Source organism: Spermophilus citellus (assembly GCF_964194105.1).
Source record: "Spermophilus citellus genome assembly, chromosome: 6".
Classification (NCBI taxonomy): domain Eukaryota; kingdom Metazoa; phylum Chordata; class Mammalia; order Rodentia; family Sciuridae; genus Spermophilus; species Spermophilus citellus.
The window spans coordinates 113,058,992-113,266,674 of NC_138187.1; the positions used below are offsets into that span (position 1 = coordinate 113,058,992).

At 38.1% G+C, this 207,683-nt stretch overlaps 2 protein-coding genes, 2 long non-coding RNA genes and 1 pseudogene across 7 annotated transcripts; 1 reads left to right on the forward strand and 4 right to left on the reverse strand.

Moving 5' to 3' along the window:
- Positions 1–3,499: 3,499 nt before the first annotated feature.
- Positions 3,500–8,298, reverse strand: LOC308651513. Its single transcript, XR_014022571.1, has 3 exons — positions 8,153–8,298; positions 6,214–6,368; positions 3,500–5,733 (listed from the first exon to the last, which is right to left on the reverse strand). It is a non-coding gene; the product is annotated as an uncharacterized lncRNA (long non-coding RNA).
- Positions 8,299–24,296: 15,998 nt separating this feature from the next.
- On the reverse strand, positions 24,297–135,080 carry LOC308651512. The gene is made up of 3 exons (XR_014022570.1): positions 134,530–135,080; positions 45,091–45,225; positions 24,297–24,400 (listed from the first exon to the last, which is right to left on the reverse strand). It is a non-coding gene; the product is annotated as an uncharacterized lncRNA (long non-coding RNA).
- A 12-nt stretch (positions 135,081–135,092) lies between these two features.
- On the forward strand, positions 135,093–179,789 carry WDR26 (WD repeat domain 26). 2 transcript variants are annotated; one of them, XM_081298655.1, is made up of 14 exons: positions 135,093–135,989; positions 137,890–137,989; positions 138,090–138,194; positions 144,123–144,259; positions 148,305–148,402; positions 149,581–149,737; positions 155,793–155,931; positions 161,407–161,547; positions 163,997–164,116; positions 166,868–167,013; positions 167,403–167,481; positions 167,747–167,876; positions 172,349–172,534; positions 175,316–179,789. In XM_081298655.1, exons 1-14 carry the CDS (start codon positions 135,568–135,570, stop codon positions 175,339–175,341), a joined length of 1,986 nt encoding a protein of 661 aa, XP_081154781.1. In that variant the 5' UTR covers positions 135,093–135,567; the 3' UTR covers positions 175,342–179,789. The 2 variants fall into 2 exon arrangements, with proteins under 2 accessions (XP_081154781.1, XP_081154780.1); XM_081298654.1 differs by having other exon boundaries at positions 135,423–135,989; positions 138,090–138,146.
- Positions 179,790–187,731: 7,942 nt separating this feature from the next.
- LOC308651288 (high mobility group protein B1-like) lies at positions 187,732–188,314 on the reverse strand (annotated as a pseudogene). The gene has a single exon. The product of its transcript is annotated as a high mobility group protein B1-like (transcript).
- A 3,079-nt stretch (positions 188,315–191,393) lies between these two features.
- On the reverse strand, positions 191,394–207,367 carry CNIH4 (cornichon family member 4; the record flags this gene model as incomplete). 2 transcript variants are annotated; one of them, XM_081299005.1, is made up of 5 exons in its annotated part: positions 207,226–207,367; positions 204,947–205,015; positions 200,691–200,803; positions 198,389–198,529; positions 191,394–194,104 (listed from the first exon to the last, which is right to left on the reverse strand). In XM_081299005.1, exons 1-5 carry the CDS (start codon positions 207,292–207,294, stop codon positions 194,077–194,079), a joined length of 420 nt encoding a protein of 139 aa, XP_081155131.1. In that variant the 5' UTR covers positions 207,295–207,367. The 2 variants fall into 2 exon arrangements, with proteins under 2 accessions (XP_081155131.1, XP_081155132.1); XM_081299006.1 differs by lacking the exon at positions 191,394–194,104 and having other exon boundaries at positions 198,389–198,482.
- Between the last annotated feature and the right edge of the window lie 316 nt (positions 207,368–207,683).

The following is a 207,683-nucleotide window of genomic DNA, read 5'->3' on the forward strand; positions in this document are numbered from 1 at the left end:
TAAGAAGAACTTGAGTTTCAGATAAGTCAATCCAGGAAAAAAGGAGCAATGCCCTAAAAGATGATTGATGAATTCTGGTGGAACTACATCACGGTTTGGAATAGAACCTTGCACAGAAAGGCACTAGATAAAAAACTTGTTGCTTGATTCTAATGCTGACATGCTAATTGCCCTGTGAATCCAATGACTTTAGTATTGAAAGGGAAGTTATAGAGCTAGCCTTACAACTAACCAGTGGCAAAACTAGAATTAGATATGAACATTCCTAATTCAGGGCTCTTTCTATTAAATCTCAGAGTTGATGCCTGTCTGGACACACCTCCAGTTTAGAAGGTGCCTTTCAGCTGGCATGGAGAAACAGTACCATGTCGAGGAACTGTTGACCTTGGTGGTCAACAGATCTGCATTTAATTGTCTCTGGGCTTAGAAAATATGAAGCTTCTGGTTTAAAAATTAAGAATGATTTAAGACAGCAACAGTAGAGCATTAAACCAAGATGAGGTTCTTTGGAGCATAAGACCCTGGGCAACTGTACAAATCGCACACTGGTGAATCCAGCCCTTCTCTGGATTATACCCCTTATCACTTTCACCTTTACATTTACATAATGTATAAATTCAGTTTGACAAATCTGCAGCCACCTTGAGTCATAACCAACCTGATCAACCCCTGAGTTGCCCTGATCAGTTTTCCCGGCATAGTTTCCCAGCACACTATAAATAGTAGTATGTGGAAACTTACAACTGGACCCAGGCACCAGGAACGTGCCTGACACTTTGACATTAACTTGAGATAAACTAGGTATATTCTAACTTGGATGATATCACTTTTGTCCTGAACACTTTATAAACTCCTTTCTGACCAAATTGTGGGGATCCACTTGGTCTTGCTACTGCCCATGACCATGCTTCCATCAGTAATTTCTCCAATAACCTGCCCTGGGTGCAATCCTGGATCTGTTCACCTCTTTGCTTGGGTCTCACAGTACTGTGGAGCTGGTTCTTATACCCTAGGACCAGGTCATTCCAGAACACATAAGTATTTCTTCCAGTATAAATTGCCCTTAAAAGAAAATTGAGAAAATATAGAAATGAAGAAGATCAAACAAATAGCAGTTAGCCATTCTCAGAAACAAAACAGTGGTTTTTATTTCTAGCTTCATTTTTTTTTTTTTTGCTTTATACATACATACAGTCCTTTATTTTCATTGTTGTAATCATACCACATAAAATTTCATGACACCTAAACAATAAGACAGTATCAAAGGAAAATTCAATAATTCAAGTAATTTGAGCTGGTCTTTTGTTCTGGTGGTTTTCTGTATCTGTTGCTTATTTATTTATTTATTTTTTTGCTTGTTTTTGAGACAGGGTTTTGCGATGTTGCCCAGGCTGGCCTTGAATTTGTGATCCTCCTGCCTCAGCCTCTCCAGTAGCTGGGATTACAGGCACATGCCACTGCACCCAGATTTCCTCCTTTATACATAGTTTAGTTTTTGTTTTCTAATTTTTCCTACCCATGTATAGTTAACACCTCAGTTTATTCCAAGTGAAGGCCAATAAAGTGTTTCCCATACAATGAAAAACTTGGTTCACCATGAAGTTTCTTTCAACAGTATCCCATTTCTTTCTTTGCCTTATACTCCTGTCCCATCTCCAGCCTTGGGCATCTCAGGGAAATGATCAGTGCGTGAAGAGGAATGAGTTTGAATTTCTGGGAAGCTTAGTTACCCAGGCTGTGAGCCTCCTCCTGGCCCATCACTGGCCCATTATGCCCATAGGAACATCTAACCAGACACTTCCTTTAATATAGAATTTGAGTGTCTCTATATCTGGCATTTTCTCCATAAATGAACTCTTGAGTTTCTCAATGTCCATAGGGCATATTCGATTCATCCCTTGCTTCCCAGCTAGGTCTTATCAGAAAGCCAGAAAGCTTCCCCAGTCTCCAGGTGAACTCCAGCTCGCAGAGTTCTCCATCCTGCCACCCCCAGGATCCCCAACCTGTATTCACACACCCCCTTGAATCCCAACCAGAAAAGAACACTGCCCAGGCTGAGCCATGTGCCCTAAGATCTTTGTTTTCCTCTCATGGGTGTTTGGATGTTTGGAATATCCTAAGAATCAAGGTTTTTTAAAGTTACTTTATTTATAAAAATTTAAAAGACATAAAACACTCACTTATTATCTGATTCAACAGTGGCTAGCATTTTGCCATACATGCTTCCTGGTTGTCCTGAAATTGTATTTTACAGCTGGTTTGTTCAAACTAGGATCTAAAGATTTTTTTCTCCTCACTCCGCATACCCTGGACACTTTAACCCTTTTCTTGTATATAATTTATGCAACAATAACTATTTAAAAAGTTGTGTGCCTGCCATTGCCAGCTCTGTGTCGAGCACAGTGACTTTATTCACTGGTAGCCAATGTCTGTTGCCCTCTGTGCCCTCGTATGTGCAAGTTGGCTCTGGCTGGCTTCGGACAGTGTTTCCTTGTTTGTCACACATTCACGTGTGAAGCTATGAATTGCAAATTTATGTGTGTTGTATAAATCGCCTCTTTATTTTCTTTAAAATAATTTAAATCTAACTTTGAGTCACATTCTGGCTTGACTGGTAAGGAACTTAGTATCCACCTTCACTGGGGCTCCCCACAAGATTGCAAAGCTGCTGGGGGGCTTACATAACACTAAAGCTTAGGGCAGCTCCTGTCTTTGTTCATGGATTCACGCTGGAGCCTGCTGAGACATCCTGCTAGACTGGTCCTTAGTCCTTTCCCCTCTGATTCGCTCTCTACTAGCTGGAAAGCCTGGGAGTCCCAGTGCCTTGGCTCTGGCCTCCCACACAGCCATACTTCTCAGGTCTTGCCTCTTCCTCAGATTGCTGGCATGCAGTAATGTATGAGTCCCTTCTTCTCCAGGACCTCAACCTTGGCTTCTTTCTAGCCTGCAAGAAATTGCCTCCTGCTTCCCTCTGGCTGTTGGCAAAAGCATTCTCTCTTCTCTCCCATTCCTCCCCCAAAAGGACATCTCCCAGGATCTCTACTAGAAGATAAATCTTTCCTCAAACCAGAAAGAACCTTTGTCTTCAAAGATCTTTTACTTTTTACCTTATAATTTATTCAGCCAATATTCATTAGTGCAGCAGCAGTGACTCTTATAATGTTAAAAGATTTCTGTTCTGATTGGTGAAGAGTAGAATGGCTATAGCAGTAGGCAGTAAAGTCAATTAATAATTAAATTCTAAATTAAACTCATTCATTCAGGTTAATCATATAGGATGCCACAAAGACCATTGATAAATGGACTTCCTATATGTTTATTTATCACAAGGCACTTCATAATGTATGACACTTTTATCACTATACTGAATTCACATGGTTGCCACTGATTCTGAATAGTTGCTACTTTAGTTGTATTGTTCATACACTATAATTCTTATGTAAGTATAGTGTTTCAATATTTACAAATTTATCAATAAAACATTAAAACAAACTCAGAATAAAGAGATAACCAATAGTGGATACATTTATTAATTTTCCATTAAATTTCATATACCTCAAGTATCTGAGTCTACAGAGAACAAGCAGTGATATTAAAAATAAACTGCAGCCTAAAGGATCTTCAGTGACCGGAACACCTTTCACACTACAAGAAATTTACAAAATAATACAATACTTTTTATTTCTATAATAATAATTTTATTATTTTAACAAAAATATGCCACCAGTGCTACTTTGGAGATAAATGGTACTCAGAGTTCATCATTAAAAGACTTCATGAGAAACTAGAATATGTTACCCACCCCAAAATATGAAGAATTTCTGAGCTGAAGGCAATTAAGAACCAGATACAGGAAAGTTCTCTTCCCTTCCTCTAACTGCTTAAAATCAGTGTCATGGTTTAGATATTAGGTGTCCCCCAAGAATCTCATGTGTGAGACAATGCAAGAATGTTCAGGAGTGAACTGATTACAACATAAGAGCTGTAACCTAAACTAATGTGGATTGACTGGATAGCAATCATAGGCAGGTAGTGCCCTGTGGCTGAAGAAGGTCATTGGAGTGTGCCTTTGGGGTTTATATTTTGTGCCTGGTGAGCAGAGCTCCCTCTCTGCTTCCTGGCTGTCAAGTCCTGGGCTGCTTTCCTCTGCCTTGCCCTTCGGCCATGAAGTTCTGCCTTCTGCTCAGGCCCCGAGCAATGGAGATAGCTGACCAGGCACTAAACCTCTGAAACCATGAGCCAAAATAAACTTTTCCTCCTGTAAGATTTTCTTGTTGGGTATTTTGGTCACAGTGATATAAAGCTGACTAAAACAATCAGGACATAGATTTACGAAGATAAAAGCCTACCTCCTCTTCTACCAGGGGAAACAAAGATTAGCCACAGGAGACAATTTTGGACCTGTATTGGCTTACAGATGGTACCAGAGGAATCAACTAGCCTTTATTAACTAGCCTTTATCGGCCATTATTTGCCATCCCTCAAGTTGCCACCCCTAGAGATTCAAAGTACTTTTCCTTTTTTTATCACTTTTCTAAAAATTAACTGTTTTTTTATGAAAGATTATATTCATATATACATATACATTTACATGTATATGCAAAAATTCAAAGCCACCTATTTTAGAACTATGCATTGTCTAAGTATCTTCCATGTATATATTAAATACACATGTTAACAAAATTCTGCTTTTCTCTTGTAAATCTGTCTTTTATGATAGGGGTCCCTTCCAACTAAAAACTTGAAGTTTGAAAAAAATATTCTTCCCCTACAACTTACGTATTCATCAGAATGGCAGTGACATTCTGTCAAAAATCATGGTTTGATTTTTTAAAATTGTAATTATCCATCAAAAGATTAACAAAAGCAATCAGAAGATCAGTTTTTTATAATAATGCATTTGAAAAAATAAAATCTAGATTTGTTTTTAATAAAACAATTGAAAATATTAAGAAAGAATCCTTATAAATGTTAAAACTATCCAGTGCTTAAATATAGTCGAGCATTTTCAAACATGAAATATTCAATAGCCTTTTAAAAATAATTATATCTATATGAGCATACACTGTGTTCCAAATTTATGGTCCCACTTGTTGGAAAACATATATCTTCTAAAATGAGAAAGCAACTTATTTGACAAGTTATAAATCGAGACAGTAAAATATTCATCTTCTATGAAACTGTTTCATATAAGGCATTTTAATAATTCATTTAAAATGAGAAATTTTAAATTTTTTTGAATCTTGTGGTGTTAAAACGAATAATATCTAAAATAATGTACTAGACTTTATTGTGAATATTTGAGAAAAAATAGCATCAGTGAGAAGTATGTTCATGGAAACCTTTGGTTCAGACTGTGCTGGTATCTCTATGCTAGAGAGAAAGTCTGGCATTTCAGCTAAAATTTTGGAAACACTTCTGAATATTTTTAATTTATCACTAAGTCACTGTATTTAATTACCCCTAGATGATGTAATGAAGAATGTTAACCCAATAACTCACTCTGTTTTTTTCCTTCATAAGTTTTATATTTACTAAGGTGTTAGTGTTCCCAGGCTGCCATAATAAAATACCACAAATAGAGTGGCTTAAGCAACATAAATTTATCTTCTCATGGGTCTGAAGGCTGAAAGTCCAATACCAAGGAATTGGACAATTTTGCTTGTGGTAAGCACCCTCTCCTGGCACGTAGACAACTGCCTTCTCCATGTCTTCAATTGACCTTCTGCGCACCTGTGGAGAGAAAAAGAGACCTCTAGTGTCTTTTTCTCTTCTTATATAGTAACAGTCCTATCAGATGAAAAGTCCACCCTTAGGAACCCTCTAAACCTCTATTATATCATTATAAGCCCTTCCTCCAAATACAGTTACATTGGGGTTAGGTATTCAACATATGGATGGGAGGGACACACAATTCAGTCCACAAAACTACAATAAGTGAAATAAACAGAATTAAGTAATATCTCTGATGATCTAGGAATTGAAATTAAAAATTTAAAGAATATTTGAACACCAATGGACAACCTATGCTTTAATGCAAAGAAAATTTTAAATTTTTATATTCACTTTATCATAACTTGTAAAATAGGAGTAAACATTTGGAATTTTTTTAAAAAAGTAGAGAATTAAACTGAATAAAAGTTAATCAATAAAAAATAAAAATTAACCTTCATAAAGATTAATAAATAAAAATTAATAAAATGTTCTACTCACCTTTCTGTCACTATTACATAATACTTGATTTTAATCAACTTGTAAGGATGGAAGATTTATTTTGGCTCACAGTTTCAGTTTAGGTCCATGATCACTATTGCTTTGGGCCTGTAGCATCACAGTACAGCATGGTAGGAGCATGTAGCAGAGGAGGCCTAGAAGGCAATAGCAGTCAGAAAGCCATAAGAGAGACAAGAAAGGACCAGGATTCCAATATCCCCTTCAAGAATTCACAATCCCCATGACTTCCTTCCACTAGGCTCCACCTAAATGCCAGTATCTCCCAATGGCACCACAGGCTGGCAACCAAGCTAGTCTTTTTTTTTTTTTTTTTTGAAGACTAAATTTTTTTAAATTTTTTTCATGTCTTCATACATGTACTTTGATAGTAATGATCACCACATTTCACTATCATTAATTACCCCATGCCCCCTCCCTTCCCCTCCAACCCCTCTGGCCTATCTAGAGTTTGTTTATTCCTCCCATGCTCCTGCTCCCTACCCCACTATGAATCATCAGCCTTATATTAAAGAAAACATTCGGCATTTGGTTTTTTGGGATAGGCTAACTTCACTTAGCATTATCTTCTCTAACTCCATCCATTTACCTGCAAATGCCATGATTTTATTCTCTTTTATTGCTGAGTAATATTCCATTGTGTATATAAGCCACATCTTTTTTATCCATTCATCTATTGAAGGGCATCTAGGTTGGTTCCACAGTTTAGCTATTGTGAATTGTGCTGCTATAAACAGTGATGTGGCTGCTAAACACCAAAAAAAGAAATAAACCAATCAATAAATGGGCCAAGGACCTGAAGAGATAGTTCTCAGAAGATGATGTACAATAAATCAACAAATACATGAAAAAATGTTCATAATCACTAGCAATTAGAGAAATGCAAATTAAAACCACTCTAAGATTTCATCTCACTTTAGTCAGAATGGCAACTATTATGCATACAAACAACAATAAGTTTTGGCGAAGATGTGGGGAAAAAAAAGGTACACTCATACATTGCTGATGGAACTGCAAATTGGTGCAGCCAATATGAAAGCAGTATGGAGATTTCTTGGAGAATTGGGAGTGGACCCACCATTTGACCCAGCTGTCCCTCTCCTTGGTTTATACCCAAAGGACTTAAAAACAGCATACTACAGGGACACAGCCACATCAATGTTTATAGTAGCACAATTCACAATAGCTAAACTATGGAGCCAAGCTAGCCTTTTTTCACATGAACTTTTACACATGGAAATTTGGGGGAAATTCAAGATCCAAATTATAACAAGTGGTATCTATACTTTACAAGAAATTTGTCTGTTAAACCAATAATTTAATTCAACAAAATAACTAAGTATATAAGTACAAATAAAAGAGAGTATAGAAGCAAAGAAATATATTCTACTTGAAACAAGAAAAATTATAAATTGTAAGAAAGTTATTAGAATATCTAAGTTCTATAAATTCTTAAATTATGATCAAATAAATGTATATAAATGTATAATCTCTAAATATAATTATGATAATTTAAATGATAAATTATTAAATGATCTAAAAATACATAAAAAGCATAATGAATTTTTAAGTTGTTTCTATTTATTAAATGCTTTCAGCTGAACCAGAAGCTGTTTACAAATCTCCATAGATTTATTAAATATTGTGTTCCAGCCCCCAACTGTCCCAGTCATGCCTCCAAACTGTCACACATGTGAGGAAGGCCACACTGGCCCTGTTAGCAGGACAGAGGCAAATGCTCAGCTAATCCCAGCCCACAGCTCAGAATCACTACCAAATGAAGGATGGCTATTGTTTTTTAACAACCAAGCTTAGGGCTTGTTTGTTATGCAGAAATAGGCAACCTTAAAAGTTCTTTAATCAATAAGTGATCTTTTATTTGATACCTTTTGTGTTAGCTTTTCGTCACTATGACAAATACCTGTTAAAACCAGCTTAAAGGACGAAAAAATTATTTGAGCTCATGGTTTCATGGATTTCAGTCCATAGTCAGCTAGTTCCATTGCTTAGGTGCCGCAGAACATCATGGCAGAAGGGCATGGCTGAGGAAAACTGGTCACCTCATGGCAGTTGGGAAACAGAAAGAGAGAAAGGAAATGGACAAGGACAAGATATAGTCCCCAAGAGCAACCCCTCACTGACCTACTGCCTCCAGTCATGCCCCACCTGCAAACAGTTTCCATCACCTCCCAGTAATCCATTCAGCTATCAATAGATTAATCCCTGGATGAAGTCAGCACCCTAAGGATCAAATCACTTCCCAAAGGATCCAATCACTTCCCAAAGGGTCCAATCACTTCCCAAAAGACCCATCTCTGAACATTGCTGCAGTGGGGACAATACCTCTAAAACATGAGCCTTTGGGGGACCCTTCATATTTAAACCATAAGACCTTTGTTGGCTTATATTTTTGTATTCCATATATTTTGATGTTTTAACAACACCTTTATGTCCAGGGAGAGACTACCCTTCCTGGCACTAGCCAATCCTGAAGATAGTACAGGGTAGCAAACAGCATACCTTTGATATACAGACTAACCAGAGCACAGCCATCTCCTCTCTGTCCTGAATGCCCTTGAGGCAAAATCCTACCTTCTAAATCATCATGGAGCCAGGTACCAGGCAACTAGAGGCCACCAGTTATTATTTAAATTAGCCAGTTCTAAATTCTTCAAATTGCCCTACCTTGCCTTTCCTATGGGAGCCCCAATAAAGACCCAGACTCTCCCTTTCTCCTGCCCCTTCTGCCTCCTTACCTATACTGGTACTTGCTCATGTGGCCCTGCATGCCATGGCTCCTGTTCCTTGCACCTGTGAGTATAATAAACTTTGTTTTCCTGACCCCCTACTGGGTGGTTGCACCTGACTCATTGAGGACAGAACTCTTCTGGAAATGAGGCAGACACTCTTGCTCTTCCAGGTTGGGTAAGATGTGCCTCCAGATCCGGTACCTCCACTTGCTCTAATCCCACACCTTCCTGAGCCTCTTCACATAGCAGAGGCACCCAGGCTCTGGAGACGGGGTCAGGGGGCTATGTCTAGGAAGGACACCTGGGCCAGGCCTGGGCTTTAGGGGTCACTTGTCCTCGTGCTTTGGAGTACTCACTTACCACCCTGATTAGTTTTATTATATTAAAATATACAAAATAAAGTTTACCATTACTGTTGTAGGGACAGACGAGGCAGGGCACCAAAGATAGCAGGAAACAGTTTTATTTGGCTGCAGCCAGGTTTAGAGGGCACAGCTTTTGCTGTAATCAATTAATCCCCTGAACCCCGAATTCAGGTAGTTTCAGAACTTTATACCCAGCATGTAAGGGGAGGGGCTCAGAAGTTCACAGTCTGCAGAAGTTCACATAAAGCAGCTTTTTCTTTCACTTTTCTGGGTAAGTTAACCCTTCAAGGATAACATCTGAGAAGGGGAGAGCTTCTTCTCCCCTTTCTTTCCTCCTCCTGCCAGCTATTACCATGGAGCCTAAATGGTAACTTCTCTTATCTTAAAAATGTAGACATCTCTGTGAAGCTCCAGCTCAAGGCCACAGGCCTTGTTAAAGAATTTTTTTAAATCGCATTTTGCATTTGCAAACACACTTCTACAAACTACTATACTGGATAAATGTTTGTGAAAACTAGTAAAGGAGCATTCAGCACCTGGAGTGCTGATTTCTTCCAGGACAGTGGCCAAGTAAAATAGAGCAACAGGAAAATAGGAAGTTTAACTACATTGAACTTTTTTGTAGAAACTCTTTTGCTTACAGTCTAAAAATCAATTATGGTGAAGATTTCTGGAGAAGCTTAGTTGAGATTTTCTTTGTGGAGGAGGGAGTGCCACTACATTACAACCATTTTTAAGAGTTCTGTTCCTGAAGTGTCCTCCAAAGGCTCACTTGTGTTAAAGATTTGGTCACTGCTGGGAAGTCTTGGGTTCTTTAGGAGTGATGCCTACTGGCAGGAAGTTAGGTCACTGGGCGGTATGCCCTTGAAGGAGGCCCTGGGATCCTGGCCCCTTTCTCTCTCTTTCTCTGCTCCCTGGCTGCCATGAGGTGAACAGCTTTGCTCCACCACGCCCTGTGCCAGCTCGGTCAGTGCACACAGGATGGACAGGAACTGCAAATGAAGAAGCCACACTTTTGTCAAAGAAGTGATGGAATGGAGCATGAGTTGGGAATGACGATTTCAGAGTATCCTCATGTCTAGGAAGATGGATTAATGGAATGCAGTGGTGTGTTTGCATTCCCCACTCTTCTAAATGTCATCTTCCCTAAACACTGCCTTCCAGTGGAAATCAAGTGATTTTCCTATTATTGGCACCACTAAACAGGCACTAAACAGATAGCAAACAATGAGCTTTTGTTACAAATACTCCATTTAGTTTGGGGCCCTGGTTCCTCCCATACCTGGAGATGGGTGGTCTATTTTAACAATACTGCTTAAGAGGCAGCTGCCTCATCAGGGGAAACTGGCTTAGAAATGGCACAGCTTGAGTGGGAGGGCCTTAATGGTTCATGCTGGAGATGTGGAAGCCCACACCCTTCCAACTTCATGTCTAACATTGACTTCAGTATGTTCTGAGAGTCCCTTCTCCTCTCACTGATTTCTGTCCTCTTTGTCTTCTACTCCTCTGTGCTCTACCAAAATCTCAGCTTTTAAAAGATCTGAGACACTTAATTATTCTTATTGTCTCATTTCATATAAAAGATGCCTGAAACTGTTGTAAAGATCAGAGTGAGCACATATAGGCACAGACACAAACACACACATGAACAGGAAATGAAAGAAGCTTTCACAGTGGGATAAAAACAAGTCCTGGAAGTCTCTTCTGAATGAGCACGGGATGTCATCATGACCCTACCAGCTAATGACAGCTTATATGCCTATGTGTTCCATGAAAGTAGTTTATAAATAGTCGCTATTAATAATCAATGTGGATTGCTTCCTGGGTGCCAGATCCTGTGCAAACACTTACTATCTCCATTAATTCTCACATTCTGACATATTGGTATTATCATTCCCATTGTACCAGTGAGGAAACTGAGACTGAGAGAATCTTATGGCACTTGCCACAAGGTCACACAGCAAATAGCAGTGTTGGCTACGATTCATGCTCAAATCTATGTGATTCTATAGCCTGAAGTCTAATCCTCTCTCTATATACCCCAGAGGAGAAGGCCCAGAGTTGCTGCCTCTCTGGAAAGTTATAGAAGCTTAAGCCCCTGAGAATAAAAATGGGCTTTTATAGTATAATTTCTAAGATCTATAAAACCAGAAGTTCTCCAGCTGGGACCTCTGTGTCTTGTTGTGCATGGCAAGGTGTAGCAAAAGACAGCTGGGAGAATGACCCCAAACACATGTAGAGATCATTCAAGCTGCCCCTACCATCACAGGTCCACAATGCTGAGTCTTAAGGGCAGGAAGGTTTCAAGAGAGTGTATCTCAGGAGTCCTCACACCCTCAGGCCTGTATCACCTAAGGTATCTGCAGCCTGCATTCCAGTGTAGCACCATTCAGCCACCCCACCCACTGCTCAAGCAAGGCCAGGTGCTACCCCAGCTGACACTGTAGAAGACACAAACCATAAAACTTAGGTTCATGCATGTGGAGCTAGTTATGTAAGGCACAGACCCCATGAGCTATGGAAAAATGCTTACCTCCACCTAGTTTTCAAAAAATGTGTCAGACAGTCTGAGGTCCAGGCAGAAACCTACAGCAGGTGTGGAGTCAGAATAGAGAGTCCTCATAAGGGCAATGCCTAGTGGAGTCATGGGAATGGAGTCACCCACAATGCCTAGAACTGCAGAGCTACCAGCATGCAACACCAGCCTAGGAGAGCTGCAGACAAGATGCTCCAACACAGAAGAGCCGCTGAGAGCTGAGTCCAGCAAAGCCATGGGAAGTTTACATCTGGAAGGCAGGACATGGAGGCAGAGAAGATTATTCTCAAGACTTGGACTTTAGTATTGATTAGCCTGTTGGGTTTTGAACTTGTATGGGGCCTGTGACTCTTTTTTTATTTCCTTTTTCTCCCTTGGGAATGGAAATGTCTATCTTATGCCTGTTCCACCATTGTATTTTGAAAGAAGATAAGTTGTCTAGAAATTTGCCTCAGAAATTTAAAAAAAAAAGCCTCAGAATGAATTGTACCTTAAGTCTCATTTGCATGATGTTTCGATAATACTTTTGACTTTTACTTTAAAGTTGATGCTGGAATGAATAAGACTTTCAGGGAACATTAGGGTGGAATGAATGTATTTTACATGAGGGAAGAACATGACTTTTGGACCCAAGGGCAGTACTGCACTGACATTTAGAAGTATTCTGATTAAGTGGTGATTCTCAAACCTCTAAGCAAAACAGTAAGGTCCCCACTGGCAAGCCTGCACTTGGGAGGAACTGGAAAGAACCCTCAACCCATACCTCCATCCTCACCACTCTCAGCTCCCTTCTCACTTCTCAATCTCTTCTCCAGCTTGAGGTAAGTGACAGAGAGACTCAAAGAACACTCAAAGGGCCAAGAGTCCTTTCTTTGGGACTGGGCAGTTATATGAGTGTGTTCACCTTGCCAAAACTTGAATGTGGGGCAGAAATACTACTTTAAGCCACAAGACAGCCATCAGAGATAAAAGTGGCCAAATGTCGGCAAACAATTTATACAAACAGCAACCCTGATCAAACCCCCTAGGAGTCACTTGGAAAGAGGCTGCAGCCTACAGCTCCCCCAGAACAAATAAGTTTTGCCTGTGCATACAAAGGGATGTGACCTTCATTTAACCCCAGATATTCCATGTCACCTGAAAAGAGAAAACCATTATTTTGATTCAGAATGTATACTTATAATGATGGTGACTGATAATGCCTATTTCTATAACATGCTATAACTTCAAAGTGCTTCCACATCCATGGGGTCAGACTTGGACAGAAAGTGATTGGAGATGTTGTGAATTTAATGACATTTTGTGGCAGGGCTTGAGCCTCTGCCCCTGAGAATTACTCAGCTGCCCTAACATCCTGGCACAGGTGAGGCAGAAGCAGATCCAAACTTAGAAAATCGACTGGTGTGTTTTGGGTTTTCTTAAAAGCCATAATTGTGCTCACTTGGCCACTTTCCTCTCCACAGCTCAGGCTCATTAATCAATTCTCACAAGGATGTGGGAAGTTGATAGATATTATGATCCTCAGTAAAATAGCTCCAAAGTAAAAGAAATGGGTCAGGGATCAGTCAGTGGCTTGGCCCAAGGCTTAATGCTAAATCACCTTCAGAACTAGGAAATCATCTTCAAAGAACGGAACTTGGAGAGCCCCCAAGGTAGGTTCCAAAGCATGAGAGGCTGATCACCAAAACCCAAAGTCTTTTTTTTTTTAACTCCTAGAATCAGCACCATCCAGTCAGAGAGAAGAAATAAGTAAGTGTTGCCTAGTGCTGCCAACAAATGAAAAAAGTGCAAAAATCTAGCTAATTACTCAGGACATGTTGGCAGACACCTCTGCCTGTCAAATTCCTGGTTGTCTGAATGGTTATTTACATCTGAATTAATTTATACTGTGTGAGTTTTAAATAACTTTTTTTTAAGTAGAAATAAAGATCATAGCAGGAACTAATCTCTTTCTGAAAACTTCCTCCTCTTCTCCCCTCATTTATTCAGACATAGAAGACTCTGACACAGGGCCATGACTCTTATGGTTGGAAAGATTCTAACTTGGAATTCTTCTTACCCAGAATCATATTTAGAGCCACTGACTTATTCCAAGCTCCCTGACCCTGAGTCTGCTCCCCAGACTCACATTCCTGCGGAGCATGTGTCTGAGACGAAAGACCCTATGAAAATCCTGACACTCTATAAAACTTGAAAAAGATGTTGATAAAAAATAAAAGGAAATATTATTTATACATTTTTAATTTTTCATTTATTCAACAAATATTCAATGAGACTTTATCCTATATTTCAGGATAGCCCCATTAGGTCTTGGGGACACAGATATCTGAAGATGTGTCCAAAAGTGCATGAGGTCCTCTCAACTCACAGGGAGCCAACAGTTCAGGAAAAGAAACATAAGGAAACCCCAACACAATATGTAAAATATTAAGGAATGGGTGGGATTAGAGTTGGCATTTATGTCTTAAAATTCAAATAGGCAAGAACTATAGCTATATTTTCTATATCTATTCTCATCTTGCACTCAGTTCCTAGTGAAAACACACACACACACACACCACAAATCTTCAAGTTTTCAATAAAAAATAACTCAGGCTTTCTAAATTGGAACCACTTCTTTTAGGTAAATAGTCATTTTCTGAGTTCACATTTCTCATTAGGTTTGTTTCCTCTTTCCAAAGGAGCTCTGGCTACACACCTGCTTCCTCCCAGATGGTGCCTGGGTGCAGGGGGAACTTCCTATCCTGAAGGCATTAAGCATGAACTGTGTACTCCACCCAAATGAAGTATTTCTGGTCTGGTCTACAGACTGATGTCCTGTCACAGGGTCTGCTGATGTGTGGCTGATCTCCCTCTGTGTCTGGAACACTAGGTTGGCCCCTAGGGTTGAAGCCTTGGGTCCCTGGCCCCCCTCAGTATCCTCCCTTGTCTAGATCATCTGCTCCTTCAGCATATCTGCATTCCCATTCAGGCCATACATAATCAAATTCCTATTGGTAGCATATGGACACAGGCCACCAGAAGCATGGTCCAAAGTGACAGCATAGCCACCTATTCCCACATTGCTTCCATTTGCTTGGTCTGCTGGACAAAGTACCACGTACCAGGAAGCCTCAGATGACATTTATTCTCTCATAGTTTTAGAGACTAGAAGTCTTTAAGTGTCAGCAGGGCCATGCTCCTGCCAAAATCTCCAGGGAGGACCCTTCCTGGCCTCTTCCCATTTCTAGTAGCTCTTGGTATTCTTTCATTCAGGGAAGCATCACTCCAATTCTGCCTCCATCTACACATGGTCTTCTTTCCATTTCTTTTAGGTAAATCGTCACTCATTTTACAAGTTCACACTTCTCATTAGGTCTGCTTCCTCTTTTCAAAGGAGCTCTGGCCATATACCTGTTTCCTCCCCAGATGGTGCCTGGGTACAGGGGGAACTTCCTATCCTGACGGCATCAAGCATGAACTCTGTGCTCCATACACTGTCCCCTGGACACAAGTAAGGTATTTCTGATTTTGTCTGGAGACTCATGTCTCTCCTCTTCTTATGATGATACTAGTCATTGGATTTAGGGCCCACCCCAAATGCAGATGAAAGCAAATTTGGGGAAGGGGGTCTATTTATCCCAATACACACACCATGCTGTCACAACAGTCATGCCAAATCTTTTCTAAGAGGCTCACAGACTCCAGGAGAAGCAGAGAACTTACCCTAAACTTTCCAGAGACCCAGACCATCTGGTTGTTACTGAATCCTCTTCAGGGGTTCTGATTCCACCAGGAGAACAGATCATGCCCATGAAAACTTCACTATATATTCCATTTCTCCCCCAGCACTGGGGGAGGGTGGCTTCTCTTTTTCCTGAGTTCTCTCTACACTCACAGCAAACATTTTATAATCTGCAAAGGCCCAGCTTGGCTCTCATTATTTAAGATCTGAGTCTCTTGATAGCCCTTTTCTCTTTCAACAGAGTCTGCTTTCAAGACTAATGCTTGGTTATGGATTTTTTAAAACTAATCTAATTTGAAGTTTAAAAGTGAACCATGATTCCTCTGTCCTACACTATTCCTACCATCCCTGGAGCCACTGATTCATATGTTTGCAGCTACTGGACAACCAGGAACTGGGGACTTTCAGGAATGAAAGAAAAGGCCCACACCAACCCAGGCAGGACCCAGGCTCACATTAAACCCAGGTCCACCCCTCTACCCATGGGGCAGACACCCACCAAAACCTACTCTCTGGCACAGGACCACCTCTTCTGACCAGTAGAATATCACAAGAGGTCGAGCCTAGTGGCCCAGATCCACACACACTGGCCTGTGCGGGACCCAGGCTGACAGTGGGCCCAGATCCACCTCTCCACCAACAGGCACCTGCCAGAGCCTAGCCTCCAGCACAGGATCACCTCTTCCGACCAGCAGACTACCACAGGAGCCCAGGCCCCACCCAGATCTGACCACACTAACTTGCACAGAACCCAGGTCCAGGGTAGGTGGAGTTCACCCTTCCCCCACCTGGGAGCCTAAGCCTAACCCACTTCCTTCTTGGACCCTACAGTCATCACCATAGCCTTCCCCACATAGTAGCCCCGAACTTTTTGACAATAGACAGAGCCTAGAAGAAGTTGCTTCTCAGAGCAGGCATCCCAAAGAGAGTGTGAGGCCCACCCTTTCAGCTCCATCTCTGTAAGACATTGCTTCCATCTTGGGGCATCTTAACTATTATCTCGAGTTACCTCAGCTATTGCTGCCACCCCCTTTAGATGCAGTAGCATACATTGAGGGACATCAGCAGGATCTGGAAGCCCAACATCAAGGTGAGGTACAGACAATCTGCACAGGTACTACAGGAATATAGGGAAGAAACTGTAATATCTCAGATCCACACTGCAAGAAAGGAAGACACATAGACAACATGAAAAAGCAAAGGAGGAAAGTGCCCCAAACAAACCAGGACACTATAATAACAGAACCCATGGACAGTGAAGTTGATGAAATGTCAGAGAAGGAGTTCAGAAAGTTCATAATTAAAATAATCTGTGAATTAAAGAATGACCTAAATGAGCAAATACAGGCAAAAATTGATCACTCCAACAAAGAGATAAGAGAGCAAAAACAGGTAGCAAAAGATTACTTCAAGAGATAAACACTGAAAAAAAAAACCAGTCAGAAGTCCTTGAAATGAAGGATACAATAAATCAAATAAAAAACTCAATAGAAAGCATACCAACAGACTAGATTACTTGGAAGAAAGAACGTCAGATAATGAAGACAAAGTATACAATCTGGAAAATAAAGTTGATCACACAGTGAAGAAAGTTAGAAACCATAAACAAAACATCCAAGAATTATGGGACAGCATCAAAAGACCAAATCTAAGAGTTATTGGGTAGAGGAAGGCACAGAATTTCAAACCAAAGGAATGCACAATCTCTTCAATAAGATAATATCAGAAAATTTCCCAAGCATGAAGAACAAGTTGGAAAACCAAATTCAAGAGGCTTATCAGATACCAAATGCATAAAATTATAATAGATCTACACAAAGGCACATTATAATAAAAATGCCTAGCATACAGAATAAGGATAGAATTGTAAAAGCCGCTAGAGAGAGGAATCAGATCACATATAGGGAGAAACCAATTCATATCTCAGCAGATTTTTCAACCCAGACCCTCAAAGCCAGGAGATCGTGGAACAACATATACCAAGCTCTGAAAGAAAATGGATGCCAACCAAGAATCTTATATCCAACAAAATTAAGCTTTAAATTTGATGATGAAATGAAAACCTTCCATGATAAACAAAAGTTAAAAGAATTTACAACCAGAAAGCCTCCATTACAGAACATCCTCAGCAAATATTCCATGAAGAGGAAATGAAAAACAATGATGAAAATCAGCAGAAGGAGGTATTACACTGCCGCAGTCTGGCTGGGCACAAAATCACAAGCCACTCACAACCTTGTAGATTCAAACAGCAATTCTTTATTCCCGAACTCACACCGGCACTCTACACACACGTTCTCGGGAAAATCCACACTTCCACTGGGCTCTGTATCCCAAAATACTCTCTGAATCCTGCGGGAACTCAAGGAGCAGGCGTGCCTGAGGCAGCAGGATACGCCCTATTCCCAGCAGGATACACCTTAAACCTGGAACCACCCTAAACCCAAAGAGCGCCCTAAACCCTGATCTGCCCTAAACCCGGATCCGCCCTGGTCCTTGGGCAAGGTCACCTTATATGCAATGTCACTGCAAATGACCTGGGTCATGCCATGCGTCATTCCTACTTGGCAATGGCTCTCAGCATTACACTAAAGGAAAATCTAATTAAAAGAGAAACCAAGTCACGTTAAATACCAAAAATAAACAAAAAATGGCTGGGAATACAAATTATGTCTCAATAATAACCCTGAATGTTAATGGCCTAAACTCACCAATCAAAAGAAATAGTCTAGTAGATTGGATTTAAAAAAAAAGACCCAATAATATGCTGCCTCTAAGAGACTCGTCTCATAGGGAAAGACATCCACAGACTGAAGGTGAAAGGTTGGGAAAAATCATACCACTCACATGGACTGCAGAAGCAAGCAGGGGTTTCCATATCATATCAAATATCAAATAAAAGTAGACTTCAAACTAAAGTCAATCAAAAAGGATAAAGAAGTACACTACATACAGCTCAAGGGAATTATACACCAACAAGACTTAATAATTATAAATTTATATGCCCCAAACAATGGATCATCTATGTTCATCAAACTCTTCTCAAGTTCAAGAGTCAAATAGACCACAACACAATAATTTTGGGTGACTTTAACACACCTCTTTCATCTCTAGATAGATCTTCCAAACAAAAGCTGAACAAAGAAATTATAGAACTAATTAATACAATCAATAACTTAGACTTAACTGACATATACAGAATGTTTCATCCTTCAACAAGAGAATACACTATCTTCTCAGCAGCACATGGATCCTTCTCTAAAATAGACCATATACTATGCCACAAAGCAACTCTTAGCAAATATAAAAAAAGTAAAGATACTACCCTGCATTCTATCAGATCATAATGGAATGAAATTAGAAATCAATGATAAAATGAGAAATAAAATCCACTCCAATACCTGGAGACTAAAAATATACTACTGAATGAACAATGGGTTGCAGAAGACATTAAGGAAGCGATTAAAAAAATTTTAGAGGTGAATGAGAACACAGATACAACATATCGAAATCTCTGGGACATTATGAAGGCAGTAAGTACCAAAAGGAAAGTTCATTGCATGGAGTTCATTCCTTAAAAGAAGAAAAAGTCAACAAATAAATGACTTAACATTATATCTCAAAGCCCTAGAAAAAGAAGAACAAATCAAAACCAAAAGCAGTAAAAGACAGAAATAATTAAATATCAATATAATTGATATTATTAATATCAATAATTAAATGATTAAAATCAGAGATGAAATCAATAAAATTGAAACAAAAGAAACAATTGAAAAAATTGACAGAATGAAAAGATGGTTCTTTGAAAAAAATAAATAAAATTGATAGAACCTTAGCCATGCTAATGAAGAGGAGAGAAAACTCAAATTACTAACATACGTGATGAAAAGGGAAATATCACAACAGACACTACAGAAATACAAAAGATAATAAGAAATTATTTTGAAAACTTGTACTCCAATAATATAGAAAATATCAAAGGCATCGACAAATTTCTAGAGTCATATAATTTGCCCAAATTGAATCAGGATGACATACACAATTTAATCAGATCAATTTCAAGTGTTAAAATAGAAGATGCCATCAAAAGTCTACCAACAAAGAAAAGCCCAAGACCAGATGGATACACAGCCAAGTTCTACAAAACCTTTATAGAAGAACTAATACCAATACTCTTCAGTTTATTTCAGGAAATAGAAAAAGAGAAAGCACTTCCAAACTCATTCTACGAGGCCAATATCACTCTGATTCCAAAACCGAGAAAAGACACATAAAAAAAGAAAACTTCAGACCAATATCTCTAATGAACATAGATGCAAAAATTCTCAATAAAATTCTGGCAAATCTAATACAAAAACATATCAAAAAGATCGTGCTCCATGATCAAGTGGGATTCATCCCAGGGATGCAAGATTGGTTCAACATATGTCAATCAATAAATGTAATTCATCACATCAATAGACTCAAATATAACAATTATATGATCATCTCAATAGATGCAGAAAAAGCATTTGACAAAATACAGCACCCCTTTATGATCAAAACACTAAAAAATTAGAAATAACAGGAACATATCTCAATATATCATAAAGGCTATCTATGCTAAGTCCTAGGCCAACATCATTCTAAATGGAGAAAAATTGAAGGCATTCCTTCTAAAAACTGGAACAAGACAGGGATGCCTTCTTTCACCACTTCTTTCTTGAAGCACTGGCCAGAGCAATTAGACAGATGAAAGAAATTAAAGGGATACACATAGGAAAAGAAGAACTCAAATTGGCACAATTTGCTGATGATATGATTCTATACCTAGAAGACCCTAAAAATTCCACCAGAAAACCTCTAGAACTAGTAAATGAATTCAGCAAAGTAGCAGGATATAAAATCAACACCCATAAACCAAAGACATTTCTGTATATCAGTGACAAATCCTCAGAAAGGGAAATGAGGAAAACTACCCCATTTACAATAACCTCAAAAAAATAAAATAAAATACCTGGGAATCAACTTAACAAAAGAGGTGAAAGACCTATATAATGAAAATTACAGAACTTTAAAGAAAGAAGTCAAAGTACACCTTAGAAGATGAAAAAATCTACCTTGCTTATGGATAGGCAGAATTAATATTATCAAAATGACCATACTTCCAAAAGCACTATATAGATTTAATGCAATTCCAATCAAAATCCCAATGACATTCCTCATAGAAATAGAAAAAGCAATCATGAAATTCATCTGAAAAAATAAGAGACCCAGAATAGCTAAAGCAATCCTTAGCAGTAAGAGTAAAGCAGGTGGCATCACTATACCAGACCTTAAACTATACTATAGAGCAATAGTAACAAAAAAAGCATGGTATTGGCACCAAAACAGATTGGTAGACTAAAGGTACAGAATAAAGGACACAGAGACTAACCCACATAATTACAGTTATCTTATATTAGACAAAGGTGCCAAAATCATTCATTGGAGAAAAAATAGCCTCTTCAACAAATGGTGTTTGGAAAACTGGAAATCCATATGCAACAAAATGAAATTAAACCCTTATCTCTCACCATGCACAAAACTCAGCTCAAAATGTATCAAGGACTTAGGAATAAAACCAGAGGCTCTGCGTCTAATAGAAGAAAAAGTAGACCCTAATCATCATGGAGTAGGCCCCAATTTCCTTAATAAGACTCCTTTGGGGGCTGGGGTTGTGGCTCAGTGGTAGAGTGCTTGCCTAGCATGCATGAGGCACTGGGTTTGATCCTCAGCACCACATAAATGTAAAATAAAGATATTGTGTCCACCTAAAACTTAAGAATAAATATCTTTTAAAAAAAGACTCCTTTGGCATAAGAATAAAATCAAGAATCAATAAATGGGATGGACTCAAACTAAAAAAGTTTCCTCTCAGCAAAAGAAACAATCTGTGAGGTGAATAGAGAGCCTACATCTTGGGAGCAAATCTTTACCCTTCATACATTAGATAGAGCACTAATCTCTAGGTTATAAAAAGAACTCAAAAATCTAAGCACCAAAAAAACAAATAACCCAATCAATAAACGGACCAAGGACCTGAATGTACATTTCTCAAAAGATGATATACAATCAATCAACAAATATATGAAAAAGTGTTCATAATCACTAGCAATCAGAGAAATGCAAATCCAAACCACTCTAATATTTCTTCTCACTCCAGTCAGAATGGCAGCTATTATGAACACAAACAACAATAAGTGTTTGCAAGGATGTGGGGGAAAAGATACACTCATACAATGCTGGTGGAACTGCAAATTGATGCAGCCAATATGGAAAGCAATTTGGAGATTTCTTGGAAAATTGGGAATGGAATCACCATTTGACCTAACTATCCCTCTCCTCGCTCTATACCCAAAGGACTTAAAAACAACATACTACAGGGACACAACCACATCAGTGTTTATAGCAGCATAATTCACAATAGCTAAACTGTGGAAACAAGCTAGATGCCCTTCATTGGATGAATGGATTTTTAAAAATGTGGCATATATACACAACGGAATATACTCAGCAATGAAAGAGAATAAAATCATGGCATTTGCAGGTTAATGGATGCAGTTGGAGAAGATAATGCTAAGTGAAGTTAGCCAATCCCAAAAAATCAAATGCCAAATGTTTTCTCTGATATAAGGAGACCAATTCATAGTGGGGTAGGGAGAGGGAGCATGGGAGGAATAGACAAACTCTATATAGGGCAGAGAGGTTGGAGGGGAAGACAGAGGATATGGGGTTAGAAATGATGGTGGAATGTGAAGGTCATTACTATCCAAAGTACATGTATGAAAACATGAATTGGTGTGAATATACTTTGTATACAACCAGAGATATGAAAAATTGTGCTATATATGTGTAATAAAATTGTAATGCATTCCACTATCATACATAAATTAAAAATTAATTTTAAAAAAAAGAATGAAAGAAAAGTGTCATGGTTTAACATTACCAGTATACTCCCTGGCACATCAGCTGTGAGGTCTATGGAAGCATGTACGTGGTACATGTGGTCCTCTGAAGGGGCTGTGTCCTATCTTTAGTCACATCATGCCTGGCTGATGTGGAGATGTAATTGTATAATTTCCTTATATACTATGTTGAATGACTATGGGTGTCTAGAAAGCTTCATGCTAGAGATCTTGGAAAATAAGTGTGCAGGATTTTGATCAAGGGAAGTAGGCTGGAAAGGCTATAAGTAAAGGGCAAAGACTGGAGGTGCCAAAGAGATTGGCATCTCAGAACTGGTGAATCCTGCATGACTGGGATAGTGGGAGAAGCAGCTCCCACTATGGAAAGGTAAGCTGGGGCAATCACTGATGTGCTTGGGTGACATGCTGCAGAGGTGGGTTTTCAATGGGAAAGAAATGGAGAGAGGCCATACAGGCTGGAAATAGAATGTGTTTGGAGAGTCATTCATATGAAATTCATGTTTTATTAATCTGTAACCCAGGGGAAACCAGCATGCCTGGGGTACTCTTCCCGGTCCTTTGGAGACTGATGTCAGCAGATGTAACTGTATCATTTCCATTCTTAAATATGCCCTCTTGTTCCTATCCTCATGGACTTCAAACTGGGCCAATTCACTGTGGCATTTTTGAGATTCCCATGTTTTTACTTATACTAAGCCTAGGGGAAATGCCATACAGTCAACTAGGCCACAAACTAGGAACAGTTCAAAGAAACAAACTATTTCACAAACAAGAAATGCTTCATTTTTTTTCAAAATGGTTAAAGCGAATCAAAATGCTGAATCATGAGGCCGAAAAAAAAATATATCAAATGACAGACACATTTGTTCATCAAATTTCAAGTTTTGCTATCCTGATAACTGCAAATGTGGATAATTTTGCCAGTCTTTGTTCCATGACAAAAAGAATCAGCTTCCCAAAAAGGAAGGTTTTATATCAGCACTTTTTCTCTGCCTTTGAATGAAGCATTGTCTATTCCAGCAAAAAGGATTTGTGATGGAACCAGTTTTTCTTCCTGGTCCCCCAAACAAAGACCTAAATCCACTTTGTTAAAAATCAAGAAATACCTTTCTATCTTAAATACCATCAGGCATCATATTATCTCTAAGTGTCCCATTATTCTACAGATGTTCAAAGACAAATCAGACCTGCATTGTTTATGAGTATTGTGCACCTCTATGCAATAAAACTTGAGGATTTTTTTTCTAATGTCTTTATATATTATAGCTTTCTTTCAAAGAGGAGAATTGAACAAAAATGAAACTGGAAAATTATAATAGAATAGCTTTTATGACATTACTAACTGGTAATATCTGAAATAATAATGTATGAAAAGATCCTTTTTAAAAATTATCTACAAAGTTCTCAAAGAACTGTGTAGTCAGTGGAATTTTTTCCTGGAAAAGTTTTGTAAATGAGGCTGATGCAATTGTGAGTAAGTTGGGGAACCCAGCAAGTATGGTCTGAAATCATCAGAAATTTCCAACAATGAATTGAACAGTTGATAGTTGAAGTTCAACCCACTGACCCTGGTATGCAATTCAGATTTTATCCCTCGTTATTCCATAAATCAGCCAAAATGCACTTTCTAGCTGATATTTCCACCCTTGATCTGGGACTCATGCCATCCCCTCACCTCATATTCCCACAAAAGCATACATCCATCAATTGCTCCTTGGCACACACTCCCAATATTTTGAAACTCATGTCAAGTCTTGCCTTCATAAAGCCTTCTGCAGTCACTGGTAATTCTGTCCAATGCTAGAATGGTCTCTCCATCCTCTGAGTTCTTACAGCACTTTGTGTCCCTGCAAAAGGTAAGTAAATAATATGAAAGGCCAGTGGAGGGCTCAAGGAACCCAGCCTCAAGTGATCCAGAGCAATTTATTTAAAGTGGACTGTTTTAAAAACACAAGTGAGTTTTAAATTCTCCTTAATCTATTTATGGAGACCACCAGTGGCCCAGCACATAGTATGTACCCCAGCTACATATCAGCTGGAGTCACATAGCTGATCAACAGAGAAGGTTCAATAAAGATATCCGAAATAATAACTAAACGTGAATAAAGTCAAATTCTTCTCCCACTATTGCTAAGAAAAGTTTAGGTGCATGGTGCCTCTAACCCTCTAAGCTTGTAGACCTGACCATCTCAGAATGAGATTCAGTCTCCTTAGAAGTCATATGGAACACTTCTGATTCTTGAGGCTGTCATTTGGAGTCCCCTATCCTGACCTCAACAGGTTTCCCAAAATCTTTTTTTCAGACACATACTCCCACTCTTCAAGAGGAATTCAGGTGAATTCCACCTCATTACATATTTCCATACGAAGGAAATTCTGTGATGATTTAACCAGGTGAGATGTGTTCATTATTTTAGATTAAAAATTAGTTGGTTGTTACCTCATGGAGTAATAAATACATCTTCTGCTCTTATCTACCTTTGTGTAACCTGCTTGACACAGATAAACCCTATGAAATAAAAAGCCAGTCACATCTGTCTCTACACATAATAAGAAAGTGTTTCCTCTAAAACTTTGTTAACATATGAACAAGCTTTAAGTCCTGACTATGTGTGGCTACCTCTGAATTATAAATAGCAGTAAAAAGAAAGAAATAAACCCAGGAACTGGGGAAACATAAGAGAAGATAGCTGGAAGAAACATCAAGAGAAGACAGGATGTCTCAAGCCCTCAGCATATCAAAGCCAAACAGCTGAATTGTGTGTTAACTTTGTGAATGAAAAAGCAAAGATCATTTGGAGGAAAACCACTTTCCCCAGTCCCACAGCCCTTCTCCCCAATTTATTTCATCATTACTCATTCCTATATGGTGCATGCCCACCTGTCTTCTCTGTGGATAAATGTTTAATGTTGATACCTCACATGCTCAGTTTGATTTCAGAGGTGTGAAAAAACATCCAGGACATGCACTCCAGCTTCCTCTTCTCAGGTGCCCAGAGTCCTCCTCATCCTATTGTAATTTGGACACGAGCAGTCTGTCTCTCAAATTCTAAGCTTATTATGAGTGACTTAAATGTCATTCCTGAAAATCCTTAGCAAAGCAGATGAGTTAAAAATGACCTTAACAAATCATCTTCCAAGAAAAGAAAAATGATGCCTGTCACCTTTAAAAAGGCAACTAGTCAATAACAAATAATGAGCACATAAGAATGACAATTCTTTTTTCCCACATGACACTAACTATATGCAGTAGCACAGTTTTCAAAAGAGTAGTACAATTTACTTTAGTACAGTTTACTTTTCTTAAAGGAAACATGGAGCTCTTCACATTGGAGCAATCAGTAATTTGTTATGTATTATTTGTACCAGTCAGTCAAGATGCACAGATTAACTAGAAGATAATAAAGACCTGTGAAATTGGGACAGAAAAGTAAAGGGTTTTGAAAAGAAGGGCTGAAGGGAGTAGAACTGGAGTGATGATTTCTGATCCTTTCCCTACAATGCCTTTTTAAAATAAACTTTAGTATTAAGAACTATGTAATGTTTTGAGCAACCAACAATAAAATAATTTTAAAAAAATAAAATAAAAATAAAATAAAATAAACTTTAGGGTTCTAGTTAATGATGGCAGCTTAAAGACACTCAGCCTTTGTTATCTTGGTGAATCCCACAAAAACCATAAAGAGAACAGGACAAAAACAGAAGCAACATGGTAAGAGAAACTGTAAAGCAGATGGATGAGCAGATGGATAATTGACTTATAAACCCTAAGAGAGAGAGAGAGAGAAGGTGTGGCTCAGTGGGAGAGCACTAGCCTAACATGTATGAAGTCCTAGGTTCAATCCCCAACTCTGAAGAGGAAAAAAAGAAACATTCCAAACCAGCTCCAGGTACCTTTGGGAGTGGGTGAATGTGGGGTGACAGAAAGGCTATTTAAGATGCAGTTAAGCTTTATTCTGACCAAGAGTAGGGATGACATATTGAAAACATGAGCAGAGCATGCAGGTTTCCGGAAGGTTTCCGGACAGATTCTGAGACCTTCCCTACCTCCTCTGCTACCCCAGGCCTATTTCTACTCATTTCCTAGACACTGTCCAGACTTTTTTCCTCTAGACAGGACACTACAGGCATCTTCCCTATAGAATTCTGGTCCCAGTGAAAAATACCCTAAAAATACTTATGTCAAAAGAAATGCTCCAGCCAGATCACTCTAATTAGGCCCACATTTGACAGGCCTCACCCAGCCATTGACTTTGAAGCAAACCCACTCACAAATATACACAAAGGGCCTAGGATGGGGCATTAAAGAAGAACTTCTAAGACGAAAGAGAGAGGCCAAAACAAATAAGCAGAAAACAGCAACCTAGAGGAGACAGAGCTTATGAAAAGAGAAAAAGGAATTTAAAAACAAAAAAAACACCCTATGTTCTTAGAAATTAAAAGTATGATGACAAAATTGAAATCCCAAGGGTAAGAAGTTAATAGTGTAGAACTTTTTCAGAAATAGAGCCAAAGCAAAGAGATAGAAAACTGGCAAAGGAAAAAAGATATGAAAACAAAAACAGAACCCTTCAGGAAGTCTAATATCTGAACAAAAGGATTTTGAATAAACCGTTCGTTGTTCTCTACTCAATATATGGAAAAGAAGAAATCAGCCAAGAACTCATTGAGATTTCCCAGGGTGAAAGAAAAGAATTTCCAGACTGAAAGGCCCACTGAGATCCCAGGACAACAGATGAAAAGAGGAATATATACTGTGGAATTTTACACAATTAGGAATAAGAAAAAATTCTACAAGCTTTCAGAAAAAGAAAAAAGAGAGTAACCAAGTTTCAACAAAAGTATAAAGAATCAGAAAGACTTTGTGTTTCTCAATAGCAACCCTGGAAATGATGCAGGTAAAATGTTTTTCAATCCGAACTTTATACAGTCAAATTACAATTTAGTGTGTGTGTAGAATAAAGCATTTTTAGACACATAAGATCTCAAAACACTTCCTGTGCTTTCTCAGGAAGGTATGAGATATTAGAAGATGTGCCCCACCAAAGTGTGAGAATCAACAAAGAAAAAGACATTGAATCCAGGAAATGGGTAATCAAACCCAGAAGAGAGGCAAAGGGAATTTCTGGGATGATAGTGAAGGAGGCCCTTACAATAGTTGTTATTGTTTGGATCTAGAATGTTCCCCAAAGGTTCATGTGTTAAAGAATTGGTCCCCATGGTGGCACTATTGGGAGGTGGTGGTATTTTTAAGAAGTGAGGTCTAGAATAGAAGACACAGAGACAAACCCACATAAATATAGTTATCTGATACTAGACAAAGATGCCAAAAATATATGTTGGGGGGAAAAACAACCTTTTTAACAAATGGTGCTGTGAAAACTGGAAATCCTATGTAGAAGAATGAAATTTAATCCCTATCTTTTACCCTGTACAAAAGTCAACTCGAGGGGCTGGGGTTGTGGCTCAGTGGTAGAACCCACCATGTGTTCCATCCTCAGCACCACATAAAAATAAAGAAATAAAATAAAGACCCACTGGCCACTAAAAATATATATTTAAAAAAAAAAGTCAACTTGAAGCAGATCAAAGACCTAGGAATGAGACTAGAAACCCATAAAACTGCTACAAGAAAATGTGGGCCCAACCCTCAAATATGTTAGCACAGGAACTGAATTCTTAAGAAGACTCCTAACACACAAGAAATAAAATTAAAAATCAATAAGTGGATGGCATCAAATTAAAATTCTTCTGCACAGCAAAAGACATAAGAGCTTAAGAGAGAGCCAACAGAATGGGAGATAATATTTGCCACCTGGTACTCACATAGGGCATTTATATCCAGAATATACAAAGAACTGTAAAAACTTCACACCAAAAATACAAATAACTCAATCAATAAATGGACAAAGGAACTAAACAGACACTTCTTAAAAAAAGAAATACAGGGCTGGGGATGTGGCTCAAGCAGTAGCGTGCTTGCCTGGCGTTCGCGGGCTGCTGGGTTCAATCCTCAACACCACATAAAAAAATACAATAAAGATATTGTGTCCACCTAAAACTAAAAAATAAATATTTAAAAAAAAGAAGAAATACAAATGGCCAACAAATATATTTTAAAAATGTTCAATATTTCCAGCAATTAGGGTAATGCAAATTAAAACCACATCTCATTCCAGTAAGAATGGCAATTATCAAAAATACAAATAACAATAAATGTTGGTGAGAATGTGGGGAAACAGGCACACCATACATTGCTGGTAGGACTGCAAATTCCTAAAGAAGAAAAAAAGTAAACTGTAAATGGATTGAAGAGGGATCAGTGAAATTGGAGGGAGGGAAGCAGTGGATGGGAATGGGAGGAATTGCTGAGTACTGAATTAGAGTAGATTGGATTCCATGCTTTTGTGATTATGTCAAGGTATATCCTGATATTGTATCCTAACAAGAAGAAGAAGAAGATGATGATGAGGAGGAGAAGGAGGAGGAGGAGGAGGGAGGAGGAGGAAGAGGAGGAGGAGGAAGGAGAAGAGGTCTAGTATGAGGTTTTTAGGTCACTGTGGGGGTGTGCCCTTGAAGGGGAAGGTGGGACCCCAGCCTCTTTCTCTTCTCTCTTTTTTCACATCCCAGCCATGAGGTGAGCAGTTCTGCTCCTCCATGCACTCCTACCAGACTAGAGGCACAAAGGCAATGGGGTCTACTCAATGAAGGATTGGAATCTCTAAAACTATGAATTAAGTAAATCTTTTTATAAATTGATTATATCAGGTATTGCTTACAATAATGGAAAGTTGACTAAACACAATGAATGGCTTATAATCATCCCAGTGTGGAACAGGTCATGAGATTCTAGAATCAGGAAAACAATCAATTTGGTTGTCTTAAGCATTTAGGTACTAAGCAGATTTATACACTAGGAACAGGTTGGGGAAATGTTGATTAAAAAAAAAAACTAAACAAAACAACCAAATAGAAAAAGTAAATAAAGTAATCATAGTATACTACATGGTTTGGTTGTGAATAGCATTATTTAAGTCTTAAGAATGCAAAAACTGAATATTGATATAATCAAGTGTTAGAGGTAATATGTAAATAAAACTAAATTCCTCTCTTCCTTAGTGGAAAATATGCAGATTATTTCTAACACCAAAACATCAATAAAGATAAGCATGCTGTTTAGAGATATGGAGGTAACTAACAAAAGATTTTAATAAATTTACTTGCAAACAGCAGGAAATGTGGAGAAGTTGGGAGTGAAAGGAAAACCCCTATCAAATTTTTCATTCTTACTATTGATTCCTTAAACTATGTCCATATTTAATTTTGTTTTTACAAAACTATTTTTTTAAATAAAAAGGAATGTTATGAATACCTCCCTGTGTATTTACTTGTACTGAAAAATAATTTAATAAAAGCTTTTATCAATAATACATTTTAAAATACCCTTGAACTTCATTAATCAGAGTGGCATTTATATACCATGAAAAAATAGATTACCATGTAAGCACAAAACATGTAATGATTCATTCACAGATGGTGCTTAGTGCATGTTTAAATTTGCTTACCCCACAGGCTTTAATAGTTAAAACTTAACCTCACTAAGCCTCAGTTTCCCATATATGGTGTCAAGAGTAGGCATGGTTGTTCATTTTCTCTTTGGGTTCCAAGATTTCCAGCTATTTTTTAAAATTTTTTTTAGTTGTAGGTAGACCCAATATCTTTATTTTATTTGTTTGTTTTTAATGTAATGCTGAGAATCGAACCTGGTGCCTTGCATGTGTTCAGCAAGCGCTCTACCACTAAGCCACAACCTCAGCCCAAGATCCATCTTTTTAATAAAGTCCCTTTTATATGTGCTGGTCTGACTAGGTGTCTAACATACCCTAATGAAAACAGGTATACTACACAAAGGTGCACAGTTGCACAATTGGTAAATAATAGACAAGATTTAAAACTAGTCCAAGGACATTCCATTTTGCTTTAAACAGATCCTTATAATTTTGCCTCAGCAACTCTTAATAACTTAATATATTAAAATAGCTCTGTCTTTAGGAATGCCTTGTCTCATCAACTATAAGATAATCTTACTTTGACAGTGAAGCTATTTAATAGATTTGGATTTGCAAAGCCTATAGGTGAAATGTTACTTATTGTCTAGTGACTGAAAGAAGCAGTTCCTTTGGTTATGGCCACAGGGACCCACCAAACTGGGTTTTCCCCAACCATGAATACCCAAAGAGACTAAACTAGCACATGGTCTTAGTATACATGCTTTTAATAAACAAAAATACCATTAAAATATCCCAAAATAAATGAACCAAACATATATTTCTCAAAAGAACACAAGTAGCCAATGAACATAAGAAAAAAATTTTTCATTGTATTTAGCAATTAGGAAATGGAAGTCAAAACTACTGAGATTTCATCTCAAACCATCAGAATGGCAGTCAACATGAATAAAACACTAATAAATAATGAAGAGGATTTTGGGGGAAAGGATCATTTTTAGATTCTTGGTGGGGTTGAAAATTAGTATTACCACTATGGAAATCTGTATGGAGATTCTTCAAAACACTAGGAATAGAACCATCATTTGACCTAGCTATACCATTTCTCAGTATTTAGCCCAAAGAATTGAAGTTATCATACCATAGAAATACATAAATATTCATGTTTATAGCAGCCCAACTGAAATAGCCAAATGATGGAACCAATCTAAGTGTCTGTTAATGAATGAATGGATAAAAAAAACAATATATATATATATATATATATATATATACACACACACATACATACATACATACACACACACACACACACACACATACACACAATGGAGTTTTAATAAGCCAAAAAGAAGAATGAAGTTATGTCATTTACAGGAAAATGGATGGAACTTGAGAGCATTATTGTTATGGTTTAGATATGAAGTGACCTCAAAAGTTCATATGTGAGGCAATACAGGAATGTTCCAAGGTGAAATAATCAGAGTATAAGAGTCATAACTTAATCCAGTAGATTAATCCATTTGATGGGTTGATAATTTGACTGGATTAGTGGGTGGTAACTGTAAGCAGGTAGGGAGTGGCTGGAGGAAGTAGGTCCCTGGCTTCTTGTACTCAAACTCTCTCTGCTTCCTGGCTGTCATGAATTGGGCAGCTTCCCTCTGCCAGGCCTTTCCACCATGATGTTTTGCCTCACCTCAGGTCCAGAGCTATGGAGTTGGTCAATCACAGACTGAATCTCTGAAACTATGAGGCAAGATAAACTTTTCCTCCTCAAAGTTGTTCTTGTCAGATCTTTTGGTCACAGCTACAAAGAGCTAGCACAATTATGTTAAGCAAAATAAGCCAAACTTAGAAAGTCAAGGGTCATATGTTTTCTCTCATTTGTGGAAGCTAGAGAGAAAATGGGAAAGAAAGGGGGAAAGGATATCTCATGAAAATCAAAGGGAGACCAGTGGAGTAGAGATAAGGGACCAGAGAGAAAGAAGAGGGGAGAGAAAGAGGAATAATACTAATATTATTAGGGAATAATACTGATTTGATTATATTGTTATATGCTGAGGGCCATTACCAAGTAGGAATGACGCATTCGAAATTTCCTTGCCAGCGTACCCCATGTTAAATGACTTGCCTTGGAATTTCGCTGTTGACATTGCATGTAAGGTGACCTTGCTCAAGGAAGGCGGATCTGGGTTTAGAGCTGATCAGGTTTGAGGAAGTATCCCAGTCCTTGGGTTTAGGGCGTTCCCAGTTTAAGACCTTGGATTTTAGGGAAGTTCGATGTTGAGGATTATTGCTGCTGGAAATAGGGCGTTCCTGCTACCTGAGCTCCCGTTGAGTTCTCGTGAGATTCAGAGAGCATTTTTGGGAAAAAAGCCTCGTGGAGTAGGTGAATTGGGTGGCAGCAGAACTGGGATTGCCCCAGAACGTGTGTGGAGGCCGGTGTGAGTTCGGGAATAAAGAATTGCTGTTTGAATCTACAAAGCTGTGTGGTGGCTCGTGATTCTGTGCCCAGCCGAGACTGCGGCAGTTATATTGTTTGCATGTATGAATATGTGACAAAGAATTCCACTATTATGGATAACTATAATGCATTAGTATAAAATACGGAAAACAAACATTGTTAAATAAATCAGAAGCACCAGCAAAAGCTATTATTGTATACATGCATATGTGTTTGCAGGGAAGAAAAAAATTCCAACTATACTGGTAAACTTTCTTCAATTTCTTGGGTTTTGTGTCTGTAATATTTGCAACTTTCTAAACTCTTTGAATAAAGAAAAACAAGTAACTTCTGCCCAAGAGCAGGAGGGAACACATATAAGAATGATTATCTAAGCCCTAACTGTAATTGTTTTTAAAAATGGAAGCAAGCAGCTGGGTGTGGTGGCACATGCCTGTAATCCCAGTGACTCAGGAGGCTGAAGCAGGAGGATTGCAAGTTCAAAGCCAGCCTCAGCAATAGAAAGAAGCTAAGCAATGCAGTGAGATCCTGTCTCTAAATAAAATACAAAATAGGGTTAGGGATGTAGCTCATTGGTTGAGTACTCCTGAGTTCAATCCCTGGTATCCCCCCCAAAAAAAAAAATGGAACCAAGCAAATGTCCATCCATGTCAGAATGAATAAATAAACACACTGCAGGATATTCACACAATCTAATACCATATGATAATGAAAATGAATTAGAGTGATACATAATAGTGTGGATGAATCTCAGGTTCAAATATTTGAGTGAAAAATGCAAGTTGCAGAAAACTCAAACAGTATGATTTCATTTGCATACAGTCCAAAGCCATGCAAAACCCAGCAATGTATTGTTTTTAGAATATAGGAAACAGGGATTCCACCTCTTGGGTCCCCTTCTTCCTCCAGGAGAAGTCTTTTCTGCTGTCCTTTAATAAACTTCTAATTTCTACTCTGAAAAAAAAAAAGAATATAGGAAACAATGGAAAGATACTTTAGAAAGGAAGTGAACAATAAATGGAAAATTCAGGAGAAAGGCTATATATAAGAAGAGAAGAAAATGGACTCCAGAAAGAAACAAGGGACCCAAAGGTAATGCTAAATGCAGGTGTTCCCTCCAACAGAATTCTTCACACATCACATATATTTTATGAATATTCTTTATGAATACCTAATCAAAACAATTAAATGAGACAATGACTAAGTAAAACACTCAAATTGGTGGCTGGCATATATTAGGTGCCTATTCTTCTAATTCTTGCTTCACTATAAATATTTTTAAACAAATCTGAACAATAGTAAATAGTGGTTTTCTTTCAACTCCAACAATTGCTGGCAGGTTGAAGAATGCCACAGGATTGGATTCCAAGTCTGTTCAAAGTGAAGAACTTCCAAGGCCCCTCTACTCCTGGTTCCCAAACTTACAATACCCATCAAGGTCATTTATACCAATTCAGCTAAAAATAGACATCTGGAGGTGTTTTGTTCTTTCCTCCCTCTTGATTTCTACCTCTATGGTTCCCTTTTTGAATGGAAAATAATCCTTCTGTGAAAACCATGAGAGAAGCCAAAGTCCTATGCTGGAAGAAATAAAAATCAAGGAACAATGGAGACCTGCAAAGTAGTATACTCTGTCCACTTTGGGTGTCCTGCATCACTACCTGATATATAACAGGCAGAAAAGGAGTAAAGATAATGATTTGCTCAAACTGCTCTTGGAATATATTCTGGCCCTAATATTATAAAGCCCTAATATTATAAAACAACTGTTACACAAAAGAGCCCCAAACCAAGGAGAGTTGGAGGCAATGTTGACATTTTAGTAATGGAGGCTCTGACATTGGTCTTCTGTCTCCAGTTTTGCTTTTTCTCTTTCCATAACCATGAAGCGGCTTGGAAAACAAACAAACAAACATACAAGGTTTTATTATTTCATCCAAACAGACTTCAGAGAAGTGGCATCCAGACAATTGAATTTTTAAGCTAATTAAAATGGTGGGGAAGGAAAAAAACAAAACAAAACAGAAAGACAGGCAAAGATAGTTTTTGCTGGCTTTGGAAGGTAGTAACAAGAGAGAAGAGAAAAGGAAAATGAGCTCACCCGACCTTTGCAGTGTGGAAGAGGCAAATGATAAGTAACAGGGTCCACTCATTGCTCAATCATTAAGCATCTACTGTGTGCCAGGCTCTGTGCTAGGGAAAACAAACATAGTCCCTGTCTCTGTGGAGAATACTGCTGAGCAGGGAAAAGCAAGAAGCAAATTGGTACTACCTCATGTGAGGAGGAAGCAGGGTCTGCCGGGGCAGCACACAACCCCCAGGCCGGCAGTGTTCAGAAAAGTCTTCCCAGAGAGGTAACATCTAGTCCCAAACTCTAAAGAGAGGTAAGAATTAGCCTGATTCTGCCAGCTGAGGCAGGGGAATATGATGTAGGGGCAGAAAGTCCCAATCTAAAGAATGGCAGATTTGGAGGCTCATTAAACAGGAAGACATCTAGTTCAGAAGGCCTGGACAAAGAATGAAAGGAGCGCAATTGGTGCCAGGTTCATGTGCTCCATAGTTTAAGTTCTACAAGACAAATCCAGAAAACGCACAGCCTTCCACCTTCAGAGCCCAATTCAGAATTCATCCACCCCATCTGTGTTTCCCATAGTGCTTTGCACTCTTGCATAATTCAGCTGCAGATATCACAAGGGCTAGAAGGTCTGGTTATGACAGGACAGAGATTCAAGGTACACAGACAATAAAAACAAACCACAATTGCAAGATTTTTTTACAAGAAAAAAAAATCAGAGACAGACATACCCACACACTCAGATCTACTATTCTTACAAACTCCTCCATTACTTTAAGAGGGGCCCCAAGCATTGCAAAATCTATTTTGGGAAACAATGACCTGTTTTATTGCCTACTTGTTATTGAGAAAAGCTTTGATGAAGTGAATCAGCTAGGCTTTTTAGATTTCCATATCTCCTCACAAAGAGCATTAGACTTGTTTATAATAAGAGACTTCTGAAGAGGACTAAGAGAGGTGGCCAATATCTGCTTCCTACTTATTTAGTCCTGCACTATCCCACCTTCTCATGGAAGCTCTCTGGCCCTTTAAGCCAGAATGTGTCAGGAGCCAACTGAGCTATATCTGTCCAGGTACTATTATACATTTGTTTCAACCATAATTATACCTTCTTGCAGACAGAACCAGTCTGCAGTTTGCAAAGCAGGGCAATCTCATCCAGACACATGGGCCCGGCAGCTGGCAGGGTTCAGTGAGGTGGCTCTACCATCTGGTACTTAGAAGAAAGGCCCTGAGGCTCACACAGCCCCAACTCTTAAGCCCCAGACTTCATCAAAGCAAAGCAAGTAAGTTACACCTCCATCCAATTCTGTTCAGCCCCTCTAGTCACATGGATTCATTTTGTGACTTCTCATTCTCTTCAAATTAGCCCTTGATACTCATTTTGGCCTGATATCATCAGGATAAAAATGCCAGGTTGTCAAGGGGAGGGACTGAGAGTGGGAAGCAAAGAAAATCCATAGTATGATTTGTCTTAAGGTCTCCACAAGTCCTGGTGTCAGCCTTAACTGCTCTGTCCAGAGGCAACATTGCTAGAAATAACAATGGATTATTTTCCAAAATAATAATAATAATAATAATAATAATAATAATGTCAAGGCTAAAGCTAAATCATTCTCTACTTTTGTCATCTTAAAAAAAAAAGCATTGCTATAATTTAGATCTGGAATGTGCCCCCAAAGGCTCATGTGTTAAAGGCTTAGTCTCCAGTTTGGTGCTATTTGAAGGTGGAAGAACCTGTAGGCTATGTGGCCTAATCTCACATCTTTAAGAATGGTAGTCATCAAGAATATAAACAATAATAAATGCTGGAGAAATGTGGAGGAAAAGGAACACTTTAAAACTGTTGATGGAGGGGGGATAATAGAGGATAGGAAAGACAGCAGAATACAACAGACACTAGAATGGCAATGTGTAAATCAATGGAAGTGTAAATGATGTGATTCAGCAATCTGTATACGGGGTAAAAATGGGAGTTCATAACCCACTTGAATCAAACTGTGAAATATGATATATCAAGAACTATGTAATGTTTTGAACGACCAACAATAAAAAAAAAAAAAAAACTATTGATGGGACTGTAAATTAGTACAACCACTATGGAAATCTGTATGGAGGTTCCATACAGAACCATCACATGATCCAGCTATACAATTCTTCAGTATGTATCCTAAAGAATTAAAGTCATAGGGGAGTGGGGGAGGGGAGGGGCATGGGATAGGTAAGATGGTGAAATGAGACGTACATGTATGATTGCACAAATAATGCAACTCTACATCCTGTACAACCAGAGAAATGCAAACTTGTACCACATTTGTGTACAATAAAACAAAATGCATTCTGCTGTCATATATAACTAATTTAAATTTTTTTTTAAGTTAATATATAAAAAAAAGAATTAAAATCATGCTAGGTGCAATGGCGCACACCTGTAATCCCAGTGGTTCAGGAGGATCCTCGAATTCAAAGCCTGCCTTGGCAATGGTGAGGCACTAAGCAATTCAGTGAGCTCCTGTCTCTAAATAAAATACAAAATAGGGCTGGATGTGGCTCAGTGGTCAAGTGCCCCTGAGTTCAATCCCCAGTATTCTGCCCGCCCCCCCAAAAAAGAAAAGAAAATTAAAGTCATCATACTATAGTGGGTACATGTATATCCATGTTCACAGAAGCACACTTCACAATAGCCAAACTATAGAACCAGTCTGTCCATCAATGAATGAATGGATAAAGAAAATGTGATATATATATACACAATGGAGTTTTATTCAGCCATTAAAAAATGAAATTTAGTCATTTGCAGGAAAATAGATGGAACTTGAGACCATTATGTTAAGTGAGATAAGCCAAACTGAGAAGGTCAAGGGTCATATTCTTCTCTCATATGTAGAATCTAGGGGGGATAAAAGGAAAAGAAAGGTGGAAGGAATCTCATGAAAATCAAAGAGACCAGTAGAGTAGATGAAAGGCACTAGGGGGAGAGAGAAGGGGAGGGAAAGGGAAAATACTGAGGAATGATATTGAGCAAATTAGATTGCTATATTGTGTGCATATACAAATATGTAGCCACTAATCCCACCATTTTATGCACAACTACAATGCACCAATAAGAAATGTGGAGAAAAAACAAAGAAGTGGGTCCTAAAGGGAGGTTTCAGGTCACTGGGAGCATGCCCTCAAAGGGGATTGTGGGACTCTGGCCTTTTCCTTTTCTTTTGTGAACAGCTTTAATCTACCTCATATTCTCCAGCATGATGTTCTGCCTCACCACAGGCCCAAAAGCAATGGGACCAACCCACCATGGACTGAAACCTCCCAAACTGGCAACCAAAATAAAACTTTCTTCTTTATAAGTTGATTCAGATAATTGCTACAGTATTGGAAAGCTGAGTAATACGGATGTATTCTAAACTAATAGTGATTATTTCTCCTATCACTATATGCTAACAATGCCTAGCACATTAATTACTGGCACCTGTGCCTGCTTGTTTAGAAAAGGAAGTTCCAAGAAATCAAGACCTAGAAGCACAGGCCTGAATTATCCAGTATAGGACACATCTCAATGTATCCCTGCTCAATCAGATGCCTAATCATATGTAAGTGTGACTCACATATGGACTCTATTAATGTAGGGACCTACTCATTTCTAGAATCCCATCTGGGAATCTCCTGTTAGAAAAATATATTCACCCTGTAGATTTTGTTGAAGATTTTTGTCCTCTCTGTGGGAAGACATTTGGAGATGCCACTCAGCAACAGAGACTTGAGAGACCAGATGGCTGGTAAAACAGGAGGCTATTCTCAACCCAGGGCCAACAGGAAAGCTGGAAGGCAGATCCCAAATTTAGTTTGAAACCTGGTGCCCAACAATGTAAAATTAGAAACTCCTTTGAACCATCTGGATCTTTTAAATAAATACCTGTCTGTCCAATCCTCAAAGTCTAGCTCCTTTCCTCAGACACAACATCTGGTCAATCCTTAGTACCTAGGGGAAGCTTAATACAAGCTAGCTAACCAAAACTATTTTAATGGCTGCCAATCTAAGGATTCTAAAGTTCTTTGGAATCTTTCTGATTCCAACATCTCTTTCACTTTTTTTTCTTCCCACCAAAGGATTAAGTACACACATGCATACATGCACACACATGCATGTACACACACTGTACCCCTATCTAGAATGTTTCATTGTATTACTGTCCTTCCAACAACCCGCCCATAATGGTCTCTTGTAATGCCAGATTCATGGGACCCCAATAGACCTCCAGGAGCTGAATCCGATACAATCACACAAGAGTCTTTATTTTCTTGCAAGCTCGAGCCTGGACTCACAACTGTTTCCGGCCCAACAGTCATGAGGAGTCCTGGTCCTTTGTTCAATGAGATTTTATAGGTTTTTTAGGTATACTCTATGCGTCACAACATCACACAGCAAATCATTCCACACCTCGGGAAAATCAAACAACAACTCTTAACATTGATTAGCACATTCTCTGGTGGGAACATGTTGGGTAGGGGTGATTGGTTAGTACAAGAGGGGGATTCGTTTGAACTGATTGGTTTAATCTGTGAGGGGGTGTTCGTGCTAAACTACATGGTTTCCTTTCATGTTACCAACCACCATAAACTACGGGGGGGGGGGGGGGGGGGGCGGGGGGGGTGTCTTCATCTGGCATCCCAGGTATTTTCCCTGTCTCATGCTGATTGGTGGTTGCTAGGGGTTGCTATGGGTCCTCACCTAGTGTAACTGAGTCAGGGACACCTGGCACTGAAGATCTCTCCTGTTATTTACAGACAAACAACTCAGCAGGGTGGCTATATGCCTAGGAGTGCTCTGAGGGTTTTTCCAAGGACAAGGGTCACACCCCCTCCCTCTGGACAGGTCTTGAGGTAGAAGCTGTTTTCAAAAATAGAGTCACATCAGTTTCTCAGTCTTTCCTTTTTCTACACCTCTCCATTTTCTATCATTTCTCCCTCCCCTTTTCTGATAGTGATATAATTTATCTGTGACCCGCAAAATATCAAAACTTCACTCCCTGCATGAAGTTACCACCTCTAAGTACTATGAAATATGGTGTCCCAAATCAACATACATCTGAGATCTTCCTCACCCAAATCCCCTTTTCCAATTGGGCAAACATGACCTTCAAACCTCTCCCACCACATACAGGTTTGCCATGTGCTAACCCTCCCTTGACTGGAGATGATATAACCTAACGAAACTAACTAATTTCTTCAGCAAAATCTTCATATCTTGGAAACAAAAGTAAAAAGAGGCTGGAGTGGGAGGGTTGGTAGTAAAGACCCTAAGAAAGGAAAAGCCAGTAAAACCTTCCTTAATTTGTCCCTTTTCTCCCCCACTCAAAAGGCCTACAGAAAAGTAAATGCACTCAGTAAACTGTTAAATTTACAACACAAATATAACCTAAAATTGTTATTTTTGCATAAAAATAGTCTAATATCATAGAACTAGTATGATTGGTTACTTCATCAAATGAGCTCCTCCTCTGTGACAAGGTAATTCGTCCACTCAGTCATATTCTGCTCCACACTCCCCTTATCCTCCATGTTGTTAGGTACAAGTTTCCACTCACTCTACTTTCAGAAAGACCTGTAATCATTCTCTTTACCTATTCTCTTTTAGCCCTGCTTTCTATCACTCTTGACAGAAAGCTGAGGCTTGATTTTTCTCTTATTCTAGGAACTGTCCCTACTCTGTCATTGTGGATCCTCCAAGAAGCAGACACCAGGATGGGATTAGCCATACAAAATACTCCTTAGGACAGATTCCCAGGAAGAATGGGGAGCAAGAGAGAGCCCTCAGATCACACCTGAGTAACACTTGTGTCAGGAAAATAAAGTAGGAAGAGCATCAAACCATACTGCAGTTCTGGGACAGTAGTGGACTGGTGGGCAGTATCCAAGCATAAGTTCCCCATTAGAGGAGCCCCTCATCCAGCAGAAATGGTACTCTGTGTTTGATCAGGGACAGAGACAGCCTGGGGCAACCATGGCTTCAGCATAGAATATTGGGGGAAAGACTGTCTCAACAAAGGTACAGGGACAATAGATAAATAAGGAAAAAAAATATAATTTGACTCCCTCCCACACTATTCGTCCAAATAAGTTCCAGGTAGATTGGAGATCTAAATATGAAAGACAAAAACTATAAAGCTTTTAGAAAATAATATAGGAGAATTCATGGCTAAGAAAGTGTTGTGATGGCAAAAGGTGCAACTTATGCAGTCGATGGGGAGAAATAAAGAATGTCCACACACTTCTGCCTTTGTCAATGCTTTTTTCACTCAAATCACCCAATACAATTTCACACTATAGGTTCTTAATCAAGAAAATGACAATCCTTAATGCTAGGTACTGCAATAGACATAATCAATTCACAGCAAACAATTCTAGATTAATTAATTCATAGCAAACAATTCTAGATTAATTAATTCACAGCAAACAATTCTAGATTAATTAATTCACAGCAAACAATTCTAGATTAATTCTAAGCACAGCAAACACACTTAATCATGACAGGCTCATAACAGACATTCCCTCTGTGTGTAAGTCAAGTGTCAGATCAAAAGTCTCAAGCCTTAGGCTCTAAGTCCAGCAGATGCACACTCAGACCACGATGATCAGATCAGAAACCAAGGCAGGCTTCTCCTGGGGTGGAGCTGATGACTAGCTGAGGAGGCAGTCATAGGGAGAAGTTCTTTTCTCACCAGAGTCAAGTGTGCTATAGAGTTTAAAAGCAGTGAGAACAACAAAACAACACAGAGGATCAGGCAGATGAGAAGATTTGGGATGTCAGCCCAGGTCCTCATTAGGCTCTCAGGCTTGTATGCATCGGTGTCGGCTAGCTGAATATTCATTTGTTCCTTCATTTATACTAAATTTGGGGGCTTTTGACCACTCTTTCTTTCTTTATTTATTTCTTATTTATTTGTTTTAATTAGTTATACATGACAGTAGAATGCACTTACATACTTTGATGTATCATACATAGATGGGATATAATTTCCCTATCCACAGTCATCGGGTCTCTCAGTGAGGTCATTTACCCTGAGGTAAATTAAAGCATCTGGTCTCGTGACCCCCACCCTGATTTTTTTGCCTTTTCCCCTTATCAGGGTGAGGACAACATGCCAGAGACTTCACTCTGAGTTTGTCAGTGTGGGGAGAAGTGACTTGTTTGTGCCTGAGGACCATACTGGAATGCTCTATTAGGTGTGCCTAGTGAGACTGCAGGTTTTAAAATGGGATTGCTTAGGCTCAGGCCTAAGGCCATCCTTACAGAAAGGAAATGTGTAAACCATAAAGATAGGGATAAATTGGAATACATTAAAGTTTAGAAGTTTCATTTATCAAAATTAAGAACTTCTGTTTTGATAAGAGAGTGAAAAGATAAACGAGAGTGGGAAAATGAGCTTTAACACATGTAACTGAGAAGAGGCTCATAACAAACCTGTATAAAAACTACTAAAAGATAATTAAAAACAAAACAGCAGGGGCTGGAGGTGTAGTTCAGTGGTAGAGCACTTACCTAGCATGCACGAGGCTCTGGGTTTGATCCCAAGCATCACCAAAAGAAAAAAAAAGAAAAAAAACAAAAACAAAAACCCCCGAGGACCCAGTATAACAGAGATTTGGACAGGTGTTCCAAAAAAAAAAAATTCCAAATGGCCAATAAACATAGGTGTTGAATATCATCACTGGTGAAGGAGACACAAATTAAAGTCATGATAAAATATCAGTATACTTTCAACTGCATGGTTAATTTTTTTCTAACCTGTTAACAAAATCCTAGAAAGAATATGGAGCAACACAAGTTCACAAAGGTGACTGAACACTGTGCAAAACTGTTCAATCACTTTGGAAAACTGAATATCAACTATTAAGCTGAATATCTGCTTACCCTTGCAACCCAGAAGTTCCAGATGTAGAAGTACCTAAAACTGATATTGCACAACAGATATGTGCCATAGAAGACATGCACATGAATTCTACAGCAGCATTAGTCATCATTATTGGTATGAGGCAAGTATCCACCAAGAGTATAATCAATAAATAAATTGTGGTATGTTCATCATGTGACATACCATAGTGATAACAAATGCACCAAAGCCATACCCAAAAATATGAATCAATTTCACAAATTGCTGAGGGACTCACATTCTAAAATTATCCAGAGTTCAAAGACAAGTGAAACTAAAATTCATATTTAAGTGGTAAAACTAGTGAAAAATTCAAGGACATGATAGTAGTAAGAGTCAGGGCAGTGGTTACTTTTACAGGGAGAGAAAGGGCATAATTGGGAAGGGGTGGGTGCTTCTGTGGGATGCTAGCAAGAGTCTGTTTTTAGCTGATATCTGTTTTGCAATAATTTTTAAAAGCTAACTATTATATTTTATGCATTTTTCCTAATTGTGTTATTTTTACAGCTGTGTTTTTAAAAAGTTTCTTCATAGGGCTGGGATTGTGGCTCTGCGGTAGAGTGCTCGCCTAGCACGGCAGGACCCGGGTTCAATTCTCAGCACCACATAAAAAAAAAATTGTATCCATCTACAAAAAAAAAGATATTTTCTCTCTCTCTCTCCCTCTCCCTCTCTCTCCCTCCCTTCCCCCATCTCTCTCTCTCAAAAAAAAAATTCTTCATAAAAGAAAGAGAGCCCTGCATAGTGGCATGCACATGTAGTCCCAGCCTTTAGGAGACTGAAGCAAGAGGGTCATTTGAGCCCAGAAGTTCTAGGAAAACCTGGGAAACATAATGAGACTCTGTCTCAAAAAACATGAATTAATAAATAAAAGTAAAAAAGAAAATATGAGCTGGGGTTATAGCTCAGTGGCAGAGTGCTTTCTTAGCACGTGTGAGGCACTGAGTTCGAGCCTTAGCACCACATAAAATAAACAAATAAAATAAAGACATTTTGTTAAAAAAAAAGAAAAGCAACAAACAAACAAATGATGAAAAAAGGAAAAAATAATTTTAAAAAAAGGAAAGCAGAGAGTGTGACGTCCAGCTTCTGAATAAGAACCTTCTTTGCACTAGCAACGAAAAAATGAATTAAAAATGGGTGACAATATTAAATAAAGAATATTTTAACACTTCTCAAAAAAAAGGGAAAGGAAAGGGGAAAACAATACAGATAGACCTAGCTCCTGTTTGTAAGAGCTTACCTATTCCAATACAGAATATGTGAAAACTGTAGCAAAATATTCGAAATAAAAGATCAATCATGAATAAGTTAATTAAGGTATTTTCATTTTTTTTTAACAAAAGAAGTAGGCAATAGAAGGATAGAAACATCCTTTAATGCAAAACTGTCTGCCTAGAACCCCATTTGAACAAAGAGAGTTGAGATGACTCTGCCTCACTCCTACCAGGTAAGGGCTTCCCCTTTCTCGCCTCTTCACCTGGCTGGCAGTTAGAATTGCAAGGAAAGACAACACCGTGACTCATAATGGCAAAAGATGATTGATGGATAATTTTACCAAGGTACTTTAGGTGCAACCTTGCAAAAGGTGCTTTCAGTACTCTGATAACTAATGGGTATGCTGGCAGGCACTTTCTCATTCAAAGACATTTATTTCTTAATTAAAATGACATGCAAATGTTAACATTTATTAATTATCTTCCTAGTTCATAGCAATATAATTAACTGACTTCTAAAAGCTGAAAATGATATTGCCATCTTTTAAAAGTTTCAGCATTGGGTTTAAGTGAAAATGTGAAGTTGGCAAAGCTGTTCTCATTTCAGTCTCTCTTCCCACATCTCACCTCCATGATTGCTTACAAAGTGGCTGTAATAATTCTTCCCATCCCTGTACACTTGCACCATTGCAATGTGACCTTGTTGCCATTCCCATCAAGAGGAGGGCATCTTTACCAGTCAAGGCCTTACTGCCATGATCACTCCTGAGTAACCTGATCAGTTTTCCCTGCATAGTTTCCCAGCTCACTATAAAGAGACAAAACCATTAGAGTGATATATGGACGTTTATAACTGAACCCTGAGCACCAGGATTGGGCCTAACATTTTTTGTTATGAGGTTGAGATAAACCAGATACATTCTGGTTTGGATAAAGTCACTTTTGTCCTGACTGCTTTATTTGCCCCTTCTTTCTGATACCAATTACAGGGATTCACTTGGTTTTGCTGCCACCCAGGCCCATAGTTCTGTCAGTAAATCCCCAGTAAATTGCTCTCTGTGCAAACCTGGATCTGTATTTGGCCTCATAGAAACTTGGGGCAAGTTCTCAAATTCTGGGACCAGGTTGTCCCAGAACACAAAACTACTCAAAGAGTCCAAGATGTTCTCCTTGTCCTCCAATACACCTTAGATCTGCACCTAAGAAAGTAAAACAGTGGAGTACGGTGGGGGGGCTGCATTGAGGACATAAGGTCTACTCCCTCTGAAAGCAGCAGAAAGGATTCAAGAACCAATGTCCACTGTCTTGGAGCCATTTTAACCTCTACCCAGGAAGATTACCTGGAAGGTGAAGAGACTTTCCTGGGGAGTAACTGTGTGGAGAGTGTAGCAGCAGCTGGAGGTCTAGAGAGCAATTCCATATCCAGGATTTGTGGAGATTCATAAGAAACAATCAGGTTTGAACAGCTGCCAGTTCTAAAAAGTACAAAGACAGCCAGTTCAGAATAGTACCAATGAACAAGGCACTATAATGATCATTCTACAAAGTAGAAATGGAAGAAGCATGGAGAGGTTGAGTGGTTTGCCCAAGGTAATACAGTAAGTGCCAGAGCTGGGAATGAAAACCATAGGATGTGTGATTCCAAAAGCAGACTCTTAATCACTGTGCTGCTCCAGATTACCTGGTAGAATGCATGGCAAATCAGACAGGCATCAGCACAGAACCAAGAACAAGTGATACAAAGAGAAAGAAAAACCAAGCCAGAGGCATGGTAGGCTCTCTATTATCCCAGGAACAAAACTGATGCCCCTTGTAGGTCATGGACTAAAACAACTGAATGAGGGAGCACTTAGAGATAACATCAATATACTGTGCCATCTATAATGTATGCCAATGCCTCCTGGTTGACCTAACCTCCAGTAAAACATGACAGCAGCCACTTAGTAAAGCAATCTGGAGCAGGAGGGGCCTTAAAAGCATCTTGCTGTGGATGAGTCAATGTTCTGTCTACCTAGGGCAGCTGTAGGGAACAGCAGCTATGGGATATGGCAAGAAGTCCCATAGTCTCAATACTGGGCCTATGAGTCATTCAAGGGTAAGGGGAAGGTTTGAGACTGGAGAAAAAAGAAAGTATTGGCTCAAAACCATGAAAAGAACACTGCAAATTCATAATCAATAAATGTTTAATTGATTAATTAAGCTACAAAACTAACATGTCAACTTCATTTGTTAAAATAAGAATTTCATTACATTTGAAAAAATCTATTTGTTAGACATTTTTTCTTCACATGAATTCCAAGTGTGAATAAGAAATCAGAGCCAACTGTGAATTAAATAAGTTGTTTATAGCCAGATCACTTCAGGGGCACATTTGTGTGTATGTGTGTGTTGCTGGGGATGGAATCCAGGGACTCCCTCATGCTAAGCAAGTGCTCTACCACTGAACTACATCCTCAGCCTGGCAAAATTATTTTTTAAAAGCCTTCCAAAATATACATAGGAAAAAAATTACATTGAATATAGTATTTTACTTTTTTAAATGATGCAGGGTGAGAGCCCCAAAAGAAAAAATTCTTACAATCCTTTAATATCCCATTAACAGGTCAACGTCATCCTGAACAAGCAAAGAAGGACCACTAAAGCCATCAATGAATCCAAGTTCATCCCACAAGGCATCAAATGTTATTGCTCTTCACTAAATCTTAATTGCATGGAGAGGCAACACTTGTGACTCTGAGCAGAAGATATGAAATCATTGTCCCCATTCCACACTTAATTGTGTGTCCTGAGGCAAGTGGTTCAACCTTTCTATGCCTTATTTACCTCATCTGTAAAATAAGGAGACTAACAGAGTCCACATCCAATGGTTGGGAAAATTAACAGAGCAAGTAAAGAACTTATAACTCTGCCTGCCACTTAGAGAGTACTGGAGAAATTTTAATTGTTCACAGAAACTTGGATCTGCCAAGGGAACTCCAATCCACAGCCTCACTGTTCAATCATTATTACATCTTCCCAAGGTGAACATGTACAAAGGCAGAGATGCTTTTTCAAACAGGTTTGACATGGTCAAGGTCAGGGCCAGTCTGTCAGGCAAAGACCAATGGCATTCAAGGTCAGGGGCTAGAGAGTTGTTGATCAGAGAGCTAGAAATCTAGGACACAAGCATTACTTTCAGAACGGAATGCTTTATTTGTATGGGTTCTAAAATAGCTTTCTAACATCCTCATGTTGGATTTATTGATGCCTATGGAGATAAAAAGGAGAATTTTACAGTTAGATAAAAAAAGGAGAATTTTTATGTTAATCCTCAACAACTGAGTAGTTGATCTGTAGCAAATGGAAGCTTCCTACAGATGTATGAAGTATTTTAATACAAATTCAGTGTTTTATAGATCCATAGAGGATCGGGATAACTCTTTATAAACATCCATCTGGCTGGAGAGAAATGGAGAAAGGGAGGAAGAGAGGGAGGGAAGGAGGAAGGAAGGAAGGAAGGAAGGAAGGAAGGAAGGAAGGAAGGAAGGCTGGCTAGAACCAAAAAATTTGTAATGTAAACTTATTTGTATAAAAAAGGAAAGAAAAGACTCAACCCTACTTTTGTATACATTATATGTATAAATGCACAGAAAAAAAGACTGAAAGGGTGCACATTGATTTGCAGCTCTTCCTCCGACAGGAGAGCAGATTTTCCCCAGGGTATTTTGACAGGAGAAAAATAGGAGGCCAAGGGTACAAACAGCCAGGAGAGTTGTCCACGATCTAAAGGGAACAAAACTGGGTGAATCCGCTGGCTCCCCAAACTTCAAGCTAAACTCATAGTATGACCACACACCACTGGAGGTCTCCCAACCAGATTTTGCTGTGAGAGTGAGCAGCAAGGAATTCTTGCCAGGGAAGAAGAAACCCACTCTGCATCTTTTAAGCTAAGTAGCATCACCAGGCAAAGAAATAAGGAGATAGGCCAACTGGCTAGATTCCCACTCGGCCAGAATGGCCAAATAGGCTCATGAGAATTCCCTTAAAGTGAACACGTTTCACATCTCTCTCCAACTGAGAGATATCTAAGATGCTAAAAATATCAGGGCAATCTGTACTCAAGCTACTCGCCCTACACTCCAAATGTGTAATATTTGCTGGCAGAAGAAAGTCTCAGCATCCTTGTCATCGAGGATGAGGAGCAGAGCAGTATAGGAACGCACAGCAGGTGCACCTAATCTAGCCTGGAGTGAGGCGTTGTCAAGAGCACCTGTCAACCACTCTTGAGCACAGCCTTGAAAGTTGGAAAGGGTTGAACGATGGAAAAGGCTGAGCTTATATGGACAAGCTGGAATACATGTCCATATACCCAAGTTCCCCACGCCAACAGTCTGGAGGGCAGACCTCTTGGATGGCTGGTTAGACTCCATTCTCTTTGCTATCCATGACATTAGGCATTATCTCACTATTCATTAACAGCAGAATCATTTGAGTTTTACCATCACACATGTAGGGCTGTGGGTAGAAAAAGATTAGTTCCTAGGGGCTGAGGTTGTGGCTCAGTGGTAGAGTGCTCGCCTAGCATGCATGAGGCACTGGGTCCTCAGCACCATAAAAATAAAATAAAGATACTGTATCCACCTAAAAAATAAATATTAAAAAAAAGATTAGTCCCTAATAAAATCTTGTTACTTTACTCCACCAATAAACTATAGCTGAAGTAATAGGGTTATATTATCAATGGGGCTTCATACTGCTCAGATATGCTCTGAGAAGTCATCGTACTTAATCCAGTCATAAAACTCATAATCTGTATGCTGTGTTTATTGATATGTATTTTTCTTCTTTAATATCCTCCCTTCCTTCCCATGATTACCCTGTGCTGTGGTTTCAGTCCTTGTTATATTGAGTGGATGCAAATAGGCTTACAAATCCTCCTCTATTTTTTTTAACTAACGCATTATAGTTGTACATATTGTCAGAATTTGTTGTTACATATTTATACATACATACAATATAACAATATAATTTGACAAATATCACTCCCCAGTACATCCCCCTCTGTCTCTTCCTTCACCCTTTGGTTCTTTTCTTCTACTTATCTCCCTTTGATTTTTAGGAGATCCACCCCTACTTTTCCTTTCCTTTTTCCTCTCTAGCTTCCGCATATGAGAGAAAATATAAGACCCTTAACCTTCTGAGTTTTAGTTATTTTGCTTAACATGATGGTCTAGTTCCATCCACTTTCCTGCAAATGTCATAATTTTGTTTCTCTTTATGGCTGAATAAAACTCCATTATATATATGTACCATATTTTCTTTATCCATTCATCCACTGATGGACACTAGGCTGATTCCATAGTTTGGCTATTGCGAATTGTGCTACTATAAACAGGGGTATCATATATCACTGTAGTAAGATGACTTTAATTCTTCAGGATAAAAACTGAGGAATAGCATAGCTGAGTCATATAGTAGTTCTATGCCTGGTCTTTTGAAGAACCTCCATACTGATTTCCATAGTGGTTGTACTCATTTACTGTCTCACCACAGTGTAAAAATGTTTCTTTTTCTCCATATGGTCTCCAGCATTTATTATTATTTATATTCTTTATGCCTGCCATTCTGACTGCTGTGAGATGAAATCTCAGTGTAGTTTTAATTTGCATTTCCCTGACTGCTAAAGATGATGAACATTTTTTTATGTGCATATTGCTATATGTGCATTGTTATGTTGTGTGCATTATACATTTATACAATATAACAATACAATTTGACAAATATCATGTATTTGTTGGCCATTTGTATTTCTTCTTTTGAGAAATGACTATTTAGTTCATTGGCCAACTTATGAATTGGGTTATTTGATTTTTTTGTGTATATATTCTATATATTAATATATTATATATTAATTCTATATTAATAATATATTAATATATTCTAGATATTAATCCTCTGCCAGAAGAGTAGCTAGCAAAGATTTTCTCCCATTCTGTGAATTATCTATTTATATTCTTAACTGTTTCCTTTGCTGTGCAGACGCTTTTTAATTTGATGCTGTCCTATTTATTAACTCTTGGCATTACCAAATCCCCCTCTTTTTTAGAACATGAAGGACATGAGTTAGGACTAGTCATTAGGGCATCAAAGAACAGGAGATCAGGGTTGTTTTGTTTTGGTTTTTTGGAACTGGAGATTGAACCTAAGGGAATTTTGCCGTGGAGCTACATCTCAGTCCTTTTTATTTTTTTATTTTGAGACAGCCTTGTTAAGTTGCTGAGACTGGCCTCCTCTTGCAATCTTCCTGCCTCAGACTCCTAAGTCACTGAGATTACAGATAGGCACTACCATGCTTGACTAGAACCCAACTTATTTGGGGTAGGGGTTGGGTACTGAGGATTGAACTTAGAGGTGCTTTACTATTGATCTATATTCCCAGTCTTTTATGAGACAGGGTCTCACTAAGTTGCTGAGGGGCTTGCTGACCTTGAACTTGTGATCCTCCTGCCTCACTCTCCCAAATCACTGAGATTACAGGCATGTACCACCATACCCAGCCAGAGTAGAATTTCAACTCTTTTTTTAAATAAATATTTTTTAGTTGTAGTTGACACAATACCTTTATTTTATTTATTTATGTATTTTTATGTGGTGCTGAGGATCAAACCCAGGGCCTTGCACGTGCTAGGCAAGCTCTTTACCGCTGAGCCACAACCCCAGCCCCTAGAATTCAACTCTTAATGGATGAGATTTGACATGTATTAAAAATATCTTAGAGGCCAGGTGCAGTGGCACACACCTGTAATCCCAACTACTAAGGAAATGAAACAGAAGGATTCCAAGTTCAAGTTCAGCCTGGGCAACTTATCAAGGCACTGTCTCAAAATAAAAGATAAAAATAAAAAATAAGAAGGGATAGGGATGTAGCACAGTGGTAGAGTGCCTGCCTAGCATATGTAAGGCCCTGGATTCAATTCCCAACACTAGTGAAAAAAAAAATCTCTTCGGGGCTGGGGATGTGGCTCAAGCGGTAGCGCGCTCGCCTGGCATGCGTGCGGCCCGGGTTCGATTCTCAGCACCACATACAAACAAAGATGTTGTGTCCACCGAGAACTAAAAAATAAATATTAAAATTCTCTCTCTCTCTCTTTCTCTCTCTCCCTCTCTCACTCTCTCTTTAAAAAAAAAATCTCTTAAAATCAAAACATTTATAGGACCAAGCATTGGATGAACAAGCAAACTCTTGCTATAATTGTTATATTTCCAAACTGAAGAAAATAATGTAAGAAGGATCCAGTTAATAACAATGAAACAGACTCAATGAAAGTCAGAGGTGATTGTTGGCAGCACCCACTCAAGATATCCAGGAACAGGGACACTAGAGACATATCATGAAGGTATCTCTACAGGAGAGATGGCTCTGAACTTGATGTTTTTATATATTTGAAAAGTATAATCCACCACGTACACACACACACACACACACACACACACACACACACACACACACACATTTGCTGTGATTGAATAAGAACTTAGAAGCTTTTGGATTAAATTTTGACCTACTATGTAAATTTCCCTTTGGTAATACAATATACAAACTAGAGACTGTAAGTCTCTTGGTCTTGAAAAAAGATAAACTTTTCATAAATGAACAAAAAAGTCAGGCAGTATGAATCAATCCTGGAGCAACTGATCCACTCTGGGTGGGTTGAGTCTAGAAAGGAATAAGCAGCAATGAAATTTAACCAAAGAGCAGAAGCACTTGCCTTCAACAATGAACTTTGCAATAAAAATAAATAAAAATAGTTCATGAATGCAAGAATGAAGAAGCCAAGGCATATTTTTTAAAAAGCTAGTAATGATCTAAATTCAATTAAACATAGAAATAAATCTAAATAACTGGTAACCACAGCTATAAAACATGATGAATTCATTACAAATCTTGGGAAAAGAGCTACAATTTTAAAATAATAATGATTTGATAATAACATAGTAGTATAGAATTTTCAGAGTGTGTCAAAAAAAAAAAAAAAAAGACCCAGAAGACAGAAAAGGTAGGTTGCAGTAGAGTGCAATTTTTTACATTTCCTAGGATGAGTTTAGACAGTTTATTTAAGAAATTGGTAGATTACAAAATATAAATTTAAATATATAATTTAAGATAAAAAAGTAACTATGGACTTATTTGACTTTCACTTAAATTAAGATGGAATAGGAACCAGATTTAATTTATGCTTAAACTGACTTAACAAGACAAGAAATGCAAAATAGTGGTTTTCATAGCTCTAGACATCAGGAAACTAAAGAAGGTCAGTAATCCTTGAGAGGCAGAAATGAACAAGTCCTAGAGTGGCCCACTGTACTATGTTAACAGAGTTTCTAGGTGTGGCTTGGAAGGGAGAAAGAAGAACCCAAAGGAAGCTTTGTGATCACCCTGCACTGAGGACACAGATATGGGAATACAATAAGGCCAAGGTAGCTGGTGTTTATAGGACAGAGCAACAAAGATGAAATAGCTGGGATTACAGGTGCACACCACCACAGAACATCCTTTAAAGGGTTCATCTGATTAGGTCAGGCTTATCCAGGATAATCTCCTTTTAGATTACTCAAGGTCAATTGATTAGTAGCTTAATAACAGAGTGAAATCCTATCACATTCACAAGTCCCACATACCCTCAAGGAGAGAAGATTATTATAAGGCTAGTATACTCCAGAAGGCAGGACTCCTGGAGACCATCAATGAATTCTCCCTGCTAAAATAAATATAAAATGTTTTACTCTTTATTAAATATCTTTATAACTATTGAAAGCAAAAATAACAGCAGTATATTGTGTTCATAACATATGCACAAATAAAATGTATGACAACAAGATCAGAAAGGGATGGAAGAGATAAAGTTGCATACAGTTGAAAGTTTAAACTAAGTGATGTATCATTTGAAAGTAATCTGTGACAAGTTAAAGATGAATACTATAAATCTTAGAGCAACACTAAAAATAAAAGAATGAAGAGATATATGAGGACACAGATATGGATATATCAAAGGAAATAGAACTGAATCTTTAAAATACTCAACTGACCTAAAAGAAGGAAGAAAAAAAGGAAAAGGTAGGGAGTAGAGAATAGATGAGACTAATAGAAAACATGTAACAAGAGGGAAAAATTTGAACCCAACCATATCAATAACCATATTAACTGCAATGGTTTTAAAAGTACAACCTGAAAAGTGATGATAAATGGAGCCATTCCTGCTTCAACCAATCGTCTCTAGGACCATATATTCTATCAGTGGCGACCCAGCGCTATATAATGCTCACTCATTTAGGGTGTGTTATGGTTTGGATGTGAGATGTGCCCCAGAAGCTCACATGTGAGACAAAATCAAGAAGGTTCAGAAGAGAAATGATTGAATTTCGACAGCATTAACCTAATCAGTGAATTATTCCCTGATGGGATTAACTGGGTGCTGACTGGAGGTAGGTGGGGTAAGGCTGGAGGAAGTGATTAATTGGGGGCATGGCTAGGGCATATATATTTTGTATCTAGAGAGTGGAGTCTCTCTCTGCTTCCTGATCACCATGCAAGCTGCTTCTCTCTACCATAGTCTTCCATCATGATGCTCAGTCTCACCTTGAACACCAAGGAATGGAAACAGTCTTCTATGGACTAAAATCTCTGAAATTGTGTGCCGTCAAATAAACTCTTCTTCCTCTACAATTGTGCTGGTCAGGTCATTTAGACACAGCAGCAAAAAAGCTGACTATTACAGGTTGTATTCTGCCTTTATGAGAGGGTGCCCCATTCTCATTCTCTTAAGAAATTGGTAGATTACAAAATATAAATTTAAATATATAATTTAAGATAAAAAAGTAACTATGGACTTATTTGAGTTGTACCTCCAAAAAAGACATTCTATTGTTCTATCAGGCTGGCAACTTCTAGCAAAGAAATATGTAACAAGACAGTGGATCCCACAGTCACATATCCATTGTTATATTTATTTTGCTATTACGCAAGCTGCTTAATCCACTGTGGTGTCATGTGGGATCCCACAGTGTTGAAATAAACACAAAGCCCCTCTGGTGGTGCTGGCTGAAACCCTAAAGGCAGGAACAACAACGCATACCTGAAATATATATCCATTGCAGGCAAAATGAATTTCCCTACTTTCCTGAGTGGATGGGTGTGTTAGTCAGTTTTTCATCACTATGACCAAACTGCCTTGCAAGAACAACTTAGAGAAGAAATTTTACTTTTGAGCTCACAGTTTCAGAGGTTTTGGACCATAGTAATCCAACTCCATTGCTGTGGGCATAAAGTAAGGCAGAACATCATGGTGAAAGGGGATGGGGGGGGGGAGGGCTTCTCAGCTCATGGCAGCCAGGAAACAGGTTTGGGCAAGTGGGAGTAGGGGAAGAAGAGGCCAAGGACAGCTATAGTCCAAGGCCAAATGCCCTGTGACCTACTTCCTGCAGCCACACCCACCTGCCTACAATTCCCACAGAAGTCCATTCAGTTATCAATAGATTAATCAACCAAGGGATTAATCTGCTGATGAGGTCAGAGCCATAGTCGCTACCTAAAAGCCCCACCTCTGAACTTTCCTGCATTGGGGATCATGTTTTCAACACATGAACTTTGGGGTGAACATTCCAGATCCAAACCATAACAATAGGGTTAGATGTAATCAATTTGCTACCAAACATCTGGTTGTTCCTCTCAAAAGATAACATAGCAGGAACTTAGTACTGGTCTCTGTGGCTGAAGACTGGGCACTCAGCAGTGGTACTGTCTATGTCAGCCTTGGTAAGCAAGAGTCATGCTATTATATGCATGTTGCCTCCATCTTGCCACCATGGCTACACCATTCATGTACCCATTGTGCACACACTGAGTAACCAATGAAAGCTTGTTGACATCAACTGGTTGAGTCATTCCACCTAACAGGTTGTTTAGGGCCCCTTCCTTACTAGATGCTATGAGCCAGACCCCTGGACCAAGATATATTTATGACCTGGCCTCCTTTTACTTCTAGATAAATAAATAGATGTTGTAGATGGACACAATATCTTTATTTTATTTATTTATTTTTATGTGGTGCTGAGGATCAAACCCAGTGCCTCATACATGCCAGGCAAACACTCTACCACTGAGCCACAACTCCAGCCCTCCATTTGCTTCTTAATCTTAAATTTTTATTTGCCCTGACAGTACTTTGAGTTCCCAAGAACTAAGTTTCTACTCCAACCCTACATAGAACATTCCTTGAAAATGTCAGAATATTTCCTTTCTTCAGAAAACAATTACCCAAGTATATAACAATAAGTTCCCTTGAGGAAAGATTGGGAGAATTATTACAATCCTTGCCATGATGTTGCAGGGTATTTCCATGGCAGAGACCATGGGAGCTGGCCTCTCTTTCAATCGCTTTTAAGTCTGAAAACTTGCTCATGTCTGGAAACTAGGTAAAAGATTATATGACTTTTTACTTTGGGACAGTTGCCCTCAGCTTCTTGATCATCAATCATTGATTTGTTTTGATTGTATATACTGAGCAATACCTTTGACAGCCAAGAAGTCCCTAGAGATATTATGTTCCTTTGATCATCTCCAAAGCCCCCTGAGGGCCAGGCTTTCAAGGCCTCCACTCTGACTCTCTCTCATTACAATAGTAAGTATGCTCCCCTTTGCTTCTGACAAACAAGTGCCACTACCTGGCCTCTATTATTTTCAGATCCTATCATCTCCATTGCTATAAGAGAACACAGTCCTGTAACAGCACCTAATATCAGCCCCAGCATATAGAGGAAAATCACCACAAGTCTTTCAGTGATTCTGATATTCCTTGATTCAGCATGTTCTTGTTACTTTGGTAAACAGAGTGTACTCCACACCTGTCCCCCATATACAGTCATTGGTGAGCTTTCCAGTATGAGGCAATATTTTCACTCCAGCATTTCTACATCTCTGAGTCTTTTGATCCCTTCTTTCCCTGTCTGCCACAACATTTCTGATGCTTCTACCTCACTTAAAATGAGCCATTCCTTTTTTCCAAATCTCCAAGATTCAACCTAGCAACATACTAGAATCATTTCCCAGAGTTTGCTAAATTGGTAAGTCCTATGTTATGAGAGAGTAGTCCATATTAATAAACTTCCATTGTCCAAATTCATGTTCCTAGAACCCTAAGAACCCTGCCCTGAATATATTCTCCCAGATCTTATCAAAATGTGCTGTTGAGGTCATATTGTTCCTCATATTGTTCCTTTGGGATATAGTCCCTTTTCTCATTTAGCAGGCCCAAATACTTCTCTAGCCAGGTTACATTATGGTTCAATCCTATTTATTGGTCTAGTGGAGTTGTCTTGTACTAAGAGAGGCTCTAGCCTTTAACAGGGAAAAATGGGCCACTTCTGTAGGTCAGAGGGTTCAGAAGTATCTAGAAATTTAAGATTTCATATTCCTATCTACAGATGTCCCCATTGAATGTCTTAGGATTCCACTCTGTCCTACTCAAGACTCAGAATTTAGAAGAGCAAACTTGCCAAAATTGTGAATTCAACTTTCCCTGGGACACTGCTACTCTTACAGTTATGTTCTAAGTCTGATCCTCAGATTTTTCTGCCATCTGGCTACAGCTTTCACCTAGTCTTTAATTGGTAATTAATCACCTCTAACCTTCATTGTCTTTCTTCAATGCATTGATTGCCCCCCCCTCCACAGATACCTAATTTGATCTTCCCCAAAATTGGCATTAGCACAGTGTTCAATATAGGTTTAGTGAATGGATAAATCATGAAATATTCATCTATTTGGATGCATATAGATGGAGAGACGAATGAATTAATGGAGTTCTACTGAACCCCACTAGAATGGTCTGAGAAATAGCTGAACTAATTCTGAAAAATCCATGATATGTCCTACCCATGGATTTTCCTTTAAAAAGAGCACTACCCATCAATGGAGATAGAAGAGCAATTCTTTGGGGGTGGGGGGGTCTCTGAATTGTCAGTAATTAATAACAAATCTGTAAAATCAAAGTTGAACTGGATAATCATTAACCAAACATAATAGGATCATGAAAAACTAATATAAATTCTAATAAACTTTGGTCAGAATTAATATTTAGTCAGAGGAGCAGAGGAGACCCTCTTGTTCAAATCTGAAGTCTTCCTCTAGATTAGAAGGATCTATGTAACTCTCAGCACCACTTCTTTCGGGTTGGATTTATGGCACAATTATCAGGCAAAGTCCAGCAAAAGAAGACTTTCTCTTAACATCAGAAACCTCTGACATTGTTTCCAGATAATGTCAGGGTTACAAGGTCCTCTCTATTTTCCCCCAGCCACTAATCAAATTGCCAGGGAAGCTAGAATATACATCTCCAGTTGTCAGGAAATCTTGCAACTCTAGGGATCTATATTGTTTGGTTCTTTCAGTGTCCAGCATAGAGAGAACCTGGCAGGTCTGAATGCAGGTGGGCACACATTAGGTACTCACCCATCTTACCACTATCAATTACTACTTCAAAAATCCTAATTCAGGGCTGAGGTTGTGGCTCAGCGGTAGAGCGCTTGCCTAGCACGTGCAAGGCCCTGGGTTCGATCCTCAGCACCACATAACAATAAATAAAGATACTGAGTACAACTAAAAAATAATAATAAATATGAAAAAAATCCTAATTCAGTTTGTCTCATTTCTGGACTATGATTATCACAAGCTTTGTTACTAAAACATATGTGCTCCATAAAGAGTCCTGCTATGTCTCATATCAAATTTGCCCCATCACTATCTCTTTAGAAAAGGTATTCCAAGAAGAACACAGAAGGACAATAGTTGTTACACACCCAAATGCCTTTATTTGTAATTAATTACCTTAGGTTTTCATGGAAGCTACAAGATATATTTTACCCCCAAGAGGTTGGAAGTCAGGTCAGGCAGACCCAGTCCTCTAAGTCACATCATTGGTCTTTTAGAATTCACATCTTTAATTATCTCATTAGCATGAGTTGTCTATAGTTCTACCAGGAGTCATCTCACTAGCATAAATTATCAGGACCCACCATGAATAACAAAGACATCCTATCACTTGGGAAGTTCCAGTGGTTTTAGAATCTGCATGTCAAGACAAAGAACAGACAAATTCTTTAGTACATGACAGCAGGAGAATATTATAATCTAAGTTAAATTTTAGAAAGATTACTGCAGCTGCTATATGGAAGGATGGACTATCAGGTGGGAGGAATGGCTAGAGCCTGTGATGACATTCTTTCTAAACTGTTCCTAGGGAGACACTTTTGCTATCTTCTGGCTGCCTATTTTTCTTTGGTCCATTTCTCAAATCTAGTCCTCTAGCTTTCCCATCAATTGCACAATGTCCTTGTGATAAATATTTTCTACTTAAATTATCTAGAATTGGTTTCTGTTATTTTCTACCAAGAACATTAATTTACATAATTTATCTTTCCCTTTCTACCATTCAACTTCCCTGATTTCTTTCCACAAAATAGACTATGGCTGAACCACAGTAACTACGTTACATGTTCCCATTTCAGATGCACACTGGTTTTCAATTTCCAAATTCCTAAGGAAGACAATTTGATCTTTCCATTTGGGATCTTATGCCCTCTTTTAGCCCAGGCAAGTGTGGCTGGGAAGACAGCATCATGTAGGAAACATGGTTGCTAGGGCCTCATGTGCTTAAAATTATTGTATGTATAAGAAACACTCGAAACATTGTTTCCTCCAAATTTAGAATTTAGATAGCCAGGAAAGAAAAAGTATGATTCTCAAGAAGAAAAACATGAACTAATGATGCATCGAGCTTGGAAGAGTTGTGGTACTTTCAAACAACAGAAAAGATTCTGTCCAAACCAGAGTAGAGGCATCTGATAGAAGTAGAGGCCATCTGGGCTTACTGGGAAGATTGAGGACACACTATGGAGGTCCTGAACACCTGGCAGAAAGATTTCAACATGTGAATCAAACAGAAGTCAATGAACTTTTCTTGGCTGGAGAAAAGTCTGATAAAGTATTCTCTAAACAGTATTAGCAAACTGAAATGGAGGGACTGCAGGTTTTATAGTGCATTGGATGAGATTGGTGATGGAGAGAGATAGATGAATTTTTTTTTCTTTTTCAGATGCAAAATTTTTAAGGATAGAATACAGTATTTTACACTGTATGGAAAAATGGAAGAGAAATAAGTCATAATTATACTCACAAAATTCATACATCGTTAATGACAGAGTGTAGTGAGTCAGAAAGCTCCAGATATCCAATTGTGAACCTTTTATAAAAAAGGATAGCCAGTTGCATACTGTACTCTTTCTGTGCTTGTTCCTTTGATAGCCCTGCCCTTGCAGTGGGAAAACAGCATGGCCTGTTGCTGCAGGGACCTCTCAAATCTAACAAAGAGCTCTTTCTTCTTTAAGGAGCTCATGCATTTTTGTTAAGTTAGCTCAGGTTAAACAATATGGGAAATCCATTTTCATATGCCGTATATCCCCTTTAAGAGTTTTTCACCCTCTTTCATCTAACTTTTTACTCAGTTATTTCAGGAAAATAATCCTCCTTTCTTTGTCTCTTTTCTCCATTTGTAAGCCAAAGAAAAATGACCCTAATCATGAATGATAAGTGTAAAAGGGTGCCAGTAATATATACATATGAGAGAAATGAAGGCTACACATTTGAAAATAACATTTAATGTAGTTTTTTTTTTAAATAACTTCAAATTACCAAGCCTTGGAAAGGGCCCAAATTTTCCCCTTAGAATCTCCACCACAGTACTCATGTATATTTTCATCCTTTAATTAAATTTGCTTTTCCACAGGCAGCATCATTTAGTAAAAATGAAAATCTTTCTTAATAAATTTCAGAGATGGGAGATTAAATTACTTACATGAATGCTAGTATTATGATGGAAATTTTCTTTTACTATATTTTCTTCAAATACACAATATGGCATCAATATCACAGTTTAACTGGCTTTTATGGGCTAGTCCCAGTACCTGACTGTATTTGTAATGGTATTTTTTTGGAAAAAATGCATATCTTCAAACAAAACAGATTTTTCAACCTGATTTCTGGAAATCTAGTTTTTGAAAGTTGAACACTGCTTAACTCAATAAAAAGATCCCAATGAGAAATATGAAATTATATAATTATTTAACTGTAGTAATGGAGAATTCCAACATGCAAGTTTAATGTATGTGATTTCTTTTCTCACAATTTAATTGGTTTTGGTAAGTAGCCAGTTCTTTATTTATGGTTCTTAAGCTGTCATTATGAATCCTGCTAACTCATAGAGTGAAAAAAGATGAGCTGGAGGTATGGGTTTTGTTGCATGTTTTTTCTAACACATTTATTAATGCTCTTAAATTATCCTCAAAGCTGGGAGTTTCTGTCAAGTTAAAGCATCTTCTCACTTGGTTTAACACCACGATCTCACTTTTATTGTCCATACAGCCAGATGCAGCTGCATTTATTTACATTTTTTAAATGAATGAAACTCTTAACTTGTTGACATATTGGAGAGTCTAAAAATGTCTCACTTAAACTCATCCTCACAACTACATCCGCATGGGTGGCAGTTGAATTAGCCCCACTTTGTAGCTGAGCTGATTTTCAAGAGAAATGTTTGAGTGAAAATGAAGGGTTTAGAAAGCCTTATTATCGGGTGACACAGAAGGAACTATTTTGGTTGCATTTCAAGTTTTCAACTGAAATTTCAAGTCAAGGCCATGAGGCAAAACCACAGGAGCAAATGGAATGAGAGTGCAGCTGCATTTCCCTTCAGACTTCCCATAACTTCTTCCCCATAACTAGATTATCTTCTTTTGAACTTTTGGCTGTGATGAAGAAAGATCAGAAATTTGGAAGCTCTGCTACCAGCTTCAAGGCCAGCTTCCCAATTACCCACATTGTAAGAATATGAATAGTATCTACTCATTTGTTAACATTTATCAAGAATCTACCATGGGTAAAGTCCTGTGTGGTGGAGGCTGCAGGAATACAAAAGTGAATAAAATTCAGTGGCTGCCCTCAAGGAGATTACACCTTGAAAGGCAGCAGGAAGGCAACTAATGATAATATAAAGCAGAATGAAAAATACTATAGTAGAGGAATAAGCAAAGTATAAAAGACAAAGTAGGGAATAGTTAATGTCAAGTGGCTCAGGAAAAGATATGTGGATTTGAATGTAAATGAAAGAGATTTCACAGATAGCATAAGCAAAATCATGGAGGTATGAATGGCATGATCAGGGGATCCAAGTAGTACAGTGTTACAAGTGGAAGAGCAGAGACAGGCACAGTAGGTGAGAAAGGTGTTGGGGCTAAATTCTGGAAGGTCTCAAAGTCACCACCAGATTGAACTAGACACCTTGGGCAACAGGGGCCATTGAAAGTTTTGACCTACTTGACCTGTGTCAGATAGGGAGATAATTCATGTACCAATAAAAGAAATGTGCTGTGAATTTGATGCCAAGAAACTACTGAAATAATCTAGAAGAAATTTAATAAGTATTTAAATTATAGGAGAATCAAAGCGTATCTCGAGAAGGAAAAGAGGGCAGAACTTAGCAACTGATTATTTGGATATCAAGAGATGCTGGAGTCTAGAGAGAATGGAGAACTAACAGTGGAAGATGACTGAAGTTTCAAGTGACAACAAGGGTACAAATCCCAGTAGTCATGATAAGTAAATATGGCAAGAAGAGCAGTGGGGTGGAGGGTGGGTTGCTCAATTAGATGTGATAAGCTTTTGCTCTGGGTAAGAAGTGTATGTGAAATATCCAGGAGTCTGCTGGCAATCGTGGTAACCCCGAAAAGTGTGCAGGTAAATACAGATGAGATTCCCTCAGGAAGAAAACCTGAACAAGAAAAGATGGGAAGATAAGATTTTGAGGAAAGCAATACTTAAATACGTAAAGAAGAAAGTAGAAAAGGCCTTGTCCAAGAGGTAGTAACCAGAGTTGTTCTTCCTGGAAGCTAAAGAAAAGAGAATGGAAAGGGTCAGGATTTGAAAACTCTCCCAAGTAAAAGCTCCTTGTGATTGCTACCTGGCCTTGCTGTGGCCACACCAGAAAAATTAAAGTGTCTCTTTTTAGAGTGGAATTCTGGCCCCCAACTCTCCTACATACACCTGCTCATGGGAGACTCAGAAGTCAGTCAGTTACTAAGCAGAAAACGCCTATGATCCTGAGACAACTATGGGACAAATTAAGCAAAGAACAAATTCAGAAGGTTGGCAAAGCTTAAGTTGCAAACTGATATGTCTGATTTCTGTTCTGTCCTACTTTATACCCCAGGTACTCTACTTTTAATTGAGGAAATGAAGTGCCTTTTGTTTCACTTTGAGTGTGTTCACAATGAGTAGTCATATGCAATCCAAAAGCTTAGCTAAAATTGTTCAGTGTGCCCCAAACTAGGTGACTTCTCTTATTATTATAATGGCTATTGTAGTTATTCATTATGTATATATACAATGCTTTAGATCTGTAGGACCCCCCCCCCCTCACTTTATTATGTTCTTTCTGCCTCCTTTTTGAAAATCAGGGTATGTTGGCCTCTCGGTTGGCCCAGCCAGCTGAAGATTTTTCCCAGGTTCGGACCCAGGCCAGCCCTTAAACATTTCCAGGCACCAATAAAGGTGCTTTAAGTTTTTACCCAAAATATCATTGTGGCTCTGAGTTACAATTCCTGAAGACCTTGTAAAAGCTCCATACCCTGACCCCTTGCTCTGGACACACCTATGGAAGAATACCCCTTTTCTCTCACTGCCCACCATGAGGACACTGTAGCACTCTGATTTCCCCTAATAAATGCTCTGGACTTATTACCTGGCATTTAGTGCTTCCTTCTTTGGAATACTAGTGGGCCTCATCTCAGGCATTCTGACAACTCCAGGCACAAGATCAGCAGGACTCAGCAATAATCCGAAGAGCACTTTTCCTATGTTTTGGCTTATGTTCTCACCACTATCCTGAGAAATCTCGCACTCATCTCCCTCTCTCAGGACTGAGTACAGGTCATCTTTGCAAGTCTTTGTCCCCACTTACTGGAATCTACTCACCTCTTTTCCTTTAAAACATGATTATTTCTAACCCTATCACTGGTCAGTATCTTACTTCTGCCAATCCTTACTTCAAAGCTAAAAAAAAACACTATTGTGTGTCACTCAACCTCCGCCCCATCACCCTTGAACATTAAAAGAATCTGTTAGGTCTTAGCATTCAGAGTTGGCTGTAATACACACATACACACACACAAAAAATGGGTTCCACAAAAATGAAAAGCAGCCTGGAAGGGGGACCTTTCACCCCTGGAGAATCAAATCAAAGCCTCTGACAGCTGGTTCCTGCCCTATCTAGTACCATCAGAACGCATTCCCCATCCTTACCTCCTGCCTGAGGACTGCACTCTTCTCCACCCTTCTTTGTACCCCAGCAAGGCCGACCTTTACAGGCTGCATCCTCAGTTTCCTTCACCCTGCAGCTTCTGGCAAGATGCAGTTAACAGAAATCAGAGAGGGTGAAGAAAGAATAAGATCAGGTATTCGGGCCTGTAGCTCCCCCTACCTTGTTGCAAGTGACACTGGGCACCTGTTCCCACTTCTGGCCAAAAATCCTGTTCATCAGCCAACCCCTGCAGCCATAGCTATGACTCTCCCAGTTCTGGGAGTTGCTCCTTCCCCTGCCTCCTTCCGGCCTAGAGGTGGTTATGGTACCCATATTACTAGCCCACTGAGTAGTAGCCACCCCTCAGTATTCCACTTGGTTCCCTTTCCCGTCTGAAATTATGTGGTGTCCCTTCAATTACTACATTTGAGGATGACCTTCCAGACTGGATCCCTTTATGGAATATGAAATGCCCAGAAACTCCACACATCACACCCCATTATGCCATCAACAGCTATAAATAGCTGTTGCTAAGTTAATTCATTACAGTGAAAATAAAATTTTAAGACAAGTAAACTTTAATGAGAGGAACAATGTATTAGTTTCCTAAGACTGTGGTAACAAAGTAGCACATTCTAGGTAGCTTAAAATAACAGAAATTTATTCTCTCACAGAATAAATGGCTAGAAGCCTGAAATCAAGTTGAGGGCAGGCCATGCTTCCTCTAAATCCATAGAGGAAAATCCTTTCTTGCCTCTTCCACCTTCTAATAGATTGTCAAGAATCCTGAGCATTCCTTGACATATGGCCACAGCATTCCAGACTCCCCTCTGCCATCACATGGTGTTCTCCTATGTGTTCGTCTCTTTACCTGGCATGCTATTCTCTATGCCTCTGCCCAGAATTCCCTCTTATAAGGACATCAGTCATATTGGGTTAGCACCCACCCTAAATGTTATGTCTTCAAAGACCTTATTTCCATATAAGGTATTATTCTGAGGTCCTGGGTGTTAGGAATACAACCTCTTTTTTGGAGGGGGAAAAATTTAGCCCATAATAGGCAGGTTCAGAAGGTAAGATGCTAGGCATCTGTGTGTGCCTGGTCAATCTACAAAGCACGCTGTCTACAGCTGACAGGCATGCAAGACACCAACACACACATCTGCCACTGGGGGTACTTAAGAAGAAACTGGCCTCTGCCAGCCATGGTGGTGCACTCCTGGAATGAGCAATGTGAGATGCTGAGGCAGGAGGATCACAAAATTCAAAACCAGCCTCAGCAACTTAGCAAGGCCCTAAGCAACTTATCAAGACCCTGTCTCAAAATTTTAAAAAATTTTAAAGTGTGGAGCTGGGGATGTGGCCCAGTGTTGAAGCACCCCTGGGTTCAATCCCTAGTACCAAAACAATGACAACAACAACAAGAAACTGGTCTCTAAGTTTAGATCATTGCAGACTTCTGAGCCAAAATACCAGCCACTCTAGGGAAGTTGTGAGAAATGAAATGGGTCAAGCTTGTGAAAAACTTGAAGAAGCTCAGAGAGAAGATGCTGTTCATAGTGACATATACTCTTGGAGGCTATATATAGGTTTTCTGTTATGGAAAATGACACCACATTCATGCTGCTCTTACCATTGGCCTTTTCCAAGTTTACTTTCCTGAGTCCATTACTGCTACTTCCAGAGACTTTAACACATGAAAAATAATCTCTGTTCTGAAACCACAGACTTGCTGCTTGGGTGTATCAAGCTGGCAACTGGTATTTTTAACAGTCATCTTTTATAGAATCAAGGGACAAAAATCTGGAGACATCTATAGACAGATTGAAGATCTAAAATTCTTAAATCTCAAACTATATAACTCTCCACTGCCTGGCCCTATAAAATCAACTCCTCATTTCAATTAACAACCTTTAATACCCTGGGTAAAGCATTATCCAAAGTCCTCCACCTGACATCTAAGAGCCTCACTGATCCCACTTAACCATGTACACATTTACATCCAACCACATCATTTGTTTCATTTATTCATTCAACAAATTGTAATGAATTACTTAACATTTGCCTAGTAAGTATGACAGGTTGAACTGTATCCTGCATAAAGATAAGCTGAAGTTTTAACATTGGTACTTGTAAACATGACCTTATTTGGAACAAGGAACTTGAGAACTTACATGTGTAATCAAGTTAAGAAGAGGTCCTACTGAATTAGGGTGATCCTAATTCAAAAAACAGAAGAGAAACAGAGACAGATATACATGAAGACACCACATGATGAGAAGCCAGAGACTAAGATGCACATACAAGGTAAAGAAGATCAAGGAATGCAGGCAACATCAGAAGCTAAGAGACAGGTACGGAATGCATTCTTCCCTAGACCCTTCACGGGGAGCAAAGCCCTGCTGACACCTGGACTTTGGACTTGCAGCCCCAAGAACCATGAAGAATGCCTTTCTGTTGCATTAAGCCACCCAATTTGGGGTACTTTGTTATAGCAGCTCTGGTAAACTAATACCAGGTAAACCCCAAGTTTAGCCAGACTAGTGCCATTCTCTAATACTTTAATTTCTATCCCAACTCTGTGACTTAGCCAGAGAATTTCTTCTATTTGGAATATCCTCCTCTCCCCTCCACTGCTGCAAATCAATAACATCTAGCCTTTTCTTACAACCTAATTCACGTTTTTTTTAAAGCTCCCTAGATGATTCCACCCCACATAAACACCTCCTGAGTCAACTAGTATAAATATTTATTGTAATATTTAACTATATAAATATATATAGTATTTAGTTCTCCACTACACCTTTCTTATACTGTCCTCACCATCACTTATTGTCGACTAAATCTTCCTGAGCCTCAACTTCCTTCTCTGTGCAGTGGGAAAAAAACTCAATTCACAAGGTGATTGTGGTGATTAAATCAGAGGTATTAGGTTGAACCATACAAAACTGTAAAATAACCATCTAATAAAGTCTTTAACAGAGCAATTGGCATAAGGCAAGTACAATTTTGGGGATGGTGTTTTTCCTGCATATTTTTTTTTACTATTGGCTCAAATGTTTTAGTTTTATCTTCCAAATTAGACCACTTGAAGGGTTTTGAAAACAAAAATTAAATTATTTGCCACTGTTAATAAGTTAGGTAGACTCTATTTCACTTAACTTAGCAAATCATAACTCAATAAATACTTAATGATAGACCTATGGATTCCAGGCCAGATCTCAAGCCCAGAATCCAACCTCTTCTCCCCACCTTCACTGCCACCACCCAGGTGTGAGGCACCAATGCCTCTCACCTGGAAGACTGCAGTCCCCTCTACTGGTGTCTGTGCTTCCACCTTGCCCTGACAATCTAATCCCATGGCAGCAACAAGAGTGGTAGTCCTTTCTACTTGTCATGTTCTGTCAACCTTCCTCTTCAAATCTTCTATTGGTCTAGCTAAGCTAGGGAACCAACCTAAGTACCCATCCACAGACAAATGGATAAAAAAACATGTGGTACATATACACAATGAAATATTACTCAGCCATAGAGAAAAATGAAAGTATGGCATTTGCCAGTAAATGGATAGAACTGATTATCATGCTAAATTAAATAAGCCAATACCAAAAAACCAAAGGCCAATGTTCTCTCTGATATGTGGTTACTGACTCACAATAGATGGTGGGAGGATGGAGAGTAGAGATTCACCAGATTGGACGGGAGGATTGGGGAAAGTGGAGGACAGAGGAATGGGAAAGAGAGTAAAATGAATCAGAAACAACTTTCCTATGTTCATATATGAATACATAACCAGTGTAACTCCATATTATGTACAACCATTCTACTGTCATCTATAATTAAAAAGAACAAATAAAAATTAACAACAACAACAACAAAAAGTCTCCTATTGGTCCTCCAACTCAGAGTAAACTCCAAATCTCACAGACACGGTGCTCAGATCTCCTGTGATCTGTCTGAACTCATCTGGTTCTAGGTGTGAATCTCTGTGCTGTCCCTCATGCTCCTCAGAGATTTTGTCCAGGCCATTCCCTCTGCAGGAAATACTCTTCCTCAGATTCACTTCCTCACCCTCTTAGAGGGATCTACCCTGACAGCCATATTTAAAATTGCATTCCACCCCACAAGTTACCAATCCCCTTACCCTCTTCTACTTTGTCACAACATAATTTATAAGTACATATTATGAGAAATTTATTATTTATTGTATGACATGAACCCCCCCCCCCAACATTTCCTTACTAGAATTAGAATATAGACCCCACAGAGCAGAAATCTTGGCTTTTTCATTCTGCAGTAATGATACCTAGAAAACACTATTGGCACTTCATACTAAATTAACATTAACAGAATAAATGAATGCCTTATATACCCTCTCTACCTTCTCCCCACCCTCTTGGTTTCACTTGTGCCAAATCGTCTTCTATATGCCTGTGTAAACCAGACTTTTTCCTGAGTTCCTGCTGCCCATCTAGTCATTTGTATGTCTTATAGCCACCTCAAACTCACCATATAACCTACACGCATATTCCCCACAGTACCAGTTAAAATAATGCTTGGAAAATTCAAATCTGATCATGTCACATATCTGTTAAAAAATCTTCAGTTACTTTGCATTATTCTTAGGATAAAGACTGAAATTCTTATATTCTCTGCAAAACCTGGTCCAAACCCACCTTCATGGACCTATACTCTTTCCTTTACTCATTCCACTAGATTTATCTCAATTCTTCAGAAGTACCATATTCTACATGACCTAAAACTTTGCTTATTAGCTAATTCCACTTTCCAGTTTAACCTTACTCTCTCCAGGAAATCTTCCCAGATCTACCTAGGTTAGTTCTTCCTGTTTTAGACCCCCATGTTATCTAAAGAAGCACATTGCACCCATTCATAACATCAGTAGAGTGAATAGTGAATCACTAAATATGTCTTCCCCATGGGGTTCTAGGTTTAATGAAGGCAGTGTCCCACTGTACCCCAGTGCCTAGCTCCATATTCAGCATACAGTAGGTATTTAGTAAATATTTATCATATGAATATATAATATATGATGTACATACAGCTGAGGTACACTAGGCTATCATTCTCCACTCTCCCAATGCTGAATCTTTCTCCTTGACGTCTTCAAATCAACATGACAGGGAGAAGAAAATGGAAGATGCGGAGATACCTAAGCTCTGAGTCATCAATTCCATGCCTGGTCATCAATTCTTACCAGGGGAGACTTTATTTAATCCTAAGGAGTAAAGGAGTAGAAGAATGGAATGATAGAGGGCTGGGGTTATGGCTCAGTGGCAGAGTTCTTGCCTCGCACATGGAAGGCCCTGGGTTCAATCCTCAGCATTACATAAAAGTAAATAATAAATAAAATAAAGTTATAAAAAAAAGAATGGAATGATGGAAAGAATGATGGGTTTGCAATAATAAATGAAGCAGCTCTGCATCTTGATAGCTGTGTGGTTTGGGATGTGACTCACCCTCACTCTTCTCATCTGTTATGAATGGATAATGAAGCCAGGCATGATGGCGTAAACCTGTAATCCCAGCAGCTTGGGAGGCTGAGACAGGAGGGACTGCACATTCAAAGCCAGCCTCAGCAATTCAGTGAGGTCCTAAGCAACTTAGCAAGAACCTGTCTCAAAATAAAACATAAAAAGTTTGCTAGGGATGTGGCTCAGTGGTTAAGTATTCCTGTGTTCAATCCCCAGTGCCAAAAAAAAGAATGAATATTGCATGCAAAAATATTACATAAGATCTAAAACCTGTAACATACAAACATTAGTTAATACTGATAAAGAAGCATATAATAATTACATGTAGAGGCTGGGGATGTGGCTCAAGCGGTAGTGTGCTCGCCTGGCATGCATGCAGCCCGGGTTCGATCCTCAGCACCACATACAAAGATGTTGTGTCCACCGAAAACTGAAAAATAAATATTAAAAAATTCTCTCTCTCTCTCTCTCTCTCTCTCTCTCTCTCCCTCTCTCTTTAAAAAAAATAAAAATTAAAAAATAATTACATGTAAACAGCCAAATGATATTTGGGACTTGCTTTATGGGATTTAATTTACTCAAAACACAATAAATAATTCAATAATCACTCCAGAAAAAAAGACACATAGAAATATGACAAACGAAATATACTACCACATAATTATATAAACAAAGTCTTACAGCATAATCTCCAGTCCCCTCTGATGTTCCCCCTGGAAACAACCTTACTCTAGACCATAGGCTCTGAAGAACTACAGATGATGCATCTGGGAGATGCTTTAGCCAGGTCCAGACTTAACTGCAACCCTCTGCTGCCCCAGAAAAGAGACAGCTTGATGTGATGCCAGCACAAGACAGACAGCAGTGCCAAGCTGGCTCCCTCTGCAGAGTTCAGGTCCACTTTGGCTGAAACATTCTAGGTTTCCACATCTACATCAGCATGCATTATGCCCATCAAACCTGGAAGGCCATGAAGATAGAGTTCATTATCAGAAAGATCATCTTACTTTCAACAAGTTAGGCCTATTCTGTAGTTTCAAGGAGCATGCAAAGCATTTCTTCCTTTTGCCCTTGGAGTCTCTTGCAGTTCCCATTGGCACCGGAAAATAACCTCCTCACTATCTCTCACACCCCATGGTGCCCTATGTCCCATCCTAACAACTATCCCCCAGTTGCATGAGAGCTTCACCTTTAAGGAACAGTGTATGTTGGTTCCACATGAATCTGGAGTTGTGGCCCATCTCTAAGATAATCCTTTCTTCTTGTTAATATTTACCACTTGGATCATGCTCTCACCTCACAGCAAAATCCCTTATAAAAGTAAAATAATAAAATTACCTATTACTCCACTGCTCATAACTGGATGTTTCTTCTGTGACACTTTCTTTTCCATCTATCATTTCTTACAAATGTACTGATAAATAAATACACTGGCAGGTTGAACAGATTAATGTATGAAAATACAAACACTCAGTTTCTCTGTACCAATGGATGATTGGATCCCAGTGTAACATAAAGAAAAACCAGAGCAGCCATTCTGAACTAAACAAGCTGGCAACCAAGATCCAGGAGGCCATCTGACCAATTAGACTCACCCTGCCTCCCTGTTTCAGGTGAAAGCAAGAAGAGCTGTCTGAGAGATATCTCCAGCTTTCCCCTGAAATTTCCATCTCTTCTCCTTCCAAATGGCACATGGACCATGAAAGAAGTGACATCGGCAGTCAGCCCACCTTAGACACCTGGGCAAGGGCTCTTGGGAAGACAGCACAGAATGAAAACTTCTCCAAGTTTAATTCTTAATTCTACCATGAGTTTTCTGGATGACCTTGAATAAACTGAATAATCTAAAATATGGGACTTTTGTGACATACCCTACAAGCAGCATTATCTAATACATTATTACTCTTTATAGGTTTCAAATCATTATTTTCAAAAAACATGTTATCTTTATATTTTGATCATAAAATATAATCTTATAGAAAAGCAATACATAATCATTATAGAAAAATTCAATATATAAAAGAGGAAAATTCAGGTCATCTATAACTTCATGACCTAAAGGTAACCTTTTAGCCATGTGTGTATATAAGCAAACAGATACAGGTATATGTATACGTTAATGTGATTTTTTTTTAATAAACCCTATTATATCCTGTTTTTACTGCCTTACATATCAAGGTCAATTTTACACAACCTTAAGTCTTTTTAGAAATACCTTGCATGAAATTCTATCTAACACTCCATTACAGGCTCTTAGTAAAACCATGTTGTGGTATAAATATAGAATGGAGTTACTGGTAACAAAATGTTCATCAAATTGAGCCTGATATCAGCACGTTCCAGCCCATTTTTGGGTTTGCTGCCTTTGTGACAACCATTAGACAAAGTTCACAATTTTATCCAACAGTCATTTCACTGGTGCTTTTGTAAAATGAAGAAAGTTAAGTCTCCTCTAGTAAGAAACAGTCCTTTCTCTCTTTTGAAATTAAAAAATTAGTGGCTCACAAGATTCCTTGAACAGATGGGTTATAAATAAATTGGGTTGTTTATAATGTCAGTCAGACACAGGATTGAGAGCAGGCTAGAGCCCTCTATCATGCCTCCTCTAGACAGCACAAATCCCCAGTGAGAAGATCTGTGCAGAATTCATCTTCTAGTCCACCCAGGCACCCATACCACATGCACTGTGCACACATACATAGTGAGCACCCAAGCTCAAAGTCTTTTTTAGCACTGCTGCTATAACAAGACACTTTGGGTGGATATACTTTATAAACAACAGACATTTATTGTTCATAGTTTTGGAGGATGGGGAATCCAAGATCAAGGCCCCAGTAGATGTGGTATCTCGTGAGGTCTGCTGCTTCAAATATGGCACCTTGTCGCTGCCTCCTACATGGTGGGAAGTGGAAAATGTGCTTTTTTAAACCATTCATGAGGATAGAGCCCTCTTCCCCAAATGTGTTTTTCATTTGTGTAATTTCAATAATATCACTAATGACATAATGTATCAATACCACAAACAGCTAAAAAATCACTCATTCCTTTTCCAATCAGAGATAAGCCAGAGTTATACCCTGTTTTTGCATTCACACAAATAATTCTCAGTGAGGTCTGTCTATAGCACTTCCTAGATACCCTATAGACTAAATTATAAACATAAATGCCCCCAACACAGTATACAAAAGTGAAAACAGGAAAATACAATAGACTTTCCCATCTGGAAATGAGAAAACAGTCCTTCACACACATCAGGTTCTGTTCTTAGTAGTAAAATGAAATCCATGGCCTATCTGACCATCCTGTCTCTTCTTTAAGAGGACCCCCCTTGTCTATTGTCCTCCATTTTCCACAACTGAGGTGGGACCCTGGGGAGAATCATTTAGTGACCTACTTCCAAGTGGTGCAGGTTTGGGGATCATGGGGCTTACCTTTGTGCTGAGCAGCCACAGGCCCTTATTAAACCATGCTGGGATCTCTCTGGCAAAGCAACTTCCTAAAAAGCTTAGTACTTGGTATTCTTTCAGTCGATTTGCATCTGGTCATTTCATGGGATATTAACCAAAGCAAAAGATATCGTCCTTCATCTAGACTCTGGCCTGGGAGTTCTGTTTTTTAGTAGCAGCCTCAGGGCTCTACCCTCATTCTCAGCTTAATGGCCTTCCCTTTAAGCTCTGCATCAGTGAAACTCAAAACTGTAGCCTGGAATGGGGAGGCTGGGCTCGCTCAGTCTGCCTCTTGCCTTGAAGCCCAAGGATAATTATTATTTTAATGAGTCATGGATTTGTACTCATAGCCATATCTCTTCCTCTACGATTAAAAGACTTTTTTAAACTTCCAATGACATACAACACACAGAGAGAAGTGTAAAAATAATGACACAACCAAAAGAATTCTTTTTTTTTAATATTTACTTTTTAGTTGTAGTTGGACACAATACCTTTATTTTATTTATTTACTTTTATGTGGTGCTTAGGATTGAACCCAGAGCTGCACACTTGCAAGGCGAGCGCTCTACTGCTGAGCCACAACCCCAACCCAGAAATTCTTACAAGTGAGTATATCTGTGTAATATAGCCAAGATTAAGAAAGAGAACCACACCAAGACCTTGGAAGCCCCTATGGATCCCCTCCCAATCACTACCTTCCTCCCAAGGATCTCCATTCTTCACCTGACTTATGAACACCATATATTACTTTTGTATGATATTGATTCTTAATGGCTTCATGGAACCCTACAGTCTATATTTTTCTGTGTCAAGGTTTTTTCACTCAAAATTACTTCTCTGAGTTTATTTGTTTGTTTGTTGCAGGTAGTGATAGTTTATTCTGTTTGTGATACACAGTGTTCACTGCAAAACTACACCACAACGTGTTTACCCATCCTGCTGGTGATGGGCATTTAGGTTTTTCCAATTTTGGACTATTACAAATCACATGGCAAAGAACATTTTCTGGAAGTGTTTTTGACATGCACACACACACACACACACACACACACACCCCTAAAAGCAGATCTCCTTGGTAGTAGGGTATGCACACTTTAATGTCACACTGTTTTCCAAAGTGTGTGTACTTATTTCTACTCCCATCAGCAGAGTATGAGATTTCCAACAGTTACATATTTTAACACAGTATGGTCAGTCTTTTTTTTTTTTTTTAGCTCTTTGGGAAGAATGTGTAGTGGGATCTCTTTGTTGTTTTCATTACACTTCCCTGATGACAAATGAAATTGTCATCTTTTCCTGTTTATCATTGGCTGAATATTCTCTTGTGAAATGCCTGTTGAGCTCTCTTACCACTTATTTCAGAATGTCTTTTTCTTATTATTTAGAGGAGCTCTTTCTATATAGTCCATATATGAGCCCTTTGTCAGGTGCATGCACTGCAGTACCTTCTCCCACCTATGGTTTGTGTTTTCACTCTGCAATGATGCCTTTTCATGTACACAAGGATGCTTGCCACCTTCTGTCCTGGAGGAATGGGAATCAGGTTTTGGCTCCTCTATGGCTTTAGTCTTCTGCTTTGTTCCTAGCCTCCCTGTCTTTGCTGGAAAGCACATCATCATATGACAAAGAAGGAACTCACCTTTTCCAGCCCTGAAAGAAACAGCATTACCTGGCTCTCAGCCACAAAAGGCAGAAAGGACTTCTTTCATCAAAGACATATTTTTATTCTTAGTTTCACATGGACCAACTTTGACAGAAACTTGTCCCTTTCTCATAAAAACTCACTGAGAACTTCAAGAAGTAGCCTACACACTTCACAGCCTGAAAAGTTCTGCCAAGTATTTTAATGATCCAGTCTCAAATGGCACATGCTCTGAGTCCCCAGAGAAGATGAGCAACAATTTATCTAGTTGCTTTATTAGAGCATAACAAAGACTGCCAACTTCTCAGCTGGGGATTGAAAGATCCTTGCTGCCTTCTATCCTACCTTGAATAAGCCAATTCTACATTTTAGGGTCTATTACTTATAACAACCTACTGCTAGGTAGTGATTCCTAGCAGGAATCTTTCACAATTCAAACTAGCTTATGTGAAAAAGAGGGGGTGAAGGTGAGGGACAGGGGAAGCCAATTTATTAGGTCAGGTAACTGAACCATCCAGGTATAAATCAGTAACAGCTGCATATAGGAGTTTAAGCAATTTTATTTGGACCCAAGTGCTCATCATCCCTCACTTTATTTTCCTCTGTTAACTTTGTTTGTTCATTCATACATTCCTTCATTTATTCATTCATGTAGCAAGCAGACAGGCAAACTAGCCCCCAAGATTTCCAAGCTAGCATGTTATCTTCTTAGATGCTCCAGGGTAGGGAAAACTTGACTTTTTCAACAATTCAAACAGAAGTCCAAAATTGAACCTCACTGGCCTGGTTCAATCATGTACCCACTTCAGAACAATGGAGATGAGAGTCCCCTCCACACACAAAGGAAAACTTCCACAGTGGAAGTTGAGCAGGTTAAAATGACTGTCTCAACAGTCATTAACTAATTGATAGCATCTTAAAAACTTATGTCAAACATTATCACTTGCTTTCCTTTTTCTCCTACCCCTTCTCCCTGGCTAATATAATGTCAATTTTGTTTACTTGGCAATATTCCCAGTTTCAGGGCATGAATCATAACTAGTCTAAACCAATATTAATAATCACATGCTCCTTTTCCTGATTATTTAATGGATGGACTCATAACAAGCTTTAGTCAATTAGATGGAGGAAAAAATCTGCTGGGAAGGTGATTTTCCTCCCTGAAAAGAAGAGTTTGTGCTGTCCTGGCCATCTCCAAGCCCATTCCCAATTCCTGCCTATGAACATAGCTATCTGAAGATGTGATACTTGCAGCTACTGCAGCGATATTATGAACAGTGAGGATAAGGTCAAGAGAATGGTATTTATGCCAACTCATAGTCTGGACAACATGGAACTACTGATCGGCTCTAGAGCTACCACTTCCAGGCAACTTGTTCAGAAAACAGTATTAGAAAGCCACACGTGTTCAGATTTTCTGTTTCTAACAGTTGTATATACCCTCTTTCATTACTATTTTCTATAAACAGCTATGAGCTTCTCTTCACAAAGTTGTGGCAGGCAAAGAAAAAGGAGACAGTCAGTTGCCCTTTGTTGAGATAAAACCACCTGAATTATTGCCATCCCAAAGGATACAAATACAAGACCAAAAAAGGCACAAGCTTTGGATGCTCCTCCTGAACCAGATTTTCTGTTCTTCTTCCTTAACCTTCTATTAGGTTGAACCTTGTGAAATTGATGATATTCAATACATTCTGACCTATATAAAAGGCCATTCTATATGGTTCAACCTACTATAATCTTTTAACCAGTAGGGATGCCCTTTTATGTCCTTTTAGAAGGGTATCTCCATGTCAACAAGTATAGAAGCAGAGAAATTATTTCCCTCATCTCTGAGCCATGGTGAACCTTTGAGTAACACAGGAAAAAATAATAACAGTAAGTAGTACTAGAGATGTGGCAAAAGTGCAGCTGTTGTTGAGTCACCCTGGGAAAAAAGCATCCTGATCATAAATCCTTGGTCTCTGCATTACTCCAGACTGGCATCATTCAATAGACTGTTGTACAATGATTTAAACACTCTATTGTGTTATGTCCAACATGGTAATCACTAGCCACATGTGACTAAGTAAGCACTTGAAATATGCCTAGAATTACTATGATAATTAATTTTAACTGTATTTAATTTAAATTTTCCTAGTATGGTTACTGGCAATAGTACTAGGTAGGGTTCTTCCAAGAAATAAAGCCAATAAGGGAGAGATAGATAAGATACTGGTATAGACAGATATAAAACAATGTCTCCATCGATTTTCAGTTGCTATAAAAGAATAACTGAGACTAGATAATTTATAAGACAAGAGGTGCTATTTATCACAGAGTCAGGAGATCTAAGAGTATAGCACTAACATCACCTCTGCTTCTAGTAATGGGCTTACAGCCAAAAGTGGAAAAGAGGTCCCACAGCAAGAGAAGAAGCAAGAAAAAGCCAAGGGAGCTGAGGTCTGAGATGGGACAAAGATAAAGTCATATTCATCTAGCCATCTATTAATGTAATATATTGTCTCCTATGGACCAAGTTCTGCTATATGCCCTGAAGATATAGAAATAAGCAAATCAAGGTCCTTGGGTACATATAGTTTACTTCTGAGTGGCTCATTCTAAGAAGGCTCTTTTATAAGTAATTCCTGGGAAGAGCCTGCAAACTCAAAGTGGATTCTTGAACAAAGAAATTTGGTAACTTTCGATTAAAAACTAGGCTCCTTTGGAGGAGAGGTTGGGTAATTTGGCCTCTACTGTACTTGTGTGCAATCCTTTCAACACCAGAATCAGTCCTGGGCTATCAGACTGGGCTTCTAGTCTAGAGTTTCAAAGAAATCATGAGGTGGATTGTTCTGCATGGACATGATTAGTATAGATCAAAATGTACCATTATGGTACAACGTGCCTTATAAATTGACTGCCATGACTTCTTGATCAGTTTGTGTAATTGTATTCATTCACTTGCTCACCAACATTTACTTAGTGCTTAAGTGCCCAGAAACATACTACATGCAGTAGATATGATGACTTTTAAATATATGTTACTCAACTTGGAAAGGCTTTTGAAGAAGATAGAATAATAGTATGTTACAATACAAGGGGATAACTACCGAACAAGATACAGAGACTAGATATATCTGGAAGCATTAAGAAAAAGCCCAGAGCCAAGCCTTAAAGGGGACCAGGTCAAAGAAGCTTCTCAGGGGAAATCCAAATAGCTGAGTCTTGCAGGGTGGTCTGAAAATGGTGTTGTTTTCAAGGACTCTCAAAGTCCACCCCATATCAGAATCACTTTGGGCCAGTTTAACAAGACCCTCTGAAGGTGAGATGCAGGTGTAAGTGGTTTCTAAAAGCTCCCCAGTGGGGCTGGAGTTGTGGCTCAGTGATAGAGCACTTGCCTAGCACATGTGAGGCACTGGGTTCGATCTTCAGCACCACAAAAATAAATAAATAAATAAAGGTATTGTGTCCATCAGCAACTAAAAAATAAGCTCTCCAAGTGATTCTAATGTGCAGCCACAGCTGAAATCCACTGCTCTTCCAGCTGCAAGTTAAGCAAGGGGTGCCTCCCTGATGACAGACTTTCTCAGGTTAGCATGGCTCCAATGGAGAATTAAAGTGAATCAAAGAAACTATAGTTCAGATTCATTACAATGATCCGGTACAGCAGAAGAAAGTAACTGTTTTACATCCCCAAATAGGCACTTCCACTAGCAAGACCAAGACAAAACAATGGAGCAGTGATTTATGTGGCTGGGAGTGGGGGAAATGTGGCAGAAATTAAATGGTTCCAGGAAAGCCTGAACTCCTTTGTTTGGAGGAAATGTATTGTACTTCAAACTTAATTCTGATCTATGCCTTAAATCAGGACAGCACATAACCAGGGAAAGAAATAGAAGCCCTGAATTATCCAAACAACACCCCAGAGAGAGCTCAAGCCAAATGAGAACATTTCTCTTGCCCCCTATTCTCTGCCCCAGTGAGAGAAATTCCACTTAACTGCAAACAAACATCTAGCATTTGAAAGAAGGAAGAGTGAGGAAGGAATGAAGAGAGGAGGAATAAGTATATGAAGAAGTCAAAAAAGAAAGAATTTGCATGTAACCCAGCATATTCATCTTCCTATTTTATATCATGCACGTTTACAAAAATAGAATTTACCAGCCAGGATTAGCCCTGTGGATTAGGTTGTTTGAAATCTCTGTTTCCACAGCGAGGGCCCACAGCTAATGTGCCAAAAGAAGAGTGAGATTGTAATATTGGAATGAACTGTGCAGAGATACAGGAGGAAGAAGCAGCCCCTGCCTGACCAGCCCCCACAGCCAGGAGTCTCTTTCCCAGCCAGGGCATTAGTTACCTATGCGGCAGTCCCTATAAAGATGCTAACATTTTTCACCCTCATCTTCTTCCCATACTTGCCTCAAAATGAGTATGTACATGTACCATGAAGGATACTTGTCCATGAGGTTCTTATTTAGTAACTTTTCTTCTTAGGGAGAATTCTTATTTATTAAGCACCTGTTTTCCCATTTTAAATCCCTCTGCAAGGTCTCCTCAACTTTTGGTATTATAAGTGTTATCTTTCTGGGGTTTGGGGTTTACTTCAGAGTTCTTTTTACAGGGTAAGGATAAAGAGAGGGTGTTATAGAGGCTGTTATACTTTGGATAAAAAGAATCTCCCAAAGACTCATGAGTTGAAGGCTTGTTGGTCCCCAAGGCAGAAATCTTCAGGGGTAGGGCTTTTGGAAAATGGTTGGATCATGAGGGTTCTGACCTTATCTGTGGACTCATCCATCGATAGCTGAATGGACGACTGGGAGATAGCAGAAATAGGTGGGGCATGGTTGAAGGAAATAGATTACTGGCACATGCCCTCGGGAACTGTATCTGTTTGTGGTGCATTCACATTCGCCTCCCTACTTCCTAGCTGCCATGAGCTGAACAGCTTTCCTCTGCCACATCCTTCCACCATGATGATCTGACTCACCTGATGTCCAAAGCAATGGAGCCAGCTGGCCATGGAGTGAAACTCTGAAAATGTTACCCAAGATAAATCTTTCCTCCTCTAAGTAGTTCTTGCCAGGTATTTTGGTCACAAAAATAGAAAGCTAAGGAACACAAAGGTCCATTCCCCACCAGAGGATAAAGATGCCCCATCTATGACATAAATCCAAAATCATAGACTCTGAATAAAAACATCACCTTAACCTCTCCTGGCCCTTACTGTTTGCAATAAAAACATCAGCAGTATTCTCCCACCCTGTGAGTAACAAGTGGGGAAAGTTAAATAATAAGAATTAGTAGTAGCCATTAAAAAAGGTAAAAAAAAAATAATGTAGTAATAGTGGTAGTTGTTGTCATAACAATTAATAATAATAAAAACAATAATAATAAGGTTTTTTGCTTTCCTCACATAACCATAGTCAATAAAGTAATCAATTTCAACAAGTGTTGAAGGGTTTCACTGAAGTGGGTATTGAACAGTGAAATGCCATTTAATGGTAAATCATAAGCACTACAGATACAAAGTCTCTAGGGCTCAGCTGGCATCTCCAAGTCTGGAGTCACTATTACTATAATCATCATTTTAATAACTGCTATTTATTTAGTACTTACTATATGCCAAATACTGTTTCCTAAATGAGTTATAAACTTTATCTCATTTTGTCTTTAAAACATCCCAAAGGAGTAGATATTACTATTACCTCCTTTTATGGACAATGAAACCAAGGCTAAGAGGGTAAAGTAACATACCAAACCCACACATATCATTATTGGTGGCACTGATTCAACCCATAGCATCAAATCTGGATCTCAAGAGATCCATTCTTAACTATTACTCCTCTATATAAAGCATAAAGAGGATTGAATTTGGAGTTCAAAGGCTGGCTTCTCCCACTTATCCTCTCTTTAATGTGCACAGTTCTTTCATGTCTCTGAACCTCAATTTCTTCATGGTAAAAGAGGCTGGTTCTCCTGCCTACCTCCATCATGAAGTTGACGGTGGCTGACTGAGTAAGACTGGGTCTGAAGGCAGGAATTACATCTACCTTGCATTCCCAGCATTTTACATTCAATAAATGTTTATTGAAGCAATAATGCACCAAAAGTGCTTAGAAAGCTGGAGAGCATCATAAAATATAAATGTATGAGATTCATAAATTGCTATAGTCTGCAGCCACCTTTGGTGAGGGCAACCTCTGCTGTGTGTCCTCCCCAGGACAGCTTGTGAATTCATTTCTCAGGCACATAAACCTCAGGACTTCATACCCTGCACATGAACAACCCTTCAGTTACCAACTCTCTAAACTACAGTAGGGAACCATAATCATGCTGACTAGCTCTTCCCAAAGGATGGCTCCAGTTCATCAAAGTTTATGATGAACTGGTCTATCCTATATTCCTTAGCCTCTCTCAAACCCACCCATTGTCCCCAAGGCCCAGCATATGGTTTTAACATTTTTACTAGATTGTCATTAATGACATCCTAGTGGTTCTCCTCAGCAAAGATCTGGTCAAAAATTTAAAAAATGTGTGTGTGTGTGTGTGTGTGTGTGTGTGTGTGTGTGTGTGAGAGAGAGAGAGAGAGAGAGAGAGAATTTCCCCTCAGAGAAAAATGCTCTGAAAAGCAAGGCACCAAAAACCAATCCACCAGGTAAACATAAATAAGCCCTAGTGGAACTGAGATAAGACCTGTCTCAGTCTACAGAAATGCCTTGTGTAGTCTATGAAGTTAAGCATCCTGGTTTTTAAGACAGCTCTGATAATAGGCTCCCAATCCAACATTTTTACATACACCAAAGCTAATGTCCTGAGAATGTGGCCCCTCTCTGAGATCTACTCAGCACCACCATCCACTCTCCACAGCAACTCAAGTCTGTGGGATCTATGGGATCAACCCTCCCCACCACATCCCCCAGAACAACAACCTACACCAGTCAGGAAAGCAGAGGAACAAAGGAGAAATGCAAGAGATTGAGATATACAAAAACCAAACATATCCCACAGCCATATGCCTGGCTATCACAATATATATGATGTCCCCATCTCCTGGATCCAGGTGAAACCCACCCCTACCCCCAATCTAAAAATAGTTCTCCACTTCCCTGTCACTGAAACAGAAGCAGGGCTGGGGGAGTAGGTGGAGCCATCTGGCTTTATACCTATGACTCCTAAAAAACACCCTAGAGGCGGCCCAGGGAGGCCTCACCATAGCACTGCCTAGAGACAGATTGTCTGATAGGGATGATGCAGTGATGGCAGAGGGTAGGAAAATGTGCTGCAAAGTTTGCAATCTGCCCCATCTGTTCTTCACTGTTCTGTCCATGGCAGGCACTTAACGGCTCATCAGCTCTTGCCAAGCAGACCCATATGGGGGCCAGGCTGCCTAGAGATGTCTGTAGAGACAAGGAGGGCCAAGCTCACTGTCTGGGGCCTAAGTGTTTGCACAGGCCCATCTCAAAAGGCAGAAAACCCATGAAGCCCATGGATGTGGCCAAATGGTAGGGCTTATAGTTAAATATAAAGTTAGAAAGGTAAATTGAGGGGGCTGGAGTTATAGCTCAGCGGTAGAATGCTTGCCTAGCACATGTGAGGCACTGAGTTTGATCCTAGCACCACATAAAAATAAATAAGGCACTGAGTCCATATACAATTAAAAAATATTTTAAAAAAAGAAAGGTAAATTGAAGCTAGATTATGAAGGACTTTATGAGCCAAGCCAAAATACCTGAAGTACATTTCCACATTTGTGATCTCTACATGTGAGGGTGGCAAAACATGATCCATAGGTACAGGAAGAAAATATTAAAATTTCTGTGTATTTCTATGCAATTAAATACATAATAAATTAGACTTTATTAATATTCACTGTGAGCAATGACTTTCAAACCTTCATTTAATCCATTCACAAGTCATCAAGGATATTGGGGGATCTTAGGGGATGAGTGAATATTTTACAATGTGGAAGGATTGAGAGCACCAACTTGGTTTCTTGGTTCTTTTTCAGCACAGTGTGACCTATTATAGATGAGCCTGATAAAGTAGAACTATAGAGAAGATCTAGTTTCATTTTTTACTGGAGCTTTATAGTTACACATAGTAGTTGGGTTCATCCCAACAAACTCATACATGCATGGAATTCTATTCTATTCTATTCTATTCTAGTCTAGTCTATTCTATTCTATTCTTCTCCCTTTGCCTCGCATCCTCCCACCCCTTTCCATATTCCTTCCCCTACTCTACTTGACTTCTTTTCACTTATCTATTTATTTATATTTAATTGGGTTTTTTTACTTATACATAAAGTTGAAGTTCCCTGTGGTATATTTATATATGCATATAACATCATTTTTTCAAGAATTCATTCCATATTGCCTCCCCTTTCCCATCCCTCCACTCTGCCCCTTGATCTATTTCTTCTACACAACTGATCTACCCTTTAGATCTAGTTTTTAAGTAAACTAATCATCCCTAAAATGGGCAAGAGATTTAAATTTCTTTTCTAAAAGGAAACTGGATTGAAGTAATAATGTAAGACAAGATGAATAAGGGCAGAACTTAAAACCTTTAAATTCCCAAGAAGACCCTTTGAAATATAGTTTTGCATATACTGTTGGCAATGAAAAATCTAATCCTACCTGTAAACTGTGATTAAGATATTAACTAATGACAGTAATAAAACCATTGCAATTAACAAGACATTTAAAAATACTGTTTACATTATCTTTACCATGTCTTTTTTAGTTAATATTTAGGCATGTTTTATAATAAGTATAATACATGGGTACTATAATGGATGTATAAAATTATAAATAAATGAGTATACACCTGCTATGAGTGCATACTAACACTTTTCACTGCTAACAATGGGAAAATTGCATCGAAGCACTGTTCTAAACAATGCCACTTAGAAATAGCCTCAACCACCACCCAGAGTGTCCCACTCCTCCCAAGGACTTCTTAGCCTTTTGCCCTCAGCAACAGGCAAAAAAAAACAACAACAACAAAACCAGAGTTGCTATTTTAGTCAGCTTTTTTGCTGCTGTGACTAAAAGATCTGACCAGAACAATTTTAAAGGAGGAAAAGCTTATTTGAGGGCTCACTGTTGCAAAGGTCTTACTCCATAGAAAGCTAGCTCCATTCCTCGGGGCTGGAGGTGAGACCAAATATCATGGCAGAAGAGTATGAAAGAGGGAAGCAGCTCACATGGTGATCAGAAAGCAGAGAAAGAGAATCCATTCTCCATATACAAAATAAATACTCCATAGCCACACACCCCCAGTTAACCACTTCCTCTGACCACACCCCATCTGCCTCCAGTTACCACTCAGTTAATCTCATCAGGGATTAATCAACTGATTAGGTTAAGGCTATGACTCAATTATTTCTCCTCTATACCTTCTTGTACTGTCTCACATGTGAGCTTTTGGGGAACACCTCACATCCAAACCATAACAGTTGGGGAGGCTGGCAAAGCCATCTTGAGCAAGAAGAACAAACCTTGAGGCATCACACTACCTGACTTGTAGAAGGATGAAGCCAGATCCCTAATCCTCACCATGTACAAAGTCAATTTAAAATGGATTAAAGACTTAAATGTAAAACCCCAAATCTAAAACTACAAGAAGAAAACAGGAGAAATGCTCTATGATATTGGACTGGGCAAGGGTTTTTTTGCAGAAGAACACAAAAATACAGGCAACAAAAGCAAACAGAGACAAATGGAGCCAAGCACCATAGCACACACCTGTAATCCCAGCTGTAATCCAAGTAATCAGGAGGCTGAGACAGGAAGATCACAAGTTCAAGGCCAGCCTATGCAATTTAGAAGACCCACAAGCAATTTAGCAAGACCCTGTCTTAAAATTTAAAAAATTAAAATGGATGTAGTTTGGTGATTAAGTACCCCTGAATTCAATTCCCAGTATCCACCCTTTCCTCCCAAAAAAGAGAGAGAGAAACGGTATTGAATCACACTAAAAAACTTTGCACAGCAGAGAAAACAACCAAGTGAGGAGGCAGTCTACTGAATGAGAGATAATATTTGCAAACTATTCATCCAACAAGGGATTAATGTCAGAACATATAAAAAAAACTCAAAAATCCAATTAAAAAGTGGGCAAATTATCTGAATAAACATTTCTCGAAAGAAGACATGCAAATTGCCAACAAACATGAAAAAATGTAAAAACATCACTAATCATCAGGAAAATGCAAATCAAATCCACAATGCAGTTTTATTTCACCCAGTTAGAATGGTTATAATAAAACTGACATGCCAGGCATGATAGTGCACATCTATAATCCCAGCAACTCAGGAGGCTGAGGTGGGAGAGGAGGACTTAGGGAGACACTCAGCAATTTAGCAGGATCCTGTCTCAAAATAAAACTAAAAAGATAGAGCATGAATCTCCAGGATATATAAAGAACTCAAAAAACTTAACACTAAAAAACCAAATAACCCAATCAATAAATGGGCCAAGAAACTGAATAGACACTTTACAGAAGAAGTAGTACACTTGATCAACAAATATATTTTTAAAAGTTCAACATCTTTAGGAATTAGAGAAATGCAAATCAAAACTACTCTAAGATTTCATCTCACCAAGTCAGAATGGCAATTATCAAGAATACAAACAACAATAAATGTTGATGAGGATGTGGGAGAAAAGGTACACTCATACATGCAAATTGGTGCAACCATTATGGAAAGTACTATGGAGATTCATTAGAAAACTTGGAATGGAATACCATTTGACCCAGCTATCCCACTTTTCAGTTTAAAATCAGCATACTACAGTGACACAGCCACATCAATGATTATAGCAGCTCAATTTACAATAGCTAAATTATGGAACCATCCTAGATGCCCTTTAACAGATGAATGGATTAAAAATGTGGTATACATACATATGATAGAATATTATTCAGTCTTAAAGAAGAATGAAATTATGGCATTTGCCGGTAAGTGAATGGAGCTGGAGGACATCATGCTAAGCAAAATAAGCCAATCCCAAAAAAACAAAACGAATGTTTTCTCTGATATGCAGATACTGATTCACAATGGAGGGGTGGCAAGTGAAGAATAGAGTTACATTAGATTAGGCAGAAGAGAGTGAATGGAGGGGAGGAGGTATGGGGGTAGGAAGGAAAGTAGAATCAATCAGACATTATTACTCGATGTACATATACAACTACACGACTGGTTTGATTCTATATCATGTACAACCAGAAGAATGAGAAAGTGTACTCCATTATATATGTCAAAGTACATTCTACTGGTGGCGGAGGTAGCAGCGGCGGCAGAGGCAGCGTGGCTAGTGAGCAGTGGGCTGCGATGTTGGCCATTTGGGGCTGAGGAGGGCGGTGTTGACCATTTGGGGCTGAGGAGGGCGAGAGGGGCAGGAACCGAGGCCCTGGGCGAGGGGAGCCGGGCGGGCAGGTGGCCCACGTCTACGGAGGCAGCCCAGCACGCCCAGCGGCTGTAGCTGCACCACCTGATTTGCGGTATCCCGGGACCTGCGCCCAACGGAGCTGCCAGGGCTGCGGGCCAGTCCCCCTGGCCAGTCAGACCTTGCCCTCGGAGAGACCCCAGGTCCCGCCTCAGTTTCCCAGGTTGGCGGAGTTGTGCTGCTGGCCATGACAGCTCCACTTGGCTGTGCACTTTCATGCTGGAACTGCACAGAGAGGTGCAGCGCCCTGCCCAAAGTCACACTGCTGGGACATGGTGGGATGGGCTTCCAACATCTGCTCGGGCCTGCACCCCTTCCTTTCCTCCAGTCCTTCTCCCAGCAGGGCTCGCAGCTGGTTCCCTTGGGTCCTGGTGGGGCTGCCAAGGGTGTGTCTGGGACCCACTCTGAAATTGGATGCAACATGGTAAGTGAGTTCCTTGGGACAGGCTTTTTCTATGCCTTTTGTCTGATTCCCGGAAGGTCTTCAACCCCTAAACTACCTATTGGCCCTGTGTGAGAAGGCAGAGGTGGGCTTAGAATGACCTTTGTACGCCAGGGGTGGGGTCACTAGCCCAAGGAAAGTGGAATACTGGAGCCCAAGGCTTGCCTCGGGCAAAGGAAAGTTTGATTCCCCTTGAAGCACTCGAGTCCAGTCTGGAACAGTTGATTGTCAACCACAGAACCAAGGCTCCTCTCCTTGGTGTTGAACGTTTATCAAGCCCGCTGCTGTGCTACTAAGCAGTGAGGTTCCTAAATAACAGAAGCTGCCTACACACATAAGTGAAAGTGGATGTGTTACTTTCACTTAAATGTAGAAGAGAAATAAAGGGAGAACAATAAAAGAAAAAGTACATTCATGTATAACTAAAGAAAAAGTACTGTCATGTATAACTAATTAAAACAAATTTTTAAAAAATTAAAGAACTGGGAGTAGCTCAACGGTAAAGCAACCCTGGGTTCAATCCCCAGTACCAAAAAAAAAAAAAAAAAAAAAAAAGACAAACACTGGTAAGGATGTAGAGATAGCAAGGATGTAAAGTATTACAGGCACTATAGAAAACAGTGTGGAGCTTCCAGTATTCTACTTTCCTTGGGCTAGTGACCCCACCCCTGGCATACAAAGGTCACCACTATATGATACAGCACTATATGATATAGCAATCTCACTACAGATATATAACCAAAGGAAATGAAATCAGTATATCAAGAAGATACCTGTACTCCCATGTTTATTGTGGGACTATTCACAATAGCCATGATATGAAATCAACTGAGGTGAATGAATAAAGAAAAGTGGCATACCACATACCACAATGGAATACTATTCACACAGAACACAATGGAATAGTATTCAAATGGAATACATACCACAATGGAATACTATTCAGCCACTAAAAGGATGAAATTCTGTCATTTATGGCAACATGGATGGACCTAGAAATATAATGTTAAGTAAAATAAGCCAGGCCCAGAAAAATAAACACTGCATGATTTCACTTATATGTGGAAAGGCTAAAAAGTAGAGAACAGAAGTGATTATCAGAGCCTGGGGAGGGAAGGGCAGGGACAGGGTGATGGAGAAATGTTGATTAATGGATAAAAAGTTTCAGCCAGATAGGATGAATACTTTCTGGTATTCTATTATACAGAACAATATTTATAATAATTAACAATATTGTATTGTTTAATTCAAAATAGCTATAAGAGAGGCTTTTGAGTGTTATCAAAAAGAAGTGCTTGAGATGCTGGGTAAAGTAGATATCCTGAGTTCATCAATGCACAAGGTACAAATATACTGACACATCACAATGTGCTCTGTAAAGATACACGATTCTTACCTGTCCAAAAATAAAAGTTACTACAAACACTGAAAAAAAAGGTGGGGGAAGAGGAAGTCTATGTATTGATCACTTCACAACTTTGTCAAAGAAATATCCCAAAGGCCTACTGGCTTATCCAAACTATTTATCCCAGCTCAGGTCATGTGTCAAAGAGGAATATACACCCCCGCTAAATTTCAGCTCTGCAACTCCCCAAGACTTGAAAGAACTGAATTCACATCAATTATCTGGCATGGGTCCCACATGTGCAAAATAAAGGAATGATAGGAAGTAGTACCTAGGGGAGAACTTTGATTTAATGTAATTATTCATTTTAATATGTATTCAAAAATACTAATTGTCCATTTTTGTAGTGGTCTTTTTTAAATCAATTTATATAAGTTTTACAAGAGTGGATGTTAAAATACTAAGCAAATATAATATAGCTGGAGAGTAGACTTATATGCTAATACCTGGGAAGGGAGAATGTAAATGACCTTGGTTTAGGAAACCCTGGACTAGATGATCTTTATCTAATGCCCAGGTCTGAAATTCCATCGTTATTATTCACTCATATGCAAATAAACTACTTACAGCAAATAATGTGTCTTAGACAAATATGTTTCAGTTCAGTTTCATTTGGCCTATCTTGGTCTCTGGCCCCTGGTTAAAGATGAACACATGTACAAAGGTAAACAAGATAACTTTTTGTGAAGGTTTCTGCAGGCAAAGATTACGGGACACAAGTGTTGTTTACTGTTTTCGTAAAGAATGCTCTCTGCTGTACCACTGTGGGGATTTAGAACTACTATAGAAAGAAAAGTCCAAATGCCAGGAAAGAGAGGTGTTGAGCCGACTAAGAACAGGAGCCTCAGGCCCAGCAGTTCACCCAGGCGCCTACTCTTGGCAAAACCATGAAGATTTGGTGCCCCCTGCTGTCCCTTCCCTGCCAGAGACAGACAACCCAACCCTGGAGGTCCAGGAAAGGCCACTGCAATTGAGCTTTATAACAGTTGGGTGAGAACACATCTTGCAAAAACATACCTATAACATCAATGTGTATAATCCATGATTATCAAGAAAGCAAATCTTATGGAGTGGTTCCAGCAACTTGAAAAGACAGCAGATCACTGGCACTCTCCTTAGCTAGACCACCTCCTATGTTCTCTGGGTTCACTGAGAACAGAATTAGCTTTTCTTTCTACAGGCACCATGTGCATCCAAACTGAGGCTAGAAAGTAGGGTTAAGTCATTTTAAGCATTCCTTAAGAAATAAGCAACAAACCACTAAACAGAACTAGGAGGCATGGCGAATGACACAAAAGTATATAGGCTAGGGGCAGGATCCCTGCTCTCTGGGGCTTTCCATATAGTAAAAAAGAGATAAAATATAGTCAATAATATCCATTCCCATTATTGAGCCCACCCACTTTACTGGTAAACAACAGTGTTGTCAGCTAAAAACTGTTATATTACAGATGGGGAGACAGATTTCAAAGAGGCCAAAAGTGGGAGAGGTAGGTCTCCAAAACTGGCCAGCTTGGCTCTGAACTCCATGCTGTGTTTACTCACATCATTCCATGGCTTGCTTTTATTATACATGGTGGGGGATGGGGGACACATTGAGGCACACAACTGGACAGGAAGGACATATATATGCCTATGGTCACCTCAGTTGATAGAGGAAGAAAAATGGGTCTGGAGGTTGAAAAGTAGGATGGAATGGGGGATAAACAAATGTTTTGTCTCTTTCCTTTTAAAAACTAACAAGGTTTAGACTGGGGCCATAACTCAGTGGCAGAGCGCTTGCCTAGCATGTGTGAGGCACTGGGTTTGATCCTTAGCACCGCATAAAAAAACTAAACAAATACAGGCATACAGTCCATTTGCAACTATAAATTTTATTTTTTTTAACTAACAAGGTTTGGGGTTGAGTTTAGCTCAGCAGTAGCAGCGTTCTTGCCTTGCACATGTGAGGCACTTTGTTCCATCCTCAACACCACATAAAAATAAATGCAATAAATAAAGATATTTAAAAAAACAATTCTTGAAAAACAAAACTAACAAGGTTTAAAAGCCCACATACACCTTCTATTGCTGGTATGTTGTAGATAAAAATATTTTAAGGGTTAGGGGTGTAGCTCAGTGGTAGAGTGCTCAGAGTGCTTGCCTAGCATGTATAAGGCCCTGGGTTTGATCCCTTAATTAATTGCACAAATTAATTGCACCTCCTGTCACCTCTGAAAAGATGGAGGAGTATTTTATAAATTGTCGTAAGTAGAGTCTGGGGAAAATGAAGTGTCTTGTGAAACACATCACACCACAAATTTTAGACTGAATTGGGACTGGAGCTTTAGAAACCTGACAAGCAGCCTCTGGCCTAACCATACTGTGACAGACTGTGACACGTCTTGATACAGAGGAAACCTTCACCATGCGCAATTCACGTGCATTTTCCCATGCTCTGCAATGTTCCAGGATTTTAAGGAGCAGCCCTCATAGAGAGGACAGCCTCTCTTTCCTCACATTAAACTTCATCTGAAAATATCCTTCCATACATAAACAGGCATATTTTTCAGGGACAACCCAAACCACATCCTCTGGCTTTTTATTGTACATATCCAACCAAACTTTTTAAAGTGCTGGGCCTAAGGTACAGTGAAACAACCATCCTTTCCTTTTCCTCCTTTCCCTTCTCTCAGCAGACAAGGCCAAGAAGGAACAGGACACCCTGTGAGTATGAGGCCTCCACTTCAGGGGAGGCCGAGTCCACGAAGACAGAGACCACTTGTTCCAGAATCCTCTTTGGGAGTGTCAGTAAACTCTGATTGTGAGATCGTAGGACCCAGTTCCTCTTCCAATTCTCTTACTTGCCGACCTGATCTCCATGGCATCAAGGTCAAGGACTGGCCGAAACATTAATAAGTTTTGGTTCTTAGTCTTTCAATTAGCTTTCATGACTCCTGACTATTGACAATTGTCATTCTAAAACACAAATCTGACCACTGAAACCCTGTGTCATGCCACTGACTGAGAATGAAATCCAAGTTCCTTTGCTTGCACCTTGGCTCTCAGTTGCTTCCCCTCCAGTCTCTCCTCCCTCACTCTGCCTTAGTCCATTTTCTGCTACTAATAATACAATAAGATAGACTTGGTAAGTTATAAAGAAAAGAGGTTTATTTTGGCACATGGTTCTAGTCCAAAGTGGAAGAGCTGCATCTGGTGGCTTGCTGGCAGAGTCCAAAGGCAGCACAGCATCACAGAGAAAGTCACAGGGAGCACTCAAGAGACCTAACAAAACTGGTTTTTATGGTAGACCCTCTGGAGATAACCCATCAACTCATTAATCTGCATAAGCAGTTCAATCCATTCATGAGGGTAAAGCATCTCTGAAAGGTTCTACCTAGTCCCATCTCTTAATATCTCATAATAGAAATTAAATTTCAACTTGAATTTCATAGGGAACAAACCATACTGAAACCATGGCATGAGGGCAGTTACTAGCAGGGCATCCAGAGTCAGTCAAGAGCGGTGTCTAGAGTTCTGTTTTCAGGTTTACAAGGCAGGATGAGAAGCATGTTCCAAACCACAAGTTCCAAACCACAAGGAACCGTGTGAATGGAACTAGAAAAGCAAGGACTAAAGCCCAGAATCAAGGACTAAAGCGGCAGAAGTGACTTCCTCAATGGTTCCTGTGGCAGACAGGAGAGATGCCACCTCCTTCTCAGGTCCCTTTCCCAGGTGGGGTGGCCAGGACTTCCCTGGGGTTGCCATTGGAAGACACCAACACAGCTTATGGAAGCTGAGGGTGGAAGCACTTTTCAGGACTGCTGTTAGGCCCATCACCATCCCCAGCAGACCAGGCTGAGGCCCTGTCATGCCTCAAGCACTCTGAGACTTTCAGGGGAGGGCAGCACAGGAAGGACCAGAGCCTAAGCACAAGTCTCAATGTGACAGACCTGGCACTGCACACTTACCAGTCTGGATCCATCTTGTGGCAAGAGGATTTGAGGATTCATCCATGGATCTCCCCTGGGAAGGATCTTGATCAGACTGGGGGTTATGAAAAGACCACACTGGCAGCTATTTGGGGTCAGGATTACTTGGGAGAGAAAAACAAGCACCAGAGGGAAAAGTAGAGAGACTGAACTGGGGAAGGGAAGGCTGAGTGGTGGTGGGGGGCAGTGTTGTGTGGAGTTGAGTGTTCCTGATGAGGACTGACCATATGTGAAGTGGAAGGAAATGTGGAGCTGAAACAGACAGGAAACAGGGAAAAATAGCCCATAAATAGTCACTGGGGCTTTCATTTACTATAAGGTTTGCCCAGGAGTAGACAGTATGGACTATTTTTCGTCTTTGAGTATCTAACACATCTTGCCTCCAACTTTTGCTCAAATGACTAGTTCCATTACTAGCTGTACATTACTATATCATCTTCCAACCCCCCAGGGTCTAACACTGTAACTCACATATAACAGGTGTTTAATAAATAAGGTCTCATTGGCTAGAATTCAGGAATATAAATACATATATAATTATAACTAAGCATATATGATTAATGGGAGAATTTAAACCATATTTTGGAAAATGTTGAATTAAGGATAAGTAACAGGGAGTCACCAAAGTTTTATAGGAAGGAGGGTAATCTGAGAGGTATGCTTAGGAAAACTAAACTGGCCAAGATTAAATAATGAATAGGGCTGGGGTTTTAGCTCTGTGGTAGAGCACTTGCCTAGCACATGTGAGGCACTGGATTCAATCCTCAGCATCACATAAAAATAAATAAATAAAATAAAGGTATGTGTCCATCTACAACTAAACAAAAATAGTTATAAAAAAGATTGGATTTAGGGGCTGGGATTGTGGCTCAGTGGTAGAGCGCTTGCCTAGCACATGCAAGGCCCTGGGTTTGATCCTCAGCACCACATCAAAATAAATAAATAAAGATATTGTGTCCAACTAAAAAATAAATATTTTTTTAAAAAGACTGGATTAAAGCAGAAAAGAACTAGAAACAAGATCAGCAGAAAACTATAGATGTTTTATCATGAGAATTCCTACACAGAGCATAACTAATAGTGGATGGCCCCATTCCATAGACTATAGCTAAGCCTCTGACCATTAAGTTAAAAATATATCTCAGGAATTCCAATCAAGACAGATACAAATACAATATAAAATCCAACTTTGCTAGTTCAAATGTTTCTGTCTTTGCTGGAAAAGCCTACTCTCACAAATGCCAGGAGTATTTACAAGTCTCCCAAGATTGAGCCTCTGCCATACTGTGAATTTGAAGAGGCCCACATGTGGCTTTACTGACTGCTGTCCAAAAAAAAAAAAAAAAAATGTATCTGGAAAACTGGAGAGAAAGGAAGGTTTGTGTTTAAGGGGAAAGAGAAAAGGGATATGTTTTATCTCAAACTATTTAGCTTCTATTATATAAATTTCTCCATGGCCAAACACATTACAGGCCCAGATTCTCACAAAGCTTACATATACCAGAAAATAGGTCCCAAAATGGAAATACCTTTCATTCATTGCTTGGGTATGGCATATGGCCTTCTCCTGATATTCAGGAAAATGAAGTTTGCTTTTGGAGAAGAAAGCCATGAGGAATTGTCCAGGATATACAAAAAGGCTTAACCCCTCACAGGCAGGCATCAAATGTGTTTATGAACTATAAACAGCATTCCTAAATAGAGACCTGTCTTCTTCATCTTCAGATTCCACAGTGCATGGAGAGTAATTGCTTCTAAATGTGAACATATGTATGACCAGATTAATGAGAATCTCAACTCTTGAGATATAAACATAAACTAGTTTCTCACAATGGTAAGCCTAGGGCATTTCTATAAGAATTCAACCATGGAAAAAATCACCAGAAACCCCTTTGCTGATACCCTGTTAACAGAGCAGGGACAGGATGAGTTTGGGAGTTCAGACTACATTATACTCAAAATATCTTTTAGTTAAACCATGGACCAGAATTGACAACTCAGGCTACAGTATATATCAGAAAGATCACATATGTATTTGACAAACACTTAAATAGAACTTATTGTAGTCTATGCACTATTTTAGTCACCCTAAAAATATTAACCCATTTAATGTAATGCTCATAACAAACAAGATAGGAACTAATATCGTCCTCCATAGAAGATTGAGGCACAATGCGGATAGTTGTTCTGCCCAGGATCACATTGCTATTAAGTGACAGTCAAGATTTGAACCTGATCTATCTGGCTCCAAATGCATCTTCTCAGCAACACCTGATTTTACACATACCTGTTTTCTGGGTCCTACAACAATTCTTTATTTGGTTTGTTCTATCTGAAAGGATATTTGCTTGATATGTTTCTAAGAACTGGTGTTTTCCTTCTTTTATGAGTAAGAGTACTTCTCATTTCTTCCTAGTTCAATGCTGGGCATAGTCTGATGCTTAATTCCTGTAAAATTCCAGTTTAGAAAAGGATCTAATGTAAAAATAGCGAATTTCACTTCCCAAGTATAGCTGCTAGACATGGGCTTGCTTGCTCCCCTTCTAATCTCAGTTACCCAAAAAGGGCTAAATCAGGTTTAACTAGGGACAATGCGATCCTCATCTCATTTGTCCCCCCGACTTGCAAAGGCTCCACAGGGTAAAATGTAGACTGTACCCTGGTCCACTGAGCATCGCAGTAGACAGCTGTCAGCAGGTCCTCTGTTACTGGGGCCAAGAGGAGGGTGTTACAGAACAGAGCTCTGGTGCCTGACAGAGTAGAGGCCAGGACTGATGGGGGAAGGAGGGAAGACAGTAAAGACAGAATGTGCTAGCTTCATCACTTTGCCTGAAGTCTTTTACATTCCACTGTTCTTGGACAAAGAGGAGTGACTAGTGAGCACATAGCGTGTGACGAGTGGGAATGTGGTCCCTATCTGGTGACTCACACCAACACCACTTCACACAGCAAATTTTTTGGCTTCTTTTAACATCAGCTGCCTTTATTACAAAGAAATTTCATTCTCAAGAAATTCATTAGTCCCAAAAGATTCATTTCCAAAAGATCATTATAGTTCAAAATTCTTGAAGTAGAGATTCCTTAAAATAAAGAAACTGCCTGTAGATCTTAGGCTCAAATTTTCCAACTGGGGGAGAGGGAAGGAGTGTACTTTCAAAGTGGCAAATGAGATTAAGCCTTTAAACCAATCCTTTCAAGAGAAATAACCAACTTTGAGTGCAGTAGATCATAGGGATCAAGGAACTACTTTGAGTTAAAGCTTTGGCATGTTCAAAGTACTTTGCACCTCCAGATTTTTTTTGTCATCAATTGCCATTTATCAATTTTATATTTACCAAGGATTTATATAGTTTCAGTATAAATAGTTAATAAAGTTGAAGTTCAGAATCTGTTCTGCAAAGACAGTGTGACTGAAAGGCACAAACAATGTAAATAAGATAATAAAATCTTAGAGTCAAATCAAGATGAGTTAGAATCCCAACTCTGGCAGCTGGGTAATCCTGGTCAAGTTAATATCTTTAAGTCTGAGTTTTCTCATTGATAAAATGAGGATAATGATACCTGCCACAGGGATTTAATTTTCTTGTGAATGTTAAATGAGATAACATATACAAGTGGCCAGCACCATGTACAGCAAATAATCTATAAATATTAGTTCCCTTCCCTGTGAAAATACAGGGAAGCAATATGCCATCACTGTGAAGAAAGAGCCTGCAAATTTTCAGACAACAAAAATGGAGAGATGGGTGTACTCAAGATATTTACTGAGTATTCAATACCTCTACACCACAATTCATGATGTGGTAATAGAAGACATGCTAAGGATTGAACCCAAGGGTGCTCTACTCTTGAGCTACAACCCTATTTTGAGACAGGGTCTCCCTAAGTTGCTAAGACTGGTCTCAAACTTGTGGTCCTCCTGCCTCAGCCTCCAGAGTTGCTAGGATTACAGGCACCTAGCTGCATAACCCATCTCTAAAGAGTTTACACTCAAGACAGAGACCAATGTTCATATTAAACACTTGGTGGCACAAAGACCATACTGAATCTTCACGGTGTACTTACAATGTGCCTAGCATCATGTTGACCCTCTTTCTAAACAGGGTCTCACCAGATCCTTCTAGCAACCCAGAGAGGTAATTATTTCCCATTTTAAGAACAAACTGAGGTTAAGTTACTTACCTAATGTCAGAGAGCCCATATTTGAGCTTTAGACTCAAATAGTCTGAATGCATCCATTGGCATTTGAGGCCTAGTTGCAACTGTCATAGGAGAACTCAGAGAAAGGTTAAGGTGGGGTTTGACTAGTGACACAGCCTGTACTTCCTGGAGAACTGAGCTCTAAAGAAAAAAATGGTATTTGTACCGGCAAAGGGGAAGGGAGAGGAAACAGTGAGTAAATCACAAGAGCAGCCTCCTGTTGCAGCTTGCAAAGGACAGCAGAAGAAAGGGGCACTTTCTCTCAGTGGGGAGAGGAAACTGGGGAGAAATCCTCTTACAAACTGTTGCTTGAAGCCCAGAATTTCAACAGGTCTGCATTCAAGTGACGTTATATGTTTGAAAAAAAAAAATCACAAACACCATAGTTTACAAAATGCTTGCACAAAATTGTCCCATTTGATGATGACCACAGGTAACATTTGTTGAGCAATTTATAATAAAGGGGGCGCTGCAGAGAGTTCACTGCAGCCTCAACAGGGCCCAATGAGGAAGGTTCTATTACTGTCCCGCCCAGATGAGAAAACAGAGGCCAAGGTCAGCTAACATGTGGCAACAGTATGATATGAGCCCAGAACTAAATTGGGAGGGTATCTATCTTAACCATACAATCCTCAAAACAACCTATGTAAGTAAGCAGGGCAAGTATTATTCCATTTTTCAAATGAAGAATGGAGACTCAAAGAGAACAAGGGAACTTTGGTGTCCTCCCCCACTCCCACTCAACCAGGCTTTGTGACACCTCGTCCCCCCCCACCCCACCCGCTGGGTGTCTTCCCAGACTGAGGGGGTCTCGGACTCAGCGCCTAAAGGTTGCTGCAGCCCAGCCTGCTGGGCGAGTCCTGTGGCTGCTCGGTGGGTGGCACGCCCGCAGCCGCCCTGCCAGCGGGCTGGATCGGGCTTCCTGTCTATCTCCCTCGCTGCAGCTGTGTTTTCAATAGGGAGAGTCGCCTGCCCGCCTCTCCTGGGGGAGGACCGCAAGCCAACTCCCCTTACTAAACACCGGGCGGCCCAGTGCGGTCGCCAGGGTTGTGTGAGGATAAGATTAGAGGGGGACCCGCCCCTGCGCGGGGTTGTGTGCTGGGCAACCTCCCGAGTGACGCGGGCTTCCTGAGGGCGTCACCTCGACTCTGGGAGAGCCCGGGGCCGCGGGCAGCAGCAATAGCCTTGCCTTGCAGGGCACGCAGGGCTGCCTGGGGGTGGGGGGTGGGGCCTGAGACAGGCTGCAGAGTCCTGGCCACATTGGGGTTAAAATAGAAGGAGGAAGGAAATGAAAAGGAGGACGCTGACAAGACACAAAGAGAATGATGAAAGAAACAGAAGGGAAAGGCAGAAGAATCGAGGGCCAAAAGATCAACACGGGAGGAAGAGGCTGAAGATGCTCCAGGTCCTGGATTTCAAGCAAGTGTGAAACTCATGCCTTACAGTCTGCTTAACAAATATGGATTTTAATGACCCAAAATTAGACTCACATTTTAGCACATTGTGTTCTAAGAAGTGCATTGGATTTTAATACGGAATGAAGGAAACGTCTTTTCCTATCCTCCTCCCAAAAGGGTGGTGACCTCATCCTTGCAGAGTCTCCCAGGTTCCCCGCCCCCTTCTCTCCCAGGCAGAGCTGTTAGCCTTCCCCTGACTGTGAGGCTGGCACCCAGCTGTGCCTTCTCTCCTCCCTCCCCCAGCCGTGGTCCCTATTCCATCACCTGAGCCTGTATTCCACCCCCTGTAAAACCACATATTTTCATCATATATCTTACCCTTCCCTCCACTTTTATGTCTCCCTGGCTCTGTTCCTACCATTGGTATGTTTTAAATGCACCACTTCCTTTCAGTGGTTAGAGAAGGGATAAAAAGCTTTCCTTTATGTTTGCTAGTGTTTCAATTGCTTCTGAAAAACCCAGTGGTAAAGACTATGAAAAGGGGGACAGTCTTTTCCAAGGAATTGTTTATGTAGAGTTTAGTAGGGAAAGTAAGCAGGGATGGCTCAGTATTTATGGGCTCCATACACCTGCCTCACTCCAGCCCAGCCCCATCACTAACTCTTTCCATTGGAATGTCAAACCACCTCCCTCAAGCTGGGCAAGTTAGGCCAGGGCAAGGTTAAGGAGACCAGCAGGAAAGCTTTTCCTTCTGTTCCCCTAAGCCAGGAGAGGCCTCGGAGCAACCAAAGTGAGGTTGAAGAAATGGGCTAGCCTCCATATAAGAGGCTCTCAAACCCTGCTTCACAGCTGTGCCTCTCAGGAGACTCAGGCTTCCTGCTCTGCAAGCTGCCCTCTTCTCTTTCCTCCATGTGGTCCACCTGCAGATTCTATAAGGACACTCTCCACAACCAGCTACATTCTCAGGGGTAATTTCTGCCCGCTGTCTTACACCACTTATTTTATCCTAGCAGATGTATACTTGTTTTCATTTTTTTGATTCCCTCATTTTCTGAGGACTCCAAGAAACCAAAGCCCTCAATCCCTGGGCACCATTCTTGGCAGCTCTCCAGGATTCTGCAATTGCTATCCTAAGGGAAGCCTTTTACTGCAAACCATCCTGAACAAGGAAGGCCCAAAGTCCCCACACTTCCTCCAATCTCCTGTGTAGAGAATCATCTCAAACAGGGACTCAATTCCCAGGAGAGTATGTGATCACAGAAAAGTCTCTGGATTAAACATTATAATATTTATGAATATGAACTTTGGAGTTAAAAAAAAAAAAAACCTAGGTTCAAGCCTCCATGCTACATCTGCTATCTATGTGACTTTGGGCAAGTCACATCACTCCAAACTCCAGGTTCCCTCATCTGAAAATTGGATGTAATGATAATATCTACCTTATAGTGCTCTTGCCAAGATTAAAAGAGATAAAATAATATTATGTAGGAACTGGTGTTTTGTTTTTTGTTTTTTTCAGTGCTGGGGATGGAACTGAAGGTATCACATGCTAGGCAAGTGTTCCACCACTGAGCCACATTCCCAGCCCTTGAGAGAAATTTTTAACAAAGTGCCTTTCACACAGTAAGCTCTCAATAATGATTACTCATGACCATTTATGCAATACTCTCAAGGCCCTACAATAAACAAAGTATGAATTCCTCTACCTCAAAGAGTTTTTCTGTTCAATGGAGGAGGTAAACATATAAACAACCAGGGACAATGTTTAGCAGAATTATAATGTTTAGCAGCACATGAGAAAGAATCTTGGTGTGCTTTAGGGAGTAGAGAGATGGAAGGAGGATTAATACTACCAGAAGAACAGAAGAGGCATTAGCAGTAAAAGTAGCCCTGGAACTAAGCTTTGAAGCCTGTGTAGGATTGTGATCAGCGGAAGCAGGTGGTACATCCCCAGAAGTAGAAGGAGGAAATGTGAAGTTGCAGAGCATGGAGTGAACAAATACTAGATGCTTTCCCAGGTCCCAGCCCTCCTTCCTCTTTGCTGTCAACCCCAGTGTCCATTTGGGTGTCTATTCAGTTCTGGTGAAACCTAAGGTAAAGGGAAAGCTTGCAGCAGGCCACCAGTCAGCACCTCCTTTCACAATGACCTTGGGGATTGTTGATGCAGGGGTAGACACACATACATCTAATCACACTGAAGATCAGTAAGGAATGCTAGGGAAAGTCATTTTTTCTTTAGAGGCACAAATAAGTAGTGCAAAGCCCAAGAGCTACATTGCAACCATTTGGGGACTATGTGAATCAGAAAAAAAAAATGGGTCCTTCGGGAAATTGTTCAGCTGACACTGGACTTTTTTTTTTTTTTAGTTGTAGATGGACACAATACCTTTATTTTATTTGTTTACTTTTATGTGGTGCTGGGAATCGAACTCAGTGCCTCATGCATGCTAGGCAAGCACTCTTATCACTGAGCCACAACTCTAGCCCTGAACTTTCTTTAATCTAGGAATAAACAAATCCCTAAATTATATAAGCCAATTAGAACTCTGCTTTCCAATTTCTTCATATTTATAAAATGACCCAAAATCAGGTATAGCAGGAGGTGTGGAGAGATATAAAAGATGTTGAAACTGGCAAGGGATTAGAGGGTTAAATCATGAAAGGTTCTCTTTGCCCCATGCTAAGGCACTGGACTTTATGTAAACAGTGGGAAGTCCCACTGGAAATTGTTGAGAAAGGGATAGCATGTTTGAACATGTTTTAGGAAATTAACTCTGAAAGCAGAATGAATGATAGACTGGAGGGAAGAGGATTCTTTTTTTTTTTTTTTTGATTAGCAGTGTGTCTGGGGAAAGGTCATTTTATCAAATAACCCCAGATGTCAACATAGCCTGGAATAAGCAGGCAGAGCTACTCCTTTGGCAACTACTTATCAGTACCAAGGCCTTCCCTTTGCCCCTAAGAGTTTACAGTACACAGCAGAGTCCAAATCCTAATACTGCAGAACCTCAGAAGGCTACCAAATGTCTTAGACATATCAAAGGATAGGAATTTTTAATTTTTAAAATTTTTTTTATTTTTTGCCATACCAGAGATTGAACTCAGGGCTATCCCAACACTGAGCTACATTCCCCAGCCTTTTTTATTTTTTTATTTTGGGTCAGGGTCTCACTAAGTTGACTTCAAACTTGTGATCTTCTTGCCTCAGCTTCCTGAGTAGCTGGGATTAGAGGTGTTCACCATAGCACCTGACTCATTTTAAATTTTAGGACAAAGACAATTTTAATGTATGTTATTTTAACAACACTTTTAAAGGATGGGAGAATACACTACAAAACCACAAGCTATAAAAAGTGTCTCCACTTCTAAAAGTTTGTGAAGGTTGGTTAAATCATGGTGTCCCAGTACCTTTTCCTGGTGGGGTGCCAGTCATTGTGTGAGTTCCCAGCCTCTTAGCAGCTGCCAGTGGCAATAGCCTTTTAAAACCTGTGAACAGTCAGGGACCTCTAGAGCTCACACACTCCATCCCTTAGATCTGCCAGAAGATATAAAATCCCCCAGCCCCACACCAGAAAAATGTAAGCATCTTGTTTTCTCTCACTGCCTTCCTTCTGCCCTTGCAGCATACTGTTTCAGCATTCCTTTGGGTTGATAATGCCAGGGCAGCGAAGATTACACACACACACACACACACACACACACACACACACACACACCACCCCACATCTTCTCTGTACTATAGCTATTCCCATTCTGAGTCATTCCCTAGTCTTTCCCACAGGCGGACTCCCACCTGCATTCCAAATCGCCTGTTTCATTTACATAATTCCAATAGCTTTCTTTGCCAGGTTCCTGTTTTTGTAAACTCCTGCACAGTCTTTTAGTTTCCTAAGAAACAAGAGCCCCAGCTCACAATCACCCTGTATCAACCTAGTCTCTCCGCATCGAAAATGACAGGGAAGTATCTGTCCAGTGGTTCCCCTTCTTATTTTAGAAATAGTAGCTTAAGACACACCCAGTGGCTTCCAATCCAGAGAGTTTCATATGTGCTTTTGACTTCACTGGTTACTGGCTTCCTGTTAACTGAAAGAAGTTTCGAGCTGAGTCAGAGAAGAGAACCAGACCCATCAGTGATTCATTAGTGTTGCTAATGACTCCCTGCCACCAACACCACCATCACCACTTTCCAGTCCACCACCACTGCTCCTTTTGCTGGAGGTGCCCTGACTTCCAAGATAGCCTAAGCCTGGGAGAGCGAGGATGTCACTGTCCTGGTTTTCTCATAAGGAATCAGCACCAGCAGTGAGCACAGTCTAGCTAGGGAGGCCTTGAATCTCGGTGACCTTGGAGATGCCCAGGAAAGTGCACTACTACAGGGTAACTTACTCTCTCCCCACCCTGCTTTTTCATAGGGCCTGAAGATTCCTCCCTCTGTTTTTTCTAGTCTTCCTGTAAGATACAAATATAGTTTAAAAGGGCCACTCAAACCCTATGAATGATTAATGTGAATTTATTTGGGAAAATATTAATCACTTGAGAGAAGCAGAAGGAAGAGGTGCTAAAACAATAGCCCAAAAGACTACCAGAACAGGAAAAAAAAAAGAGGTAGGAAAGAAACAAATGTTCCCACAACTTCTCAGTTTTGCCCAGGATCAGACATGACTGCAGAATGGATCCTGGGAAAATCCTTCACCTTTTTGCCAACTCTAGTTAAGGATTTTTCCCAATTCCAAGGACTTCTTGGTGGGCTTCGACAAAAACAACATACATAAGAGCTACTTTATAGATGCATCAATAATTACAAAAGGGTTCTAAACCATGTCATAATTATTACAAGAAAGATCATTCCAATGTCTTTTTTTTTGCTGGGGAGGGGTGGGGGGGCAGTACCAGGGATTGAACTCTGAGGCATTTGACTACTGAGGCACATCCCTAGTCCTTTTTTTTTTTTTTTTTTTTTCATTTTATTTAGAGACAGGGTCTCACTGAGTTGCTTAGCACCTTGCATTACTGAGGCTGGCGTTGAACTCACGATTCTCCTGTCTCAGCCTCCTGAACTGCTGGGATTATAGGCTTGTGCCACCATGCCCAGCTTCTATTCTAATGTCTTTACTGCTAAGCCTTACGCATTATCTCATTTAACCTTCACAACAACCTAGAAAATATGGCTTCTCCTGATTCTACACATGGAGGGTAAAGATGACTCTCACTTTAAATTTGACCCAGTTTTTCTAACTTAAAATACCATATTACATCACAGCATAATTAATTAATTCCTAGGCCTTGTAAAAATTGAGAATTCACATAAAATAAAATTCACCATTTTAAAGTGGTTTTTAGTACATTTGCTATATTGTGCAACCATCACCACTAATTCCAGAATATTCCCATTCTGGATGCCAGAGATAAACCCTATATCTATTAGCAGTACTATGGACCTTGGGTTGCTTCCACCTTTTGACTATTGTGAACCTGCTAAGAACATTCATGTGAACATTTGTTTGCAATTCCCTTGGGGATCCTAGAGTTTTGGGGTATTTGAGATACAGCTAAATAAATGCGTGTCAATTAAGGTACTGTATTCATTACAATGTATTTATAATATAATATGTCTGCTTTCAACAAAGAGTTGTGGTATTTCCTCCACCAATATATCTTGTAACTACCTGTACTGCAACATCTGTCATACTGCTTCCACAAATACACTGTGCATTCTTTAAAGGATGGGACTACCAGGGTTTAGATATGGTTTTTCCCCAAAGGTTCACATGCTGGAAGTTTAGTTCCTAGTGTGGAGGTACTGAAAGCTGATAGAACCTTTAAGAGGTGGGACTTAATGGAAGGTTGGTGGATCACTGGAGGTGCTGCACCCAGAGGGATTAATGTAGTACTTGTAGGACCGCCCTAAGTTCACGAGAGTGAGCTGTTATTAAAAAAAAGCAAGCCTGGCCCCTGAATTCCTCTTGCTTCCTGTCTCACCATGCGACTAATCTCTCCCTCTTGCATGCACTCTCACCATGATGCTGTCCACCACATTATGACAGAAGGTCCTCACCAGAAGCCAAACAGATGGAGTCACTGATCTTAGACTTTCTACCTTCAAAACGTGAGCTAATTAAACCTCTTTTCTTTATAAAGCACCCAGCTTCAAGTGTTCTGTTACAGCAGCACATGATAGATAAAGCAGAGCATACCTATCATCACTCTGAATAATTTCTAACATGTAAGTCACCATGTTTATGTGTACCCTATCAGAGCTGAATGGCCTGTGGCTAAACATGTGACCTCAAAACATCCAGCAATACATGAAGTGCTCAGACTTGAAATTACTCCCCAGAGGCTCAAGAGGGCTGAAAGGACTTGATCAGTCCTTCCTTCTCAGGTAGATGGTAGTTGATAGAAACCTAAAGACATATGAGAGGAGGAATAATTAGTAGTCCTCAGGAACAAGATGTTCTGAAGTACCAAGAAAGACAGGTAGTTGTTTGGTAGCCACTGTGTTGGCCAGGAAGATCAGAAATAAATCCCTGCATCTAGAAAGATAAGGGGCTGAGTCTCTGGAATTATATGAGATCTCAAATATTTTTCATTTCCCACATTTTGTTCCACTGTGCATGAAAAGAGCCTATCTTACTGCTTAGGTGCTCTGTCTCCCCACGGATATCATAAACATCTTGAATTTGACCAAATGTAAACTAAAGTTCTCCATTCTTCTCTTCAGGGTCTGCTCCTCTCTCCCTGTACCTCCCATTCTGTCTTTGTCCTTCAAATTCATCATCTTTTCATCCTTTTGTTTCCTGTAACTCTCTCTGCTCCTCTTGCCCAGAGAGATTGCACATGGAATGCTGCCACTGCCCGTTTCTCCCACCTCCACACTCAATTCCAGTTGCTCTTCACCCGGCTAACATCCCTCTGCTCCTGGGACCTCAGCACTGTATCACTCCCCTGGAAAAGACCCCTTGGAACAGAATATGCCTCTTCTGTGCTTTCCCAGATGCATCACACATGGCTTTTTTGGAACATCCCTGCTGTACTTTTGCATATATAGTGCGATCACTTCATTAATGTCTACACCCAACTAGACTAAAACTCCATCAGGTCAGAGACCCTATCTATTTCAGCTCACTTTGTATCCCCAACACTAGTTGATATCTAGCCGGGCAATAATTATTTGATGAGCAAATGAATTCTGATTTTTTTCCAGAAAGAAAATAAGTCAGGTTTTAATTAAGGATAGAGGCCCCTGACATTAATCTTGTAATAAAAAAAAAGTAAGAGTGGGCTGAAAACTCAAGGCACCTCCCACAGCACACTAGCCTAGCACTGTTGGGAGGTACTGGAACCTTTAGGAGATGGGTCCTAGTGGGAGTAAGGCAGGTCACTGGGGGTGTGCCATTAAAGAAGACTTCCGGACTCCAGCCCCTTCTCTCTTTTGCTTCCCAATTTTCAGGAGGTGAGCAACTTTGATCCACCAAGTGCTTCCTGTCATGATGTTCTGTTTCATCATAGGCCCAAAATCAATGGAGTCAACTGACCATGGACTGAAATGTCTAAAACCACAAGCCAAAATAAATCTTTCCTCCTTTTCAGTTGTTTATCACAGATATTTTGTCATAGTTGTGGAAAACTGACTAACACAATAACACACACACAAAAAAAAAAACTCTGAAAGAGGTTAGTGTAACAATCTGACTTTGTGTGATAAACATCCAGAGAATGGTAGCATGAATCCAGTTGAGAACCAATATAGTGTGTACCTGAGGGCTCAGAAATACTCTTCACACAGGGCTCCAGCCTGTGCCATCTGTTATTGCAGTCAATGGAAGATGGAATTCAATTTTGATTAGAACAGAATCCTTAAGGGTTCTCTAGCATAAAGTAGCTGCAAATAAAAACAAAAAGCCCAAAATCCAAGCATGGTGGCACATGCCTGCAGTTACCAGGAAGGCTGAGGCAGGAAGATCACTTGAGCTCAGGTGTTTGAGGTCAGCCTGGGCAATATAGTAAGACTTTGTGTCTTATAAAACAATACATACATAAATAAAACAAAACAAAGACCTAGATGAATCACAGGAGTAAAACTGCAGAAACCAGTATTTCAAACCATCAAGCAAAGATCTAGCAGGAACATGGATTCAAGATTAGGGATTGTCAGGTAATGAATGAGCTTGATAAAACATTACTCCCCTTGGTCTACTCTATCAGTCTCTCTCCTTGCTTTCAAGACATAGACTAAAGGAGAATCCAAGTACATAACATTGGATTACATCAGACCTATGTTAGTAGGACACCGGAATAAATTAGGAGGACTTGGCATGCTAAGGAAGATGTGAACACAATCAGTGAATTTTAATCACTTGGACTAGATAATACTTTGAGGGTCTTGGTGATTTTTGAAATTCTGTATGAAAATGATATAAGATTTAAATTTCAAGGTTCTTGGGTTGATTTGTCAATAAGGGATGTGAAACAACAAAATAGCCAATAGAACATTCAGAAATGATATTACCACAGCTTTTTACCGGACACCTATGATAAAACATATTTAAAAATCAACCTTGGTAGCTTTTATGATGAAAAGACTGAAATACATAATTACTGATTTTACAGTTCATTTAAAGAACCACATCTGTTCTTGTATTGTCCTTTCTCAACAGATCAATATGTTCAAGTTTGTTAAAATGCTGCAGTGCTATAGGAAACTTACATACCCTATTGGTTCTGTGGCAGAGATAAGCACAAAGTATTGTTAATGAGGGTACCCAAGCCTGACCTCTGCAAATTGAAAGGAAATCTTGTGATTCCTCACAGCACAGGAGAAGAGGAAAGAACTGTATTCTCCCCTCCCTGATCTCCTCACCTCTAACCTACGTACCCCGTTTTAGTCCTACTTTTGTTACTGAGCTCCTGAAAGCACACAGGAATACCAGTGAATGAGAGTGACTTGAATTATCTCCAGTTTACCATCAAAGAATATTTTTTTAAATATTTTTTTAAATTGTTGATGGGTTTTTAAAAATATTTCTTTCTTTTAGTTTTACCTTTATTTTTATTTATTTATTTTTATGTGGTGCTGAGGATCGAACCCCAAATTCCAATATTTTTACTATAACTGAAACAAATCACTTGTGATATTCCTTGCAACTTGTCTGGACACCTGATGGAGAAACTAAGGTTGACTGCTTTCCTGTTTTCTAGCCCATGTTTACACCTTATCACTCCCTAACAAAGGGATGATCTGGCTTACTTTCAACCTCTTTGTGGCTCTTTCTCACTTAACACAATAGATGTGTTCCTGAAAACTTGTGTGCATTTTGATTTTTGTTAGCAGTACCATATTTGAAAGGCACTTAGAGAGCTTTAAAGGAATTCTGCATTAAGCAAATATAGAAAAGAATGACTACAAAGATATGGCATGAAAAATGCTATGGCTTGATATGAAGAGGAAAAAATCATAATCAAAATTGTTCATAATTGTGGTTAAAATTTTCAAATAACATAGGCATGTATATAAGATTTTGAAATAGATTTTAATAAAAATCACAAAAGTTACACTACAGTAATAGAATATGAATAATTTATTTCTCATCCTACATTTCAAACTTTATAGAATGTTATAGTCTATCTTAATCTTTAAAACTAAAAAATGTAAATTAAAAGAATTCTGGGGCTGGGGATGTGACTCAAGCGGTAGCACGCTCGCCTGGCATGCATGCCACCCGGGTTCGATCCTCAGCACCACATACAAACAAAGATGTGTCTGCCGAAAACTAAAAAATAAATATTAAAAAAAAGAATTCTGGAATAAATTCTTATTTTAGAAGTTGGACAATTATTAAAATATGCCCTCAGTCTGAGTCTTTGTACGCTGAACTTCACTTAAGTTGGTGCAAAACTGTATTTCAAAGAATTTAAAGCCTTTATTATTTCCCATTTAAGTAAATTTTAAATACTAACAAATAGAACAACCCTAAAATCAACCAAAATTAAGATGTGAAGAAGAAAAGTCCTGGTAAGCTAGAAAAGGACTTTTGTTTGGGTACAAATCCAGAAGTCATTTTTGTGCACAGATGGTTTATTGCACAAGCTAAAAAAGAAATCTCTCACCATCGTGCTTTGTTCTGCACTGGAAACCATCACTCTTCTCTCCACCACTCCCTGTTGTTTACTTTTCATTATTTTTCCTAACAGCAATCACATCTCTTTCCTTCAAGTACTGAAAGTACATGTAAAGAAGCATCCCAACTCTCCCTATCTCACCTCAAGATACACACACACACACACACACACACACACACACACACATACACAATATGCACTGCCCTGGTTTCCTTGAACTTTTGGTTTCCTAAGAACAACTTTTTTAAAAAATATTTTTTAAATTGTTGATGGATTTTTTAAAATATTTCTTTCTTTTAGTTGTACACAATACCTTTATTTTTATTTATTTATTTTTATGTGGTGCTGAGGATCAAACCCAGGGCCTCGCACGTGCTAGGCAAGCGCTCTACCACTGAGCCACAACCCCACCTCTGTTGATGAATCTTTATTTTATTTATTAATTTATTTAGTGGTGCTAAGAATCAAACCCAATGCCTCACACATGCTAGTCAAGCGCTCTACCACTGAGCTACAACCCCAGCCCATAAGTACAAATTTTAAAGTAAAAAAAATGGCTTGCAAACCTCCTTTATGTTCTGTAAATAAAATGCTTCTGCGTGTCTATTACATAAATTAGTCACCTACCCAACAACCTCTTTATCACCCACCATATCAAATTTATGCACCAAGACTAACCAAATAACTTTCAAAAAATTGATTCCTTTTAAAAAAATAATTAAAAAAGGAAACAAGGAAGATTTTTGTTTCTAAGCAAAAAATATCTTTGTCAATTGGTGACAAATAAAACAAGATTTTAAGGTATGATTAAAGAGCCTGGAGTAAATGCCCTCACTCTCCAGGGAAATCATTGATGAAATTCTTATTACACTGATTAGATGACTCACTCTCCTCCATTCCCATATTGTTCATTATTATAACAAAGTAGCCAAACCATTCAGTTTACCATCAACAGATGGGCTCTACTTTTCCTTATGCTTGACTAAAGGCCTCTGCTATAAACTCAAAAAAGAAATAGAAACTTTTTTAAAGAAACCTCAAAAAGAGATGTAATAAAATCTGTAGTAGGCACCCATAACTGTTGATGTTTCAGTGAACAGACTCAGTGCAGGTTTGCCAGAAGAGGCTCTGTCACTACCACAGACACTTGCCAGCCTGTATGGGGAACTAAGGACCCCAGGACTCCTAGCACAGGAACACGATTTCATGAACACAGACTTCTTACCCAAGACCAGCAAAATAAAAATTAATTTCCTGGGATAAATGAACTGATTTAATTGTGGTTAATGTTCTCTGTTCAGTAGGTATATGACGAAAATCTTTTCTTTCTTCTTTATTGCTAACCATCAATTTAACAGGACTTGCTTGTACAAATGGAATGAAACAATCTCTAAATGATATATTATTCCATCATCCTTTCTCAGAATTTAGGTTAGGGGAAACTTCTTATGAAAATTATTGGTATATATTTCAAACTAGAAAATTAAAAGAAAAACTTTAAAATATTTTCTGTAGAATAAAAAGGACTACAAACTACCAAAAACAATGGTAAAAATGATCAAATATCATTCAAAGTCCTTTTACGTAATTGTTTTACCTTTCATGATCATGTAGCTATTTACTTAGGCTCAATAAAACTCCACCCACCTTACTATAAGACTGAACTGGATAAATCAAATTTGCAACAATAACCAAGACACAAACATCATTTAATTGAATATGATCACTCTGAGGGAACAAGAACAGTGCTTTGCAGGTGTGGGATGCCTAAAAACAGTAATGAATTGGCAAGTGTTTAACTGGTTCTGCAAAGAAAACAAAAGCATTGCTTTCTACCATTTGCCAATTTGTATGGTGTAAACACACACATCACGGCCAGTTTCAATGTGAGTTGACTGTTAGTAGAGTTGGGAAAAGATGTACAATCACACATCATTATGAAGTTTTCATACCACAAAAATACAGTAGATATAAATAACCTCAAAAGAATAGTAAAAGTAAAATAAAATAAAAGTACAATGTTTGGTAAAGGATAGGTTTTGAGTATTCACCGCCCATTGTTTTAAATAAAATTTATTTAATTATAAGTTATAAAATTGAATTTCTAATAATGACCATATTTAACAAGCAGCTTACAAATCCTGCAAATTTAACAATTGGAGCTTTCAAGCCATCATGAATCAGTTCCAGCATGCCACTTCGAGAACATTGCTCTGGAACCTGTCCTGTGGCTTACAGAGAATATCAGCTTTATGAGTGGTAAAGAATTTCCTAGCAAGTCAGGAACAAAGTTGGGGGTCTCCAACAAACAGGATACACTTATAGTGGTAGGTACTACAGACAAAACCTCATAGAAGCAAATGCAATGTTTCTTGTTCTTTAGCTCAAAAGATGAGCTAATAAGGTTCATAAAACAATTCCAATACATAAAAGTAAATTATAACTGTAGAGGATTTACAAGTCAAGTCTCCAACTGGAAGGCTCTTGTTTTATTAATCTCTAACAAAGATGTTTTTGTGTATTGACATCTCTTATACACTATGTAACCAATTAAATAAACAAAATCTCAAGCAAGTTATATTCAGTCAGAAAAATCTCAAAATATATGCAGTCAAATCTGCATGTTAGAGGAGGACTGACCATAAAGAGAAACTGAAAACATAACTAATAATCTGCTGAACCTCATCCATCCCACAGTGGAGCACAGGGGATTACTTTATACCCATGGACAAAATAAACCACAAAAACCAGGATTATGCCAGTGCAGTGGCTCACACCTGTAATCCCAGCAGCTAGGGAGGCTGAAGCAAGAACATCAAAGCCAGCCTCAGCAACTTAGCAAGGCCCTAAACAACTTAGTGAGACCCTGTCTGTAAATAAAATATAAAAAAAAGGTTGGAGAAGTGGCTCTGTGGTTAAATGCCCTTGGGTTCAATCCCCAGAACAAAAAAAAAAACAGGATTACTTTGTATATTTCTAGTCCCCAGAATATGAAACTTTGGTTCCTGTAGGATAATGACCCTAACAAACCCCAATCTCAAGAATGCTAATATCTGACAATATATAATTTATAAATACTAAAATCATCAAGAAAATTTTTGTTTTTCTACCACAAACAAACAAACATTAAACCACTTATTTAGTAATTTTTTTTCCTTTATATCTACTTTGTTTTTTTCATTAGGTGAATCTGTCTTTCTCAAGCATAGAACTCCTTGGAAAACCTCTCTACAAATGAAGTTATTTTCTTTTCTAAATGTTCTTGTCTCTGAGTCTTCTTTTCATGCAACCTATTTGACCCAATTTTTTTTTTTTTTATTTTTGGTCCTACATACTTATGGTTATGGTCTGAATGTCAGTATCCCTCTAAAATATATACTGAAAACCTAGTCCCCAGTATGATGATATTAAGTGGTGGAGCTTTGGGAAGGTAGTGAGGTCATGAGAGTGGAGTCCTTATAAATGGAATTAGTACTCTTGTGAAAGAGTTCCCAGAGAACTGCCTTGCCCCTTCCACTACGTGAGGACACAGCAAGAAGACACTATTTCTAAGGAAGCAAGCCATCGCCAAGCATCAAATCTGCTGGCACCTTGACCTTTGTCTTTCCAGTCTCCAGGACTGTGAGAAATAGATGTTGGCTGTTTATAAGCTATATGGTCTCTAGTACCATGTTACAGCAGCACAAATGGATTAACACATACCTAGATTCTGTTCCGAATCATGGCCATGTAGTTCCTATTAGACCAAGCCTCTCACAAATAACAACTACAAACCCTGGACAAAATATAAAAATAACTATCTGAAGATGCAGGAGAATAACCAGAAGCATGCAGATACTGAAAGTAATATTTGGAAGAAAGGAAAGGCCCTGAGGGAGTTTCACACTTTTCATAGCTTTTATCCTGAGGGGTGGCCCTAAATTATACTATGCAGGGCAGTTTAAAGTCAGAAAGAAAACCCAAAGTCTTACTGACTGAATAACCAGAAGATAGAGTTTGAGGGAAATGCAGCTGCTGGAAAGCCCAGGGGAAGCCCCAAGAAAGCTAAAGAAGAGAAGCACAAACTATGTATAAAATTCTAACCAAATGTGTGGCTAAAGTCAGAACCACACATACATGAGGCAAACTTCAAGCAATCCAGTAAAGACTAAAACAACTGAGCAGAAATGTAAGCTACTATACACAGCAAGGAAAACAAAATTTTCTTTTGAATTCAGCCAAGATAACCTCCTAACATTAAAAAAAGAAAAATACTCTCCAGAGAAACATGAATTCAGAATCTCAATAACATATTATTCATAATGCCCAAGATACAATTCAAAATTATTCAACATTCAAAGAAACAGGAAGATATACCCATATCAAGAAAAAAATAAAATCAATGAGGATCATATGATTCATATACTTAAATGTGTAGAGAAGGGTTATAAATGATTCATATACTGAATTTGCAGACAAGTTATAAAACAATTTTTATAAACTAAGGTCAATGACATTCAAGTAAAAAAATACTTGTAATAAATGAAAAAATAATGTCAGTAGGTAAGTAGAAACCATAAAAAAGAACTAAGAAGAAATTTTAAAACTGAAGGGCACAGTGGTGCATACTTGCAAACCCAGCTACTCCAGAGGCTAAAGCAGGACCACAAGTTTGTGGTCAGCCTGGGCAACTTAGCAAGTCTCTGTCTCAGAACAAAAACTAAGAAGGGCTGGGGATATAGCTCAGTGGTAGAGTGCTTGCCTATGAAGCCCTGGGTTCAATTCCCAGTACAGAAAGAGAAAGCAAGCAAGGAAGGAAGGAATTCTAAAACTGAAATGTACACATCTGAGATTTTAAAGTTACTAGCTGAACCTGACAGAATAAAAAAGGCAGCAGAAGAAAAAGTCAGTGAATTGAAGACAGATTAATAAATTAATTAACCTAGCTGAAGAGCAGAAAGGAAAAAAATAATAGTGCTTTAGGGATGTAGTACTTAATAAAAAGATTTAACCTAAGTACAATTGGAATCTCCATATATTGAGGCAGCCAAAATATTTGAGGACATAATGGCCAAATATTTCTGAAAATTGCTCTGTCTCCATCTATACTGTAAACTCAAGGAAGACCAGTAATCCTGACTTAAACCTTATACATCTTTAGGAACCCACACACCACCTAACAAAATTAGGCCACACAGTAGACTCTCAACTAATATCTATCATACATTTAGCACCAAAAATCATCATTTATTGAACACCTAATACATTAAAGCACTACAGATGGTGGTGGAGACACAAAGATACACTTAATAAAGGAACAAGATTTTGAAAAAAAATTAGAAGACTTACTGGTTTTTGTTTGTTTAAGAAGATAAGTATTTCCAATAGTCTCTATTTTTCATTCTTTCCTAGGAAATTCCTCATTATTTGACTTAAACTGCTTACAGTGATCACTGCTGAAAGGAGAATATAAACTGTGAATCCAGAAGAAGAAGGGATCTTCTATGAGTAGGTCCCATTACAAGTATATCTTCCTAGAGCCCCCTTCAAATAGCACTTTTCTCACCCAACTGTGTTCAGGACAGAAGGGGAAGACTGTTCTATACAACTGTCACTACTTTTGTTTGAAGTTACCTTTGTCTTCTAGGTAGAACTTGCATCTTCCAGACATCTACAAATCACAAACAATGGCACATTTTTATGTCAGTAAAATATGAGGAAAAGCAAAGAAAGGCTATTTCTCCACTTTGGGAAGAATACATAGAGATGTGCAAACTTCAGAACCTAGGGAGTGTAAGATCAAAAGGGCTCTGTGTATGAGAGAGAGAGAGAGATAAACCATTCCTCTGTGTGTGAACCCTTAAAGGATGCCCTCAGTCTGTCTTTGTAAACTATCTACTAATAGTCTGTGATTCTGAAAACCTATCTATCTACAAATAAACCCAACACAACACCCAATAGAGATGTGCTGGTCTGACAGGCTCATTGCTATTACTGTAGGTGTGAGGACGTTTTCAGACACAAAGCCTGAAACTAGATGCCCAAAACCATAAATTTTAGTAAATCCCCCTGAAATGAGCTGATACGAATGTCTTGTTTCTGTCATAAAACAGAATTCACTTATAAAGATATAAGCAAAAATTAGATTTTGGTATGTTTACAGGAGCCTCCGAGTCCAGGAAGTGGCATTTGTGAATTTGGTTCTGAATCTGTCACTGGCTCTTGAAATTACTTCAGTCAGTACTGGAGTCTCTCTGGTGCCTGTTTAGTCAGTCTAACTGGGGATAATACTCTTTGCTTTCCATTCCACAGCAGGGCTACATCTGTCATAATCATAATAGCTATCATTTATTGAGTTACTACTGTGCATCAGGCTCTAGAATAAGCACTTCAGTTACATTATTTCTAATCCTAACAATCATCCTGAAGGTGGGTGTTATTCAATTTACAGATAATGATACTGAATCTCAGGGAGTTTTAGCAACCTTTAAAAGCTATACCAACTAGTAAGTAGTAGTTCCATGATTCTATCAATTGCCTCTCACTACATTATGCTAGTTTGCTTTTTTAAAAAATATATATTCATTTTTTAGTTGTAGTTGGACACAATACCTTTATTTTATTTATTTATTTTTATGTGGTGCTGAGGATCGAACCCAGGGCCTCTCACATGCTAGGCGAGCACTCTACCACTGAGCCACAACCCCAGCCCACTAGTTTGCTTTTAAGCATAGTTGATATATAGAGTACTCTAGGTCGGTATGTATATTCATATGTGTACATACAGATATATATATTAAATGTGTAATATATATGTTACATATAATACACACACACACACACACACACGGAAAACTTGGGAGCTGCATTCAAGGAATATAAACTCAGAGGAATGATGAGACATGGCCCAAATCAAACAGGAACTATTAACAAAGCACATCATGAAAACTGGCTCTACAGAGTGAAACTTAAGGACTATATAAAAAACATAAAGTAACAGAATATTTGAGATGCTTGTGGTAACCCCTGAAAAACACTGGCGAAACTTGGTTTTTGGATTGTATGGAGTCTGACCTAGACAATAAAGTGCCCACAAACCAAAAAGGACTGTGCATTTCCTACAGCATGATTCTTGATGTAACCTGAAAACAAGTCTCTAATGTTTGCAAAACAGAAGCATCATAAAAATGCAGCTTCACAAGTTGATGATTGTTGACAGGTATGTGGGAGTTCATTTTACCAGTCTATTTTTTGCACACTTAAAACTTTCCATAATAGCTAGTCATGGTGTCATACTTATAATCAGCAACTCAGGAGGCTGAAGCAGGAGGATTTCAAGTTCAAGACTAGCCTGAGCAAAACCCTGCCTAGAAATAAGAAATAAAAAGGACTGGGGGTGTGACTCAGTGGTAAAGTGCTCCTGGATTCAATCCTTACCACCATCCCCACCCATATTTTCATTAAAAGTTTGAAAAGAAAGAAGAGGAAAAAGAGAAATAAAATGAAATATGGTAGTCTACCTGGGATGGAAGAAGGGTAATGCCTAAATACAAAGAAAAATAATTTTTAAATAAATCATCTATGAAGGAGCTTCTTTTCTGCTGTTGATCAGTAGCTATAAGATTCCAAGAAGGCTCAAGGAAAAAAAGAGAAAGATCCTCCTGTTACAACCTAAGAGTATTCTTGCTCAAACTGAGGGGTTCTGAATGATAAAGGAAAAGCCACTATTTTAAAGATGCACAAGACTGGCCCAATATGGAGAAGCTGAGAGTGGCTTCATACAAAGCTTATGAACCAAGGATGAGTATATAACAAAAGACTGTTTCCAATAAACTTCAGTTCATCCCAGTACAAATCTCAAAAGTATTAATAGGAATATAAAAATATCTGGCACTCAACATGGTGAAATTAACAATGTGTAATATCCAATCAAAGATTGCCAGGCATACAAAGAAATAGAAGAAGCTGACCCTTTATGAGAATGATCAATCAAGAAAAACTGTCCCAGAACTGACCCAGATGTTAGAATAAATAGCCAAAGACATAAAAATAGTATAACTGTATTATATATGTTCAAGAAGTTAACACATGAAATATATTTTTTATTCTTATCAAGCCTGGTACAGTGGTGCAAGCCTATAATCCCAGGCTTAGGAGGTTGAGGCAGGAGGACTGCAAGTTCAAAGTCAACCTCAGCAACTTACCAAGGCCCTATGCAACTTAGTCAGATGCTGCCTGAAAATAAAACATAAAAAGGGCAGGGATGTGGCTCAGTGGTCCAGTGTCCCTGAGTTCAATCCCCAGTACCAAAAAATAATTCAAAAACTATCAAGAAGAATTCATTTGTAAAAGTAGGCAAAGGATTTTAACAAAATTCATTTCACCATATAGTATGGATACTTGACTGAAGATGATATTTATATGGCAAATATGCACAAAATGCATGATGAAAATAAAAATTAAAGTCCCAATTAAATCTCACTACAAACCTATTATAGTGGTTAAAATTAAAAAGACTGATTATCCTACGCATTGACAAGGATGTTGAGAAACCGGAACCATCCTACATAGTTGATAGGAATTTAAAATGGTATAACCACTTTGCCAAAACTATCAAGATGCTTCTTAAAAATTTAAGCCCAAAAAGGGCTCAGGATGTAGCTCAGTGTTAGTGGGCCTCTGAGTTCAATCCCCAATACCACCAAAAAAAAAAAAAAGAAAAAAAAAAAGAAAGAAAGAAAAGAAGACTACAATAAGTGTGGTCACATGACTAACTCTCCAGGTACCCTCTGCCTTGCCATTCAGGATGCTCAGAGGAACTGAACCTAGGGTCCCCTACTCCAGCTGCTTTTTCTGAACTCAGGACCAGTGCTCTGCACAAGCTCCAAATATGCGTTTTACAAAAGGAATCAGAGAATCCAATTCTCCCCTCTGAGTCCTTATTTCCTCTTATTACACTATTTTCATAAACAGAAGTTATATGAAAATCCAACTTCACCCTACTCCCACCCTGTAAAAGACTTCAAATTCGAAAATTCTAAGAAAGATAGCACAAACAGACCTACTGTATACTGTGTAGAATTCTATCAGAAGAAATGCCTCACCAGAGATTCAAATCATGTTATTTCTATTCTTTATTAAGAAATATTTGCTCCTTTTTTCATAGTATTAATGAGAACAGAAGAACACTTGGATGTCACTAAGGGTCACATTATCTGTTTTAATCAAATTCAGCTGCATGGAATAGAAAACCCAGTTGTTTACATGCAAGGACTCATTCTCTTCACTGTATAAAGGCCAGGAGTGAACAGTCAGGAACTGTTTTAGCAGGTCTATGAAGTCATCAGGATCTCAACCTTCTTGTCTCCTCTAGCATGTGACTTCCATCCTCAGGGTCACATGATATCTGCTAAAGCTCTTGGATCTGAATAGTAGGAGGGAGGCAAGGAGCTGCCCCGATCATCCTGGAAGATAAAAGCCAGGCTGTGAGAGATGGAGAGGTAGGTCACCTCAACAAGAACATGGCCGTTTGGAGTCAGAGATGATGGAAACCAGGACCCTTTCCCATAACATGAAAAGAGCTGATTCCTGCAGCTGAAATGTGGATATGAGGATCCCATTATTGAGCCTGGTGCTGAGATTTTCCTTTCCCTGAAAAGCTGCTACAAAAGAGCACCCCTCCTATGTTCTGGCCCCAGCCTTCAGGGACTGCATTACAAGAACAGGCAGGGCCTCTCCTCACTGTGGCCCCAGAAAAGTCCTGGGAGACCCTACTAATGCTCTGCCTGAGAATACCTTCAGCTTCCTCTGAGTATACTCAGCCTCTCACTCTCCAGTGTTTATGGGATACCTGGAGTGAGTCAGGGAATTTAGGGGTGGGGGGACAAGAAGAAGGCATGCTGTCCCTGAGCACACACTTACAAAGTGGTAATGTCTCAGGGACAGGGATGTAGCCCAGGGGTAGAACTACCTTGGATTCAATCCCCAGTACTGGGGTGAAAAAGTGGTAATTTTTCAACAAAATAAAAGTATTATCATTGGTAAGAAATGGTAGTGGAAAGTTTGTCCAGTACTGTTCGAATCAAACAGAGCACACAGGGGAGTCAAAGGATGGTTGCTTTCATCAGACATGGCTTTCCTGCCAGCCAACTACAGGCCACATCCACCTTTAACCCTGCTCCTTGGTGTCAAGAGCCAGAAGCAACTACCTTGCCAGGCCTGGTGAGACTAGCTCCTGATGGCCTTACACCTGGGAGGCATCAAGGACTTGGAGGGATGGGGGCCCTTTGCAGAGCAGGCAGCCCAATCCTGAGGAGTCAACACAGAGAGGAGCATGGATGCCTTTGCTACTGACTACCCAAGGAGCTTGTCTGGGCGTTGGCACTCTGGCCACACTACTCCCCAAATATCATTCCAACTCAGCTCCGGGCCCCCTCTGCCACCATCAGTGAATGAGCAGAGTGACTCCAGCTATTCCACTCCCTTGAAATACACAAGTATACTACAGGTCTTTGGATATAAAGGAAGGAGAGTCTAGGAGCTTGGAGGGGAACATACTAGACTTCTAGGCCTCCTGCTCAAGTGTGGTACTTAACTATAATTATTAGAACAATACATTATTTTTGCTTAAGACATATTTCAGAGAGAACTACAAGGTACAAAGTGAAATAAGTTTTCCTTGCCTCCACACCTAGCTGCACTCTCCAGGGACCACCATATATAGTTTCTAATCTATCTAAAAATTTTCTATCCACGGCCTGGGGTTGTAGCTTAGTGGTGGATCACTTGCTTCGCACTGGGTTCAATCCTCAGCACCACATAAAAATAAATAAATTAAATAAAGGTATTGTGTCCATCTACAACTAAAAATATTTAAAATTTCTTTCTATCCAAATATATACCATAGAATGTATTTATTTACTTATAAGCAATTTAATTAATAATAATAATCTCTAATTTATAAAATGTGTCTTACATTGAATTTGGAAGCAGAAAACTAAAACAACTAAAAACAATAAAAGTGAACATTCAGCTCTTCCAGAGAGCAGTTTTTTAAACGACCACCAGGTGTCAGAATTACCAACAGTATTACCCAAATGACGACTGGAAAGTTACAAGAAGGGAAAAGTGCGTGGCTGGAGAGGAAAGCAAGATTCCTCCCTAAACAGGATTCTTTGGCCCTTTGGCCCAATATTTCACTTACTTGGAACTGTGGGGAGGGAATAAAAGGAGCCACAGGAAACAAATATTAAATTCTCAGACCACACACGGAATCTTATTCAGTCAGGTACTCTTTGATCTTAAGAAAAGCTCTGTTAAAACACTGTTAAATTTTACATGGGAAATATAAAAATGGCTATGCATGGTTGGTCCTCCTACAGCTAGCTGCAAGGCAACTTATGGAAGCCAGAGCCATTTCTCTTATACCAAGCTGGGAGATCAGATGAGTGGGACACAAACAATAGGAGGTTCAGCTACAGCCATCTTTGTTTTAAAAATCCAGTTCTATGTGTAGAAGCTCTTCCTATTTAACCTGAAACGCCACGCCTCTTGCTCACTTCCTATTGACTCCTCACATACTTTCTTTACCAGGCCTGACAAGCTGCTGACCTAGAAGCATCCAATCTCTACACTAGAGCACAGGGAAGAGATGTTCCCTTCACAGGCTGTCGCCCAGGGTGAGTTACATTGCTTTCTTCCCTTGCTGCTCACTCTGGCTGACTCCCTGCACCCAACTCCTCTGGAGTCAACACACTGTGGAGGACGCCAGGAGACTCCTGGGGCAAGCCTCATCCTGTATCTTCTAGGATCACCAACATCCATCCCAGGAGAGAGGCGGATGGGAGGTGGTTACAACACAGCCTCTTGCAAGGAGGGGCTCAAGAATGAGCAAACATCTTCCTTGGGATGGCATAACAGAAGAATATCAAAAAGAAAAGAGAATTCTTGCACCATGTCACAGCTGGCACTTATCTAGGCTGTTCCCTGGACGACATCCCACTTCTGGGCCACAGGGCTAGGGAAAGGATTAGACAGGATTCAGACCCACTATGTGTTGGGGCTTTTCATGGATGGGACTTAGCTGTGTAGAAACACCACCCTTGCAGAAAAGGGCAGGATGTGGTATAAGGAGACAGGAAGAGATAAAAGACTTTATGGACAATGTTAAGGAAATTTTAATTCTACTTGAGACTTGTGATCTCCATGGTTTTTGACAGGCAAATTAAGGTAACCTTTTTATGTGTGCTAAATGACCACATCTGCTAAACTGGTATATCCTATATAGGCCACATAAAGCAACAGTAATTATTTTAGTCACTACACGCTTTAAATGCTATACCATAATTTAAAATGACACACCTGTGGTGCTGCCATACACATATTAAAAATGCCAATTATTATTAAAACATAAGTGGTATTCATATTCAAATGACTACACATGATGTTTGATGTTTCAAACATAATGTACAAGCCAAATGCCTCATATAAAAATAAAAAGGGGGTAAAACAATGTTTATATTGGGATCTACATTAATTTACCATGACTGGAATAATAACTGTTGCTTCGATGTGGCCAATACAGATATGGCAATTATCCGATTATTTATGATATACAAAGTATAGAACAAAAAAATAATCTCTCATAATGCTATCCATATTCTATCCCTGACCAATTCATGCTCTTCTTGATGAAGGTTACACTAAGCCAATCCAATAGCACCCTAATCCATCTTTGAGTTTCTCAAAGAGGCCAAGTTAATGACCGGCCTCCCCTCTGGGCACTGAAGTCATTGTTTAGTCACTGTTTACCAGGTTCCTGCTAAGTCAAAGAGCATCCAGACCTCTTGTTCTCAATCACAAGTTCTACTCTGTGGGGCCAAATGACAAGGGTTTCACCAGGCCAAGACAGACTTTACCAGTCATGATTTCTAGGCCTCCAGGTCCTCTGGAAAAGGAGTAATCAATAGGGTGTGGGGGTGGAAAGGGAAGGAATTCTGGTACCCACTCCACTGAATCAAATATCTGCTTGCCCCTCCCCTTCCAGGTTAATCATGCTTCAGATAGTGAGTCAGTGAGGTGAGCAGTCATGTTCAGTTTTGTGTATAGGTATCCTAATGACAATGACTCCTCCCTCTACTTAATCCTTCTTCCACAAGAGACACCACCTCCCAACCCTGCATTAAGCCAAGCCAAAGGCCTGCTTCAGAATATCCAGTCTCTTCACCAGGACCTGAGGTAGTGTCCCTTCTAGAGAGTAAGAAAATCATGAATATGAACATGAATATGAATTTAAGAGAAGACTTCCTGCATCAGATATTAGTCTGGGCACAGAGCAAGGCCAGCAGAAAGTTCAGACAGGTCCTTGACCATAATTATCCCTCCCATAAGGGCAGCCTTCCTCACCTGCAGCCAAGCAGCTTCTGAGGCAGTGACAAATAGCTGTGCCTGTCGAAACGCCAGAGGAAACATTCCTCACCAGGTTTCTCAGCTCAAGCTTCAGTGAGGGCCGAGAAAAGTAAACAGACTACACCAATGGCAACAAGAGAGAACTGGTTCTTCTGCTCTCTAGATGGCTCATGACATTTCAATTATGTTCAACACAATATAGCAAAATTATTTTTAACCTTACAGAGACTTCTGGCTTTGCAACAGAAATATTAGTTGGTGGGGTGTTAAGTATAGGCAGAATTGGAGACAAAAAAAAAAAAAAAAAACCCAAAACTCATGAATAGAAATGGGCCTATAAATGGTATATTTTTCACAATAGTGGGGTGGGGAAAGAATGACACCTTTTATTCAAGGAGCTGTTTGTGGGACGTTATTTGTACTTTATTTCTAGAGTAATATGGTGCATTTCCTTCAAGCTATTTCACTGTTACTTCAGCAAACAGCACAGAGCTAGCTCTCAGTTCTGACTTTGCCAGTAGCTGTGCTGCCATGATTATCAGAACATTTCAAGATGACCCCATTGAAAGTAGTTAACATGAAAAGATTCTTACTACACAACCTTTTGGGTAACTTGATTCAGTGTCTAAGCAAACTGATCACATGTCTTAATAGTTCTAGGATAAGGGGAAAAACAGACAAGAGTCCTATTTCTTCTGTTTCTTCCACTGTTTCCTCTCCACACCATGAAAAAATGTACTTTCAAATTTTGTCAGAGGTGTACCACAATCTCACAGTAAAAAGATGTACCCAAATTTCTTCTGATTATGTTGTTAAGATTTTGACAAAAGCTGCAACTTTTAATGCCTACAGGTGCTAAATAGATTTGTTTCATAATATTGTCTTGAGCTGTATTCTTTGGCCCTGAAATACTTTACTTTTTAAAACATTCATTTCTTGGGGCTGGGGATGTGGCTCAAGCGGTAGCGCGCTCGCCTGGCATGCGTGCGGCCCGGGTTCGATCCTCAGCACCACATACAAACGAGGATGTTGTGCCCACCGATAACTAAAAAATAAATATTAAAATTCTCTCTCTCTTTAAAAAAAATGAGGGTTTAAAAAAAACCATTCATTTCTTCTTGAAATACAGCCTACATGGGTATGAGAAATACTTCACTTTTTTCTTAATTCTATCAGAAACTCTACAGTGCACGTTTGATCATAAGTAGTAACTGGCAGTCAACCTCCATATCTAGGAAGCAATATGGAGTAAGTAGTGGAGACTATGATAAACTGGAGTGTGCATTCTGCCTAAAATCAGAAGCTACTGTCAATATCAACAGTTCGTCTTGCAAAAGTCTGGACCCAAATCTTTGAAAAGAAAAAACTAGAAATTCAGATTCTTTTGTGTAATCTCTAGATTTTTAAAAATATTTCTTTTTTAGTTGTAGTTGGACACAAAATATTTATTTTATTAATTTATTTTTATGTAGTGCTGAGGATCGAACCCCATCGCCTTGCACATGCAAGGCAAGTGCTCCACCACTGAGCCACACAACCCGAGCCCTTAATCTCTGAACTTTTAAACATGGACTATGAGCTTTTAATATTTTTTCATCTGGTCCACTTTTCTACCTCCCTGTATTAATTAGAGGCAACATGACTAGGGATAGACAAACCATCCTGGAAGTCAGGAACCCCAGACTAGTAGAGCCAGCTGTGACAGCAACCCAATCTCTTCCCTTGAGCAAGATACTTAATCATTCTGGGCCTCATTTACCTTGTATGAAAGTTTAGAGGTTCAAAATTCCTTTTAATCCTAAATTACTATAACATATGACTAAATAACTTTTCTAGATGGTCAATTCCCACAAAAATAACCAAGAATATAATACAATGGAAAATAAAATTTAAAAAAAAAAACAGACAATTGAGCCATGGTGGGTTCTATTATGCTGTCTAGACATGGTCTTGGTATGGCCAAGCTATTTGATTAATATAACCACAATAATATGAACATTTTTATCAGACCAGCTTTCCCGTATGACACCCACACTTCCACTGGGGGAAATAAAAATTGTGTATCTCCCATACATTACCTCTGTAGCAAGGAGAACCTCTCTATGAAACAGAACTGTTTTGGGTCTTCTGAACCCATCCCCAGGGTTTCAAGGGAACATTGTGGGTCAGAACAAAGTTGATCAACAGGTTGTCCCAAGCCACAACTCCTGCTTGGCAAGTTCAATGTTCAGCCTACCTGTGATGAGCTTTGTAGTTGCCACATAGTGGCCTCCCACTTGAGCCAACTATACTAGGAACAGCTTTTCTGATATGATGCCCCACCATGGCCTGTGTGCACACAAGCACATGGCTTGCCCTGTACAAGAGTACACAGGATTTCTGACTGGCACATGTGCTTCAGGAAGCAAAGAAAGGAAATAAAAATATTAAGCAGGCAAATACTGAAGGATGGGTAAATTAAAAGTTTTTCCCACTGTAAAGGTTAAAGTGAGCACATTTCAGAACAAATGAAAGTATTCACATTCTTGTGGCTTTATCAACCCTGTGGCTTAAACAAAGTGAAGGCCCAAAGAACAATGGAAACCCAAGCAAATTAAAAGCAGGTGATTTCTTCACACAGGCCATCTTGACACAGAGAGCTTGGCTCCAAGTGACACTGAGAAAGGTATTTGGCACCTACATTCCTAAGTGTTTTTGTGTATCAGTTATGAACAACAGGGCCTTTTTATTTTGCCACTGACAGCTGCCAATAAATATCTAGTATGTTTTAAACAGTAAATTACCTTTGGCCCCCAAACCAGCTACTATCTATATGTTTGATTCCATCTCCCTTACAGGCATTTTCTTCACTGTGCTCTATTCCTGTCCTAACTTTAGTTAACTAGAGTGCTTATTCCAAAAGACAGCTTGTCCTTATCATAAGGCCTTTGCATTGTCTGTTTCTTCTGCCTGAAATGCAGATGATCCTGATCTTCACAAGAACAATTCATTCAGATCTCAGGCTCAAAAATCCCCCTTAGAGAGGTTCTCCCTGACTTTCTAAAATAAAGTGCCTATCCACACACTATGTCCTATGACCCTACCTTAATCCTCTGCCTATTACCCCACACCACCTAAAATAGTTCCTATTTCTTTCTTTATGGCCTGTGTTCCCTAGAAGACAAAATATAAGATTAGAGGGCTGGGGATGTGGCTCAAGCGGTAGCACGCTCGCCTGGCATGCGTGCGGCCCGGGTTCGATCCTCAGCACCACATACCAACAAAGATGTTGTGTCCGCCGAGAACTAAAAAACAAATATTAAAAACTCTCTCTCTCTCACTATCCTCTCTCACTCTCTCTTAAAAAAAAAAAAAAAAGATATTTACAAAAAAAATAAAACAGTGTTTAAAAAAAAAAAAAAGATTAGAATATAAACTTGAATGAATTTCTAAGAATATAAGCTCCATGGAATTAAGAATGTTTCTTGTCCACCGCATATTTGCAGCACCTACTAGAACAGTGCCTTGAATACAGGAAGTACTCAAAAATATTAGTTGAAATAATGGTTAGAGGGTTGGATGGATGGAGAAACCATTCAGCAAATATCCACAAAGTGCCCACAGCAAACTGAGAATATGACGAGGAGTAAGATATTCCTCAAGAGCCCCACAGTCTACGAGGGAAGCCAGACTTTCTCAGGGTACAAGGGTGAGAATGCTTGTGGAAGGGTATCGAGACTTCTCCCCAAGAGAGTGTGAGAACAATCTCCAAGGAAAGGCAGAGTTGGCCAAAAGGACAAGAGTGAGGCAGGGATGGCAGACAAGGCACTGAGGAAAATCACAACAAAGGCACCAAGTCTGAAAGTGGTCCCTGGGTTCCCAGAGCCCCAGAGGTCTATCATAACTGGTTAGAGGAAGTGGAAAAGATGGGGGTGATGAAAGTGAGGCATGGATAGCTCTTAAACCCCTGGACATTTGTTTTTATCCTCTCAGCAACGAGAGCCATCAAAACAGTTTTAAGTAGGGAAGTGACATAATGGATTTATGCCTTATGAAGATAATCTTGGTGGCAGTGAAGGTAACTAATTATAGAAAAAAACAAAGAATTTAGGAGGCTGTTGTCTAATGCAGGTGAAAAAAAATGTAAAGGATACAAACTATTAGTAGCATCAGAGGTAGAAAAGAGGAGCCAGATTTAAAAGCTATTTAAAGGATAGAATCAATATAGCTTGGTGACACATGAGATGTGGGAGGGAAAGAAAAGATGGGGTTAAAAAAAATCCAAGTTTCTGGTTCATGTCAGTGGGGAAAATTTTGATGTTCTTCATCAGAACGAATGGTTCTGGTGCATCAGGCCTCTGAAGCCCTAGATTCATTCTATTTGTGATGCAGCCAAATCTGAGCTTGTTTGCTTCCATAAACTCATGGACAGTGGCCTAAGTGGTCATCTATGTTCCTAGCACAAATGCTAGTTTATCTGCTTCATAAGTAAATTTGTGTAGAAATCCTTCTGCTGTGTGTACATCCAATCTACAATGTTGATAATTTTTCTGTCCATGGAGATACTCGTTGTTTCAACGCACGGCCATTTTTGGAGGCACACACTGGTCCATCGCCACAGAAGCATGACTATCCGTCTAAATATAGATGTGCCTGTCGCCTCAGAGAAAGAACAGACAAGAAGTCATGACTCCACTTACTCTAAGGAAATTTTAAGGTGATAAAATTGAAAAATCAATGGATGTTACATTTCTTAAGTCTATAAATCTGCTCTAAGATCAAGTTATGATTATCTTACCTGTGTTTCACTTCTCTGGATCTTAACTGCTAATGTAGCCCCCAGCCCCTTCTAAAGTAGCCCCATCCCTATCTCAAGATATTTCTGTCCTCAAAGGATATCTCAAAGGTGCTGAAGATCAAATACAACTGGCTACCTAGCAAGGCATTCTGCAAGGACCCCCCACTTTATCCCTTTCTTCCTCCTGTGGCCCTCACTTGCTGTGATCACCTAAAAGGCTATATAATGTAAAAAGCACAGACTCTGTAACCTGCCAGTTTAGGTTCGAATCCCAGCTTTTCCACATATGGGCTCTGTAACCTTGGGCAAGCTATTTAGCCTCTCTGTGCCTCAGTTTCTGCTTTTATTTTTTCTAAATAACATTATCTAACCTCATCGTGGGGGTAGTTATGATGATTAAATGAGTTAATATTTATAGAGCAGTTAGAATAGTGACTGGTACCTAGCAATCACTCAGTAAATAGATTCCCATAACCACTATTGCTGCTGGCCCTGGCGATGGCTTTGGTAGGTCCTGCAATAAGGTGTCAAAACTATAAGAGTTCTGTACAAAGTAAAGGACAATGTCTTCCCTCCTTCTGTGATATGATATCAAAGGGCAACAAAGCAGTAAAGCTTATATCCAGTGTTTTCTGAAATTACTGCTCAAGTAGTTCTTTACATTTCTACCCAAAGCCCCCCCTCCCGCTTCTTATAAGATCAGCCTCCAAGGACTGCAATGAGACATGAGTCCATAGATACCCAGATTGGAAGACAAATGAGTGACAGACACCACACGGTCTCTAGAGCTCTCTCCCTTAGGGCTTTGTTACAAGGTCAAGTGGGTCCAGCTTGGCTCTAGCTCACAGAGGATGAGCTCTGCCCAGGAGACTCCTTCATTCCTTCTAAATGGATTTCTGGAGCCCCCTCTTCCCAATTCTGCCAAAGAGAGAGTTTAAGTCTAATACTTACAAAGAATGAGACACCAGCTGTATTGTTATTTGGAGGTGAAAAGCAAATATAATTTGTCAAAACATAAAATTCAAAACTAAAGAATAGCCCTGCTATGAGCTTTTAGTTTGCCTTTGATGATGAAATTACTTGTCAATAGTCTTAGCATTAGAACATGAAGAGGAAAATAAAATTTCAAACATGATAACATTTACATTAGTATCAAAAAAATCCCAATACCTAGGAATAAATCTAGAAAATTGTGTGAGATTTCTACACAGAAAACCATGAAACATCACTGAGAAAAATTAAATATGACATTAAGGGAGACCTATCAAAGTAGAGAAATATACCTTACTCCCAGATACAAAAATTCCTAGATAAAAAACAAAGATGTTTGTTCTTCCCAAATTGAGCTACAAATTTATTGTAATTCCAATCAAATTCACAGCAATTTTTTGTGGAAATCAATAAGATGATTCTACATTTTAAAGAAACACAAGAAAGGGCCAAGACAATCTTAAAGAAAATGTTACTTATACTACCAGATAGTAAAAGTTACAAAATTACAGCAATGAGGTCAGCATGGAATTAGCACACATTTTTCCTTACTTATACATATAGATTCTTGAATAGACCCATGGAATAAAGCAGAGAGGTTAGAAATAAAAGTATACTGTACAGTCCTCTAATGACCTCACTACAGAACAGAGACAGAATGAGTGTTTTTGTTTTGTTTTGTTTTTTACTGTGAGGTGTATCAACTGGATATCCATTATGGATAAACAATACAGAGTGACCCCTACCTTACATTGGTCACAAAACTCAGGACTGCAGACATAAAGTAAAAGGCAAAACACTGAAACTTCTAGAGGATAACATAGGAGAATATCTTCATGCCCTTGAGGACAAGGAATGACTTCTAAAGTAAGATACAAAAAGCACAAACCATAAAGGGAACAATTGATAAATTGGATTTCATTAGAGAACTTCTGCTCATCAAGATACCATTAAGAATGAAAGCAAACCACACAATGGGAGAATAAATTTGCAGTATACACATCTAACCAAGGACTCATATCCCCACTGAATTCCACAAATCAATGAAATCTTAAAAGTGGATGAGTGGAGCTGGGTGTGGTGGCACACACCTGTAATCCCAGTGGCTCAGGAGGCTGAGGCAGGAGAATGGCCAGTTTAAAGCCAGCCTCAGCAATGGTGAGGCGCTAAGCCACTCAGTGAGACCCTGTCTCTAAATAAAATACAAAAAAAGGGTTGGGGATGTGGGTCAGTGGTTAAGCACCCCTGAGTTCAATCACTGGTACCAAAAAAAAAAAAAATGATGAGAGACTAAAGACTTGAAAAAGAACTTCATAAAAGAGAGCATACAAATGGAAAAAAGTATATGTGTGTTTACACACACACACACACACACACACACACACACTCGCTCAACATCATTAGTCATCAGATAAATGCAAATTAAAACTACAATAAGATGCCACTGGATCCTGGCAGCATTCTATTTCATGACCTGAGTGCTGATTTCACAGGAAACTGAGTTGTACACTTACAAATCTATATACTCCTCTCTATGTATGTTACTTTAACTTAAAAAAGAAAGAGACTTAAACACTTCAACTAAATGAAATGTGTGGGCCTTGTTTGGCTCCTACTTCATACAAGCCAACTGTTAAAAAAAAAATTGTGAGACAGTTGGAGAAATTTGAGCACTAACTGCATATTTGATAATTAAGGGATTATTAATTTTTTAGGGGTTACAAGGGTATTGCAGCAATGTTTTTAAAGAGTTGTTATCTTTTAGAGCTGCATATTGAAATAGAAGTATGTTATAATTAAAATAATACCTTGTAGCCTAGTTTTCACGCCCTCCCCCGAGCAAGCAGTAGACTCCTACAGCCTCCCTAAGCTGACCTTTTCTGTCATGTCCCTATATATCAAGCTCATACTATCTAGCCTCATCTCAGTTAGGTATTGGTGGCTTCCCTTGACAATGGACCTGGCTAAAACTGCTAACAGAGTAAAATAAACAAGTATGAAATCCCTGAATAAATCAAGTCTGGCTCTTATTCCAGAATCCTCGACTATTATAGTTTAGAAATCCTCATTAGATAGATGAAAGTGGTTGCAAAAAATAAACCTGGCTGGGGCCTCGGGATGTAATGTGTCTCTCAAGAACTCCAGTTTTGGGTGCTTTCCTAACTCACAAGGAAAGAAAATTCACTTATTCCTTCTTGCTGTCATTTGCCACATCTAGATGTAGTGTCCTAAATCAACAAATTTCCAGGTTATACCTAGCTTGCTCTACTACCCCTGTTAGGCAGAATGTCTGCATTTCAACAAGGACTTCTTGGAGAAATAAACTATATCTTTGATAAGGCACCCCCATGTGATAGCTTCTGAAGGAAAGAAAACCTTTTAGTATCCCTTAGGGGTTCACTTATCTACTACTAATTAGGCTGATGAAATGATGCAGGCTTCAAAGGTAAGGGGATAAGGCTTCACGCACACAAAAGGGCTAAGTTCAAAATTTAACTTACAAAATTTGTTCCATTTCTTCTTTTAACACCTACAGAACTAAATAACAGCTTCCTTTCAGAGTCTACCACCAGCCATCTCTGAAAAGTAATGTATTGGAGGGGTTGAGCACCTGTTTTGAAGCCTGTGCACCCAATTCTGCCACACAACCAGTTATATGACCTCAAATTTTCTGTGCTTCAACTTATCATCTGTAGAGGTTAAGATATTGTAGAACCCTCAAGATTGATGGAAAATTAAAATAGTACAATATGTATAAAACACGTAGAATAATGCCTGCCCCAGAGTGTTAGCTCTTAGTATTATTTTATACTAAGAAGCTCCACTGTGGATATCTATCATCACAGGAAAGGATAAGAATGGTACAAATGGCCACTAAAAAACAAAGTGACAAGCACAGTGTAGAAACTCTGGCTAAACCTTATGAACACAACTATTTCTATGCCATAGCATTTGTTGATAAGTTGGGGATATGAGAAAAAGACATTCTGAGATAAGAGGTCAAAGGGATAACAAAAAATGGACATCCTCATCTTTCAGAAATGTAAGGAGAAAGCTGGCTTTTATGTGTGAAGAGGCAAACTCCACTAGTATTAAAAGTCGCTAAAATTCCACTAGTCTGATTTAGCCCAACACTGTTCTACTTGCCTCAGGAAACACAGTACTGTTTTACTTTTATGTTGTTAATATTGGCATTCATGGCCTTTCATTCAACAATTTTTTTTCAAATTTAGGCTATTATAGTTCATACTTGCCTATATATTTACTATTACTTACTAAAGAGCACAATTTAAAATGATTAATTTATTTAGGTGCTGGGGATTGAACTCCAGAACTTTTAGAATGCTATGCATGCAGTCTACCATTGAGTTACACCCCTAACAAGATAAAAAGGCTGAACTGAAGAAATCCAGATATCCTTTCAATAATTTTTTATATGTAACTATCTACTACAGTCTTTAAATTTTTTCAGTTTTAAGTGTCTAATCATTGGTCTGTCGTCTGTATATGGTCTGTGTATACATATTTTCTTCATAATAATTAGAACTTAATAGTCATAATTGCATTTTTCCATTATTATTTATGATTATCATAATTCCAGAGGGATAACTAGTACATTTGAAAATAAGAATGAGGATGACTGCCCAAAGGGCCTGTTGTCTACAGTCTATGCAGAGACTCCCAGGGCTATTAATTATTTACCTACTTTTCAGTTAATAAATAGGAATGTCTTTTTGCCCTTTATTCCCCAGATGAATTTAACCAAATGAGAGATGGGTTATATATGTATAGAGACAGCAGTCTGAGAATACAGGAGGTACAGGTGATAAAAAGGAGATTTTTTTAAAAAACAAATACACTTAATGTCAATAAAATATGCACAGCATTGCTTTATCTGACGTGTTTTTATTATGAATAAGTTTTCATGAATATTTGGATGGTTTTTTGAGTGTTCTTTTAAAAAGGTGAGGGCTTTAAAAGCATAACATTAATACAAAAAAAAGAAAGTAAAATTATCTGTAATCTTCATAACTCAAATAAAGTCTGTTGACAATTTTTAAAAATACATTTATATAGTGGAAAATACAAACACTGAGGAAAAGTATAAAATGAAAAATAAGAACTTTGTTATCCCAGTCCTTCACACAAAGGTAAACCACTGTTTATGCTTTTCTGTCCTACCAGGAAAAAATATGGGCATATGTTTTTATTCAGTCACTAAAATGCATCATATTATACACAATGTTTTGTAACATGCATTTTTTACTTAATAACATATCTTGCCACCATGTACTTATCAGCACATGGTGATTACCATTTTATTTTTGCTCTTACAAACAAACAATGCTTCAGTGAATATCTTTGTACCCAGAGGTTAATGTTACATGTGTTTTTTTAGTGTAACCCTACCACAAAGTCAGTCCAGCAATTACAAACTACTCCAAGCAGTCTATACCAGCAGTATGGTAGGAAAAAATGAATCTTATTTCTATGGTCCATTTTGATTCCTTCAAAAAACTTCCCAAGACATTGTTATTTATGCCAAGTGGATCTCAGGAACAGCTTGAGATGGCTATTGAGAAAAGGACCATTTTCAGATGAGAGGGAGGTGAATACCTGTTCACTTCTGACTGTAAAGCAGAAATTCGTCCTGGGTTTGCACAGAGATATACCTGGTTTGCCACCCCAACTACTAAGTACAGGAGTACACTGAATGCTCATGGCATGAATCAAATGTTTTTGGGAGGTAAGAAAGAGCAGGAGAGATGCATGGAACAGTAGGTAAAATTGCCAGGTTACTGTGCCTTTATCCCCTCATGGAAGACCAATATGAAGCATGACATTCAGAGTTGTCTGCCTAAAGCTACATAAGAACACAGCTAAGTAACAGAATAGGAAAGTGACTACAGTCCACAGTTCAGAAATACTGATAATATTAAAACTATCTCATACCTTTGCACTTAGCTGTGTCGAATCATGTATTGATTGACTGGTTGACTGCAGAGTTGGGCTTGAACCCAGGGCCTTAAGCATGCAGGCAAGCACTCTACCACTGAGTTACATCCTCAGCCCTCTCAAATTCTTTTTAAATTTTGAAGGACTTAAATTTATCTTGAAACAATTCAACATAGTGAAATATTACAAGTATTTGTTCTATTTGTGATTTCACTTGACCCCCACATCAACTCTATCAGACAAGCTACCCTGTGTCATTGTCCCTATGTAAAACATGATGTGTCTGAGGAGCAACAAAGTTAAATGACTTGCCAAAGGACAATCAGCTGACTAAGTATTCTGACTCTAAGAATGCTCTCAAATCCATTCCCTAATACTTCCAAACCCACCAAGTCCAACAAGTCTAGCTTGCCAATTTTACCTTTAAGAAAAACTAGAAATGAAACTATATATAAATATATCCCTTCTCAGGATACCTGAGTTTCTGAAAAACATCTCTTCCTAACAGAAATTAAATAAATTGGTATTAAATGCTAGGCTGAGGTATACACTTAAATATTTTATATATAATTATATTTATTTTTAATTAATTTATTTATTTTGCAGTGCTGGGGATTAAACCCAGGGACTCCCCCATGCTAGGCAAGTGCTCTACCACTAAGGTATATATTCCCAGGCTTTAAACTTATATCTTAACAGAAAAATAACTCTCTATAAGTTTTACAAAGGTTTGTGAAAATTTGGCTTCACGTTTTATTATAAACACCCACACTATCTTTACTTTTTAAAATCTAATAGCTTTTACTTTTTACAATGAACAGTCCAATGAAGTGTCATTTGTATATCTAACACCTATTTCTTGAGCTGTCTTTGAGTCAATCAGGACTGACTGTAGATGAGTGTTTTTCAAACTTTGAGAATGACCTACAAAAGAAACATATTTTACCTTGTAAAGCTTAGACATATATCTGTCATTGAAACAAAAGTTTCACAAAATAATAATCATCCCTCCTATGGGTGGTTTATTTGAATATTTTCTATGTTTTTGTACTTTTTCACTTTACTTCTTAAAATAAAAATTGATTTTATGACTCACAAATGGGTCATGACCCACAGTCTGAAAAATACTGGCTTGGATGAGTACACAGATCCTACATTCACGGAATTTATACACTACTTGGGAATCTCATATACACATAGTTCACAGATATTTTAGAGGTGGAAAGGCAACAGAAGTCAATTGGATACTGCATCCCTGGAGGAGGGTGATACACCTGAAAGCCTTTGCCTAAATATTTTTGGACATTTAGGTTCTTATTTGGAACCCAGCATAGGGTTGGTCAGATAGAGTTCTGTTAAAACAGTACAGAAATGAATTTAATCAAATATCTAAATATATCTTCAATTTCTTTTTCCTACAAGACAATTTTACCTTTATTCCTAAACCCAACTTAATCTTTTCCAGGATGAGAATGAAAAGGGGAAAGCAAGTCAGGGGAACAAAGGTATCCAAAGGTTCTGATGGCTTGGAGAATAGGTCTCAGCAAGTTACATTACAAGCAGTCTTCATGATTGTGGGTCCTAATATATGATACTCTCAATGACGGATGGAGGCTGGAAGTCAGGAAAGGCTTCTCAGAAGAGGTCTGAAATGAGCTGAGTTTTGAAAGATTAACTGGAATCAGACAGTGGAGAAAAGATGGGAAGGTGGAACCAAAGATTCAGAAGAATAAGCCCAGCATATTTGGGGAACAGTAATGAAAGGTTCATAAAGAAGATCAATAAGAGATAAAACTTCTCCATAAATATGTACCATCATCATGTGTTAATTAAAAAGAAAAAATAATGGAAGTCTTTAAAGAGTGAGAAAGTCAAAAAGACTAAAGTTGAAATTAATCTGTGGAGAGCAAGACAGAATTTGGATTTTATCTTGCAGGAATACAGTATTACTGAAAGTTTCTGAGTATGTAGAATGGTATTTCAAAATTATCCATTTGCAAGTAGACCTGAAACCTGGCTCTAAAAAGCCCTAGAATTCAGACAAAAAGTTCCCAGTCTGTTTTTGTCTAAAGAAAAATATAAGGGCTGGGGATGTGGCTCAAGCGGTAGCGCGCTCGTCTGGCATGCGTGAGGCCCGGGTTCGATCCTCAGCACCACATACCAATAAAGATGTTGTGTCCGCCGAGAACTAAAAAATAAATATTAAAAAATTCTCTCTCTCTCTCTCTCTCTCCCTCTATCACTCTCTCTTTAAAAAAATAAATAAATAAAAATATAAACACACATGGACTTGAGAAATGCAGAATTCTAATAAAAGCAATCTTGTTATCTAAAAGTAAGAAAAGCGGGATATACATATTGAGTTTAGATAGCAACAGAATCCAGTTTCTTCTTCCTTTCCTCTTTCTTCTTTTGCTAATAAAGTGTTGGCCTGGTCTGTAGCTAAGTGATTATTTCCTTTATAGGAAAGCTATAGACTATTCAGAATAAATCTACAGACTTTATTCATTCTCAGTGTTGCTAGGGGTCTAATAAATTACTACAAACCATTCTGCAAAAAGCATATTTTGCCTAAACAATAACAACCTTTTAACAATAAGGCCTCTACAGTTAATATACAAACAGAGATCTCTAAATGTGTTAACTGTCTAGTAATTCTGGCTTTGCTGGATACAGTGACAGTGCCCTGTGAACCTTGACTAGAACTCAGGTCTGTCTCAGGTGAATATAAATATTGTACGTGAGTCACCTTGCAATTAAAGTTGCCACCTGGAAGCATATTTAAGAGATGAGAACTGCAAAGCTAAATCTCTGTAAGATCCTGCCTTGTTGTCTTCTCCCTTCTTTCAATCTAAAGGTCGAGAGAGCTCAGAATTCTTTACTAATTTCTCATCAGCATCATTTGAATTATACCTCTAAATTTAAAAAGAACTACTTCCAAAGACCTCCAAATTAAAGTTGATATTGTAAATTTGGGGATATAAGATGTATTACTTCAGTCAGTCTTTTCCAGAGGGAAACTACTTTAAAGAAAGATTTTTCAAACTTCCGAGAAATTTTATACAATGTATAACAACATACATGTAAACTGGGGGTCGTATAGACCATCTATTCACCAATGATTGAGATTCAGCCATATGTTACTTCATTTCTACATTCCATGTTAGTAAGTCACAGAGGCAAAGAAGCCTCACCGGTCACTTGAAAATTTCAAGCTTGGATCTAAATGCATATTTTGGAGGTACCTGCTTGGTCTGTGATACTGCTCCCTGAACTGGGCAGTGACTCAATAAGAGGTAGCTAGAAGGGAGGAGGTGGTGCTTGGGAAAATGCTAACAAAGAGTGGAGAACTAAAGCAAAGTCCCTCCCCTACTCCATACACTCTCTGCCTTTCTGTGACTTTTTCTGCCATCAGTTATGCTCCTAAAGATTTTATCTTCCAACGGTGGAGCAGAGTCTACTTTGCTCAACATCTCAAACCTCCTGGGATGGCCCCGGGTAAAGCAACTGTGTGTAGTAGCACTTGGCTGTGTAAATTCAAGTTTTTCCATCCTCTTATGAAAAACTTGGTTAATCCTGGTTTCAGTCCTGGATATAATGCATTAAGCCAGTCGGCAGAGGCCTACCACATCCCGGTGCCTGGAAGTTTCTGCTACCAAACCTGGCCATCTGCTCGACCCATACCTTCGGCCTGTGACAGTGAAACTGCAGTCCCACCGCACATCTTACATTTCTAGGTCACACTGGTGTACACAAGCACGCACGCACGCGAACTCTGCCACCCTGTGCACGCCCGGCCTCGGAGGGCGGCCACGAACTTACTGCTCGCCGAGCCGGCCCCGCCAGGGCGCCGGAGGGGAGGCCCGAGCGGGGCCGGGGCCGAAACCAGCGGCAAGCCGAGGTAGGGGTCGGGGTCGGGTCGGACCCCGGCGACCCGCAGGTATCCCTCTCCTCACCCCCGGGCCTGCCCCCGGCACACGTGCCGGGTGACAGGCCCCCTATAGGTTCCATACCTGCCACCGGAAGTGAGTGAGGAGGGCAGTATAGGCATTTCCTGTGACGCGAGCGCCTGGACTCCATTAGGCAGCAGCTGGGGGAAGAATCAACACACCAGGGAGCAGAGCGGAGCGGACCCGAGGACAGAGGCGGCAGCTGCCTCCACTGCCGCCCGCCGCCGCCGCCGCCACCGTCGGGGCTCAGCCCAGCGGCGGGCCCCGCGCCCCCGCAGCTGCCCCGCGGCGCCCCCCGGCGCGACCCCCGGGCCGCGCACCCTGAGCTGCCTCCGGGAGGGGGGGGGGAAAGGGCCCGGATCCTCCTTCTCCCCCTCCTCCTCCCCTCCACTCACCCCCACCCTCCTGTCCTGACCCCCTCCCCGCCTCCCCGGCCCCCCCTCACCCCGACCCTCGCCCCGGCCCCCGTCTCCCCTCCCCCGCCTCGCCCCACCGGCTTCCCACCACGGCCTCTCTCGGCGAGGAAACTCTGGCCTCCGCTTCCTCCTCCTCCGACTCGGACACCGGCGGAGCCTCCCCGCCCCCGCGGAAGAAACCCCGAGCCTCGGCGGCGGAGGGAGCAGGAGAGCCCGGGGCTTCGGCAGGCAGAGCAGGCCTCTCTCCTCCGTCCTCGTCGTCCTCTTCCTCGTCGTCGTCGTCCTCCTCCTCCTCCTCCTCCTCCGTGGTGGTAGTGGTGGGACTCCCCCCGGCTGCTGCCCCTTCCGCCGCCGCCGTCTCCCACCGAAGTAGCTGCCACAGCCTGGTCAGCGGCAGCATCATGCAGGCCAACGGGGCAGGAGGAGGAGGAGGAGGTGGTGGCAGCGGCGGTGGAGGAGGAGGGGGCGGCGGGGGCCAGGGACAGACCCAGGAACTCGCCTGCTTGTCGGCCCAGAACGGAGAGTCGTCCCCCTCGTCGTCGTCGTCCGCGGGGGACCTGGCCCACGCCAATGGGCTCCTGCCTTCCGCCCCCTCCGCCGCCAGCAACAATAGCAACAGCCTGAATGTCAATAACGGGGTTCCCGGCGGGGCGGCCGCCGCAGCCTCCGCCACCGTCGCAGCTGCCTCCGCCACCACCGCCGCCTCCTCTTCCCTGGCCACCCCAGAACTGGGCAGCAGCCTCAAGAAGAAGAAGCGGCTCTCCCAGTCAGATGAGGATGTCATTAGGCTAATAGGACAGCACTTGAATGGCTTAGGGCTCAAGTAAGTATCACTTGCCGGCAGCTGGTGATGGACAGACCGAGGGACTGAGGCCACAGGGGAGGGGGGAGTGGGAGAGGAAGGCTGGAAAGAGCTTGCTCAAAGAGAATGCCGCTGGACACGCAGAGCCCAGTACAGAGGAGGACACGGCCCAGACAGGCCCACCCGGGGAGGAGGAGCAGAACTGAAGGGAAATCGGGGAATATCAGTCAGTCTGACAAATTGTGAGACTAGCTGGGCAGTTGAGGGGTTGGGGAGCGGTAGTAGCAACCAAATAATGATCCCTCTCCACGCACCTTCAGAGCTTAATTGTCTGTCAATAAAGACAGATGCGGGAGTGTGTCTCTGTATTTGTTGGGGGAGGGGTGGATTAGAGCTGGTGGAAATAATGAACCTTGGAGGATTTGTTTTTCAAGTATATCTCAGAGGCATCTTTGTGGGACACCTCCCCACCCCCAACCATGACAACAACCCAGGCAAACTACCAATCAGGAAAGACAATCACCGACAAGTGTTTATGGAAACTGGGGGGCTGGAATAATTTGGAAAGAGGTTGAATAAATCTGATGGGAATAATGAAGTAAGATATTGTGTTGATGTCATTTAAAGACCCATATGTGTGTGTACAAGAGGCCTAGCACTAGGCTGAAATCCCAGTGTAAAAATCAAGATGATTGCCTCTGAAAAAGGAACATCTGAACTGGTGAATAATTTGTTTCCAAATACAGTTTAAGGGGCCTTGTGTAACTAACATAGGATGAAGATAGACATGAGGTTTTACCAAATCCCACCATTCTGTATACACACAAAGAAAAATTAAGAGGGTGGAAGGTAGGATTGGTGGGAGTGCCCTGAAGCCTAATGGAGGAGCCAGAATCGGAATGATATGAAGGGGAAACCATGCAACAGTTTACTATCTTCAAAGCATAGATTAAAATAAACTCTTAGGTTAGCCAATATGTAGTTTTGTACTTATGGATTTGTTGGCGAGTAGGAGAAGGACCACACTTTCTGAAAATGATTCAAGTATTTTGATTCTCAGGCAGATCGTTGCACTATTGGGTTGAAAAATAAGTAGAACTGAAGAAAGCATTGCATTGAAACAAAATATATAAGACGGATAAATGGAGTTCTTAGATTTCAAAGTATGTGATAGGAGAAATTACATTTGATAAATCTTTTAAGCTCTCAAAGAGAAATATATTGTAGGAAGATTTCACTTTATTCCCCAAGGAAAAGGATTAGTATGAAAACAGATTTTGTAAATGCTAACAGAACATATTACTGAGACAAGAAGCAAGCTGACAGCAGCAGGAGGAAATAACTCGTGACTGTTTGGAACCTACACCATAGTAAATTTGCTATTTTTAGTATAGAGAGAAAGGAAATGTTTTTTGATGCTGGATTTATTTTAATTTTAGAGATTGACCTAGTAGAATTTCTGTGTGACCATAATATCTGGGCGGAAGACTCTGCCTGACAGGTCATCTATTACCTGTATGGTACTAAAGATTTTATTTTTCAAAATGTAGAACCATCTGTAGTAGCTCGATCCTGGGATTTTGTTGGTTTGTTTTGCTTCATTTATTTGACCAGTTGGTTAGAATGCATTTTTAGAAAGTTTATATACTTCATTAAAATTCTGATACATTACATTAAATAGCAAAAGTAGAAAGAACTTAATTCTGGCTTCAAGATTTTTAACTTTACTAGAAATAAATTTTAGGTTGCAGTTTTAAAATCAAGTTTGTTCAACCAAGCACATCAAACCTTTTTTTTTTTTTCCCCTTCACGGTGAGGTTAGCTTAAAAACTTTGCAATTGTTTTCATAGACATTAGCTTATTTGGAAGAGTAAAACCCTGAAGTTGGTCAGGTCTTTTTTACACTGTATCTCTCCTGCAGCCAGACTGTTGATCTCCTCATGCAAGAGTCAGGATGTCGTTTAGAACATCCTTCTGCTACCAAATTCCGAAATCATGTCATGGAAGGAGACTGGGATAAGGTAAAGTAGGGCATATAGAGCTGTGTGACTGCTGCTAAAATTATATATTTGATGTGCATTTTATGACATTTCTGTTTTTCTTTTATACCAATTTTTGCAGGCAGAAAATGACCTGAATGAACTAAAGCCTTTAGTGCATTCTCCTCATGCTATTGTGGTAAGAGGCGCACTTGAAATCTCTCAAACGTTGTTGGGAATAATTGTGGTAAATACACTTTTGTTCTTAGTTTCACATTTATGCTTATTTTAGTAGGTTATTGATAACTCTAGGCATCTGCCTCTTATAAAAAATAAGGCTTGAAAGTAATTAAATTTCATATAATTAAATTTGTAAATAGGATGAGTTGACTAAGATGTTTTAAGTATGAATAAATGTGTCATTTGAACCTAGTTTATTAGTTAAGGTTTACAAAAATTATATTGAAAGACCTTCATGCTTTCAGTGCTATTAGTAGGAATTTTACATTTATAGAGTTAAGGATAAAGTATATGTTTATAACTACTCAAAATATTGAATGTTCTGGTTAAAGAGAAAATGTGTTTGGGAGTGTATACATATCCATACAGCCTTATAAAGCTGGTACTGTCTTTTTTTTTTTTGAATTTTTGGGAATTATAGTTAATTTAAATCAACACCATTGGTGTACTCACCATTTTCTGTCCTTCCATTCTGAGTGATGTGAATTGACAGTGTCAAAGTTTATATAATATGTATCACTCTGGTAGAGGGTTTGTATGCAGATTTGACCATTGGGCCTTGCTTACTGGCCTTATTTCCCTGACAAGATCAATTTAGTAGTTTAACCTGTTCGCCTCTTCCATAAATTTTGACAAATCTTTTATACTAATGGGCTTTAATTGTTCAGTAGATGTTGGTGAGAGAGAGGAGGGAAGAAGTTTTTTCTAAGTACTGGTGATTGGAAACCCTGAAGAATCAGCTGCTAGCTGGTGGCTGCTGGCTTTTTAACTTCTAGCTGATTCATTTGTTGTCAAAAGCAGTTTCCTGTCCGGTGGGGGAGGGAAATAAGGGGAATAGGAAGTGAAGTAGGGAAACCAGCTGTTTGTTAAATATTAGTAAATGACTGTTAACATTTGGGTGTTTTTTTTTTTAATTGGGTCAAACATTAACCTTTTTCTATAAACTTAATAGAACCTGATGGGTTGTTTTTTTTGTTGTTGTTGTTGTTTTCTTTTTTCAAAGACCTTATTACAAAAGAGTTTTCAAATTCTTAATATCATTCTTTACAATAATATGATCCTAGAAAATAGGCTTCAGGTGAATTAAAGATGCAAACACATATAAACAAACATGGATTCATTTAAATTGATCAAGTACATTCTATTCTTGCAAAATACCCAAAGATTAAAAAATTTAAACCACCTATCAAGTCAGATGATTGATAACTTAGGGAATAACAATTCTGCAATAATATTTAAAAATAGAAGTTAAAATAGTTAAATATATTCAAAAGGATTACAGGTTTTTTAGTAACCAAATTAGTTTTCCCAACCAGTGTTTTTGTGATTTAAAACGTAATGATATTTTAATTGAGCAGTTTTTCATACATTTTTGGCTCTAACTGAATAAGCTAAATTCAAACAGTAAAAGGGCCAAAATAAGATTTGGGGTTCCCTTCCCATTGGGCAAGTTAGCACTACTTACTTGATGATCATAAAGAACTTGCCTGTGGACTGTTTCAAAAATAAGTGTATATGATTTCTTAGAGGTTGTTTTCCTTACCCAAATTATACTTGTAATTTAGTAGTTAAAATTTTAATGGACTCACTTCCTGTTTTTTTTTTAATTTGTTTATAGTAATTTGAGACTTCTATATTGGATTTAGATTATGACTCTCATTAGAAACCTTCATTAGAAGCAACATGTAAACTGAGGAAAGATAGTTGTAGATAATAAGGAGGAATCCTTTCTTTTTACAGCCTGTTCAGTCTGTAGAACATTCTAGGATCTAATAAAAGATGAAGATTAAATCTCTGGCTGAGCCTCACACCATCAAACTGTTTAGGTATTTATACAAAGAAAGGGGTTCCAACTTTTATCTCACTTTCTGCATTGATGAATCAATTGCTTTTAAAAATTCAATTCAGCAGTTTTTGAAGTTGCTCTTCACCCTTCTGATTGTATTCACACTTACTCCTCTCCCCCACCTCATCTCCAGAAGATAATCTAATGTAAGCTTAAATTTGTAATAATACCTAGAAGATAACTATTTGGATTTTTTAATATAATTATTTTAATTGTATACTCAGACACATTTGATGACAGTCTAGACTAAGTTTGCACTTTATTTTTTAAACCTGAATGTTTTTATTGACCCAAACTACTCACCTCATCCTCATTTTTAAATGGTTTTCAGTCATGTGATATACTAGGAGTAGCAGAAGTTGCTCTGGATTTTCTGCTAGCTGACGTTATGAATCAAGTTTTTAGTTTGGATTCAAATATGCATAGCCATGTCTGAGGAATTTGAATGGATATTTGAGACCAATAACAGAAAATTTCTGTATATTTAAAAAGGTTGATTTTTTTTTAATTTTTTAATATAACAGGAATATGCCTAACAAAAATGTTTAAATGTTGACTTGACGTACAAAAATTAACTAGTATAATTTAAAGTCAAAAAAGAGTTTTAAGAGCCATGACTTAAATATAATTCATTTCTTATTTCCTCAGAGTCATGATTTAATTGATATAACTTGCTTAGAACTTTATCCCAGAATTAGGACCATTACAAAGTTAGGAAACTGCCCTCCATAACTTGACTTTCTGTATATCGTTTCTGAGCTTTTCTTCCACATTAAAATTCATTCTGACAATAGGAGAGAAAAGAATAAAGAGTCCAAGCATGGGGTATGAAATGTGTGAGGCAACAGCAGAATTTGCAATGTGAAGCTGTCAATCTATATCCTAGTCATTTATCAATTTCCGGATTTTATTAGATGTTAAGAGAAAGAAATATTGCCAGGCCCAAAGGTGTTGAAAAATCATTTAAGAACAGAAATAATCTCTTAGAGGTCTAATTCGAAGTTGGAAAAGATATAAAAAAGACTTATTCAACCTTCTTTTTCTCATTTGTTCTTTTATTCTTCAAGACGCTAGTGATCTTAAAAATAAAGTTTATAAGTTAGTAGGGTCCTGTCTCCATCTAAGCAAGCTCTTATTTTACCTCATTTTAAAAACTTTCTCAGTAAATAATTAATATTATTTGTGAACTAAAAGATCTTTACTTTCTTTTTTTTTTAAATAATTTTTTGTTGTAGATGGACACAATATCTTTATTTTATTTATTTTTGAGTGGTGCTGAGGAGTGAACCCAGTGCCTCACAAATGCCAGCTCTACCACTGAGCCACAACTCCAGCTCCCTTATTTTCTTGATTATACTTATGTTTTTATGCTTTAAGTTTGGGGAGATAAAATACAGATTTGCTCTCTATGCTTATCATGTATCAAATACTTAAGTTGAACTGATTTTTAAGAGAAAAATCATTTTCTCTTTCAATCAGATCTCCAGCTATATTTTGCTAGCAACATGTCAATTGCATAGTACCAAAATCTGATGTCTATTGAGGGTATTCTTTATCTAATCTGGAAAAATGACTCGGAGAGAAATGCTCTTGCACTACTACCATTCCCTGTACATACATAAATAGGTATTTATATCAGCTTCTGTCAAAGTTTTAGTCTGCCGTTTGCTTCTCTTCTGCCCCATAGAATGAAAATAACATGTTCAGTCAAAGCTCTTAGTGGGAAAATAAGGGGGAAATAGCATTTGGAGTACTTCCCCTACACACATTGGAATGGGGGAAGGATTTGTCCTGAATTAAAAGAAAGAAAGAAGTCACCTCAAATTCTCAGTTACTAAGAAAATTTAGTGAAGAAATTCAATCACATGCTGGCCAGTTCCACATGACATTTGAATGAAAAAATTTTGCAAATAGATATGATTCTCATGTTTAAATCAGAAATACACTAAACTTTTGATATTGTATTGATATATGGAAATATATGAGCTCTTCATTTATAAAAAGTTGAATTATTTTCCAGAAGATAAAATGGTGAGAATATCCACAATAACTTCAAATATAAAATCCTTTTTTGTTGTTTTTTGTTTTTGTTTTTTTGTCTAGTTTTTTGTTTTTCTCACCTGATGAACTTCAGAGTATTTTTTGTTTAACATATAAAGGTTAACTTCAGAGTACATGTACAGCATTATACTTTTCAAGGCACCTTGGTGATTAGTCAGATTCATTAATCTATATGTGTAAAATTTTATGTGTAATTTTCTTGGGGTTTTGGATCTTGTCTCAGGTTGAAATTTTTTCTGTACTTTAACTATAGATGTAAGGTTAGATCATTCTCAAACATAAGCAACTTGTCTTATGAAGGATGTATTTAAATGTTTACCTAACATATATAAAAAGTTTTATTTTTGTTTGCTTTCTCTAAAACAGTTTTAGAAACTTATAGTTTATGCCTTTAAATACTTTTTAATAGAAAATCTTAAAAAACCAATTTATTATACTCTTAATTCTGTAAATATATGGTAATTTCTTTATACTATTTTGTGACAGCATTTTTTAAAAAAATGAGTTTGAAGTAAACATCTTAAGAAAAAAAAACTCTAACTTAGGTTTTTATTTTAAATGGACTTAAGATCTTTAGAACTATACCCTTTGGAGTCTCTAAACATTGTCTACCTTCTGACTTTTCTACTTACATTGATTGGCTTGCTCAAGTATCACAAGTAACAAATATGATGAAAGGGTCCCTCCTAGCAGTAGTCCCTAATTATGAAGTTTAAAAGAAGTTTTAATGTGGAATTCACAGATATGATATTCACAAATATCTCTCCTCTCTAGTTAAAAGCTGCTAAAATTGTGAAGATAATCACTTTCAAGTAAAACATTAAATGATAAAATAACATTAAAAGAATTAAAACAAAAAAAATAGCTGGGCATGGTGGTACATGACTGTAATCTCAGTGACTTGGAAGACTGAGTGTAGGAGGATTGCAAGTTCGAGACCAGCCTCAGCAACTTAGGGAGGCCCTAACTAACTTAGTGAGACCCTGTCTAAAAATAAAAAGGGTTAGGGGTGTAACTCAGTGTGGTAAATCACCACTGGGTTCAATCACAAGTAAACAACCCCCCCCCAAAAAAAAAATGACATGATTGGTTCTGGGGGAGGGTGTTAAAAGTAAAACACATTTCAGAAAAAAACTAAATGTGAAAGTGCCTCACAGCAAGCTAAAAAAAAAAAAGTGATTTAGCCTTTTGGAAGAAAAGAGCTGATAATAATTGTACTTTGATCAGTGATCAGATTGTTACAAATACACAAATATAAATATTGAACATTTTTAAAAACCTCTAAGTTCAAGGTAGGCATCCCTTTATAGCTGCCTACAAAGAGTGAGAATGAGCTTTTGTACTTGCCTGCTTTAGTCATAGGAAGCTCAGTATTTCATATATCAACCTCTAGTTCATTTGTTAGATATTGTTTCTTACTTTCTGAACTGCTTAATTCATCTTTTACATTGTTTTGGGTTTTTTGTTGTTGTGTTAATAATTTTTGTTTTTGTGGTATGAGGAATCAAACTGAGGGCTTCAGGCATACTAGGCAAGTGCTCTACACTAAGCTACACCTTTAGCTTACCACGTCATGGCTTTTAAATCATTCTTCTGTTAATTGGTTTCTCTCCAGTGTTTTTGAAACGTTGCATAAAACCCTTCAGTACCTTATTATAAAGGTCAGACATTTTTAAAAAGCAAATTTGGAATTCTTGGAATAGTTAAAAATTTTAATACAAGAAATAAAATTCTGAAGGAACATGTAGGGCAGAATTCATTTTTTTCCTGTGTTGATGAAGCCTTGGTCACTAATGGACTTGTCTGGTTTAAGAGTCAAGGCAATTTTCCTAAGATGTAAAATTGAGCAAAATCAGATTTAATCTGCTATGACTCTATTAAGCCACATATTTTGAGTCATCTTGAAGCTTTATAAAAATACTTTCAAAGGGCATAGTAGAATGGTTTCTACTGTTCTGTTTAGGCACAAACATTTTCTGAAACTTCCATCAACTTTTTTCCCCTGACTGCTGCTTTCTGTCATGTCAGAGGATGAAGTTTTTGCTGCTGCAGCAGAAGTACCTGGAATACCTGGAGGATGGCAAGGTCCTGGAGGCACTTCAAGTTCTACGCTGTGAATTGACGCCACTGAAATACAATACAGAACGCATTCATGTTCTTAGTGGGTAAGGAAGCTGAGTTTAAGACTCCAGGTTGATGAAGAGGCTATTTTTACAAAAGTTACCATTGGCCAAAGTAGTAACATTTTTTCATGTGAACACCTGGAAATTCGGTGGATAAATTCATTGATGTGTGTACAACCTATTTTTATCATCCTAGAAAGGAAGATATATAAATGGGTGAAAGAATAAAAGAAATAAGTAATGCCTGTGAAATGCTATTTCAAAATTTTTACAAACTCTGTGGCTTGGATCACAGTAAACAATGAAGTGCATACAACATTTTTTGCAGATTTTTTGGTATTGAACCCAGGATCATCCTACCTCTGAGCTACATCCCCAGCCCTTTTTTTTTTTTACTTTTTATTTTGAGACAGGGTCTTGCTAAGTTGCTGAGGCTGGCTTTGAACTTGCAAACCTCCAGCCTCAGCCTCCTAAGCCTCTAGTATTACAGGTGTATACCACCATGCCTGGATAATCCTTTAAATGTTAGAATACCCAAAGTCTTGGTTCTGGGTCCCTCTTCCTTTCTTGGTCTATAAACTTAGAAAAAGTAATCTTTCTATAATATGCTTTCATGTACCATCTAAATGCTAACGGCTCTTAAATATACCCTGTCATCTGAACTCTTAATAGCCTACTTAACAGACTCCACTTGGATTTTAATATGTATCTCAAAGTTATATATTCAAAACAGAATTCTTGATTGCAGTTTTACTTTCCACCCATGCCCCTACAGACCTAGTTCATGTTGCCTCTAGTAAATGGAAGACCCAGTTGCTCAAACAAAAAACTTACGCCTTATCTTTGCTTTTTCTTTGTCTCTTAACTTTGACACATATGGCCTAACTTCAAAAACATTCCAAATATGTCCATTTCTCTTCAGCTCCACAATTTCTATCCTGGTTAATCCTTAAGATTCAAGTCTCCTAAAATATTATAGTAACTTCCTACCTTATTGCATTCCTTAAGCCCTTAACCATGCATATTTCACATAGCAGCCAGAAAAATACATAATAAAACATAAAGTAAGCCATTTCACTCCCTTGGTTAAAACCTTCCCCTAGCTTTCTGGAACATTTAAAATAAAACCCAGAATCTCTATTTAAGCACACAAAATCCACACCCCCATCCTTTCTTGCTTTTTCTTTATTCATTACTTTCTAGTGACACTAATTATTTTCCTTAACTTGCCAAACCTTAAGTCATTTGCACAGCCTGTCCCCCTGTCTTAAATGCATTTTCCCTAAGCTTTGGCTACTAGTTCCTCAGGTCCCAGCCCAAATGTCCTCTCTTGCAACTGTCCACTGTTGTTTGTTGTTGTTTTGCAATACTAGGGATTGAACCCAGGGGCATTCTATCACTGAGCTGTACCTCTAGCCCTTTGTATTTTATATATACGTATCTATTTTTTTTAAGTTGATAGACCTTTATTCATTTATTTTATTTATTTATATTGGTGCTAAGAATTGAACCCAGGGCCTCATGCATGCCAGGCAAGTGTGCTACTACTGAGCCACAGCTCCAGCCCCAAACCTTTGTTTTTTTTGAGACATGGTCTTGCTGAGTTGCTGAATCTGCCCTCCAGTTTGTGATCCTCCTGCCTCAGTCTCCCAATTAGCTGGGATTTTAGACATGTGCCACCATGCCTGGCTTGAAATGTTTTTCTTTATAGCATATTTCACTATACCGTCTGGCCCCAACATCTAGAGAATATCTAATACATAACAAATTTTTAGACCAAAAAAATGGGCCAAGGAAGCAGATCGTTATTTTACAAATAAGAAAGCCAAGTCTTATAGAAGTATCAGCCCAAAATAAGACTAATAAATCAAAGAGCCAATTCTCAAAACCTGGTTTGACTTATTCCAAAGTCATAAGTCTTGAAACAAAAAAATTCTGCTAGATATTTTGATATTGTGGTTGACAAATTACTTTGTTCTGATTATCTTTTTTATAAGGTATCTGATATCTTTGTCACCTAAATATCATTCACATAATGTATTTATCTTGTCTGCTCTGATAACAGGATTTATAATTTAGTATTTAGCTTTTATTCTAAAGTAGACTTCAGTGTCAAGTTTATTCCCTGAATTTTTGACCAAGGGATGACAAGATGTGAAGCTGGGATCAGAATTCTTGATTTCTTTTTGTCTTTTCATTTATACTGTGTGACTTTACATAAACAGACATTCATTTAAAACTTCAGGTTTACTTTGTTTTCCAAAGGGCACAGAAGCAACCACAAGTCACTTTTGCAAAGTTTAAAAAGTTAGTGATTTTCCCATGCAATTTTTTTTATACCTTTAAAAAATTATATATGTGTGTGTGTGTGCGCGTGCATATATGTTTGTATGTGTGTGTGTGTGTATATATATATATATATATATATATATAATTTTTTTTAATGTGGTGCTGATGATTGAACCCAGTGCCTCTCACATGCTAGGTAAGCACTCTACCACTGAGCTACAACCCCAGCCAGCTCCCACCCCACCCCCACCCCATACAATTATTGATAGTGGATAGTGAATTAGCCCAGAAAGTTATTTTAGAAACAAAATTTTCACTTATAAAACTTCTGATTGGGTGTTTTTTTGTTTTGTTTTGGGCTTTTTTTTTTTTTTTTTTTTTTTTTTTTTTGGTACATGTATATGTAGCACTTTGTTTTGTTTAAAGTAAGATCTTTTCATCATCTAAATCACTATTTATATACTATATAGCAAGAGAATAGATAATTCTGTTGGGTAAGAAGCCATTAAATTATTTGTACTCTTAAGTGAGATAAGTGTTTTGCATTTGAGAAGGGGGCACGCCTGGCATCGTGGCTCGTGTTTGTAATCCCAGTTACTCAAGAGGCTAAGGCAAGAAGGTCACAAATTCTAGGCCAGCCTTGACAATTTAGCAAGAACCGGTCTCAAAATAAAAATTTAGAAGAGCTGGGATGTAGTTGAGTGGTAGAACATCCCTGGGTTCAATTTCCATTATCAGGGTGGGGAAGGAATACAGAAAGTAAAGGAAGTGACAGTGCTCATATTAACTGAGAGGTTTCTGATACCTATCATTTATTGAGCTTTGCCCATACAGCAGGTAGTAGAGCAAGTATTTCATATACTTCATCTTAATCCTAACAGCCCTGTTGAATAACCTTTTTACAAGTCAGATTTGTTTGGCAGAATACCAGACAAAACAGCAAGAGAGTTAGTTGCCAGGTCTAATTTCCATGTTTGAATCAAGTGCCTTCACTGCTTTTATTCTTAAATTCCATTCTTAGAAGAGCCAGAACCAAGTTAGAGCCACACAGCAGGGGACTCTTATGTATTCTCCAGAATCCATGAACTTCAGTGGTTATGCCACTTTGTACATAGAGTGAGTCAAAAAATCCCAGATTTTGTGCTCTAGGATTTCAGTGCCTTTCACAGGATGACAAGGATGTTATCTATTTATACCATTTCTTAAGTGATTATTTGTTATAAACTCTTGAAGGTATGTTGTTTTTTGTTTAATTAGTGTAAATATCATTTAAGGTTTTTTTTTGTTGTAGTTATGTTTTGTTTTGATTTATTGTTCAGAAGCCATGAAGTTAGCAGTGGTTAAAAGTAAGGCCTGCCATGAGAATGCCTAGGTTTCTACATTACAGTTTGTCTCTTTACCCACCCTCCCCCCAGGCTAGTTTTGTACCTAGATTTCTTCATTTATAGAAGTAGAATAATAATGGTGCTTATTTCATACAGGATTGTTTTGAACATTCAGTGAAACATGTCGAGGGCTCAGAATAGAGCCTGGCACACAATAGGAGCTACATATACATAATTTATAAGAGTAAAATCTAATGGATAACAGCAGTATTGTATATTTAGCTGTAATTATTGCATTACATTTTAGTAATTATATATAGATTCCAGGTTATATCAATGAGTTGGGTCCACTGTACAAATTCATTCTTGATATGTATTAGTAAGAACTGGATAACCAAAATATAGTCAGTATTTTTTAATTATATTCCAAAGAAAAGGGTTTGATGTTTGTTGCTTTCTCTTTTGATTTTTAGGTATCTGATGTGTAGTCATGCAGAAGACCTACGTGCAAAAGCAGAATGGGAAGGCAAAGGGACAGCTTCCCGATCCAAACTGTTGGACAAACTCCAGAGTAAGAATCTTAATATTCGCTGCTTTTTTGTTTTTTTCTAAGATTAGAAATAGATATTATAGATCAATTAGGAAGATCTATATCTAGACATACTTTTTTTGAGTGGTTATAGAAGATGATGAGAATCCATTGAGAAGTCCTTTAAACCAAAGATTTTCAAATTACCATATCTAACCTCAGGAGTCAGTGAGAGGGTGCTTGTCCCATAACAGTTTTCCTTTTATTTGTATTATATAGTGATACTTTTCTTAAGTTTTCTTTGGAGGAAAAGTACAGTGGTTAGAGAAAAGTATGTAAACCATAGCCTTAAGCCACAAGCATTTTCAAATTTTGTTAATTTCAGTACTGAGGTCTGGAATTTTTTTAGGTACATTGTTTTATTCTTACCCCACTGTGTTACATAACTTACAAATTGTAGTAAAAGACTTTCTCTTTGCTTAAATTATTATGTATTATTATGTAGTTTTTATGTTGAAGTAGGGGTAGAAATCCTGAGAATCAGAAAACCATGAGTTTGGAAAGGCATAAGGTATTGAAGGAATAGGTTGTTATTGATTTCAAAACACCTCAGCTGGGCTTGGTGGTGCATGCCTGTATTCCCAGTGGCTGAGACGGGAGGACTGTGTTTGAAGTTAGCGGGGCAATCCAGGAAACCTTTCTCGAAATAAAAAGGGATATGAATATAAAGCACCACCACCAGGTTCAATCCCCAGTACCAAAAGGGGGGGGGGGGGTAATTACCAGTTATTATCTGAATTATCACAGTATCCTTGGCATTAGGAGCCATTTGATGGGAACTAGAACTTAACCTGTTCCAGCAGTTTGACTTGCTAATTGGAGTGTTTTTATGTAACTGACTTCCCACTAATACACAATCATCATTAGATTTTCTTTTGATCATCTTATACTTTTCTTTGTTTTTGTTGGGGTTTTCAGAAGATTCACCTACAAAATAAAGCCCTCCTACCCAAGTATATGCCCATCTAGAGGCATCATCACTGTAACTTTTGATAAATATTCTTAGAATTCACATTATATCACACCCTCTAGAACTTGTCTGTTTAAGAAACAATATCATTGAGATAGGGACAAGTACAGCAGATGATGAGTAAATGTCTAAATTAAAGTTTACGGTTTATTATTTTTATTTCTCTTTTTTAAAATATCTTTTATTAAAGCCTATTTACCACCATCAGTGATGCTTCCCCCACGGCGTTTACAGACTCTCCTGCGGCAGGCGGTGGAACTACAAAGGGATCGGTGCCTATATCACAATACCAAACTTGATAATAATCTAGATTCTGTGTCTCTACTTATAGATCATGTTTGTAGTAGGTAAGAGAAAAACTTCCTATATTCTGGAAAATGCTAACATTTTTACAAACACAGTTTTGAACTTTTCAATAGAATGTATTCTTTTTTAGAATTTTACCCTGTAGCTATATAACAAATTGTCTGATTTAGCATTTGTTCATAAGTAAAGCTAAAACTACTAAAATTGAAAATTAAGAAAAATTTGTACATGCCTATATAGTAAACTATATTCAAGATCAGAAATTAGCCAATTTTTTCTCCTCTTTCTTATCTATGGGTTTGGTTAGTCATTTTCTGTATCTAACAGTTTAACTTTGGCCCATTATTTTCTGGCTTAAAGTTTTGTTTAGACAAGAGATATTCTCAAAATAATTAGAATAATGGCTATTAATTTTCTAGTGTGCATTTTGGTATTATACTTACCTACATATATAACCAAATTTATAAGAATGCAGGCTTGTCTTCCAACATCGGGAGTATTTTGATAAAAGTCTTCCTTGTATTTTAATAATGATCTCCAAAATTAAAGCAGAGCTTTAATTTTAAAATACTGAAAAACAAATTGGAAGTCTATCAAACTAGGAAGGAAATTACTTTGGTTCTGATGAAACCAGACAGAAAGGTGAACAGCTGTAGTACACATGCTACATTGCTTTTAGTAAAGCTCAATCAAAGACCTAGTGAAAGTAGCATGACTAAAAAGGACAAAGGTGTACATGTGCCACATGTGGTAGCAAACACAGGTAATTCTAACTACTCCAGAGGCTGAGGCAGGAGGATGGCAAGTTTAAGGCCAGCCTGGACAATATAGACCTTGTGTTAAAAATTTTAAATGAAGAGGGTTAGAGGGGTAGCTCACTGGTAGAGTAACCCTGAGTTTCAATCTCCAAAACTAATTAAAAAAAAAAAAAGGCATGTGTGACAGCTTTGGATAAACACAAAGAACTTCTGAATAACCATAAAATACATATGTACTTTTATATAAAATAATATTTTAGGTATGCATAAACTACTGTTTTTGGAGGGTGATTGGTATAGGGGTGAAACCCAAGACCTCGTGAATGCTAGGTAAGGACTCTCCCATTAAGCTAAACCTAAGCCACACAACCCAGTTGGGGATGTCATTTTGACCCTAGTCTCCCCACTTAAAATTTAAAAAATAAAATTATCTGAACTGTTGGTCTTAAATTACTTAGAAGTATTAGTCATCTTAAAGTATTAGATTATTACTTGGTACATCTCTGAAGTATTCTAACAATGTGACTAGAGATCCTTTTCACTCTTTTTAAATATTATTCTTTGACTTGAGAATTTTTAAATCTTTTCATTTAAATTGAAAAATAAGAAGATAATTGATTAAAAAGCTATAGTTTCATGTTTCATAGTTCTTTTAGGGGTTTTGAGAACAACATAAAATGAAAGCAGTTGTGGCCTCACATCATTTTCGTGGTTCATAAATGTATTGCTGTGATAACTAGAGGCATCAGAAGGTTAAGAGCTCACCTTTCTGTTTGGAGACTGAAATGTATGGGAATGTGGTGTGCATTTTTCCCAATTGCTTTAATTTTTCTATCAGTACCTGTGAAACTAAATGATAGTGAATACTTAGCTTAATTTTTTTCTGTCTTCCAAATTGGGTCAGGTTCTCATAATCCAATGTAGAAAGCATTCCAAGGTTTTACATAGAACTGAAAGAGTTGTTCTTCAGAAATAATCATTGGTAGTGGGGCTTGGTGACACATGCCTGTAATCCCAGCCACTTGGGAGGCTGATATAGGAGGATTGTGAGTTCAAAGCCAGCCTCAGCAACTGTGAGGTGCTAAGCAACTCAGTGAGACCCTGTCTCTAATAAAATGCAAAATAGGGCTGGAGATGTGGCTCAGTGATTGAGTGCCCCTGAGTTCAATCCCTGGTACCAAAAAAATAAATGGAAGTATTGTGTCCATCTAAAATGGAAAGAAAGAACCATTGGTAGGACAGTCTCTTTTTTTTAGTTGTTGATGGACTTATTTATTTATTTATATGCAGTGCTGAGAATCGAACCCAGTGCCTCACACATGCGAGGCAAGTGCTCCACCACTAAGCTACAGCCCCTGGACAGTCTTTTTTTTTTTTTTTTTGTAATCTTAAAACAAACAGAAAAACTTTTTGCTCCTCATAGTTACTACCACTGTATCTCCCTCCTTCAGAGCTAAATTCTTGAAATCATTGCCCAACTGTGCATTTACAGAGTTCACTTCTTTACTTTTTCTTCACTCCAGATTTCTGTAACAGCTAACACATCAGAACAGATGCTGATGTTGATGCAAAACAACCTCTTTATCAAATTCATTGGATACTTCTAAGCTGTATCTTGAGCTTTCTATAGCATTTGACCATTTTGCTTTGAACCTTTTTCTTCTTTGATTCATATTCCAGACTCTTGGTTGTATTCCTGACTCCTCCTCAGGTTCCTCCTCTTTACCTCTCCCTTTAGTTAGTGGTATTCCAGAGTTGTTTCTTTTCTCATCTTTCTCTATTACTTAAGTTATACTTGTGGATCCAGTGACTCATAGAAATAGACTAGAGCTACAGAATCCTCCTAAGTTTTAGACCTAATACAACAATTTGTAATAACAAATACTTGTTGCTCAAGTATTTTAAGCACAGCATTTTCAAAATCGAACTTCCTTTCTTGAATTCTCTGTGAGGATCTACCCAATTTCCCCATACCTGAAACACAGGAGTCAGCCTTAACTGTTCACTCAAGTTCAGTTTTTCAAGATGCTGAGGGAGTGACCTAAGGCATTAAGTCAGTATCTGCAGTCTTGAGAATGAATTATACCCTTCATTGCTGAACTAGGAAAATAGAACCTGAATTTGATTTAATTCCTAGTATTCAGTTAGAGATCTTCAAAAGAAGAGCTGATAATATTTATCTGTTTTACATTCTTCTAGAGACTAGATTTTAGCATTGAAATTAGAAAACTATTTTCTGAAGTTAAATTTTAGTACTGAAACCTAACCACCAGCTTTTTTCTCTTCTCTCTGGTGTATAAAGAATTGATTATGAGTAACCAAGTTAGGATGTTTTTAAAAATCCTGATCAACATTAAAAAGTTTTCTTTAGATATTGCATATAATTTCTGTTCTTCACATCGTTAGTATACACATACTTGAGGCTGAATTTGACAAGTAAACATTTACTTAAAAAAATAATTCTGTGGATTTTTTTTTTTTTTTAACCAACAACCAATGGAAGGATGTCTGTAGGTAGTTTTTATAAGTATTAAGTTTTTAGTAAAGGATTGTTATAAAATATAGGTACATTTTGAAGATTCATTTGGTTAAAATGCTACATTTTAATCAGTCTTATATCAGAAGGTACTGCTTTTAATAACATCATCTTAAGTATATTTGATAGCAACAGATTATTAACTATCACTTGTATATACCTAAAAATAGGCTTGTAGTAAATTGGGCTGTTATTAGTCTTTTTTTAAAAGATTGTTTAAATAATGATAATAATGATGATTTAAATGCCACTTCAGTGTTACTCAGGTATAACTGATAGATTAGATGACTTGTGCCTATAATTTTGATTATGAATCAGTCCTTCCTTAAAGATATTTTACTACCCTGATTCAGATACTTTTTACTAATGATCAGTTTAAGCCATTTGAATTACTTGATTGGAATTTTATCCAGTCTGAAAAATATTATTTGAAAGTAACAAATGCAAAGAAAACTGGCCTTGCCATAGGTTCAAACCCTATTTCAGGTCAAACATGGTAGTGCATACCTGTAATCACAGCAACTCTGGTGGCTGAGGCTGGAGGATCCAAGTTCAAGATCAGCCTCAGCAATTTGGTGAGACCATCTCAAAATAAAATAAAAAGGATCTGGTATATAGCTCAGTGGTAAAGCACCCCTGAGTTCAATCCCCAATTGTCCCCCCTATGTGCCCCCCCAGAAAAACTGTTTCACTTCCTTATCATTTTTATGGTATCTGATGAACTATTTGCTTCTTTGAGCCTCACGAAAACCAGGATGATAGAATTTCTCTTACAAGGTAGTTTTGAGAACTAGAAATGTTGTATGTAGAGCATCTTACACAGTGTTTGGCAGCTAGTATGTGCGTAATAATGCCAGCTTATATTGCTTATGATTCAGGTTAGAGTAGAATAATAGTTCATTTAATATTAAGGTTAGAGTAGAATAATAGTTCATTTAATATTGAAGCAATTTGTAGTTAATCTGAAAGGTTAAAGCAGCTTCCAAATGGGCAGCCATTGAGGCAGATTGTCACTGTCATATGTGCCAGGTAAAGACTAGTAATATATTTTTAAATATATTATTACCTATCAGGTTGATGAATTGACTAAGTATATCAACATATAAATAAATATATTTTTTAAATATGTGTGTGTGTTTCGTGGGGGGTTGTTGTTTATTTTGAGATAGGGTCTTGCTATGTTGCCAGGCTCAAACTTGTGGATTCAAGCAATCCTCCAGCCTCAACCTCCTCCTAAATTCTGGGACTCTAAGTGCATATCACCATGTGAGGCCTCTAAATGATTTAGTAGTTGGAGAAAAAATAGGGAAGAACATTTTTTAAGATAAACTTAAAATTTTAGATACTAATATTTAAGTAATTTTTTAATAATACAGAGAATTTATAATATAGTTTGAATGTCCCTTATCCAAAATACTTGGGACCCAAGAGTGTTTTGGATTTGAATTTTTCATATATCTATCCTAAAGGTAATTCTGTACAATATTGAGGTCAGGGATGGAAGTTTCCACTTGTGTTGTCATGTTAATGTTCAAAAAGTTTCAGATTTTGGAACATTTCAGGTTTATGGATTATATAGGGAGTTATGCTACCCAAACAGTAGCCACTAATTGTATGTGACCATTTAACTTTAAGTGTAAAATAATTCAAATTAAGTTCTTTGAAGTTACTACCCATATTTCAAGTTGTTTAATATCTATATGTAGCTTTGTTGGGCAATACAAGTATATAGCATTTTCACTGTCACAGAAAGTTTTATTGGACATTGCTAATGGGCAGATTGAAAAAGGATGAAATGATTTTTTAAAGTGAGTAGTTAATGGGAATAGTCATTCTTATACTAAAACTTTGCCTTTTTAACTTGTTAGACTTAATCATAAGTCAGAGAATTCTTTGCTCTTACCATATAATAATAGCTGCCATTTATGAAGTACTAGCTAAGTATCAGACTCGATCTATATGCTTTATATTCATTATCTCATCCTCTTATATCCTCTTTATATAAGGAATTCTGTAAGGCAGGCACCATTATCTTTATTGTTGGAAAATTGGGTTGAGAAATTAAATAAAAATTAAAGAATCATAGCTAGTAAGTGGCTGAGCTAGTTTTGAGCATATGTCAGATTCCTTCCCCTATTCTTAATGCTTTATTTAAACTATGGCAGCCCCTGCATATATTGTACTTCTGTGCTCCTCCAAAATAATGCCATTTATCTCACTTTAGTATCCAATGTATTCCAGGAATTTTAGGTGTTTTTTCTAATTCTTACAAGAATCCTAAGAACCTTGTCAGATGGATATTAATTTCCTTTCATAAATGAGAGAACTGAGGCTCAGAGGAAGGAGTTACATGACTTGCTAAAGATATTAAAGCTTGTGACTAAGAAGGGACCCAAACTCTTTGTCATGCCTGTTCTCTTTTCATGATACCAAGTTGCTTTTCTAATTAAGCTTAACTGGGATTTTATAGTTGAAGATGTTATGAAATTCCTTATTCATTTCTGGAACAACAGCTAATGCCATTTAAGTTACATGATCCCTTATTGTTGCTTTTATGAACTGACTTAAATCAGATCAAATAATTATCAAAAGAGGTGGGAAGAACTAAATTTTAAGTTGAAGCAGATTTAGATTACTGACTCCCACTAAGGTTTCCTTGACTAAAAGGTTTCTATATTTTAACATGCCAGTGTAAACTTGATTCTTAAGATGTGCAAGTGCATTCATATTATATTTTTTAAGTTTATGATGTGATCTCCAGAAATGTTTTGAAATGATTATGTGTGGACTTCTTTGTTTTAGGAGACAGTTCCCCTGTTATACTCAGCAGATACTTACGGAGCATTGTAATGAAGTATGGTTCTGTAAATTCTCTAATGATGGCACTAAACTAGCAACAGGATCAAAAGATACAACAGTTATCATATGGCAAGTTGATCCGGTATGTATTCCAATATGAATGGTTAGATTATAAAAGTAGATAATTTTGAATATAACTCATTGGTTACCTATTTTAAAGTGTGCAGGTATAGATAATATTCTTTTCCAAGTGCATTTTTTATTATATTTATTACTTCTTACCTCTTCCTGTGTTGTTTAGATAATGTGTAAATTAATATTCTTTAAATTGTTGAGTATTAGGTACTAGTGATAGGTAAATCTGTATACATTATTTAATTCTCTGAGTAACTCTGTGAGTTGCCAATATCTCCTGTTTTCAGGAAACTGAGAATATCTGCTAATTTGTGTGTTAGCAGTACTTTTTATAGATTAATACAGTGTCCATTCTGTTATAAGTTAGAGAAGACTTAATTACTGCTTTGCCTTTTAAAATCCTTCATTATCTTGCAGAATTCATGGATCTTTTCCCCCTTTTCCCAGTGGTATACATGAAAATATTGGATACTGAATTTAAAATTCTGAGTTCTCGCTAACATTAGGTCTACAGCCAAGCACAGTGTGCACATCTGTACTCCTATACAAAACGGGGAGGCTAAGGTAGAAGGAGGATAATAGGTTTAAAGCTAACCATGGTGAGTTAGCCAGGACCCTGTCTCAAAATAAAAAAGGTTGGGAATGTAGCTTTGTAGTAAAGCACCACTGGAGTCAATCCCCCGGTACTTAAAAATAAATAAATAAATATCAGATTTATCTTTTTACCAGGTGACATACAGATTTTCTTTTCTTTCAACCTCAACATTTACTGAGTAATCAGAGAAGTACGTGATTGAGGAGCTATACTTGATTTAGGAACTATTCATCTAAAATCATGAAGTAAATAAACTCATTTTAAAGTTTAGAATTAAAATATGATATTAGTTCAGGATTAAGTTTTGGGATCACTCCTGTGTTGAAAAACTGGATAAAAGCCATAAGGGAAATAATTTTTAAAAGAATCAAATTTGAGAGCGTATGGCAATTCTTATACCTGTGATATGCAATGAATGATGGGAGGTAAGGTACATTCTTTAATGTGAAGCAGGAATGGGGGGGGAGTTGTTTGTTGGTTTGGTTTGGGTTTTTTTGTTGTTACCATATACCCTTTTGGCAGTCCAGCAAGCCTACAGACTCTGATTTCTTAGGAAACCCAATTATGCTGAAAGATAGTTATCATTATGTAGAGAAAGAAGCAATATATTAACACAATAAGAGCAGCAGATCTAAAAACTGCCAGAATTTTAAATTAGTGATGGGCATAAATAATATCATAAATATATGTAACTATAATATTATATGAAAATAATATTATAAATATTTGTAACTATTATATGAGAGTATTTGTTTTCTTTAATGATAAGAACTACATAGGGGCTGGGATTGTGGCTCAGCGGTAGAGTGATCGTCTAGCCACATGCAAGGCACTGGGTTCGGTCCTTAGCACCACATAAAAATAAACAAAATAAAGGTATTGTGTCCAACTACTTCTAAAAAAATAAATATTAAAAAGAACCACATAATATTACCTAATTTACTCTATTACCTAATATAGTAAATTAGTACTATATTATATATTAGTACTCCTTCTGCTACCTAATATAACTAACACTATTTTGTTAATTGCCCTCATTAAGATTGAAGAAAATGGTGAATTTCAGGGTGTTAAATGAAAATAGAGATTTGTCTTTTTCCCATTTAAAGACCCCTGAGTTTATCCCTAGACTCTTCCTCATACATCCTAGCATAAGAACCCCAGTAAAGGGGATATAAGTTTAGAAAGGGAAATAAAATGCAATGAAGTAAGCATCATACTAAATACAAATGAAGTATTATGAAAAACAAAAGGAGCTTCATAGGTGGTAGTACCTCATTAAACCCTGACTGTATATCACATAGGTAGAGGAAAAAAAGAAAACGTTCTAGGAAGAGAAGGAACATCTCTTATTTTCTCCCACTCCAAAAAAGAATAGAATCAATAATGTCAAAGAGTGGGAAATAAAACGGAGAAGTGGGATCAAATCATGGCCTTGGAATTCTGTTCTAAGGAGTTCTGTTTTCACTTAGTTGTTTACAAGGTATCTGAAAAGGAAGGCAACAATATCAAAAGGGCGCTTTATTAACTTTTTTCCTGGTGGCTATATATGAAAGTCCCCCTTCATTTAGCATCATAAAATAAGTGCCTACTGTACTTTTGCTTTAGACAGACTAAGTATATGATGATAAACCATAATTGTTTAATAGTGGGTGCTCATAGAATTAATTCTCTAGAAACTGGGCAGCTGAGGAAAGTAAGAAAACTAAATCTTAAATGAAGTACGGGATAAAGAACTGTTTAAGCAAAAGTAGTTAGGAGTGGCCCTTGGGTGAAAGAAAATATGGCTTAGCATTTGGGCAGCTTGGTGGAAGAGTTTTGTGTAGACTGAGATTAATGAAGCAAGTAGCAGCAGATCAAGAAAGATCTCTAATGTATCATTCCTAAGGAGTTTTTTTGTTATTGTTTTTGCTTTGTTGTGTTACTGGGGATTGAACCCAGAGGCACTCTACTGCTGAGCTACATCCCCAGTCCTTTTCGTTTTTTGTTTTGAGATAGAATCTTGCTAAGTTGCTGAGGGTCTCTCTCAGTTGCCTAGACTGGCCTCAAACTTATAATACTCTTGCCTTTGTCTCCTTAATAGCTGGGGTTACAGATATATGCCAGTATGCCTGGCTGGTGTTTTATTTTTTTAATGGATAGAAAAAAAGAGAACCGTGAGATTTAATCTTATGTTATTCCAGTGCCTAGTTTCTTCTAACAGTTTTTCTTAATTTTGTCCAAAAAATTAATTTCACAGCTGGTTATGTTGGCGCACACCTGTAATCCCAGTAGTTTGGGAGGCTGAGATAGGAGGATTGTGAGTTCAAAACCAGCCTCAGCAATGGTGAAGGGCTAAGCAACTCAGTGAGACCCTGTCTCTATATAAAATACAAAATAGGATTGGGGATGTAGCTCAGTGGTTGAGTGCTCCTGAGTTCAATCCCTGGTACCAAAAAAAAAAAAAAAAAGAATTTCCCCATTCCCCACAAAATTCAAGCAAAATCATATGAACTCCATGTGAATAAGTTAGTATAAAGACATTGTACTTGTGAAGGTATATTCTTGTTTTTCACTTCATCTTTAATAGGATGATTTTTTTTTTCATTAAGGTACATGAAATAAATAAGGTGGGCTTTTTGGGGTTTGTTTTTGTTTTTTGTAGTCGTAGATGGACAGAATACCTTTATTTTTTATTTGTTTATTTTTATGTAGTACTAAGGATTGAACCCAGAGCCTCATGTATGCTAGGCAAGCGTTCTGCCACTGAGCTATAGCCCCAGCCCTGAAAAAAAGGCTTTGAGTTAAATATTTCTAAAGTAGTTAAGTCAATTTAGAAGCAAATTTTTTTATTGCTCCAAACCATTACTATAACTCAGAGTTTGTTCCTGGAAGATGTTAAGCTAGTCAGAAATAGTAAATGTTGCATATCACTTTGACCTAATACTGTCCATCTAATAGAAATACCTCGTGCCCATTGCCTTCCCAAGAATCAGAAGTAGTTGCATTATTAGTTATTTAATTATGTCAAAATAGTGGATATTTGGACTAGACAATTATACGAATGATAAAATTAGAGTTCCACTGGTGAAGAAACAAAATGTAGTAAACATAACCACTTCTCAGTGACATTTAAACAAGGGAACCACCTAACTTTATCAGACTGTTTCAGACCCATTTGTAACTGCTTGGATGTCATTGGTATTGCAATACCACTTCCACCACCACCCATTCTGGGTACAAGGCTCAAAAATAAGCTCAATCAGTCTTTACATCAAAGTCTAAAACTTAACTCATTTCTTTTCACCTTTAGCCAAATCAATCCATCCATCCTTCCTTCCTTCCTTCCCTCCCTCCCTCCCTTCCTCCTTCCCTCCCCCTGCCAATATTCATCCACATTCCCTAAACCAGACATCTGGAGGTTGTCTTTGAACTTTCTTGTTACATTCCGTCATGTCATTTTTATCTCCAAAGTATCTTTTCATCTGACATATAGTCCTGATTACATTATGAGAGCCTCATTTTTAGGGAACTGTTACTGTTGTGTTGGCTCTTTATAGGTTTCTTTATCCTGTCTCTTCATTCCAATTTACCTTCCATTTTGTTGTCCCAGTCCTTTCCTTAAAACCTAATATCTTATTATATATTCTCTACCTTGACATTTTTAAGTGATTCTTCACCCACTGGATAAAATTGAACCTTTTTCTAAAATGAACATATCAACTCTTCTAGCCTTGTTATTTGCCACTTTCATGTCCATGCAGCCTACAGAGCTTTAGAGTATGGGTCTTAAAGTTGGGCAGCCCAGATTCAAATTCTTCCTGTATGCTATAAACAGGCAAGTTTCTAACCTTTATAAAGCCTCATTTCCTTCCCAAAAATAAAATTTCCCATTTTAATGGCATTAAATAAAATTTCTCATTTTAATGTTATGAGGGAGGGGCAAGACCCATCTCCTATACTTGTGAGGATTAAATGAAATATTGTTTATGGGTTAGTATTAAATGTTAATATTTATTAATGCTAAATAAGTGGTAACTTGCTGATGGAAATAAAATATGGTATAGACACTTGGAAAATAGCTGGGCAGTTTCTCAAAATGATAAGCATAGAGTTATCATATAACCCAGGAATTTCACTGCTCTGTATATAACAAAGAGAAAGAAAAACAGATGCATATGAAAACTCATATATATCTTCTTGGTCATATTATTCATAGTAGTCAAAAAATATAAATTAAATGTTCATCAACTGATGAATGGTTTAACAAAGTGTACTGTATCTGTAAAATGGAATGTTATTCAGCAGTAAAAATGATAATACATTCTATACCATGGATAAACCCTGAAAATGAAAGAAGCCAATTGCAAGAGACTGGATTATATATATTTCATTTATATGAAATGTCTGGAATAGGCAAATCCATAGAAATAGGATATAGTAGTTTTCAGAAACCTTTAAGAAGGGAAATGAGTAACTGCTAATGGTTAAGGGACTTCTTTTTGGGATGGTAAAAGTATTATAAAATTATAGTAATGATTGCACAACTCTGTGAATATATTAAGCCCATAAATTGCTCACTTTCTAAAGATTAATTTGTGCTAAATTATATCTCAAGCTATTAAATTAAGAGTGAGTTCTTGTTCTGCCCATATGTTTTTAGTTCCCTTGGACAAATTCTGTGTCATCTTCATATTTCTCATCTAGTACACAGTGTCTTATATACCCACTATATATAGTGGGATGTGGAAATTTGAACAGTTTTTTAGGAAGCAAGCTATTTGATAAGGGGGAAGTATTGATATAAAAAGTTCTTTAGATTAAATAATATTTTCAAAGCACATCTTTATAGCTGTTTAAGTTCTTATAGGGATGGGATTTAACTGAGTTGTATGTCTTCCATTCTAGGATACACACCTGCTAAAACTGCTTAAAACATTAGAAGGACATGCTTATGGTGTTTCTTATATCGCGTGGAGTCCAGATGACAACTATCTTGTTGCCTGTGGCCCTGATGACTGCTCTGAGCTTTGGCTTTGGAATGTACAAGTGAGCAAGCTCCATTCTTTCTTTATTTAGCTTAAGTACAGCATACTCCTTATAAACATATTCTTGAAAAAACTTCATTCTTGATTTATAGAACAGAGCCATTCAACCTAAATTACTATAGTGTATCTTACAAAGGATAGTTCTGAAAGTGAAACTTAAGTGTCCGATTTATAAATTTAAATATGCTGAATAATAGAGTTTTGGGAAGAATGGATCAGTAAGCACTTTCAGAATGTTTTTCTTTTTGTTCCATGGAACACTACTACTGTGGTGCCTCAGAAAAGATTTTACATTTGTTGCATATTTTCACAGTTGTACACAAAACTTCTAAGTGTAAAATATCAGCATTAAATAAAATTTTCCATTTTAATGGCAATTACCTCATCTCTGTACCTACACTTAATATTCTGAGCTGGTTTAGCAAAACTGAATAATATTTTCAGTACTTATTTTTATAAAGGCTTTATTATTTCTAAATTAAAAACTTGAACTTTATCCAGGGTCCCATTTTAGAAAAACTCAGCATTAGATTTGCTCCATTATTTATATGTTTTAGAATATCTGTGGTAATAGTTTAAAATTTTTTAAAACTTTTTTTTTTTTTTTTTATGAGCTGACTGATAAGGTGATTTTTGTTTGTTCAACATCTCAGGAAATGAATGGTCCAGAATATGGTTTGAGTATAAAAGAATAACCTGGCCAGGCCTGATGGCACATGCCTGTAATCCCAGCAACTTGGGAGGCTGGATTTTCAGGCCAGCCTCAGCAACTTAGGCCCTAAGCAACTTAGCAAGATTCTGTCAGATAAAAAACAAAATGTCTGGAGGTGTAGCCCTGTGGTAAAGCAACCATGAGTTCAATGGGTTCATGGGTTCAATCCCCAGTATCAAAAAACAAAAATATAACTTGGTGGGACAGGATTTTGAATGCAGGAACTTTTAATAAGGAGTGTGAAAATAAAACCACACAGATAATTCAAATAATGAAGATGGTATAGAGAACAGAATGAATACTAAGATGCACCTGCATCTTAGATGAAATTACATAATTCTAATTCTATTGTTTTAATAGTAAGGTTTCCTTATGCTCATTCAGAGAATTCTCAAATGTTAATAAAGTTGAAAGAATAATATAATGATGACCCATATGCCCACCATCATAGGTTTGATAGTTCTCACTTTTTTGTTTTATATGTACATATATATATATATATATAAATACCTTCAAATATGTCCATGTAGAAAGCATTTGAAAATGCAGATATATTTTACTCCTAAATATGGAAGTATGTATCTCCTAAAAACTAGCATTATCCTACATAATTAAATACTGTGATAGCTGACATTAACTATATCTAATATTCATTTCATCAAAATCTCCAGTTGTTCCCTAAATGTGTAATCGTGTCATTTTTAGCAAGGTAGCAATTAATCAGTGGTATATTTGTGATTGAGTTCAGGGAAGTTGGCAAAACAGAGAAGAAAATAGATGATTTTCTCCCCGTAAAACAGAGCTGTAAGTAAATCTGATTAGAAAAAAGAAAGAAATTTTTTCCCATTAAAATTTTTTTTTCCTCTTCGAAGATAGGAAATATGTAACTTTAATTCTATAATAGGAACATCATTTATAGCAACTATATAGATTTCCATGGAGTCAATTTTGAATTCTGGACAAACTGTGTTCTAGTCTGTTTTACTGTGTGCACTACTTTATACTTTTTACTTTTGTTCTAAAAGAGTAGTCTTTTAATCACTTTCTCAATTATTCTTTTGTGTTTTTAGGTAGGTTTCTAATAATCTGATAACCTCATAATACTTAACTGTTTTGAGCGTAATCAAATAAAAAAGAGAACAGCTGAACAATTTGGGGGAAAGGATTTAAGATTGCTGAACTTTTTTTTCCCCTTAGTGTAAGGAAAACTTCTGGTTTTCTTGTTTTTGTGCCCTCTGCCTTTATTAGTTGGCCCCAGTTCCTAATCTTACCCTTTGTTTACACCCTTTTATTTTTACTTTTGATTGCCATTTCTCACAGGAAATTTATGCCCATGTACTTTTATTATACCAAGGGCAGCTATTATCTCTCAGATCCTGTTTCTAATCCCTGAACAAAACGGAACCAGGACTAGATTAAATGGTATGTGAATACCTTCTAAGTTGAATAATTTATAAAATTATAGCAGGAAAATATCTGAAGGTTACAATCACTAAATATGTTTACTTAGTTGGAAACAAATATAGCATGACTATGCCTAAAAGAACAGAGATTCCTCTTTATTTCTGCAACTTTTAATTGGAATAAGGTTACATATCAGAAAAATAATTTTCATTTCTGTTTCCTTACTGTATTGTAAGCATTTGACTATGATATATAGTTTAAGGGCATTTTTTCTTTACATTTCTGTTTAGAGAGGTATCTTGAAGGTCTTATCCACAGTTTTATTTCCTTGTAGACAGGAGAACTAAGGACAAAAATGAGCCAGTCTCATGAGGACAGTTTAACAAGTGTGGCTTGGAATCCAGATGGAAAACGCTTTGTGACTGGAGGTCAGCGAGGGCAGTTCTATCAGTGTGTGAGTATTCAGTGCCCCCTTTTCCAGTGTCTACTTGTTTAAAAGCTAATTTAGTTCTGTTTAAATAAATAATTTACTTGACTCATTTTCTTTTATAAAATATGCTATATGAAGATCTACTTTGCCATCCTCCTAAATAAGCACTATCCTAGAATTTATTGGGCTGAGGTTCTAGCTCAGTGGTAGAGCACTTGCCTAGCATATATGAGACACTGGGTTTGATTTACAGCACTGCATATAAAATAAAATAAAGGTCCATCAACAATTATGTATATTATTGCTCTTTCATTCTTTTGTTGTTGTTGAGTTTTGTTTGTTTATTCAGTACTGGGGATTGAACCCCCAAGGGTGCTTTACTACTCATTAATCCCCAACCCTTTTTGTTTTTTGAGACAGGGTTTCACTGAGTTGGTATGAGTGGCCTCAATCTTGGGATCCTCCTGCTTTGGCCTCCCCAGTATCTGGGATTATAGGCATGCATTACTATGCCAATTTTGTAAAAGTGTAGACCTTGAGTTTAGCAAAATATTAAAAAATTTTAAAAAAAAGTTTTGCTAAACACTTTTGTTTTAAGAACAAAGTTTCTAATTTTTTGGAATGAAAGATTTAGGATTTAATTTCTTTTGAGCTTTTCAGCCTTTTGAAATTTTGTAATAAAAATTTGCTGAATTTCATGTGTGTTAGTCACTTGTTAGTCACTTTTCCATTGCCAGGATAAAATACCTGAGAAGAAAAACCTTGGAGGAGGAAAGACTTATTTGGCTCATATTTTCAGAGGTGTTATTCCATAATCAGCTGGCTCTCTTGCTTTGGGTCTAAGGGAAGATGGAAGATCATGGTGGAAGGGCATGGCAGGGGAAAGCTTCTCATATCATGGCAACCAGGAAACAGAGAGAGGAGGGCAGTAAAAGGAGCCAGGAACATAATATAGTCAGTCCCCTTGGGCATGCCTTTTAAGACCGTTCTTTCTTCAACTAGATTCCACCCACTACATTTTCCACCATCTCCTGATAAACTAGCTATGAATCCCTGTTAATTGGGTTAACTCATTGAAAAGTCATAGCCCTCATGATCAATCACTTCCAAAATCCCTACCTCTAAATATTGTTGCTTTGAGGATCAAGCCTTCAAAACATAGCCTTTGGACATTCCAAATCCAAATTATAACAATCATAAACATTTGGAGAGTAAAAAGGGTGATAAGTACTACTGGAGAATTTGTCAGTATTTGAGGTGTATTCTGATGATTATCTTGAATTATTAGAATGATGAAAATAAGTAGCAGGTTAAAAGTTCTATGACACGGTAACCTATGATAGAATTGCCATGTCTTACCATTCTGTATGGATTCTGTGTTTCATATCATTGCCTTTTATGATTTCAGTAGAACATCAGATTTATTTTTAAGACTCAAGATAGTAAATATACTTAATGTACCTAAAGATCAATTATTACAAAGATTTTTATGTACCATGACAAGTTATTAAAGTTGCTTGATAGCTCAGTGGTAGAACACTTGCCCTGTATGTGGGAGGCCCTGGATTTAATCCCCAGCAACATGTGTGTGTAAGCACACAAACACAGAGATGGCTTGAAACTAATAGGATATAGTATTATCTACATATGGCTGTTAATCATTAGATCTTAGTTCTCTAGGCAAAGGATAACCATGTAAGTTTCACTGATTTTGCTACCCCATATGATGTTTAAATCTTCAGGATATAGACTTCCTGGTTCTCTAATCTGAAAAATGGAAATGATAAGTCTTAGAGCTGTGACTAGTCAGTGAGATAATGTCTGTAAGAGCTTTGATCTGTAAAGCCTATTACAAATTTGGTAACATATTGGAAAATGTCATGAAAACAAGGTAGTGAAAGTGGCCAAATTATATCCTTACATCATGTTTATGTACAAATATGTAACAACAAGTCCCATTATTATAAGTAACATTTTATGCACCTATTAAAAAATGTGGGAAAGAAGAAGAAAAATGTCATAAAAGATTCCTGAGTTCTATATAAAGCTATAGGATGTTTTAGTAATCTTTTTCCAATCACAATTTCTGAATATTATAAAACAAATCCTAATATAGTCATCCCTTGGTATCTGTAGGGGTTTTTGGTTCAAGCAATCCCTACAGATACCAGACTCTTTGGTTGCTCAGGCCCCTTACATAAAATGGCCTGATATTTGCATTATAACCTACACACATACTCTCATTCCCATATGTTATAAATCTTCTTTAGATTACTTGTAATACCTAATACAATATAAATGCTAGGACTAATGACAAGGAAGAAAAGTCTATACATCTTTAGAACAGGTGCGGTTTGGGGTTTATTGGGGTTTTTGTTTTCTTCAAATATTTTTAATCCTTTGGGTGCAGGATTAGGAGGGCTGACTGTAAAGTGAGTTTTAAAGGCATGTTTGAATTCTTTTTTACTAAAACTAAAATTCTTACATAGAGCTTAGAGATTGTTACTTTGCTTATTTTAATAGTATTTATTTATGCATGGTGGGTTATTGAAAAGAAGATAGACTTCCCACCCTCTTTTAAATATTATTGTTTTGAAATTTGATTTGTATTCCAGTTCTTATGGTTAAAACACAGAATAATTAGATTGAAGTCAGTCTGGGAGTGGGCGGGGCGGGACATATTTCGAAGAGAAATACTGCCAAAAGATTCTTTCAGCTCTTTGCTTTCTGAGTGCTGTTCAGTCATGGAGTTAATAATGGTTTTCTCCTGCCCAGGATTTAGATGGTAATCTCCTTGACTCTTGGGAAGGAGTGAGAGTGCAATGCCTTTGGTGCTTGAGTGACGGGAAGACTGTTCTGGCATCAGATACACACCAGCGAATTCGGGGATATAACTTCGAGGACCTTACAGATAGGAACATGTAACTATTTTTTTCCATTAAGTAATAATTATTTGATATTAAAATATGTATGTGATAGGGCTTTTTCAAAAGAACAATTTTTATTTTTTTGTTTTTATTACTGTTTTTGCTTTTCATTTCATTGGTAATTTGGATTGATGGTTTGGTAGTGCTTAATCTTAACTCAAATTCTTAATTGAAATATAGTGTATAAGAGTGATTGTAGGGCTGGGGGTATAGCTCAGTTGGTAGAGTGCTTGTCTGGCTGCACTAGGCCCTGTGTTCAATTCCCAGCACCACCAAAAAAGTGATTGTAGACAAAGTTGTTGTATTTAAGCTAGAACATTTTATATTCTGATAATTTGAATATCTTGACTTAATTTGTTGTTTCCAACATTTTCTGATTACAGAGTACAAGAAGATCATCCTATTATGTCTTTTACTATTTCAAAAAATGGCCGATTAGCTTTGTTAAATGTAGCAACTCAGGTATGTTACTAAAACTTTCAGAAAAATTTAGCTCAGTAAAAATTTTAATTGATTTTTTTTGTATGAATGTTAAAATTTTTTACTTATTCTTAAATTGGAGTGCATATGTTTGATCCTTAAAATGTGCGAAATCAATCATAAACTTCTAAGAATGGTAGCATTCTGCATAAATAGAAAATGAAAATATTCCACCAGGCAAAGTTTACTTTTAAAAATTTCTTTGAATTGAGATGGAATGAACACCTGTCTTCTCTTCTGCCTACAGGGAGTTCATTTATGGGACTTGCAAGACAGAGTTTTAGTAAGAAAGTATCAAGGTGTTACACAAGGGTTTTATACAATTCATTCATGTTTTGGAGGCCATAATGAAGACTTCATCGCTAGTGGCAGTGAAGGTAAATTGTTTGTGTTATTGTCAATTTGCATATATTGATGAGTTTAAAGTTCTGTAATTCTGTCTCAATTTATGAAAGTAGTCATGTCTCTGGAGCTATTTATTTAATACACTGTTAATTCCTTCCCTCCCCTGCCCCAGTTCTGGGCATCAAACCTAGGGCCTTCACATGCTAAGCAAGTGTTCTGCTGCTACATTGCCAGCCCTTTTTATTTATTTTTTTTTTAATCTCCTGTTTTTATTTGTTTGTTTTTTGTGGTGCTGGGGATTGAACCCAGGGCCTTATTGCATGCAAGGCCAGCACTCGACCAACTGAGCTATATCTCCAATCCCCTTTTTATTTTTATTTTTATTTTTATTTTATTTTGAGACACAGTCCCACTAAGTTGCCAAAGCTGACCTTTTTTTTTGTTGTTGTTATTGTTTTATTTTGTTTTTTTAAATAACTTTATTTTTATGTGGTGCTGAGGATTGAACCCAGTACCTCACTCATGCAAGGCAAGTGCTCTACCACTGAGCTACAACCCCAGCCCACCGAGGCTGACCTTGAACTTGTGATTCTCCTGCTTCCCGAGTTTCTGGGATTACAGATGTGCACCACACTCCTGGTTCCAAGCCCTCCTTATTGTCACAAGTCAGTAGTACCTATTCTGACCTTGCAGAAACATTTTTGGCACATGCATGAATCAAATCAAGACTTAGTTAGATCATTATACTTTCAAATGTTGACTTGTTTTTTTCATGAGATTGATAGTTTTCAAAGGTTGATAGTATCTAAAAAGTCAAGGTTAATTATGATGTCTTACCTACTACTTGAACAGAATTAATTGTTATTAGATCTTCTCTGTATCTTACATGGCCATCAAAAATAATTTTTAGGCCTGGGGTTGTGGCTCAGTGGTAGAGTGCTTGCTTAGCACATGTAAGGCACTGTGTTCAATCCTTAGCACCACATAAAAATAAATAAATGTATTTGTTGTTCAAAATTTTGTTGTTCTTCTACAACTAAAAATTTTTTTAAATAATAATAATTTTTAATTCTTGCGACTTCCAAAAAGCTGAAATTAACAGAATCGTCCCTACTGTTCTTTTGAATGAACTTGTTCTCCTATATAAGTATCTGTATTCTAGGCAAGCTTGTGCCTAAATGCAGACTAATATAAAATAGAATTGTTTAAAATATGTAAGCACAATTAAAATTGAATGTACTTTTAAAGGTGATAGATAACATTATAACTAGTGGCATATTATTGCAAATTTTAATTCAACATGTTTTTCTTTAATTCCCACCATACTATTCTAAGTACTGCAGCAGTAACTTATTCAAATCACTTTCTTAAATATTCAAGCTTTATGAGATAGCCCTATGAATATTTGAGTATATTTCATTTATTATATGTTTATGTTTCCCTATTTTGACAACATAAAAACATGACCTCAGTAGATAAAAAAATCATAAAGTGACACATGAGGTTTTTTTCTTTAGTAATACATATTCTTTCTTACCGTGTTTAATTATGTTATAGTCTTCCGGATTCTTCATTGGTTTCAGTTGACTTTTTCTATGGTCTAAATACATGAAGTCTTTACTTACTTTTTTTTTTTTTTAATATTTTTTTAGTTGTTGATAGACCTTTTTTTTATTATTCTTTTTATTTGTATGCGGTTCTGAGAATTGAACGCAGTACCTCACACATGACAGGCCAGTGTATTACCACTGAGCCCCAGCCCCTTTACTTACCTTTTAGTTCCTCCTTTTCTAAGTTCTCTTCCCACACCCCCTCCCCCACCATGCTCCATTCAATCCTGTTTATGATGGTTTTTGTGTTTTGGGTTTTTGTTTTGTTTTTCCCCTAATAATTATGCCTCAGAATTTTCCATGCCTTTTCTGAAAACATGTAACCTAGAGGTGCTTAAAGATAATAATGGCTACGTTTTTGTAGTACAGATTGAACCCCGGGATGCTTTACCACTGAACTACATCCCCAGTCCTTTTTATTTTTATTTTTGAGCAATTATTTATGAAGCAAAAGCTAAAAAGTACTAATTGAACCACTAAATTTATCTTAAGATGATTTTGTTGTTCAATAATTTTATAAAACAATTTATTTGGGGGTAGTCGGTACTAGGGATTGAACTCAGGGGCTTCAAACCACTGAGGTACATCCCCAATCCTTTTTTTGTTTTGTTTTGTTGAAACGGCATCTTGCTGAATTGCTGAGACTGGCCTTGAACCTGTGATCTTTCCACCTTAATCTCCCAAGTCAGTCAGTCATGCACCACCATGCCTGACCTTGAAAACATCATTTTTTTTCCCCCTTGTATAAAAGGAAATTAGGAGGGGCTGGCGATGTGGCTCAAGCGGTAGCGTGCTCACCTAGCGTGCGTGCGGCCTGGGTTCGATCCTCAGCACCACATACAAACGAAGATGTTGTGTCCGCCGAGAACTAAGAATAAATAAATGTTAAAATTCTCTCTCTCTCTCTGTCCCCCTCTCTCTCACTCTCTCTTTAAAAAAAAAAAAAAAAAAAAAAAAAAAAAGGAAATTAGGAAAAGGAAAAAAAAAGTTTAGCTATGTTTCTCCTGAAATTAAAAAGCCCACAAAATAGAATGAGAATAGACTTGAAAAGTATGAACTTATCTGAAATATTCCTGTATTTGGAAGAAAAAAATCTTTTTGTAAATGTACTGCAAGAAAATATTTACTGAAGAGATAGGGAAAACGGGATTTCAAGTGGGTAAGGTCAGAATGACAAGCTTTATGATTAAGTTCTGCTTGCTCTATCGGTCTTAGAAATCTACTACTTATACAACAGTAAAAAATAATTGTAGTTTTTCTATATATTGCCAGTACAGTGAAAAAGCTTGAGTATTGATGCAATTTTGGGAGGAAAGGTTTACTCATTGCTCTTTTTTACTGGCTTATATATATTTGGAGTTTTGGTGGGTCTTTAAAATATGTTCCTGGCAAATAAATGGCTAATGATTACTGTGGTCATCTTGGGAGACAATATATTCACTATATTCAATTGGTGTTCAAAACATTTTTAGAATCTTGTGAATCACTTGAGTAATGAGAAAGAAAACCAATTTCTTTAAGTTCTCATTTTTAGTCCTAACCAGAATATAATGACTTAATTTTATTATTCTTTAGGCTTAGGTTTCAGTTGGTCTTAAAAATGCTTGATATCACTAGGGATATCATTCATTCATGCCTTGTGTGGTGACGCACACCTGTAATGCCAGCGACTTGGGAGACTGAGACAGGAAGATCACAGTTTAAGACTAGCCCGAGTGACTTAGAGAAAAAAAGATCAAATACCATGCTGACTTCTTGCCTTTATGTCTAAAGTTTTGAAACCAGGACACATAAAAGTTTCCTCTGCTCTCAGCACATTTATGAGAGTTTCCACATTGACCACATATTGATTATCAGATTAAACACCTTTCTCATTTACCCTGGGATTCTGTTTCTATTTAGAACCATCACCTAAACTTAATCTCTTCACAGTAATATAAGGTGTTCAATTCTGTTCAGAAAACTTTTTCATATACAAATGTATTCAGTCCTCATAACAACAAGAGGAGGTAAGTATCCCCATTTACAGATGAAGAGTTGCAAAGAGTGAGTAACTTGCCCAGAGTTACACAGCTAGTCGGTGATGGAGGAAGGATCTGATCTTGGGTAGTCTTGATTCCAGAGTCCATACTTTAAACTTCCACTCTATACAGTTTGGTTGTTTTTATGTCAAGAATAGTTTATAACAACGAAACAAAGCTATAGGGGGTTTTGTTTTTTGTGGTCAATTCACAAGATTATAGTTTTTTACATAGCCGTGCAGATGGTACAGAGAGGAGATACTGTCTGAACTTGTTAGGAAGCTCTTGACTGCCTGAATTTGAATCCCAACTTCACCATTTACTAGCTGTTAACCATGATCAGGTCACTTATCCTCTCAGTACTTCAATCATTATTCATAAAAGCATATAGGATAAGCATAGTACCCATGTCATGAGATGGGTATATATATAAAGTATTTGGTCCCTAAGTATTTTGTAAGCACTCAGTAAAGGTATAGCTGTCATCTTCACTGTTACTATTTTTGTATATGAATACATTGATTTTTTGTCATCTCACATTTCCACAGAAATTCTCTCTCTCCAGGACTTGTTTATGTTCAAAGACATTGATTATAATTATTTATTAATCATATATTCACAGAATATTGCAGATAATTTTGGTTTTGTAGCTTAATGAGAACTGATCACCTTTAATAGGGAAAATGTGTATTTTTTAATTAACGTGGCTTTTCATAAGGTAATTTGTTAAACTATTCATATTGTATTTGTTCTCCCTTTTAAATTCTAGCAATGAAGATCATGTTCTATGTGTAGTGAATTAATAAATTTAACAGTGATGTTGTTGATGTTAAGCAACTCCCTAACTCTTCCTCCGAATTACTGTACATTCAGATCACAAGGTTTACATCTGGCACAAACGTAGTGAACTGCCAATTGCGGAGCTGACAGGGCACACGCGTACAGTAAACTGTGTGAGCTGGAACCCACAGATTCCATCCATGATGGCCAGCGCCTCAGATGATGGCACTGTTAGAATATGGGGACCAGCACCTTTTATAGACCACCAGAATATTGAAGGTAATATCATTGTACAGTGTTCCTGTGTTTTCTCCAAATGAAACATTTTCCTGCTTACTGTGAAGATGCAGCACTTTGAAACAGTAATTTAAAATGTGGAATATGCTTTAATTTCTCTCTCCATGCACAAGACCCTAGGTTTATTTCCCAGTACTGAAAAGTTAAAAAAAAAAAAAAAGGAAAGGAAAGGAAAATCTAATTTTTCTCTTTTATTATACCCTATCTCATAAGAAATCTAAGATTCGGTGGTGATTTTTGTCTTAAGAGAGAGGGACACTGGGAAGAGAATAAGGTGGAATATGTGACCTGATATTCAGTTATATAATCAGTATTGTCACTGTAAAAACCTTATTGAAAATCTGGCTTTATTATGCTGCCTAAATATAATATTGCAGGAAGTATTTTATGAACTTGAGAACTAGCCAGTATACAAAATTTGAAAAACTTCAGATGGTTTAAATGATCTTTCTTTAAAACATATTTTTACATTTTTTTTATAGATGGATACAGTTTCTTTATTTTTATGTGGTGCTGAGGATAAAATCCAGTGCATCACACATGCTAGACAAGCGCTCTACAACTGAGCCACAATCCCAGCCCTGGTTTAAATTATCTTTTAAAAATATATATATATATTTATTTATTTATTTATTTATTTTATATTTATTTTTTAGGTGTATATGGACACAATACAATGCCTTTATTTTTATGTGGTGCTGAGGATCAAACCCGGGTCCCGCCCATGCTAGGCGAATACTCTACCACTGAGCCACAATCCCAGCCCCTTAACTGATCTTGATTGTGCATTTTACTAGTAAAAATAAATGTAGTGGGCTGGGGCTAGGGCTTAGTGGTAGAGCGCTCGCCTAGCATGCATGAGGCACTGAGTTCAATCCTCAGCACCACATAAAAATAATAAAATAAAGATATTGTGCCCACCTATAACTAAAAAATAAATATTTAAAAAAATACAAAAATAAATATAGTAATTTAATACTACATAAGAAGCATAGGAAAAGAGAAAGGAACTAAAATTCAGCATGCACCTATGGATATACACTATCTTGCATAACACCTTCATAGTCCTATCAGAAAAGAATTTTTATCCTAATTTTTATAGGTAAGGAAACTGAAGCACAGCAGGCTAATTGACTTATTGAGTGCTTCTGGGTCTTCAGATTTAGGTCTGAAAAGTTTTTACTCACCACTTGGAGATGCTTGGAGATAAAGAAAGCCCACAGTATAAAGCAGTTAAGGACAAAAGCTTAATTGAACATAATATCAGTACTAGAAAAGAGAGGTAATGAGAAACTTTATGTAAATGACTGATCTTTTTTGTCCAAATGGAACAAGTGTTTAATTTACTTAGAAGTAATTTACCTAAAAACAGATGAACAGAGCTTTTTTGGTCAATATGTTCAAATGTTATACTAAGAAAGGTGACTGACTGCTCTCAATTAAGTGATTCCTAGAGGAGGAGGATTATCAAGGTAGCGCTTATGATTTGAAAAAGTATGATCTCTTCTTTTGATCTTGTGGTACAAACTGCAGAAGGCTTGGCCACATTTACTGCCAGATGGGGGTATAAGGATATGCAGTCAAAGTAAAAAAGTATTAAAAGTCCTTGGATCATAAAGTTTGAGAGCTGGATGCAGTGGCATACACGTGCAATCTCAGTGACTTGGGAAGTGAGGTAGTAAGATCACAAGTTCGAGGCCATCCTGGACACTTAGTGAGACCCTGTCTCAGTATAAAAAGAAAAGGGGTTTGGAAAGTAGCTTATTGGTAAAGTGAGTGGATTCAATCTGCAGTACCACCAAAAGGGCAGGCAGCAGTGGGGATGGAGAACTACTATTGAGTTGCTCTGAACCTTGAAGGGCCTTTTATATTTGTAGGTCACTATGTAATAGAATAACAATCCTCTGGAAAAGTCAGCTAGGACCAAAAGGCCTTATCTTCTTTTGTTGTCCTATTTAGATTTCAAGACCTGCTTTCTAAGACATAGTCTGGATAGATTTACATCTGTGATTATCTGGCTTTTCTAATTTTATTAGTCATTCAGAAGCTATTTCTTCAAGTAAACAGATTTGATTTGAAGAAGTAGGAAAATATTTAACTGTGTAGTAGTAGCAGATTTACCCCAGACAAGGATATGTGTGTCTTCACTCCAGTAAAATAAGAATTTCATTCTGTTTGGGAAATCTGATTAATGTGATGGCTTAGTTGTAAGATCTGAGCTCAATTCAGCACTTTCCAGCATGGCTCTAAAAAATATTTTTGTTGTCACCTGAAGTGAAAAAACAACCTCTATATAACCAGATATCTGGGGGGTGATTTTTGTTTGCTGTTTGTTTTATAACAGTTGTAAGACTGATTTGTTTTATTTTGGTTTTGTTCTGTGTTTTGAGGAATGTTTAAATGAAATGGGATATGAAGTACTAATATGCTGTCCAATATGAACAAAACCTTGAAAACTAATGTGAAAGATGCCAGACACAATGGTCTAAATTAAAGTATGAAATTCCAACAAAATTACTTCACTTGAGTTTCTCCAGTATTCAAAATAATTATGACTTTACATTAGAAATATAAAGCCTAAGAAATGAGTTAGACATATTGTATTAATGATTATGGTAATTAAAGTATCAAGAATTTTATATTGTTACTATATTATGTTCTGTCGTGATGCTGATTTTTAAACTTTCTAACCAGTCACTTTTTTCTCTCCCTCCCTTCTTCTTTCTCTTTCTTCCTTATACATTTCATCTTCTCTTCATTCAGAGGAATGCAGTAGCATGGATAGTTGATGGCGAATTTGGAGCAGACGACTTCTGTTTAACTTAAAATTAGTCGTATTTTAATGGCTTGGGATTTGGTGCAAACAAACATGATTGATAGCTGGACAGACATGCTCGTCATGAAAAAACGAACCATTTCTGAAGCCCGATTGGGGCCAAACATTTACACCTTGCTTCATAGTAACCAGTTGAGATGAAGCACGTCGTTAGAACGTTGTTGGACACCATGTTGAATTATTCCCCCATCGGTTGTGAAGAACTGTGCTACATTCAGGCTTACCCATTGAACTCAGTATATATATTTTTTTCCCTCCTGCCTTTTGTTTGGCAGGATACCATTCTTGTTGCTCTTCTGTGTAATGAAGTTTAAATGCTTGTTTGGAAAACTTTATTTAACAGTTTAGAAGGCTTGATAGAAAGAGTGCATTAGTCTGAAGAGTATACATTGGATAGGAAAGAATTTCCTTCTTTTGTTTCTCCAAATCTTTCCGCCTTATTTAGCTTGAGATCTTTGCAGCTTGGTTCATGGATTCTAGCCTTGCCCGTTGCGCAGTATATACTGATCCAGATGATAAACCAGTGAACTATGTCAAAAGCACTCTCAATATTACATTTGACAAAAAGTTTTGTACTTTTCACATAGCTTGTTGCCCCGTAAAAGGGTTAACAGCACAATTTTTTAAAAATAAATTAAGAAGTATTTATAGGATTAAAGTGACTTCATTTGTATACATTTGGAATCTAAACCAGCTTAAAAACAGTTTCCTCTATGACTTAGATTCACAGTATAACTGATGCTCTTCTGGAATACCACATGAGACATGAGACATGATCAGAAACAGTGCTTGGAAGGACATTTTACACAGGAAATTCAGAGTAATACTTTGAAGTGTCCCCCCCACACACACATTTGCTTTATTCCTGAAGGAATATCAGTACCTGATGTTGAAGAAATTCAAGATTCAAAAGAACTTTAAATATACCAACATGAGAGATCAGTTAGGTCAGTCTAGGTTTTCAACAAAGCTTGTTCCAAGTTGTTTCAACTTCAGAAGTCACTTTGGTGTGATCTAGCAAAAGAGTAAAAATCGGCAGATATAACCACTTTGGAAGTGTTAAGTATAATTGAGACCATAAGAATAATTCAGCCCCATTACAAACATAAATGGGATTAAAACCTCATAGTTATTTCTCTCAATTGCCCTTGATATTTTGACATATAGGGAGACATAAATTTAAAAGAATATTCCTTCACAGTTTTTCAGATATTGCCATACCGAACCTCATTCTAAATTGGTGCTGTGGATAGTCTTTCCCTCTACCCTCCCCTTTTAGTTTAAGGAAAGGTTTCCTTCATGGAAAAGAACTTCTAATTTTTGAGACTTTCATATTTAAAATAAGCCAAAAGCCTGATGTTCACATTGTGTTTTTACACCTCATAACAGCTGAATACAACATGCTTAGTATCCCTTAAAATTCCCTGTTTTTCATTAGAGGATAAATAGGGTGACCACAGCTGTTATGTTGGGAAGAGGAGTGGGAAACCCCCCCCCCCCAAAGTAAGATTCTGGTGAAGAAAGAAACAACTTATACTCAAGTTCCCCCTTTAAGGCCTAGTCAAGTCTATAATATATTATTACCATGACTATTCCTTCAGGACCCACAAAAAAAGAGAAAGGCTTGGATTCAGGAATTCTTTAATTGGGGTGGCAAGGAAGAGATGGCAGCAGACAGAAAAGAGAAAGTCAGGGAAGGGGAGAAGAAAGAAAAACACATTTGGCCTTAAAAATAGCATGCATTCTCCCAAAAGCCCATAGTAAGAGAAAATGACAGATTGTGGTCAGCAGATTATTTTTTCAAATTGGTATGTAAAAGATTTCTTTAAGCTCCGTTTTGCAGAGATCACCACTTAGGAAATCAAAGAATTCCTGTTTTGATACTTCTAAGTTAAAATAACTATGTTACAGTTTATCTGGTACTTCATTTTTCTTGACTAAAATTAATTTTTACTTCAAGCTTGAATAAAAATCTTCATTGGTAACTGTATATAATTAAGTGGCAACTTCTCTTTACCTCAGTACAGTTAAAATCATATTTTAAGTGATTCATGTATACCCTGAAGCCATTAATACACCCCAGTCTCCACAGTAACTTTACTAACAAAATGTGGGCATGGAAACTCCACAGCTGTTTACAAATTTGGTTACAGTGTACTATGGTATGTCTGTAACACTTGCTGAGATTTGTCCCCATTCAGGAGCAATTTAGCACTCAGATTCTACTACTGCACCCAGCCACCCCAGATCTGAGTCTTCAGAGTACTTCTGAAGTGCAGTTTCAAAACACTTTTAAAAAGTGGAGTAAAGTGAGGCACATTTTACAAGAACATAACTCCTATTAAAACGGAGTAACAACTATGCAAAGGTTTCTCCAGCAGCTAGGTGAGTTTGTTTTCCAGATCTGTCGTAATTGGCGGCTTCCTATACATACTGGTACTTTGCTGTGCCAATTTGCTGTAAACATCTGTTTCATACATATGCCATGCAGTGACTGTGCTAGAAAGGTGAAGAAACCTAGGATTTTATGGTTTAAATAACTGATGACAGGATTTTCTAATCTATAGCTGTTAACTGAAAATTTCTGATAATATTATAGACTCTAATACGCTTAGGAGTGAGAATACTATCAAGCCAGCCACAAGGTAAAAACAAATTGAAAAGTACCAATACTTTTTGCACATAGATCAAAATAGAGTGGAGAATTTTGACTCCTAAAATCAGGTTAGTAGGCTCATTTCCATGTGCTTAAAAATGTTTTTGTTATCATACATTGATTAAGGGCTAGAGCAAGAATGAAATTAAATGTCTTTTTCCTCCAAATAAGTGGCTATTAATGGTAAAATGTTGGATTTGGGAGTTACTGAGATTGGTGTGGGTGGTGATAAAGAGATTGGGAGTTAGTTGGGAGGGATGACAGCTTCAGTTTTGGTTTCTGTATTAGTATTCATGACAGCTACATTTCTGTTGCTCAATTGGCCAGATAAATATGTTATATTAATCCAGGTAAGTAGTTGAAGCAGAGGAAATTTTATTTGCAAATATCCCCACAAATTGGCCCATTTTACTGGGTGGGAAAACAAAAAGGGATTCCCTAACTTTAAGTAATTAAAATAACTGCTAGTTGAGAGGGAATAAGAAATCAATTTTGTCAATATTTTCTTAATCTGCAAAGACACAAGTAGTATATGGTGAGTTTTATTATTAGGAGTGTTCTGCCTCTAGAGTGGCATTCCATGAAATTAATAGAAAATCCTTCTTTCCCACCCCTCCCCATCTTGAAATTTTCTTTTTTAGGATGTTGGTTCCTGCAAACAACTGACCCTATCACCTCTGCCTCACAGTGGGTAACTGTATCGTACATCTCTTGAAAGGGGAAATATCTATGTCAGTTTCATTCACAGCAGAAGAATGGCTGCTTTTGAATGGGGAGGAAAGAAGACATTTATCTTAATATCCTTTTTGTCCCATCTCTAAAATGTATAAATATTTTAATTTAGTTTTAATTTCTCAACTTTAACAACTCTCCTCTTGAGTTGCTGCCCAAAACATTACTTCCATTTCGGAAACCATATCTAATTTAATACAAACTGCTAACTTTAGAGGTAAATTTGCATTTACACTTAGACACTTTCTAAAAACAGGGTGAACTTAATTGAAAATTTTCAGTGTTGTTAAGCTATTGTTATAGTAGCTGCCCTATAGTTGCAAAAGCAAAAACTATAAAAACCCATCCTCATATTTACTTAATCCAGATAACCTGGATTTAATAAAGCTAATAGTATAAAAATGTGTGTGTGTGTGTGTGTGTGTGTGTGTGGTATGTATGTGTGGGAGAGAGAGTACTTAATTCATAAAAAGTCCAGAAAACTGCCATTCTAGGTTCTTGTCAATTTTACTAAAAGTCACGTGCACATGTGAAGTGCTCTCTCAATGAGTTTAATGTTTGGTTAATACTGGTATATTTTTATAAGATTGAAATTGTGCCCCCATTTTCATTATCAGGGTCAATGTATTAGAATTGAATCCTAACATTTTTAGGCACAGATGGAAAGAAATGTTTTTGGCTCCTTGAAAATGTGTGTGTGTGGCGAGGGGAATAGATCCACAAAAGCATGTATGTACTTACAAACCAAGCTGTAGAGATCAAGAGAAGAACTTCAGTGTTGATCTCAAGATTTCTAAATTGTCAAGATTTACATGGCATTGTGGTGGAATTAGTTAACACTTAGAGATTTTGGTATGTAATAACTATTTGCTATGGACTGATTAAATGTTTCAAAGGATTGTGTTCTTAAATTTAGGGGGAGGGGTGTTTTTTGTTTTTTTTTTAACTGCCTCAGATTATATTTAGTAGTTTCAATTTCTTTGCTTTATTATTTCATTAAAGTATAAAAACTTCAGGTCTCTGATATTTATTTTCACGTGTTCTAATTATTTACAAAACACCATTTTGTTGACTTTTATTTTATAAATGTGTGGTATATTAAACGTCTTCAGGATTTCTGTTCCATTGAAACTACATTAACTTTGATTTGCCTTACTGGGACTTTTTTTTTTTTAATACATTTTTTTCATGTCAGTGCACAGCACTTAACCAGTCATTTGTATTCCTTTCTTTCAATCTAATAAATAGAATGAGTAACTAATTCTTGGTGTAATCTCCTAATATCCATTAATCTGAGTGATTAAATAGTATTATGTTTACCTGAAATAACTGGTTTGCAGAACTTCCATGTGTTTAACTAGGGTTTATGAATGGGTCTGCAGGGATGGTTTGTTGTTGTTGTTGTTGTTGGAACTGGGGATTAAACCCATACTTTACCACTGAGCCACATCTTCAACCCTATCTATTTATTTATTTATTGACAAGGTTTTTGCTAAATTCCTGAGGCTGCCTCAAACTTTCCTTCAGCTTCCTAAATCACTGGGATAATAGGTATCTACCATCACATACACAGCTGCGCTGGGGTATCTTTTTAAGGCCATTGTGCAATTATGGATAAATATAGAAGAATTTTAGAAGCATTGCATCTTAAAGGAATTCCATGCCTTATTAAAAAAAAAACCTACATCTGAATTTCTGCATTTAAGCAGTGAATATGTTGATTAGTTCTATTTGGAAACTAATTTCCTAATTAATGGAATTATATAGTTTTCTAAAGATTTCCTTGGAAATGTTCTCCCAGAGACTTTCTTGGAGAAAGCATTCAATGTGTAGAGACATAGTAGATTTGTATATATGAAAAAAGGAAAAACCAGTTCCACCATCAGGGTGAATTATTACAGAAGAGAGATTTCAGACTTTTTATAGCTAAGGGCAGAGAGTTCTATATAATAAAAGGAAGTTCAAATGTAAGAATTAGTACTTTGGCCTATTAAAATCCCAATTACATTATTTGCAGAACTAGCAAAAACAAACATGAAATTCATTTGGAAAAATAAGAGACCCAGAGTAGCAAAGCAATCTTTAGCAAGAAGAGTGCAGGAGGCATCACAATACAGAACTTAAAACTATACTATAGAGCTATAGTAACAAAAACAGCATCGTATTGGCACCAAAATAGAAATGTAGACCAATGATACAAAATAGAAGGCAGAGACGAACCCAAAGGTGCCAAAAACATACATTGGAGAAAAGATAGCCTAGTCAACAAATGGTGCTGGGGAAACTGGAAATCCACGTGTAGCAAAATGAAATTAAACCTCTATCACTCTGCACAAAAATCAAAGACTTGGGCACTAGAACAGAGACCCTGTGCCTAATAGAAGAAAAAGTAGGCCCAAATCTTCATCATGTCGGCTTAGGACCCACTTCCTTAATAAGACTCCTAAGGCGCAAGAAGAAAAATTAAGAATTAATAAATAGGATGGATTCAAACTAAAAAGCTGATTCTCAGCAAAGGAAACAATGTGCAGAGAGCCTACTGAATGGGAAAAAATATCTTTACCACATGCACTTCAGAGCACTAACCTCCAAGATATACAAAGAACTCAAAAAAAACACCAAATAAATAAATAAATGGGCTAAGGAACTGAACAGATGTTTAATAGAAGAAATACAATCGATCAACAAATGAAAAAATGTTCATGTCTAGCAATTAGAGAAATTCAACTAAGATTACATTTCACTCCAGTCAGAATGGCAATTGTCAAGAATACAAGCAATAAGTATTGGCAAGGATATGGGGGAAAAGGCACTCATACATTGCTGGTGGGACTACAACTTGGTGCAACCACTCTGGAAAGCAGGATGGAGATTCTTCAGAAAACTTGGAATGGAACCACCATTTGACCCAGCTATCCCAACTCCTCAGTTTATACCCAAAGGACTTAAAAGCATACTGTAGTCTTGCAGCCACATCAATATTTATAGCCGCTCGATTCACAATAGCTAAGCTATGGAACCAACCTAGATGCCCTTCAACAGATGATAAAGAAAATGTGGTACATATACACAGTGGAATATTACTCAACCTTAAAAGAATGAAATTATGTCATTTGCAGGTAAATGGATAGAACTCGAGAATATCATGCTAAGTGAAATAATCCAATCCCCAAAAAACAAAGGCCAAATGTTTTCTCTGATAAGCAGATGCTGATCCATATGGGGCCCAGGGGTTAGGGAAGAATGAAGGAAATTTGCAGAGGGGAGTGAGGGGAGGGGTGGGACTGTAGGGATGGGGAGGACGGTAGAATGAGACAGACATTATTACCCTTTATACATGTACGTTACTCTACTGGTGTGGCTCAGCACCATGTACAGAGGAATGAGAAGTTATGCTCCATTTGTGCACAATGTGTCAAATTCTACTATACTGTCATGTATAACTAATTAGAACAAAAAAAAAAACAGTACTTGGCAGTCAAGTAATGGTGAGTCTGCTAAGGATAGCAGCTCCACTGATGGAGCAGTGAGCAGTCGTGCCTCTGTAGTCCTGCTCACTGCTGGGGAAATCATAGTTTGCAGCTTCTCCTGAACAGGCAAGAGAAGGAAGTTTGTGCTCCCTTCGGCAGCACATATACTAAAATTGGAACGATACAGAGAAGATTAGCATGGCCCCTGCGCAAGGATGACACGCAAATTCGTGAAGCATTCCATATTTTAAAAAAAAAGAGAGAAGGAAGTTTTCTGCTTTTTTCTTCAAATATATCTACTTCAATGACAGATTTAGCTAGTTTAGTCGAATTATTCACCAACATTTAAAGTTTAATGTCAGGTCCCAGCACCAGGTATAGAAATTGTCCCTGCCTTAACAAACCTGAGCAGACTTCTACTAAAAGCATAATATAGGGGCTAGAGTTGTAGCATGCTTGCCTGGCATGTGTGAGGCACTGGGTTTGATCCTCAGCACCACATCAAAATAAAAGGTCTATCTACAATTAAAAAAAAAAAAAATCTAGCAGGATGCAGTGACACACTGTGGTAGGAGAATTGCAAGTTCAAAGCTAGCCTCAGCAATTTAGCAAGCCCCTAAGCAATATGGTGAAACTTGGTCTCAAAAAATATTTAAAAGGATGGGGGATGTGGCTCAGTTATTAAGCACCCCTGGGTTCAATCCCAGGTACAAACAGCAACAACAAACTGATTCCCTTCTAAGTATGTAAATGAAAAATGTACAGTCACATCATGTAATGATTTATACTTAAAGCATTTTTTTAAATCCTTTCCCATTTTTTATTATGTTCACAATTAAATCACTAAATCAACTCTTGTAGAAATAGGTAGTGTTAACATTTCTTGTTTGTGGCCCAGTTAAAGCAAATGACAAGACAATTCCTGGGAAGGAGGCACATCAATCCTAAAGTGGCAGTCCCTGGGAAGAGGGCAAACACTGATCCTTTCCTAGTAAGTGTTGAACCACAACACAAAGAAAAGGCCACGGACTCCAATTTTAAATTAAATTAAAACAAGCTTGTATTTGTGTACACTGAAGCTGGCCAGGACTGTCTCTCCCAAAAACCTCGGGCTAGAGATCAGATCCCCTGCTCTCCAGGAAAAAATTTTTATAGCACAAAAAGTTACCAAAGTGGGGTATCTTGGGGACTTACAGCTGACAAGATTTTGACAAGCATAATGCAATGGCAGATAGCAGATTAATGATCTACCTGGCTTAACATTTCAAGATAGAAAATAAGCTCCCAACATCAGAATTTATGAGGTGCTACTAAAGTTTTAGAAAGGGTTGTTATCTGGTCAGGATAAGCCAGGCGTGGGTGAGTTCAAGGCACCAGTAGGAATTCCAAGCAAGTTTAAAACATCAAAATATGAACAAGGTCCATCCCCGGTGGGGGGTGGGGGGGGGAGTAGGGTTCCAGGAAGAATTTTTTTTTTTCATCAGAAAAAAATGTTGAGGAAGATTCAGTGAAACCAAATGATTTCATCATCTAAACACTACTTCCAGTAGTCTTGTCTGTTGGATTTATCTTGTCTGTTTCTTTTCCCTCAAACTTGAATTAACCTAAAGTGAACTTGCAATATATGAAACCGTATTCTAATCCTGTAGTTTAAATTATTAAATCAGTATGTAATTAGAGCTTGATGTAGGAAACAGAAAAGGACAAGTTTTAATTTCCTATGTGAGGATTAGTAGCTTCTTTCATCACTATGAAAAATTTATTTGGCCTGGGGATATAGTTCAGTTGGTAGAGTGCTTGCCTTGCTTGAATAAGGCCCTGGCTTTGATCCCCACCACACACACACACACAAAAGATACAACTCTGTACATGAATTCCTCACATACAACATAAGACTTTCTGCAGCCTTAAGAAAAATCTTCCAGGCTGGAGATGTGGCTCAAGCGGTAGCGTGCTCGCCTGGCACACGTGTGGCCCGGGTTCGACCCTCAGCACCACATACAAACAAAGATGTTGTTTCCGCCGAATACTAAAAAATAAATATTAAAAAATTCTCTCTCTTGAACAACCAACAATAAAAAAAATAAAAAATAAAAATAAAATACAAAAAAAACACACTCTCTCTCTCTAAAAAAGAAAGAAAAAGAAAAAGAAAAGAAAAGCATTTATTTAAAAAAAAAAAAAAAAGAAAAAGAAAAATCTTCCTCAAAACATAGTTGGTGGGCTGGGATTGTGGCTCAGTGGTAGAGCTGCTTGCCTAGCACATGAGACGCCCTGGGTTCCATTCTCAGCACCACATAAAAATAAATAAGGGCCTTGTATCCAACTACAATTAAAAAATAAATATTAAAAGAAACACAGTTGGCTATGGTGTGTGGTGATAGACCGTGTTCCGAATTCAAATTAACAAATAAGCAAAATGTAATTCAAATTAACAAATAAGCAAAATGTAATTCAAATTAACAAATAAGCAAAATGTTCTTCATTTAAGTCCTTTCCTGCCTGTTTTGAAAATAGTTAAGAAATGAATTGAGCAGGTATGTGACTCAGGTAGAACACTTGCCTAGAATATGCAAGAAGGCCTTGGGTTTGATCCCAAGCACGATGGTATTAAAAAATAAAATGGAACTATACATTGAATTGAAAGTTGTAGGGGCTGGGGATGTGGCTCAAGCGGTAGCGCGCTCGCCTGGCATGCGTGCGGCCCGGTTGGATCCTCAGCACCACATACCAACAAAGATGTTGTGTCCGCCAATAACTAAAAAATAAATATTAAAAATTCTCTCTCTCTCTCTCTCTCTCTCTCTCTCTCTCTCTTAAAAAAAAAGAAAGTTGTATTCTATACAATTTCCAAATATTGAATAATTTCCCTTATAGCTGAAAAATACCAATGGTCCCTAGTCATCAACAGCTTTTAAAACTCTGAAAGCCCTTTTACGAGAACAGAACAGATGCACTTCTTTTTTTTTTTAATGTGTTTTAATTAGTTATACATGACAGTAGAATGCATTTATGCACTTTGATGTCATACGTAGATGAGGTATGATATCTCATTTTTCTGATTGTACCTGTTGTAGAATCACATCAGTCACACAGTCATATATGTACATAAGGTACTAATGTCTGTTTCATTCTACTATCCTTGCTATCCACATATCCTCACCCCTCCCCTACCTTCACTCCCCTCTACCTAATTTAAGGTAACACTATTCTTCCCTACTGCCCCCACTTTATTGTAAATTAGCATCTGCATATCAGAAACAGATGCACTTCTAATAGAAAACAAAATATATTGGTTCTTAATGCTATGGCTTGAAAAGTAGGGAGGAGACTTTAACATGCCTGAAAATTTCCCTGATAAGTATGTTTAATTGGACTCTTGCCCCAGTAATGGACTTACATAAAAAGACCTTTTCAATAAGTGTCTGTTAACTTGTCCACAAAGAAGATAGAGGGCTGGGGATGTGGCTCAAGCGGTAGCGCGCTCGCCTGGCATGCGTGCGGTTCGATCTTCAGCACCACATACAAAGATGTTGTGTCCGCTGAAAAACCAAAAAATAAATATTAAAATTCTCTCTCTCTCTCTCTCTCTCTCTCTCTCTCTCTCCCTCTCTCTCTCTTTAAAAAAAAAAAAAAGTAGAGAGCAACTAACTTGGTTTTAATTTATTTATTTTTGAAGTGCTGGGGATCGAACCCAGGGCCTCATACAAGCTAGGCAAGTTCTCTCCCCTGAGCTTCATGCCCTGCTACTTACTAATATTTTAGTAAAAGTATTCAGTTAGGGGACTTACTAGTGCCAGGCACAGTACTAAGCATTTTATGTACAGTATTTAATGTAAACTGTTACCTTAGGCCAGTCACTGTGGTACACACCTATAATCCCAGCTACTTGGGAGGCTGCGGCAGGAGTCCCAGCCTGGGCAACTTAGTCAGACCCTGACTCAAAAAGGATTGGGGATATAGCTCAGTGGTAGAGTGGTAGAGTGCCTCTGTAAGCTTATTGCCTACTTTTTTTTCAGATGATAAACTCAAGCTTAAAGAAATAACCCCTATTTGATGCCAAAACCTGTGCCTTTAACCCCTAAATCAAAGTACATCTAACTCAACTGAGGGCTTTTAAGTTTCAGGTTTCTAAGCCACATTTCAGACTTTTTTTGGGGGTGGGGGGTGGGGGGGGGAGGAGTGCCAGGGAATGAACCCTGGAGCATTTAACCACTGAACCACATTTCCATCTTTTTTTTTTTTTTTTTTTGAAACAGGGCCTTGCTGAGTTCTTGAGGCTGGCCTCCAACCTGCAGTCCTCCTGCCTCAGCCTCCCAAGTCACTGGGACTACAAGCATACATCACCACACCTGGCCACCTTTCAGATCTTGAGTCTAAAGGGAGATAAGGAATTGTTTTAATACCCCAGGTAATTTTATGCTATCAGCCTGGCACCAGTCCACTTATTGTTGTTTAAACACCATAACACTATGCTATATTACTTTGGTGATGAGGCCACAAATTAATAGCAGTAGCAAAAAATATATTGAAAGGGACTCACGCACATTAATTTCATACATACACATATTGTACAATGTGAATATGTGACAGGTATTCATTTGAGCTGATATGCTGGGTACTTACCTGTAGTTCAGTCACAATGAATGAGCCCCGTTATATGTTCTGTCATATGAATAACAGAGACGCTTTGGGGGCAGATACTCTAATTCCCATTTTAACAAATGAGGGAAATTGGATTAAAAAAACTAACTGGTATGAAGAAGCTGGGATTCAAATTGAAGTGCCTCTGAGCTCATGTTTTTAATACTACACCATCCATTGTTTCCTTGGTCTAGAGATCACCACTTGACATTGTTTTTAACTGATAAAAAAAAATTGTATTTACTTAGAAGCATTCATAATGTCAACAGCTGCAACTTTTTTTTTCTTTCTTTTTTTTTTTTGCAATTACAGAGTGGTATTCAGTTAACAGAACAATAATTATTTTGTATAACTTTCATCAGAAGCAACTGAAGATGAAAAACTACTGTCCCCATATATAACTAATTTGGCTGTGCACCAAGAACCTGCTTTAAATTTCCATACCAATTCACAACCCCATACTGTATCAGGCAAGGTTGGAGCTACTGAAAATACCACCAGGAGAGGGCTCTCTAAAGACACATTTGGTAGTGTGTTAATTATACAAAAAAAAAAAAAAAAAAAAAAGACACTGTATAGTTTAAAAGCAAATCTTACATTGCAATTTTTTTCTTTAAAAGGAGTGAGTGGTGGGGTTTAAGTGCTTTATAGACAATACAAATAAACTGCACTAGAACCAACTTATTCATTATCATCCTCTTCATCTTCCTCTTCTTCCTTCTTTTTTTTTTATTTTTAATATTTATTTATTTATTTTTTTAGTTCTCAGCGGACACAACATCTTTGTTGGTATGTGGTGCTGAGGATCGAACCCGGGCCGCATGCATGCCAGGCGAGCACGCTACCACTTGAGCCACATCCCCAGCCCCTCTTCTTCCTTCTTTTTCTTGCTTTTTTCAGCCTTGACAACTCCCTTTTTTGCTGCATCAGGTTTTCCTTTAACTCAGTAGGCAGCAATATCCTTTTCATATTTTTCCTTCAGCTTAGCAGCTTACTTTTCGTAAGGCTTCTTGTCATCTGCAGCAATGTTAGTCCACATCTTTCCCAGTTTCTTTGCAACATTACCAATGGTTAGGCCAGGATGTTCTCCTTTGATTTGGGGGCAATACAAGGAAGAGAACAAGAAGGCTGTGGAGGCCTTTTGGGTGCATTGGCATCCTTGAACTTTTTTGTTTCCCCTTTAGGAGGGAGATAGATAGGTTTTCATTTCTCTTTCATAATGGGCCTTGTCGGCCTGTGTCATGTCTTCAAATTTCCTTTCTTTTTAGCAGATATGTTCTTCTACCTCTCTGAGTACTTCTTAGAAAACTCTGAGAAGATGCATGAAGCATCTGGGTGCTTCTGTGCTCCTCCCAGCAAGTTTGCACAAGGAATGCATATGATGACCTTTTGCCTCTTGGTTTCTTAGCATCTCCTTTGCCCATGTTAAGTCGATTTTCCTCAGCAAGGCACAGAGTCACCCAGTGACCATCAGGGTCTCATTTTCCCTGGTACTGTCTCTATGGAGCTCAGTGTACCACAATAGCTGTGAGAGCAGAAACGAGATGCCTGGAAATTTTGACTTAAAACTTGTCAATGATAGTTGGAAAATTTAAGGCCCCCCTTTACTGCTAGTTAACTGCTCATTTCAATGACACTTGAAATTCAAGGGACTTTTCTCCACATTATTAAAACAATAGATTTTTATAGAGGAAAACCTCCAAAAGAAACTTGAATCTTTACATTGAATATCTTTACATATTGAAATCATAGGTTTTGTAGTCATCAGACCTGAATATAAATCCTATCACTTAATGTGTGTCTTTAGACAAGTTAACATGTCAAAGGTTAGTTCCCTCATCTATAAAAAAGCCTAACAGTATCTACCAAACAGCACTGTATTGTTTGAGAATGCACCTAGTCAAACTATGGTTTTTGTAAGAGTGGCTTAAAAGTACCAGTGGGGATGCAGTTAGCAAAATCTGGAATGTTACAGGTTCTACACAACAAATAATTTGATTACTTATGTTGGGTAACCCAGTTCCTTAAACAAATTGCAAAAAAAAAAAAAAAAAAGGGGGGGGGGAATCTAAAAAGGTTAAGACTTGCAACATTAACCAAATGAACAGATTTTGTTGGGATTTAAGTGGGAACAACAACTGTAGAATTTTTGAGCCACTGGGGAACCCTGAGCATCGATTGGATATTTGATACTAAGAAATTGTTTATGGGGGCGCTGGGGTGTGGCTCAGCAGTAGAGCGCTCACCTAGCACATATGAGGCCCTGGGTTTGATCCTCAGCCCCACATAAAAATAAATAAATATATGGTGTCCAACTAAAAAATAAATATTAAAAAAAGAAATTGGTTATGTATGACATTGGTACTATGGTTATGTTTTTTCATTATTGTAGTTCTTTTTAGTTATACATGACAGTAGAATGTATTTTGACATACATAAAATGGAGTATAACTTCCTGTTTGGGGGTTTATACATGATGTGGAGTTACACTGGTCATGTATTCATATAAACATAGGAAAGTTACATCCAATTTATTCTACTGTCTTGGTTATGTGTTTTAAGAACCTATATCTTACAGATACATATGAAAATATTACAGGTGTAATGTTTGGAATTTGCTTCAAAGCAGGATGGGGCAGAGAACGTAATAAGTTATGCATATAATGAGTTGATTATTGCAACTGGTAAATACAAAATTACCAATTAACATGGTTTAGACCTGTTTATCTCTTCCCAAAAGTTAGTAAATTTATTCAGAGCTACTGTAAAACCAAAGGATTACTAGCCTTGCCCCACTGGTCTCTTTGTTGGAGATAATAGTATAGCCAAACGTGCAGCCTTCAGTTGTGTATTAAGTTCAGCTCCTACTCATTATGCGTCTAGTCTCTGAAACAAGTTGCTGATCAAATCAAGATGAGACATTTGGCTCTAGAGAGAAACTTCATCTAATTTAATTCCATGTTATAGCCTCCTCTCCTTCCGAGATTATCAATTTGAGTGAACTGAGCTGTGGGAATGAACCAAGGATTCAAGCTCCTGTTTTCATGCCAGTTTCTTAGATCAAGAGTGCATGGTTCTCAAAATAATGGATGTTAGGTGAGATTAAATCCAGAGTCAGCAACAAAGTGGAGATTCTGATCAAGCACAGGGTCCTGAAACATAAACCTGAAATAAAAGATGACTGGAGAGTGATGGTTTACTAGTGTGTAACTCAGAATCTTAACCGTGTCAGGCCTGGGGGAGTATAGCACAGTGGTGGAGTACATCTTTCTTATTTTCTGTATTTGACACACAAGGTGCTCCATTAGAAAATAGGAATTCAACATCTTGACTAGATTGTAAACTTTTTTTGGTAGTTGGACACAGTACCTATTTTTTATTAATTTATTTTTATGTGGTACTGAGGATCGAACCCAGGGCCTCACACGTGCTAGGCGAGCATTCTACTGCTGAGCCACAACCCCAGCCCTGATTGTAATGTTTAATGGGAATTGATATATATGAAACCAAGATTGTTTCACAGCAGATGTAGCAAAGCAAATATAAAGGAAGCCAATCAAACCTTGGAGATCTCAGCTAGCTGATTTTGACCACCCACCCACAGACTTTCCCACCTATCCTCAAGAGGAAAGCAATTGAAAATATAAGCTTTTACCAAAGTTTTTTCTAAAGAGCAACTTGAGTGCAGTACCAAGTTACCTTTCTGATCATTATTTCGATAGTCGCAGTTCAGAATGATAATGCTAAGGTTCTGAATGACCCTCAGTCATTAGCAGAAAACTGGTTTCTGCCTTTCAAAATATTCATTGAAAGTGTGGCTTAAACCCAAGACTTCACTTACAAACCCTTAGAAAACCTGAATAGACATTCTTTGAATGGCCTTCTGAAGCTTCATTATACCAAAATATTTCTTTTTTTTAAAAAGAGAATTTTTTATTATTTATTTTTAATTTTCAGCGGACACAACATCTTTGTTTGTATGTGGTGCTGAGGATCAAACGCAGGCCGCACGCATGCCAGGCGAGCGCGCTACCACTTGAGCCACATCCCCAACCCCCAAAAATATTTCAATCTATTACACTGCATAGCAAAAACAGTACATTTGCTTTAAAGTACAAAAACTCAGGTGGCAGAGATCTAGATGATAAGTACAGAATTTAAAATTAAACTTCTCGATCTTGCTATCTAGTTTTATACATTTGAAATTAGTTTACATTTTGGGGGACAACTAATTGCATCAAGTGCATGTACTTTTCACAACCACTTCTGACAAAGTATTACAGTCAGAGCAAAACTGATTTCAACAGTCTCAAGTGGACCAGATATAGCAGTTTTCTTTCCTAGCCCAGCAAGCCTTAGAATTTTCTATTTTGCAAATGACTGCCTTGAAAACAAAGAGGGCAGTGGACTTTGATTATGTTGCTCCATTGCTTCTTACTTTCCCTGACTTAAAAGACATCAGTTAGACTTCTTGCTGGAAAAGCAATAGAACAACACAATCAGTTACTTGTTACTCAACAATCATTTATTGTTTCTGTGTTCAAGGCACTGAGTTAGGTGCCAGAAGAGAAAAGATGAAAATACAAATAAAAGTGGACTCTGCCCTCCAGGAGCGTACAATCTAGTAGGTGAGATTATTTGCAGGTGAATAACTAATACCAGACAGAGACAGAAAGTACCATAGGAGATAAAGTACAGCAGGAAGCTTTTTTAGTTCTCAACTTCAAAGTTAAGACCAGGTCACAGGAAACTGATTTGGACTCTTAATTCCACCGTCATCTGTGTGGCAGGCATGAAAAGGCAGCTGAAAGTACCTGCTAGGTTCTGATGAACTGAGCTGCATCTTGGATTTTGGTTCCCCAGTTCTCTCAGCTGAGGTTCCAGTGATTTAGCAATGGTGCCTGCTATCACTGAAAGAATGCCAAGAGAAAAATGACAATACACAAATTAAAATACGCACAGGAACTCCTCATGGTAGTGTGCACTGGCTGGGTCCTCAGTACTGCCTTTATAGAGGGACATGGTAGAGTGGGTAAGGGAGAGCACTGGACTAAACATCAGGATTTCAGATGCTCATACTTAATGAGATATTGGGCAATATTTAGGCCTCAAGTTTTAAGACATTAAAACAAATGATCTCCAAGATTCTCTGGAACTCTCAAATCAAAAAATATAAACTAACCCTTAGCATCTTAGCCATAGCTATTTTAAAGTCAGTGCTATTGTCCCCTCTTTTTCATCTCTCATAGAAAAGCCCCTGAAAAAATAAAAGCTAGATCTCTTCCACCCCTTTCTTGACTTTGATACAGACAAGCAATACAAGAAAGGGAGAGTTTTTATTTTTTTAACTAGTTAATGCTTCAGAAGTAAATCATTCCTGGTTCTTTGAATAGGCACCTATTTGCTCAGCCCCAGCACCTTGTGCCACATGTGGAATTGCAGCCCCAAAGTTTTCAGCCATGTGGGTTTCAGTTTGGGCTATTAAGAATACTTGAATGAAAAGGTGAAAGATTTTGGTCAAAAGTTCTCCACTCCTTTGAGCTACTTTAAGTAAACCATTTTCTCTTAGTTTCCAGGATTTAAATTTTCCAACAGCTTCATTGTTTTAAAAACTTGGGCAGAACACTGAGAGGCACTGGCAGTTAGGGAGGATTATGTTTTAAACAGAATGTGCTTCCAAGGGAAAAAGTAAAGAAAGAGATGCAAGCAAAGTAATTTCTGTTACAGCTTCTTGGCCCTTTGCCTAGCAGCAATAAGATTACCATAAAGAGAATTTCTGTGACTCTTCAGAGGCCAGCAGGATCAAATTTACTTTGCCTCCACTTCCCTCTTCCTTAAATGTGTTTGTTGCCAGAGCACCACTTCTATCCCTGAAACATGGTCTGTTTGCATGGGAATTTAGCTTAGTGGCTCCCTTGCTTCTATTTCAACCAAAGCTAAAGCCGAAAGTCTATGCAACATTAAATCTTTTGGGGACCACAAGGTGTGTCAGCCATCCAATTCTGTCATGCCAGAATAAATAATCCCTTTGGACTCTGTCATAGAACAATCATGGTTTGCCTAAATGCCAACGCTTAAGATAGCAATATTAAAGCATAAGCTAGGCCTGAATGACCCACCAGGCTCATTTGACATCATGAGAGCTGAGAGACAGCTGGGGGCAACTGATCTCAATGTGGCAGGGTTTACAAATAGCGCCAAGAAACTGAGTTCTGTTAGATATTGCTATGAGCACAAAATGGCTTGTATTGGTTCTCAGTTCACAAAGTAGTCAGTGCAATAAGAACAGAAGAAATGCAGTTAATCCCGGCACCAAGCAGAGCACTAGTAGGCTCGATTTCACTGACAAAGAACAATTCTTCCTGCTTATAATCTTATAAAAGATTCTTCTACCAAATCACTTCTCCAATCCCATTAAATAAAAAGAGATCAAAAACAGTTGAATCAATTGCAATACAAAATAAGACCCTGCAAGCACCAAAGAGATTGTATGAGTTTGGGGGTGATTGTGGAGACAGTAGCTTTTAAATGAAAGCTCTGATAAAAATCTTGGTTTTTTAAATTTATTTTCCCTTTCTATAAGCAAGAATTACATTGTATCTGGGCAAATGGCTTATAATATTTCACAAATTCTGCAAAGAAATATAAATTTTTGAAATGTCATTTTCTATTAATATTCTTATAGAAAGACTTTTAGCTGACAATCCCATAAATCTTTAAGACATACTATTTTGAAGTTGCCACAATATAGGCAAAAAGGGTAAGTAACTTTCTTTTTTTCTTTTGTCCAGATTAACAGTGTTGTTTTATATTCTGACTCTTCAGTAGACTTGAAGACAATCTGGCTTATCAAGTATTCCCTTTTAAGGTGTGTCCTTTATTTCTTTTGCAAGGCTGACAGGACAGTCCTACTTCTACATACAAATAACCTTCTTCAACACTCAGATGATAAAAAACACCTTCATGTGTTGGGGTTCAGGCTAATGTTGAGAACCAGAAATCTACAAAAACTCAATTCATGTTTTTTAAATACTTTATATGGTAAAAATACAGCAAAAATAGTATCTTGTTCAAAGACGAAAATATATACTGCTATGGTCACGGTTCTAAGGATGATGTAAGTAGTCTCTGGCTCTTCAACTGTGCACTGTACTGTAGGTTAACTCCAACCACAGCTTCTCCGGCTTCAGTCATTTATCAAAGCTAAAATCATACTGTGAAAAGAAGAAATTAATGTTACTAATGTTTCCTTTTTAGAAATGTTCCTACAGTCTGGTCTGTCCAGACTTCCATCACTGAGGGTCACCAAAGAACATTCATTTGAGTAGAAGACAATCATGTTTTACCCAAAAGGAAGAATATTTATACTAGGGATTCCTGATGGCCTAATTCTTCACTAAATAATAAGTAATTAGGGGTGAAAGTGGGAGTACAACCTAAAAACAATATGGGAGTATATGTTTAGAAAAAAAAAAGGAGGGCTGGGGATGTGGCTCAAGCGGTAGCGCGCTCGCCTTGCATGCGTGCGGCCCCAGTTCGATCCTCAGCACCACATACCAACAAAGATGTTGTGTCCGCCGAGAACTAAAAAATAAATATTAAAAATTCTCTCTCTCTCTCTCTCTCTCCTCTCTCACTCTCTCTTTAAAAAAAAAAAAAAAAAAAAAAAGGAGCCTATATGCAGGGCGGGGAACAACCTTTAATTATCTCACCAGGTCTTTGCACAAGCTATTGCTATGCCTGGAATCCCTCTGCCTTACTCCCCCACCACCCCTCCACACACACACTTGGGCTTCCATGATCAGGAAGGTGCTCTGAAGCACCTCCTGAGGAGGCCAGCCTCAGACCAGAGCAGTTGCATGGCTCCTTCCATAGCTCATCATCTTGCATGCTCTGATCTATGAGCTCCTCCAAAATGAGAGCACGATCCCAACACCTGCACTTTCACGTGCTATGTGACACCCTAGGACAGCAATTGTGAAGCTCAGAGCTCTCCATTGTAGTGATTCTGCATTGCTCCTTTGTGTAACTCGCAGTGCTTTACAGTGTCTGACCCATAGCAATCATCCAATAAATAATCTTATGAAATCACCTCAGTTGAACAATGATAAAAAACGATCCTTTCCTTTTATTTATCAGGGATCAGACTTGCTCTGCTGAGATCAAATGACTAACATGCACAAAAAGACCCTTATGATACTAATGGTATAAATGATTAGTTCTCTAAATTTAACAATATTAAATATACACAATGAACAGCACAGATTAATGGTAGTAGCTGGTATTTTTGAAAGACTTTTGAGCATTTACTATACACATCAATATAAATCTAAGTGCTCTACATGCACCATCTCATTTAGTCAACACTACAATTCAATGAGGAAGGTATAAGATTCCATTTCCAATGAAAAACTGAGGCACAGAGAAGTAAATATACCTGCCCCAAGTCACACAGGAAGTGGTAAAGCCCAGCTTCTACTTGGTTAGCACCTAACTGAAACTCAAAGGCATTAATTTCACCATTCTTTAAGAAAGATGAACATTTTTTTTCTTATTTCCAAAACTTTAGTTCTATTGAACAACATGCCAGGTGTGGCAGACAACAGAATCAGAATAGGAGCAGCATAAAAACTCTGCAATAAAAGCTAGTAATTTGATAATAAAATCACTTAAAAAAATAGCAACCAAAACCAAGAAAAAAAGTGCTACAAGGTCATATTCTAAAACTATTCTCTTTCATCCTGATCCCTGTAACTATGAGTGACACTAAGGGATGGGTAATAGCAAAGTGACTGAAAATGACAAGCTGAGAAGGAAGAAGAAAGGAAGAAAAGAGAGAGAGAGAGAAACAAGGAAAGGAGCAGCTGCCAGGTATACCAGTTATACAGTTTGCTTATCCTTCATTTAGTTGTAAAAAGCCATATCTTAAAACTACTACTACTTTCCTGGTGCTGGGGATTCAACCCAGACCTTTCACATGCTACAATTCTACTGAGTGTTGTATCACCGAGCTACAGTCCCCCTAATGGCTTCCCAATTCCTCCAGCCTGTTTTCCCATTGCTTTAAATTCAGTGACCAAGACAAAGAAACTCTTGTGCATTTTTGAATCTCAAAACTTCAGGTCTACTAAGCCATATGACTGCTCCTCAATTTTATGTTTATTCTCAAAAAGCCTGTCTATAACATGAACCCAACAAAGCTCACACTACACCAAGATGCAAGGAATGTCTGCTCAAGTTTACCCTCCAACAGTGTGAAACCTTCAGGGGAGAATGAAAAAGGATAACCTTAGCTATACCAATTCCACCTAGTTTTTTTGTTTCTGTTACTTCAGAAACAAATACAAAGAAACATATGACAGTAAAGATACCTTCCCATAGTTTGACCTAAAAAATGAAAATATATGCATCATTGTATTCTTTTGTTTATTATTTTTTTTTTGAGATGGGGGTCTCACATGTTGCCCAGGCTGGGCTCAAACTCCTGCCTTAGCTTCTGGAGTAGTTTGAACTACAGGCACATACCACCACACCAGCTTGTGTTCTTTTTTTTTTTTTTTTTTTAATTTTTTTTATTTACTTATCTTTTTTTTAAATTTTTTTTATTGGTTGTTCATAACATTACAAAGCTCTTGACATATCATATTTCATACATTAGATTGAAGTGGGTTATGAACCCCCAATTTTACCCCAAATGCAGATTGCAGAATCACGTCGGTTATACATCCACAATTTTACATAATGCCCTATTAGTAATTGTTGTATTCTGCTACCAGCTTGTGTTCTTAATATTAAAACTGTTTGACCTTTAATTTCATCTTTAATACCTAGATTAAAAATTAAGCCCATTAGCACTAAGGTAGGGCACAAAAACCAGAAACTGATAGCAGTGATTTCTTTTGCCCTAATTTTCAAAATAAAACTCTAAAAAAAGCAAATAAAATGAATGGTGAAAAGGGACTGAACTCTTTTTTCTTTTTCTTCAGTACTGGGGATCAAACCCAGGGCTTCATGCATGCTATGCAAATACTAATACTGAACTATATCCCGGTCCTAAACTTTTTTTGAATTGGGGAAGGAGGGGCTAGGAGTTGAACCCAGGGCACCATCCCTCTGAGGTATACCCCAGTCTTTTTGATTTTTTTATACTGAGACAGGGTCTCACTAAGTTGCTAAGGTTGGACTCAAACTTTCAATCCTCCTGTCTCAACCTCCCAAATCACTGGGATTACAGGCACTTACCACCATGCGCAGCCCTAAACTCTAATTTTAATTTATTCTTTGCTAGTGGGTAGATTTAACCCAGTAAAGGAGGTCCATAAGGCAGCTTTGTCAGGCAGATGCCTGACAAAGTTTATGACTTTAAACTATTTCAGATAAAAAAGCATTATCTCCATATAATTGCTATTAAGAATCTTGCAAGGGTAAAAGCTTAGTAGTATAAATTTTTCCTAAATAGTTCTTATGCTTGTACAAAACATTAAAATTTCAAGGGCTAGAGGTGTAGCTCAGTGGTAAAACACTTGCTTAGCACACATAAGACCATGTGTTCAAGGCCCAGCACCACAAAAAAATGAAAATTTTTTAAAAAGGAGAAAAGTAGAAATCATCTAATTAAAGATTTGATACTAAAGTTAAGCCTGATTTCTAACTTCCTACAGGCTTAATCAAATCATACAGTGGCATTTTTTTCCCTCCCCTTTGCTCTGTACTATAAGTCTATGATAGATAAAGGAAAATGTGGTATGTTCATCTCTAAAACATAAGGGAATAAATTTAAGTTTTAAACAAGACTACACAAGGCTTCCAGTGTGTGACAGTCAATTCTTCATATTAATTCTTACTTGCATATATTATAACTAGAAGACATACAATTAGACCATTTAGAACCAAGGAAAATCAGCATCACATCTAAATTCCTTACTGCCAAGAAAGATCAGCCCAATTTGATGTAAGTTGTTGAGATCCGCTGCCAGTAGTTTAACTCCCCAGAAACCCACAAGAGGGATGGTCTCTAGGGGTACATATATTAATGCTTGTGATAGGTGAAACCTGCTACAAGTAATCCCTCACAGCTAAACACTAGGGCAGGAAAAGAATAGCCAAGACAGGGGCTAGAGTTGTGGCTCAGTGGTACAGCACTTGCCTAGCATGTGTGAGGCACTGGGTTCGATTCTCAGCACCACATATAAATAAATAAATAAAATAAAGGTCCATTAATATCTAAAAAACTATTTTTTAAAAAAATAGCCAAGATAGTTTTAAGCATGTTGATAGCCTCAATGACTAAGGAATAACTACAGAGTAACTCTACTATAGACTAAATAGAATGCTGATTCGATAACACACATAAAAGAATCTACACAGCCACATAAGAAATTCACATAAAACCCCCAAAGTTATGCAATATCAATGCAAAATCTTCTACTATAGTAATAACTTATCCATCAAAAGCAGACATGGCATCTAAAAAGATGCCAAGAGAACTTTAAACTCACCTATAAAGATACATGAAGAAACAGAGCAAGTGGAAACCAAGCTTGATCATGGCTTCTTTCATGTGTGACTTCAGTTGCCCTCGATTGTGTATTTCCGTTGGATCAAACACTCCCATGTTGCCACTTGGTACCATAATAAAACTGATAAATTAAAGGATATACACATTAAAAAGAAATTCAAACTGTTAGCATAAATATTGAAAAAAAATAACTAATAATAATCAACCTTTAAATGTGAACCCATCATTGCAGCTTTTAATTCAAATCAAATATAGACAGAAATGGTGTTGTGGGCTACCACTTAGTCTTCCTCTGGACATTATAATACTGTTAATTTTTAGTGTAATTTTTTTGTCCTCTGAAACAAATACAGTAACATTCTAAAAAGGGATGTTTTATGCACTGAGAACCTTTTATCCATCTCCTGTAGAAAACTACCAAACCAGTTATCCATCCCTACAGCTCTTTTCCAATATACAAAGGTTAATGGAGGCTCTAAAACCAAACTAATTTCATCAAGTTCTTAGAAACTTCTTTATAGGATATGGAGAATTAAGAAAACTGGATTACTTTGTATATGTCTGGGTTTCAACATCCAGACTGTGCTGTTTGTGTAACATACATGTTTTAACTCAGCACTGTTTATGATCTCTTCTGGCTTTCATGTCCAAGTTTCTAGGACAATCTGGTTTCCTCATTCTTGCTACAATGAATTACCACCTCTGTGAAATGCAAAGGCCCTTCTGAGCTCCACAAATCTTAAATTCTCTCCCAAATCCTAGTAGCACACCTATACTTATATATCCAGAGAAGTCTCAAAGAGTCTTATTGTTCTCTGACTTCCAAGTTATCTAAGAAGAGTGTCACTCTTTTTTTTTAAATATTTATTTTTTAGTTTTAGGTGGACACAATATCTTTATTTTATTTTTATGTGGTACTGAGGATCGAACCCAATGCCCCGCGCATGCCAGGTGAGCGCGCTACCACTTGAGCCACATCTCCAGCCCCAAGAGTGTCACTCTTTTTTCTTTCTTTTTTTGTTTGTCCTTAAAACTTCATGTAGTTGGGCATGTTGTTGCTAAATAGAAAAGCCATACAGACTGAGAAACATTTCCCTAGCTCAGGTTCTAGTTTCACTATCTTTTTAAGATCATTCCTGCAAATCTACCCTTTACTTACCTCTACTACCTTCCACTATCTTTTCACATTCTTCTTATGTTCCTCCAACACTTTGTTCTTTTCTATGTCCTTTTTATTATAATTGTACTTTATATCATGCTTAAGTATTGGCAATGAATGGTTTTACGCTAAAAAAAATAGATACAGGGCTGGGGATGTGGCTCAAGCGGTAGCGCGCTCGCCTCGCATGCGTGCGGCCCGGGTTCGATCCTCAGCACCACATACAAACAAAGATGTTGTGTCCGCCAAGAACTAAAAATAAATATTAAAAAATTCTCTCTCTCTCTCTCTCCTCTCTCACTCTCTCTTTAAAAAAAAAATAGATACAAATAAAATAAAACCTAAAAATATAGAGGCTGGGCACAAGAGTGCAAGCCTGTAATCTCAGTAACCTGGCAGAGTAAGCCAACTTCAGCAACTTAGTGACACTCTAAGCTTGTCAAGATTTTTCCACAATTATTCACAAGACAATATGCTTCATAATAGTACAACTATAAAATTATATCCAATCACTGTTTCTATTATTTTTTAACAAACTTCCTATATTTATTAAGTCAAAAATTCTGATAAGTTACCTAATTTGCAGGTTTTAAAAATGTAATTTTCTTTGGAGCATTCTAAGTATAGTACACTCTAATTAAAAACTGTATCTACAGAGGCTAGGATTATGGCTCAGTGGCAGAGCGCTTGCCTGGCACGTGTGAGGTTCTATGTTCAATCCTTAGCACCACATAAAAATAAATAAGATAAAGGTATTGTGTCCATTTACAACTAAAAAAATTTAGAAAAACTATCTACAAACAAAAAGGGCTTACATTTTCAGACTTTTGACTATACTTAAAAGAAAATTATACTCAAAGCAATGAAAAAACATTTCACAAGTCTTTAGACATTAACAAATAAACATGACATGTAAATTTGTGCTTTAACCACAAGATCGAGACATGCAATTACCATTTGCCCAATATTCCAAAGTGAAACAACAAAATTTATACTGATTTAATAAAGCATTTTCATGGAGAAAAGAAGGCTGTTTACTTAAAAAAAAAAAAAAAAAAAAAAAAAAAGAAAGAAAGAAAAAAGTTTAACTGCCCTGACAAAATAGTAAACAAATTATACTTACCGATATATATTCCAAGTAGCAACAGGTAAGTTGAGAAGGAATATGAACCAGTGCAATGAGACAAGCATTAATACAGTGACAACAGTATGGCCAATCAATTCTGGAATTACCCACTGCAAGGAAAGAATACAATATTATGCCCACCACCATGTCTTTCCTGACTATACATGTTATTTGAAACTAAATCAATAAATGTTCAAAGAAAGTTTACAAGCTACTGTTTCAAGATTATTTTTAGACTCAGATGTCCCAGATTTGCATAGTGTTGACCCCATGCAAATGCATCAGGGAGCAGCTTAAATATAAAGCACTTAAATTTCAATTGTGTTTTGTCCTAAGCAAAGGCTTAAAGTCAATCACTAAGCAGGTTTAAATGCTAACTAGAGCAAAAATAGAGTATATTATTTATTTTCTATTCCAATATCTATGCTAAAGCCTCTTATTCTAATTTGAGATGGTTAATATGCATTTTCAGGTTGCTTCTAAGTCAGAATATCAATCTTGAAACAATTTCCTATCTCCAGAATCCTTTAAAAGCTTACAATATCAGACGCCTACAGAAGTAGTTTTCAAACTCTGGATTTCTTTTTCTCTTCTTCCTTTCTTTCATTCATTCATTTATTTTTTTGGTACTTTTGTGGTATTTTTGATTCAACCCAGGGGCACTTTATCACGGAGCCATATCCCCATCCCTTTTAAATTTTTTAATGACAGGGTTTTGCTAACTTGTCCAGGCTGAACTCACACTTGCAATCTGCCTGTCTCAGCCTCCCAAGTCACTGGGATTACAGGTATGTGCCCCTGCTTCAAGCTTAAACTCTAGATTTCTTGCAGTGGGCTGCACTCATCTTTGTTTTACACACAAACACTTACCTGAAACAAGATTTAGGCACTAAGATTTAACCTTATTATGTTTGGTTTACTGACTTTTAACTAAGTCCTCTGTTTTGTCTCTTCCCTCAAGAGTATGCCTTACTGGGGCTGGAGATGTGGCTCAAGCGGTAGCACACTCGCCTGGCATGCACGCAGCTCTGGGTCCAATCCTCAGCACCATATACAAATAAAATAAAAATGTTGTGTCCATCGAAAACTAGAAAATAAATATTAAAAAATTCTCTCTCTCTAAAAAGAAAAAAAAAGAGTATGCCTTACACCTCACTTGTTCTAAGAATAAGAAAATACTAATATCAGGATTATATTCTCCAGGTAGGAGCTTGGAAGATTCTTCTCTGGAGTAATTTAATAGATCAAGGAAAAAAACACCTTAGAGCAGCAGTACATGCCTCTAATCCCAGTGACAAGTTCAAAGTCAGTCACTTAGTGAGGCCTTGCGTCATAATAAAAAATAAAAATGTAGCTCAGGGGTAGAGTACCCCTGGGTTGGAAGGAAGGAAGGAAGGAAGGAAGGAAGGAAGGAAGGAAGGAAGGAAGGAAGGAAGAGCGATAGCATCAAAGAAAAAATACAAGAGAGGCTGAGAGTATAACTCAGTAGTAGAACACAAACTCAGTGTGCACAAAGCCCTGTATTCAATATCCAGCACCAAAGGAAAAAGAAAAGACTACAGAAAAATTTCCCTGTTGAAAGAGTCTATTACATGTCCAAAACTATGAAAAGGGACTAAACAAAGATATCTAAAGACATACCACTGCAAACTTTGAAAACACTAAGGATAAAGATTCTAAAACTTCTGTGGAGAAGACAGTGGGTAAAAAAAGTGATCATATTAAAATAATAAAAGGGCTGAGAATGTATTTCAATGGTAAAACGCTTGCCTACCATGTATGAGGCCCTGAGTTCAGTCCATAGCATAGCAAAAAAAAGGAATATAAAAAAATAAATAAGAAATCAAATGGCGTAATCCCAGCAGCTCAGAAGGTTAAGGTAGAAGGATAGCAAGATCAAAGCCAGCCTCAGCAATTTATTGAGGCCCTAAGCAACTTAGTGAGATACTGTCTCAAAATAAAACATAAGGGGTTGAGGCTAAGCTCAATTGCAGAGCACTTGCCAAGCATGTGAGAGGCTCTGGGTTAAATCCTGAGTGCCACATAAAAATGAAACAAATAAAGTCATGCTGTCCATATACAACTATAATTTTTTTTTTAAATAATAAAACATAAAAAGGGCTGGGGTGTGGCTCAGTAGTTAAGAGCCTCTGGGTTCAATCCCAGGTATCAAAAAAAAAAAAAAGCAAAGAAAGCAAATGGCTTCAATGGCTTTAGATTTTCCAACTTGAACAACACTAGAAAACCACCAGCAATGTCTTTAAAATTCTGAAATTAAAGTCTTCTCTAACCTAGAACCCTATACTCAGATAAACTATCAAGGGTATGGGTAAGATATTTTCAAACATGGATATTTAAAAAATATCCCAAGTATTGTGTGTCAAGAAGCTATTCTAGCAAAATGTGGTAGAAGGGCCAAGAAAAAGGAATATATAAGATAACAAGAATCAGGGAATACAAAACAGGAGTCTCAGAATGAAACTGTGAAACACACCTAGAGAGCAATCAGTCCAGGGGACAGTAAGAGTCTGGAATCCTTGAACAGACAGGTCCCATGGGAAAAATTTAACTCATAGGTTATTTTAATACATTTTACCATAAAGAAAATAGTACTGAAGGGTTTGGAGATGTATCTGAAGACTAATTAACAGGTAAATAAAAGAAAAGTAATTTTTCTGGAAAAGATACCCAGGGGAAAAAAAAGAAAGAAAGAAAGAAAACTACTATCACTATCAACCGAGGTTCAGCAATAAAAAATATCTATATTTTATAACAGTGCATTATGATATAAACATGGAATATTTCCAAAAAGGAAAATGAAATAATAGGAAAATAGATGTTTAAGTAAAGGAGTACAGAACAATTAAATCTTTTCTTCCATATTGTGAAGTCAATATTTAAAACTGACAAATCCAGAAATAGTGCAAACAAATGAAAAAGAAACAGAGATATAAATACCAGAAAAAAAAAATAAACTGTCCAAGTATTAAAATCAGTTACCCCTTTAGCAAGACAGGACTTAAAGGGGTCAGGAAGAGACTACTATTTTTCACTATAAACTTTGCAATACCACCTACTTAGTCGTGTATATGTACAACTTTCATAAAAATTAACATTAAAAAACTACTTAAACTTCAAATCCAAGGAGCAACTTTGTCAGTAGAAGAATATAGTAATCTTTTTTTTTTTTTTTTTTTTTTTAGAGAGTGAGAGAAAGAGAGAGAGAGAATTTTAATATTTATTTTTTAGTTATTGGCGGACACAACCTCTTTGTTGGTATGTGGTGCTGAGAATCGAACCCGGGCCGCACACATGCCAGGCGAGCGCGCTACCGCTTGAGCCACATCCCCAGCCCCAGAATATAGTAATCTTAAAAGTAGAAGAGGAATCATTACAAAGAGGGTTGGGAAGAGGGTTGGAGGAAGGGGAGGGCAGGAGAGGGCAGATGGAAAGGTAGATACGATCAACATACAACACATCCATGTTTGGAAATGTCACAGTGAAACCCATTAATCTGTAAAATTAATACATGTTAATTTTAACTTTTCAGAGATACACTTTTCAAAAAATACATATAACTTTATTTTCTTCATGGGTCAGAGAAACTAAAGTATACTGAAAATGTGAAGACCCATGAAAATTGTTTTTAGGTCAAGCCAAAAACACCTCTCAAGTATCCTATTTGTATTTGAACTCTCATCCAGAAAGTGTTTGTCTACTCATTGTAAAATGAATTAGGGACAACTGGTTTCCCTATATCTAGACGAGTTCTGCAGTTCAGAATATTATGCCAATATAAAGTTCTGACTATACTAAAAGTAAATGGCCTTAAAACAAATCTAATTAATTTACTTCTATGCAAGCCACACAAGGAAGGTCTTCTTTCATCCAAAAAAAGACAAACTGAGAATTTTATCCATAAGTGGGAGGAAGAGGTTTAGACACAGAAAACAAAAATAATTATCTTCATAATGAACCTGAGCCTGGACTGAATAATGAAGCTGCCTACTGTAGACAGGAATACACAGAATAAAGAAATGAAATTTCAAGTCAAATCTTATAGCATAATTTTATGATCTAAAATATTGCAAAGCAGCAGTTCTACCAACAGTCTAATGAATATACACTCTAAAATGAACTCTAAAACCAACATTCATTCTAAAATAAAAAATGCATGTTGATTATAATAATCTTTAAAATGGAAAATGAAGAACTGACTTCAATAGCAAAAAGTGAGCAAGAAAATGTCTTACCTTGTTTAATTTTGAGCAACATGATCTAGCATTAATGTAATCACATTCTAAATCAGACAATGTAATTATCTGATGATCAAGATAAGGAATTATACTTTTTTATAAAAATTATGCATTTAGTTTCAGAAAGCAATCCCAGTTGCAAGGAAGAGGATGTATCTCAGTGTTACAGCTGCACATGGCCCTGAGTTTGAGTCTAAGCTTAAAAAAAAGTTAAAATATTGATTTCCACTAGAAAAGTAGTGTTTATTTATGATATATCAAGAAAACCTGGGCTGGGGATGTGGCTCAAGCGGTAGCGCGCTCGCCTGGCATGCGTGCGGCCTGGGTTCGATCCTCAGCACCACATACCAACAAAGATGTTGTGTCCGCCGAGAACTAAAAAATAAATATTAAAAAAAAAATTAAAAAAAAAAAAAGAAAACGTCTTTGATGACTTAAAATGTAAATAAAGAAAACAAGATACAAAAACTATAAACACCCCATGGTCACATGCTGGCAATGAATATGTATCAAAAACTGGATTACAGGACTGGGGTTGTAGCTCAGTGGTAGACAGCTTGCCTAACACATATGAGGCACTGGTTTTGATCCTCAGCACCATATAAAGGTAAATAGAAATAAAAGTATTGTGTCCATCTACAACTAAAAAATAAATATATCTTAAAAAAAATTTTTTTAGGGGCTGGGGTTGTGGCCTAGCAGTAGAACGCTCACCTAGCACATGCGAGGCCCTGGGTTTGATTCTTAGCACCACACAAAAATAAATAAAATAAAGGTATTGTGTTCAACTACAACTAAATTTTTTTTAAATTTTTTTTAAGTATTAAAACCAAAAAAATTTGGATTACAGCCAGGAGCAGTGAACCACATTTTAATCTCAGTTACTCAGGAGGCTGAGGCAGAAGGATCACAAATTCAAGGCTAGCCCTTGGCAATATAGCAAGACCTGTTTCAAAATAAAAAATGACTGGGGATATAGCTCAGTTGGTAGCATACTTGCCTTGTATGCACAAGTCCCTGGGTTCAATCCTCCCCCCACCCCATCCCCTCAAAAAGAATAGAAGCATTTTGTCTGGCATGGTAGCGCACACCTGTAATCCCAGGCTGAGGCAGAAGAATTGAAAATTAACTCTCAGCAACTTGGTGAGCCCTTCTTAAAAAAAATAAAAAGGACTGGGGATGTAACTCCGTGGTAAAGCACCCCTGGGTTCAATCACCATAATAATAATAATTATTATTATTTAAAAAGTGAAAATAAAAAGTTTATTTAAGAACAGGGAAGCACTGTACCCTACACAAATAGTACAGTGCTATGCTGCTGAACAACCATTTACTGGTTGGAATGCACAATTTAAATAGTGTAACATACTGGAGTTTAACATGGACTGACAGAAAAAATGTAAAGTTGAGAAACTACTGGAAACTACATCACATGTAGTCACTGAATTTACAATCTTCAACTGTCAGGGTCAACCAAAATATTCACTGCAGATTTCTTTTTCTTTTTTTTTTTTAAGTTTTGAGTCGACACGATATCTTTATTTTATTTTTATGTGGTGCTGAGGATGGAACCCAATGCCTCACTCGTGCTAGGCGAGCGCTCTACCAGAGTCACAACTGCACCCTACAGATGGTTTTTTAAATACTCCTTCCCAACACTCAATAAAAAACGGCATTGTGAACGATGCACGTCGCCAGTTTCAGAAGGAGTTACTCCTGGAAGTACAAGGTCCCCACAAACACTTTAGCCAGCAAGAACAAAGGGGCGGGCAGCCCGGCTGTAGCCGTGGGGAAGACAAGAGGCGGCAAATCGCCGCTGATCGTCCCAGAGCCCGAATGTCCGCGAGAGACCGCCCCTGGGCCTCCGACATACTAAAAAAGGGAATGGCGCCGGGGCTCCCCAAGAAAAAGGGAACCTTTTTCTCCCGAGGGCCAAAAGGGAGGCCAAGAGCCAGCCGTCGCTCAGGGCAGGGCCGGTCGCGGGTATTGCAGTGGGAGGGCGCGATGGCCAGGCCGGCGTGCGCCAAGAGCAAGGCCCGCTGGGACCCCCCAGGGAGGGCAGGCGGTGGGGTCAGGGCACCGAACGGCAGCGGGGCTCCCTTCCCGGTCCTGGGAGCCCACGCCTCATTCTGGCCAGGCCAGTGCCCCTAGAACCTGAGACCGCCGCCGGGCACCTCCCTCACAGACCTGCCCTGGTGCCCACCGGGCCCACCCTCAGCCCCGTCCCTCAGGCGGCGGGCCCCAGGCCCTCCTCCGCCCGCCTCAGGCAAGGATACGAAGTAGACTGAGAGGAAAATGAGCGCACAACAATCGAGGAGCGAGAAGACGAACACTACTGCCTCCATCCTCCTCCTCCACCTCCTCCGCCTCCTCGGTCGCCGCCGCTCCTTCCGTCAAACCGGCTCCCGAGCCCCTCCCGCCCCTGATAGGCCCTTTTCCCGGCTTGCTGGGGCGTGTAGTCCTCGCCTGCACGGCATGCCGGGAGTTGTAATCCACTTTTCAAAGCAACCACAGTGGTGTTAATGCATGCTGGGAAATGTAGTCCAGTGGTTCGTATACAACCGAAGAGGTTAGCGGAAACTCTAGCATCAATCTGATTATTTCCAGAAATAGTGCCAAGCAATTAGTCTTTGAGAATTTACCGAACGCCTGTAAACTGCTGGATACTCAGTTATGTGCCATGTGTGAAATTTTCTTTAGTGTCTGCTCTCAATCCACTTGCATGCCTCAAAGC

What these genes read in the sequence shown, in the direction of transcription:
- WDR26 (XM_081298655.1), top strand. Translation starts at nt 135,568, where the DNA reads ATGCAGGCCAACGGGGCAGGAGGAGGAGGAGGAGGTGGTGGCAGCGGC. An exon ending in CGTTGTTGGGAATAATTGTG is followed by an intron (nt 138,195 to 144,122) that starts GTAAATACACTT and finishes CTGTCATGTCAG; the next exon opens with AGGATGAAGTTTTTGCTGCT. An exon ending in AGACCACCAGAATATTGAAG is followed by an intron (nt 172,535 to 175,315) that starts GTAATATCATTG and finishes CTCTTCATTCAG; the next exon opens with AGGAATGCAGTAGCATGGAT.